Source organism: Harpia harpyja, chromosome 23, assembly GCF_026419915.1.
Source record: "Harpia harpyja isolate bHarHar1 chromosome 23, bHarHar1 primary haplotype, whole genome shotgun sequence".
Classification (NCBI taxonomy): Eukaryota; Metazoa; Chordata; class Aves; order Accipitriformes; family Accipitridae; genus Harpia; species Harpia harpyja.
The window spans coordinates 15,974-259,766 of record NC_068962.1 but is presented as its reverse complement, the minus strand read 5'-3'; the positions used below and the strand labels follow the sequence as shown (position 1 = coordinate 259,766).

Genomic DNA, 243,793 nt, shown 5'->3' with positions numbered 1-243,793 from the left:
CTGGTTGCGGAGTAACCTCTCGGGGACAGCTGCAAGCCGGGTGTATCATCATGGTGGGTGAAGCCATCCTGATCAGGAGAAGGCGAACGTGGAACCCACACTCTGAAGAAGCAGCATGAAGTTCTTTACTGCTGGACTAGGTTACAGAGGTAACCAACTACGTTACAGTGTGACAGGATATATTTATTCATACCAAAAAAAAAGCCTCTTTTTTTTCTGATGGAGTGCAAAGAATTTTTCTTCTCAGTGAAGGAAAAACAGCACAAATACAGATACCTCGTTAGTCCTGTCTGTGGATATGTATTTTTTGGCTAGTTGAATCATCAGCAGTAGTGGTCCTCTGCCCTGGAATTGCTAATGGTGCAATTCAGGCAATATAAAAATAAGTTTGGGGAATTCCACCGCACGGTGTTCCTCTGTAATGAGGAGAGATCTATTTTATTTGCAGCAAACTGCAATGTCAGAGATGCTACAGGAAACAGGCAGTGCTTGAAAATTATCCAGGGTTTGCCAGAGAGATCAGCTACTGTATGCAGTTCGGATGTACACAACCCACATACCTCACATTTTCTATTACGCTCTCCATCTTTTTAATTGTGGAAAAACAGATGGGAGTGGCTATGCTCACCAGAAAACTGTAAACCTCTGTGGGATTCCCTCCCCACAGGGCTGTCGCGGGAGAGCGATCAACCCATCCAGCTGAAGGGGAGAAGCTCCCTGCTCCGCGGAAGCTCCTCTCCGGATCACCTTGCAGACTGAGGGGTTGCTGACTCGTTACGGCGCGCCAGGGAAGCGCATTTTGGGATTGCACAAGACTTATTATGGGATATTTAGGCGCAGGACAAAAGCTGGGGAAAGGAAGAGAGAGATCGCGGGGGGGTGGGGAGGAACCAGTGCGGGGCACAGGACAGGGGGACAGAAGGGGCTGGTGACAAGCGGTTGCTTGTCAGTACGTTTCTCTGGCCGTGTCCCGCACCTGATCAGCGCGGCGCCTCTTGTCTTCACCTGAAACCCCATTTCTGACGATTTTCCCGGGTGAGGGGACTCCCTCTTCCGCACGCGGGCAGGGGAGGTGTGTGTGGAGGTTTAAGTGCCCGGGACTAGACCACCAGTCGTAGGGGCCCACGTGTCCGGGGTGCCAGCACCGAGGGGCCGGACCCCCTCCCGCCGTCGCCACGCAGACCGACGCCCACCGCCCCGGAACCCTGGGCGACGGCGGCGCGAGTCGCCAGCCGGCGCCTATTCGCCGCCGCGCTCGGGTGGGCCCGGCCGCCTTCCGCCGTCCTGCCGTTACCCTGGCAACGGCGCCGTCGGCGGAGCGAGGAGCCCGGGCCCGGCGGCAGGATGGTGAGGGGCGGCGGGGCGGGGCGGGGGGCGCGGGGCGGGCGCGGCGCTTCCCCCACCTGAGGCGGGGGGAGGCCCCGCCGAGGTCCCGCTCTGACCCGGCTCCGCTCTGCTCTCCGCCCAGATGCTCTCCCGGGCCAAGCCGGCCGTGGGGGGTGCCCCGCCGCCGGCGGACAGGCGGAGGAAGAAAGGGAAGAAGGTGCCGCAGCTGGAAGAGCTCCTGGCCCTGAGAGACTTCACCGGCGCCATCGCCTTGCTGGAGGTAACGGCCGCGGCGGGGGCGGAGACCCCGGCCCGAGGGGGCCGCCGGCCCCCTGGCTCTCCCGCTCCCCTCGGGAGAGCGGTGCCGCCGTCGCCGGGCCCGTGCCCGGCGGGGCTGCGGGACGAGGGGAACCCTTCCCCTGCCTTGCGTCCCCCTCGCCTCCTTCTGCGGCCGTTCGGCCCTGCTGCGGCAGCGTTTCCCCTCGCTTCGCAGAACTAGGTTTGGCAGGTGAGGGTTGCCTGCTGCTTCCCTCAGAAACGCGAGAGCAGCTCCACCCCAGCAGCATCCGCAGCTGCCAAACCATCCGAGAAAAAAGATGGCCTAGTATTTACTTTGATTGCCTGTGGGGCCTTATAAACTGTGTGGCAGCTGTCCAAATTCTTTATTCTTTCTTCTCTACAAAGTTTAAACGGCACGTGGGTGAACAGGAGGAGGATGCTGACCTTTGGATCGGATACTCTGCCTTTCATTTGGGTGACTACAAGAGAGCGCTGGAGGTAAGGTGGGGAAATCCTGCTCCCCGAGGTTGGAAAATGGGATGTTGTGATAAAGCGATGACAACAGGAGGAAAACGTTCTGTAATGGGGAACAGTTCTGCCAGCCACTTAAGGTAACAAATGTAGGGTAGTAAGGCAGATGCTGTGGAAAGCAGTTTGGATTGAAAAAAAGAGTATTTGCCTATGAAAATAGACCTTTTTAAATGTTATCTACTGTCTGATTTAATGCTAGGCTCCGTAGCCTAGTTTGTCCTTTTAAATGTTATAGTTCATGCCCTAAATTTTCCATTCCCTTTTTACAGCTAGTTTTTCACAGTTTCGTTTTTCAGGTTTAATTATGCCTTTGTCTTCATTGTGTAGCTTATCTGTAATGTGCATGCTTTTTTAATTCTTTCTTTAGAGGTTGATGCCCCTGGCCATTTAATGTACTTTATTGTTCTTCTCTATGTTTTCTTGTATTAGGTAATTCAATGAAATGAGACATTCATATTTTCCAAAAGCTTTAAGTCACTAAAAGACATGTTGATTATTCAAATATGCCTACATTGTTAATATTTTCACCATACAGTGCTGTTGTGTCTCTTTCAGTGTATGAGTCCATATGCAATTCTTCTCTTGCGTCCATTTATGTCTCCAGTGAAACTCAATTTGTTGCCAATCAATTTGTTGCCGCTGTCCCTGGGATCCCTTTATCTTCTTAGTTGTGCTAGCATATTTCTCTGTAGAAGTCTTAAGAAATTTTTGTTGTCTGCCTTGCTCTGTACGTCCGAGGGCTGGAGTCAGTATGCACACCAGAACAGGGAGTGTTGTGGAGTGGTGTGGTGATACCCACAAGGCTGCGTATAAGCCAGCGAAGATTTGAAAACAACTCGGTCTGCCTAAGCATGGTTTGTCTCATTGCTGTATTCCTACAGATGTGAATTGCTGGGTCCATACAATGCAGTGTTGCACCGTTTAAGGTGTATTGGTTTCAGTCAGTGTCAGCTGGGGGACATCTCCATCACGATTCACTGTGAAGAATAATTGTGAAGTATAGCTGGTTTTGCAGTCTTTTAACTTGCTTTCCCTGGAAGAAATATCAAAAACAGATGATAATTTGAAGTATTAACAAAAGAAAATAACCACAGAGAAATAGATTATAGAACAATGATGATATTTTCTCTTTTAGATAAAATTAGGTGTTTAACTATAGTAATACATGGTCAAGTGTGCAAGATTCATATGCGAGGCGGAAATAGAATTTCTAAGGCTCCTGAGTAAGTTCACAAGGCACTTTCCCTGTTGAAAAACTGAAGAGGAAACATCCGTTGGAGATGTTAGAAATGCTCAGTGAATCAAATTGACAGTATGCACAGTATAGAATGTAGAATAGTAGTATAGGACATAGTGGTAACTTAATATTCATGTTTACAGTTGTGCAATTTAAAGATTAAGAATGTAAAAATTAGTTGCTGTAGTTAATTTCTATCTAGATGTTAGGTGTTAATAGGGAGTGAAAGTTTAGAAAAAGAAAAATGTTTGTATACAAATGAAAAATAACTTGCAATTCCTTTGAAATAAATTCTGCTATTTGGAATACCCAATAGGTGCTTTTATAGCTAGAGTAGATTTTAAATGTTTCCTTCAACGAAAGAGTAACAGCTTTTTTTTTTTTTTTTTTTTTTTTTTTTTTTTTGGAGATTAGCTTTTGTATGTGGTGTTTGATTCACCACTAGGTGATGCTGTTGATACAGGCTTTTAAAAACTGTACCATCCGTCGTCTTTTTCCTGTTTTTCTGCCCAAGTAGGGACAATAAAAGGTTTGTGTGCATAGTCTGTGGTTGGTTTACTTGTGTCTGTTTTTTAAGTGAGACATCACAGGGCCTACCTTTTCAGATTTAAGACTGATTCTTGGCACAGGCATGAGTCCTGATAACTTTGTCATTTTGTGGTGGCATGTGGGAAATGAGCCTGTGCATCTCAGCCTAGCTTCTTTTGGGACAGAACACTGTAGCTGTAATTCCCAAGCATGTAGTAATCAAAGGAAACAGTGCTGACTGTGGAGGCTGAATTGCATTTTGCTTATCAGCTTCAAGGTTGAAGTGTAATACTGTATCTTCTCTGCTGTGTTACAGAAGCATTGTTGCTGTACTCTCAAGGACAAATTCCTTGATTATCTATACCCTCTAGATCTTGGAGCACTCTTTGGGGAGTGCCAAGAGCAGTGTAAATAAAATGCTATGGATAGAAGTTTCTGCAGAATTCTCCAGAGTGACATTACACACTATCTAAATGATTCACTCTCCTAAGTGCCTGCAAGTGACAATGTGTGATCTGTGTCACGATATTCCCAGTTCATGGTTTGTACTCCATATACCTGAGGAGGGTCTTAAGAAATTATGCTGCTCTAATCCTTTTATTTATAATACTTTCATAGTGAGCCAGGCATGCTGGTTGCATGGCAACTTTTGGAGAGGCTTGGGAATTGGGGTGAGGTGGCTGTCATCCATTACTGGGAGAAGCAGGGAAAAAAATGAAAAACGCACAGACCTCCAGCTCCAAGAATATCTTCAGAGAGAATGACAGCAAAATATCTGGCATGTTCACATGAGAGAATTCACATTCTCTTATCACAGGCACACCAACAGTCAGGTATTCTCTAGGTAGAGCGCTAACCTCAGCTTCACTAGGGTCACACTTTCCCCTTCTTAGCAGGTAGATGCCTTTCTCAATGGATATGCCACCGACACTGGTTTGTCTGGTGGGATCATCCCTACTGCTGTACACCAGTTTACAAATGGTACTGCACTGGACTTGACTCTTCCAGCAGTCATGGTGGCAGTCCCTCCCTGGGGACTGTTTAGCTTCCTTCACTGACAAATTGATTTTTGCTAACACTGAGTGGCTAGTGTCTTGCTGGCATCATATGGCAACCAGAACTCCCCTAGTGCACGACAGCGTCTAATTAGTTTTCTGGAGTCTTCCACAGCTGCTGTCCCTAATGGGGAGAAACCCACCTGTCTTTCTGCCATGACTTGTTCATAGCACTAATCTTAAACCTTTCCTGAAAAATTTCCCAGTGTCACCCAAGGACCAGAATCAGAGAGCATCAGTCTGATGATTCTGTTTCTGAGCTGCCTGATCTTATGAATTGAAGCAGACAGGGCCTAAAAATGGGAGAGTTGTTAGACATATTTGAGGTACTGGCAACTTAAGAGAGGAATTGGCAAGGGCAGGTGCACAGCTGGATTGGGTTCAAGAAAAGGTTTCACAGTTGCACGCTGCACCCTCTGATTGGGCTTAGGCACGCTGGCATGGTACAGCTGCCAGACATGGTAATGCCACTTTGGCCCATCAGCTGCACACATGAGAGCAAAGCATGATCCCCGGGCCAGAGCCTTCGATGCATTGGTTTTGTCAAAATCTCACAAACTACAGCCAGGGATTGCAACAGTCTCTCCTATCTGCTGCCTCCCTCCTAGCAGAGAATCAGGAGCCAGTCCATCTCTTCACTGGATGGGACCTCCTGCCTACCCTGACTTTGCTCAGGATCATTTCAGTCAAATAGTAAATCATGAAAGGAACAGGGCTATAATAGGGTAATGGCTCATCCATGAGCAGTATCTGGTCTTCCTTGAGTACTTCTGCTGGAAGTGTGAGAATACAGGTACACTCAAGTTCCTGACAGCTGAAGCTAAAAAGTAAAAGATGGATTTTTGGCTCAGGGAAGTTCTCTGGGGTTCTCTGTCTTGACTGTAGCAGGGTTACAATGAGTGTCTCCACACCTCCTTTGAGCACTTGTGGGGCAGCCCTGTAGGTTGGCCTGTTTATTGGCTCTTCAGGATCTGTGTTTATGGGCGTGGAGAATCCAGACAAGTAATAAGGGCACTGAGCAGAATCCTGCTCGCCTCAGCATTGTCAGTAGCTGTCCATAGTTGTAGGCAATCAACCTGGCAGCCTTCTTTTGAGGAGAAGTGCGTGTGTCTTGTGATAAGTGTGAGAGGTGGAGGAGGGTGAAATAGCATGAAGTTGTTGTGCTCCTGGTTGGCAAAAACATGCCACAGGTTGACTCTTGGGAAAGCTTTGGGGATATTTAGTTTGGTTGGTTTTGTTAGTTTTTTGGAGAGAACAGGGGAAAGCTCTTGTGAAGTAATCTTTTGAGAGACTGATATTGAATGCCTTTTAGTGAGGAAAGGGGCAACAAGACATAGTCTGGGCTCATGGCCCAGAACTACAGAGTAAGGAGCACTAATAGTCCTCATTTTTATTTACTGTGTTTCCATAGATTCACATTGGTACTGCTAGAGCACTCTTTATTTATTGCTTGCTTTGAATGGCCAAGCCAGAACATGACTTGTGTTTATGCACTTTGTCTTTTCTAATTAATCTGCCTGAAGCCATAGCTGAAAGAGACCTTTGGGTGCACTTAATCTGAATGGATTTTGAAAGATTCCAGATGGTCCCAATAAACAGCAGTGGCCTGTCTCTCAGAGCTCCTTGACAGGCCTACATCAGGACTGAACTGGCCTCAGTAGGAAAGGTTGGCCTCTATGTAAATTTTTTTTCTTTTCCTATTTATTTATTTATTTTAAATCTTCTTGAAGGACAGCTAGTCCCTGAAGTACTAGCAAGACCAAGCTGGCTTTTAAGGGGCATACCTTACCAGTATTTTCTCTGTTTGAGAGTGCAGTTTATTTTCACTTGGCAACAGAAAAAAATTTTCTTTATGCTTGCAAACTATAATCTTTATTGTTGTCAGCATATTTCTGTTCTTGGGATTCGCTGTCCTTTGGGCATGGCTTATTTTATCTTGCGCTATACATACATCTGTGCCTTTCTCCCAGAGGTAAGAAGTCTTCCACGCATAGTGGTGCAATCTGGTAAACTCTCCCTAGGCAGAGGGATGTTCCGATTCATATGTTTGGAGGAAGAGTACAGAGGCGGCAAGGGGTTGTGTTGCTGGGAGGGATGAGAGGCTTATGGTGACTGGGAGTATGTGGATGGCATTCTTTCAGCAGGTCTTGTGAAAACCTCATGTGACCCTGCCTGCTTTGCCTTATGCTGCCTGTTGGACATGGCTGGGTGGGGAGCCGGAGCACCAGCAGGATGCATCTTCACTGGGATGGTCCTTCCTAGTAATTTAACACAAACCTGACAGAGGAAAAAAAATGGCTGAGAGAGGTCTCCCTGCCTCTGGTTTTAGTACCTATTGTTATGCAGAGCAAAGGTGTTTATCTTCAAGACTATCACTGTTCAGCAGCTGCAAAGTTGGGGTTTTTTTAATTAAAAAATAGTAGATTGAAAGATTGATCTCTTAAGTTTTTACTGTTTCGCAAATAAGAGATGAAGCAGTTTACGTGGCAGTATTAAGGATAGGTAATGAATGTGGATGAGTAAGAAATACCAGAATATGGTATCTAGTGGCTTTCTGTAGCTGTTGGCTGTATATCTTAAAATGGGAAATGCTGAAGTTAGACACAATTTAGTAATATTTACTATAATTATATCTTTATCTATTAGGAAATCTTGAATTTGCCCGATGCTGACTTGTAGGCTTGTATTTTAGTGGTCTCCAAACAATTTTGATCATGCACCCCCATCAGTAAAAAATTTATGAGCATGCACCTCCAATGTACATACATACATACATACATACATATTTTTTAATAAATTATATACATGTACTACTGTACTAATATGTAATTATAAAACATACACAAAAATAGAAATTAAAAAAGGGTGAGATAAAGATGAAATAAACACTATTTTAAAAATATTTATTTTGGTTATTAAGCGTACCAAAAAAGCTTTCTTTCTGCACCCAATGGTATTGTCTTGCACAACCACTGGGGCGCACACACCCCACTTTGGAGACCACTGTTTTAATGTATATTAAGACACTACTTACAGGTTTATAAAAGCATGTTTAACACTTGCTGCAGTAAGTATGCACAAAGAGATTTCCCTGGTGTTTATGGCTCCCAGGCTGTAACAATTCGATACAAAAGTAAACTGTCATCATTGGCGGATGCGGCGGCAGAAAAAATAAGAAATACTGCCATCTTAAAAGTCAAATTCAGGAATTGACGAATGCTAAAAATATTAAATTTAAGGGATTCCCTGTGGGAGCACGAGGTAAATGGTATTCTGGCAATTACGAAGTGTTAAAAGCATTAGGAATCTCAAATTCCCGACAAGACAAAATTGCGCGATGTATGTCAAGAAAAGCTTTATTTACTTCTGTTGATATTGTGCATATGTTTGCAAGTCATTTGAGATCTATTGTAAGAACTTAATCATCTGTTACTGTTCTGTTTTTATATCGGGTTTGCTATACTACTACGTGTTGTTCTTATTGTATTTACTGTTCCGTCTTATGTTGTCTTGGCTGTATTACCACTTATTGCTTTGCTGTATTACTACTTAATTCTTTAATAAAACTACCCCTGGTACTGGAGGAGAAGTTAGGAGAGCATCAGAAAAGACTGAGGAAAAGTTGGTTATGTTGATGCCTTTATAACTTTAATATATTAATCTTTTGTAAATATAAATAATAGTATATTAATAATATAGAAAAACTATTTATATTATTATATATTTATAATTTCAATATTGACAGAATTCGTGCTCCTACAGTGAAGATTTATAGCGCTGCTTGTCCCTGTTGTCTGTTCTATTGCTGTAAACAAAAAAGAGCTAGGGACATTGGTTAAAATGTAATAATTTAGTTGTAAGAACTCCAATGGACTTGAGAATAAGTCATGTGATCTCAGTAATTTAATGATACATTGCAAAATGGTGGAAGAGAGAATGATATTTAATGTAAGTCTGTGCTATTACGCATTTTTAAAAAATCAGCCCTCTCTTCTGTTACAGGAATATGAGGCCTTAACCAAACAACCAGCTTGCAATCCAGATGTGTGGGTGAACCTTGCCTGTACATACTTCTTTCTGGGAATGTATACGCAAGCTGAACAAGCAGCCTTGAAAGGTGAGATATATGTCTCTGATGGAAAGAACTACTTCTTGACTTGAACACTTAAAGTGATTTCTAGAGAAAGTATTAAATGTTGGGGTTTTTTTCCATAGGAATAAAGGATACTTTTGAGCAAAGTTTTTTGGTTAGGGTTTTTTTGTTTTGGTTTGGGGTTGGGTTTTTTTTTTTCATTTAACAGAAGAGTTATGACGCAGTTTGCTTTCTAAAAATACTTTGGGCAGGTGGAGCAGCTGGAACTGAAAGAAGCATCTGGAAAATAATTTCTCTTGTTAATTTCTAAATACAAAACTCGGTATATGCTGACCAGCAACAGAAAGTTACTTTTCTTTTGACTGGCTCCCTGTCTTTGAGCCAGTGCAGATGTAGCTAATTAGGCTAGTGAAAATATCAAAAAATAAGCATCCGAGAGAGTTCAGCATTCTCCCTGATGTGGACAAGGACTTCGTTTGCATAGTTTGAGTGACTTAGTATGTGGTCTTGTTGCCTTAGCAGTCAGATATTAGGTATCTGATTCTTCAAGTTGTGGAGTTCGCTGCAGTCATGTTGTTACAGTTCCACTTTAATCTGAACCTGCATGGGATCATTTAAAGAAGAGGAATGGAAATTAGATTCCAAGGCAGTTTTTACTGCCTAAAAACGTTTCTGCAGTTTAATTTTGTTACCCATCAGTTTCTATTTATCTTAGTGATTTATATTGTTTCCCATAACCATAGTATCTCAGTGCTTTCTAAGCAGAATTAGTAGTAGTGATGGTTTTGGTCAACTTCTGACTCTTGCCTTTTTAGGATAAAACTCTTATGGAAATATGAGTTTTCGCTTTTCTTTCTTTCTTTAGTCTTCTATTCTTGGGCTGAAAATAGGGTAGGGAGAAAATAATTGTGTACTTTCTGCTACTGTGGAGGAGTGCCTTCAAAAAGGACAGTATTGCAGTATTTTTTAGAAATAATTACACTCTCGTATCCCTTTAAAATCCTCTGAAAGATCATGTTGAGCTTGAATCCCACAACTGGCAATGTTTTGTTTCCAACTGTAAAAAATTTCACGGAGAGCTTTGTGTTATCTGTATTGTTCAAGACGTGTGTACATTTTTAATATTCACAGATAATAATTTAATCTTTAATGTACCACAAATTTGAGCTTTGGAGATTACAATCTAGGACTTGAACTGGACTCCCAAAATAATTGGGCAATAGAGCTTGAGGTGTCATTGTGACCTAAACCACGGGGGAAGCAAGCGGCTGCATCCTATACCAGTTGGAGTCATTGTCATCAGCTTCACATTACGTGAATTACAGAAATCCATTCTAGAGATGACAGATACACAGCTGGGCATGCACCTTTATTAACTGTGAGCTGGAATTGAGAGAAGGTTAATTTTTTCTTGCCCCTTCAGATTAGTTCATAGTAGCATGGTGGGAGGCAGGGTAGGGGGTGCGGTTAGTGGTACTCGGGTGCTGGAGGCAAGGGCAGGAATATTAAAAAAGGAGTGCAAGACGTAGGGAGTGTAGATGAGGGAGGGAACAGAGAATAACTGAGTGCTTACGCCAGTAGTGTCAGTTCCTGATTTTATGTAATTGTTTAAAAAGGACAGCATGCCAGTTTTTATAGTGAGGTGCTAAGCCTTTCTTGTGAGTACTGTAATACCGATGATTGCTGGCTGCTTAAGCTTGGTGGGGAGGCACTCAGAGCTGAAGATTTGTTATACTTGTTCTTTCTCCATTGAAGGCTTCCAAGTGGTGTATATTCCCCTTTCCACTCCCATCACTTCAGTCGTTCTTACACTGAGGTTGAACCATTTTATTTTTGCTCAAGACAGATCCTCTTTTAGGGTTTTTTTTTAACATTTTAGGATTGCGTCAGTGATGGGTGTTCACAATATATTATTGACAGCTGAGGCCATCACATCTTGTGATCTCTTCCATGGTTTTGCAAAGATCCTGAAGAAGCAAAATATTTCATTGGATATAGACACGACAGGTGAAGTCTCTAGAACACCATTTATCCAGTACTGCTTTGAATACTGCTGAAAAAATGGTAGATAGTGTTAGTGTTGGACTGCTTACCATTGCTATTTTGGGATTATTTTGCCTGAATTCTTGCACACTGCTTGCTGTTTATTGCTGCAGTTATGCTAAGACCCTGAAAGTAGCATAGTGCTAAAACAAATGTGGGAGAAATAATTTATTTTCAGCTATAATTCTAAATTTCTACGGTGATGGAATCTCTGTGTGAAAGGGAACATAAATGTCAGCTAGCTTTCTGGAATAGATTTTCCACACAAACATGTAAATATCTAGAAATCAAATAGAAGTTCCTTCTTGCCATGTACTGTTGCTTAAGAAAATTATTGTTAATTGTCTGAGACAAAATATGCAGGATACTTAAAAATTAGGAAATTGGCATTAAAAGCCATGAGGTAATTATTACATTTCATACAAGATATATAGTCCACAATCTCTTGTGGAGCAAGGTTTTATATTTATTTTATAATAGATGTGAAGTGTTCTCTTAGCTTGTCATTACTTAATTAAAACTTCATGGTACATTCTCTCAGGAAAGAATAAATCTGTATATCAAAAGTCATATAAACCAGAATTACTGCAAATATAACCTAAGAAGTAGAGCGAAAAGGCAATAAAGAAAAATCCTCCTTTGAAGGTTTTTCGTTACAGTTGTACTTTATCTCCTCTAGGCTTTCTTCCAAATTCCTCTCAGATATTTCTGGATTCTCCTTTTTCCCTGCTGTCCCCTTACATTACAGTTACTAATGTTCCTGGATCTGAGGTGAAGTTAGAGTTACTTCAAGTCAGCTACTGTTTTTTCATAGTCATCCCATAGTGAAGCTGCCAAGTGATGCTTTGTTTACTCCTTTTGTGTCTGTGCTCTCATATATTGGCTGAACATATGTTTTCCATGCCATGTGCTAGCCCATCTAGTCTTGGGAGAATGAGGCTGAAAGTCTTGATCTTGGTTTAATAAATAATAATAATAAATTACTATTTTTTAATTATGAATCCAAATAGCCTTATGTTGCATTCCCAGTTCCCGTGCCTTGCAAGGATGAGAAACTCGGCCTGGCACACTTACATGGTGGTCCTGGCAACTGATCCTAGTGTTTAGAAGCCTGCGTAGTGCTCTCAGAAGCCACTGGCTAGCGCTGCATTAAGAAAAACACAAGAATGAGCAGTGTTCTTTTAAACCACAAAATGTGCACATAAGTGGGGCTGCAGTTAAATCTGTTATGAAAAAGTCTTTTTAGGATAAACGAAATTTTACAATTAAAGATTCATGTACAGACAGGGTTGTGTTGCTGAACCAGTCATTAATTTTTTTTTTTTTTCTCCCTTGTAATTTTTGATAGACAAAGCTTTGTAATTACTGTACTTCTTCACAACTCTGCATGTGTCAGATCTGAATGTGGTTTAACTGAACAGAGTTACTTCTTATTTCACAGTCTATACTGGAAGGAGCAATATTGTACAAAAGCAGGACAGAGATGGGTTAGTAAGAACAATGACAATTTTCCAAACCAGTTTTGCTTATGCATGTATTAGTGTTTGCCAAGTGTCAGATAGCTGTCACCAGTGAAAATGTGCAATTACAAGTGGGCATGGAAAAGTTGGTGGGTTTTCTTTTTCTTTAGACTGCATGTTCACCTACATGCAAAATTACCTGCTTTCTGCTTGTACTGTATTTCTTGAGAACAGTAGTTCATTTTCATTGCATTTTAGCTGTGGTTTTGAACCAGCAGAGTTTGATATGTGGAACTTTCAAAGTGCGCAAGTGGAAAAAAAAAAATCGATTTATACATATTTAAACTTTAAAAACTACTAACCTTATTTTCTTGTTTTGCTTTTTAAAGTATAGTGGAAGCTACAGAACAGGAATAATTGATAGTTTTTTGCTTTGATGATCCTTAATTTACTGTGCTTAGGCATGACTGAAATGAAATATGTCTATATTGCAAGGAACTGAACATAGCTGAACTGTTTTTTAAGTATTTTGGGAATGTGAAAATTTCAATGAATGTCCTCAGAATTTTCTTGAATGAAATCTACAGAACAGTGGAGCTATTCAAGTGTGTATAAGTGTGAACCTCACTGTTGGACCACAGTTTTTCCAAACATTTTTCCCATACCCTTTCATTTTCCGTCCACCAGTGAGACTGTGGTTCTGAGGCACAGAGGGCTTCATTCAGCTACTGTATTCAGGTGAGCCGGGTGTTGTTTCTTGGGGACAGGAGAATAAGGTTTCCTCTGGTCATATTTTCTGTGCTGTCAGGCTGGAGCCTTCTCAGCCCTGTTCCATTCCTACCAGCTCCTGCTACGTATGTTTAAGATGTGTACTACATCTGTTAATGTGTGAAGTGCTGCGATAGTGTATGCATTATGTCTGCTAGATGGGATTTGTTAATGCTGGGTGCATGACCAGCATTGCCTGGCACTCTTACGAGAGGGCACAAATGCCAGTTTGTCCATGACTGTATTTCATCATCTTCTTACTGCCTGTGGCAGCAAAATGGAACTCACCAAGAGTCTGAGCTGCCATTTCTAGTGAGCTTAACTTTTTGTTTAATGATTAGTGAAGATAACTGTCTTCACTCTTATTGTAGCTGTTTATTATATTTTAACAATAGTTCGCTAGGTGCCTGGTCAGTGTCAGCACATAAAAATATACGGAACACTTTTAAGATCAATGTCAGCTATGACTTTAGTGCCTGGAACATCAGCACTGATCATGACAGAAATAAAAAATTCTAGCGTAGGAATATCAATGTGTTTCCTAGCTGGAAAGAAATATATGCTATCCAGCTACCTCAGTGATGTCTAGTATTGGCCTTGTGCTGAAGACCTGGAGCAGGGTGAGTTTGTTGCCATGTAGCATTGTCATCATGTTTGTTATGATCCCTAGATTGCTTAGTACTGATTAAAAAAAAAAAAAGTACAGTTGTCGTCTTGAAAAAGTAGGACAGGAAAAGAAGATTCTGCTTCCTTGTAGCACTAATAGATCAGTGACAAGGAAATTCGGTAGCAGCAGAGAGTAATAAAAGAACAAGCCTAATGTCCCTTAAAAATCATTATCTCTGATGAGGCAGTTGTATCACTTCCTGCTCCAGTGATTGACAACAGCTTTATCCAATATTCATAACCAAATTCTTTCTGGAAGCTAATCTGACCTTGTTCGTATGTTTCCTTGTCTTCCCCCAAAAAATGCATTTGGCACTGGGAGAAAAGAAACTGCTGATACTGAATGTTTCCATGGTTCTGCTTACTATATCGACAGCACTGTATTTTTTGGTTTTTGCCCCTCTCCTTCTCTGGCTGACATTAAGTAGAAATGTCTTATTTTAAAGAATATCAAATGGATAGTATCGTAAATATCTTAGGAAGCAGGACATTTTTTCTCCCTCCATATATCTATGCACACCATGAGAACTCAGGTTTCATCCTTTGCCTGTTTTTAGGTGTAAAATAACATGGACTAACCCTCCAGCTTTGCCAAGAAGTAAATAATAATTCTGATGTCAGATCAGATGCCAGGTTTGCGAGGGCAGCACTGCAGTCATTGGTTGACCAGTGAAACAAGAATTCCTCGGGTTAGATTCTTGAGGGAGTATTGCTTGCAAGTCACATTTTTCACAGTGAAATTAATGCTAAAACCCACTCAAAAAAAAAAAAAAGTAACAAAACCTACTCAGAGAAGGAACATTGGTGTCTTTACCCATAGTACAGTGATTATACAATATGTTATTTGCAGTGTAAATCCCACAATCAGTCCTGCTTGTATTTTTGGAGCCTTTGATGACCAAATGTTTTGAATTGTGAAGGGTAGTTGTGGTTGGCTTAAGTTTCTCACAAAAGCACATGTGGGGTCCATGTGCAACCCTTCTAAACTTTGATATTAAAACCTATCAATTAATGCTGGGGCACATGTGGAGTTGCCACAGTATCATTGCTGACAACATTTTGAAGAACATGCATTTAGATTAAGGTACTCTAACTTTCTAATTCAATGGATGAAATAATTTCTAGAATGTACTGTCGTGTCAGTTATACTACTACTACTGCTGCTTATACAATATTGATTGTAGATCAGAAAAACTTTCTGTTCTTTAATAATTAGACTAATGAGAATTCCCACATATATCCTAGATTGAAGACCATTTAGCTTCTTAACAACTCCATGCTCTGCTAGTAATACCCTGCAAGATGTGGTTTTGTAAGAACACTCTCATACTGCCTTTGCCTTTTGGGACTTCTCTGTTATAGCAGTTCTTTAAAGATACAATTTACTGTCCTCTTTTGCTAGGAACATGGTTAAATAACATAGCTTGGTAAGGAGGAAAGGGGAGAAATAATTGCTATACCTATCAGAAGTAGGTGGGCAGACTTACACAGCCAACCTGATGAGAATGGCCTGGATTTTGGCATTGTCCACTGTGTTACAAAGTTTTCTTACTACGTGGAGAAAGAGTAAGAAGTCTGGAAATCTCTCCCTAAACTCCTTTAAAAAAAAAAAAAAATCTAACTTATTACTAGAAAATTCCATCTTGGAGGCAGGGAGGGAAGACGTTTTGGTGGTTTGAGCCCTCTTTCATGGTTTAGGATGTCAGAAGAATTATAGTCTTGTGTTACAGGCCATTGCTTTGCTAACTCTGCACTTTTGTGGCCTCATAAACACAGTAAGTAATTCTGCATTTTGTAAATATTCCATGTGCATCCTTTCTGTGGAACATAGGTTGCCAGCTGGTTGGTCTGAGCAAAACTGAGCGTGTTCATTAACTGAGTAGGCTAAAGAAAATACAGGAAACAGGGGAATGCTTTTTGGAAGTTTGCTTGCAAAATAAATTAATAGCTCTGTTGGACGAGGACCTTTATCACTCTCAGTGAAGCACAAGGCGTGCTCTAGTGACTTAAAGCGCTGCAGTTAACAATTTGTGTCATATGGAGTGAGTTAAATGGTATTCCTAATCCTGCTAGAGCAAGAAATTTCATGAACTTTAGTGGCTCTGAAAAGGAGATGTCTCCCCATATCTTAGGCTGAGTCTTATCTGCTCTGACTGCAGGATTCTTTCACGTGCCTTTTGTTCCTGAGGACAGAATAAATATTAGAACTAAGTATAATGTAATGTGCATACATAACAAAATGGTAGCAACAATGGGTTTTGCAATACACTGGAAGCTGACAAGATTCCTAGAATTATGAATCACAACTCACTTCAAATGTGACACATTGTAGAAGGAGCCTTGATTATGAGTTTATCTGTTGCTGTGTTTTATTTTGTAAAAGATGCTGTGCTGCATGTCACAAAAAACCAGAGAATTATCCAGAAGGCCCTGCAGGGAAATGATAGTGCAATTGGTAAACTTTTTAAGGCTCGTGGAAGACAGAGGCCAATGAAAAGTTATTTTCAACAGGGATTTAAAAAGAAATGTCAGGGAATGAAGATAGGAAGCAGGAAGGCCTTTAAACTGCTCTAAAATTGGTAGAATCTGCCCTAGGGCATGACGTGCAAAGGCTGTGTCAGTGAAGAACTGTACTTGGGCTAGTTAATGAAAGAATATGGGTGCATGCACGTCTATTGAGAAAGAGAGTTAAAAATAAAAAAGAGACACCCTAAGTTGTTCTTTGCAGTGATACTTACTGAATTTTCCTTTCAGCACCTAAGAGTCGTCTCCAGAACCGTTTACTCTTTCACCTGGCACATAAGGTATGATGTCTTTTCTTCACTCATTCATTGTTTGTTTTCTTTTCAATTTGGTAATGTGTAATTTATGCTGGCAACCTGGCAGAATAATTAAAATGTCTGTGGTGGCAGAAGAACAAATGTTTTCCATAACCACCCTACTGTATTAAAATGTGGAGGAGAAAGTAAGTGTGAAAACATGATCTCAGAATAGATGCCCTCAGCACGTATCTAAGCAAAGTCTTACCAACACACTTCACATAAGTCATACAACAGGAACCTGATGGTATTTTTGATCATGAAGAACCTGGAACTTGAATAGAATCAGAAATGTATAAGCCATCATTTTTCTTTTTCTTTGAAGTGTGCCAGGTTTTCCTAACTTGCAGCTGTCTTATACTTAGCAATTTGACCAAAATGGTCTGTATGCTATTACTGATCCTCCTAAGTCATTCAGTATCCAAGAAGCCGTATTGTTTATAACATGAAATTTACTTTAATTTCAACAAGAATTAAATGCTTATTTCACTTACCACACATAGCTATCTTCCCTTAAATTTGGTTTTCTATCATCCTGTGTTATACTTAACAAATATTGTGCTACTGAAGTGACTGAGTTGAAAGAAAGTATAAAACCTGAATGTTAGCTTTGATGTCAGATTATCTTTACTTAAATCTCTGTTAAGTTTAAGAGAGAAATCTTAACACATTTTTGTAGTGACACTGACACTTACAGATGTCTGTGATAAAGAAGTTGAATAATTCTTAGTTCATCTAGTTAGTCTTTGGACATAAAGGGTTTTACGAAACTCTGAAGCCCATTGCCTTTAGTTCTGTTAAGCAACTTCTCTTGCCTTTGTACTGGAGTATCATTTTGTGACTGGCTGAAAGAGGGAGGAAAAGGATTTGAAGAAAACTGAGCAGATAGTTGAAAAACAAATACATAAGATAGAATTTGTGTGTAAGAGAAATTCATAATTACTGTTGAATCAGCAGAACCTGCAAAGGGAAGCACTAGAATTGTTGTCCCAAAACTTGTGGGATCGTTCACCCAGTGTGCAAGCCAATAACACACATTGTTGAGGTATTAGCTATTTATTGCCAGTTCTGCGCAGCAAGGGGTGCTAGGGGGTATCCCCGCAAAGCTAGCGCACCCGGCACTACAACAGTCATTCATTTATACATAGTAAATTAGCATAATTACCATACTCACTGTTTATCAACCTTTCACTGGTGCCCATAATTCTGTATCTTAAAGCAGACTGGTGTATAGTGCCTTGTCTTCATTTAAAGGTGCAGCGTCTTTTAATTTTACTGCGCAAGCTCAGTGGGTGACGGTCTTCAGGTGGAGGCAGTCATCCTAACTTCTAGAGGTGTGGTCTTTATTTTATAATTAGTTAAGTTCACCTAAAGGGCACATTTTTAGCTGATTCATGTGGTATAGCCAAGCTTCTTGGGCAACCAGCCCACTAAAGTTTCTGGTTCCTAGTTTTAGGTCGATTTGTTCTTTCTATTCCATTGTCTTGTCAAGACTTGCTTAGCCAAGTGATTTACATCGATTGCTTATCTTTTGTTCCCTAAGTTTGTAAAAAATACAACCATAAACATTTCGATATCAGAATAAGTGATCTGAGTAGACAGATTAGGTGAATAGCATCAACTTTACTATTATAACACAAATGTAATGGGTAAGTTTAACTCTGTTCTTTGTTTTTATCCTTGTGTGCGTGTTATGTGCTATACAGCAATGCTTTTAAAAATAAACCATTTAGTTGAAGATACTGGAATTTTAAGGAGCTGATGAAAGAGAATTTGTTACTGCTGTAAAGAATTCTTGTGAAAATTTGTGCTTGTGTGTTGGCAAGTCTTGTGTTTTTCTGTTATCCAAGCGAAATAAGATTTGGATCTACAAACAGCAAAACTTCTGCTGGCTCGAATAATAACAGTCCAATCTTGTGTTGCAAAATTCTGTTTGTGAAATAATTAATTCAGCTCTTCCCCTCTTATCCATCAAGGCATGTGAAATGTAATTATGTCTAAATCACACATTAAAGGAAAACGTGTACTTAGTTTTAGCCTCACATTTACCTAGTTTCAACTGGTCTGCCTCCTTAATGTTTGGCTTTGTCCACCGGTTAAATTAACTTTAAAGTAACAGAGGTTTTCCAGATGTTTAATATGAATCACCTGCTGTTTGCCAGCAAGGACAAAACTAATCCAGCTAATTAAAACGGGTTTTCTCGCTGAACTCTTCTGAGAATGTGTCACACTCTTTTTAGTTCAGCGATGAGAAGAAACTGATGAGCTCTCACCAGAATCTGCAAGACGTTACAGAAGATCAGCTTAGCTTGGCATCTATCCACTACATGCGGTCCCACTACCAAGAAGCTATTGATATCTACAAACGCATTCTTCTTGATAATCGGTGGGCATCTCTACTCTAAACCTTATTGCAGTGTCTCTGATACTGTTGGTATTTGAATTCCGTTTAGTTGCTTGGTTTCTGAAAGTAGGAATTTTCCCTAACTACTATGTCCCTTTTCCACCACAAAATGTGCACAAGTTGCAGCCCCCTCAATTTTGTTCATTGTAAAGCATGATTGAAAAATGCATGTTTAAAAAGAAGTCTGTTCTCTGTTGCTTGCTTTTAGTGATGTTTTTGTGTAATTCCTTCTGAGATCTTTTTTTATTTTGTTATTTACTACTTCTGAAATTATATATGGTTATGTACCTGCTTTGTCTTTTTCCTTTTTCCCCTCTGATGGCCAGTCTGGTGACCCTTGCTTGTGATTATTGACTTCTCCTTCACCTCTTAGCCTTTTTAAGAAGGGTTCAGTTCTCAGCTTTTATGTAGAGGGTTCCTTGCATTCCTTTAAGTCTGAAATTCTTTCCATTTCTATTTACCCTGCTATGACATTTGTTGATGGCTTTCCTATCATATTCTGCAAGTTCTTAGTTCAGAATTTAACAAGGAACAAATTGAATTCTTAAGTGGCTGGAAGTATTGTTTAATAAAATAGAAACAGCTGTCGCAGAATACATAGCTATCTTTTAGCAGCATGTCCTCTTGAATGCTTCAGAGAAGTCCATCATAATGTGTATGTCATGTAATGCTTGGGGAGGAGATTTTAACTTCCAAGTCCTGTAGAATCAATCACTCAAAGCTAAACGAGTAACCTTTGTAACAATTATCTTTTTACTTACTGTTTCCACAAATGCCTGTCTTATTTCTGTGTCTAGTTCTTCTGGCTTGATAGCTTGTAAAGGCAAGGATTTTTGGGAATAATTGTACTTGGTATAACATAAAAAGATCCATTAAAATATTTTCCAAGTTTTATGTGCATATTAAATGTCTTTGCATGTATTGCATAGAAAATCCTATTCTGCCAGGCCAAATACAGCGCTCATGTTCTGTGCATTTCCTTAGTGTGAAGTTGCCACCATTCCCCAGATTTGCAAACCAAAAGTTTTGTAGGTAATTCTTTAACGCTGCAGTAGCTGCCATTGAAAAAACTAATGCGAATCTGGATCTAGATCTGTGCAATCTTAGCTAACAAACTAGAGCTCTAAAAGCTCTAAGCTTTTCTCAGAAACCCCGATTTTGATGTGCTTGTAAAAGATGTATAGACATGTGAGAGCTTTATCACTGATTTTAATGTTCTGTAGTTAAACTATCTGGTGGGATTTAAATGTTCTCCTTAATCCTCTTTCCTGCAGGGAATACCTGGCTCTGAATGTATATGTGGCCCTATGCTATTACAAACTGGATTACTATGATGTATCGCAGGAAGTGCTAGCTGTTTATCTTCAGCAAGTTCCTGACAGCACCATTGCTCTTAACCTTAAGGCTTGTAACCATTTCCGACTTTACAATGGGAAGGCTGCTGAGGTATCTATTGGACGGCCTTTCAGTTCACCTTTATTTTAGTTCAAGATTCTGTACACGTTTCTTTTCCTTGTTATCTATCTTAATCAGTAATGTTGATAATGGCCTTTATCTTGTCGTTGTGTCCTTCTCTTAGGAATGTCACCTATTTCAGTTTCCCTGGTATTAAGCCATCTGTCCACATGTGTGCACAGTGGTCTTAACAGTTTTCCCAGTCCACTTTTGACCTTGTGTCTATATGTATTATCCAATTGCTAAAAATCATCACAAAGAAGTGGGAAGGCAAAAATCTTCCAGTGACCCAGCACCACTGGAGATGTCTTTCTGTCAGCTTTTGGGCTCATATGAAGCTCCATTTATGCTTGTGTGCTTTTTTGTTTTCGTGTTAAAATTTTAGAATGTATGTAATTCCAGGCAGAGCTCAAGAACTTAACAGACAGCGCCTCACCGTCTTTTGAGTTTGGCAAGGAGCTCATTAAGCACAACCTGGTGAGTAATGTATTTCTCGGATTTAACATGAACTGCACTCATTTGTAGAGCTTTTCTTCATGATTCATAAAATGGAATATTTTGGGAATTGCAGACCCAATTGAATCTCTGCTGCCATATAAGTCCCATTCCAGAAATCCTACCTGTATAATTAATGTGCCATCAAGTGTATTTTTTTTTCCCCTGGAATTTTTCCCTGTCAGTTTGAGACTGTGTCAAGAAAATAATAATGCTGTTGCTTTTACCCCCGAAGGCATATTAAAATAATTTATGTCCTGTAAGTATACCTTTGCAAGACATTTTGTGGAGCCTGGTCAGTAAGGACACTGTAGAAACAAGTCAGAATGCGTGACCCTGGACTCTTATTTAGTATGACAGCAATGTGAATGGAATTAAGATAGCTCGGGAAAATGGTCTTCATCCAAAAATTACTTAACAAGGAGTTCAGTTCATAGGGAAGAAGATGCTGATAAAAGCCAAAATACTTGGGTGTTCCACAGTAAAAGAGTCACTAATCACCTGTTAATTTTCCTGCAGTGGTATTATTTCTTTGCTGAACAACTGGTAACAGTAGATTGCTCTTATTTAATGATGGGCAGTTGCTTGCTTTGTCTTTTCCAAGAGCAGTCACAACAAGCTAACACTTTTTTTCCCCAAGAGTTAAAACTGCTTTCATACTGGACTTTTGTAAGTTAACATTCTTTATTTTGAATGTTGGTCTTTTTGCCAGTGATTTATTGAATAAATTTGTTAGGTTTTGTTGGAGGAACTGTCATGTGAAACTGAAGTATAAAGAATCGACTGCTCCTGATCATTTAGGATCTTGTGGCATTCTAAATAAATGCAGAGTTGTTAGCCTAATTTTTTCATATGCATACATCATAAGCAAATTATAATTCCATATGTGTTCCCCTCAGTCTTGTCTCAGACCATATTATTCTTTAAAATCTTTGATATATAACGTATCACTGCTTTGAGCTGCTAAAAGCTCAAATAAGTTTATCTTTACTGATGGATTAAATACTTTATATTCCTCAGAATAAAGATTTTCACATGTTGTAATTCTAGAGTTATGTAAAAGTAGGGATTATGCTAATGCCAGGACCACTGACCTTTTCCTACTGTTAATACAGGAATTTAAGGATTAATTTCCTTGAATTAAGAGATCATAGGCAAGATTTTGACACACAGTTATCAGTATGCTGCTTTTCTCTGCAGGTGGTGTTCCGAGGAGGAGAAGGGGCTTTGCAGATCCTGCCTCCCCTGGTTGATGTTATTCCTGAGGCAAGACTGAATCTTGTGATTTACTATCTCCGGCAAGGTAAATACACCTTACTCTGGCTCTTTCATAGCTTCAGGGATAACTTTCATTCATCTGATCTCAACTGACTATTCAATGAAATGCTTTTTTTTTCCTTTGCAGTAAAATGTAATTTATTTCATTTTCTCTTCCTCTGGAAAATAATGATGTAAGAGCTCCCATGGCTTGGAGGAGGGCTTTAATTGTGTGCAGTCAAATAAATCTACTTCAGCAGAGTATTGGAGGTTCTTGGGTTGCGGGAGATGGCTTTGGGGATGGTGGTGTTTATACGTTTACAGTGAGGGGACCTCTGCCTGAATATGTGCGAATGGTAGGCGTATGTCCTATGAAGTCAAGGACCACTATTTCTGTAAATACAAACAGAATATGAGCCAAAGTGACTGTGAACATGGCTACAGTTTGTGAACAAGACGTTTCATTCCAAATCTACTTTACAGCTCTTAAAGAATGCAGGTGGGTAGCCAGAATCAGTTGAAAAGGATTTTTCACTTGTTTCTCTCCTTAGTTGGCTGACTCCTTTGTGTTTTATCTGAGTTTAGTTTCAGAGCCATTCCTATTCTCCCGTTGTGTTCCTTTATTCAACAGTGGGTTGACTGGCCGAGTGATGACTAGGTGTTAACTGCAGTCATCTAATATAAGGTGATGTGATGATTGCTTTTCCATTCACTGCTTTCTTAGAAGCCTTGTGTTTTGTCACCTTTACGTTTAGATGACCAGAGCATCTGAAAGCAGAAAAATGTCTTTTCTTACTTTTTAAATAAATGAAGTCCATGCCTGCGATTTTTTTCCAAAATGTTGAAAAATTACCAGGAAAAAAGGAGATATATTCTGCTGGCAGAAATAAGTCACACCAACTTTATATTCTTTGCATCGCAATTAGTTCATCAGGGAATCAGACCATATGTGAACACAGTACTTTGAAAAAGCTCTGTGAGCTTTTTATAGTGTAATTGACTTGGAGTTTCAGATACTGATTCTGAGTAACATCTTTATGGTTTGTAATCAACAAGGTTGGTGAGATTTAATCTTTGTAGTTGGAATAACTTCTCTTTGGTGCTCAGTTGTATCCAGGACTGCTTCTTTTGTCTGCATGTGCAATTGAAACACTGCCTCATTTCAGTTCAACTCAAACTGTGACAAATTTTAGAATACCCCACTACTCATGACTATTAGCAGTTATAGGAATTCTTGTTGTGGCTAATACCGTGCAATAAAAATCTCATTAATCTGATTTTTTGTAATCTGCAAACATCACAGTCTTCACAAAATATGGCAATTCTATCCCTATTTTGTTTTATTTGACACTAGACAATGACAATAAGGTTATTTAAATTTCATATGAGGTTATTTAAATTTCGTCATGCTTGTAAATTAGATATACATTCTCAAATAAATTCAAATGGTCACAATTGTATATTATTAAAAGTATGTTATCACCTGCCTTATATTGTATAAATTTAGAGAGTTCTAGGTAAATAACAGAATCACATTATTAGTGAAGGGACCTTTGGAGATCTCTAGCACATTTTATTCAAGGCAGGTCCAATTAGATGAGGTTGCTTAGAGCCTTGTCCAGATGAGCATCTAGTCAGAACTTCATCTGTTGTTCCACCTTGTGTCCACTGCCTTTCATCTCACCCTATGGAATCTGTTTCCATCTTCTCTGTACCCTCCCATTAGTTAGTTGTAGACAGTGATAAGATCTCCTTTGGGCCCTCTCCTCTGAAAGCTAAGCAAATGCAGTTCTCTCAGTCTCTCCTCAGCCCCCTACCTGCCTTGGGAGTGCTCAGGTGGGCTTGTGCCAGTATTTCAATGTCTGTCTTGATCAAGGGATCCCAAAAACAGGCAACTGTGTCCACTACTATCCCCTTATCCGTACAACCAGTCATACAATGGATTAGTCAGTACAATTTGGCATTGGTAAATCTATGCCTGCTGTTCCCAGCCACCTTTCTGTCCAGTATTATTGTTGCCGATATCACTATAGGTAATATTGGTATTGTTACCAATTATTTTGCCCAATAATATTGTTAACAATAATATGTTTCAAATTCAGTTCTACTAACACAGAAGCAAAGTACATCTTCTGCATCTCTTAAAAATCAGTCTCGTTTACTTGTTTGCTGTCAACCTTGCAGTAATTTTCATTAGTTAGGTTCTGTCCTTCACTGTGGTATGCAAATGAGTTGCATATTGATAAAGGAGGCCAAGAGAAATTAGGATTGAAACTATTTTCCTGGTTAGGCTAAGTTTCCATTTTAAAGTCTTGGTAGTGTAGCAGCATCAGTTAAGAATGTGAGAAGTCATTACTTCTAATGACTACAGCTGTCCCTCCAAAACTTACAAGGTCTCCAGTAAAGGTAGGCTTGTGTTAAGACATGCTTTGAACTGGAGTGACTGAAGCACAAACATGCATCCCATTTTTTTCAGCTCTTTAAGGTAAGGTAGTGACTTTAGCAGGGTTTGGGGCCAGGTATCCAGTTGTAATCTGCTCCAGTGAGAGTGGCTAGGGGCTTCTGTTGGAGCCTGAAGAGCATAGTTCTGTGTTAATGGTCTACACCGGTGAAAGTAAGGGCTGCTGTCATTTTTTTGGTGGTGGTGGTGAGCTGAGCTAGCCAAAACTAACAAAAAAACTATTTCTATTTTGAAAAAAAAAAAACAGAAAAGAAAAAAAGAAAAAAAAGTGATTCCTTTTGGCTAGTCTAGGACCTTGTGCTGGCTTACTATGCGACTGCTCAAGGGAATGGGTAGGAAAGCACAAGGGTTGGAAGGGAGCTTGGCAGCTCCAATGCATAATGCCTTAAGTCACCCTGGAGTACTGTCCCTACAGCGTATGGATGGTATATACTAGCAAAAAAAAAGTTTTGTTTGATAAGGTTTGTTCTTATGGGCAGCTGGTATAATGCTGTATTAACAAAATTTTGCTAGTAAAAAGGGCATCTTCACTAGGTTGGTTTATGAAGCCGACCATAGTGCCAACACCTTTTTTTGATTTAGGTAAAGTTTAGGATCTTTTCAGTTTACTTATTTTTTGGGTGGGAAGGAAGTTGTTTATTGAGTTCAAAATTTACATGTCAACTTCTATACTAGTAGTGCTTTTTGCTTGTTAGAATTAGGATCAGGTAAGAGCTGCTGGACAGATTTTGAAATATTGTAAGGAAAAGATGAAGTTTCCCTTCAGAATCATGTTACTCTGTCCTCCTTGAGGGATAAATAAATATGAGAAGAGAGAAGACAGGAAGACAATGGATTTATTCTCTTGACCTTGTACCGTTGAGAAGGCAGCCACTGGATTATGAATAAGGGGGCCAAGTCATCTCTACTAGGAAAATTGTAGTAATAAAGAAGCTATTACTCACTCCATGTTTGTTATTTGAGTTCTAGAAAACCATCACCATTGTGATATAAATTCACAATGATTTATAGTTACCTTTCTCCTCCTGTCTAAATGCTTTATTTCTTAGTCTGTGACTATTGGGGAGTGTTGTAGAGGATGAGTGACTTGTTCTAACACAGTGTGCTATGGGTTGTCATGCATTCTAACGTCTGGTATTTCAGATGATGTGCAGGAGGCTTATAACCTGATTAAGGACCTGGAACCTACAGCTCCACAGGTAATTGGAAACTGATGTCATGGTACATAAAGACAGAGATTGTAAACTGATATGAAGTCTGCCACATACAAAACTGGTATCCTGAGGACAGCTTGCCCCATTCCCACTCTTAAAACTCTTGTGGTTTCCATCCTTTTAGCAACAATAGGCTTAATGTGCATGCATAAAGCATTGTATATGTGCATATATGAGTACTTAGCATGTTTATTATTGTACCACCTGGGGTCAACTAAGAATATAGCTCTGTTGTGTGCAGACTTGATTCTGGGGAGCTGACCATTAGTGCATAGATAAAAGCCCTCTTCCAACTACAAATACTTCTCATTTCTGCCCTGGTGATGGTTACCATCCCTCAGATCTGCTAGCTCAGATGCTCATGTAGTTTGTCCTGAAGCCATTTCAATAAAAATGAGCTAGATTAGATTAAGCAATTTAAATAATAGGTCTTTTCTAATCCCGTCTCACTTCAGCTGCAGTGAGTGAAAGCTATAGTGTCCCTTAGCTGCTACTGTAATTTTCTTTTGTGGCTGTTCCAATATCTTTAGCGTCTGATTTATTCCTCTTTGCAGTTTATTTTCCAAAGGTCACATAGCTGGGCATGAAAGGGACCTTTCGTGAGTCTGTGTGAGGATTAGATGGAGGGAGGGAAAAGGAAAACCTCAAGAACACAGATCTGGTGATTCTGTGCTGAGGAGTGTCTTCTGCTGTTGCTTTTCACTTCTTGCATTTTTCAGTATAGCAAGACTTAATTGAACAGTTTTTGGCAGCTATTGGTCCTTTAGCCTCTGTTTTCCCCATATACGTGCCTAATATAAATAACATATCATTCTTGATCACATTTTGAAATGAGAATCTTTGTGCTTTTTTTCCATTTTTCTCACTGACACTTGGAAAGAACTCCCTGCTAAGACTTGCAAACCTACTCGTATATCATCCTTCAGTTCTTCACAAATTTATTCTTTGTCATGACGTCTATAGGATAATAATTTGGCATCTGTAAGAGAGTTGGTGTGCTAAAATGATTACTTCGCGTGCTGGCTAGTACTCTCAGATTGTTTCCTTGCACTCCATTGTTGGTGTGTAGATGTCTCTTTCTCTTTTTCCATGTTTGCATCTGTGACAGGGCTATCCAGGTTTATCAGAACTACCTACTAAAACAGGTTTATAGCTGTAACTCCTAATTATAAGATTAGAAAAAGAGAAATGAGTCTGTTACATGCTGAGAAAATCTTGCTTAGAGAAGAATTAAACTATCGTTGTATCTCATAGTAGAGATTACAGAGTACTCTACTCCTATTCTGAATTTCAGTAGAGTAACATGACCACAGAGCACAAACCTCTTGACTTTTTTTGCCCTGATGAGAAATGCTATGCATTTTGGAGCAAGGATGTTAGTGGTTATGGTTAACCAATGTGCATACTTGAAGTGGGATCTGTGCATTAATATAACAACATCGCACTTGGTTATTGGTCATATGATGGTGAAGAGGGCATGACAGTATGTTATAGTGTTCCTTCTGGTGCACCATCTTTGAGCGTAGGACATCAGAAAACACACTACCCCTTTGCATCCCACATATTTAGCAGAAGTGATTAGCTAGCAAGTAGAATGGATTTCTGGGGGGTAACTTTGTACTACTGTACTACTGAAGCACTGTCATAGTATTATAGCAACCAGCTACCTATTAAACTGAGTTGGGATAGAGTTGAATTTAGGAAGAAAATAATGTACGCGTAGGATGTTACGTGTCTCCTGAAATCTTCACCTTGTCTTCTCTGATCCTTTTTACTTTTTTTTTTTTCAGGAGTACATCCTCAAAGGAGTGGTAAATGCAGCACTTGGACAAGAAATGGGCTCGGTGAGTGAAGCCTGTGAGGTTCTCCAGCTTCTCCAACACTAGAATGTGAACAGATCTGTAGGGACTGGAATGGAGTGAAACAAGCAGTCATTTCTCATTTAGATTGCAGGATCTCTGAGTCTCTTAATATTCTTCCATACAGTACTCAGTACAGAATGAGTGAAATGCAAATCTCTGTTGCTAGTCCTAACAATAAATCAAGCTGAATTTGGCTTCCCTGTCCTGCTTCCAAAAAACCCTGTTTGCTTTCTACAATGTTCTTGTGTATCTAGGCACATACAGTGGCACATTTACCTTTTCTGTTTTTACTTCAGCCCTGGTTTGTCTGTTAGTTGCTCCTCATCTGTTCCTGAGTATATTTTCCCTGCGTATTGTAGCATCAACTCTGGAACTCATGTTGGATTTGGTTTTTTTTTTCCTCTCCCAGAGAGATCATCTGAAAATTGCTCAGCAGTTCTTCCAGTTGGTGGGTGAATCAGCCAGCGAATGTGGTATGTTTGAAATGTTCTCTCTCCATTATGTAATCCTTCTTACAATATCCAAATATATACCATCGTATCTTTGTCTAACTGCTGTTAGCATGACTATTGCTAGGATTTTGTTGCTATAGTAGGAGTAACAGAAAGCCTAATTTATAGTCCAAAACAAATTTGCCTCTTTAAATTAGAAGGCTGAATTGATTCCAAACCTTACTATACAAATTTGGCTGGAAAAGAGGCTATACTGCAAACTGCTAGTCTTCACTGATAGATGCTGTGGCAGCTTGCCTTTGACTAATAATCCCCATTATAGAAACAGAAGACACAGTCTAATTAGATGAAGTGTGTGGCTGAAACCTCACAGGTTCAGACACTCGCAGGTACAAATATAGGACTGCTAATGAAAGCCTATCAAGTACATAGAGTCCTAGCATGGAGTGTGCCCTGAAACTGAGGGTGATAAAAACATAAAGAGGAATTTGGCTACAGAGAGAAATGGAGGCTCTGGGACTAACTTCTTGGTTGAATCAAAAAACCCATGATAAAACCCAACAAAAAAATCAATATATTTTCAATATTTACTTATTCAATAATAGACCAAAACGAGACCTTGTCTTCCCTTCCCCTTGCCAAAGTAAAACCAAAAATCTCAAATCAAAAAAGCCAGTAGTTGGAACACAGAAATTCAGCCGAAATGGGGCTTCCCAGTTTCCTTTGTAGGCATTGTTACCAGGACTATTTCTTTAGGTGGGTAACTTATGCATGTTTATGGTGCAGACAGCCCATGGTCCTTGGAGACAGAATGCTGTCTCCTGTGTCCATGGTGACTAAAGAGAAGGAGCTCAAGAGACAGAGTGGCAGCACTGATGAAACTTTCAGAAACACTGTTGAGCCATTCTGTTCCCCTTGCAGCCCTTGTACTGTTGAGATTGTGCAGCAGAGAGCTTCACGTTGGAAGGCTGGAAGTGGTTCCATAGATGAGGTTTCGCTAACATATTCCTTTTGCATTGAGGTTATCCCTTTGGAGTTGGGATCCCAGCCTATAGAAAGAAGCAGCATGAACTGTAGTAGTGGAAGACTCAGTTAGTGGCCATATAGCTGACTGGGTTTGTGATGCCAGTAAAGTCACAGGATGACTGATACAATGGCGGTAGACCTCTTAATGCCCATAACAGTCATGCAGGTGTGATGAGTGACCATAGCACACGTGGATAAAAATAATACAGAGATAGTCTGAGAAAAGATATCCTGAAAAGATGTATAGTGAAGATATAGCCCAAAACAAAAATTGAAATTGTTAGGAAGCTAAAAGTCTTAATTGTACTGTGAAATATTTTTAAACCCATATGCAAAACAAGATACAGAGGCTGAGAGGTATGGTTGAGGAAAAAAAAAAAAGGGAACAGAAATGTAGTCTGATTAGGAAGGTGGGTTAACTGAAAAAAATGAGCCTATGGGAACGATAGGTTTCAACTAAAGGTAAATGGAAACATTAGTACTGCAAACATCTTATGCTCTTGGTACTTCCATGTAAAAACTGCTTTGTCATCTTTTTAAAAACTTGTGGGAGAAAGCTGAGATACAGAAGAGCACACCGTTCAAGGTAACTCCTCCTTTAAAGGCAAAATAGTGTGAGGGGTTTTTTGCATCCTCAAATGAAGGACAGGTAGAGGTCAACAAACTGTAAATAGGAAATAGAAGAGACAAAGAGTTCAATTTAGATAGGACATAGCAAAAACCAAACACGTGAAGACCAAATATGTAAGTGTTTTTATACAAAAATTAGAAGTTTTACAAGAAGATTAATAAAGCGGAACACCTGGTTTTAGAATAGGAAACTATAAACCTAAAATAATTTTTAAAATGTGATAGGAGGAAGGTAACATGTAGGATTTTGTTCCTATTTAATTTACAATGGGGTATTACTAAATAGATGATGCCAGTGGAGAAATTGTTCTAACATTATAGAAACCTTCTCTCAAAATAAAGTAAATATCTTTTCTTTATCAGTGAGTAACATAAAATTGTTTTAAATTACATGCTCAGATATGAAACTCATCATATTGAGGCTAAATTATTCACCAGCCAGCCTGGATGGGAACAGTGACTGGCATATTAAAGAGGTTAGAGATTTTATATAGAAAGATAATTAAATAATAGTTGGATACTTATATTCTGCCCATATTGACCTAGTAAATGCAATGACATGGTGTGATAGAGAGAATGAATTTTTAAATGCTAAGTTTTCATCTTTCTTAGAGAACACACAAGTGAACAGGTGACTCTAGACCAATAGAGAGATTACATAGAACCTGATTTGAAATTTTATGATGAAAATCTAATTTTGTTACAGTGATCCGAGTATAATCAAATTCAAAATCCATGTGTTAGCAAATACCTCAAAAAATTTCAACAGCACTAATTTCAAGAAGGGAAGCTACATAATAACCTTTCTTATTTCTAACAGAAAATTTTCAGTGAAGTAACAGTGAAAAGGATAAAATGCACCTGATTTGAACACTTGACAGAACCTTTTGTTTCTTTAAAGAAAGAGCTCGTATTCATAATTAATGAGATATAGGAGACGAATAATGACGTGACTAGGTTTGCCAATGGTACAAAATTACCCATAGTAGGAAAAGTGAAAACAAGCTGTGGAAGAATGTATGAGGCTGGGTAATAATATGCAAATTAAATTTAACTTTGTTGAATGCGAGGTAATACATGGGGGGGCGGGGCTTAAACGATATTTGCAAAATTATCAGAAGAGTTGAAGATAATCTTAGGGATTGATGAGGAAGAAGAGAACAAAACAAAAATAATTACTGTGTCATTGTATACAGATGTGGTTTCCTTTCTTGAATACTGTCTGCAGTTCTAGTTCTTACAGTTTAAAAAAAATATGGGAGAGCAAGAAAGGGTACAATAAAGATAGCAAGGACGATCAGAGAAAGGCAATAGCTTCTTGAACAAGGAGAGATTAAATAAAGGAGGATACATGGCCTGGAAAATGATGACTGAGTTTGGTTATGTTCGTGATACAGACCATCATAAATGACAAGGAGAAGAGGAATAGAGAAGGATCAGTTACTGTACCATACAAAAAAAAAAGGAGCATTGACAGAAATCATCACGCAAGACAATTAAAACAAACAGCACAAATTACTTTTTCACATAACACAACTTACTTGATATAGAATCTTGCAAGAACCAGAAGGTATTAAGAAATCTGTAGAAAAAAATCCATTGGCTGTATAACACAAATTTTTCACTAATGATTAGGATGTCCTCAGTGCAGATTGTTGGAAGCTGGGAGAAACATCAAAGGAAGTGGCATTACATACCACAGCATGTATTATATGTGAATTCAGAATATATTCTTTCTATAGCTGTATATTCTTACTTGGCAAGCTTCTGAACCAGATAGACTTTGGATCCAATATGATCATTTTTATGTTCTTATGTAACTTAGCATATTAGCCACTATGTTGTACATTTGTGGTCATTTTTGATCTGCTGCCTTTGTTTTGCTGGATTTAGAATGGAGAACAGAATTCTTGCTGTTTGTATACTTGGGCTTTAGCTAAGTAGCCAGCTGTGCTATTCAAGCACGTAAGTCATGCTTTAGCACTTCCCACTGGGCCAATCCTTGCAAGGAGCTAGTACCACTAGGTTGTCTAAGATCTTTATCAAGTTACTTGGCTGCTTCACAGATTTATAATACGAAAGTAGGTTGTGCTTGCTAGAGTGAGCAAATCCTATGCTGTGTCTTTGCTCACAACTGGGCCTACAAGGCTCCTGATTTTAATGTGGGTTACCAGAAATTAATGGATTAAAATGAAGATGTGGAATATTTTTTCAAAACAAGGTCCTGTCTTTCTGACTTGCTTTTGTTAACTGTAGAAGTCCCATGGCTGCCTTAAGACAAAAGCAGCAATGGACAGTTGCAGAATAATAGTGTCATTTGTAAAGTCATTTGGAGTCATCAGTTAAGCCCTTTGCTGTTTTTAATTAGATCACTGGTGTGGAGGTTCAGGGAACATAACATAGAGCAAACAGAGTTAATGTGAAAGTCCTTTCCAATGCATGTACACATTTCATCTCATGTTGGAAGTTATGTACTTTAAGAGGAGTAGGGACACTGAAAACAAACATCCAAAAAAAGAAGGAAGCACTTACAGAGTAAGGGTCAATATTCAACTTCTAACAGCAATACATAACACCCAGAACAGCAGCTTGGTTTGCTGGGTTTTTTTTAAGTTTCATAAAAATTCTTAATCCCGATGACATGAAATGGCACTGGCATTACAAAGAAGGATATAACTAGATTTTTATAGTTAATTCTTATGCTCTTCTTCCAGGGTTTGAACTGGATGGAAAATTAAACAGATCAGATTTCTGAGATAAGTTAAGGAGGAAATGGGGCAAAACGAACATCAGTGAAAGTAAATGAACATTAACATTTCCATTAAATGCAGTGTTTCTGGTGCTTAGCATAAGTCTTAAGAACTACCCTAAAAACACTGCAAGCATAATGGAGAAAAGCACCCCTTTCATTTTCAGTGGACCTCTTTTAGGACCAAGTCAGGCATATCTGGTGTTGGGTGGGAGGAATGAAACATTTCTTCTGGACTTTGTGCAGTCTTTTCTTGAGGTATTCTTAGGTCACCCTAAGTAATTTTTCAAAATGAGAACTTTTTCCTCTTCCTGCATGAGTCACATGGGATAAATTAGAACTATAAAACTCTAGTTTTCCTGTCACTAGTAGTATTCATTGCTGAGTTGTATGAGATTTACAGATGTTTTACTTGTTTGGTTTTTTAATGAAATCTTTCACTAAAAGCATATGGAGGATGGTGTGCTGGGATAACAAAATTTTCTGCCAAAATGTGGACATAAGAATAAATACTGAAACTTAGAAACTCTTCAATCATATATGGGAAAAGTATGATTCGAATATTTTGTTACTGTGATTCATTTTTACTGAAAATGTATTCTCGGTTTTAAGTTTTTGCATGTTTATTTGCATTTTTTAAGATTTTGTTTAAAATAAATTGCCATGAGTTTATGAACTTAAAAAATTGAATGTGAGAGAAAAGGAGCACTTTTGAGGTACCTGCATTCTCATTACAACAACAACAAAAAAGCTGAGGAACACTGAGGAAAACTGTTTCTGTTACTGTCCTGTCAAGGCATATATGTGCCATGGTAAGTATGCCTGCATGTAAAAAAGGACAGGTAAATATACAGGCCAGTTTCTGCTCCCAAGTGAACACTTCACAAATAACCAAATAATTTTCTTAATTTGGAGAGCTGAATGATGTGGTTCAGACATAGATAAGGATGGATTGTCTCTATATAGAAATGACAGGACATCCAAGCTCAGTATCTCCTAGTGCTAAAAGATAAAAAATGAGAATATTCTGCTTTCCTTTGAAATACAATTTGAGATCTTATATAGTGCTTTCCAGGAATAATTACTATCCTACCTTATTTAAAGGAGAATGTACAAGTTTACAGTGGAATGCTACATTTTGTGCTGTGATATGGAGTCAAAATATCATTTTTCAGATACATGAAATTTCTATATACAGGAAAGATATTTTAATTTTCTAGTGTGGATAGATTGATGCTAACTAACCTACAGGAGCAGATTACTTCAGGGCTGTTGGTAGGTAGCCTTAGGATCTTATCTCCTGTCACCTTACCAAACTGCACAGAGCAGCATGCTATCTAATGATCATTTGATGTAGTGAAATAGTAGTGATTTGACATCACTTGTGTTTATGCTTTCCCAGCTGCTACTTGGGTTCATCCGTCTCTCACCAATCTCTGCTGGTTGGGTCTAACAGAAATTAGTGCTAGTAAGCTTACTTCAGAATCTCTCAAAAAGCTTTGAAATAGTTTTTCAGTAACCCAGCTTGCAATTTCAGAGTAGATGACAGCATAGTATGATGGCAGCAAAATTTATGATGACATAGACAGCAGCAAAGTTTACTGATGCTCATTTAAACTGATATGCCTAACTTATTTATGGCTTTACCACTTGTGAGCAATGTGGTAATCCCAAATGCATGGAAATTAATTTTCATATTGTATTTTCTCACTAACTATTTTTCCTGTGCATGTATTAATTTTTTTATAACAATATTTTCATGTATCAAGTTTACTCTCTTACTGGAACTAAAATTAAAATATGTAGAGCTTCTTTGTCCAGAATAATTGAAAAGCGTAATTTTAAAGAAAAAAGGCTAATGAGGTTAGAATAACAAACTCAGGCTTTGTATCAAGTGTCAATTCCTAAGAGTAAGAATAATTCATGGTAAAATTATGTAACATAAATTGTGTCATGGAAAAGGCATGTTACTTAATTTGTCTCTGTAGAATTTGCTGTTGAAGACAGTCTTGCAATAGTTACTGTATGCTGCAGAGAAAGTTGACAAGATGATCTAATAGTTTTTCTAACCTCTAGTGTGGTCCTTTGCCTGAAAAGGCAAGTTACACTATTTTTAGAAGTTAGCTGCTTTCACAGTTGCCAGCAATCTAGGCAGTGATTTCCATTACCATGTGATTGTTAAATTCTACAAATCTGCATTTCTCTTTTGAATTTTAGATACCATTCCAGGGAGACAGTGCATGTCCTCCTGCTTTTTTCTTCTTAGACAGTTTGCTAATGTCCTGATTTACCTCAACTCAGTCAAGGTTAGTATTATTATTTAGTATTGGTAGTAGTACTCTAATGCATGTAATCACTACTTACGGAATTAGACTGTATTGTGTGAGACACTATGTAAACATAAAAAGATACAGAAACAAAACAGTAACAACAAAACACAGGAATGACAGTGGGACATAAGTAGTCAGTACAGCAAATGGATCAAAAAGTAAAGAAGCGGTTTATAAGATAGCATTGTGCAGCATGGTGGGCATGATGGTCTCATCACACTTGCAATTTAACCATTATCAGGCTTTCTGGTGGCATCACAGAAGATGAGGAAGATAATTAAAGGAAGACAATGACAAAATTTGTGGATATTTATGGAGTGGGCAGCATGGAGGAAAAAACCCAAATGTTTTCTTAAGATTTATCAAATGAGTGATGGAGATTAGTGTCACTGGTTAATAACTGGGGGCAACATTTTAATGAACAAGAGTGTGTAAGGAAGGTAGGACATGAAGGACTCTGAAAGTAATAACGCTTATATTTTACAGGGAAAGCAGTCACTGTGAAGAGCTAAGATAGGGCAGTATTACCAAAGCAATAAGCTAAGAATATTATTTTTGCAGAAGTAATCTGAGTGGTACCCTGCAGGCAATGTTGCATTTTTCAAAGTAAGAGAAGGAGTTTGCAGTTACCCTAATGCAGCATTATCAGATCACCAGTATTCAATGGATAAAATGGGTACAACTTACAGATATCCAGTTACAAGTCAGATGTGAGGAAAAAGAGAGAGGCTGGAGTGTGATTATAGGGTGAAGTGATTGTAATCTTGTTCCAGCAATTTGAAACTAGAGTTGTAAGAACTCTATATTTGGTAGGAAGAGGAATGAGAATCTAAAAAGAAATTATTAGGGAGATACACGAGATGAGCACAATTACAGTGTTCTAAGGAGGGTGAGATCTAAAGAAAAACGTGTGGTTGTAATGGCGCCAAAAGCAGCTGATGGGTGAAAAATGATGAAGGTGTAGTGTTTTTAAACTTCTTCTGGAAAGAGGCTATTGAAGAAATCCCAAGTGGCTGCAGGCACTGGAATGGCTCCACTGTAGTGGAATGAAGAGACACCCCACCACCACCACCACTCCAAATTGGAGTGTGTGTGTAATTGAAGAAAAGGAGAGCTGGAAACTAACAGTGAGATTTGTTTTGCCTAACTTGAGCCATCTAAAAGTCAGATTTCTAGTTATAACTGATCATCTGGTCTCAGTCTATAGCCAACAGAGGCAGATGGTAATTTCCAGAGGAGAATTCATCCTATGAATTTCTTACATTTATCTTAGAATGGAATGAGTCATCCCATAGAAATGCCCAGCTCTTTCCATTTCCTTTAAAAAGTTCTTAAACAACTAGTTCTAACCTGAAAAGGTTAAAGTTAAATGCGATTACTCACCACCTCCAAGGTATATGGGAAGGCTTACAAATGAGAGAGGGAGAACAGTAGCATCTGGGGAGGCAAATGGAGTTGTCATTGATATTGGAAAGTAAGGCTAGTGTTTGTAAAGGAAAGAGCCAGAAACGAACAAGGCACTAAACAGAAATTAAGAGGGTGAAAGTGAGCAATAGAGTGATCAGAGGATAGGTCAGAGTCATGAGGCAAGAGAAGCCCTACAGGGAAGGGGATTAGGTGAGACAATTCTGCATCTGTGAGGGTATAACGGAAAGCGTTGTAGGAAGGATTGGAAAAAAAATATGAAGGGAAAAGGAAGAGCACAGAATAGTTGGTGTTATTTTGTAAGATGTTAGTAAGAGCCCATGCAGGGGGAAATATAGGTGAGGGATAGATCTAATGTTTAAAAACTGCCAGGAGGGAGGCAGAAATAGTGACAGGTACAGGTATGCAAGCCTTCAATCCTGCTATATTTATCAGCTAGAAGAAGGAGCATTCTTACCTTGTTGGATTAGGGAGAAACAATTTTATTTTGTGTGCATAGAAGAGGGGAAGGGTTATCTGACTGTTTGGATGTTTTGTCTTAAAATCGTAGCTGTTTTGCTCGAAGTATGCAGAACTACTGTTGCACATTATAACATATGTAAGTGGATCTCAGCTTGCAAACTGGACTTGTCCACATATACATGCCTTTGGCATCAGTAGCCATATATCTGTTTTGATGTGACCCATATTTATGCAAAGATAAGACTTTTTTTTTTAAATATTCCCTCAGTTTTCACGGTTGTAATGTGAATGCATTTATAAGGGTGAAACAAAATATTAAGCCAAGTAAAGAAAATTCAGTATGAAAAAAGATTCATGCCTTTCATTGCACAGTGGTCTACTCTTACTTGAAATACTGGCCACTACCCCCCTCAAATGCAGAAAGAAACGTGAATCAGACCATAATTAGAAATTGAAATATTGTCTTAGGAGATTTAGAAGATATCATTTGCTATAGAGGGAAGTTAAGAAAATAAAATGATACAAAATGAGGATTAGAATAAACAAGTTAGATGTGAAAACTCCATTTGTATTAGGAGAGGCTGAAAACACGATACAGCTTGCTGGAATTGCAGCAAATTCACAATGTCTTTTCCAAGAAAATGCATTTTGTCCCTCTCAAAACACAGTTGGTTTATGGAATTCATTGTCATAGTTCAAAGTAGGGTTGAGGTTGCAAGTTTGGAAGGTTTTATAGATTGTATCTAGCAAGTTGCAAAATGATCAAGCTTAAGTAAAATATGTATTTGTTAAATTCTTGAGGGGAATCACAAATACTGGTAATTGGAGACATAATACAGTTGATAATTAGCAAGGACTAAGGACAAAAGTTTTCAGTATACTACCACTTTCCTTGCATGGTCCTTTTGAAGTAGTTGATCATTCTCATCATTTTTTAGCTGCTACTAGCCACTGCTCAGATTTACTTAGGTCATTCCCCTTCTCTTCAGGTCACAGGAATGCAAATAATTCTTCCTGTACCATGTTACAGGCAAGGTTTAGGTGGCTTTACAGTCACCTTTGTGTTTTATTCACAGGAATAAACTTCAGTAGAATCTCTGCAGCTCTTTAAGTGGAGCTGTGCGCTCTGTGAAGATCGTTTGCAGGATATTCTCTCAGGAAACACCACCTTCGTCCATGATTGATTAAAACTGCTTTAGGCATGAGAATGTCTCAAAGGACACCTTATTATAAATGTATTGCCAGCTGCCCTGGGGGTGACATTATAACACTGAGGATCAACTGACAAGACAAGCTAATTCAGGCTCAGCAGAGTTCTGGCCACAAGGAATGCTTCATTGTTCAACTGGGTATCTAGGCGTCTCGTTAAAATGGACATCACTCAGAGCACAGTCAGTTTTATGAAAAGATTGAAGACTGCTAAAAAGACCACAAAGGAGTGAAGTCCAGTACATATAATGTGGTTTAAAAAAAAAAAAGAGGGGGAGGAAACAAAACATGTAGCTGCTGTGAAAGTGTTGCACTATCAGCAGCGCTAGTTCATTTCTACTCGTTTTGTTTTTGCAGCAGGTCTGGTCTCTAGTACTAATACAACCAGGACAGAATGACACAGGTTATTAGTTTGGTTGCTGACAGAGTTTCTCTTCTGTTTTAATTAAAAAATACAGTGGAGCCTATTGGAACAGAAGAAACTATTCATGCAGTAAAACTAGCATCTTGCTCACCAGCTTTGCTTTACCTGGGACTTGTGCTGATTCACACGAAACTATCACTGAGGAAGAATACAGTGAAGTGTTGTAATTCTCATACGGTGAAACCAGTTAGTTCACCCTAAGGGTACTGAAATGTTTTCACAAACTGAGCTTAAGATTGACCCAATTGGTTCATCCTCATGCTTTCACATAGCTGAATATATTTGCCAGCTTTTGGACCCTAACAGACTATTTGGGTGAAACCTAGACATCCGGCAAATGGTGGCAACCCCCCACCTCTCCTCTCAAGGCACTAGCTTGATGTATGTGGGTGGGCTGGATCAGTACCCTTTGTTGACTGGCTGTGACAGGGAAGAGAAGAGGTTCCTCAAGTGTCCCTACATCATGAAAGAAGATAGCACTGCAAAAGGGTTTTGCCCCTTGCTTCCCATATCTTTTGTACAGTCCCAATAATGCTTTTTACCTCCTCCTTACTCTAATGAAGGAACAAAACAAAAGTTTGATCTCCCTACACAAGTTCTGTTTCTTTTATAGGTGTTATATAAGGAGAAACATTTCTTCCTCTACACACCTTGATATTTTGCACCCAGGAAGGCTTTTCTTGCAGTAACTATAGTGGATAAACCACCCTGCTTTCTTGCCACGCTCTTTCGTAAGCACTGCACCTCCCCTGGGCAGGGATCCTCAATCCCATCCGCGCTTGTAGCTGTGATGTTGTGTTCCACCTTACCTCTACCAGGTCTACTGGTGCAGCAGTGTGGGACAGTGCTGAATGCAGAACACACCCAGCTGACTTTTGGTCATCTGAGTTATACTTCAGTCTGGGCATCTGACCATGATCAAATCTAAGCTATTTGGGTCAAACCTAAACGTCAGGCTAACCTGTACCTAGAGTTATATTTCCTGCTTTGGCCCATGCAGCTTTTCAGAAAAGATACAGCTAGATCAACCTCATCTGTCATTAACCAGGTGTATCCAGTCTAATATGATGGGAGAGAAAAACTTAGTGTTGCACTTCAGATAGAGAACGGTGCCTGTAAGCAAGGCTTGAGCTACAGCCCAGTACTGTGGCTCCACCTCCATCATGTGATCCAGTGTGTCAGACTAGCATCTGTCATATAACCAGATCCACAGGATCTCTTGTTGAACCTTGAGAAGTCTTGAAAAAACAAACTGTTCATCTCCTTAAGCCATTAGGGAGTCAACTGCCTATTTACCACCGTAGTGGTGAAATAAGTGCTTGAGAGGTGAAAGAGACCATGGCAGCACAGCGTGTCTTCACATGCCCAAAGTGAAAATTATACCCACAAAAGCTGCCACAGCAATTTTGAGCTTGGAGCATTCTCCAGATCTCTCATGGTTAGCACTGTGGAATGTTCCAGATGTGTTTGTAGTCACGAATGTAGGATGGAAAGCCAGACCATAATTTTCTACCCACTGTTTATAAATGCTGTAAGTTCATAATGTGGGTTTTTCTTTTTCCTTCCCATTGTCTTGATATAGTCTGACTCAGATTTAAGGGGGGGGGTTATTTTTAATGTTGTTATACCATGGGAGGAGGGGGTTTTGTTTCATTTATTTGGGTTTTGTCTGTGTGGCTTATTTTCCAGAGTTACTTCTACAATGATGACACTTTTAACTTCAACTACGCCCAAGCCAAAGCTGCCATGGGCAATTTTAGTGAGGCTGAAGAGGTATGTATTTACTTTCTTTCAAAAACAACAATGGAAACATTTCCCACATACTCCCCTCTTTCCTTCTTTTTCTCCCTCCAGATCTTCACATTGGTTGAAAATAAGCAGGTTGTGTGGAACATCCTCTTCCCCTTAGAGGAGCTGAAACTCTCAGTGAACACTATTCAGAAAAGATTATCTTGCTAATCTTGTAATGTGAGGTATATGGGGAGTCATGCTGCTTGTGGTGCATCACAAGAGTGCTTGCAGCTATCTCTAATTGATCAAAGAATGCCCTCTTAATCAGATTTCCTACGCTTTGTCTGGGATCCCAGGCAGTCTTATTGTTCAGACTGACTAGGGCATGCTAAGTAAAAGACACTGAATAGTTAAGAGCTTCTAGGTGTCCCTAGAAATTTGTGTTTAAAAAAAAAAAAATTCTTCCTCTGGGAGATGTGGGAGGAAAAGAGGAAGTGCTTGCTATCTTATTCAGCAGCATCCAGATGCAGCTGGAAGAGATTAACTTCTACACACAGCATTTTTTGTGTCTATGTGCTGTAGAAACTTAATTACAACTAAAATATGCAAAAGCAAATAGCTATTATGAAGATGGAAGCAACATTTTCCACAAGACCAGAAAGAAGACAAGCCAGAAAAAAACCCCAACCACGTAGTCTAAAGTGAATCATATAGGTTTGCTTGGTTTGGGTGGGGTTTTTTTGTTTTTCCTGTCTTTCTAACTATTTAACTCTTCAGGTTCCTCCACAACAGAGCCCTCCTAGGGTTTTGCGGGGGGGCGTTGTTTTGTTTGGTCTCCCCCCCCCCCCCCCCCCCCAGCCACCTCCTTAATTTCTGTGACCTGAAATTGCATCTCTCTAAGAAAAATATCCAAGACCGTCAGGCAAAATGGATATATATTTCAGTTCACCTACCTTAATTTAGTTAGCTTGATGAAAATTCAGGTATCTTTTAAAACTATGCTAGCGAGCTATGCTGATTCCTGAGACTTTATAAAAATGATAATGCTATAAGTAAGCTTTAGCTGCAGCCAGGCAACAGAGAAACACAAAGGTGTAAACTGCTGTTAATCCACATTTTTTCCTCTTATGTTCTTACAAATGATTCTATATAAACTTGTGTTATGTAGGTGATGTATTTAAACAACAGAATTATGTAATTAAATTGATTAGTCTGGCCTAATGTCTGATCTTTGATTGTGATGACACTTTCATATAAAGATCACCCTTCCCCAGTGTCTCATAAACTTGTAAAATATCTCCACATATAGCACTTAAGTTATTTAAAAGCTTACCTACCTGGACATAATGAAATAAAACCTTTGATAAAGTGCTACTTACAGTGATAATGCTTTCTTTTTACTTCTTCCCTCTTACCCCTTCTCCCCACCCCCCACCCCCCACCCCAAATCAGGGAATCAGCAATGTCTAAACAATAAAAATGTCAGTAATCTGTGGAACTTGCTGTTCCAGTACGTACATCTGCTCCTATAAAGGTATTTTGAGTTTTGCCAGTAGCATCCTAGTATAGTTACAAATAGACTTGCAGAGAGGCATAAACAGCTTTTTTCTGTGAGCAAAGCCATTTTAAAATGTATAACTTCCCCCCACGCATCCCTTTAGATGTAGAATGTAATAAACCTGTATTTGTACAGTAAGTTACAAAAGACAAATGTTTTGCTTCAGAACCTTACTGAAACTAAAATGGTTAGAAATGACTTATTGCTGACCTGGAATGATCTCTGACATGTATGGGGAGGAAAGGCTCATATATATGTGAAACTTCTGGTATTTCAAGAAGATGCTAATGTAATTGCTTGCATTGCTTTCTAAACAAACACATTCCAAAAGCTTTTCCCACAGGCCCAGTGTTCCTTTGTGCTGTTTGTGTTGCATGGCCGCCCACTGGCACTTGTTCAGAGCAGGCCGCACCTTCCACACAGCTTGGTGTTTTGAAGCTGCAGAAGTCCCTTGATAAGCATGGCACTGTTTGAATCCCCCACCTACCCGACACAGATACCCCTACACTGCACTTACATACCTTAACTTTTCTCATGAAGCAGTTGTTCGTGTGGCTTAAGCCTTAGCTGCATGTTGAAACGAGGCAGGTCTGCCTTCTGTTTGTTTAAAAGTACATGCATGTATAATCTTATCTTCCTTCTTCCTGCAGGTGTTCCTTTTGATCCAGAGTGAGAAGATAAAGAATGATTTTGTTTACCTTAGCTGGCTAGCTCGCTGCTGTGAGTCACTTTACTCTCAACGTTGCAGAATACAGATCCTCCTCTATTGCATCAGTCTTGGCAATCCACTTTCCTAATTGAATTTAATGTTGTAGGTTGATTCAGGGCTATGAAAGTGAAAAGCTGATTGCACTAGTTATAGCGTGGGTGGTTATTGCACCTTTCATACATCTGGCTTTAGTAAGCAATTACTGCTTCAGTGCAATGCTGTTATAGTTCTGTCAATGCAGCTTTGTCCTAACCTGTGAACGTTTTTCTTCTCAATTGTCTACTCAGTTGCTTGAGTGAATATTTTCTGTCTTAAAAGACTGAGTTGCAACTCTGAAACATTCAGAATAAAACACAAAATAGAAGCATCCATACTGGGTCAGGCCCAAGGGTCTGTCTACCTCCAAGAGTAGCCAATGTCAGATGCCTAGGGAGGAGAAGAATCAGGCAAGCATATGCGGTATTTTTCTTCCTACCACATTACTCTTCATGTTGTTCAAACTCCTGTGCCTGGGGGATGTCCTTTATAATCTCCAGCACGTTTTTTCTTCCAAAAACTTTTCCATTCTTCCTTTGAACCCATAAAACTTTTGCTATGTTTCATATCCTATAGCAAATTTTATTTAGTTTTTCTGAACCAGTTTTTAAAACATTGCAGAGTACACCTCAGAACAGATATAGCTACAGTGCCACATGCAAAATAGTACAGAGGTGGGCTTTTCTAATGACTCAGGTCTGAGACTCCCTAGGCTAATTTGTTTTCCTTACAGTGGCTCAATACAGCAATGTTCTCTTCTCAAACAATTTTCATTAGTTGCACTTGGAATGTAAGTGTGTATGTTTTGGGACATTATGCCCTATCACAGATGTATCGCAGACGTGGTCAAGATCTCTAACATTTTTCCAGACAGGCACATCACACCTATGGATGCCTATCTATGACTCTATTTTAGGACGTGCCAGTTTATTTCCTTTTTCATTAAGCTGCAGTATCTTCTTGTGCTTGTGTTTGAGTGTTTTATATGTGAATGTTTTATGTGATTTTTTTTTTTTTTTTGATGGGAGAACTCCCATTGCAAAGGAAATTCATGGTTTGTCTGTGGACAGTTTCATCCCTTTGATTCCATGCTATAATAGTTCTTTGACATACATCTGGGGATGCAGAACTCTTTGAAGGTACTACTTATTATACAAGAAGTAGAATTAACACCATGTTATCAATTACAAATTTTCTATCTCTTTCATAGGAGTTGCTAGTTATTCTTGAGTGTGCCTCTTGCCATTCTGAATTCCTGCTGAAGTTTCAGTAGAGCTGCTGTATTCTTCTGTGTCTGTCTTAAAATTTTGATTTTTCATTCCCAAACAGCTGCTAGAATTCTTTGCAGAAACAACTGTTCAGTGATGAATATAGTTATCTTTTTGTGTCAAGTATGTAAATTGCTGTTAGAGCCTTCTGGATAAAAGCTGCTGTAGAAATTACAAAGCATTATAATACATTCATGTCAGAGTATGATTATGTATTGAATCGTAAACAATTCAATGCTGAAATATTTCCAAAGGGCAGAAAGTACCAGACATGCATCTTTTTTGGATGCTAGACAGTATTTTTTTGTTTAATATAATTGTACTATTTATACCAAATTCTTCTTGAAGAGAAGGTAAAAAAACATTGAATTAGCACAGTACTCCATTTGTCTAAATAGATGGGTTGGTATTTGGAAATTAAGACCTTGCTGTTGGCCACTGTGTATGGTATCTGGAGCTGACGAAAGAAAAATCTGATTTGGTGTCTTGCTGCCTCCTAAATGAGAAGTGACCATAAATCGTGTGATTTGGTGTTACGTGTTTATTGTTGATGATTGCCACCCATTCTACCTGCAACATATGTATTGGCAAAGTGGGCACAGATACAATAAGCTAAACAGTCCCTCTTTGGAAAGAGCACAAGAGTGGTCCATGTGTGAACAGCCAGCTACTCTGTGAGTAGCTGGTAAGACTTGAAAAATAAAGGAATACTTAATTTCATTTTCTTTTCTCACAGTACTTGAATGAGTCTGTAATTACCAATATCAACCTCAGATTCAACAGAATGGGTTCCTATTTCCAGAAAATCAAATTTTAGAACTCATAGTGTTCAAACACCCTAGCAGAATTTCCACTAGCTGACATGGAAGATTCAGATTCTTTTATTTCTAATTGTGTGTAGCAGTGATGTTTAAAGTTAAAGGCCAATGAAAAATTCTAGTCATACAGGCAAATTTAAAACCAGCACAAAATCTCAGGAATTTGGAAACATTTTTCCTAGTAGATGCGTAATGACAAGTTTTGTTATTTTCAGAGGAGCTTTGCTTCCCACCCCCACCCCACCCCCTCGCCTTTTAGTTTGTTATGAATCATGGGAAGTGAGTGTTTAGACTGAGGTGGGCACCAAGTATTAAAGACCTCAGTTTTGTGCCAATTAAATTTTTTCTGTGTGTAAGAACACATAATCCTAAATCTCACGATCTAAAGGGATTGCCACAGTTCATTGTCCTGCAAAAAGTAACTTCTCTAATGCTTTCCATTCTTTCCGTAATCACATCTGAAATCATGAGAGTTGTGCTTATTGCTGTATCTGTGAAATATAAATTGAGATGTAAATGCCATAATTATTCCTATTGACATTGGTAATTCTCTGATGAATTGGTTGTTATTGCTAGTAAGGCAGAAGATAAGGACAAGTTTCCCTTCTCAACCTCATGCTCCCAGGGTGACGCATGCATTTACATTAAGCAAAGAAATTTAGGAACATTATTCCACCTGCCATTGAGTTTTGTGCATAGCATATTCTTTTCACAATCCCAGCTTTTTGTTGTTATTGCAGATATTATGAATAAGAAACCACAGTTGGCCTGGAAGCTCTATCTGAAGATGGAGACCTCAGGGGAGTCCTTCAACCTATTGCAGCTCATTGCAAATGATTGCTACAAAGTGAGTCTTCTCTTTAGAGCTTGGTGTATGGCATGTTAATTCAGTGATTGTACCAACAGCCATTTCTTTGATACTTTCCATCATTGTCATCTTTAGTGAACTTTCTTTTATAACAGCAGGGTGTCTAATAATGTAGATGACTTGGCAAGGATTAGTCAGTATTTTAACCTACAGGCCTTCTTGGTAGACAACCCACTGATTAAAACGCTGGTAAATTACCAGATGCTTGAGCTATCAATAACAATAACGGTTTCTTCTCCTAGCAGGGATTCATTGTTGGTAGAAATGACAAGAAACTTAGGAAAAAAAAATCTAGCATAGATTCAGCAAGGAGCCTCATGCTGCATTTTCTTCTGTGACAGTGTTATTTTTTCCTTAAAGATGGTAATGGCAATGGGAGATACTCCTTTGCTGATCATAAGGAAATGGAAAGAGAATTCCCTCATCCACTATTCTATCTGCCCAAGTGGAGCAAAGAGATACAGGGTGTGTGTAGTCATTAAGAATAAAACTACTCAGAAAAAATGGTGAGCTTAACTGCCTGCAGCGGGATCCCTACTAACACATAATAATTCTTCTTTTGAACCTTTTCTGAGGGGACTTTTAAAGAGATGAGGTTAGACTAAACTGTCTAACATTTTTAAAAGTCAGGCTAGAAAAGACAATGTCCACTTTAGTAGGGATGCTCTAGGCATTTTAGAACAAGTTAAAATATATACTACCTTGCTTGTACTAAGCTTCTAGATTGTGTTTACTAGTTTTGATGCTCCGTGCTAGTACACTGCTGGCACACCTCCAAATTCTAGTTTATACAAAGCTATGTTAGTAGTGAAGAGATCTTGGGAAGCTCATTACAATTCGGCCTAAATTCCTAACATCTAATTCTTCAGATGGTGTCTATAGACAGTGAGACTTAGCTCTGAGTCAAGTTTTTTTGCTGTTCTACAAAGCATGGAAAGAAAACATGAGAGCTTCCTCCACAGGATGACTGTAGAGGCATATATAAAGAAAACTTGTTGAGAGGATTGTAAGTGACACTATAGGAGAAAGAAATATTTGTTGTCCTATGCAGAGTACTGCTGTGCACGATTTCAGTCGACAGTAATAGGATGCTGTATCCGGCATCCTCTGTGGATGATTGCACTGTGTTGGGATCTAGAGGAGTGGCAGCTCAGTGACAGGAGAAAAGGATGTTCTTTGGAAAAGTGTCATGGTGAGGCACAGGCCACCCACTTTTCAGAATGTATTGGCCAGAGCCAGCAGGTGGACTGAAGTTATTTGGGGAGCAACTGGTTTAGATTTAATTTAAATTAAATATAGAATGTAAAGACAGATTGTGATTTTGTGATTGTGCAAATATAGTAGTTCGCTGTTTTAAGAAGGTGGATGGGAGAAGAAGAGCAGAACACAGATAATAGGTATAAAGCTCATGGAGCTGGTTCAGTGGAGCCTAATAAGAACTAGCAGCTGTTAGCGTAGGCTTATTGAAGATACAGTGACCAAACTTGCCAGCATAGAGGAAAGATAGTAAACTGAGCCCTGTTGCAAAACCTCCCAATGATTCTCAGTTCAGCCAAGCTCCCCAAAGAGCAGCAATATCTGCCTACTATCTGTAATATTATTTTTTGCTGTTTTTCTTCATCTGACAAAGTAACATGTTCTCAAAATCCTAACACGTAACTGAAAGTCAGAAAATCTACCTTGTGATCTCAAAAACATTCTTCTAAAACTGAGCAAATTCTCTCTTATACATGTTTCAAGCATTCAATCCACCATCTCACCGTAGAAGTCTTGTTGCTCAAGCAAATGGCTATGCCTCTGGTGTTCCCTGTAGCTGCAATTTCTGAAAGCAAGTTGACCATCAGACCTTATGTAAAATCTCTCACTAGACCATTTTAAGTCTCACTTAAATCAGTTGATTGCTTTGCCTAAATTCTTCTCAAAACCTTATTGTACTCTAGAGGAGAAGCAGCTCCACGCTTCGGATTTGTCTAGAGCTCTTAAAAACTGCACTTACAGGACTAAATTTTTCAGCCTAATTATGTATGGCCATAAATGACTGCTCCAAAGACCAAGGAATTTCATTTCAAAAATGATAATTATAGTGTTTCAACTTGTCTTTCTATTATATTGGAGGTCCACAGACAGCACTATAACTGTAACTTAAGAGGGCAGTCACACTAGGCTTCACTCAACAGAATGCTGAATGAACATAGATGGAGCAGGGTCAACAGTGTCCTGAGACTAGGTGTAACTAGATGCCCCGTTGCTATGCTGATTGATAGAATTCGTTCCGTGAGGAAGCTGGGATGTAGAAGTTCTGGCTAATTTCTTGCTGCTTTTCATGCAATAGCCTAACTTATCCATATAGGGAATGGCACATGACTTGGGGTGAAGCGTTTCCCGCTTCTATGTCAGGTAGAAGGAGAACATTAAACCGATATCTGCTTAATGGAACTAGATCAGATGCCAGTTTGGAGAAATCTGTACTCATTTTTTCGTTTTAGCTGACACACCTGTTACTGTTTATACTGACTATCTTTATTCCCATCCATTTGAGTGCTTGCCAGTCACCTGTGGTTAAAATCACCATGTATGTGAAGAAAAGGGAATTATTACTCCCTCTGTAGTACCCGTGTTTCTCTGACTAAAATTTCCAAACGTAACTCCCACAGCCTGTCCTTTTTTCTCAGCAGATGCAGGCTTCCAGCCACCAAAGGATGGGAGGTTGTGCTCAGTCTACCTTCTGAGCTCTCTCATGGGAAGATGCTGGCCACAAACAACATTGCTATTCAGGCTTGCCCAAGTGAAGAACACTCACAGTCATAGACAAGGTCCACATGAGTTATACTGACTTCAAAAGCCACAGTCACTGTGGTCACTGTACTGTAACAGTGAAGAAAAAAATTTAGCTCTAAGTTAAACCCAAAAGACTACCAAATATGTATCTGTGACCATCTCTACATGAGGAAAATTGGTTCAATTTTCAAATGTTTGGACTAGTTTGAAGTTGATATTCTATCAAGGACTTTGGTATAGTCAGTACGACACTAGATAGGGCACCTCATAAAAAAGAAGTTCTGTAAGCTAGTGTTATCTGTATATGATCAAAACAACAGTGCTGATCGTTGCCAACTAATAAAGTTCACAGCGCAGTTTGTGTATAGTATGTTCAAAGACATAGACTAGTAATGTTATAATACCACCTGTTTCCCTACATAGAACTGAAATGTGCCTGTTCTGTGTCACTTGCTGCCTGCAGAAAAACAGGAAAATGCACATTGCTTCTATGACTTACTGCTGATTTCAGAAAACTGAGCTCAAAATGTTTAATCCGCTTCTGAAAGATGGCCCTATAGTCAGGAATAATGTTTCATTTTCTGTGCAGGTGCGACAGTTTTACTATTCAGCCAAAGCGTTTGATGTTCTGGAGAGACTGGACAGTAATCCTGAATACTGGGAAGGCAAGAGAGGTGCCTGTGTGGGTGTCTTTCAAATGATCTTAGCTGGCCGAGAAGCAAAGTGAGTATTCTGTGTTGTATCTGAATTTATTTTGCTCTTTTCCTATTTCCAGTTAGCTGTAAGCCAGAATCATAATCTTAGCTTTAGGACTATGTATCCTCTTCCAATTCTTTATTGACCTTTCAGAGAATAGAAGCTCTGGCCCGTGGTTCCATATGCAGTGTTCAATCTGAAGTGTATCTTCCACACCAACAATTACAGAATATACAGTGGAGAATAACTTATCAACGAATGCTATGAACTGTAGGAAACCAAAATACGTTAGTCATTATACTAGGAAGAGCTAAGTTATAAATGTAGTATGTTCATGAACTGAGGGAAAAGAACCTCATTTCATGTTGATGGCTTAAGAATGGAAAACTGTCCCATGACATTTTAAAGTTCATAGAACAGAACTAAGGAAACATTTACTCAGTGCTGTAGGAAGGGCACGATTTCTCTAAACAATGAGTAGATGAGACTGTGTTTTCACTAAAATTTGCTTTCTGAAGACACTGTCTATGTCAGACAAATATACTTACTTGATGAAAGCTTAAAGGACATTATCTGTGTTACTGATAATTTTGCTGTCGGCCCACTTCACTGGATGGGAGAATGAGACGGAGTAGTGAGCCTGTATTTAAGAAATGTTCCCTCATGAACATTCTGCAGTGATACCAGATGGCCATTCTCCCCTGGCCAAAGTTGCTGTTTCGTACATGACTGGTAGGAGTGTATCTTGGCTTCTACACCTTCCTTGTATTCCCTTCTCTGCTGGAATAATCTGATTAACTACTGCACCCTTCAAGAGCCCTTTTAGCAATTACAGCAATAGATGCAGTAAAATACACATAGCTTGCCTGTTTTTCAATATGCATACAAGTTCTTGCAGTAAAGTAGCTGGCAAACTGCAGCTTCATACTGGTTTATCCTATTGGTAATGTTCATTTCCATGTTATTTGTATTTATATGTAAGGTGCTTTGACAGCATTAAGCTGGACGTTGCCATAGTGAAGACTAGCAAGTAGCGTTAAAGACAAAAAAAAAAAAAGAGTTTGCTTTGTTCCGGGGAACTATTTTGCAAGAGTAAGGATTTATATATAAATACATACACGCGCGCACACTAAACTCGAAACTAATTGCATTTTGCTGATTTTTTTACTTTTAGTTTCTCTCCTTGTTGCAATTATATACAAGACTCTTTTGGTTTGGTTTGGTTTTTTTGTCCCCTGGGATCTCATCTACTGTGCATTTTTACCTATTCCTGCTCTGCAGATGAATGGACCTCTCTGTCTAGGAACCATGTTTTGCAAAATAGTTTGGATGTGGGTAGTTGTTTATTGTATCAGTTGGGTCTTACCCTCATTTAAAACTTTGTTTTTCACCTTTGTAGAGACACTCTACGGGAAGTACTGCATCTTCTGAAGAGCACTGGTAATTCTCAAGTAGAATACATTGTCCGCATCATGAAAAAGTGGGCCAAGGAGAACAGAGTCCCTGTTTAAGTCAGTGCCACAAAATGAACTGGGTGAGTTACTATTGTGTGTGGGTCTGTACAATGTGGGTCCTGGTTTCTCCTGTGCATTCTGGGTATCTCCTTCCTTGCAGGACTTGAGGCGATCAAGCAGGTTGAACCAGCTGAGCAACAGCGTAGTGCAGTGAGATTGCAAAACATTCAGCAAGTTGGAGTTTTTTTATTAAAGCTTTATTGGTACTTTTCCAGTTGCACCACTCTTTATTCCTCATTCAAAGGTTCAGGTTTTTAGTAGTAATTCTAACCATCTACAAGTCAAAGTGCTCCTCAGATGTTGCCCAGATTTCTCTACATGAGTTACTGGGCTGCTTTGTGGAAGTTTTTTCAGCAAGCTTTCCGGCCTCTGGAGAAGAATCATTTGTGAAATGACTGAGACAAATCTACTTTAGTAAGTGATGGAATGTGGCAAGTAGAGAGGATGAGCATGACAACCAAAAGCCAGTACTAGGGTACCAGATAATACATAAAGACTTCTATATATTACCTGTCTGGGGTAAAATACAAACTGTATTCTGAGCACTGTCCTTTTCTGGATAAATCTCAATAACTAATACCTTCATTTCTTATTTTTGTCTAGAAGGATTGCTTTCTCTCTTACCATCTTTTTCAGAGCATGGAGATTTGACTGACTGTATTGTTCAATCTTGCTTTGAGGGTTGACACTCAACACATTTATTCATGTTAATATAATTCATTCGACTAACCCGTTTAGTTAGCAGTCTGATGGATAAAATAACTGGGTGTTTTGAATCATTTTCTTCATCATTTACCACCCTTATTAGCAATATATTTATTATACTTTTGGATTCATTATACTCTCCTGTTTTTTTTAAGAAGAACAGTTTAGGGAGTAAGTAATTCTAAAAGAAGGCAACAGTTGTAACATAGAAATGTATTTCACGTTTTGTAGTGAAAAACATTTGCATATTATTTGTAAAAGGAAAATTTACATTTTGTAAATTTGTAAAATACTTATGAAGCGTTTTTTTATCTTTTGGGGGAAACTCAGAATACTGTATTCTCTACTGTCTGTGCTTTGATTAAAGCTCTTAATTGCATCTACAGTTGAATGTTTTGTTGGTCTGTGTTGCTTCATACTGCAGAAGTTGAAATAGTGTATTCATTTTGCTGTGGAAGAGGGCAGATTTGTGACTGGTCGTTAAATGCATGTTCAGTAATCAGTCGAAGGCAAGCCAATGGCCTTGGTCCTGATTTTGTGGTAGTTTGCTGAAAATAAGGAGGCTGGGTACATATGGATCATATACACTTTTCTGTCATATAACATATCAGTGTTTTTACTGCTTTGAGCAAAAACTGTGGGTATCATCATTCAGGTATCTAGAAATACATTGATAGTTGTGGTTACTTGCATTTACATGCATTTATGTCTAGAAAACTGATCCATCATACTAGCAACAATATTAGACCCTTTCAGCAGGGACAAGGGCAACTTTACACTCTCAAAAGAGATGTGAAGGTAGCAGTATTTTCACTGAAAGCAGTTACAAAACACATTTTACTTCTAAAAGGCATTTTTCTTTTCCCTCCCAGTTTAATTAACTTGGAAACAGATCGGGAACACAATTATGAGTCTTGGTACAAAGCTTGAAAAAGTCATGTTGGTGGCTTTGTAGCAGATGTTAAATGCATCTAATTACTCCCTTTATTGCAGCTTAATCTGCAGGAGAGCTGAAGAGCATCCAAATCCATTGCAGACCATTTTACATGTTGGTTGAATCTTCTGAAATAAGTGTGATGGCATTGCAGCATAAGGGCTTGGGGACTAATTTTAAATTCTCTGTCCGTGACCAGTGAAGAAGTTTTTGAAAACCTCACCTTTATTCACTATAGTCATAAAGTCATATTTGATATGCTAAATAATGTGGGTTTTAGCACAGTGCATTTTATTGACTGGTAATAAAGTGCTTGTCATTTAAGACATAAAGAACAGGGGACTGCAGGGCTTCGCCTTGAGCAGTGATCAAATAAAAGATATATTACATGTTGTCCTAGCATTTAAGGTCTTGGTAATGGAACAGATATGTAGGTACTATTAAAATGCAGAACCAGAAAAGTGCTGAAATATTGGTGTTCATTTTACCTTAGAAATACGTTCTAAGAACATTCTCCACTGTTTAATCTGAGATGATATTCAAAGAACAGAGGTGTGGATAGGAGTTGCCTTAGCTGATACAGAAAGGGAAGTTTAAATAAAGAATTCTGAAAGCTGTTTCTCAGGTAGAGTTAACAAAATTTTATTCCTGCCCATTTCTGTATTTCCCTGAACTGTGGAAATTTAAGGTGTCAAGGTACTCTAAATAGGACAGCTAGGAGTGAAGGTAGATGTGGAGAAAAACAACAACAAAAGTGACCTATACAGAACAAGCAGGCAGTGAAGAATGCATGTGCAGAGTCAGGGAAACAGGTAAATTTATTGGGTCAGGAGTAAGTGAATATAAAATTGAAACAGTGGCATTTCAGATAATGTAGTAGAAGAGAGACTAAGGCAGAAAGAAATTGCTGCATCATTAGAATTTCAAGGAAGAGTATGGAAAATACAGTTATTTCTTATACTCTGGTTGTGGAAAATAAGCTATAGAGAACGCGCAAAAGGTACTGTGCTAGGAATCATACCATTAATAGTGACCAGCAGAGAAAGCCAAACCTGAAACAGCATGTACCTGCTTTTAGTTGGGCGCTGACCCATTCCTGGCAGATAAGGAGGATGACCTTTAATTAAACTGAGTAATACCTGAACAACATTTATGCCAATAACATCTAAGTGAATTACACTGCAGAGGAGGACATCTATCCTGTCTGTTGCTGCAAGTGAGTTCCAGGATAACGCCTGCTTTGGCCAGCATCAGAACCGATCCAATATAGCAGCAACCCTCTTGGATTAATTCTGGAGTCCAGCATATAACTTCTAAGCGTAGTAAAAGCTGGAGCCAAGTAACGTACTAAACTGGAGGTGGCAAGTTCATTGTGAAGGAAAAGTCACGTCATGTTCCAACTCTGTGGACTGTAGCAGGCGTTTAGGTAGATGTGGTTCCCTCAGCTTGAAGATTCCTCATTGATCTTCATCAGAAAGTTGTCTAAAGTTGAATAAGGAATTTGGCCATTAGCTAGTAAGACACAAAATAAACAATTACATATATAGCTGTTGCTACGTGTAGCTTCACTATATGGGAGCTGTACATACACTGAGGAACGCACCTGGGCTTTGCCCATTGGTTTACTCCTTAACCAAATTTTCCCTGTATGATCTCTAGAAGTAATTTCCAGTCACTTTTTTGAGTTTCGTTTCCAGCCTTCCCTCTCCTCATTTCATCTAATCATATGATGACTAAGTAGATAATTGCATGAAAGTGCCACCAGTAACCATTGAAATCAAGTGATTAATCAACTACTAGATAATATGGCCTGATCCTACGTAGTGCAAAATGGTAGATCTCATTGGCTCATCTGTGTGATGAGTCCTATAACTAACTTGAATTTCCATAAAAATATCTGCCAGAAGAACTTGAGGGTCTTAATTTGAAGATGGATAATGAAAAATCCATAGTTTCACTTTGCAGTTTGTTCAAATGGTTAAATCGCCTTTGCTCTTTTAGGAATTGTACCTTAATTCTAAATCCAGCTTGTTTGGCCTTGTTTTCTAATATTTGATTCTTCCAATGTTCATCTTTGCTGTTAGTCACTAAAGCCTAGCATTCTTTGTTTTGGTTTGGTTTTTTTGGTGGTTTTTTTTTCATCTTTAGGTATGCATAAACTGCAAGCAAGTCACCTCTATCTGTATGAAAGACAGCATCCGTTGTAAGGGTATTTTCCAGGCTGGAAAGCTGGCCATCAGTCTGTCAACGGAGTTTTTTAAAAAACATGGCCATGTAGCACTGGGCATAATTTATCACTGTATTTGGCATTAGAATATGGTCCTCCATACTGTGGCTTACTATTCTCCTACATGTATACTCAAAGACTACATTCACCCTTTTTGCCGTATTATTACAGGGGGAACTTGCATTAAATTGCTTCTCGACCACGACATGACATCTAGAGTTTTTCCAGAACTGGTATTTTCCAGGATACAGTCTACCCTTCGGAGGAGACAGCCTGCCTTTAGCTCTACAACAAATACATATTTTGTTCAAATGGGCTCAGTTTTCTGGCCTATGCAGATCACTCTGTGCGACTACCTTATCCTCGCTAATTACTAGTCTGTTTCTCTGCAGCCTTTTCTTAGTGCTGTTTTTGCATCTATGTCTGGATCATTAAAGGATACATTGGATCCTCCGTCCTTCTAGGACCCTACTAAAGGAAACCCCCAAAACATTCTATTAATGATGACTGATGGCTACTTTTCATCATTTGTCAATCTCAGCTTATTTAACATGTACCTTATGGATACTGTATTACGCTATTCTTTTAAATCAGGTATATGACATTCGAAACGTATGTATTGTGTTTGTATAACTGCAATATTGTTGTATTCAGCTACACTTCTAAAAGATTGGTGTCATGGGAGCTAATACTTCCCATTCATTCTTTATTAGATGAAGCTTACAGCATCCCAGAAAGATTGATGGAGCCCAGTTGTTCAAGGCTGCTTGCAGAATTTGAAACTTTTTCCTTTGCCCTGTAATCACGTTTAGAAGTCACACACCAAAAGCTTACTTTTGACTTTGTAGAGTTTAAACTTTCATTTGGAACAAATAAAACAGGCATTTCACATCTCTGGGCAAGGGACAGTTCCTAAATTCCTTTTAGGTCTTGCTTAATTGACGAATTACACTAGCAGCTATTGATAGATTTAAAAATAAAAATCTATGTTTAGTAAGAGCTGTGACTTTTGAGAAGACTCACTGTATTCCTCAAATAAAAAGAGAACTTCTGTTTCGGTTCATGCTTACACATGGTATTGTGCTTAATTGCTCCACATTATATTACTTTTAGTAATTCTTTAAGAGAATTTAATATAATGAATGCAGTAAAATAAGTAATGGTCTTTAAAATCTTTTTACAACTACATCTTCAAGAACCTGGGAGTTATTTTGACAGGAACTATGCTATGGGATAGTTTGTAGCAGTTCTCAGATACAGCTAAATCTAACTGAAAAGTGGGATACTACCTATGCTGTTGTCTCTGACCTGCACTGTCATGGACCTAGGACCTGCATTGCTTTTTTGGAGTCCTCACACCACACTTTAAGCTGGCCTGTAACTAGGGAAGAGTGATGAGCTGCAGACTCCACCATCTGTTCCTTGATCACCGTAAGCAACTTCCATGTGGTCAGTTCTGTGAAAAAACCACACGCAACAATGCAGAATTATATAATATACAATAACATATTTTAAGAATACATATAATAATGTTGAGATGGTTTATGCCACGTAGAAAAGAACCATGCTTCAATTCTAACAGTTACATTGCGCATTCTAACAGCTACAATTTTCTTTGATGATTTTGTCCTTCTTAAGCATGATGGGATCGTTATGCCCATCTACTCTAAAGCTCCTAGTAACCTTTTTCTTGCCTCACATCAGTGGGTGAGGCCATTATATGGGTAGCCCTTATGCAACAAAACACAATGTCTTACTCTGCAGAGCTGGTGAATTAATTCGTATCACATGAAGTAAATGTATCTCTTGAATATCAACCATGTATGATAGCTGTGTCTAAGAAAACTTTAGAAAAATTAAATTACAAAAACTGATAAACCAGGTCTTAAACTGCCTGGTATATTCCCAATGCCAATGATTATCATAATATTGCTATTCTACAAGTTCAATCTTACTTTTGTCCGACTTATTCATGATGCCACATTTGCTGAACTTAGTAATCACTGAACAGTGAACAAACTGGGAAGCTATTTACTTATATAAAACAATGGTGGTTTTGCCCATCATTTAAAGGCAGAAGAGCTATTTTCAGGTCACACCAAAGTAATTTCTGAGGCAAGCTTTACAAGACTTCCCCCTCAGTCTAGCTAGTTATTACCAAGCAGGTTCTATTGCTGTGTCCGCTTTTCATTTCTTCCCTACCGAGTGTTTTCCTTCCCATCGATCCACTAACACTGTTATCAATTAATATGTATAACATGATTGAAATAACCAGGAAGCTGCTAAAGTCCTGTGTACAGCCCCCATCAGTTAATATTTAAAATAGGGAAACAGTAAGTAGACATGATTTAGGGTTTAGGAATGAACTGCTAGACAATGGGGCTTTATGTTTATGTCAGAAAAGGTAATAGATTGTGGTCTGATCAACAAACCTTGAAGAACCGCTTGGAACTGCCAAGATGAGGGAAGAAGTAGGTAAAAGGTAATTCCTACAGCGGGAAATTGTGACCACCGACTCACTGACCACCTACTCAAATGATACCACCTACTCAAAAGAAGACAATGAAGGAAGAAGACAGAAGACAATGAAGGAAGAAGACAGAGTCTGCGCTCTAATTTACATGAGGGGCGAAGAAGAAAGAACCAATCATTAAGGAAAATAACAATGAATATGTATTAGTTAAGTGTATAATTATGAGGATTTTTGAGACAAAGGGGGTGCTGTCTTGAGACAGGCACCCATTCATGAGCATCAATGAAATTATTTTGAAAATACCTCGACTCTGTGTGTTATTGATTGCACACCGGGTAAATGAACACAGACAACAACATGACTGCCCTTTCAGGACCACCACGAAGTACTGCCAAAGTAGTGCTGTTCTCCACATCTCTCTTCTTCCCCTTGCTCCACCTCTGCTCATTACTTGCTTCCCTCTGCTTCACAGGCATTCAAGGCAAGATTTGTTCAGATTTGTAAAATATGCTAAGTCCTATGGAGGACTAGAAATCAGCAGGACACTAAGAAGTAACTCAGTCTCTTAAAATGGTGAGGAAGTATTCAGATAAGTACACAATAGAAGTTAAATCTGACTGTACAACTACTTATCAATGTAAGGGGGAATTCTTGTAAGGCCAGGAAAATTACACTTGAAATAGAGCCGTCATACAGAAAATGTAGCTTGTTTTCACAAGCTTTTCTGCTGTGTAGCATCCACCCTATTCTTAAAATCATCACTGCTATTGCTGCTATTCTACACTTCAAAAATCTTTTAATTTCTTATGTCTTCTCAAAATACAACTTGAGGTGGTAAGAAAACAGAGTTTAATAAAATTCCATCTGTCTATTTAAATTATTAATATATGGAAAATCGTTTTTCATAAGTAATTTTTCAGATGCTATTTTTAATGCTGTGGCAACTCAAAAGCAGCTTTGTGTTGAATCTGCAAGCTCGGTATGTAGTTAATTCTTGGTGATGAATATGTGCTTTGCTTTTTGAAGGCAATTTGGCTTGGAAATCATGGAAGTATGAAAATGCTGAACTGCACATGCAAAGTACGCTTCTGACTATTCTGATCGTAAGCTTGTATGAATGTTAAAAATGTAGTAATTTGTTTATGCAATCACCCTCAGCTGTCTGTGATAATGTGCACTTATTTAGATGTAGAACTTTTATATAAGTAAAAGCAGTTTCCAAACTGCTGAGAGGCATTGAAAAAAAATGGTTAGGAAATTGGAGTTTTTGTAAGATCAGTCTGAAAGTCAAAGGAGGAACTAGAGAAAAAAATAAAAGAAAATTTCTCCAAGGTCACAGCCAAATATTATGTTATATGTCTTTATGATTCCTAGAAGGTTGCTTTGCAATTTACATCTGTATTATAGGTAATTCTCCTTTTTGGGAAGGTTAACATTGCTTGACAGTTGTTTCCCAAAGAGTAACTATACTCATTTTTAATATATAACAGTATTTAATAAATATATTTATGATAATTATGAAAATATTTGCATTTCACTAAACCCCAGAAAACATCAGAGTGGCAAGTGACCCAGGCTAGTCTGGCCTGCAGTCTGACTGGCTCCGTTTTCATGGGCACTAAGAGTGTTTGTCTTGTCCTAGGTCAGCACTCAAAAGAGAAACCAATGCTCAGCAAGAGCAAATCTATGGCACATTAGCTTTTGTATTGCTGAGAATTACTTCCAGACCCTTCTACCTCATTAAACAGCATTACTACTGCTTTTAGTGTAGAAATTGCCATTCAAGCTGAGAATCCCGTACACGGCCAATCCTCCTTATGCCTGTTACAGGTGGGTGGGGTAGCTATTTGAAATTGTGACTCATATATTCTTGTGTGGTTTTAATTACTATTGGAAGAATAAAACCAGCAGACAACAATACAGAGATAAGACAATAACCTGACTCCAGAGTTTCAGACAGGCTGGTAATCTTCGGCTGCCTCCGGGGGTGCTGGCCTGATGGAACAGGCTTTTCATCGGAGATAAGCAACCTATGCTGCAAGTAGCTTTAAAGAAATGGTGCAAAGAGGAAAAAAGTAAGGGACAACTCTCCAGAGCACATAATCCTTCTCAATCTCTGTAAATATCTAGGTGTTTTTACACTGTCAAATGAGCAGGTGTGAATCATAAAGAGCTACCATTAAGGCAATCTATTCTTTCCAAAGGCAGCTCCTCTTCAATTTTAAACTCAGATTAAGTACGGTTTAAGTGACATTGCTAATCACAATCAACACAGGACAGGCAGATGCTCCTCAGTTTAAGTTTCTTCACCAGTTTGTTGAATTCTGCTCCCTTTTTATATATTTGTACTTTTAACGAAAAAAGCTTTTTTGTGTGTGTGTTACCAGGTTACTCCTCTACAAAATCTCTTCTGTGTTTATTTCTGATGTACCCCTTCTTGCTATTCTTTATATCTAGAAGAAAATTCCAGGATTTAAACTAAAAGATTATTTTATCTTTGGTAATTTGGTGGGTTTAATTTTCTTGTGACCACTTAAAAGGTATATAATTCTTTTTGCCTCTATTTCTTCCTCCTTCTTAGAAAAGTAAAGGTTAAACCTGCAAGGAGGAATTTCCCAGTGATTTTTAGACCTCAAAAAAATCTTCACTGCTTGGCAGAGAAAGCCTCTCAGATGCTGACATTCGCAAATTAATTTCAGTTAAGACACGGAGTCCACACACCACTTCATCTAGAATCATCACTACTGGAGAAGTTTACAGCTTATTTGTCAGCCTCAACTGAGTTCACCCTTAACATTAGGAAAGCTTAAAGACGAAAGTTGCATGCTTGCTCCAGCAAGAAATCTTGACACCGGAAGGAGAAGCAATTATTAACAGTTAAGTAAAAAATAAGATGTAAGTAGAAAAGTGTTGTTAGCTTGTTAGTTACAATTGACTTTGCTACCATTATCTGAGGGAATAAATTACCCATGTTCTGCATGGTAAATGCACCAGTGTAAGAGCTGATGTTTAATGTCTTAATATCTTACCTTCTCTCCAGGATTGAAAGCTGTTCCCAACAGCAGCTGCTTCATGCAGCTTGCTCTTCCTTGGCCAAGATGCAGATCTTTCCATTTTCTCTCATCCCTTTTTCTTCCAAACCTTCCATTCCATGTAAACTCAGCACTTGAGGCTTTGAATTTTCTCTGAGGTTCCTTTAAGTTAACAATCTTATTCCATTTATTAGCTTAAAGAATGTTACAATGTTCTGTAGAGCATAAAAATCACCAGTCATACAGAAGTTGTGTCAGTTTTGAAGTTCTCATTGAGAAATTGCAGGTGAACAGCACAGATGATACATAACACCCCCACCTTTGGTTGAGGAACTCACACTGCCATGACATACTGTAAATCCCTTTACTTTTCTAGCATGAAGACTTGCCCTGGTTTCTAGCTTATTTTTAATGTGAGATAAAAGCCAACATTCTGTTTTCATCAGCTACCTTCCAGATACCTAGTAGTGCCATTTATGCCGTCCTGGCACACAACACAGTATTGGAAGACCATTCCTCATTTCAAGAAGTGAACAAAAGATACATCTAAATCTACTTCTAAGGTAAAAAGTGTTCCCAGTTACAGGAGTAGCAACTACCTTTTGCATAAAAAATGCTGCTAGTCTTAAAACTTCCTATTGTCATTGAAACCTTGAACTTTTGATCAGGTTTGTTCAAAGCCTTTCTTGAAAGGAGTCCAGTGTCTCATAGGCTCAAACTTTCATTCTCCAAGAAGTAAGGTTTGGCCAGTTCATGGAGAGCAATATACCAACGTATGGGATAAAGTTCACACTCATGGTTCCTCTGCCTTGAAATTGTGATAAATGAGTATTACTGCCCTGGTAAAGTATATCCTAATTACCTGAAGCTAATGCACTCTTTCTAGTCCCAACATCTGGCATTTTTCTGCCTGCTTACAGTCCTTCTGAACCACTGTTCACTTCACTGAATAGAGTACTTTGGATATGGCAGAGCAGCTGGTAATAACTCCAAGTACATGTGCCTGAGGAGAGAAAGCTAGAGGTATATACTGCAGGAAACAGTATTTTTAATTAAAAGGGAAAAAAAAAAAAAAAAACGATGAGGGTGAAGGATCCCGTAGATAAAAGAAATTAGTTTTCCAAATGGTTTGCAGGGCATTGGTGCTTGGTTTTGGAAAGAGAGGGGTTTTTTAATTCCTTGATTCTGGATCTGGCAGGAAGCAACCTAGTAAAACTGTACAAAGGGAGAGAAGTTCAAAAAAAAGCACACTTGAACTCAGAGGGCCTCATTAAATAGAACACCAGCAATGCCAGCCACGTTGTTGGTGCAGTGGATTCTTGTGATGCTGCAGCAGTGCCAGTGAAAGCTATACAAACACCATCCTACCTGCAGCTGTATCATCTCCTGACATAGCAATGAATGTTGCAGCTGCTGCGGCAGCAGTTTCAGCAAAAGGACCAGGAGGATCAACAAGATGCCTGGTTGGACCATAAGAAGCCAAGACACCAGGAGGATATAGTGAGGAAGCAACCCATGGAAAATGAGGATAATCTCACAAAAAACCAAAGCCCAAATCTGGCAGAAGTATCTCGGAGACATTTGCATGGCTGAGATCTGACTGGCACAGGCATGAGCTGGCTACCAATGTAGCTCCTGCCTCAGTGTAGGTCCCAGTGCTCACCTGAAGCAAAGCAGAAGACAAACTGCCATCCCGTGCCACCTAAGCTTGCGTGGGGAAACGTATTATTGATACAAGCAGACCACGTTTTCCCCCACATTCCCATCCTAGGGCAGCAGCCTCACAGTTCATGGAAGTAAAGTATTCAGCCTTTGAAACTGACAGCGAGCTCCCAGGAGATAGGCACAACTGATCGTAAGGACAGTTCTGCCTTCTGGTGGGACCCTGGGCCTGCGGCCCAGTGGAAGCTGTACAGGCAGAACAGCAGCTTCCATTAGGTCCAGAAGAGCCGCTAGCACCCAGTTTCGGGTGCTCTGACTCTAGCGCAACGAACACCAACAGCCCAAAAGGAAGAGAGAGTGCTGGAGGTTTGTCTCCCAGACAGAGGAGCCATCCCAAGGTAGAGCAGGAGGATCCCACCCGCACCAGGGTAGAGGCCTCTGGTGGCTTACTGGGCTGTCTCCGTCATTTTCTGTGTTTGAAACAAAGTCGGGTCAAGAAACTTCTACTCACCGATGTGGCTGTAGCACCTGTAGTTCTGAGCATCCACTTTGTACGATCTGCTCATACTGGCTTTCACCAATGAAATAAAAAGCAGCTTCAAATTCTCCTCAAAATTACTCTCTCTCTGCAGTTGTTACTTTTTTTTTTTAAGCTCTTAATGTACCTCTTTCAAGAGACACTTTCGTTATTAAGTGTCCTTCAGATAACATACAAAAAGAAGGAATCTGTACTCTATGTTGGACTATTTTACCATGAGAGAAAGCAAAATCATTGGCAAAACATGTCCAATTACTTATTAAAAATTTTTTTGGTATTTATTTTGTGCTCCACTGACAAGTGCAGCACATTATATTATATACAAACAATACCTGAGACAGAGCTTAATGCCAAAGAACAAAACAGGTAGCAGAACAGAAAAACAATGATGAAAAAAATACAAATCTAACTCCTCTTGAAACTATTTGATATGGCACAAGCCTGTAACTCTTCTGGTGTATTCAAAACTAAATTCCTGGAGAACTTAAGATCTAGTGGATTTGGTTTGTTTCTTGGGAGTCTTTCCTGAGTGCTTTCGGTATCTTAGACCAAATGTAATGATAACATATTCCAGGAACTGCTATGCTTGGATCTGCTGCCAAGTTTCTTTCTGATTTAGTTCAGATACTCAGATCCAGAGCAAACTGTCTTTGGTAACTTCACTTTAAATTCAGAGATCCAGAACTACTGTTTGTCTAGTTGCATAAACAAATGTTGAGCCTCATAAAAAAAGATGTGTGCTCCAAGACGCGCAGAGGTTAGATAACATATAAATATGAGGCTTTATTTGTCTAATTAAACTCCCAGAAGAGAGAGAGGAAGAGGGGGTATATAAACAAACCAGTAAGTATCTACAAAAAACTTAGATGTGAAAGGTTGCTTCTACTATCAAAGTCTGCAATCTCATAACTTAGAGCAAATGGCTGCCTGAAACTATTTCCAAGAACTACTTCTCTTTTTCTCTGTAACCCTATCATGGGGCAGATGAGTTATTCCTATCCAGCTTATTTTTTTCCTACTTAAAAAGCATGTTAAAAATCTGACCAGGATGTGCTTCCAGGTGTATCTACACTACAACCAAGATAACTTAAAGTACTGAATTCAGATAGTGCAAAACTCATTTTCTTGTGGAGTACCTGTCCTACCTTCATTACTTCTGAATACATATCTTAGGGGCGAAAGACAGAACTGAGTTTTAGGTTGGATACTTCAAATGCACAGCTTACCTTCACCCCTTTCCACGGCTATGGCCAAGTACTACCTGCGAACAAAAATTGTTGTATTCCTGTTGTACTTATTTCAATGTCTAGTCTTCCATCTGGTAATTGAAAACAAGTATTCAGCAGAGCTGTGGAAGAGCCCATGATTTCCATGTAAGAAAGACTTTTGTTTGCTGAGCAATAAATTGCTCTTTTGCTGAGAAAAGGTCCTTTCCTACCATCACAAGGTTTAATGACAGACTGGATAGAAACTCTGATGAGAACTAGAATCCTCCTGGCAGGACCTGCAGGTCTGGAGTTTAGCAGTACTCACTCAGTTTGAATCCAGAAATACATTGCCTACTATGTGTATCATCAGACAGCTATATGAAATTCTCAACAGAAGAACAAGTGAGATTTCAAAATAATTTTATTATGATGCTGCAAGTAAAAACGTATTTGAGGAATACCTCTACTGAGCTTGCTAGTCATACTAGAACATGCAAGGTTTTAAGATAAAACAAGTCTCTTTCTTTGACTATAAAGCTCAACAAAGCCTTTCGAGCTTCAAAAGGAGACAGCCTACGCTGCTGAGATCAGGTCAGTCATTCCTCTGACTTCCTGCTGCAAGCAGTATTCTGGAATGTCCTCCATTCCCTGTTAGTGAAATCATAACTTTCAATAACACCGTTCTAGTGTCATGGATCTTCTCTGGAATCTAGATGAAGGTAAGCAGTCAAGTCAAAAGACTGCATATGCAATGAGAGGAAAACATCAAGCCCTGTGATGAATGCAGTTTGGAAAGTGGAGTAATGTGCTGCACAGAATGGTCTGCTGTACTTATCCAAAATAATACACATACGTAAATTGCTTGCTTTGCATAACACGAGTACATGTTTAAAAAGAGAACAAACCCCCTCCTGCTTAGTATTTCTGAGGCTAAAAAAAAGCAAAAAGTGATAACGTCTTCCTGTCTGCTCCAATGAAGCTGGCAAATACAATGCACACGAAGATGTTCAGTTTCCTGAAAGTTAGCAGCGCCTTCGTGGCACGCCTCCGTCGGAAGTACCGGCCATCAGTCTGTCAGAGCAGGTGGTGACGGACCGAGATGCTTGCCCTGTTTCGCTGCTCAGGCCCTGCCTTCCTCGCGTTGTTGTCCCCTGTCGAGAGGACATCTCTTCCTCCCCCCCCCCCAAGTGCTTCCCGCAACCACAACTGGTAAGCTACAGACCAGGCATGGCGGCAGAACAAGCTGCCTCTGCCCAGAGGACAGCCTGGCAGCCAGAGCAGCGTCTGCTCTTCTGCAGAAGCAGGCTGGCCTCAACCCTGTACGGAGCGATTTTGTCAAACCCCGATCTTCTCAGCTGATCCAGCTGCGCCTCAGCACAGCGCGTGCTGCCGCCGCCCTTGCAGCCCGCAAACAGTCGGGCTCCCCCGCAGCTGGACCCTCGACCACGTCTGGGACCGAGGGGCGTTTTGTTCTGGTGACTGACCTACAGCTGCCGGACTCCAGAGGCCTCACGGCACCTTCCTCTCCGGGGGCCCGCGGCCCCGGCAGCCATCCCGCGCCGCCCCGAGAGGACGAGCCTTGCGCGGCCCCGTCAACGCCCGCTGCCGCCGGCGGGGGGGGGGGGGGCAGCCCTGGTCCCGCCGAGGGCTCCCGCCCGGGCCGGGCCGGGGGGCCCCTTCCTCCCCTCCCGCCTCAGCGGGGCCGCGCCGCGCTCAAGGGGAGGGGGGGGGATCCCCGCCGAGGCCGCTCCCCTGGCGCCAACGGCCGCCCCCGGGCAGCCGCGAGGCGGAGGCGCAGCCGCCATTGCCCCGCGACGGCGTGCCGGCGGGCGGGGGCGCCCCGCGCGGCTCGGGGCGGCCGGGAGGGCGGCGGGCGGCCCAGCGGGCCGCGGGCCCTTTAAGGCGCCGACGGCAGGCGGCGTGCACATCGCCAAGGCAACTGGGGGCGGGCGCCGGCGGCCGCGCTGACGTCGGCGGGAAGCTGAGCAATAACAACGGCGACGCGGGGCGGCGCACCGGCGTCGCCGTTCGCGGTGCGCCTGCGCGGCCTGCGGGCCTGCTTCTATTTATGTGGGGGGGCGCCAAGATGGCGGGGGCGGAGGCGACGAGGAGAACGTAGGGGGCAGCTCCGACCGGGCGGCGGAGGGGGGGGAGGGGAGAGGAGAGGGAGGAGGAGCCGCCGCCGCCGCCGCCGCCGGCGGGAGGGAGTGCGGAGAGCGGTGTCACCGTAGCGCGCGAGGCGGGGGGCGGGGGGGGGGGGCGGCGGAGGAGGAGGAGGAGGAGGATGGCGGAGCCGCGCCGGGTGCCGTTCATTAGCCTGTCACCCGTGAGGCGCCGCGAGGGCGAGAGCCCGGCGCTGGAGCGGGAGCCGGCGAGCCGCGAGCCCGAGCAGCCGCCGGCGGGCCGCGAGGCGCCGCTGTTGGCGCCGCCGGAGCCGCCGCACGAGCTCTGCCGGCCGGAGCCGCCGCCGCCGCCGCCCCGCGAGAGCGCCGCCCGCCTGGAGCCGCCCCGCGAGACCGGCCGGCCCGAGCAGCAGCAGCAGCGGGAGCCCCCCCGGCCCGAGCCGCCGCCGCCGCCGCAGCTACCGCCGCCGCCGCGCCAGAGCAGCCGGCAGGAGCCGCCGCCGCCGCAGGAGGCGCTCCCGCTCCGCCAGACGGTCCGCCTGGAGGTGGTGCTGAAGGACCCCACCGAGGAGGGCTGCGTGGAGTTCAGCTACCCGGAGCTGCTGCTGTGCGGGGACTCGCGGGTACGGGACCTCCTCTTCCCCCCCCCCCCCCTTCCCCCTTCCCCCTTTCCCCTTCCCGTCCCCTCGCCGGGCCGGGCCCCGCCGCGCTTCGTCCTCCTCCTCTTCCTCTCTCCCGGCGGGCAGCTGCCCGCGTCCCTGGCCTCGCCGATAACGTTATCGACCGCCCCGTGCTGCGCGGGGCGGTCCCGGCCCGGCGGGGCGGCGCCCCGGAGGGAAGTCCGCCGGCCTGGCCGTCGCTCCGGGCTCCTCCTGGTGCTGAGGCTGCGCCTCTGCCCGTGGGGGGGAAGGGGAGGCTCCGCGCTTGTCGTCCCTGCGCCGGCCGAGGGCTCCCGGCGTTTGCTGCGAGGAGGGCCGGGGGAGCGCCAGTGGCTTGTGCCCAGCTTACCCTAGCTCACCGTGCCTGCCTGGGGAGCTGTCGTGTTGCATCCCTTCCCCCTTCCCGGGACCTTTTTCCGGCAGCTGAACGAAACTGTTACTGCGCCGGTCTGTTTTCCGAATAGTCTGTAGGCTGTGTGCAGGTAAATGAAGAGTTATTAGCCCGGCTCTGCTGCGAGCCTTGAGAAGCAGCGAAGTGAGCATTAGCAGACTTGGAGATGAGTTTCTGCAGTCTTGGGGGGGGGGGGGGGGCAGGGATGAATGAGAGTTAATGTTGTTGAAACTATAACCTCGCCTGTTAAGAACTTCATTCAAGGGGGGGGGGGGGGAAGGACTTTCCCTTTTCCTATTCCTCCCAACCGGAAGATATCTGGTACTCGAACTATTTTTCGTTTGTAAGGAGGAAAGCATGTGCAGACAACTTTAAGAAGTGAGCATCATTAGCCAATGAACAGGACCCAGTGTTCAAGTAGGAAGGAGAGACGCATGTCTTTAGGCTGGTCACACTTAAGCCACTCAGTGAGTTGAGGATACCACTGAAGTTGCACTTGATTTAAATAGTCGTTGCTCCTCGTAATTCCGGCACACAGACAATTTTAGAGAAAGTTTACATCTTTTTGGGAAGGGCAGGGAGGCAGAAAGTAACTACTACTGAGAAGGTTGCGAAAGTTCTGGTGAGAAAAGCAAACCTCAAATACCAGTCCTGATATCGCCATTGGATTTTTACATCCAGCACAAACTCAAGAGTGGTTAAAACTTATGTTTTATGAACCAAAGTGGTTCTAGGTGATGATGATGATGCCGTAACTATACTTAGCAGCCTGCTCACTTTTTGTTCTGTAGTAGGAGGGATGTGTACACACTAGAGTGTGTTAAAATGCAGAAGATGGAAAAATCGATGACTGTGATTTTAATCCCTCTGAGATGACCTGATGCAAGTTAAAAGGTTCCTTCTGTTCATCCGGTCCTACAGCTGTTGTGGGCAAACACTGCCAGTTAGGACTCCTCTGAATTGGTGTAGCATAAGCATGCTGCTCTGTGAAGTGCCATCTTTCTCAGCAGTTCCTGCGTGAAGGTGAAAATTGTGTTAGTGTTTAGAAGTGGTTCAGTATGTGGAGGTTGACTTTGCCCTTTGGCAGTTCCCAGTTCCATAACTGCCTTTTTTCTGTAGGCTGGTAATATGTTAATCATGTAATCAGGGGAAAATGGCTTTTTTTATGTAGTTCTGATGGAAATTCCATGTCTTCTGTTGGGGAGCATTGATTTAGGGGATTTTTGGTACAATTAGGATCAGAGACTGCTTTTAAGGTAGAAATAGTGATAGAAATACTTTATAAGAAATTGTGTATGTTTTTCAGCTCTCTGTAAGAGTCCCAATTGAAACTAAAGGATCATAATGGCCTGTCTGTTGCTGGATGGTGTGGAACAATCGGCTGATTATGTAAAACAGTGTCATAAATTGCAATTCTTTTAAAGGGATTTTGGACTTTCATTCTTGTTTAAAAACTGATGTGTACTTGGCCTGTCAGTTTAACTTCTTGCTTGCTATATGGTAGAAGCTGGAAAAGCTATTCTGATGTGGGAGGGAGGACTTAATCTTGTATTAATCAGCATGAAAAGAGAGGGGGGGAAACATTTTATCCCGCAAAAAAATTAGTACATGCTGGTTCCTTCATAGTTAAAGCAAATACAAGAGGGGAATTTGCTCTGCACAGTGCAGGAGTCTAAGGATGACAGAAGTCTTTTACCCTGATATGTAACCTGTTCAAAGTCCTAAAATAGAAAAAAGATGTGAAAGGAAAACTGATCCTGCTTGTGGAGTAGAATAGCTACGGTGATTTATACCAGTTAACGCAGCAGAGAAAACTACCTTGTTAAAATGAAGCTTGACCAAGAAACGTCTGCCCTTTATCACTTTTCTGCAGAATCTGAGATTTGCTCTTTCCAAGTAGGTAGTAGCTAGTCAGCAGTTAATGCTGTGGTTTCAAGTGGAGTTTTAGATTTCCAGATTTGTTTTTGTTTTAGTAATGATTCAGTTTAAAATGAACAGTTCATATAAACTTAGCTATGCAAACCGTTTTTGTAGGGTGAAGACTGATTGGGTTTTCTGAAAGCTATTTTTCACTCCTTATCCCTTATAAGAAGTTGCTCGACTTCCTTAAACTATTCCCATTAAAGTTCAACATCGCAAAATGAGGAGCTTGTCTTTCTAACTTGTAGTGTTGCTCGGAACTGGAGCAACCAAGAAAGGTTCTCCAGAGGCAGGCTGTTCTGGGAACTTCAAACATTGCTTTAATAGGTCTCTTAATGAAATAGTAGAGAATCCCAAAACTTGATAGGATGAGTGCAACTTCTGTGTTTTGTTTTTTTTTTTTTTTATTCCAAATTTGTGTTTCTAGCCTGAATCAGAAGCTAGTGGAAATGTTTATGTTGGAAACTCGTGCTGTCCTTGTTCTGCTTTTTCGCCTTGATAAAGAGAACATCCTTTGACAGGGTTGTTGATAGAGTTCATTTTTTGGTAGGAATTATTTATGTAAAGTTTTTGGATGTGAGTGATCAGTTAGTGTGGTTGAAGAGTTTATTTGCCTCTTAAAAACTGGCAGAAGTAAAAGTGCGCTCCCTTTTCTGTTGGTGTAATTGAAGCTTGGTGCATAAAACTTAACTCAAAGTGGGTGAGCCAGAAGCCCAAGTTGGCTTCTGTCAAGCAGGCTGTAGAGGTGCTGAAGTAGTAATGTCTTAAAGTTACTGCAGAGTCTGAAAGCTGTCCGTCAGAGCCCTCAGAAACCATCAAAACTAAAACTTGCTTGAATTTGAGACTCCAATAGTGTTCAAAGTGATAGTCAGCTACAGCTTCGAGAGTTTGGTGGAGAGAGGCAAGTTAAGTACTACATTTTGCATGACCTCTGCCCTCAACCACATCTCATTTCACAGTTAAAAAAACGACATTTGCCTCGCAGAAGATGCAGAATAGGTTTTTCTACCTAAAAGCAGAGAAGATGGTGTTGCATGAATTGAGCAGTATTTTATATTTAATTATGCCTGCAGGAAATATGTATGTATGTATGTAACTTATGTTTCAGGTTTAACTATAACCCCTGCTATTTTTTTTTCTAAGTACTCCGTTTAGAAAATGTTAAATAATTACGTGGTGTTTGCAGTTTTGCTCAGCTTACCTTCCTTGTTACATTGGTCTTGAAACTACTGAGCTAGTTTGTTGTTATTTGGTCACCATTTAGTCAATATATTGGCTTTTCGTACTGTGGAGGAAGGATCTTGCTTTTCTGAACTTAGTGTTGCTTTTTGTTCTGTCTTAGTCTACCATAAATCTTCATTTATTCATTGACGAGTGGTCCATGTGCAGTAAAGTTAGTTGCCATCCATAAAGTTGTGTAAAATGGAAGTCCATTCCACCATATTTTAGCATCCTAGTACCTTCCCCTCCTTCCAACAATTACTGTATTTTATGTGAACTCTAATTTAAAGGCGGCAGCCCTATTTTTCTGCTATACCTGATTTCCAAAAAAAAGTGCTATGTATACCCTTGATTACTGTTCATTGACTTTGTGTCAGTGAAAACATCTTTCTCAAAAAAAGTTGGAGCGGGGAGTAATTCCTGCTTATTTGTACAGCTGGTATAGTAAATCTCTGTTGTCCTTGTGGCTGCTGTAGTGACAATCTTGTAGAATTCATGCTATGATTACTGAAGAAAAAAAATAATGGTACAAGAGTTAAAGGAGTTACATTAGTTATGGTTGTAACTTACAGAGCTTTTTAGTCTTCTGGCTGTTTCCCTGCTGATTAGCGTACCAGGTGCATCTTGTGTATTATGTCTAGAAGGATCACAGCACCAATAAGAGGCACCAGTGGAAGTAGAACTAAAACGGAGTTCTATTTAGAGAGGGTTCTTTCTGTTTGAACCTCAAATGGCCGTAGTTCTCTCTTATGCTTACACTTTCAGTTGAGGTTGTAGTGGAATGCTTGGGAAAAAATAAATCTGAGTCTTTCTCTTAACTTTTTTGTTTGTGTTCTCATTAGAAGAAAAGTAACTGAATGATAATTGAATGGGTCAAACTAATTTTTAGTGATTAAAGTAAGTGTTTGGACTCGGTATAAATTCTAAGTCATCAGAGCATTGTTCATTAACATTTAATAGGTTTTTATTAGATGCACTATGTGTGTTTCTTATGGAATGAATATTTAACTTCTGCATTTTTCAGAAAAAATTGGTTCACTCGGAAGACCCATTTAATGATGAACAGCGTGAGCGACATGAAGTAGAAATGCTAGCCAAGAAGTTTGAGGCAAAATATGTAAGTTACTGTACCTGTATTAAAATATACAAATATTTAATAGCGATAACTTATGATGCTGTAGAGATATTAACATCAGGGTTTTTTCCAGAATAGGGTTGCTAATGTAGTGTCAAATGACTTCTGTACATTTTGGAGCTGACTGTCTCATTATATTTCATTTAAGCAGCTTGAAGCTGCTACAAGCTTATTAGGCAAGTCTGCTAAATAGATTTGTCTATAGGATGTTATAGCTTGTGAAGCTATTCTTGGAAAAGCTTCCTATATAAATAAAACTGAGTAATAGATGCAGGTCGATACTCATGATAAATACTGTGCTGGAGGAAAGAATTTTTATGTAATACTGTTGTGCGCTATTGAACAGCACTTCTGTTTGGGCTAAATACTGATGAATCTTGATGACTTTGACTAGTTTGGAATGCTTCCATAGGAAGTTATTGTTGAATAATAAGTCATTGCTTGATGAGTTTATCTTGTAGCTGCCAGCTGCCTAAAGATACTCTGCTGACTCCTGAAAGTGTAGCATGAATGACTTGAACAACACTAGGTAGCAGCATAAAGAGGCTTTCACTAACAAATGAAGGTAGAAGTCAGAAAATGTTGGCTAAAACCGCACCCAAACAGGTCTTTAAAGATTCATATGGGTAGGGTTGGGTGATTAATTCTGAGTTAGCAATCAAAACTCATCATCATGCTTAGGCATGTTGATAATCTGGATTACTAATACAGCACCTCAATAATAAAGAAGGGAAACGAGCAGTCATTTGTATCTTTTGCTATTAATATACATATTAAAATCTTTCTTGTCTGATTTATTTGGCTTTTTTTTTTTCTGGTAAAGGCAGATTTCTGTGAGTGCCCAGTCCATGCATTCTGTAGAAGTAATTACTATTTCAGGGCACGTTAGCTGTGATACTTAACAAAAGAAACCCTTAAACTGAAAAGAATAATTTTCACCTTTTGGAGGGATTGACGGAACCCACTATACCCAGTGAATTGAGAAGGCAGTTCCAGAATACTGTTTGCTTTTCGTTTGAATGATAAATTATTTTTTGAATGTGAGAGAAAAATGTTTCAACTGTACTTTTCTAGAAGACTCATTTCCATAATACAAGTTAAGGATTTTATAATGTCCTGAAAGAAGTTGCTTAACTACAACAGATGAAAGTTGGTATGGAGCATGTAAAACAATATATGTAGGAGGGAGCGGTAGTGAAAGCAATCTAATTTTACATATACATTTATGCATACATCAAAGCTAAACATGTACATTTATGGACAAAACGTGTTATTAGACTTAGGAAAACTAGAGTTCAATGCTCAGTAGTCATAAAAAGGGGCAAATAGATACTTTTAACTATTAGAAAGCAGTAAGTAGCAAAAACTATCATTTTGCAACAGTTCAAATTCGTGGTGCACTTGTATCTCGATTACTATTTGCACTTCTGATTTATTGCCTTTCTTTCATTCTCTGCCATATGTTATGCCCCTCAGCCCCACAAAATTCCTGGAAGGGCAATGCCTTCTATATAAGGAACAATTTACTAGGTTAGGGCCACTAAGCATGGAGGGTGGCAAGGGATTAATATTTCTTGTGTTAGATACTCCCTGTCCTTTCTCCCTTCCAATACAAGAACCATCAGTCTCTACTTAGCATCCATGCTCAGAGGAATTGCATCTCTGTGTGCTGACCCGGTACAATTGCTCATCTTCTGACAACATCCAGCCATCTTCTGATTCTTGTGGTGAGATGTTCGCTCCTTAGCTTAAACTAGAACAGGGGTCCCATGAAGTAGATACCCATTCTCTTCTCTTCAACAGTGCTTCAGTGTAAAAGTAATCACTCGTATGAGAAAGTAGTAGAGGGTTTTTTCAGACTTGCAGGAAGTACTATATCCTCCTTAAACTAATTAGGTATTACTTATCTATATCCATTTAAAATAAAGTCAAGTAATCTTTTTAATCATAGCACGTGTGGTAGTACTTCTGAAAAATGTGATGTGTGAAGAACAGTCTTCCTTGAAGGCTTTTTACTTTGTTTCAGATAAATTCCTGTACTCATAATCAAATCCGTACAGTATTGGATATATCTTGCAGATACTAAGAAAAAGCTTATGAATTAGTATATTTTTGTAAAACAAGATGCATAAAGTTAGTGTACCATTTGTTTACTTGATTATTCAGAATTTTTTTGCAATTGCTGCACGTTTTAAACACCAGCATGAAAATCCGTTCTGAATGGTTCCCATTTTCATTCTTTTGATTACTGTTATTCTCTAGACAAAATCAAACGCTCTGTGTTGTAAAAACATGATATTGAATCTCAGATGATATTGTGCATAATGCAAGAATTTTTGTTGGATCAAAACGAAGGTCCATCTAATGGATGGTAGCATAGTCCCCTGACACTAGTGGAATCTCATACTTGAAAGTACAACAAAGTGTGCATTGATATAACTTCACTGTGCCTGTCTAGCAATCTGTGGCTTAATTTCTCCCAAAGCCAAAGGCTGCGTGTTTAACTACCCTTTGTGCAGCTTTCTGCCATAAATTTGCCGGATCATTTTGAGTTCACTGAATTTTTGTGTTCCATGGCACTGAGTACCACGATGACTATGTTGTATGAAAATACACTTTGTGTTTAAACCTGATGAGTTCACTTGGAGCTCCATAGCTTCTGTATTGTAAGAAACAGTGAAATATTTCCTGTTCTTCCACATGCTGCATGCAATTCTGATGCTATCATGTAAATTCAGCCCTTTCATTCCGCAGGTGAAGTGTCTTAACATTCTGTTATTGTACGGAAGCAGTGTTTTTTACCTTTAAACATCCTTTGTTGGCTTACTGTTCCCTTTTTTGTTCTAATTTCTTTTTTTAAATGAAAGGATATTAATGGTAGGATGCCCTGATTTATCAGTGATATAACGATGACTTCTGTTTTTGTTCTCTCTTCCTTTTTTCCATAAGTCCCAATTCTTTTCTTTTTTGACCATTCTTGATTGTTAAACAAACATCATAGAACTGTGTGTAACAACTCCAGTGCTTCCTGAGTAGCGTAACAAATTGGGAGCACACTGTATTTTCTTCTTGTTTGGGTTGTACTTCCTTTGTGTGGATTACCTTGCTTTTATTGATACTGAATTCAATTGATGATTTATCATACTAAGTTCAGAGCAACTGTGAGGTTTTTCAGTGATTCTTCAGTTGTCTTTTTTTTTTATTATTTACTATCTCCAGTAATTTCTGTCATCTCGCTGCTTTCCCCGCCCCCCGCGCCCCCCCCCCCCCCCCCCCCCCCCCCGCAACTGTTAGCCCTCTCTGTTGCTTCTGATGATGAATTAGAATCACAGAATAATTTAGGTTGGAAAAGCCCTTCAAGATCATCAAGTCCAACCATCATCCATGCCCACTAAACCATGTTCTGGAGTGCCTTGTCTATGCGCTTTTTCAATACCTCCAGGGATGGTGACTCAACCACTTCCCTGGGCAGCCTATTGCAATGTGTGACAACCCTCTCGGTAAAGAAATTTTTCCTAATATCCAACCTAAACCTCCCTTGCCGTAACTTGAGGCCATTTCCTCTCGTCCTATCACCAGCCACCTGACAGAAGAGACCAGCACCCACCTCACTACAACGCCCCTTCAGGTAGTTGTAGAGAGCGATAAGGTCTCCCCTCAGCCTCCTTTTCTCCAGACTGAACAGACCCAGTTCCCTCAGCCACTCCTCATAAGACTTATGCTCACTTATACACATTCCTTAGTGATTTCACTGATTACTTTCTTTGCCAAAATGAAATATTTATTTCTACCCTTTCTTTCCTAGCCTTAAACCAGACATTAATTTGAATGGACCTTCCCTCTTATCCCATGATAGTTTCTTGTCTTCGAAGATCTTTGGACCTTTTTTTAAAGCATTTGAAGTACTGCTTCCTTCTATGAAAATTCTTTCCTGCCTGGAATGTGTATTCTTGTGCCTGCTGATTCTGTTCTTTAAAACTTCTATTAACTTGCCCAATATAGAGATCAGGTTTACTGGTTTATAGACTCCGCTGTGCCCTTGGAAGATTCTTTAAAAGTTGGCATTGTATTTGCCACCTGTTTTGCCACCTTTGCCTGTTGGGCAAAGGTTGTTTAAACCTTAGGTTACATGCCACAGTTAATTTGTTGAACTCATATTTGAGTTTTCTGAATACTTGCATGAGTAGTATTTGCGGCCTCAGGAGCTAGACATCTTAATTGGCTGAAGTATGACTGCTTATGTTCTGGGACAGAAAGGTTGGAGGAACTCTTTTGGGAAAGGTGAAAAGCTTCAGTGGTGAAACTTCCCTGAACTGCTGCATAGTAAACACTGATGCAGATAATCCCCTCAGTTCTTCTGCTGCGGTCTTGTATCCTTAACATCTTGATCATATGGACGGACTTTCAACACACTTTCTTAAACAAAACTGGGTAGAACCAGGCCTGAAGGAAATTCTCTAACTATACATACAGTGGTTCAGATTTTTTCATATGTCTGAATACAGGTTACTATTTTAATCCTGCTTTTATTCATTCGGCTATTATGAGACTTCTTTTTTGTTATTAACTTTGTTCCATATCTGCACTATGTTTTTATGAATAACAGGCATTCAGAATGTATTGAGAATTTTTAAAATTTTTTTTTAATGCCCATACACTGAAATCATAGAATCATAGAATAGCCATTGCTGCAAAAGGATTTTGGACTCACAAAGAAGGATGTTGATGGTTACTTGGGCTTAGCAGGAGATGTGGTACAGAGGTGGATTGCATTACACATTAGTGAGATCAGTAGAGGTAAAGTATAGTTCATGTAGCATTCTTCAGACAGCCTGCTGGCACCTCAGTCAGAATCATGGGAATTACACAAGCTTTTGCACTGGAGTTTAAACAGAATTCTTAAGTGCCATGTTTATTCTCTAAGATTTTTTTTTTCTTCTCTTATCCAATCGTTGTTTTTTGGGTTTTTTTGTTTTTTTTTAAAGGGAAAAAAAAAGTACTGCATGTTTTGGGAACATGCAGTTATTCAGACACTTACCAAATGAGTGGCTGTAGGGGATGATAGGACTGATAGGAAAAGTTAGGAATACTTAGCTTGGAAATCTGAGGCCTGGAATATAGCTTGGAAACATGAATTACAAACAGAACTCACTTTTGAGGTTTTTCTCTTAGAACTATTGAATTTATTTATTTGATTATGCTTGAGAGAGTTCTGTTTGTTTGCAAGAGCGCATGCTTTACTTAGTTGCAAACTTGAATTCTTGCAAAATATTGTTAAAATGGAGGTGTTCGGATATTTAAGCTTCTCGTAAAGAGCAAGGATGAAACCTCCTTTGAACAGTGCCTGCATACTCATAGTAACGAGTGGGTTGTGATATTTGGATGTCACAAGTGAAAAGACTCATTCTAAACATGCTTAGAACAGTAGAGCAGCAAAGCAAAGAAGCTTCAGGAGCAAGTCTTCTCAAATTCGGCGAAGAACACTGGTTATAATTTTAGTGAAGTGAAGGTGGTGCCTTTTGGAGAATTTTATCTTTTAAGACTTTTATATTGACAATTTTGACAACATATGGGAGTCGGAAAACTAGGCCTTATCCTAAGCAGATTCCCATTTGTACAACTAAGTTTAGATTCCCTGGATGTTTGAGCAGGGTGTCAGTTTTTACTTGACTTGATTTAAAAATAAAACTTTGACATGAGAAAAGTACTTGCAGGTTAAAATGAAGTTTACTGTCTCCTGGAGGTAAGTGAGCCCACAGTCTGTGATGCAGCTTCTGGCTTTAAGTTACTCAAGTAACCATTTCGTGCCCAGTCCTATCAACTGAGGTGACGGCTCTTGCATTTCAAAGGATTTTATTTTAATATGTTTTCCTTCAGTTATGTCATATGAATGCTGTAACTTCTTGAAAACTCAGAGACACCATATCTGCAAGTACCAGATCAATATTTTGCTCTTTTGATTTAGGCTTCACTTTTCTGTAGAGAAGCAATCCTTCTTCCGTGGGGAAACACTTTACTGAATGCTAGACTATCGGTATTTTCCTTTGTAATGACTCTGTAACATACTGGAAAACTTAACACTTTCTAAATTATCCCAGTCCTTCTATCACTAACAGTCCTATCACTGTGTTTTAAAAACATAGGACAGTGAAACATCTCTAAATAGGAAATGTTAGGAAGATCTTGGTCATGCAGAAAGCAGCTGGCTAGTGAATACCTTTCAGGGATGATTCTGGTGAGGCCATAGTAAAGCATGTTTGCCAGAGCTCATTCCTGTGAAAGTTTTTATTAGTCATCTAGACCATCTTCAAGGAAGCATCCAAGAAAGCAAAACTGCTAATTCCCTGAGTGACCATCCTTCCAGTGCCTTATGTTTTACAGACTTTAATATCTTGCTTCCCTGTTTCCCAAATGATATAACGCTTGCTTTGTTTTCAGGGTGGAAAGCCCCACAAACATCGGAAGGATCGCCTGCAGGATCTAATTGATATAGGTTATGGTTATGATGAAACGGACCCTTTCATTGATAATTCTGAAGCGGTAAGTAAGCCTCATCAAAGCAGCAAGGAGAAATAAGACAATGTTTTATTTTTTTGATAAAGAAGAAAGGTAAGGGAAAACACTTTCTGCCCATGTATAACTGGTAGGGATCCAAAGGGCATACTACTTTGGGAATCCAACAAATGACTGTATTTGTAGTCTTATTCAGGTATCATTATGCGTGGCAAGAATTAAGAAAGCTATTGTTATATCCCATAATTTTCCAGCTTTAGAAACTAAATTATTTTTATTTGTGCCCTTCATTTACTGTGGACTGAAATTACACTGGCTCTGTTTAGTTTCTTGTACTAGCTGTCTGGATTATTAGTAGATTACTGGTGTTATATTTCCTGTATTAGATCACGAAGCTATTCTGCTCTTAAAAACCACTAAGAATAGGATGGTTATTCTAAATATTCACCAAATAGGTCTGAAAAATTTGAGATAAAACAGCTTGGTTAAACAGCAGGATATTACATCTTACTTGGTCTGAATGTATTTCAGAAATGAAAGCACATCTCAAGGTAAAAGAAAAAGGCATTAGTTAGGTGCAGGTAGTATCAGGGTTATCAAGAGGTTTATAAGTGGGCATTTGAAGACATCTTAGAGGTGATATATGAAATTAGGAAAATGAGGAAGAAGCTTGGAAGAGAGAGTGGATAATACAAAAGCTTGGAGACCTCCTATAATTCTCCTTTATTAGATGTCAGGAAGAAGTAGGTGTGCTGTTTGTAGTCAAGTAAAAATGAACAAAAAAAACCCAACAAAAAACACCTGACACTTTAGCCAGCCTTCAGTTTCCTCCTGCTGAGTAACACTAGACAAAGCAGCAATGATCTGCTGCTCTGAAGAGGAGGGAGCTAAAAGTTTGAGTGGGAGAGGAAAGATGATGAAAAGGAGTTGTGAGAAAAGCGTAAGAAAACCACAGAAGTGATGTGGTAGTAGATCTGGGAAATTATAAAACTTTGTAAATAGCTTCTGTGAACACTGAGCTGTGAGGTTCTAGCATATAGGTGTTGCAATGAATATTGCTCTTAAGAACTGTGTGAGGTGCACAGAAGGCATGCTGCAGAACTGATACCTTGAGCAAAAGAAGTTCAGCTGTTAACCACAGTGGATAGCAGGCTGAGCTCATCTGTGTGGTGTTAGTTTTTGAACTAGGTCTGAAGGCATGTGAACAAGTTGGGTGAAAAGCGAGTTTGCTGTTGATGCTTATTGTAGTGTGTATTAATTTGTCCTCTTTCTTAGCCTAGATTAAAATTTTTGTTGAACTTGCCAATATTAAGCTGTTCTGTCATTATCCCTCAACTTCTGGTTGTGCTGCTGGAACAATATTGGGGCCTGTGCCTTGGTATGTCCTTTCCAAATGTCAGATTCTGATCTTCAGCTTAGTAAGAACAGATGTGCTTCACTCCTGCTGAGAAACCACTTGAGCCTATAGGCTTATCTGGTTTCTCACTGTTGCTTAAGTTAATCATCCTCTGTTTTGAAACTTTATGATACAGGACCCAGGTTGTATCTTGGTTTTTCTGGATTTATTGTGACCTATCACGGATCTGATATGTGATTCGGATAACTTTCAGTACTCGTAGTACAGGTCTCTATCAAAGATGTACGTGAGTCTGTCAGGGTTGAACACTCACTGGTGTATGAGTACTTCTCACACTGTGCCTCTTTCCAGTGCTGTTCTTATTACCAGCAGCAGATCCCTTAGATTTGCAGGAGCATTTACTTCTGATATCTCTTGCCAGACTCCTTGCAAGAACATACAAAAGGCAGTTGTTAGAGGACCAGATGGTTGCATCATGTGGTAGCTGTGGAAGCTATAGGGGAGAATGGTGTATTCTCTAAAGATTGCTCTTCTGAACAAATCGTTATGCCTTGTGTCTGCATTACAAATACAGACTAGTGAGAGGCCATCTCTGTTTTGCTTTTATCCCCATTTCTATGCAGAAAAGAAGAAAAAAAAAATACGCACTGTGTGCCAGCTGCAGTCTAAGTTGCTGTTGCAGAGCTTAAGGGTCCTGTAATGTAGGAGTTAAGTTCAACAAAACCTCTCATTCCATCTCACATGCAAATGGGGAGTGTTGAGAGAAAATCTACATGTCTGGCTTGCTCATCTTCTGTGTGGCCAGCTATTAAATCACCATGTACTCTGAGAAATGTCAGAGCCAGGCCCAGCCTGGACTTACTTCCTTTTGGAAGATATACTTTCTTACACATAAAAAGCTGTAATATCCTGGGCACAAACACTTGAAAAATGTGTGCTTCTTGAATTGTTCCAGAATTGACATCCTGTTGTCTCCCTCTGTATCCCAGAAGAAAAAAAAATAATGAAAGCTTTCTTAGAATTTCAGTCCTTTTTCTTGTCACAGGTGTGAAAGAAATATTGAGCTCTTTGGCACTGAAACAGATTTATTCCATAGCTTTAGAGAGATTTTCCTTCTAAAAACAGATTTTGAGGTAATGCCGTCAAATATTAATCAAGAAATCAAACCAATAAAACTCTAAGCCTGTTTTTAGCAGGCATTGTAATCGAGTTAAGAAATTCTGCTTCCTTTGGATCCATTTCCAGTTAAGCGATTTTGTACATGTAACATAGATGCATATATAACAAATAGCGTATGTAACAGAGCATTTGTGTCCTCCAAAGGTCCAGGAAGGCAATTGTTCTGCTTGTTTTCTTGAGGGCCTGGATCAGGGTCGAGTGCAGGGAATGTGCTAATGGTATGATTCTCAGGTAGTGGATTTTAATGGGGCTGGGGTACAGACAGGTACAGGCCATGCTCTTCTGGAGGAAGGTTCTTGGAAAGTGCTGATAGAAGGGAGCTTCTCCTAAGCAAAGAGATTTTTCCTGTCAGACTCCTCAGAGGGCACTGGTACCTGCCCTCATGAAGTAGGGGAAAATTTGGGCTGTTTAGTAGGCTAGATGGCCATTGTTTACCTTCTGTGAAAATGAAAACCATGCATGAGATTATTACAGATTTGCTTTCATTGTTTACTCTGGAAAGTATCAGTACTTTCCTACAGTGTAGTAAAGACTTTAGCAGCATGGCTGCATTAAGATCATCAAAGTCCTTGTGACTACCGAACGCAGAAAAGTAAGGGCTCCTGAAGAGCAATTCAGTGGACTCGGGCATGAAGCCAACTAAAGGAAAATAGTGGAGAAAGGTTCTTGGGTACGTATTACCCGAAGAGACACAGTCAATTCCTACCTCCCGTCTTCCTCCAGACTTGTCTCCTCTTACAGGAATAAGTTACAGGTTGCTGTTTGCTTTGGATATATCTGGTACCTATGCTGTTCAGTTTTTTTACTATCCTCCTTGGAAAATTTTTAGCTGGTCCTGTTTGGAAGAAGTGGCTTTTCCTTTCTAAATGCAATTGCAGGCAAGTGGGAAATCCATGCTTCAGTCTATACAGTGGATGTTTCTGGGTTGAGTATTTTGACTGTAGTCAGTGGGTTGTGAACTTTTCATTCCAGAAAAAAAATGTAAATCAAGACCATCTTACTATTGTTTCTAACCACTATGTAGCAGTTAGTCTGATGGCAAGTCTTTGCTTACCTTAATGGACCTCTATGGTAGTAATACACAAAATGTTCATAACCTGCAAAGAAAGCTGTCCCTCCTCAGTGTTTCCACTGCTTTGATGATGACAATAGGTTTTGCTATAGTGTAAACTGCCCAGAACTACATTCTTTGTGGAATGGTATTCCTGTAGATTTCTGCTTCCCCTCTATTTTTCCTGCATGCACACATATGCATACATGTGCGTATCAGCCTGGTTTGCCTGGACTACTTGCTCTTGTGATGACCCCTGAATATTTGGTTGGTTGAATACCTTCCTGACAATGTAAGCTTTATATAGATAGAGATTCCAGGGGAATACAGTGCTGTCTGAGCTTTCTGCTATGTAATATAGAACAGGGATCTGAAGTAATACATGGTGCTTAGTGAAAAAGTATGCAATTTTCTCATACTCAGAGGTAGTAAGACTTGCACATCTAGAACAAAGACCAGCTAGCACCTTCCCCATGTTTGGTCGATGAATGCAGAGGAAGAACCATTCCACCTAGAAATCTGTAAGCAGTGCAAGCTGTCTTTCAAAGCAGCTATACCAGGTAGTCACGCTGACAGAAACTGAAGAAAACAGGAATGCCAAGAGCAATGGGAAGCATGCAGTTCAGTACTTCAGACACCCGGAGCCCTATGTCAGTATTTAACCCAGCCTACTATATTCATGGTTCCACAGCAGCCTTCCAAACACCGGTGTAAGAGTCCTGTGCTGCTGGGTAGAGAAAACTAGCCTACCAATGGTTTCTCATACAGGGAAAGTTTCTCCAAAACAGATAATTCAAGTTAAACGAAAAACTTTTTTCCTTTAGCTACATCTTGCCTCAAGAGCTCAGATCCTCTTAAAACACAGCCTTTCAGGGATTGTATGTTGATTTTAGTAATTCCAAGCACATTGATAAAAGAGTAGGCCTTTCTATGTGGGTTCCCTAGGATACTTCCCATAATTTAAGGGCTTAATATTTGCAAAAATGCTGTGTCATGATATACAGTTTTCACGTATTCTCAGGATAAATTTGGTTTACTTCATCTTGTAATCTCCAGGTTTATTAAAGGTGTGATAGATTTAATATCCTCTTCTCGCACCCTGCCTTCCCCTCAAGAGTTCCTGCTGTTATGATCTAAAACTTGAAGCTGATGGATTGCCAGCAAGAGCAGCTTGCTCAAGACTCTTGAATATCTGAGATGCTTTTTCCCAGTGAGAATGGTATCTGCTTGGGGAATGGCAGAGCTTGGTGGGCTGATGGTAATGTTTAACTTTTTTGTGGGGTTCTGGGCCAGATATTGTTTTAGACCAACTTGTTCTCGTCCTTCCTACTCAAAGGAACTTGTTTTATGCATAGCTATGGAGGGCAGTGTTGTTGCTTGAGAAAGATAAACATCTTTTTAAAAAAAAAAAAAACAAACACAAAAAAACCCTATCAACCTGACAATGTTAGATGCATATACAGAAAAATGCTACATAGGATCCGTTATTAAACACACTTTCACAATGGATTGAGAGATAAATTTAACATTGCATTTTTCATGTGAAAAAAGCTGCCTTTGTAGACCTCTATCACAAACCTCATCCACACTGAATACATGAGGGCGCATTAAAGCGCGCGCTCTTTTTTTTAAGAGATTCATTTATTAGCTGCTTCATTGGCTATGGATTTGTGTGTTTGTATTACTGGTCCACCTTCCTTGTTCATCGTCACTTTGCCCAGTCTTGGAAGTTCCGTAGTTGGGGAATAGTGCTCACTTAGCTGAGTGCACCAGGTCACCTTTAATAAAAGATGTCTTGCATGCTTCCCGGGTGTCTTCAGGGTAGATCTGCCAATTGGCACCTGACGTGTCATATGCATTTGAGTGAATACAAGGCCAAATTTCGATTAGGAGATTCTTTGCTTTGTATTCCTCCTCACCCCAAGATAAATAAAGGTGTAAAGTGGTGGATTACCAAACAAATAAAGCAGATACTGTTCTACTTAGTTTAAACATGTCTGTTTGGCATTATATACCCAGCAGTCCTCTAGTACAAGAACCATTATGGCTAGAGGGACAAAGGTAGTTGAATTTGCAGAACAAGTCTGATGTTTGCAACAGTAATGTTCTCTTGCTCCTTCCGCAAGATATCATATCCTTTTTTAGGAAGGAATAAGTAATTTCTTAAATAATTTTTTTTTTTATTTTGTGTACTGGCCTAGGTTTCAACCAGCTAGTTTAGGACTGCTCGTGTATTTAATCACCTCAGTGGGACAACTGGGAAACTGAAAATTCAGCATCTGCATAGGTACTTGAAAAAAAGTGAGACTTCTATCTGGCCTTTGTAGTACTATTGTTTAAATTTGTGTACATCAAGAATGTACGAGTAAGAAATAAAATAATTAAGTATTAATAATGGTAATAGGTGTAGCAACTTTTCTTTGCTAAATTTAATTTTTTGAAGAGCACAAAATCACTTTTCAGAGTAATCTGAGCTGCTAGAGGGGTAGGTCCTGCCCTAGGATCAACAATTCTTCACGAGTAGGTGAATTTATTTAAGCAGCACAAGGAACTTAAGTGTTTTCAAAAAAATACACAAACAATATGATTATTAATGTAATATAAAGGGGGGTTTCTAACATGCCAAAATAACAGATCTTTGACAAGACCATTTGTCTTAAGTGCCATATATGGTAAGTCTGCTCTTGGAAAAGGAAAGCCTAACTTTTTTCTACAGATCTTCTAGTAATTCTGTAACATGAAACGTGGAGAGGTTAAGTAATACATTGCATATTTGTTTGTAATAAAACCACTGAACTATATTTTCATCGTGGGTCAGAGCTCAATCTCTGAAACAATAGAGTTGAACAAGTAAAGGTGGTCATATGAGTGGCCATACATCTTATAACTTGGGCTGAAATATTTTCAAGGCAGTAAGAATGTCATCGCACTGAAGGTCACTTAAGCTAATAGCTTGACTCTGCTGACTGGTGGAAGGGTTTAAAAGGTGGTGGTTGTGGTGAGAACAAAACAGGGCAATACATAGATACTGGTACTTCTCTCAAGGTGCTCTGGTAGGCTGATGGATTGTAATATCCCGAGTACTACACTAGGATTCTCCTAGGAGAGTATCCTATCCTAGTGTAGACTACCCTGAGCCAGGTATTATATCTTTATTTAATAGTCTGTTACGCTTTTTTCTCTTGTGCTTTGCCAGCTGTCCTTTGCCCCAGGGTTAAAAAAAAAACAAAACACCAAAACCAACTTGCCTATGCATTTTGGAAGAGGAACCTTCTTTACCATGGGAGAGCTCTTTCTGCCTGCTCTTTAATGTAGTCTTGGATTAGAAAAGCAATGTATTGTTACCCCTTAACGTTGTTCAGGATTTCACTGTATATTCTATTATGCTATTTTTTTGAAAGATAGTTCTGTTTTTTTTGTTTGAAGACTTATCCTTAAAGGGTAGCAAAGCCAAAGAGTGCATTTCAGTTCTTTGTGTCTTTAAGAAGCACAGAGATTAACTATGTTTGAAGTATCTTGAAGTATGTAGTGAACTGTATGGATATTCAGTCCATTTGGCTGAAGCAACCATATTAGACATAACTTCAGTAGCTTGACTTGATTCAGTGGGCTAATGATGATCAAAAATAAACAGCTCCCCTCCCCAGGCTGGTTAGAGCCATCTCAAAAATAAACTGCACAAGGAACAAAAATGATCCCTTCTTATCTTTTATTTAAATAATAGCAGTTTCACAACAAGTAAAGTACAGGCTACATTTCTTAAAACACTTGGACATGTTTGCAGGAAATCTCATTTCCAGGACTTAATACAGGAGTGTTAAAAAGCCTTTTCATATGTGTACTTTTATAGTATAGGTTGTTGTCTGGAATGGAGCTGAATGAGGAGGATCATGGTCAAAATAAATACCTGAACACAAGAGTAGACAGTATTACTATAAGATATTGCTATGTACTGTGGGTCTGGATTTCGGAACTAAATTGGTATAATACATAAAATTTCACTGTTTTTCTTGGTATAATAATGAAGTTGAAACTGGTTAACTTATTTTAAAAAAAAAAAACACCTAAATTATCTTTCACACCTAAACATTTAATTAGATTAATGGCACTAGAAGCATAGTAATGTAGCTCAAGGACAGTAGTTTAAAATAACTTACATACTGATCTGCTTTTAGATGATCAGACAATATATCAGTCTTATTTTGTTATCTGCAGAATGATTCCATAATCTTTCATGGGACAAATCTGTGTTCACAGGAGTCAATCATATATGAAGTCCTGTCTGTTCGTAGGCCTCAGAATTGTAATTCTCAGTCTTGGAATGTATAAGGAAGAGCAGAACAAAGGGCTTAAACTATTTGCCTTAATAGGATCATTTCTGTGATTTCATATGCAGAACAAGCTAGTGCAAAGCAAAAGTCTTGAAAAAAATTAATCAGAAGATTTAGAAGTTGCAAGAACCACGTTCCCTTTCACTGTGCATCCTGGAGAAACTTTAAAATTAAGTTTAATCTAGCTGTTGCCAATATCTTATACAATCATATTCAAATTTTCTGTTCAATTAGGGCGCTAGAAAACAGTAAGCTTACCTCAAAGGAGGGGGTACCTGTTTGCCTTGTTCCTATGGAGTTGTGCCACATAGCATGTTGATCATTCTAATAATCTGCTGTGATTCATGGCTTCCTCGCTTGTGGACTGTCTTTAATCCTTACTTTTTCTTGTGTGTGTTCTCCAGGACTTCCTTTACTGCTCTGCAGCCAAGTCTTTACCGTGTTTCCTTTTACTCGTTCTTCACTTCTTATGATAATGGTCACAGCTTTGACTGTGTGCTTTCTCCTTCAAACTTGGCAACTACTGTGTTCTTCTGTTTTGATCCTGTTCTGCCCCAGCCTCACCAATTCAGTTCACACCCTGTCAGCTCAAAAGGGAAATACCTGCTCTGTCTGTTAAGCACTGTGGATAATAATTTATTTTCTTTCCCTTTCATTTTCCTTGTATGTAATGAAGCTGGTTCTGAGAGCTGTGGAAAAACATCAATTTCTCTGAAATTCTTACCCAGTCTCCACTCTCAAGTTTACTTTGCACCTCCTACTTTGTGCGATCGTCCTGGTCTCTTAAGATGAATGGCAAGTCCACAACTAAGGCACTCTGCTTTCATTTTGTCCAATTACTAGATTCTCCTGCTTTCTTGTGCTATCTCTTGTATGATCTTAGGGTATTTCATAGATCCTATCACCATTTCTCCTTTCCCTTCCTGTCTTACTGTACTGCTTGTTAAGCCTTCCATTCCAGGAACATAAAAGGTGATGACTCATAGAAATTTCTAACTACTTATTTAGATCAAATCCACATAGGTCTCCAGTTCAGGCTCTTTCACCAGCTTCCTTGTTGAAGTATACATTCACTGTTTTCCTCTTCTGGATAACTCTTCTTCCTGTCTTAATGCTTTTGGTAGCCCGGCCTTTTTAGTTCTTAAACCATTTTATCTTCAGTATATTTTGCATGGCATGCAGGGGGAAATGAAATAAGCTGGTAGCTGACACTCCACTTTGCACTGTTGTGTGTTCCCTTCATGTAGGTGATCTCAAGTCTTCAGTTAATGTTGTGGCTCTTAAAACTGCCTACTGATTTATTCAGCCTGTTGAATTCTGTCTTAACGGACATGCAGCAGAAGGCCTGCTGGTTCAAACTTCAAAATAACAAACACATTGTTTCCTTGTCAAGTATCTTACTTAATTGTTTGGCTATGCTACCAAACATTTATTGCTTGCAGCTGTAACTCAAAATTGACTTTTTCCTCTGCCAGAGTGCATACTTCTGAGGTGTGTCAAAATCCTACCCTTTCTTTCAGAAGAAAGGCAAAAATTGATTGTGCTGTTATTGTGTCTTTCTGGTACTTTTCTAATGCTTTCTAGGTCCTGTAAATGCTTCTTCCTTATCTTTGTTGGCAGGTCTGTGTCTCAGGCATTCTGTTTTTATGCTTCCAGACAGACTATAGCTTCCGTAATGGTATTTGTTGCTTATTAAGTGCACCACCTTAGAATTTTCAGTATTTGAAAACTAAGAGTGGTAGTTCGAATTCAGAGTAGTTCAGTACAACATTGTGCTTCTGTGTAGTGATAACGGCATTGTCAAGGCAACACTCCCTCAGTTCTCTTGCAAACACCTCCATGGCTTGCTTTGCTGATACTTATGTATAGAGGCAGAATGAATCTATTCATCCTCCCAGCCTTTTTGAGAGTTTATTAACAAGATATTTCCTAGCAATTAACAGTTTTCTGGTAATACTTCAGGAGTAATCGTTCTGAGGAGGCTGCTGGTCATGAAACAATAGAATTAGTATTGTCTTCCACTATACTTAATATTGACCACTTTTCCTATGTCTTTGGATTTCAATATTTTTGAGATACAGCTTTGTAATTCTAACTTGGAAATTCCTTCATAAATATTAAGTGCTTTTCAAAATAAAGTGTGTATAAGAGTTTGAAACCCTTTGTGGTTTTAAAATTGTCTAAACAGAGTGAGAATGTATCTGACTTTCAACAAAACAAGTCCTGGCATTGTGGTATTTGTGTAAAAGGCAATGTCATATTCAACACCTAAAGTGGGAAATAAGCTAACAGATACTGTGGCTAAGTTTGTCGTGTCTGGGATAGCATTTTTAACAAAAGAAAATTTCAGAGAACTTTGTAAGAGAAGTAGGTTTTTGAGCAGGGCACTGTGGTTAGAGTTGGTACTAAATGTAGCATGTGTTGGAACACCTGAACACGTCAAGTGCACTGTGGAGATGGGTATTAATGAAAACTGTGGCAGTCAATGAAGCAAAGCATATAATCTGAAAAGGTTTTTTTACACTTAATTTACAAAGAAGTCTCTACTATCTTCAGTCCTATTTCCTGGATATAACATCCAATTCCGTGAAATTCTGATATAGACTTCTTCCACTGCAATATAGTGATTGTTCAGACTGTCATCTTTTTCGAAAATATGGAAGAAATAGGTTCTGGAACTAACTGTAGCTATTACTTACAGGTAAGTTAATGGGCCTGTGGTAAAAGTGTATGACTAACAGAAGGTAATTTGAACCACACATTGTCTCATAACATTGAAGGGTATTGAACAGAAGTATGAAGCTTAAAACTTATAATCAATAGAGGCAGGGTTGGGGTTATTTTTGTACAAAATTTGTTTTCAATCAGTGATGTTGCTGGTATGTATGCCTGTAAGGCTGTTGCAGATGAAAACAAGTAATTCACTATGCTCCTGCCTACTTCCTGGACAAAAACAACCATTGAACAGTCAAGTGAAGTTGCTCATAGGCAGGTGGTATATCATTGTTCATACACTTTATGGATCTTGAGATTTAACATCTACCATAATGTAACATGCTCTCAGAGAAAAATTATTGGGGAAAAAAATGTTTAAAACTGTTTGGCCTTCCCCCCCCCCTTTCTCTCTTCAGGAGGGGTGGGGGGGGGGAATGCCTCTGCCCCCATCCTCAGAAAGCTTCAGTACTTTTAATGCTGTAATCCTGTCTTTTCTTCCCCCAAAAGGGCACTGTTTTGAAAGCAGAAAGGTTATTCTGTGATATTAATGTTCTGTGCCTTGGCCAGTAAGTTTTCAATAGCATTACTATCCTGTTTCTATTCTAGTAAGATGTGCTGTGAACTTGTATATAGTTTTTCATGTATAGGGACTGGTAAATGAAAAACATACTCATTATATTAAGAAATGCTGATAAACTCATCTTTTTTCCTGCCTAGTATGATGAATTGGTTCCTGCATCCCTGACAACCAAATATGGAGGCTTTTATATCAACACTGGTACGCTGCAGTTCCGCCAGGCATCTGACTCAGAGGATGAAGACTTTGCAGAAGACAAAAAGCATAGGCCACCTAAAGTGAGTGATCTTAATTATGCTTTTTATACAGAACTTACAGCTAGGCGGACACTGGTAAATACTTGATACGCTTAGAATGGCACAGATGAAGAGGCTGAAAGCAGAATGATGCACAGTGCTGTTTTACTGCATTTTCTAGTTTGGGGCTTAGGTACTAGCATTCTGGAAATAACTCGGGATGTCCACAGGCTGTCCAGTCTTGTAAGACTATCTGTTTAGGCAAGCTAACAAGTTGTGTCCATCCATCTTGAAGTGACGGTTGATTCTGTAATTTTAGAGGAATTTTATTTTATGAGATAAGAAAAATTTTCCAACACTGCTTTTATGATTTTGCACAAAGCTTGCATAATTTAAAATTTTTCCTAATATTTAGAATAATACTTAAACAAAACATCTGTTAAAATAAACTCAGTGCTAAGAATAGCTATAATAAAAAGTATATGTACAGTCTTTCCCAAACAGCTTGCTGTTCTCTGTACTTTGGCAGGTTATGATCAATTTGACCACATTTGCATATGATATTCGTGAGTTCCATGCCATTCCAAGAACTTCCTGCTTTCTGATGTCTTTTCCTGCTCTATAATTCTTTAAAATTAACATAATTTTAAGGTTCTAGTATTGGATCTGACTGGGATGGAGTTAACTTTCTTCATAGCAGCCCTTGTGGTGCTATGATTTGGATTTGTGACTAAAATAATGTTGATAACACACCAAAGTTTTCTCTTGCTGAGTAATTTTTGCACAGTGTGAAGGCTTTCTTTTTCCCTACCCTGCGCCAGCAGGTAAGCTAGGGATTAGCAAGAGCTTGGGAGGGGAGACAGCTGATCTGAATTGGCCAAAAAGATACTCCATATGATGTAACTTCATACTCAGCAATGAAACTGTGGTAGCAGAAGAAGAAGGTGGGGGGATTCAGTCTTCTAAGGTGGCCATTGCTCATACTGGCTGGGCATCAGTCTGCAGGTGCCTTAAAGTATTTTTCTTATTGAAAACTCTGAATTCAGTAACTGTTTTAAAAATGATTAAAGATTAAGACTTGTCAGTAACTGCAATTGCTGCTAGGAATCCAGTGGTACTGTTTGCCTTTATGCACATTGAGGTATTTTCCTGGCTCTGAATTGGAAAGTGTAAGGAAAACTAAATGTTTCTTGCTGTAAAAGTCCTTTAGGAGGGAAGAATCATTGTCCTTTGTTTGATCTCTTTTCTAGATAGCAAAGTTAAAAGAAAGTGAAGATCGTGGAATGAAGAAGCGCAAGCGGAAAGATGAAGGGACAGAAAAGGAGAAGAAGCCTCGGAAAATGAAAGTTCCTAAGCAGTTGGGGTAGGTTTGTTTCTTTGGATGAACTCCTGAGTTGTATATGAAGTTTGCTTTCAAGGTCGCGTGCCGTAGCAGGATTATCACAGCTGTTTAGAATATTGTATTTTTAAACTATAATTAATAGGGAATAGATTTTGGTTTTGGAGTTTCTGTGGGGGTTTTGCATAAGTAAGTCCTACAAGCTAACTTTCTTGTGTCCCCCCCCCAATTTTGAACAAGGAATAATAAACCAAAGACAAATTACAGAAAAGAAATTTTGAGTCTATGAAAAGCATTATCCATTGTTCTACCCAAAGTCTTATATAGCACCAAGAATTACATCCTCTAATGAAAAATGATTTTCTTCCTATCCCTTAGTTTCTAATCTGGAAAACTATAAACATAGCTTAATTATTCTACATGTTTCTTACTAACGTTGTGTGTGCTTTCCTGAGTTCTGAGGCTAGCATGGAAGGATTAAGGTGGTGGGTTTTTTAACTGGCTTCTAGAAGACTGTCATTGAGTGAAAGTTGTCTTATTATGAATATTCAAGTTGGTATTGAAAATTTATTGATAGTATTTTTCATCAAGGTGATGAATTGGCAGAAAATGTGGAGTTTAAGTAACATAGATGTTGAGCCTGCATGTCAAAATTCTTAGCAATGAAGAGAATTTTTTTGACGTACACGGTGTGCCTAAACTTAAAGCAACCTGCTACCGTTCAGGAGTCTGAGAGGCAATTTTACGTATTTTAGTAGCATAGATCAGCTGTGAGTTGAACAACTGTGCCAGCTTCTCCATAGTTAAATTGAGAAATTGGAAGTAAATAACCTTTACATTAATGTGTACAAAACTTAGCAAAACGAATCAGTTGGAGAGCATGAAATCACATGACCAGCAAAAGTTTATGGTAGTCGATACAATAGTCTGAAGATGGAAGCACAAAGTACTTGCTTCTTCCACCTGATAATTTTTTAGTTGTACTAAACTCCCAGATTTTTGTTAAAGGTTACTAGGGCCTTAAAAATCACATACATTCTAATGAAAGATTTCTTTCCTCTACAGAGTAATGGCCTTAAATTCACACAAGTCTGAAAAGAAGAAAAAGAAATTGTATAAAGACTCACTCTCTCTGGCTGCCATGATCCGTAAATTTCAAAAGGAGAAGGAAGCCATGAGGAAGAAGGAATCTAGTCCAAAACCTCCAGTGACTGTTGCAACCTCTACCCCTAGTAAAATTCCTTCCTCCTCTCTCAGTGCAGGAAACGATATCTCTGACTTGAATCTTAGGATCAATGATCCTGTCCTCTCCATTTTTGGTAGCACAAATGAACCTGAGCTCCTGCAAGAAGCTGAAAGTGCCCTGGAGATGCTGGGAGACATTGACTTTGACAAGTTGCTTGATGGCACTTCTGATGGCAGCCCGGTATCTGAGCTGTCAGGAGAAAATGGAAATGTCACTCAAGCAACCTACACCTCTCAGGTCATGACACCCAAGCAGGTGCCTGCCCTCCCAGAAGGTCTGCCTATGCTACTTGAAAAGCGCATTGGAGACCTTCGAACAGTAAGTATGAATTGACTGGTAAGCAATTGCATTCAAGAATCTGAGAGAATGAGGAAGAATAATTAGGGCCTAAGTTGTCATCCTTGAATTGCTGGCTCAAACTCTAAAAAATGTAGAATTGATCTTAATGTCAATCTTAATGGCTGTATTTATATTCAGATGAAAATGGGCACAGAGATGATGCAGGTCAGTTGTTAAAGCAGTGTTTGTTTCACAGTGGAGACAAGGTTTTCTAAATCTTCTGTGTACAATTACTTGTAATGTTTGTTTGGGTTTTTTCCATAAGGGAAATATTAGTGTTACTTTAACTTGAATTATTAGTTGTTGAAATGGATGGGTGTTTTTCTTACTTTGGAGGAGGAAACCTGAAATATGACTGCAGCTTACAAATCAGTGTCTTGAATTTTTGGCTATGTAATGTAAATGCTAACTTGCCAGTTTTAAAAAAAACCAGCAACAACAACAACAAAAAAACCAACCACAAAACATGCCACCCAACTACAGAAAAACAACAAACCCCCCCAGAACTGAATATTTTGTTTTGGAAGGTTAGAATGGAGTCCAAACTCATCAAAAATATTAATGAAAAGTGTTAAATCCACAGATTACAAACATCCCAGTAGCTCATTGAAAGGGATCAGAGCTATTAAGGTATTACATGGTCCTTGTTTCAGTTGTAGGTGTTATCTGAAGTTGAGAATAAATTTGTTACTTGATTGTCCAGATTCTGATATTAAAGCTTTTCCTTACTCAGAATAAAGTGCAGCTTTTCCTTACTCAGAATAAAGTGCAGCTTTTCCTTATTCAAAGTAAGTTTTGAAAAAGCAGTTTGAGTTACTACCTTTTTGGAAAAAAATAATTTAGTAGCAGAGCTTGCTTTGCTACAGGTTAGAGTTATGATGAAACATAATGTTCATCTTACCAGTATGTAAATGTTTTCTAGTGTTTTTAGTTATTTTTAAATGTACCAAGCTAAATACAGCTAAGGGGTTAATACCTACTAAAGTGAGAGAGATTATTTTGTCTATCTTTGAATATTCAGGTTAATTTTGCTGTGAGTCAACAATAAGCTTCTAGCAAAACTGCAGAAGAACTGAATTAGGCCAAAAGTCAGGAAGTGTTAGTGGCCTGCCCCAGATTCATGCTGCTTCACTGTATAACAAGCCCCACCCAGCTGGAAGAAAGCTTTAATTTAGTGGCTCTTGGAAAACCTAACTCTTCTGCTTTTGATAATGTCGTCTGGAAGTTTGGTGCTGGCTGAGCAGAGCAAGTCTACCCATAGACTTGGTGAAAAACTAGACTCTGCGTTGACTTAAAGATTGCAACTTCCTGACCTTCTGCAAATGGCAATCAACAGGCATGTTATCAGTGGAGTAAAACATCTTCTAAAAAGCAGGAAAAAACCCAAATGGGTCTTGCCAAATACTTAGCAGACTCACACTTCAGTGCTCTTAGTGCAAAGAAAGCTAAGAATTTTATAAAGCTGTAGGAAAAAGCCTATGTTCCGTGTATGGAGTATGATATATCTAGATAAAAAAAAAAAAAAAAAAAAAATTTAGAAAGCCACTGACTAAATACAATAACAGCTTCCTGACTTCCTTTTGTAGATTAACGTCTTCTAGTTCCCTAAGTGGGCAATTCTGAACTACCATGACAGAAGACAATATTGTACACAAGCAGGAAAGTAATAAAATGGCTTTTTTCTATTGTGAAGGTAACCGTCAAGATACTGTCTGTGGGGAGAAAAAAAACCCCACCACAATTCAGTGATAGCAATACAGGTTTTGAATCTGCCAGTGTTGCTCTCTTAAAAGCCAGCAACGCTGTCCAGTATGATAGTATAATGCTGGAATTGCCTTTTAAGGTCTACCTGGGACCAAAATGTCACAGCATATCTTTCCTTCCATTTTATATAAACGAGAAGATGGTGATAATCCTTGTGTTAATAATGCTTAAAGATACTAGATTTAAGACTTTCGAACATGACTTTTTGGTATCCTGTCACTGGGAAACATCTATAACCTTTCTGATTTTTTTAGCAGGACAAATGCTTCGGTATTCTTAAACAGCTAGTACCATCCTCTCAGCAGCTGAATTTATGGTAGAAAGTAGCGAGCAGAATGCAGTCCTTACAGGAACTGAAACTCTGGTATCAATGTTCATGACTGAAGCGGTAAAGCATTCAGACAATGGGCTACCTTATGGTTTCTCATAGAGTATCAGACTCCTGTTTTCCTGTGCAGCGTAGAGGTCACAATTCCAGAAAATACTTCTCTTTCAAACTTAAATAGGTCAGTTACAAAGAGCAAGAACACTAAGTATTTCATAGTAATAAAGGAATTTTATCAAGTTAACAGTTGCATTTGAGCAACCTGGTCTAGTGGAAGGTGTACCCACCCATGGCAGGGGGGTTGGAACTAGATGAACTTTAAGGTCCCTTCCAGCCCAAACCAGTCGATGATTCTATGTTGTCATAGGTCACTAAAATTTTTTTAAAAGGCAGAATTAGAGATTTTTAATTTATTTGAATATTCAGCCTCGTAGCATGTTGGCTGCTTCTAATGTTTGTCAGTCACTATAATGATACCACACTTGCGTACTTTTCTGCATGTATATCCTTTTCCAGCCCCTTTAGAGAGTCGCTGTCTGGTCCCAGTGCCAGAATATAAGATGACAGTAAGCCTCTGGAAGAGTTTTGGTGGTTTTTTTTTTCTCTCTTGACTTCTATAAATCTGCAGTGGATGAACAATGGAGAGAAGATCTTACTGATTTTTGTAGAATGGTGCAGGGAATTGGCTTTCTCCTGCAAGCTGTCATTGTTTGTGAAAATAAGAATCTAGGTGATAAGAACAAAGATAAAGGGATTCTGCATGGGAATTCCTGTGAGATCAGCAAAAACTTCTAATAAAAGGAAGTATGTATAGGAATAAGGCTGGGTTTTTTTGGTTTTGTTTTGTTTTGTTTTCTTTTTTTCTACCCACCCACACCCACCCCAAACAGATTCAGGAAGATAGACCAGACAAAGATATTAAAGAGATATAGTCTAAAGATGGTGAGAATGCTGGACAGCACCAGAAAAGAGGGATGAGGTATTCCTCTAGCATACATAATCCCTTTGTAGAAATCGCAATGAAGGATTGAGATGGATCTAAGAAGGCTGGGAAGTTGTAACTGGGTGAAGCACATAGCAGAGGTAGAAAAGGAGCCTTTCATAGATTGAGAGTAGAAATGTGTTGATGCTCTTGCCTGCTTGACTTGTCAAGCAATATTCCTATTTAAAGCAAACAGTGGTAGTGGAATGTTGTTGGTGGTGAGATAATAAAACACCTCTACCATTTTCTTCATGGTTATTGAAAAGATGAATGTGTTAACATAGTGATCCAGGCAGATTCTAAACAGAATGGTTGTTTGCCCTAGAGCAAGGTGTTTTTATTTGAGCATAATAATAACAATCTCACCTTTTTTCTAAACAGCTGAGTGTAGTTTAGTTTTGTTTATTTTTTTCCAAGTAATGCTGTTCTCTGGAAGATAAGAATGTGATACAGGTGTAAAAGTAAAGATACAAAAGTTGTTGGGACAAAATGCTCTATGAACTTGGATACTCTTTATTGCTGTATTTTCAGGCTGCCAAGATGTTTGATGAAGAAGGCAGGAAGAAGTTTTTCACGCAAGACATGAATAATATTCTGCTGGAGTAAGTGCTTATCTGTACAACCTTCCCTTTTTGGAAAGGGGGTGAAAGGAAAAGTACAGAAGAGGAAATATTATTGAGGTTGTTCCAACAAAGCCCTTAAAAGTCAATGAAGGTAGATCAGTCTAAGCTAGTTATTAGCTAAAGAGATTTATACATGAATACAATTCCTGTCATGACTCTCTGTCTTTATCCAGTGTAAAGTGTTTTGTAGTGCCCTATGTCCTTGACTTCATGTGTAAAATTAAACAAAACTGCCATTATTTCTTCCTGTCCCCCACTTTTGTAACTCAAACCACCTTCAGCTTTCATGAAGGAAAATGCCAGCTCTTTTTACTCTGTAATCCTTCAAGCGTTTAATATAGAAGGTTCTATGTTTGTATTCTAAGAAACAAAAAGTAATCTCTAGAAGACTGTAGCAGTCAAAATTGTATCGAGATTGATGTGCAATGGTAGGAGTAAACGAAATTTGAACAACAGTGTTCAACATTGGTGAAGTGTGTGTATGAATGGTTTCTTGCCATTGATTAAGACTTTCTCCTTTTTTAGAAAAGTTTATCTGAAAATGTCCCAAGCTGCTATTTTTAGTATGCATAGCTACAATATGTTATGCATACAAAGCTTCCCTAGGTTTTTGTTCAGTTGTCATCTTCATCTTGGGGGTGCCTCACTGGTTGACTGTCTCTTGTTTGTTTGTCAGTATTGAGCTACAGTTACAGGAGATAAATCCTGCCATCCGCAATGGAGTGTACTCTCACCTTGAGGCTTTTGTCCCATGCAATAAGGACACACTGATAAAGCGTCTGAAGAAGTTACACCTCAATGTCCAGGTAATGATAGGGAGATTAGCTCCAGCTTGAGTCAATTGTGTAGTAGTGATGAGGACAGAATGCAGGAGACTAGAGCAACAGCGACATGTCTCCAGTAAAGCAAAGGTTTTGGATCAGTTGCTAGATCAGCTTAAAAGCTTTTTTTTTTCCTGTGTACCTGCTATTGTCACTACTTTAGGAAGAAGTATTTTAAGTATTTCAGACCGTTTATTTGAGAATGAAGCGCTTTCATCTTGAATGCTGGGTACAGGGTACATATCAAAGTAGCAGAAATAGAAAACCACAATAATAACGGTTATGACAGGCTAAAAAAAAATTACTATTGCATTCACTTTTGTGTCAAGAAAAAAGAAAGGCTAGACGGGTAATAGATGACCCAGCCTGTACTGTTTTTGTGAATTTGCCTTTGTGGCTAGGTCTTATGAATACTTTATATGTCATTTGCAGTTGCATTTCTCTTAAAGAATATGTTTTCCTATTGAAGAAAAAAGTTATCTGTGATCTGAAGTATCCTGACCCAATTCTTTAGATGAAATGCAGGACTAAATCTTGCAGAGGATCTGAGGATCATGAATGCAGAGATCTCAGAACTTGCTAAGGTGGCAAACAGAATCATGTGTTATTTCTAAGCATAGGACATGATAGCACATAGTATTCTAGTTCTTCTCAAAAAGCAGTTATGATTAAGAATGTAAAGTCAGAAGATGTAGGAAGAGTATTTAAAACATGTAGGGAAGTATATAGTATATTACTTGAATGTTTGAAGTTCTTAATGTTTGGAGACAATTCCAAATACATAGTCCTTACCTTTGAGGTACATAAATTATATATGATAATCTAATACTCACATAATCTAATACATATATTTTGTTCGTTACCTAGAATGTTCTTATACCACAGAGTTTTAGGGGACTTGGTTAATTGGATATTTATTTGCCAGTGTTGAGATACTCATCGGTCAAGTCATCTTGCTTTTTCCCTCAGGTTTTCTTCCCTTCCCTATTTTGATTAAAAAGCATTATTTAATGAGATCATGCCATAATGTTTTGGGATATTCATGATATGTTTCCTTGTGACTATCTTTCATCGTTTCTGGTCTCAACACTTGCATGAGTTGTATGAAGAATTTCAAGTATGTGCATTTCTATAATGCTGTTGCACCTAACAGGATTCAAGTGCCGTGTAGGAAATGGCTGTAGCAGTCAATAGTTAGTACTGCAAATATTGCCTCAGGAGTGAGCGGGAAATAATTTTTGTGAAGCTATCTGAAACACTCTTTACATTGAAACTAATGGGACTGCTTTGGTGTTTATCTTTTCACAGGATGACCGCTTGAGAGAACCACTGCAAAAGCTGAAACTGGCTGTCAGTAACGTCATGCCTGAACAGTTATGCAAGTATCAAGAGGACTGTCAGGCCCGCAATCAAGCCAAGAATGCCAAGTAGGTATTTCTGGAGTCTGTGCATGCCGGTTCTAGAGTCCAGCTGGAAGGCTGTCTCCATGTTCATTCCCTGAGCTCAGCAAAGTACTCGGCTCCAGCTTACAGGTGTCTTAAGTTTTGAACTGTACAAAGTAGTTTTGTGTAAGTGATGCTATCACCTGACTCTAGAAAGAAGTTCTGTTAACTGAATGAAATAGGTCTTGAGAGAAAGAAATTATAAACTGTGAGAAGGATAGTGGAGATTCTTAAAATGCTGGATTAATGGAGGAGGATGGTGTGTTCAGGATCTTGATATATTTTGTCCTTGTTCCCTCATAGTTAATAGATTGATAAGCATCCTGTCATTTCCTAGTAGAAGCACTATATGAAGCTTATAGCCAGCATCCTTGATAGCCTCCGTACAGTGGGTCCTTTTCACTTGTCTCTGAGGTCCATGAAGTAGCGGGGAGAGGAAGATGAACTGTTTACCCTTTCAGGAAGGGTATAACGAGAATCTGAAGATAGGTCCTTTTTTTTTTTTTTCTCTAACACCTAAAATAACACTTCTTTATCAAGGAAACATTTCGTCTGTATTGTATACCTATAAAGAAAACTATTGTTCCAACTGTAGGTTGCAAGCGGAAGATGAACGAGAGAAAAATGGATCAGAGGAAGATGATGATGAGAAACCTGGAAAGAGGGTTGTGGGACCCAGAAAGAAGTTTCATTGGGACGACACAGTGAGGTGAGACAAAACTACCTCTTCCACCAAGAATTTTGACTGACTTCATAAAGGTATCCCCAAGGGGATGTTATTACATGATACTGTTTAATAAATAATAATTCTCAGAAGTTTTAGAGAGTGTTGGGGCTAAATAGGCAAGCTAGAACACTGCAGTGGTAAAACACCCTTTTCTATAACTTGAAAGGCAAGATCATCCTATGTACAACCCTTTTTTCACTGCTTGTTTATCTGCTTTTTCCAAATACATGAGAATTTTCCTGGTCCTAGGACTTCAGGCTTCTTTAAGCAAAGAACAGAGGTGTAAGCAGAGTTACACCTGCCTCCCACCATTCTAGGAATAGGTCACAAAACACTGTCACCCAATGAGCGGTAAAGATTTCTGCCACTGTAGGGCAGACCATCAGAATTGGCATTTCTGGTTTGGCAAGCCTCCTAGTTCTTCCTCAAGCCAGCATCCAGAATGCATGAATCTTAACCCCTCCCATCCCCTCTGAACACAAGTTCTATGTTACCTCTCAAGAGCAACACAGATTCTTGTCTGAAATGATGAATTCTCACTGTTCTGTTTCCTAGAATAGATTTTACTGAAAACTAAGATTACTATTATTTAAATAATCTAGATAGGCTTTTAAGCAAGCAGATACTTCTAAATCAGTAATTTCCCATGCATTATCTAAGCTAATTTTAGTACAGGGATGCATACTATTAAAAGGGGCTGGTGTACTTCTCATGATGAGTCTTTGTAGTATGCTAAGGCAACAGGGAAGCAAGCTTCATGGAATATATCCAACTAGTATAGCTTGGACTAACCTGGAGGGGAGCCATACTTAAAGATGACATTTAAATTTGTTGGGTTTTTTCATTCAAGAGGCTCTGAAAGGCCAATGTTACTTAACTGTGTGCATTTTTATATTTTTAAGGGCAGTAAAGGACAGCATCTCTGTCAGAAAGAATCTTCTGTTGAGATACTCAGTGTAGAATGGATTTCACTTGCTTTCAGACATTCTCCATCTCAAATGAGATAGAGGTCACTCTGAGCAAAGTGAGAGAAGATGTTTCAGCTATGAGGAAACCACAAAGAAAATGTAAAACCAGTTACAAAATGATAGTAAGGATGAAAAAAAAGAGCCATATGATCTGTTGGAAATGGAGAAGTGACAGTGGCACACCATACCGGTTGTAGTAGCAAACCTGTGCAGTGGCGAACTTCCAAAAAAGCAGTTGGAACTGAGCTCTTCCTACAACTGGCAGTGGAAAGAAGCTGTGTAGCATCAGTGTGTCTATTTCTCAGCCTTTTTTTGCTGAGATTTTGAAAGGATTGTTTCTTTCAATATTTGTTTCTCCTTCTGCAGGTCTCTGTTGTGTAATCTTGTCAAGATCAAGCTGGGATGCTATGAGCTAGAGCCAAATAGAAGTCAGTCTGCTGAAGATTACCTCAAAACGTTTATGGAAACAGAAGTGAAACCACTTTGGCCTAAAGGCTGGATGCAGGCAAGGTAAGATAGCTGCTTTATACATCTATTCATTTTGGTGTTAACTACTTCTTGGATCTTAGTTATAGTCATACATTTGTCTCAACCCTGTACTATTAATATTGGTTAAAACTTCAAAACATGTCGGTGGAACTGGAATATTTTAGAAAAATGTTTTTTCAGAAATTAATTTTCTATCTTGTTGGCAAGCCTGAGAGCTTAAACCTCTGTTTTCCTCAAAGAACTATTTGCTTTTGTCATCTGCTGGAGTCTGAATTTACTAAAGTTCATAACACAGTGGGTGATGCTTCATTTGAGGGGGAAGTATGAGGTGGGGGTAACTGCTTGGGAAGTTCTTTCTGCGATATAGAAAGTGACAGTGATATAGAAAGTAGTTTTGCCTATATGTTGTAAGCAGTCTGATAATGCAGTGTGACAGACTTTAAAATATAAGCTGGAATTTCAACACCAGGGTTCACAAAACACTAAGGTTTGTGGTCTTTATTTCCTGTGTGCAATTGGGATGCTCTGTGATGCTGCAGTTAAAATGCTGGCCAGTTTCTTAATGAAAACTTAACGCTTGCTTCCTCCTGACTTACTGAGAGGAAACAACCACACAAAGGGGAAAAAATAAAACGAGAGCAATAGTAATCATTGTTAAATACAAATTTGGCAAAGTTTTCAAACACACTGAAGTGGAAGAAAAGAAGCACATGTAGATGACATGAGTTCTTCTGTAGCACCCATTGCAAAAGACAATTTCCCATCAAATCTTGACCTAACTAAAAGCTAAATAATACAACAATACCAATCAATTTGCTTAGGAATACCTTGATTGTAGATTAGTCAAATCTGTATCAAGCTGTAAAAATAACTCTACTGAGATATTTCCTAGAATAGTCAGCGTACGAAATGAGGTTGTAATAAGCCGCTTGTGACATAGTGTGCTGGTTTTGGCTGGGATAGTGTTAATTTTCTTCATAGTAGCTAGTATGGGGCTGTGTTTTGGATTTGTGCTGAAAACAGTGTAGATAACACAGGGATGTTTTAGTTACTGCTGAGCAGTGCTTACACACAGTCAAGGCCTTTTCTGCTTCTCACCCCACCCCAGCAGCGAGCAGGCTGGGGCGGGGGGGCACAAGGAGTCGGGAGGGGACACAGCCGGGACAGCTGACCCCAACTGACCCAAGGGCTGTTCCAGACCACATGATGTCATGCTCAGCATATAAAGCTGGGGGAAGGAGGAGGAAGGGGGGACGTTCAGAGCAATGGCGTTTGTCTTCCCAAGTCACCGTTAGGCGTGATGGAGCCCTGCTTTCCTGGGGATGGCTGAACGCCTGCCTGCCCATGGGAAGTGAATGAATTCCTTGTTTCGCTTTGCTTGTGTGCACAGCTTTTGCTTTACCTATTAAACTGTCTTTACCTCAAACTATGAGTTTTCTCACTTTTACCCTTCTGATTGCCTCCCCCATCCCACAGTGAGGGAGGTGAGTGAGTGGCTGCGTGGGGCTTAGTTTCTGGCTTGGGTTAAACCAGGACAAATAGTAATGAAAGGAACAAATGAAGTTTTACATTGGCATACAGCTGATTTATTTCTGTTCAAGGATCTAATTTTGTATAGTAAGTGTGCTGATGAGTGAGGTGTTATCTCTTATGAGGGTTTTGAAGTAGGTGAGACAGGGAGTCCCAGTTTAGCTTAAGAACAGATACGGAGATCACTGATGATAGTGGCAACATAGCTAAGTGATAGTGTGAGGTCATCCAAGAATGCATAGAAGTAAAACAAAATTTTGTATTTGAAAGCCATATAACACATATGGTTCTCTCATTTCTGTATGATAAGTGTGCTGAAAATTTCCATAAGCTTTTAAACTATCTATAAAAGTGGTTTCAACAAAAGAAGACAAAAAGCAAACAAGCCCAAAACAAAAACAAACTCTCCCCCCCCCCCCCCCCCCCCAAAACCCAACAGAAAACAAACAAACAAAACCCACCAACAAAAACCAAACAAACCCAAAGAGCTGCCTGATCAGAACTTTCTGTTGACCAGCAGGACTTGATTTACCTGTTGGGTAGTTTTGGTACCATAATGATACACAAATTGTCCTGTATTTACAGGGAGGCGCTTCCCTGCTGTCGGTTTAGGAAGTGATGGATTGTAATTTGTAGGCAAACAGTTATGCATGGAAAAGAGGAAAAGCAAGTATTTCCTGGAGTCTGACAGTGGTAGCTCGTAATACAGCACATGTTATTTGTATGCCAGATGCTCATTTTGTAGGGATATGAGGGTAGGGATTATCATGCTAGGGCTTATAATTTTTTACCTTTATACATGGCCTCAAGTGAGAAGGAACTGTGTAAATCAGAAAAAAATTTGCCCATTTAATGTTAAAAAATGACCTACTGACTATGTATTTCATAAGGAATTCTTACTCATCAGAGTAGGTCTATGGTACCAGAGCTTTGTGGGCTCAGCCCAGAGGAAAAATTTCTTGCTCTTTCAAAGTTAACTATATTTAATGTTCCTCATAGCTTAGTATAGAAGCATGAGGTAAGGTGTTGATTGTAGCTTTAAATTGCACCTCATTCATTTGTCCATGTGTACCACAACTACCTTTGTCACACGAATTTTCAGTATGTAACTTCTATACTCTGCCCCAGGAGATTGTTTTACTGATACTCATGGATTTAGAGAAATACTTTTTGTCCTAAAGGATCCCAAAGCCTTTTCAAATAACGTAACCCACTTTTTTGCAGCGGGGTTGCATATTAATTCCATGTATGTCTGTAAAAAGCCTGCAACCTAAATATGTGTATGTTCAAAAAAAAAAAGTGTCAGGAACAACAGGAAGTCTGTTTCCTTTTGATGCCAAGAGTTTCATCATCTTCGGAAGTGGTCACGCAAGTAGGCTTGCAGCACATTTATTTTGTGCAGGTCAAACAGCACAGTTGAAGTCATGATAGAAAGAAACAATCTCATAATGATCTCTCTCATCACCTTTTACATCTAAGTACACGTATGCAATGGAGGGATTATTTTCCAAGCATGTTCTTTCTTTGGAACATAAACTGCACTGTCCTTGCTTTGAACCTTATCTTTGACTTCTGTTCCTGTAGTAGTTACACTTCTGTCTTGAACCTTTAAGGATGATACTACAAATTAATGGGGCCTCAGATTCATTTTGGATTTTCATTCCCAAATGAAAAAGATAAGGAATAGACAAAGCACCATGAAGGAGCTGGGGAGGGAAAAACTCTGGAGAAGCTGGGTAGGTCAAAGTGGCACATTGAACCTGTAATGAGGAATGTTCCTTTTGCTCCATGATGTTCTTCATAGGCATTCAGTAGTCACTAATGGGGAGCACTGTAATACAGATTTGGAGGTTAGTATGGTGAAAAAAAAGTGAAAATGGAGCTGAAAGTGGAATCTGAGAAGTAAGGCATTGGAACTTGAGAGGATGTCAATGTCTTCTTACCAGATTATATGAGATTTGTGGATACTTGGATTTTTTTATAAGTATTGCAGCTCTACAGGATGTGTTATCGGTGGTGAAAAATTCTTGTTTAGACAGCTATTCATTATGTGGTCAGTGTTAGTGTGATGGCAGTGGTGTACAAAAACCTTGTCTGTTCTAGTTTGCCTACCTGGAAACAGGGAAAGGGACCAAGTTTTCATTAGCTGTCTATTTGCATTTGGGTAGCAAGCTGTAGGATAGGTACAGGTCAGGAATCATTTTCACTTCCCACTTGTCAGCTCAGGAGTTGATAACAAGGAAATAAAAGCATGTGTAGTGTTGAGATTTGTCATACCAACTCTTGCCATTCATTGGCTCTGTAGTAAAATGTACGTGTGAGTCCAGTGTAACTGAAGTCACAGAAATGATACGCAATGGCCTATGCAAAATACTGAAGAAAATTAGAAACAAGCTTGGCTACTGTATTCTGACTTCTTTCCTCTGTGCTTTAAAAAAACCAACCACACAACAGACTAACCACAAAACCCAAACCTATGATCAATGTGTGGACACTTAGTGTGAAGAGTTTACAATAAACCTTAATTTGATACTTAAAATATTTCAGTAGCCTTTGAGGAGAGAGAATAAAAAATGTATTTCTTCTGTCCAGCTGAAGGAGGTAATATTCCATTCTGTTGACTTCTGCTTGGCCATTTACCGAGGTATTTCAAATATAAACTTGAAATTAATTTTTTTTTTTTTTTAGCATTTTTCTGTTTATGGCTGCCTTGGAACATCATGATAGCAGTACAGACCAACTACCTACTAGCTGCTTTGGGGACAGATAATCAAAGGGTGGTTCTGAAAATTCAAGAACACTTGTGTATTTGGTGGTCATATGCTGATTGTCCCTGTAGAATCACCTTATGTTTCTTTTCTCACCACTCTTTTAGGATGCTTTTTAAAGAAAGCCGAAGTGTTCACAATCACCTCACTTCTGCTCCGTGAGTATAGTATCGACAACTTACTAGTATCTTTAGGTTGTTCATAGCATTTTTTTCTATCTTCATGCTATCTTTTTTTGGATGAAGGGGAGGAAAGGGAGATATTTTGGGTTTTGTTTGAAGAGACTTCCAATGTTAATTTTTTTTTATGCTTTAATTTAGACATAGAACTGTAATGTTCTTGTGGCCTTATATTTTAACTCAGTTATGAAGTGGCTAGGTAACTGAAGTGGATATTCATCCTTGGATTAATGCCTTTTACTCAAAGTATTTCAAAGCACTATACCTCTAATTTTGCGGTGCAGCATATTAAATTGAACTAGGAGACTGCAGTACTTCCTGCATTTTTTCTCATAAATATCTCTAACCACAGAAGGCTGTGTATCTTAGCTGAATTTTACCTTCTTGATTTTCAGACAACGCTGTGTCCCTCTTGGGAGCTGCCCACGTTCATCCAGAAATGACTTTGAATAATGCCCAAATTGCAACCTTTGTGATAAATATGATTAACATAGGATATTCTTGTACATAATAGCAAAACTGAGTGATGGTCTACCTACATTAAGGTCTTTTTCTAACCAGGCATATTCCTAGTTGCTTAGGAAAGGAGAATAAATGACCTATAAGATGTAAATCTGTTGATCCTCTTGAAGAAATAGAAATGGGAAAAGGCGGCGTGAAATGCTTAACTTCTAAGTTGAAGCTGATGACTCATAATCCTTAATGCTGTCCTTGCTCGCATAACTGTAGTTGGTGCTATGGTGTTCACTCACAGTGCAAAAGAACCTGGAAGTTTGTTAAATGCCTTATTGCAGCAAACATAGGTTAGATACAACTGTTTCACAGTTGATAAGCCAAAGAAACCACTTTTTTTAGGGGGGGGAGGGGGGAGCAGCTGTTTTTATGTGGTTTGAAATATAAGTGAGAACACGAAGTATACTCCTCTGTGACAAAAACATTCAATGTAAAGTGAAATTATATAACAATTATAGGTGACTTCAGTTTAGACAAAGCTCTGCTAAGTAGACAAACTCTTAAGATTATAAGAGGCTGAAATGACTTGATATTTTAGAGTTTCTCTAAATCGGAAAAGTAAAAAATAGCTCTCCTGATATTTATCAAGTTATACCAGCAATTCAGGGAATTTTGCATCTAATTTACTTAGAGATACGTGACCAAAAAAAAGGATTAAAAGTGTGCTTGTTCTTTCCTCCCTACATTTTAACACATTTTCTATTTCAAGGATCTTTTATTATTAAAGCTGGACTCCAGTAGTCATCCTTCTAGTTTATTGGGATATAATCAGGGTAACAGTTCAAACTAAAATGACTTGCCTTTCTTTTGTCTTCTGATGTGCGTGTATCTCTTCTGTTTTAGGGCAAAGAAGAAGGTGATTCTGGCCCCTAAACCCAAAGTGAAGGTAAATGCCTATTTAGATACCTCAATTTTATATGACCATTTGATACAACCTGTTTCCTGCCTCTGATCCAGAAAAATTCTGGCAGAAGGGTTCCATCAGGAAATGCTATGAGAGCTTATTGACTTGGTGGTGTATTACTTCAAAGAAAGTGGCACAAAAGACTTCTGTATAGCTTTGTTACTTAAAGCTATATTAGTTTTTTAAAAATTGACTACGAAGAGGTACTAGTTCCAGTAAAGTTTCACATTTTTTTAACGTGTGCTTTGTGTTTGCTTTCAGTGTGTATTAAGTTTGGCAGCAATGGAAAAAATGTGTGGTTAGGAGGATAACATAGTAAGTTGATAGAGGTTCTCATTAGACACGACTAGGTGTTGTCTTAGTTCAGTAGCAATTTTACCTAGCGATCAGATTAGCTACCCTGTTCTTCACGGCACTGATTATTCTTAACTGTGTGGGGCGCTTTTATGTGGAGCAACAGCACTAGGTTTTTAAATACAAATACTGAATTAGCACACAGGACTCCAACACCTAGATATCATAGCTATCTTAATATGAAAATTTCAATAGTAGATCTTGGGTTCATCTGAGTTTACAGAATAATAGTATTAACACTAAAGAAGACTTTAGATCTACTCCAGAAAGGCTATTAAACCTGTCTTTTCTTATCTCTTCATTCTCAGGACTCCAGTCCAAAGAAAGAACAGAAAACCTGTATGTCTTCAGTCAATTCCAGTTGTGCTACTCTACTGAGTTCCAGCACACCTGTCTGCACCCCAGCCAGCTCTATCTGCACACCAGCTCCAGAGACTATCTGCTTGGATGACTCACTGGATGAAGACCTCTCTTTCCACCCACCCTCACTGGACTCTATTTCTGATGCTCTGGCAGTTATCAATAATGGTGCCAAGGGATCACCTCTTGGGTCTACCATAGACACACCAACATCCAGACCTCGCCCTGGGCTGAGGGAAGAGAAACTAGCAAGCATTATGAGTAAGTTGCCCCTGGCAACTTCAAAGAAAGTAGAGCCCACTCAAACACCCCATTCATCAAGTCTTATTGCTGGTCACACAGGGCCAGTACCAAAGAAACCCCAGGACCTAGTTCACACTGGTATCTCTTCAGGCCTTATTGCTGGATCTTCAATTCAAAATCCTAAGGTTTCCTTAGAGCCTTTGCCAGCCAAACTACTTCAGCAAGGACTACAGAGGTCAAGCCAGATCCAAGCTGCTTCCTCCTCTTCGCAGACTCATGTTTCTTCCTCTAAGACCCAAGCAGCTATTTCCACCTCCTCTCAAAGAACCAAGGATGCTAATATCTTGGTATCATCTTCTGAGGCTCAAGGTGGTTCTTCTTCAACATCACAAGTGACAAAGGTGCACCAGCATTCAGCTGTACAGCAGAAATATGTATCTCCTTTACAAGCAACTATTAGTAAATCACAGACCAATCCAGTGGTGAAATTGAGTAGTAATCCCAAACTGTCTTGCTCATCACCAGTCATCAAGGCTCAAGATAAGTCTGTAGTATATCGCCTGCCTTTGTCTAATCCCTCATCTGGAAGCAGCTCTCAAGTGTCTCACCCACTGGTTTCTCGGACAACATCCAGCACCTCTACCTCCAGTAACTATTTAGCCAAGGCTATGGTGTCACAAGTTTCTTCCCAGGGTTTCAAGCCTCCCTTTTCCATGGCTGCCTCTCCCAAACCTGCTGCCTCTCCCAAGCCCACTGCATCTAAGCCCTCTGTGACACCCAAGCCCAATGCATCACCTAAATTTTCATCCAAGTCCACCTCATCCCCCAGGCCTGCAACAACACCCAGTTCTTCCAGTTCAAGTGCACTAGTTTCCCAGAGTAGTCACTCCAGCAACAACCCCCTTCATAAACAGACCAGTGGTGTAAATATCAGCAGGCAGTCTCCCACAATGAATTTGCTGCCCTCTAATCGCACCTCAGGCCTTCAGCCTGCAAAGAACCCTCAGGCTTCTTCAAAATTGCCCAACTCTTCTCCTTCTGGAACTGTTGGTAAAAATAATTTGGGTGGAGTTGGAATGAATGTACCTGCCAGCAGAGGTAGTAACCTTAACTCAAGTGGAGCTAGTAGGACTAGTCTGTCTGGGGGAGCAGGAAGTGGAACACAGGGTGCTACTAAACAATTGTCAACTCCACACAGACCATCTTCTGCCTCAGGGTCTCCAGTTGTAACAGCCAGCGTGCAGGTATGCATCTAACGAGTTTACGTTTAAACGTTACATTAATATTTCACTCTTTCTTGCAATATCTTGATTTGAAAATGTGTCATAAATTGAATGTTTATACTTTACTAAGCATAAATGCTAATACCGATGAAACTATTTTGCACTAGTGAATAGGTATTTCCAGCTGATGTGAAATGCAAGGATCAGTGTGGAACGAATCCTCACTGTACGATGTTGGTTAGTCTATACTGTGGAACAGAATTCACTTTTGTTTTCTTTTTTTAAGAGCACTAGAAAAGGTAAGCTTTGTGTGGCCATATTTTCAGGGGATGTGGTATTTTCTTCCATTATTGGATTTATGTATTCTTGCATATTTACCTATTTGTAATGATGGTGGTCATACGAAAAGGTGTCTTGGTACATTTATTGCCAAGTTTCATGATTAACTTGCAAAACCAGAGTTCAGTTGCTTGTGGTTTGAGTATAATGCAAGACTTGTATTTAAAATTAACACTTGCGAGGGCTTTTCTGTAGTATTTGTGATTTAAATATGTGTTTTATTTTGTAGAATCTAGGCAAACTGAATGAGACACCTCATTAATATACAAATATTCTAGAAATTGAGAGAGCACGCTTATGCAGAACTTAATCACTGGAGATAAGTCGTACAAAACAAATATTTTGAAAATACTGGTGTTCTAAAAGCTGTGCAAACCTATGACTTACCCAGAAGACAACCTGCTTTCCCAAGTTGTGCATTCTTACTGGGAATGATTTAATTACCGAAGTTTTAATTTGAGGCTTTCCCCTGTCTTTATTGCTCTCTCTATCCTGAAGTCTTCACTACTTAAGTAAAGTTAAGAAAAGCTGTATCGCTGTAAATTAGAGTCTTGGTGTATAGTAAATGGAAAAGCTTTGTATTTTTCTGAACAATGTACATAGCTATTGCATGGTAGTGATGTATACTCAGCTTTTAGCAATGGTTTATAATCATTTAGCTTGCTAGCAAATTTTTCTTAATGCAGCTGAATAACAGGAGGAAGATGATTTTTACAAGACACTTCTGTGGTCTTTCATCCTACTGTACCTTGTCTGTTGTGATAAACAAGAAATATCTGGCAGGCTCTGAGACAGCCTTCTCATTATTTGGGGTACTTTGAATTAAAGAAACCACAACCCATATGCTGTGTAAGGGCTACTGAGGTGCCACTGAGGGCCTAGAGAAAAGCTGAGCCAGATACAGTGCAGTTTGGGTATTCTGGAAGGTGCCCGGAGGAGATAAAAAAGGCTACAGTGAATGGACTGGGAGCAGAGTTGATTCTTCCTGGTGCAATCAACAGAATCCAGTGGATACAATTGCTGTGATATAGAAGAAAATGTGAAATGGGTGTGGTAGTGCTTAAAGGTGACAGATGAGGGAAGTAAGTAGTATTGTGTTGGATGATGAGGTGAATTCTGGCAAACTTTCCTGTAGTTAAAGGCAAGTAGTTTTTTTTAGAAACACTGATCACCTGGGGAACAAAATGCATTTTGGCAGACAGTGATGTTGAAGAGGACTGGAGGGGGTGGGGTGGATAATCAAATAACATGAGTGCATACTGTAATACAGCAAAATAAGGTGTGTTGGTATATAGGAGGACTGAAATCAGCTAGAGGTACTGAGCAGCATATGGTATCACGAAAATAATTATTGTGACTTTACTTGTGGGTTTTTCTGACACTTCTGAAGTTACTTGGATAACCTAGAAATGGTTCAGAAGAATGGTGCAAGGAAAATAAACCATGGAATAATAAGCCTGTTGCTACTGTGCAGACTGAGGCTTTGTCAGTGGAGTACGTTCAAGAGAAGATTAGAATCAAATTACCTCCCAGTCAAAGTACACTGAAGGGGAAGAGATTTGTGATAACAAAGGGCTTTATTTAGCCTTAAAGATATAATGGCTGTCAATTCCAGACTATTTGTTAGGTACAATGTATTAAGGAGTTAGCTACCCCTCTTAAAACTTTGCATAGGACTGAAAGTGAATCTCCTTTCCATTAAAGGTTTAGGGATTTAATTCCTATCTGAGATGCTATTAATCAGTCAGAAGATGAGAATGGTACCTGAGTTACTCCTTAGAATATCCTGGTCTGCTTACACTGAAGATCAGACTAGATGATTTCATGTGATGATAAAGGTGTTCCTAACTAGGAAGAGTTTCCAAGAAATGTTTCCCTCCTTTCCCCTTTTGATTGACACGGTTATTTACCAGAATATAGGCTTACACCTGCTGTAGCTCCACAGAAATTTTATTCTGGAATACTCTATTAAGTTACATCTTAAGAACACAAAGCCAAAGTAATCTAGAATTCGGCAATTCTCATTTGTGATTTCCTTAAAAAGCTCTACCTACCATCAGTACTCTTGAGCAGAATCTGGCTTAGACTTCTAAGCATCTTAGTGACTCAGATTTAGAAGAGCAGGATAAACCCTTTTTATGAAGTGCTATCATAGGTGAGATAAATAGAAACATCTGAACTGCAACTCTTTTTAGGGCATTCTCGGTAGCTCTTTCCATCACTGAACTTTTCTCCTTTTTGAGAAAGTAAGCAAGGTCTTGGCAGAGCACATTACAAACTTCCTTCTGTTTTCAGGCATTTTACAAATCCACAGTTGAAAGAGATTACTGTATGGCTTTTATTTTGTTGCACAGTAAAGGTTACATAGACAATGAATGGTTGTAATTTTTTGTACATAGGCTTATTGTGAAATTAGTACTTTTAAAGGCAAAAGAGAATAATCCACATATGTTGAAGTTTTTAATTCCTTTTTTTTTTTTTCCCACTTGTGGGATGGAGTATGTCTTTAGAAGCTGTTGCTCCTAAGACGACTGATACAAACACTTGCTAAGAATATCATATCTGTAGTTGTTTACACTTACAGGGTTACTGTTTTAAAATTTTGTGGTTTATTGTAAGCAGCAACTAACCTGTCTTTAGCTGCTTTCATCTGAACACCTTAAGACCAAAACTGGTAATAGAAACTTTATCCCTGCTAGGAGTTTTCATCACTTTGCTGTTACTGTAAGTTGATGTTGGAGAACTCAAGGAGACTTCATTTTAAGCTCACGTGATTATTAAAATGTTTCGAAGTTTTGGTTTTAGTTAAGGCTTACTTGTGTAAATGCATAGGTTTGAAGTCCTCTTCAGTCTGAGTCTTTTTAACTCAAATATCTAAAATATCTAAGCTTGAGTCTGATTCAAAATGCTTTCTGTACTAACTGTTTTGTAGTAGATCATTAGAGAATTGAACATTAGCATGTAAAATTACTATATGCATAGTGAAGGAAAGATTGTTAAACAAGAATGAGCTGCTCTGTTAGAGGAAGTAGTGCGATTTGGAGAGGGGAGAGTAATACTGTGCTTCTAAAGAACTTCAGATCTACATCTGATAATTCCATATTACTAATCTAATAGAAGATATTGCATTAGATTCTGACTGTAGACCCAGTGCATAATTAGAAAGGAGATAGAGGAAATTACCTGCAAGGCTGATGAGAAAAACATGAGAGATGAGCCATAGTGTCATGTCTGATTCGGAGATAATTGTACTTGCTTAGCAGACGAACAGTGGGAAGACCTCCTAGGTGGATAAGTGGATATTTGTTAATAGTTTAATGCACTTCTTAATAGGGCCACACTTAACATAAAATAGTCTATTCTTATCTCCTTAAAGAATACAACTCAAAGCTTTAAAATCTTGAAGTAGTCCTTTTCTTTGTACAGTCAACAGCAGGAGCGTCATTACTGGCTAACGCCTCACCTCTGACTCTCATGGCATCACCCCTGTCTGTAACCAGTCAGAATGTGACGTCTGCACCATTAACTCCTTTTGGGATGCTGGGTGGCCTTGTTCCTGTGACCGTGCCCTTCCAGTTTCCCTTGGAGCTGCTTGGCTTTGGGACGGACACAGCTGGAGTGACAACCACCTCGGGATCTACCTCAGCGGCTTTCCACCACAGCCTAACTCAGAGTGAGTGGAGCTGGTTATCACACTGTGCTGTAAGGAAAGATGCATCCTGAAAATGGAAACTAAGAAGGGAAGCAATGAAGTTCTGACAGACTCAAATTTGGTTCATGAAAATCCCTACAGGAGAGTAAATGTGATTTCTTTGCTAGTAAAACTTTGTTTATGTAATTATACAAATGTTACAAATCACCTTTGATAAGCTTAACTTCATTGTTACATTTACAGTATGTACTTAGTTTTGAACATACTTTTTTTTGAGTTAACTTTTAATCCCTTATCTTTAGAAAGGCATATAGCTTAAAAGTCTCCAAATGTCACAAGACAAATAAGAGACTTAATATGCTGATTCCTTAAAATACCCTTAGCTCAGTAATCTGATATCAGACAGCTCTCTTATAAGGAAGTATCAACCAAGATGGCATTTATTTTTTTCTGATTGCTTAAAAAGAAATTCTTTAGGTTTTTAACCTGTATCAATTTTGGTCTTTCTGCTGAAGAAAATTATATAAAGATTGCATCCCAATAGCGAGGCATGGTCCTTGCTCTGACTTTTGAATAACTGTGTCTGAATAGGTCCGTTTCTGTTGACTTATTCCAGCCATCAGAATGCTATCAGGTATTTTATCTTTTATTGTGGAGATACATCTTCAGAAATCTGTGCAAACTAGCTTGCTACTATAGCTACACTATAAAAATAAAAACTTCCTATTTCACAAAGGCTGCCTCTGTCCTTAAGATTTATTTGTCATCTTTGTTGCTCTCATTTTTTTTTCTCAGACTTACTGAAGGGTTTACAGCCAGGTGCTCAGCATGCAGCAACGCTGTCTCACTCACCTCTGCCTGCTCACTTGCAGCAAGCTTACACAGGTAAAGACACGGTATTTTTCTTATTACTTTTTTTTAACTTAAAAGTCAGATTTCTGCCCTAGACTGAAATAAAATGTACATCAGAACTGAAACTGGTTTAGAGAAGACAATACAGGGACAAGCTTTGGTAGCAGTGGACAGTACACATTGTATTGTAGCCGTATTTTTGGAACTTGAACAATTTTTTTCTACTTGTCCTCCATGTCAGGAACAAAAAAAGTTCAAAAATTTCAGTAATACTTTATTGTGGCAGTTTTAGAAACCAAAGTGTACAAATCCAACTACTAGGAAAAAAGGAATACTACTTACTGGCTGCTAACATGATTGTTTACAGGCTGCATAAAGTCTGTATTGGTGAGATTTGTTTTTTCTACTCAATTTTAATTTCTCCCTTGGAGGAGAAACTGACCTTCCAGCTAGAAGCTTCTTCATGTTTCTCATAAGAGTGTGTACATGTGTGAAAACTGTGATGGTTTCCTAATGGAAGATCTGCCTTCCCTTGGAATTTTATCCTTGATAAGAGTTGCATATTTTGATTGAGAAGAGATGCTTGAAATAGAACATCTCTTTTTTCTGTTTGTAAGGCTTAGAGCTAAAAAACTATTATAAAGCTTTAGAAACTGCAGTTAGAGTGTACTCCTTTCTTTGCCACCTCTAGGGTTGTTTGGTTTTGTTGTTTTTTTTTTTGCCAGGAGAAGGAACAGGAAGGGTGGCAGTGGCTTGGTGGGGGGTCTTCATCCTGTTCTCAGAGTCCTCAGCACCAAAAAGCTGGGCAGTGTTGCTCTAAGAGGCTGTGGAAATAAACCAATTGGCTAGTTTTGGTACAACCTTAATTTTTTGTCACAGTGAGTGCCATGGGTTGAATACTAAAAATGCTTTATTAAAATATAAAGGCTTCTAAAGAAAGACTTGATTTTTAGGGGTTTTTTTTCAGTAGCCCAAGTTGCTACTTACTCTTTAGAAAGATGGTATCTTCTGGTATGAAGCCTGATATCTCGGGTTTCAACAGTGCTATTTCTAATAAATGACCTACAGAGAAGATGCAAAGCCTTCCACCCTATAAACACAACCTACTTTTTGGTGATGCTAAAGCTGAACGTGCCAAATTCCTGTCTCTTGCTGTAAGATATAAAAATAAAAGTTCACTCATGCTTTTATTCTTCCCTTTCTTTTCCTGTTTCTAAACTACAGATGGAGGCCAAAGTAAAGGGGACGCTAAGTTACAGCGGAAAAACCAGTGACTTCCAGACAAGCAAGGGAGCTGAAGCAGTTCTGGTTGGCTGACAGAATCTGCCCAGTTGGGAAAGTGCTTATTGTCACAGGGCTGCTGTTTCTGTCGATGTTTACATATTCTGATCCCAAGCACTGTGGTGAGAGGAAGAAGAAAAAGAAAACAATACTTGATCAAAGAGAGAAGGAAAAGGAGGACTGGTCCTCCTGGTCATGCAGACTGGTCATAGTTTGATCTTGCCTAAAGAAACAAGCTTTTTTTTATCTGCTCTGATTGGCTTTTAAAAGAAATTGATCGTCAAACCCACAGCAGCACAAACTTTTTTTTTCTGGGTGATGTCCAATGAAGAGTTGAAAGTGTGAGAAGCTAGAATAGGTTTCTCCATCCGTTGTGTAAGGTGGAATCATCCACTTCATTAGTGCTTGAAGTGCCCAGTATAAGATTATGTGTAGGTCCTGAGTGTACTATATGGTTGTGGACCAAAGGTTATGTAGAGTAGAGGTGGTGCTGGGATACTTTGCATTGTAATTAAACCCTTACACAAGTGCAGTTTCTGATACGGGCATTTTTCCAGCTTTACAAGGCTGTTTGGCTTTAGGGAGCCTACAGATGTATGCAGTCTCATTAGAGAGTTGTCTTCAAAAACAGATCTCCTGGTACATTGAGATGTGAGACACAGACTACTGGGAAATCCCTTGCTCCTTGTTTGATTTATATTTTTTTTAATATAAAGATTCTTATTTAAGGGAGGAAGGAGATGGAAATTTTTCCATTTACATGAAAAGGAAACCCACATTTTATTGGTCAGACTAGCATTTCGTTCCCACTTTTTTTTTTAAAGGCACACTGATTTTTTTCAGTCCTTCCATTTGTTGAACTTTCTTTTTCTTTGCCTTGTGCTTATCTGCTACTGAAATTAAGTAATGTTCTATTCATGTCTTTCATAAAACACAACCAGTTCTTTACTCATTCTACATCTTCCTCATCTTTCATCTAACTCTTCCCAAAAGCCATGCGTTATACTGATATGCTAGTTAAAGCTGATTGTGACCTATTCCGGATACAGGTTAATACTACTTCAGGCATTAGCCAAAGAGGAGTCGTTCAAAAGTGACCAGAGGTGCCTTCTCTTCTGGGGGCTGAATGGGTTGTCTCCAGCATTTCCAGCCCCTGCTGGCCTGGGGAGTTCCTGACCTGAACTCTTCCTTGCATGGTAGCACAAGACTGCAAAGCTGGCTTTTTTGGTTTTTTTGGATAGCAGTACATTGACTGGTTCATTTGTAAGGTTAGAAGTATCCAGCACATGTTGCACTTTCAACACTAGGACAGAACTTTGCTGTTGAGTCCCTTGCGCTGTCAGATAAAAGGTGAGAATGGCAGAAACTGAAATAAGTCATAGGAGAAAGGAGCAAATAAAATAGTATGATGCTCTTCTCCTTCAACCCCCAAACATTCCTTTGATCAGAGATGCTGAAACTCCTAGTAGCTAGTCTTTCCAGTAGTTTGATTTGAGATTGAACCAGGGACTACTGGTTATCTCACACCTTCCAGAGAGACTTTTACCCATGGATAATGAATCTTCAATGTTTTTTGCTAGATTAACTTATAGCTTTCAGGTTTCTTTTACATGTGATTTATTTTTCTTAGACCAGCCAACAATTTCTTTTCTATTTAGAGCTCATTTTAATTTTATATAAATATATATACGTGAATTTAAAATAATATATATTGTGTATTTAGTATAAAAATGTTGGGTTGAGCTCAGCAATAAATGTTTTTGCACAACACTTCTGTGAAAGACAGATTGAATTAAAATAAGATGCATTAGTTCGTTAATTTCACTCCACAGCATCTGCCAATTAAAAGCTTTTTAGCTAGTGCTACTGTTTTGTATGTGGTGTGTTGATTAGATAAGCTTGCATCTCCATCATCAAGGTTATTTATAGTTGAAACATAAAGCTGCGTAGACTCTGGCATTCTTAATACTGTGTAAATTCTGTCAAAATACCATAAACTATTTAGAATGCAAGCTTTACCTGAATTTTTTTTTTCCTCTTTTCTCCAGGAAGGGTTGAAGAAAGACGACTCTTGTTTTTTGAGGCCTAACAGTTCTGGCAGGATGCTAAATCTCTGAACTGTGTCAAACCTGGTACTTCTTAACAATGCACGTAGCTAAGGGAGTTGCAGCAGTGAGCCATCAGGCAGCAATATATTTAAAAGACCCTGTCCTAAGAGAGTTCTACCTCTTCTATGTTTTTCCTCATCAAGGCATCTCATTCAAATTGCCATCTTTTTGTCTTCATACTAAATGAAATTTTAGATTGGGAGGCTTGGAGCCCTTTATAACTACAGCACAAATTTCCTTTCAACATTCCTCTCTTCCTGGAAGTATGCCTCATCTTCAGTTGAGGAATATCCTCTAAATCTTAAGGAGGGTAGGAGTAGTCCTGTCTGTGTGGCCTACTGAGCTTCTCAGTCTTGGGAAACAAGTAAACTAATAGTTACTGTGGAAATAGGTAGTAGAATGATGAGAATAAAGATGACCATACATTGTTTGTGAAGCCAGTTCAAACAGCCCCCCAAAGGGTAACTGGTTTTGGTCATTATGCTCCTGAGCTTCTTTGGAATCAGCAAATAGCGATGCAAGGGTTTGCATTCCCTGTTCCCTATTCTCCTGGTAAAACCTAGCAAGGCCAAATCAAAGGAAATAATAGCGTGGCTCCCAGAGACCTTTGCAGGTAGCGTAAACAGGATGGGGAAGTGAAAGATTTCTGCAACGTCCAAATGCAAAATTAGGTAAATGTTTTACTATTTTCTGCACAGCAGCTCTTCTAAAGACATTTTCCCCCCAAGTTTTTACTACTTTTTAAGGGCCTTTGTTAATAAATAAACTGTAGTTGTACATACTAAATAACCCTCAGTATTCACAAGCAATAAGAAAGCCAAGTAGAGCTGTCTTTTCCAGGCAGCAGGGCTGAACTTGGTTTGGGGACTGTAGGTGAGCTAACATGTCAAGCTCACTGAAAGCCCCAAACAAATGCAAGCAATAATTTCAAACACAGGTTTTAGATGTTAAAACCGTCTGGGTAATATTTTCTGCTACATGATCCAAAGTCCCAAAAGTCGTGTTAGCTATTTTAAATCCTTTGGAGACACTTGCAAAGAAAGGCGGCAGGCTAGATGAAAAACAGGCTGCAAGGTTTCCTGATACCTTGAACTGTAACTGCAGTGTTCTCCCACTCCAAGATGCAAATGGCCTAAATCACTTTGTCCAGCCTTCTCTGTTGATTTGAGATACATGACTAATACTGATCAACTAAGTCACAAGTGTGGATGCTGTGGGTTTCACATCTGTTTTCTGCTAATCAGAAGTAACTTTTAATTACCTGGGTTCTGCTTCTTGTTTGAATCCGATCAAAGTTGTCTGATGCACATATTTGTGGGTGGGACAGGTGCCAAGAGCCTGCTTCCTTCCCACAGTCCCATCACCTGACCCTTCCTCCACACTCCTTCTCCACTTGGTGCAAGACCCTTGAGGACATGAAAACAGAGAAAACCTGCAACTCTCCCAAGCTGCCATCAGTTGTGTGAACCATTAACCCTCTGGGAGTCATCTTGGACTCCAACTAACTTTTATCACATTTGCTGCTACATTCATAAAATGAACTTTTGGCTGTATTTATTAGCAAATCTTAATCTAGTTTACAGGTTTTTTTGTTTTCTTTTGAGTAGTTTTTGCCCACAGATGGATTAGAAGTGTTGGGGTGTTTGGGTTGGTTTGGGTTTTTTTTTCATTGGTTTTTGTTTTGTGTTTTTTTGAGTGAATTGGTGAAGGCACAGTGGTCCCTCTTCTGCTTTTGTTTTGGATTTTTTTGAAGATGGCATTGCAGGGAAAACCTGCAGCCAAGCCAAGCTGTGGAAGGCTTCCTTCCACACCTAACTTTCATCTTTTGTTCAATTGGGGTGGGTGGGGAGGGAGAAATCATTAAAGGGACACTTGCTTTTTGTTTGGGTTTGGTTGTTTTGTTTTGTTTTTTCCATAAAATGAACCAGAAGGTGAAAGCAGTACGTAAATGATTGATTAATTAACACTTTATGCAATTTTAATTTTATAGAAATTAAAAAAGGTTGGTAGATTTTGAATTGGTCCTAGCTCTGGTGAAACGGCTGTTACCCTCCATGACTGACTTGATTCAGGCCTTTGTCCTTTGTTTAAGTGCCTTTTTTTTTTTTATTTTATTTCCCTACCCTCTTTAAACTGTTCTCAGAGATCCTGAAGTGCTGGAAGGCATTTTGGAGGAAAACCTTAAGCTTGCCAATATGGCTTTATGCTGTTATACTATTTTTTCCCTTTTGTAAAGAAAAAAAAAGTGTGTAATGTGTAACTTCATAGCTGCTGTACCATGGTGTTGGTTCTGTGTGCGTCTTCTTTCTCTCTCACACTCACACATGTGCACACACACACATATACAGCAATATTCCTGAGAAACCTGTTCATCCTCCTACATTCTGCTGGCTCTGTTAAACACTTAAAAGGTGAACACCTGTGCAAAGATGGCAGTACAATAAAAGAGTGTGTGTGTGAGTGTGCATAAATGTGCATGAGAGAAAGGAAGTGGCTAACGGGAATGAAACTTCTTGCATTTTTCTCTAAAGGTTATAAATTTGGATCTTAATTAGGTCACGAGTAAAACGTTATGGGCCCTGTCTGGCAACCTTATCGAATACTGGACCACTTCACACAATTACTGAGTCTGAGGCAAAGACGTGTGGCTGACAACCCCAAGGAGGTGGGGGGAAAGAAGGTTAAAATAACAGCTTGCAACAAGTTTGAGCTGAGATGAATTGCAAGGAATTGTGTGTGTGGTTAGTCACATCTGCTTGACACCAGTTATTGCAAGGATTCTCACATTCACCAAAGCTGTCACTTCTACCATGCATCATTTGTAAGAAGGAATTTGGTAAAACCTGTAGGAGTGCAGCTGCTAATTGATGTTAAACCTAGCTACACTTCACATGCTGCCTAAAGCATTCACCATGAAGTACTTTTCTAGTTGTACTTTTTCTCAGTTTATTGAGATTTCATTAATGGTTTGTTCTCTTAACCCATGAACTTGCTGTTCATTATATTGTTAGCTGCAAGTGAACCCTCATAATAGTGTCTGTGCTTGTTTCCTCGTTCTCTGACAAAATTAGCAATCTGCAGTAGATCATCTAGTGATTTTTAACAATTCTGTGCTGAGGATCTAACTAACTTATGATTATTACAAACATGCATACCTGAAATTAGCAATAAATTTGTTGATCGAGTGCTAAACTTAAGGTAACATACATATGCATTGCTAGACTGTGCTAGTTCTGTGATGTGCTTCCCCTGGGGAAGAGCTAATTTTGAGTTGCAGTATGAAAAGGAAACATTTTACTTTCCAGAATGGGAATGGAATGAAGAGTCCTTCATAGGTGAACTGATCTAGAGAGCAGAAAATAAGATACCAAATACAGTATATTCCTGCAGCAGAGAATAGCCTAACTGCTATCTCAGTTCTTGGCTTCTCTTCGCACGTTTGAGTGAACCTGTTTATGTAAACTAGGCCATAGGCGGATTTCCTCTACTGATCTAATGGTGCCAGTCAAAGAGAGGACTATTGCTGGCAGCTCAGCCAGTTGGAGCGATAGTGAGGGTGCTTCTTAATCTGCCTTAGGTGCATCAGTGAAGTTACTTCAGTGGAGTTTGCCACATCTGCCTGTGGCAGTAAACTGAGCTATCCTGGATCTTATGTTGCTGTTTAATTCATTTTGGGCACACATGATCTTTATACTAGGCTGATCTGTGAGATGGGGAATCTACAGCTGGTGATGATGGTTGACTGTTGCAGTCTTTTTTAACAAATGTAGCTGTTTTGAAAATCTATGTCTGTCTACTGCTTAAGAAATCACTGCCAAAATAAGCAGCTAGAAGTATGCTCACTGGGCCACTGGAAAGATAACCGTTATGTAGGGGAATGCTTGCTTTGTGGAAACTTCTGGTGTGGCTTCATCATCCTTTTTCTATGACCTGGTGATCTCTTGCTGCTGTAATAGCCTTTTGGGGCCATAGAAAGCCCTGCTGCTGCTATGAGTTACGCTGAGAAATCGGCATGGCCTGGAACTGGCCCGAAACTGGGGAAGTACAAAGATTCCCTACAGCTGTTTTTGCACACTTCTCGTAAATAAAACTGTGCTAATCTCATCAGTAGTCATAGATATAGGTCTGTATTTTGTAGCCATTTTTGACAGCTATAATTCTACAGAGCACCTCTGGAAAAAAGAAGAATACATGTTTTGTATCTAGAAGTGAATTTCAGTCTCTTCCCTTGCCATCATCTCCTGCTTAAATAATAACCATTAACTACTAAGTTTTTCTTCATGGTGAAGTAATTCAAAGCAAGCAGTATACACTATGTTTGACTCCTGTCATGCTCAATACTAAGGGTTTGTTGGTTCTCGGTTTTGTTTTTGCCCAGCAGTGTGTGCAGATGTATTTTATCAACAGATAGTTATGTTTGTTATTGTCTAGTACCAAGAGAAAAAGGGAGGGAGAGAATCAACCAAAACGAGTCAGGAAATACCATCGTACGCCAAACTTGAGTAGCTGCTGAGGCAGCCAGAGCTTCTTTGAGACTTAGCAGATTTCACCTGGGGAGTGGGGGAAGAAACTTTCTTGTGTTCTCAGCTTTTTCCAGATAAGGCCTTAGTTTGATTAATAGTCACTAATGTCAACTATGCAGATAAGTATTTACGTGTTTCAGTGTTACATGCATTCCTTCCCCCAGCTACCCCTCTTAACACATGTTGAAGTTTTACCCAAAGAAAATGGAATATTTTTTGAATGTCTGTACTCCAGAAGTCTTTTTTGCTAATGTGAAGAAAGTAATTTGTATTTTACAAAAGAAACCCTTTCACTGGTGCAACACCTAGTGTCAAGTGTCATGAAGTTGCTTCGAGAGGGAAGCTAAAATCACCTCTTGTGACAGGTTTTAGTCTGAGAGTTTTTTAGAATATTCAGCTCTCAAAATTGGTTTAAGAAGCCACAGCAATGTTTTTTAATGTACAGATTGGATTTGGGGAGAAACTAATGAGACATCCCAGGTTTCCTTCCAGTATCAGAAGTGAATTAAATCAATTTTTCACTTAAATGAAGTTGCTTCTAAACAAGGGGAGTTATCAGCTACACAGTAGCTGGATCTTCAAATAAAAGGTAAATAGTGATCCCCAGGTATTGCTCAGTGATCTTTTAGTCTTGTTGTATGTAACTACAAATAACAATTTAGCTCTGAGGTGAGAACTGTAGTGTGTGTTTTATTGCCGGTGATCCCATCATGTAGCAGTTAGTACCATGTTCTTGCATAGTTCTCAAGATCCATACTGGAAGTCAATGGAGAAATTTTATTTTTGGACTACTGTTTAAAAAACTTACAAAATTAACTACTGCTTTTTACCCCCAAAAGTCTACTGAGCAGTGTTATATTTTAGCAGTTAAACTAGTACCCTTGTTATGTGATTTGTCTCTTGTAGTCTTCTTTTACTGAGGGTTAGAAGCATTTCATGAGTAATCCTTAAAATGTTGGCATTCTCTAGCTTAAAGTCAGGTGCTTATAATAAAGGGGCATCTGTGATGATAACCTCTGATGATACAAAAGCACTATGTTCAGAATATTTCATTGGAAAAAAAAAAAAAACAAAACACAAAATAGGTGTGGGCGCAATTCCCTTTAGTTCTGCCAGATAAAGAGGCTCAGTCAGGAACAGAACATCCAACTACCTGCCTGCATGGCTAATGGTAGTGGGGATCATTCCCTCAACAGAGGTTTGGCCTCAGTATCCTTTGTTTAGTGTCACTTTTAGTGTGTGTGTGTGTGTGTGTATATATATATGTATGTATATATATATATATATATAAGAGCAAGTTTGGATATAGCCAGCTTAACTCTACCTGACTTGCTGTGATCCCCAAGACAAAGGCTGAGAAACAGATGTATGGAGTGTTTTCCTGCCTTTCACTAGGTAGCTCAGAACAAACAGCTGGCCATGTGTTTTGTTATAAATGAATGTTAAATCTCAGCTAGAATTCTTTGCATTCCTCAGCTTCAAACAAAGGAATGCACAGTTACTACGAGATGGCAAACCTGTTTGAGTTGGTGATTCCTGTGATGCTTTACTCAGTCCAGCATGAATTTGTAGAAGGTCATCTTCCACCTTTTAATACTCGTGTATTTCGGATCATAGGGCTTAGTGATGGAGAGAGGATCCTAACAGCTGTGTGCTTACCTGATGAGCTCTCCAGAGAAACTCCCCTGTGAAATGCTCCCCTCTTGTGACAGCAAGCCTGAACAACCAAATGCAGCTACATTCGGGTAGTTAGCACCACTTTCATTTGGATTTCTAGGGAGGTGTGTTCCAATAACTTCAAGGGATACTGTGTTTTAAATGTGTGATTTCATTCCTCTCTCCTTATAAAACTGAACCTGAACGCAAGTTTTGAGTTGTTGGGGTTTTTTGTAATAATCTCAGGACCTGAAAGATTGTAGCATTTAGTGTGTCTTAAAAATGATGTACTGTACCAGCCATGGATTTTTGTAAATACACCTGTCTCCCTTTTTTCTATTTTAATTTTTTAAAAGTGTGTAAGGCTCTTTGCTGGAGGAACTGGTGCCTGCTTAATTTCCATCCTGAACGGAAGCAGGAAAAGGAAGAAGCTGCTGCCACAAAAGCCCGCATCAGTTCCAAATGTGTGTATTGTTCTGGTCAGCTTAATGGCTGTTAAGTCTTTTGTTAGTTGGGAAGCGGGTTTGTTCCCCCGCGCCTTCCCAGTTGGGGCTAGCAGAGCCCTAGCAAGGAGACTAATTTTAACTCTCTTCTGTGTGACTGCTTTATGTGTTCACTCCTTCCAGATACTCAGGTTTGCTATCCCTGAGAAGTCGGATGTTTTCAGAGGTCAGGACTATTGGCCCTCTGCAAGAACAGCTGGAGAGCATTTCTCATTTTACCAGTGCTTTGCTCCAAACACAGTTACAGGGTTTGTATCCTGCAAACCTTGCAGATGATGCCACCTCCGCCTGTTCCGAGAGGGACTTGCCCTTTTTTTTTCTGCTTTCCTGAATGGAGTGCAAAGATGTTTTTTGGCAGCAGACTTTGCTCTGGGATCCAACCTTGCCAGCAGACCCCTGTTCTGCCGTAAGAGCCTTACTCAACTTGGCGTAACTGTTCCCTGTCCCTAACTGCGACAGGCTTTTTTTCATGAGTGTACTTTTTTTTTGTCATGTGTCTGTGCTGTATTAAATAAAGAGGAATGTACATACTAGCTGTCTCTGTGATTTCTCACAAAAATAACGGTGTAAAAAGGTTTCACTTGAATTGTTGTCACTTAGGCCTTTTTGTTGGGTTTTTCATTGTTGTGGTGGGGTGGGGGGGTGGTAGCTTTCTTCAGTCGGGGCAACCACAAAGGCAAGGGAGATACTACGCGCAAGGAGCAGTATTTTAAAACTCTCGGAGGATTAGTACAGGAGGGAACTCCTCCATTCTCCGTTTGTCATTCCAAGGCAAAGTCTGGCGTCCCGGCCTTGCTGTACGAGCTGAGGGAAACCCGCCACCTCCCTCCCCGGCTCCCAGGCCGGACTGCCGCCATCTCCAGCGACAGTCCCACCCCGCGCTCCCAGCGGGCTAAGCGGCAGCCGTCTTCCGGTCCGCGAGCCGCGCGCGCGGAGGCTCTGCCCACTCAGCGGCCTTCAACGCCCGCCATAGAAGAGGGGCGGGGACAGGAGAGAAGTAATGACAGAGAGACACCGCTTTCGCGGTAGCCCCAGTGGCCTAATGGATAAGGCATTGGCCTCCTAAGCCAGGGATTGTGGGTTCGAGTCCCATCTGGGGTGGGCTTTTTTTTTTTTTTTTTTTTTTCTTTTCTTCTCCCCCTCTTTTCTTTTTTCTCTCTCTTCTCTCCTTTCTTTCTTCCGCCCGAGCCGGGCCGACTCACCGCGCACCACCTCTACAACGGTCAAACCGCGCTGGCTTTCCAGAGCGCGAGCTGCGGCCTGCCTCGGATGTCTGAGCGTCCCCCGTTGGTTCTAACGACCTGTAGAGCGTTTTAAGACCGGAGACCCCAGAAGCACGCGTGGGCTGCTCGGGGCGGTGGGGGGGGATACGGGCCCCTCGGGTGCCTCCCGCCATCCCACCCCGCTACCTTCGGCCCCTGCCCAGACCCCACGCGCGCGCGGGCCGCTCCTCCCCCAACCCAACGGCCCAGGGAGGGAGGGGGGCGCGGGGCGCGCACGCGCCTCGGGACGGCCTCGCCTCGGCGCTCGACCTTCGGCACGTGGCCTCCACTGACTGCACGAGGCGGGGGGATGGGCGGTGATGGTTAGGAGAAGGCGATCGTTCGCCTCGGCGCTCGATAGCTCGCGTCTCCTCCGCGCCCCCCCCGGCCGAGGTTGAAGCCGGCGCGCGCCGGCCGCTTCCTTATTGGCCGTCGGGGCGATGCGGCGGCGCTCGATTGGTCGGCGGGGCCGGGAGGAGTGTAAGATGGCGGCTCTGGGCTCACCGCTGCGGACCTTGCGCGGGCTCTTGCGCGAGCTTCGCCACGCCGGCGGCCGGGCGAGCCGCCCCTACCGCGACACGCCGGCCTACCAGCACGTCGTCGCAGCCTTCCGCGCCCACCGGGTACGGGCGGGCTCCCCGCAGCCCCTACCGCCCGCCTCCTCCTGCCGCCCCCGGGGAGGCGAGACGGGGGCGCCCCTGCCCGCGGCCGCGCAGCCCGGCGCGGGAGGTGAAGCGTCCCGGGCTTGTTCCCTCCGCTCCGCAGGTCACCAGCGAGAAGCTGTGCCGGGCCCAGCAGGAGCTGCACTTCCAGGCTGCCACCTACCTCTGCCTGCTCCGCAGCGTCCGGGAGCACGGGGCCCTTCACCAGGAGTACCACGGCAAAGGGGAGCGCTCGCCCGAGGAGGTCGCCGGCCTGGTGGGCTTCAGGTTGCCTCAGCAGCCGGGAGGGAAGGGCTGAGGTGCCCCTGCTGTGGTACCCATCTATGCCTGAATAAATATCCTAGAAGTACCGAAACGGCCTGGGTTTTCTAGCTTGTGTTCTCTGTCGGTCGCAGGTCGCAAGAGCCATAACTGAGAATCCCCCTCTCGGTTTATCAAGCGTACCAGACCTACCCTTTCAATCTGAACCTGCGGTGTGACAGGCAGCCTCCACACAATGAGAGAAAGGCTGTTTGTAGTGGAAAAACGTGACAGCCTTCACTGCTAAACTGTTTTGTCTAAGGAGTTGCATGGGTTGTTGGTTCCCCCTCCCCCCCAATCTGTAGGAAAGAGAATTTGCCCTTACTGTAGGTTTTGCCAGCCACCTTCTGCCTGGGGGGGATTTTCTGCTCTCCCAAGAGTGAAGGTGCTTTCTTTGGAACATTAGTGGATTCTGGCAAGCACTGCAGTAGCACAAACCTCCTTCATCTTGAAGATTCCGGGTTTTCCATGGCGGTGAGCTCGTGGTAACGATTCAGAGACAAATACTACTTTGAATTACTAATGAATTAAGTAGTATTTCTCAGTGTCTCTGAGCGGTCGTCTGCGACCGTAGGCTTCCTGTGCTGCTCTTATACACTGCGAATCTCAGAAAAACTTCACTAGGCGGTGAACTGATGACTGCCAGTTACACTAGATACACATACCAAGCTGCTGTTTTCTTGCTTGTCTTGCAATCTGGAACAGCAAGTTTCTTTTTATAAGAAAAGAAATACTGGCTTGAATCGTTGCTGCCCTTTTCTCAGAAGAGGGCTGAATTATATGCAAGATACATAAGAAATCCATAATAAGGATGACTTTATAACATCTAAATAATGTGAGGCTTGTTTATGTGGGGGAAGACCTATAAGCAAGGCTAGCAAAAGTGCTTGGGTTTTTTTTACTACGAGGGAAAACAAAGTATTCTGTCAGAAAAGCACTCCAAATAGATTTTCTTCATCTAAATGTATATATTTTCCTTCCTCTGCAATTAAAGCTTGGGGATAGTTTAATCGCCAAAGCATAGTGGCTAGGCAAAATAGATCCTTAAAGCTGGGGAGATTTGGGCTATTTAGGTAAGGTAAGGAAACGTGAACTACAATTTTTAAGGTTCTGTACACCAAAAATCTAGTTTGCAATTCCTGCAGTGTCTCACTAGTTAAACAGTGGTGGTTTTTTTGAAAAGTGTTGATATCACAGGTGCGAAAGTACCCACCTATTTGCAGCTCAGTAGATAAAAGTTACGGGAAGTCACCATACCCCAAGAATGGCCGTGACGCATTTGTTGTTCTGAGTTATTTAACGCAGCCGCTGCACAATGCAGTGTACTTTCCAGATGGACTAAAGTTTTGCTCCATCTGAAGTCTGTGGTGTATTACCCCAGAAGAAAAATAAATGGCTCACTGAAGCCAGTTCTGGAAGAAAAGCTGAAATTTGGCCAGAAATAGATGGAAAAAGCAATCTCTGCTCTTTAAAAAGACTACCAACAGTTAAAGGTTGTACTGCGTGGGTACGAATAACAGCTAAAATGACTCCATAGGGAAAATTTCAGCCTGTATCTCTATCGCTTCCAGTTATGTCCCCTTCAATCCAAAGTAACGTAATGACTTACAAATGGAAATGTCTACGTTAAAGAAAACACAGCCAGGACGTGTTCTGAATGGCTGAGGAGCACTGGGTAGGGGAATCTTTTCCTACACCTGTTCCAGAGGACTCCTGTTTGAGCCTAGCGTCTTCCCTTGTGAAATCCAGATAATTGCGGAAAGTTGTAGAGTTTTTTTAACGGCTTTTCACGTTGCCTTTTCTCTCCCGTATTACGTTAACCTTAAAAGTTGAACGTGACCCCCCGGCTGTGGACAGCTAAAACCGATCCTTGCGACAGTCATCGACGGCTCCTCGGCACTAGATGGCAACACGGCGGCGAAGAAGGGGATAGTCACAAAACGCAGGCGTTAGGAGATCGAAACGGTGAATGTATTTTTTTCCCAGACTGGATCTTGGTGCTCCGTGAGCTGAGTTAGCTGCAACACGTAACTTCGGCTTTAAGGGCGGTTCTCTGCAAAGCGGGTGTTACGGCAGCTCTTCTCACCGATGCAACTCTAACAGCGCTGGACAGCTGGAGCCATCAAAACGGCGCCGGGCGGCCGCCAAACGACGGAAACTGTGTTGAAGCCTATTCCCTCAGCGGGGGCTCGGCCGCGCGGGCCCGTTCCCCCCTCCCCCGATGCCGAGGCCCGCCCGCGCCTTTAGGAACTCGCTCCCGCCGCACAGCCCGGGCTGCCCTCTCGCTCCCCGTGGGCTCCCGCTCAGCCACGTGCTCTGGCACGTTAGAACCAACCGTCGCGGGGCCGCTCCGCTGGGATCTGTCCTCAGAGAGGGACGGACCCGCCGCACCGGGCGCTGCCCGCCTTCCCCCGCCGGCTGCCGACCCGGAGAGCGAGATGTCACAGCGGCTACGCGGGGCCGTCCGGCCAATCAGCGCGCCCCAGGGGGCCAGCCCGGCGACCCAATCAGGAACCTCGCTGCGCGGTGCGTCACCGGCCGAAAAACGCGCGCTGCGGCCAATCAGCGGGTGTCACGGCCCGTCCGCGCTGGCGTCACGGAGCGGACGAGGGGGCCCCAGGGCGCGTGCGCGCGGGTTTCCGTTACTGCTGGCGCGCGCGCGTGGCAGGCGTGAGAGGAAGCGGGAGGAGCGGAGGGGGGAGGGGAGAGGAGAGGCGAGGAGAGGCGGCGGCGGCACCACCACCACCACCACGGCCGGCTTCCCGCTCCGCCTTCCCGCTCCGCCTTCCACCGGCGGCACCAGAGGCAGCGCCCGCTTCTCCACCCCCCTCCCCCCCGCGGCGTCGGGAGAGCGGGTCGGCGCGGGCCCGCCAGTGACGCGAGGGGGAGGGCCGAGCGCCGCGCCGGGCCTTGGGCCTTGTAGGCCGCTGTCGGCGTGACTCGGCCGGGCCGGCCCCTCGCGCGCTCAAGATGTCGGCGCAGGCCCAGATGCGCGCCATGCTGGACCAGCTCATGGGCACGTCCCGGGACGGTAAGTGCCCCCCGGCCGAGGGGGGGGAGGTGGGGAGGCGGAGCCGCCGAAGACCTCGAGGTCGCGGCGGTACCGGGCAGGCCGCCGGGCCCTTCGCCGTTGATTGGCAGGCCTGGGGACCGCTCCCTGCCCCACCCCCCCCACCCCCCCTCCGCGGGGCTGGGCCGGGCCTGCCGAGGCCGGAGGTCGGCGGCGGGGCGGGGGCCTTCGGCGCTGCCGCCCCCGGGACTCGGGGGAGCCGTGCGCCGTCCCCCCATCCCCCCCACCCGCGGCGCTGCCGGCGCCAGCTGTTCCGCGGGCAGCGGGAGGCCGTGCGGCCGTTTCGGCTGCTGTCCGAGGCCCGCTCCCCGCCGTGCTCGCTGCTCGCTGCCGAACCGCGCCGGTCAAGATGCGCCCGCGCAGCTTTCCGCGCGGCTCCACTGTGCGGGAGACAGCGGTTTGCTAGGTTCGGGTTGTGGGGGGGGAGCAAAGCCCAAAGTGCCCCCAAACCAGCAGCCGCCTCCGTAGAGCAGGGGCTTTTTTTGCATTATTGTAGTTTTGTCTAAAGCCTGACCCAAACCATCATTTCAGTCAGCAGGTGGGTATGGCTGCTGCTTTCTGAAAGACGGAGTGCAGTTAACCCAGGCGGGCGAATTGTTTTAAAAACGAGCAAGCCCCAAACGTCTAACTGAAAGCTTAACGTCTAGAGGTAGTAATCCCGAGAGGGAGATACTAGGTGTACGGGCAGGTTTCATATCACTCTGAGGTCACATAGTGAACTGAAGATTATCGCCGTGTAAAGCTTCTCAGAATTTTTGTCAGGGTGCATCGCAGTCAGTGTGAAAGTTTGAACTGGCAGTCACCCATACATCCAGATAGTTTGGGGGCTGCTAGAAAAGAGCAGTTCCTGTTAACGCTGTGTAGTATTTTATTTATAAAAAAGAGAATACTACACCTGAATGTAGACAGCAGTTAAGAGACTATTTCAGTGTTCTGCATGTTGTACTCGCTCTTGCAGATGTGTTACATGTTTGTTGAAGCCTCATGCTGGGTTAATGGTTACCTGTTTTCCCATGGACCGAGTAGGATGTATGAACTGGGGTGTACCTTGTATGTGCCAGCCATCTGTTGATACTGGAGTAATGTGATTACATTTAGCAATATAGGTTTTTTTAGTATAATCTAGAATTTTAAATAGATGTAACTAGTTTTCACGTACACAGTATATCATGAATGCTTTCTGCTAAGTGCTTGTAGCTGTTTTAAACAGGGGCGTGATAATCTCATTGGAATATTACTGTTCTGCAGAGATTGCCTTCCAGAGCAAGGCTGGTTAGTGAGTAGTCATCATGCAGGATCTGATTTAGGGTGTTTTCATCTTGCCCCAGAAGATTTTCGAATACTTCCTGTTGTGGCTGCGTGTGTCTTAACTGCTTGGCAAAGTAACTTTGTGCTCATGAAACTCAAGTCTTCCTAGTGTTGGCAGTTAGATCGCTGTCTCAGAGCTACCTAAGACTACAGAGAAAGTTTAAAGAAGCGGGGGGGGGGCGGGGGCTTTTCCAACTTATGAATGTATTTTCTATTGGGTGCTGGGAGAAGAGGGTGGTTTACCTGTGACAGCTGCTTAAAAATGCTGTGACTAAGACCTAAACCAGGAAAAGCAATTTCAGACTAGATTTCCTTTAGCTTTGTGAGAAAGCAGTTATTTTATTGATAATTGTATTCCTCCCTTCCACCAGCCCTGTAATTCCGAAACCGCATGGGCTGAACTCCTTAGAAACTAACTGTCTGGAGAGGAAGTATTTAAATGAAATTGGCAGGATGGGGAAGGATAAGGAGAAAAAATTGTTTGCAAGATTGGCTTCCATTATTGGATGAAGTGGGGAATTGAGGATCTTGGTGTAACACCATTCTGGTTTAAAAAAAAAAAAAAAAAAAAAGAAATCCAGTGGAGCGTTATTTAAACCAAAGTGTGCACAAGGATTGAAAATCATGCCTTTTTTGAAGAGCTGGTACTTATTAAATTCAAGGCCAGGCTCAAGGTCATCAAAATATTCCTGACCTTGAGAGTAGTGGGGTTTGGGGTAATTTGGTTTTTGATGTTCCTATCACCTTTGACAAATACTTTATTTCTAGTAACATGCAAATCACAGCTTTTCATTAGAATGTGGCCATTTTTTCATTTCCTGGTAGATTGTAGCTCTCATTTTACCACTTGTCCCCATTGCCTTTGATTTTGCTCTGCCTGGCAACACAATAGTTTAAAATGTTTCTAAAAGAATAATCTTTCTTGGGTGAATTATCAGAATCATTAAAGTGCTTTTTAATTCCCTGATTAACAGAATTTTATACTTTACACAGTTTGGGGGGTTTTGTTTTGTTTTGGGTGGGTTGTAGGGGGTTTGGGCGGGGTGTTGTGTTTTTTTTGTTTTGGGGTTTTTTTGGGTTTTTTTTAGGTTGGTTGGGTTTTTTTGGAGGAGCCTAGAATGTGCAAGTTTAAAATTTTTACCTATATTAGAAAAGGCAGATCAAACATTTGATCTCTTCAGTGGGAATAGAACAAACTCGGAGGTAAATTCGAAGCCAATGGTGGTGCCTGAATATGTAGCCTATGCTACTTTTTTGGAGCTTATAGTATCATTTGTAGCGAACAAGGACACGCTCTGAAAATCGTTTTGAAAATCCCACAATGAGATGGCCAAACGTGTTTTTAGGAGACGAGCTGTAGGCTGTAATTTGTGGAACTTTGTGCACACTCATTTATAACTGGTGTTCCTGGGGCCAGAATGGAGAAGCTCAGAGGATGCAGTTATTAAATGTTTTTATGGATTTACTGTTAAGGTCGGAGAACACCTAGACAGCACAGTTCTGTATTGGTCAAACTGATTCAGAAAATACCCACTGAGCTGTAAGAATATTTGTGAAAAATACACTGTGTTAGTAAGGACCCTTCTCATTTCAAACAGAGTTGCCCGACGTGTGACTGTGTAGAACTAGGTATGCAGCTCCGGGCCTACCCCTTGCTGTATCCTTTCCTGGAGGGCCCTGTGCTTGCGGGCAGGGAGAACCAAGAGCTTTGTGACTTGCTTTGGCAACCTGCTTCCTCCCTCGTCTGAATTTTGGCAGTGGGATAGAGGCACTTGCAGTCACACAGCATCGCTCAATGTGTGATAAACTGCTGCCTGGTACCTGCCAGGATGCAATGTTCAGGCAGCCTCTTGCCAGCTGCCCAGCCCAGTGCCCTGCTGCTCCGTGCTTGCCTTTGCTCGTGTGACAGACACCTGACAGAGAAGTGAAACAGAAGGGACTTGGCAGATGCTCTTCGGGAGTTTCCAGTGAGTTGCAGTTCTTAGAATTCATCTGGGATATCTAAAAAGCAGTTGTATTGTTAATGGCAGTACAATGAAATCATTCTGTAAGTGGCAGGTGTGGTTCTGTTACACACCTGGAAAAGCACATTATTTTTAAAAAAAAGTGGTTGTTTTTTTTTTTTAAAATACCTTAAGTATACCCAACTTAAACTTCTCTTGTGTGCTTCTCTGACAAGAAGTGGAAAACTGGGTTGGATGTGGACCATGCCAAAAAAAAAGTGGCTTATATTTTGATGTAGTAAAAAGCTGGACTAAATTAATATAGCCATGACTGCAGCTTGAAAAAAAAATCTTCTTTGAAGTATGTCATTCCGAGTACTGCTAACCTGACATACTTAAATAGAGAGGCTTAAATAGAAACTACTGAATACATATTGTGGGTTTCCCAAATACTGAGGAATGAGGAGTGCTGAGGACCAGGTGCTAATCTTATGTACTTACATACAAATGTCTTCTTCATACTGTTTTTTTTACTGTTAGCGGTTAAACTAAAGGACTTTTTATTACATGTGTCAGTAGTTAAAAGGTTAGTTCAAGTTGAATTTACTGCTGATGACCAGAGCTGTGGGAACTTGTCACTCGGAAGTATTAGGAATAAGCTGATGGAAAAGTGTGATTTTTTTTTTTTTTTAATATTATTTTTCAACTGTAAAATTGATTAAATATTTTTTTAATAGTATGCTTAGGTAAAGTCAGGTTTTGCCATCCCTATTCTCTAGAAAACCGGAGTGATCCTTACAAATAGGATCATACCTGTTTTAAATGAATCGAGTCATTTACAAATGGAGTGAAATGTTAACAATTGACATTAGTGTCCCAGGATTTTTTTTTTTTTCCCCAGTATATAGCTGAAATGAGCAAAGATTGCCAAGTTTTCTTTAAAAGGCCTGATTGTAAAGATCCTATTTTATCTTAAATCAGCTTACCTTGCTCCACTGGTTCATTTTTCTGCCAGGTCAGTTACCCCCTCTGCCTTGCACTGGTGCTAGAGTCAGTGTGAGGAATCGGTTAGAAGCAGAGGGTGGAGCAGGATCATTATTTCTGATAGTCGTGCAGGCACCGAGCAGATCTGAATGGCCCTGGAACAACACAACGTCTTGAAACTGCTAAGACTTAACTGTTGCAGAGAAATGGGGGGGGTGGGGGTTTAATAATTGTCACTACATAAAAATTAGGTTATAGTCTAGAAATATGAAAAACTAGCAAAGTTAATTAGATTCTTCTTAAGAGACAAGTAAATTTGTGCATGCTTCTGAGCCTTACAGGTGGTCATAAAAGTGTTCTCCCAAGCATCCTAACAAATATTATGCTATGTGACTAGCAGAAAAATCTTTGGAGCCTTTAGATATACAGAACCCATATGTAAGAAGTGTCAATCAGCACCTCTTTGGCTCCACCTGCTAGCTTTTTGAGCTGAGCTACTGTGTTTGGAGTCCTTAACTCAGTTCTTTAGCTGTTACTAGCAAAGCACTTTTCTTGTTCTAGATCATCTTTATCTTTTTTGCATCTATTCACGCCTTAAGCAGTTCTTCTGTTTTACACTAGCCAATTCAGTTATCCTGGGTAGTGGTTACTAACGTGTGACTTTTCTGTCCTCCTTGTCTGGGAGGGGTTGAAGTGACACCCCTGTGCTTATCTTAGTCATCCTGTGTTTGGTGACACACTTTATATGGTAACAGAGGCATAATCTAGAACTTGAAACCCATTTTTTCATTTCTTCATTTCCATATGGGATTATTGAAGAGTTCTCTGTGTACTTAAGGATTGGTGGTGGGTTGAGGTTGGTATTTTCAGGGTACATAGATTTTGTTTTCCACTTTGCTTTACACTTGGAGGTGGAAGGTATGCTAGCCTAGGAATGACTGCTAGCCATTTGGGTAGCCTCAGGCTGAGAGCCAGGTTAGGGCGTCAAGAGCCTCCTCTGAGAGCTCTTCTTTCAAATATGGGTCAGCAGCAAAGTAAAGGCAGAAAAAAGTATCTTGTATATGCGAATCTCTGTGAAGCCTACCCAAAATTTTGAATTGATACCAGCTCAGAAATCTGAAAGTAGTAGCAACACATAAACTCCATGAAAAGATTCTTTATTTGTCAATCAGGAGTGATCAGAAGGCTTTAAGAACAACGATCATGGTGTTTAGTGAATTGTGTGTGTTTGCTGGCTTCGTTATAAAGTTCTGGTACTTCAGCCCTTAAAAACGAGGGGAATGGTGAAGGACTCGAGGAATTCTTCTACTCTGGATTTGGGACACCATATGAAATGGCATTTATGAAGAAGCAAATGGGCATATTCATACCTCATAGAAAATCATTCCTATATTTTTCTACTCGTAATGCATTAGCTAAAAATGGTTTCATTATATTCTCCATTCACAAGTATTAATTCAGTCATAGTGTAAACCAGAAGCAATCCTGCTTAGAAGTGTATTGTTCTAAAGGTGTTGTGGTAAAGATGCGTCCAGTGTTAGTGACAAGAATATCAGAGTAAGCTGCCTGTTCGGTGTGTAGCAGGAACAGGATCTTCTGTGACTGCATAAGCCTCAATTAAATAATGATGTTGAATACTTGTTATACAGGGCTTGCTTTGCTGATGAAATTTGATATGCATTCTTTAACCTGATATTCCACCCAGTTAGTAGCTCTTCATGAGTAAAGCTTTCAGAGTCCCTTGCCAACACGTTGGGACTCGTGCTTCAAAAATTTGAGGGGAAAGCTAACCGCTTTTGGTTGATGTAGCTTAATGCAGGAAGTCAAAAGCATGATAATGAAAATGCACATCATTGTCTTTGCGTGGATTGCACCATTAGTTTGGATTAGAGGTTACAGTTGGATTATAAAGGGTAATTCTCATCAGTGCACTGGGATTGTTGTTTGTAGTGTATTAGGATACATCAGAATAGTAAGAGATGCTGGATCAAATAAATCATTGTTATAAGCATGTTATAATGCTGAGTATTGTTGAGACGTAAGTGTTCATTCTCCTGGTTTGCGATTAAAATATACTGAACAGGAATGACATTGTGGAGGCTTTTGGTGGTTTAGACTTGGGATTTCAAAGTGAATTGTATAGTACAAATGCACATTGTGAACTTAACCTTTGGATGTTCCTTGGTCAGTAGTATGCACTGGTCTTGAGCATTGATGTTACTTCTGTAGTCGGTATGTTTAATACAAACTAGAAAACTTTCTTTAGAAAGTTTACATTACTGCTGTCATCTCTTTAATTTTGTGCCTCTAGTATGCTGTTTCCTTATGCTTATGAAGGATATGAGATGTGCAGGTGTAGAAATTTCCTTGATGTTTGGCTTTTTTTCTTGAATGTTTTCAACTCTTGTTTCAAAGTTCTCCATTCATCTGGAAAGTCAACTCTTACAGAAATGTGGTTTGGGCCAGGTACTTTTAAGTAAAACTAAAGCTGCTGCATCTTGAGGAGAATCTAAGCCATTTTTTCTGCATCTCCATATAAATTTTATCAATCATATGGTGGTTTTTTTTTTTAATGGAGAAAATCTAATTGGAAACACAGGGATGGCTTATAGTAATAGATGTTGACTCCTGCAGTGCCCTGCTAAATTACTTTGATTTCTTTCATGAGCATGAGTCCTAAAGATCAAGTAGTTGAATACTCTGCTGTTCTTCAGAGGGAGGGTTAAATAAGTTGCTATTCTGAGCTAATTTAATTATTTACCTATTAAAATAGAACTTGTAATAAGGTCTGAAACGTCAGTGGTAGTGTCCCCTTTATAAATGTTTAAGGATACTTCTAAAACTTAGATGACTGCAGCTACTTGGTACCTAGATATATTGTTTTCTTCTTACAGAATATATAAAGCCTTTTTTTTTTTTTAATACTCTTAAACATTGTTTAGCATTCACCTGATTGATTGCCAATACAAAGAGTGTATCAACGTAAGTACGGTTTGACAAAGAGAAGTAGCATCTTGGTTATCTGACATAATGGTGAAGTCCTTGGCTTAAGAACGCATCTATTCATGTTATTTTAATTCTTAGAAGGCATCTGCAAAAGTCTCTTTTGCTGTAGGCTGAATGTCAGGTGTATAGTGGATCCGTAGGTTTCATTCCGTCCTCCCCCCGCAGCAGCCTGTGTAGACCCCAGGTCATCACCTACTCAAGATGATTGATCTGTAGGTCAGCAGCAGAATGTGTTTTCTGTTTTTACCAAGAGGTCTGCACTATTTAGGGGTATTGGAGCTCACAAAATTCATGAAGAAATAAAAGCATTTTCTTCTGAGGCTATCAGACTTGTGAATGAGCTGCCAGAGGGACACAAAATTCAGTCATTGTTGGGACATAGTTATAGGACACCTTACCATTTTGATCGACCTTTCCTTCTGAAACAGCAGAGATTAAAAAGAAATGCAAATGTATGAAACTGCCTTTCATAGGAAGGAAAAGGTAAATACCTGAATGTTCTGTGTATGGGAGCCTTCTGAAAGTCTCTTAAATACTAGACTGAAGGCACAGTGCAGAAACAATAAACTTTTAAAATGTAAATGTGGAACATGTTCTTGAGGCTGTCATTGATCAGTTTCTGCTACTTTTTTTTTTTTTTTTTTAATTTTTCCTATGTGGTCTTATCTCAGTTTGATAATTGTGATTATCATGCTAGCCACTTAAATGAAAAAAGACTGTACTGCAGCTGTAGCATCAGTTCCTAGTTGTGGTAGAGGTATGAAAAAAGCTACATCTAGATGTTGAGGTAACGTCTGTGAAAATACTACTTGCCAACTTTACCTATGGAATCATGAGTCTTTCAGCAATTTTCTGGTCTTGATAAATCCTTGACTCCTGATAGGTTAGTGCTGTTAGGCCATCAGCTGTATTTTTTAAAATACTTTTCTTGATTTTGTTCATGTGTCTTTATATAGAAGAATCTTTACAGTCAACATGTATTTCTAGATGCTGTGTTAAAATTGCTGGCAGAGTCTATTATTCTATACAAACTGAACAATCTGGCCCCTTGTTTTATTTATAAAGGTTCAATGTATCTTTGCCTGCCTACATCAATCTGCAAGGGAGTGTCAGAAAGGCCCCGCATTCGCCGAGCCGTGAGTTATCAATAACTTTTCAGATGTGTTAATGAATGTGGAACAAACGCAATTACGTGTTTAAAAAAAATACGGATCCACCTCCTAAAAAGCAAAAAAAGAAAAGCCAAACTCAAAACTTTTTACTGCGGTAGGAGGCATGATTATAAAGGGATTGGTCTAAATTTTTTAGTAGTGTAAGTATAACTGAGCACTAAGGTCACCCTCTAGAAAACCTATTGTTGAACTGCTTTGAAGCTGTCTTTAGCCTGTGGGTTACAGGTTTTAACTGTTGTATCCCGCAGGCAAATTAAGCATGTGGTGATTCTGGAAACTTTTTTGCTTAATAATCTGAAACTTGGCCCATCTGAAAATGTTATATATTAGCATCCTATGCATAGAACTGATATATAAAAATCTGATTACATAATAGTAAGAAAGGCTTGACTGATAAGACACGGGCTTTTTATTTATTCCCCTCTGTTGTAGTTACCTCAGTAATGAATTTGGCATCCTGAATTGTTTAATAGATTCAAAATTCTCAGCCTTTCAGGTCATGAAGCCATAAAAAAAACTTTAATAACTACAAAATATATCTACACTCTTTAAAATATTTGATGAAATGGAAAAGGCTGCTATCTGAAATCATTTTATGTCTTTTTTTTTTTTTTTCCCCCAGCAGCCCTCTTTGCTTCAGTAATTCACCAGTAGGTTTTCAGTGATCAGAGATCTTAACAAGTTGTTATGTTTTAAAAAATTAATAGATACATCCCGAGAGAGATTAAGGTGTTTTATCACGCCTGTGTCTTAACAACAAGAGAGCCATAGCAGTGATCTCTCTTCTGAATCTCAACTACTGACAATTATGTTATGACTCAAAGGAAAACATATTCCCGCCCTCATCCCCAAAATACCAGCTGGTTACTTTGTTCTGAAGACTTTAGGTCTTGCTCCAAGATGGGGTTATTTAAACTTGCAATTGGACCTCAGTTGATGCTTCTGCTGATGCAGGAACCACAGCCTGCGATGCCGAAGATATAATTAAGATGTTCCCAGCCCAACAAGCAGCATGTAGAAAAGAAAAAAAATATGGCTTATGATAGAGAGATATGCAAACATCTGTAAAATAATTTTGCATGTAGGCTATGTCCATATGTTTGACTCTTTTCAGGTTTGTAAGCATTTAAAATCGTTCTTCTGCCAACTCTTTATGCTACTCTCATCAGAAGTAAGAGGGTGCATTGCATCCAAGAGCAAAATCATAAAATGAGTATCAGGTGGGATTCGGTGAAGACTCAGTGTGTATAATTTTGTGTTTATGAGGCTGCTTTTATATGCTAATTGTTGCATACAAATACATCAGTATTTCATGCAAAATCTGAATAGAATATTATATAGCTCATTTAACAAATGCTGTTATAGCAAAGTGTTTTTAAGCTAATGCTCTCTTTCTTGTTTCAAGCACTTTTCACGCTGCATATTTGAAGGGGAAGTGTGAGAGGATTGTTAAATGGCATTATAGAGCATTAAAACACGTATTTGTGGTTTTGGTGTTATTTGGCAAAGCAGCATACAGTGGTTTAAGTTCTAGTTTCCATAGACCTTCACTATGTGACAGGGCAATGTTAATGCTTTGCATGTAATCTGCAGAACATGTTTGGCTTCCCCAGATTTCTAACCTGGATGTGCTGATTTCTATATTGCAGGTGACACAACCCGTCAGCGAATCAAATTCAGTGATGACAGAGTGTGCAAGAGCCACCTTCTCAACTGCTGCCCTCATGATGTGCTCTCTGGAACTGTATGTAGCTAAATCTTGTGTTTTATTTAGATAAGAATGGAGAAGTTGTATTATATTTGTTCTTTGTAATACCTCTTTTAATTTAATGTTTTTCAGCAAGCATCTATCCAGTGCGCTCTGGTAGTTCAGAGGAGCTTTTATAAACAACTAATTTATAGGTTATGAAGTTAATTTTTAGAAGTTTCCTGTTCTGTATGCTAATTATTACTTGAAAATTCAACATTGTTTGCTATAACATAAAAAAAAAAAAAAGATGATGTTACCTACCTGAATTGCACTATAGCAAAGTGGTTTTAAGCTGGTACAGTTGCAACTAGTAGAAAAAAAGGAAATACAATTTATGCATACATTATCAAGTTACTTTCTTAAGACTTTATGTTGTAGTGAGACAGTATCCCACACAAATATTTGTATAGGGAAGAGAGGTGATTTTTCTTTCTTCAGAAATGTTTTAGTGAAAACAGTTGAAAATTCAAATAATTACATTTCTACAAGCTGAGATACATTTAACATGATAGCGGCACTTACTGTACAATATCCAGTTACTGTGCCATTTTCACAAATTCTAAGGCAATTTGAAAATCTCCATTGATGGCATACTAGTAACTTGTTGGATTTTTGTGTACTCTATAGTAGATGTTCCTCTGCCTGGGCATAGCAAACAAGGGGCTTTGACTGTTGCCAGTAGCTTTGTCATTGTGCCTGTGCTTTACCTTGTGGTGCCTGATTAAGATAGCTTATTCTTTGCGGAAGGTAGGTGAGTTACGTTGCATTGATTATTTAACCTAATGTTCCATGATGTTAGAATAATTAACAGTAGAGAGATGTATGATTTGCAGAGTCTCGTGTGCCTACCATTCTTAGGGCTGCACTTTGGTAGCTTTTCTTACTCAGGTTGTCACATTTTCTTACCCTGTGGCAAAGGGGAAAATAAGTACTGGAAAACCTGTCTTAAGGATTATTTGAAGCATTATTGGTTCTCTGTGCTGTATCATTCCAAATGGCTAACCTGACTGGAGCCTTTAATGAAATACAGAATGAAGTTCATTTGCAAAACTGTAAACTTGGTAACTGATTTACCTGTCACCTGGCCTCTAATATGCTTTCCAAGTAGCTGCGATTTTAAACTACCATAACATTTTTGGTTGATCAAAGGGCTTCAAACATGCATGCACACGCTAATTTTGTTTTACTAATTTTGGTGCTTGTACTGACAGACCGATAGTTACAGTCTGTCCTTCCCTCTTTGAAAGAGTCCCTGCAAAAGTAGGCACAACTGTAATTGCTAAGAAGCACAGGAAGAAGATGCAAAATAAATAGTAGGACTGAACTAGAGAACTTAGCATTTGTCTTAATAAAAAAGGCAGTGGAATAGAAAAGGCCCACTTGTTGAGCTTCTTCATAACTCTTGTGGCTTCCTAAATTTTTTTCCTATCCTTAAAGACACACTTTTGTACTGCAAAGTTCTGTCATATCACAAAAATCAGATGTCTTGAAGTTAATGTGGTGTGTTCAGCGTATACTGAAGGTAATGCATCTTGCATATATTTACTTACCTTCGAGTCATTCTTTTTTTGTAAGTGATAACAAATTGATAACAAAGCTTTGTGTATCAATGCATATGTAGTTTTATTTTGAACTGTTCTGGGCATTACTGTCCAAACAAAATGGGGGAAAAAGGGAGAAGGTGTTCCTCTTCACACATCTATTATGTTGTCCACTCTTTTGGTTATGTGATGGGCGAAATAGCTCATGGTTGAGGGAAGATATGGAACATAACAGTATGCTGTAAAAACATACAAAGTCATTGGTCAGAATCCACAAGAAGATACTGTTGAAAGAATAATTTGACAGCTTTTCATTGTGGTCTAATTTCTATAAGCAAAGATTTGTAGAATGGCTGTTTTTAGCAAGTAAGAAATGTTTATCTTTAGAACTACAAAAGTTGTAGGTATCATGCAATAATGCCTCCTATGGTGCAGACCAAGCATGTAGGTTGGGCCTGCTTACCTGATTTCTTAAGTCCTCACTGAAAGTTCTCATCTGTCTCATACTGGATTCTGCTGCGGCTCTTGGAGTACTAATATAAACTGCTTATTCAGTGAATGTCAATATATCGTCATTTTTTTTTTTCCTTCCCTTTTCTTCCTCATAATGCAATTAGTCATCATACCACAAAACGTGTCTAGTTTAATCCTTTTAGTGGGAGTCGTGGAAAGGGACTCATAAGAGACAGGCTTTATCTGACCCATGTGATGTCCTGCTGTTTACCTAGTCATGGGTCTGAAGAAATGGACCTTCTCTCTTAATAGCACAGTTTCTAAAAGGGCAAGAGGCAAGTAGTGTGACCAGACAGTTTACCGTTGATTTGGAAAATGATTGTGGAATTTGCTCCAGAGTTTTGATAGGAAAATTTTGATGCATTTTTGCATTCAAGATCTGTAGGTAACAAAGATTGAGTGAATTTTTTTTTTCTTAATTCAAGTCTAGAATCTTATGCTTCTGAAAGAATAAGTTCTCTGGGGGCATTTTATGAGGTTAAATTTCTTCATTGACTAGATTATCGGTAAAATACAGGAACTGAATTGCCATTTTTTTGTGTCACAAGATAATCTGTGCAGTCCTCATGAACTGCATATTACTGTTCCTGTCTGCAAAATGCAGACTTCTCTGCTATTCCTGCTCTTTCAAAAGCACTCGAGGAGGACATTCAGAGATAACACAAGACAAACAAAATGACTCACATGAGTAGGCTATGTTAATTTAGTGTGTTCTTTTCCTTAATGGCCAAATACTCAAAACTCTGCCAAGGAATTGATTTCCCTTGACAAAAAAATCATGTTCCCCAGGCTGCAGTATGCATTGGTAAAAGTAGTGTGTGTATACTTTTCTTGGAAGATTGGAGACTTTCTCTTTGTTGTCCAGATTTCTGCATATATTATCTCTTCTTTTATTGGATGAAGTGTGTGGTTATTTCTTAGAATACCGTATGAAGTCTTTTGTTATTTCTAGGCTTTTTTGGAACACTTGCAGTAGGTGTTATCCTCAAGTTTCTTTGATCAGATTTATCTTTTGGTTAACAATAGAAACATTTCAGGAAAAAAGCATCCATACAAATTAGTAAAGTTTTGAGTTTTACTAGGAAAGTTCCATTGTCTGGATTGGCAACGATGCATAGCTTCCTAGTTTTTTGAGCTTTCTTTTGCACTTCTCTGTGTCTTACTTCCTCAGAGTCGTTTGTATTTAAAGGAACAATAAAGTTGTCTTTAAAGGAACCCTAAATATTTTACTTAGGAGCGTAAAGCTGTAAGAATTAGCTGTATTTTGAAATTTAATTCTTTTGGCTGCTGTTGCCAACAGAACAGTTCATTCTGTATCAATTACCCTCTTCCACTTTTCTGGATAGACTTGTCTAGTTGTCTGTTAATGAGCTTCAATTGTTATCTACTTAAATCAGGAGATTTTGGTTACATTCCTATTTTATTTCATTTCAGTTTATTTAGGGACATGCTTGTTGGTACTAGGTTTCTGGTTTTGTAGACTTGAAAATTCTTAGTCAAGCAGTCAGAGGTGTCTCGCTGCCTGCGGGAGATGATTTTCTGTCACTTTTTGGGGAGAGACGGGGAGAGTATGGGTTTGGATTTTTTGTGTTCTGCTTCTAAGGGCAATGGGAATAATGGACTATGTGGAAGACATAGGTAGAATAGTGAGTCCCAAGAGCAAAAATTTAAACAAAAGTAAAATTGTAGCATCCTTTTTCAGGTTATTAAATTCTAATTCCAAATCTATTGTGCTCTGTGATTATCTTTTTATTTGAAATATGTTTTCAAGTTTGTGGAGGCAATAGTAAGCTAATTGGTAAGATGACAGAAGTGATGTATTCAAGGTTGTAGAAGAGTGTTCAGAACCTGCTCTTGACAATGCTTCTCACAAAAGCTCTTTTAGTTTTAACTGACACTTTTTCATGTTTTGGTGCTCTGCTTTTTCATAATGATCACTTGGGCACTGGTTCACGTGCATAAGTCAGTGCTTTAAGAGTTTGCTCATTCACTTCAAGTTGGGAATTTTATAATGAGAGATTAATAAGACTTTGTAAACCCTGGCTACTGGGACACTGAATAATTTACCACTTAAAGTTAGCAATTTTTATTTACAATTTTTGTGTCTTAAAGGGTTAACACTTAATTTTTTTTATCCTTAATAGTTGCTGATGATCAGGCTTGTGGGGTTTTTGTGGTTTGGGTTGTGGGTGGTTTTTTGGTTTTGGTTTTTTTTTCCCAAAACCATGTTCTTGAGTTATTTTTCATCAGCATTACAAAACTGTTTATGTTTACCTGTATCATGAGATTAGGACTGAAGCTACATATGTAGGAGTCAGATGACTCCCCTGTAATGGTACAAACCTATTAAGGAACATTCTCTGGATGTAAGCTCTGTGCTGTCTTTGGCAGGTTTTACAAGATGTATAAGAAGGTGTTTTTTCTCTATCCCTGTATGTTTCTGAATGAGTAGCTGAGTACTAATGAAAATGACAAGGTGGGAAGATTTAAAGCAAGTACTTTTAATGAGGTTAAAAGTAGGAATGTCCTGAATATTTATGGTAGCCTGCTAGCTATCTTTGAAGACCCCAAGCAGTTCAACACTTCTGCAGCAATCTGGCTTTTAGTGGCTTGATTGTGCTTCCCTGTTGAAAAAATTCCACAAATGCTGTAGGTGGTCTTGCAAACCATGGTTGAGAAATTCCTTTCTGCTCAGTGGATTAACTTGGCATTTGTATTTATGTGTATTTGTTGAGGAACATTGCTTCTTGCATTTCATTTATGCAGACCTCAAAGTATGCTCCGTCAGCTCAGTCCTGCAGTATCTTGAGGTGCTCATGAATTTATTGCACTCAGCTCTTCAGGACTCTTGCTGACTAAAACCATATTGATTGAGACCTTGGTTTAGCAATATACTTTAATATGTGATTAACTTTAAGCTTATTAGAGGTGGAATTCAGCTCCAGTTTAAGACCTCTAAATTTAGGTATCAGCTAAGAAGCTAGGTGTAGAAGCTTGTGCTGGAGTCAGAAGGGATCTAGGCAGCGGAGCCTAGAGAAAGATTCAGTTTGCCAGGCACTGGGTATCTCTCTCAAGGTGGACTGAATCCGTTTAGGCTCACTGACTGTACTGTCTAGATCTCCTTTTACTGTGGAAGAGAAGTTTGGATAGTTCACACATCTGCAGATAGATGTTAGTAAGGTGTTTTAATCTGGAGTTGATTTCTTTGCCAGTATTCCCATTGGCTCAGTGGAACTACTCCCGTGCTTAAATTTTAGGTGTGCCAGTATGATTATTTGCTGTAGTGTTACAAAAAGCACACATTCTGCTGGATGTTATCAGCTTTTCAGTTCAGGACTGATTTGATCATGAGAACTGCTTCAGCTTTGCAACTCAAATTAATTAGGCTTGCCATAAGCTACCTCAGTTTGTAACCTTCAGCCCAGAGGTGATGAATTGTAAAGTGCTCTGTTGTCCTGGCAAGTGATCATGTCAGCCTTTTGAAACGTATTCCTGATTTCTTTGACCAGTGCCAGGAAAGTGAACTGATTGTACCGTACTCCATTTTAATGGGTTTAATTTATCTAGGTGAAGGGGTTTTTTTATTACTCTCTGTACAGTTATCTAACTTCAATGTTAATATATAGTCAGGCTATAAGACTGAATACTATGTAAACACTGAAATGCCTCATTTAAAAAGAAGAAAGACTGCTGCCAGCTTTGTCTTTCAGTGAAGATCTATTCTAAGGACTTGAAGTCTTCAGAAGTAAGAGTATGGTTAAAGGGAGAAATATCTTTAAAGTATTATACTTCTGAAGATACCTGGAATTTTCAGTGTTTGCTAAGAACTTTAATAACTTCTGCCTCTCTTTAGCTCAGCACTTCTTTCCTGCTAGTGAAATCCTACAAAAGTTAACCCTGTTAGTGGAGTCAGAGGACTTAAATCAAGCATTATTATATCATCCTAAAGGCCCACCTGCTGAAAGGACAGGCTTTATCACAAGTCTGGAAGTCTGTCAGAAACAAAATTGTTAGTGCAGATGAAAAGTGAGTTCCATAATAAGGAAGATCTCAGCAAATGCTGAGTCTATCTGCAGGTTCTTTTTATCAGTAGCAAGGGTATTCTCATCCAGACTCCAGTAGTTGCCTTGACAATTTGATAAAGGGAGAGATCTGGTTCCTCCAGTACAATTTTTCAGTAGTGTCAGATATTCCTAAGCAAGCAAACAAACAAACAAAAAAATCATTCTCTTGCTGAATGTGAACTGCTTTGGTATGGGTATCTTTATAGCTAGAAAGAATTCTCTACATAAACACTACCCAGAGTATCTTCTTTCAAAACCTGTCAAAGATGCATGCTGTTTTTTGAAAGCGTTGATAATGCGTGCTGCTACGGCACACTTGGCTCAACATCAGCCCTCTGTGTTTTAAGTAGCTTTGGCTTTCCTGTGCTCTTTTTGCACTCCATATAGAGTACATTCAATAATCTAATCTGTGATGTCAAAGGAATGTGTAGTAGTTGTAAAAGAGCCAAAATGGGAATTTCGCTGTATGTAGCTCAAGAACTGAAAAGAAAGCCTTCTTAATTTCATGTTCCAAAAACAGCTTCACATCAGAATTTAGTCTCCGATTCAGTTACTAGTGTCAGCTGCTCTCAGTGCGTATTTATTTTGCAAATAAACTCTTCAGATTCTGTATTGCCCAAGTCCTTGGCCAGCTATTCCTTGTCTATTCATACTTAACTCATGTGATTCTCTTTTTTCTTTTTTTTTTTTTTTTTTTGGTACCTGATTTGATTGAAGCAGAGCTATGCGTCATTATTAAACTAATTGTATGTCATCCATATTTCTGTATTAATACCAAAGGCATTCTATCCATTTTGTGGATGGGATGACAAAAATGATTACTAAATCATTTCAGTATGAGGTTGTCTGGGATGAAAGACCAGTTGTCTAAACCTCAGCTCTGGGAAATCAGGTAGCTTTAATTGCCCATCTAACACTGAGAAATAAAGAAAGTATTACAGAAAAATGGTTAGCAAGTTGTTAGTAGAAGGCACTAGTTTCTTAAGCAAAGCTCAGCAGTAGCGAAAGGAATCCTGATACTCTGCTTCTCATGTGGTTGCCTAGACTATTTTCTAGACTAATCTTCAGGAATAGCTTCCCTTGTAAGAAAGGTTCTCCAAATCTATAGGTTTTCTTCCGGTTTTAATCTTCAGTAAAAGTGCAGTAACTGCAAAAAGCCCCAAAGCATGGCTTCGCATATTCAATAGACTTTAGTTATGTCTAACCTGGGGACTTGGGTGTTCTCACCTTCCTTCATTTGCTTTACTCATCAGGACTCCTCTGTAAATCACTTCAGGTAGCGTATGTCTGTCTGAAGGTCAGTGTGTCGACAGTGAAAAACCGTTTATGTGCATTCTTTTTAAGCCTTTAGTAGCTCAATGTCTGAACATTAGTCTCCCTCATAGTCATCTTCTGTTTCAAATGAGATTCATCTTTAAATGGCTGACTACCAATGCTTGTTCTTTGCCTCTGGGGGACGGCGTGTCTTTGCACCAAATTGCAAGGTGAATATGTGGAAAATGAAAATAATGTATCTTACTGTATCTTCTGTCTGTTTCCATCTGCTGTCCATCTACTTTACAGCTAGCCATATGAGCCAAATTATAATGCGAGCTGCTCTCTATTTATTAAGGTCCTCGGGAATCCTGATCTGGCATAGACTTTTGACAGTAGTGAATCATCCCCAAGATGGATCGTCTTTGCCTGATGCTGCATAACTTACACTGGCAGAAGTGCTTTTTAGCCTGATTTTGCATATAATATGCAAACTGGTTTAAGAGTTTTAAAAATTTTTTTTTATGTCTCTTTACATTGGGGTTTGCTAATAAAACTTTTAAGACGGACATTTAGTAGCAATATTTCTGCGAAGGTGCTTTCAAAGGATTATCCAAGACTAATACAGGATGTGTTAAGGAGCAGTTCCAACGACGATATAATTTCTTTAGCAGCAAAGCTAATGAAAAAGAATCCTTTTCTCTTGTACCTGCTTGTTCTTGCTCCCTGCCTGTTACGCCACGTATTTATAAGGCTGCACTCTGTTGGATCAGAGAGGAGAAGGGGAGCCAAAATTTCCTGTCTTCTGACTGAGACATCTAACAAAAAGCAATTCTGCATAACAGCCCCCTCATCTCTCAAAATTGCCGCTAATATTACTGAAGTTGTTCAAGAGTTTCTGAAGTGGCCTCTTGATACTGTAAGAGGCCCTAGCTGCTTAAGTCTACTATTACGTTGCTCCCTACGTATTGTAAGCACATCTGTTTGTGTGGTTGCCTGACAAGTTGGACAAAGGTGCACTGCTGAAAAATTGCCTCTGTTTTTGGTTTGCTAAGATATGTTTTACCCAGACTGTGTTCAACTGCACAGGAAGAAGTGCCAGCATGGGGTGGCACAATGCAGTGATAAAGGGAGGACAGAAAATTTTTCAGTAGTAATGCTGGCTGAGAGTAATTGCCATCCTTTCAGGCTACGGATTTACAATTGCCACTAAGAAGAAAAGAAATCAGAAAATGTACTGTCTTGAGGAGGGCAAATCCAACCCAAATAGAGGGAAAAGAAGCATAAAACACATGTAAAGTGAACAGTGTGTCATGGCATTGTCATGTGAATTCTGGTTGGGGGTTTTTTTTGGAGTGTGTGCTATGCAAATTCCAATTTAAAACCAGTATTCGCTACCTAATAAGATTCTGGGCACTCTTCTCAGTGGTGTTGTATGCAAGACTAGTGATGCAGCCTACTTTTTTAAGTTCATGCTTGCTTCCTGCCCTTTCTAGAATGGTTTTAGATTACAAGTAAAATATCTACGCTTTTTCTTCCCTGATTGAGCACAAGTCTTATGAGGAGCGGCTGAGGGATCTGGGGTTGTTCAGTCTAGAAAAGAGGAGGCTGAGGGGAGACCTTATCGCTCTCTACAACTACCTGAAAGGGGGTTGTAGTGAGGTGGGTGTTGGTCTCTTCTGTCAGGTGTCTGGAGATAGGACAAGAGGAAATGGCCTCAAGTTGAGGCAAGGAAGATTTAGGTTAGATATTAGGAAAAAGTTTTTTACTGAGAGGGTTGTCAAACATTGGAATGGGCTGCCCAGGGAAGTGGTTGATTCACCATCCCTGGAGGTATTCAAAAAGCGAGTGGACAGGGTACTCCAGGGCATGGTTTAGGGGGCATGGTTAATGGTTGGACTCGATGATCTTGAAGGTCTTTTCCAACCGAAATGATTCTATGATTCTTGAACATAGTCCAACACTCAGGTCCTCTTCACTCACCTGCAAAATGTTTTGCTGGGATTTGATTTTTGGCTATCTTAATTGAAATGCTTGAAGAACGGTTTTTAAGCAGCACTTACAGCGGTGCTGTGGTTGTAGCTATTTCAGGTGATGAATATAACTGGAACACACATAGACTGTGCAGACAGTTCAGATCAAGCATTTGAACAATTAATTGCCAGTTATTTGCAGAAAACTTGGTTCTCCTAAGCTGTTTTAATTCAATACAGGATGTCCCACTTCAGTCACTTGTTTGAACTTTCAATAAAATGACATTTTTGCAGGACATTAATGATACTTTGTAATGCAAATAGCCATCATGATAAGCTAAGCTGTTAATTCTGTCTGCTTTTACTATTTCCTGGTTTGTGCATGTTTATTAAAGATCTGGTATTGTCTTACAGCTTTATTAAACTGTCTCTTCATTCCTACAGGGGAGATGATTTGCCTCAGAATATTTGACTGTTAAAGAAAGTCATGCTAATTTCATTCCTTGTAACACTTCTGAAAAATAACACCACTTTGCCTCTGTCTCTTTTCAGAGAATGGACCTTGGTGAATGTCTGAAGGTGCATGACCTGGCATTAAGGGCAGACTATGAAATAGCATCCAAAGATCAAGATTTCTTCTTTGAGCTTGATGTATGTATTTTATCTTAATGGTGGAGAGAAAGCATAATTCGTGTACTTAGGTGGATAAACTGAGCGACAAAAGTTAAGTCTTTGTACATGCTGAAGGAAAACTTTTGGAAAGTAATTTTATAGAAAGAGGCAGAGAAACCCTTGTCACAGTTACATAAACGATACATGCCTCTTCATGATTATATGTGAGTATTTAATTTGCATTCGTAGTCATCTCTAGGTAGAACTATTAACAGCCTTCCACAGAACAAATTGTCATAAACCTGGATGCTGTCTTAGTATTATCGAATAGCAAGCGAATGTTAAGACTGTGTATGCTTTGAAGAGAGTCTTAAATTCTATGTTTATTGAAGAAAGTAATTTTGTATTGGGGATAACAAATCATATGCTATGTCTCAGTACACGGTAGTTTGAGCAATACACTTTTGAACTCCCAACTAGGAAGTTAGTCTTCACTAGGACAGAAAGGTTTGGGGTTTTTTTGTTGTTGTTTGGAGGGGTGGTGTTAATATGCTTAATAGCTTAAAACCCGAGTGAAAAAAGTTACGGTATTGCATGTATTGGCTGGGTGAGGTGAACCTGAGTATCCTTGGAAGAATTTTAATGCATGTTAGAAATGCTCACTTCTTCTTAGGGAAGACTTAAGACAGATTCACTTCCAAATTTCTGCAAATACTTATAACTACGACAATGTGTAGACTATGATTTTTAAAATGTTGTGTATTAATATAGGTGATTAGTCACCATAAACTGCTAGATTATTGTTTTACAAAGGTTTCACTAAATAAACTTATAAAAGTTAAGTCTTAAACCTGGAAAATGTTAAGGCTAATGAAATATTCGTGTTCTCGACAGCATTGATCAGTGTTTTTATTGATATTGTAGGCAATGGACCACCTGCAGTCATTTATTGCAGACTGTGACAGGAGAACAGAAGTGGCTAAGAAAAGACTAGCTGAAACCCAAGAAGAGATCAGTGCTGAAGTTGCAGCTAAAGTAAGCGTGTAAAACTAGTTACTGATGTCTCTTTGAAGGTCTGTTTTTCTAAGGAGTCAACTTAAGGCTTTGGCAAGCTATTGAATCTGAGAATTCATGCTGAGGAGGGGAAAAACTAAGACATTTTTTTCTGTCCTTCCCAAAACTACCTTTAAAGCACAGAGAGGAGAACACAGGAAAGAGACCTCTGATATTTTTATGCTCAGGAACCTTGACTCTGTGATACCATGCCATACAAATGTTAGTAATTCTTAAGGGTTTTGATCAAAACTTCATCCATAAAGTAAACAAAATTTGATGTGCTTTTCTCTAGATCTTCTAACTGAAAAAAACTTTCATCATTTTTCTGCATATATATGCACATGCTAGAAGGAATGGTTGTACAAATAGTAATTTTGCAAGACTGTGGTATAGACAACAGTGTGAATTACTTGAAGTTTCTGAAGAAAATCGTGCTCTGGAGTTGGTACATAGGCTTAACTCAGCCTTTCTCTGTGTGTTTTTACATGAGGCAACTTCTGTTTCACTTTTACCTGGAGAAGTTATCTCTGCATGTTTCTTTTAATTCTGTCCTACCACTTTTGCATATAATAACTTGGTAGTAGTTCAGATTGTTTTCCATAATTAAAAGCATTTCCTGTGTTAAGTCTTTCCTTGTCTTTCAAGGCTGAAAGAGTTCATGAATTGAATGAAGAAATTGGGAAACTGCTGGCCAAAGTAGAACAGCTTGGAGCTGATGGGAATGTGGAAGAATCTCAAAAAGTAATGGATGAAGTGGAGAAGGCTCGGGTAAAGAAGAGAGAAGCAGAAGTAAGTTGATTGTGTAAGGCTTGGGGGATGGAGAGGGCAGGGTCCAAGATGAAATTGGTTGGCATCTGTGTAATGCAAGATGTCTTACCTGATGTCGTTTCCTTAACTAATTGCTTCATATAAAACGAAAGAATTTGCTTTGCTGCGTCCGGTACAGTCAAAGTTTCTACCTTTAAATACACTCCTATTTATATTAAAATTATACTCACTTCCACAGATGATGCATTTATCTTAGTTTAGCTGTATTGGCCAGTTCTATCTGTGGACACTACAGTTGTGTCTGTGTTTGTTGGACTGACTTGCCTCATTCGGTCTCATGGCTCTTGCTGTGGCAACTCCGTTGTGCCTCGTGGTGTGCTGATGTGGCTCGTACTGGAAAGCTTCAGTGAAGTGAACCATTGTCTTCGTTGAAAGATGGTCAATGGCTTGTGTATCAACAGTCCCTGTTGTAATGTTCAGGTGGCAGAACTCACCGAGAGCTTTTCCATGTCGTATTTTACCAAGATACTTAAATTTATAGAAACAAACATCTGCAGTTGTTTTAATGGTGCCAGAGGGGTTGCTGGCAGTCTTTCTTGTCTGTCATCTGAGTGTCTGTAAATACATTTTGCTCAGATAACTTGTTAGTGGCTAAAATGCAGGTAGATTTCTCAGGAAACTACTACTGTTTTAAACTGGGTTCAGAATTAAAACTGGCGTAATATTTTCATAATATGTTACCATAGTAATTGTAGTGTTAATGTGTATTCACTGTTGCATATGAAAAAGTTGTTTATCCTTAGAAGTAGTATGATATTAAGTAAAGTTAATAAACACCCCACTTTGTTTAATTTGCAAAACCACTTGCTGGTGTCTTGCCTTTAAATATGTCTGATCTTCAAAATAAGGAACCTGCCTTGTATCTTAATGAGACACTTGATTTATGAGTAGTGTGAATTAACTAAAGGGTGTGCTGGTGTACATTGATTTTGGTTATCAATTTTTAATATATCTTCGGTAAAGTATTATCTTTGTATTTCTGTGCATTGAGAAGTAACAGTTAGCACATTGGTTTTTTTCTAGGAAGTGTACAGGAATTCTATGCCTGCCTCCAGCTTTCAGCAGCAGAAGCTACGGGTTTGTGAAGTGTGCTCGGCTTATCTTGGTCTTCATGACAATGACCGACGACTTGCTGACCACTTCGGAGGAAAACTGCATTTAGGATTTATTGAAATAAGAGAGAAGCTTGAGGAACTCAGGGTAAATCATTCTTATATTTTTGTGTGTGTGTGTGTGTGCTCCTACTTACTTGCCAGACAACCTTAATGGAATATTTCTTTCTGGGTGTGTGAATTTTTTTCATATTACTTAAAAATTTGGGATTTCATTAGTCTACAAAACACTAAACATTCCAATTTAGTCTCGGTTATCTGGATAATTTGATAAGATAACCTCTTTTGCACCGAGGTATATTAAAACGCATGTTCACAGTAATGCATCTTGGGAACAAAGAGCGCGATTCCACTTGTAAAACGGAGAACTGTATTTTGAACAGGGATGTTGAAACACATTTAGCAGTCATAGGAGATAACCAGATGAACTTTAGTTTTAGCGAGTTGATTGGCTGAAAGTAATAATGAGACTCTTGAAAATAGAAGAACATGTAGTGGGCCTGAGTGATATTTTATTTATTTAATTAGGATAAAGTGTTAATAGGGCTGGTGTTGAAATCCTCATTTTTGGTACCAATATGAAAGGAGCATGATAACACATGGCAAAGCTTTCAAAAAAGATCTACAGAAATGCTTAGAGCTCAAACAGCCTGCTGTATGGTGAAAGACTAAAACTCAATTTGTTTATTTTATCCGGACAAAGATTAGGAGGTGACTTTCATTCTATAGGTACCAACAACTGAAGAAGATTTCTTTTTTTTTTTTTTAAGTAATTTTTGAAGGCTTTTAAGCTTAACTGACAATAGATGAAATAAATAAATTCCAACAACTCAAGGCTGTAGCTATCCCAAGTCAGAATACAAAAAGATGTATATATTGAAGTCAGGCTAGCTATTAAAATAATTGTTATGGAGAGGTTGCATATTCTCTGTAGCTTGAACATTTGAAATCCAGTTGGAATATTATCCTAAACAACATTATCCTGACCAGAAATTGTGTGCTGGAAGAAAGACTTACTGGAATTATATTCTAGACTTTTGGTATTCAAGAGGATGGATTTGGACACCGATGCCATTTATGATCTTAATGTGCAAATTATGGAGTTCCAGGCTCTGTTAAGCATTTAACTGTAGACATCACTAAAGATAATAGCTAAATGAGTTGAAGCCCTAAAAGCAGAAAATGCTGCTACTGAGTTTGAGTAAATTGGCTTGGTTTATATTTCATAATATTTCAGCTGTCTTGCATGGATACTGTGACTTACCCATTGGAAAGTCCAACTCTTTCCGTTGAATATATTGGCAATTTAGGCTCCTAAATATAGCTGCTGTAACTTAAACCTTAGATGCCTAGAATAGATCATGTGCGCTTCCTCTCATCGCTCCGTGAAATTATGCAAAGAGTCACTTGAACAAGAATCCTTGCTTGCTGTTAAAGTACTGATATTGTACAAGGAAGTATAGATATGATTTGACATAAAGGGTTGAAATAACTGATTATTTACACAATTCAAAAAAAAATATGCATGGATAATTATTTCACATTCCCAAAGCATCAATAAAATAATCTTTTGAAGTACTTCGCTAACAAAAAAAGAAAACAATAACTATCCCCTCCTTCCTCAGAGCTCTCCTCAGAGATCTAATCAAGATGCTGCTGGGGCAATTCCACATCTCAGAAGAAGGTCTTTACAAAGAGTTGAATTTCTTGCATCATGTCCAGAAGGTGGCGAGACTTGGGTTTGGCCAGATCTCCAGTTGTGAGTTCCACATCTGAGGGCCCTCTACTGAGCGTGCCTTGTCCCCAGTAGTAGTGAGTTCAACGTGGGGGCTAGCAGCTGAAGCATCCTCTCTAATTACATCTCACGTTCACAATACAGAAACAAGTAGCCTCAAAGCTAGGTATCAGCCCAGCCAAGTCCTTTAAGACTAAGGATTTCTTTTTGTCACAGCGTAGCTGAAGGAATTACTAAAACAATTAACTCTCCCAGCTCTGATTCCTTCCTACCTTTCCCCAGTGGCCAAAATATGATCGGATTGGCATGGAAACTCAAATTAAAAGCATGACTTTTACTGCTCTGAATTCCCCTTCGTGAAAAACTTAATATAACTGTGTATTTCAGGTCTTCGTGTAACACCCATCTATTTGCTGCAGCTCTTCTGCAATAACTTCTGTTTCTTGGAGGAAAAAAAAAAATATACACACACACACACTGAGGAAGAGAGAGGGAATAATATACACAAGGGAAAGGGAGTATACATGAGGGAAAGAACTGAATATTAACTGTCTAGATTATTTTTATAGCACCTTCATCTGAGAAATTTTGAAGTGTAACTTAATGAATATATTCCTTTGCTTTTAGAGGATTGTGGCTGATAAACAGGAGAAACGAAATCAGGAACGTCTGAAACGTAGAGAGGAGAGGGAAAGAGAAGAAAGGGAGAAACTGAGGAGGTAGGGATCTATTGTAATTGCAAATACATAATGACCTATTTAAGTTTAATGGAAAAACTGATGTAGTTCATGCACATTCCTAAATCTGCAGAATCATGATAGTCTGCATTCCTTGGAAACATACAAGGATTGAGAGTGAATTTCATGTCTAAGTCTTACAATGTGAATTGTGTTCATAGAAAACCTTTTTAAAAACTACAGATAGAAGTGTCTCTTCATATTTGAACAAAAGGCCTTTAAATGAGAATTTTCAGGTGTGTACCTTGTTTTGAGACCTGACAGATGTAGGTTTACACACATGTAAGTTTCTAACATCTGTTAGATATGAGGTATTTTCTTTATAGATGTTGGAAATTTTCCTTATTGGAAGTAGTTGAATGTACGACTAAGGAAAGTAATTCCCTGTTCTTCTACGAAATAGTTGCTTCCAGGCCTTGTGGGGCTAGAGTGGAATGGAATCTGAACTGCAGTTCTTTTGACGTGTTAGCTTCAGAGGTTAACAGTGTCAACTTTGGAAATCTATTGCAGTCTGATAATAGATACCTGACAAGAAATAAGGGAGTACTGGCTTGAACTGTAAGCTTTTTCTGTGGGAGGGGTGGGAATAAAAAAGCAGATTAGATATTCTTTTGGGTTTGTAGTATGGTGGGCTCAAAAATAAATAAAAAAACAACAAACACAAAACAACTGTCAGAGGGATCTATTTGCTGGTAAATATGTTACAAAGATGTTAACATCAATTAAAAGGCCTTTAAATAACTGCTAGTAAAACAATGTCGTGGTTTAAGCTCAGCCAGCAGCTAGGCACCACGCAGCCACTTGCTCACTCTGCACCCCTCCACCCAGTGGGATGGGGAGGAGAATTGGGAAAAAAAGTAAAATTCATGGGTTGAGATAAGGACAGTTTAATAACTAAAGTAAAATAAAATGTAATACTAACAATAATAATAATATAATATAATAACAATAGCAGTAATAATAGTAATGAAAAGGAATATAATTAAAAAAAAAAAGAAAAAAAAAAAAACCCCAAGTGGTGTACAATGCAGTTGCTCACCACCCTGCAGACTGATCTGCCCCTCCCGGCCAACACCCCCCCAGTTTATATACTGAGCATGACGTTCTATGGTATGGAATATCCCTTTGGCTAGTTTGTGTCAGCTGTCGTGGCCATGTTCCCTCCCAGCTTCTTGTGCACCTGCTTGCTGGCAGAGCATGGGAAACTGAAAAATCCTTGACTTAGGATAAGCGCTGCTTAGCAACAACTAAACATCAGTGTGTTATCAACATTATTCTCACACTAAATCGAAAACACACTGTACCAGCTACTAAGAAGAAAATTAACTCTATCCCAGCCAAAACCAGGACAAATAAGAAATACAGTAACAGGTCAACTAGTCTGGTTTACTATTGCTAAATTGTACTTTATTTGATAATAAGATTGTTTAAGAAAAATTGATTTACTATTTTCCATTTATTTCAGGTCCAGATCCCACAGCAAGCATACCAAAAGGTATGTACATCTGCAGATGAGGAATACCATCAGTGAAGCCAGCCTTTCACAAGCTGGAACATTATAAGTTTGTCTAGCGCTATTGATTTAAGATGTCCATCTTTACAGTATTCTGTTACATAGTCACATCTCTGTTTATACAGTTTGTATCACCATGCTACTGACTTTATACGTGTACGTCTACTTTGTGGCTACTACAATGCAACTTTTTGTCCCAAATAACACTTAAAACAGAGAATTGCTCTTTCTTCAAAACAGAAGCTTGTGGTTAATACCTTTTGGTGAAAACCCATGATTTTAAAGTACTAAGCACCTGGTTAACTCCCAACAGATGACCTATCAATAGTACAAGTTTTCTTCCTAACCTACACAGTTGAAGGTCACCAGTGAGGTATTATTGCAAAGTTATTTTAAAAAAAAAAAAAAAATCATAAATTTGTATGGTGTTTAGAACCTTCCAGACTAGTTTTATTGTAGTAGCTATGGGGAAGGATATAGTCCTGTTTTCTCAGAACATCATAATACATAGGTTCTGACATATGATCCCAGTCACTGCATCATGAAGTTCTACAACTTTGCCTGATAAAGACAAGATTTTAAACTTTTAAAAAGTCTATTTTTTCCATATTTTTAATTCCTTTCAGAAGATGGAATTGGCTATGCTGTAAACATACATACAGTCATGAATTAACTGTAAAATTGTCTGCATTAGTCACAAAGGAGTTTGTAGGATTTCTAATGTTTCTTTCCCCTGTTTGCCTGTGATAGGACAATGCAATAGCTCTGAACACTGCAGACCATTCTCTATACAGCTTTGCTTATGCATAGAGTGTATGATATTCACAGTACTCTGGTAGAGTAGCTAGGTGAATGCAGTGCCTGGTTTAAGTCCTTTCTGTTCCTAGATCTAGGTCCCGAGATCGCCGCAGACATCGGTCTCGCTCAGCCTCCCGGGAACGAAAGAGAAGAACTCGCTCCAAATCCCGTGAGAAGCGCCATCGTCACAGGTCTCGCTCTAACAGCCGCAGCCGGAGTCGCAGCCATCATAGAAGCAGGCATAGTTCCAGGGAGAGAAGCCGAGAACGCAGCTCCAAAAAGAGGTACATGTTGGCCTTGAAATAAGTGGCTTTTCCTAGATGCATGATGAGAGTTTTCGTACTAAATTAAGTTTACATTTACCACTTCATAATTCAAACACATTTTGAGACTGTCTCAGATTTCAGTTATACCTTTAGCATATTTATGATTGGTCATAGTATAGTGGTTGGTTTGTTTTGGTTTTGGTTTTTTGTTTTGTTTTGTTTTTAAATAAAAATCATGGGGTTATGTATTATTTCCATTTTGGATGAGTGATATAAGGTATTGGTGTCAAGTTGATAATACTACCAGCTTCCTGCAGTGTAGACAGTGAAACAGTTGATCTCCATTTGAACCCAGGGATATCAGCAGTAGTCTTACTGTCATACATTTGGTTTTTACCTTGGGCTCTTGTTCCCAGCACTGGAGCCCATCTGTTGTGTACTGCGCCAGATAAAAACAAGTTTAGATACACCTGAAAGTAAACTTGTTACATTGCATCTGAAGACATTGCTTTGCAAGGGAAGTGGCTCAACCCCCTCATTGAAGGATTACTGCAGAGAGCAGTCTGGGGTTGTTGCCTTTGAATGACTCAACTGTCTGCTCCTGAGGATTTGCTGGCTTATTTTAGACGAGCGAGGTAAGCATAATTTAGAAGAGCGGTAGAATTGCACAATGAGGCATCTGGTAAGGAGGTCTGCTCATAACCAGAATTCCTTTCCTGTATAGGTCAGCCACCGTGGCGTAGACTTGAGTGCAGTACACTGGACAGGGTGCCCAGTCTTAAAACCCCAACAGACTGTTGACTTGCAAGGAGAGAAAAGATCTGACTTTGAAGTGGACGCACATGCAGGGTTTATAATTCGGATTATTTTAGGAGTTAAATCACCAAGGATGGAGATACATATTTGTATTGAAGTCTTCAAGTATCTCATGGGCTCTTTGCCCTAAAAATGAGCTTTTTTTTTCTCCTTGGAGTAGGTGGGTGACTCTGGGCCCATCGTGCTCTGTAAGAGAGCGTAGAAGACAGGGTTGGTCCAAGTCTTTTGTTTCCTTCTTTTTGTTGCAGATGGATGAAACTTAGATGTCCAGCTCTCTAGTTGATATAGTCAGTAGTGTCTGGTATTTAAAATTCTTCAGGGTGTTCTTTAGTGTCCTAAAGTCAACGTTTCAGACTCAGCAATTTCCATCTTGATTGTAGCCTGTCATCACAGTTATCCTAAAGAGTCTGCTTCTTAAAGGCATTCACAATGGCAGATGAGCAAATCTTCAGAACTGTAGTTTTTCGGTCTTAAAATAGACATTTTCCTTTGAATTGACACATTTTTTAACTTGGATGACCCAACGTATAGAGCGTATGCTCAAATTGCCTTTAATTCTTCAACTTTGAAGTCCAGACTTGCAAGACTCAATTTCAGTCCTGCAGAGAAAACTATACTGATTGATTGTTCTGGGATTCTCATCATAGTTGTTCAAACTCTCCAATGTGATAAGCACAATGCAAATAATGCATTGTCTTCTGTATGTTGGCAGAGAAATATGTAAGAACAAGGAAATGGTGTGGACCATTGGTGCTATCCATATAACAGTAAACCTGTCAGTCTCAGCTGCCAAAGGTGAATTGAAAAAGCACAAGGTGATTTGAAGATGAAGTCAGTGTCCTTTTGAAGGATGCTATCAAAAGATAAGCCCTTCAAGCGTCATTTTCTGTGAATGAGTTAAAAAATATGACGTACTTCAGGGCACAAGATTTCAACCTCAGGTTATTCAGTACTAGATATATTTCTCCTGATGTCAGTTCTTGCCCTGAAGGAATGAGACACACCTGTGTTGGAAGAATCCTTGGTACAAGTAAGAATTTTGCATTACTGTTAACTTGAGGGACAAAATTGCTGTGCCATCACTAGCAGCTCATACCTCTTATTTCTCCAAGGTCAAGTAAAATTTTTGCTCTTGAAGCATGTCTGTTGTGTTTTCAAGAGACTGAAGAATCCTTACAGCTATGGTCTTGCTGCACTTGGGGCCAGGATAGCTATTTAACTTGCAGCCAGGCTGGATACCTCCTTTTTAGAGGTGCCCTTCTAGCCATTAGAGCTGCTTTTCACATGAATGTGGGAGAAGTCTTTCTGTTGAATGCCATAAAACAGTTGATGCCAGAATCCAAAATAAGCCTAAACTTGCAGGCTCAAATGTATTATACTTCCATGTCTCCTAAGAACTCTTTTTCTAGGCCAAGGAAGTGCTCATTGCCAAGTCTCTTTTTTTTTTTTTTAATTATTAAAATCCTGATATGAAATACTTTTATTCAAGACTGTCTTCTTTAAGCTTAAAACATTCAGTTGTCCAAGGAATTCTGGCCAAGAGTATTTTGGAAAATAAAAGACACACTCCAGCAAGTTAACTTCTTCAGGAAGGAGTCTTAGCCTTTTGGTTTTGAATAACCAAATAAATTCAGGTCTGAGGAACATAATGCTTTTGCCAAAGTCTTGCAGAAAAGCAGAGTGTGACACCAGAAGCAATAGAAAGACGGCTGAAAGCTGCAGCAGTGACAGCTTAGGTGCACTCTGTGAGGGAATGTAGAGGAGGATGTCTAAGCCAGTTTTTTTTTTCAGTACAGGTAGCTCATTTAATTTAAAACTGTGAATTTTTTAACAGAACAGCTCTTTTCTGGCTCCATTGTAAAGGTTTTGGAAATGCCTATTATCAGAGTAAAATATCTAGAAACACCACCACCCCAACATTGCAAAATCAGACAAGGGATAATTCTTCTAACAAAACCTAATTGTAGCACAGATTCCAGATTTGTTTTATATTTGTCATGTAGTAGCCTCATTCCAGAATTATGCAAGTTAATTTCCCCCTGCTTTTAATCAAACTCCCATTTTTAAAAATGTTTAAGTTTGTAATTTATATGTCTGAGATTAGGCTAGACATTCTTCTCAAGCTAGAAACTACAGACGAGAAATTTCACTTAAACTTCTGTTAATGCAAGCTTGAGAGCAGAGGTTGAAAATTAGAGATTTCGTGAAGCACATTGACCTTAATTTGGGCTCTGTAATAAATGTAAATTAAATTCTGCCTCTAACGATATTTGCCCTTTGAAATTGAAAGTAGAGAAGGGAGAAGAGTAGAATGATTTCTGATGTGTTCTCATACACTTCTACTTATATAAATCTGAAGTTGGCTTGGAAAAAGAAGAAAAATATAAAATCAAAATGCTGTTTGATAGCTACAGATTGATGACGAACTTGAATTCTCAAATCTACTGCACTTTTCAGATCCTCAAAAGAAAGATCTTCCAGAGACAAAGAACGTTCAAGAGATCGTGATAGAACATCTCGTGATAAAGATAGAAGCTCAAGAGAGAGGTCACCGCGAGATTTCAAAGACAAGAAGCGTTCTTACGAAAGTGCTAATGGCCGATCAGAAGACCCGAGGAGCTCAGAAGAGCGTGAAGCAGGGGAGATATAACTGGCTGTATATTCACCCAATCTCTAGCTTCCTATGGAGTTGCATACTATGGTTTAGTTTACAGTTGTTCAAAGGGACACCAGTGAGCAGTTCCAGACACTGATCCAACTAGGGTAGATGTACAGTATGTAAAAGTGGTTATAACCAAGTCAGAATTAAACCCCATCGGTTAATGATGCCTAAAGCTGGGTCCTGGGCTTCCACCAAGTTGTAAAACTTTTCTGAAAGATTTCTCTTTATTCAGGACAACAGTTTTATGTACCAAGATGCAGATCTCAATGTTTTTAATCTCCTTTCCAATACAAGTTAGTGAACAAATTATATTGTACTACTTGCCTTGGGTGCTTCTGAACCTTTATAAATTCTCCAATTCTGCTCCAGTCAGAACAGCAGCATTGAAAGGTTGTATTTTGGGGGATTTTTTTTGTTTGCTTTTTTTGTAAGAGGGTGGGTGGATGGATATTAACTTTTACTCTAAGGTTATGTTCCCAGTGATATTTTTTTGTTGTCGTTGTTTTGTTTTGTTTGGGAACCTAGGAGTTGATTACAGTGGGAGCATTTAGACAGGAATGTGTGCTGGAGAAAGTGGAAATGTCTTTTTACAGTGCCTATTTAGACTTGGAAATTGAACAGCTGTTGCATTACATCTTTTTTATTTCTACTTAAATTTTGAAATCAAAGCCAGTCCCATATCTGTACCATTTGATTGGTATATGTTCAATATATTTGTTTTTTTTCCATAACGACTCTTATCTGCTTTTTCTTGTGGGCTACATCCTTAATTGTATTAAAAACAAACAAAAAAACGGCAACAACAAACAAAAACTAAGAACAAAAAAATAAAATAAAATAAAAAAGGAACCCCCATTGTCCAATAACTTAACAAGGGTATACTAGTCTCTTAAGGTGGTTACTTAGCAGTTCAGTCATTTAAAACCTAACATTTTATTACTAGCGTTTTTGATGTACAGATGTGCTCTAGGAGATGCAGTCTTTCTGATTACAATCCTGACCATCCTAAGATCTTCAAAGGCAAAACCATGTGGAATCATAATGATCGTGGCACAGCCACTAACTCCTTAATGACTTTGGTTTCAAAAAGCAGTATTCCACTTAGGTGCAAGCTGCCTTTGCATAGAATCATAGAATGGTTTGGGTTGGAAGAGCTCTTTAAAGGTCATGTAGTTCCAACCCCCCTGCCATGGGCAGAGACACCTTCCACTAGACCAAGTTTCTGAAAGCCCCATCCAACCTGGCCTTGAACACTGCCAAGGATGGGGCATCCACAGCCTCTCTGGGCAACCTGTTCCAGTGTCTCACCACCCGCACAGTGAAGAATTTCTTCCTTGCATCTAATCTAAATCTGCCCTCTTTCAGTTTAAAGCCATTACCCCTTGTCCTATCACTACATGCCCTTGTAAAAAGTCCCTCTCCAGCTTTCTTGTAGGCCCCCTTTAGGTACTGGAAGGCCACTATAAGGTCTGCCCAGAGCCTTTTCTCGAGGCTGAACAGCCTCAACTCTCTCAGCCTGTCTTCACAGCAGAGGTGCTTCAGCCCTCTGATCATCTTTGTGGCCCTCTTCGGGACTTGCTCCAACAGGTCCATGTCTGTCTTATGCTGAGGACCCCAGAGCTGAACGCAGTACTGCAGGTGGGCTCCCACCAGAGCGGAGTAGAGGGACAGAATCACCTCCCTCGACCTGCTGGTCACACTTCTTTTGATGCAGTCCGGGATACAGTTGGCTTTCTGGACTGCAGACGCACATTGCTGGGTTATGTTGAGCTTCTTGTCAACCGACATGCCCAAGTCCTCCTCCTCAGGGCTGCTCTCAATCCGCTCATCCCCCAGCCTGTATCTGTGCTGGGGATTGTTGTCCTGACCCAGGTGCAGGACCTTGCACTTGGCCTTGTTGAACTTCATGAGGTTTGCATGGGCCCACCTGTCAAGCCTGTCAAGGTCCCTCTGGATGGCATTCCTTCCCTTGTTGTCATTAGCAAACTTGCTGAAGGTGCGCTCAGTCCCACTGTCCATGTTGCCGACAAAGCATAAAGGGGTTGCTGTCGATTCTGCGGATTGCAAGTGCTTTGGGGCATATAAATTACTCAGATATGCCCTACTTGCACACAGAAGAATTTAGAGATTGGTAAGTTCTCCTTGAGGTAGCACCACTGAGTTACTTAACAGTGATGCTTAAGAGCAGTGTTTGTAATGATTTATTGGCATTTTCAGCAGGTTCTGCAGACTTTCCCCTGTATCTCCCTAGTCCAAGTGCTGCTGTAGGCCCACTAATCATGGGTGTATAATATCACTATAAATTCACTGTGTGTTTCCTCGGTGTCTTCTCTCTAGCGTCTTCAGTATGGTCAGAACACATGGGTGATAATTCTAATGCAGTAGGTAATTCAGCAGTATTTTGGCTGGCAGTGAAAGCTAAAACAGGAGCTTTACAACTCAGCAAGCGCTTGTGCCTGGCATGGCACATACACTCCACTTTGAATTCATGTCATTTTAAGCTCCTAAAGAAATACTGTAATAATGATGGCTAACTACTTCACACTTTTTATATTTACCCATTTGAAATATGAACATGAGTTTCTTCCCTGGGAATGTTTTATGATTTCCTGCATGGCCCAGCTGTGTGATGAATGTGAGCTACCAGTGTTTGTCCCTCTGGTATGAGCATGCTGTGTAAGTGCTTGTAACATCTGTTGTCACACCTGTGTTAATGGAATTCTAGTGGTGTGACAAAAGGTGAACAGTCATTTTTAGATACATCTTGCAGAGCAGAATTGCCAGTGAGTGGATAGCTAACTCCTTTGGAATTCCTCTCTGGAATTAAAAATATTCCAGAAATACTGAGGACCTGTCTCCCCCTGCGCCAGCAACTACAACTAGTGTATTGTAGAAAGTGGGGGGGTGGAGTTTGCATACTGTGATGAAAAGACTGCTTAGACTCCTTACTAGCAAATTCTGGATAATATGCCATTGATTTTACAAATGGCTTCAATTTAATTATGAAAGGGTGATTGGATTTGGGCCTTTGCTTGTTTGTAGGTTTTTGTGGGGCGGTGAGCTTCGTAGTATCCAAGTGTCAGACCAATGTTAAACAGCGAGAAGGTAAGTGTTACCTCTGGTTTCCTGATAAAATAATCTGAATTACATGCGGATGTATGTGCCTCATGTCCAAAATGAGGACGGGAGTGCAGTTAGGGAGAGAACTGAATTGAGGTGACTGGTGAAACATGCTTCTGAAGCAAGAGATCTGGAACGTCTATCAGCAAGGGAGACTGCTCTATTAGCTGTGCCCTTCCATCAGAACCAAGCTACCTCAGTTTCCAGCAGGCTGAAACTGTGGTATTCATCACCTGTATATTTCCTCCTGGACAGCTGAAGAGTGGTATTGACTGACATTGGTTTGCATGGTCAAAATGATTATGAAAGGGATCTGGGGGAAATAGCTCTCTATCCAGCTCTGCTGCATCATATAAGGGAAAGAGCTTTGACACGAATCAAATAGTACGGGCTTCGTTACTTGTGGTCTTTAATTTCCCTGTCTTCAGTAAACGGTTCAGCAATTGTTAAATCTCACTTCTGGTCTAGAACCAGATCAGAAATACAATGGTGAGATCATTCAGAAAGTCAAGCCCCTCAACCCACTAACGCAGATCAAATACGTCCTACAGGCATGGATGTAATAGCTTCATGTCACACTAAGTATCATCTGTCACTCTATAGTTAAGACTTCCCACACTGAGCCTGTTTGCCCAGCTCTTCTGCCTTCAGTTGCTTGTTTAGCCATAGATTCTTACGAGGTTGACAGAGCTGGAGGCGGCCTGCTAGACCCACAGGAAATCCCTGGGGGATGCTGCAGTGCAGTAATCTGTGTAGTGATCTGTCCTGCTGCTGCTACTTCACTAAGAGATCTCGCAGGTCTGCAGGTCCTTGAGAGGGCCTGAGATCTGCAAGTACTTGAGGCCATTACTATTTGAGGAAAATACCTTGCCTTTGCTGTAAGGAGGCTTACTGCAGCCTGGGAAGGGAATGGGCTTCTTGAGGGAACCGAAGGATGCTGTAGCTGAGCATCTCTCCTTTGAAATTTTGCTAATGCAGTTGTAGCTCCATAGCAATTTTTATCCGACTGCAGGTGTACAAATTGAGGAAAAGGAGTAGATAATTTCATTTATTTGAAGTGTTTGAAATGCAGTGAACCTGTAAGCGTTATTCCTGTATCTCGGAAGGCTCTCCCTCTGGATTAGTCAGGGGAGCATACAACAGAAGAACCTTAAGACGGTAAGCAGCTGGAGGATGGCACGTTGAGGTCCTCTCCTGAACATATGTGAGTTGCTTTTCCTGTTGGAGCAGGAGGAACCATACAGTAGAACAGTGACATTTCCGAGCAAAGAGGTGCTTGGCCTCATGCAGCCGTATCGCATTACCCATCAAGCTTGCCACTGAAGCTGGTGGAGGAGGCTGTTCCTATCAGTCCATCTTGCCTTTCGTCAGGTAGGGAATCTGGGATTTATCCTCCTGTTGCTATAACGCAAACCCTGGCCCTGGAGCCCATCTATCTGTCCAACCTATCTTGCACCAGTTAGTGCCTTTGACGCACCCTCCACCCTGCCCCCAGGGCAGCAGGAGAAAATAGGCGAACCAGCTCCCTAAGCCAATGCAAATGGATGATTGTGCAAACTCAAAATAGCCTTGGACACAGGGATTATGTATTTAGCTGAAGGGAGAATGGTAGCAACTTGTCTTAAAGACACCTGGGGCCGATGCAAGATCCTAAGGGCATGGGTGGGTACATCTGAACGAATTATTTTAGCTATAGGAACACAGTATCACAAGAACCTCCTGTGGTGCTGAAGATGACTCAGTGAGATGCGTGTGCTGCCTCCTCCAGGGCTGTTACTGATTCAAGCAGATTGCAGACGCAGTCAGCATTAAACAGTATAAATGCAGAATGAGCTACGCGCCAGAGGTGATGGCAGTGTGCAGGGTGTTGTGTAAGGGTCTGCAGCACCTGATAACCCCCCGGGTTTACTATTGTCCATCCCATATTTCTCATGCCACCTTCCTCAGTATAGTTGTCCTTCGTTCAGCAAACAATAGAGGTTAGTTTGTCCTGATGCAGTGGCTTATAAAAAGTGTTAATTCAATCTTCATTCAGTCCTGTGTGGTTCTTGCTTTTGGGGTTTTTTTTGCTTTGATCGCTTTTTTTCTATTTGCTGCTTCATAAATTCTTGCACCGTTACTGCTGATGCAATTCTTTAATTCTTCTCAGTAAGACCTAAGATCCATCTTTCACTGCAGCCTGCAAAACTGGGAAGCAGTGGACTGCTGGGCAGGAATTGTATCAGCAGCTGGAAATACAAGGGAAGAGAGGAAGAAATGTTTGTTTCTAGCCCAGGCTCTCCTCTTTATCCCTGCTTTCCTTTCTGTAGGCACATAATCAACAGTCAGCAGGCGATTAGAAAACTCTCTCATGACTTGCCTCTCCTGGCTCTGGCTTTTCACCTCCTGTTGCTGGGGAAACTGCAGTCCCAAATCGCTTCCCCAGGTTCTCGGTGGTGCTGTGCAGAGCACTGCAAGCAAGCAGTGACCTAGGAAATGCACCAGCAGGGAATCAGGATTAGCTAGCAACAAAGGAAGGCTGGACACGGGCAGGGTCAAAAAGGGCCTGAAGGATAGCAGGAACTGCTGTGTCTGTACAGCCCTTTCTCAGGCTGAAATGAGCTGACAAAAGCTGACTGTATTGATGCTGATGCTCAGTTAGGAGCACACAGGTTAGAAATCGTTCCTGGTGCTGGCTCAGAGAGGCTGCAAAGAAGGCAACTTTCGCAGCACTGGCCGTCAGGCATCGCCAGCATCAAAGGCCTGCTCAAGCCTCTGTGTATCCATCACTAGAAGGTGGTAAGTGGGTTGGGGACTTTGCATTGACCTACTGTAACTTCAAATTGCTGCCATCTTCCTGAGCTCAAACTGGTTTGCAACAGAGCAATGGGAGTAAAGAACTGCTGATTTCCAACAGGCTACGGCAACTGCTGCCTTGATGGTCGGTAGGACCATAATGCAGATGTCAGCTCCAATGTTCTTCCTTGTCCTAAAACTCTGACTCTGCTTGTAACCCTGTACAAAGCTCTGCTGGTTGCTCGTGCTAATGGGAAGTCTCAGCGCCATGTCGGGATCAGCCTGCTCTGCCTGATGGCAGCGGTCAGTGGCTGCCGAGTGTCCTTGGTGGACAGCCTGGGGAGGCTGGATCGAGATCAGCAGCACCCCTGCCACCAGCAGCATGCGCCTGATTTGTCTGCTCCCATGGAGTTGTGCGGGGGCAGGGGGGGGATGAAGCACCACGTTGCTGCCTGTGAGAGAGACACCACAGTGGTGCTTCCTCCTGGCGAAGTGCTTCCAGGGATGCCAGAAGCAGAAGCCTGGGCTCTCCAAAGCAACCATACAAAATATTCTTGCAGTACAACAGGACCGCCATTTCTACTGTCCACTGAGTAAGCAAATGATTCAGTCTAAGATGCAGCTGGCTCGCACCAGAAAAAGATCACTCCTGTGTGTCTCAGGCTTGTTTGATACTGACCATGTGCAACCTGACCACTATAACAGTGCCCTGAACTGGCTCAAACCCACCTCACTGCATAAGCCAAAAATGCTCTGGTATGGCATATAAGGTTAACTGAGCCTCAGTGATATTCTAATTACAAATATTCATTATCTCAGTATTAGCTTTAGCAAAGGTAAAGAAGAAAGGCATCTTCTCTAACATCCCCTTTTCCTAAACCAAGATATTGTAATGAAAGAAAAAAAAAGATTTTGCAATGTTGAAAACTGAGAAGTTTAGAATAGGTCTGGGGGCTTTTTTTGGTTTGGTTTGCAGCATGAGTCACACCTGTGCTTTTATGAGATGCCTGAGTGCCACGCCTGACAGATGGGTATTTGAATTCAGTGGCTGTTCTGTTCTTCCAGGGACCGCTGGCTCCTAGTGCCGATTCAGATGTTACAATTCACTTGTCGTATCTCAGTATGATCTTCCATAGGCAGCAGTCCTTTCTCATCATGCATTGTGCCATTGCAAGCCTTGTGGTACCTTCTGTTTAACAGGAAGGTGAATTGAAGTCTAATGGGGCTCCCCGGCTCCCCTCCAGCTCTAACAGAAGTGATTGCGCTGGCACTGAGCACGGGGTAGAAACATTGCTGTTCCCACCACGTTCCTGTCTGGGCTGTACCCTCACCACCTTCTACCCATCACCAGGTGTTTTAAACAGCATCTAGAAGAAGCCGCTACTCTTTCAGCGTAAAGCAACACCTCTGAGGGATATATCCATACCTATGCCCACAGCTCTACAGCAAAGGAGCTCAAGCAGCCCTTCACTTCAACAACCAATAACGCAAACGGCCTTCCAGCAGGAAGAGTGGATGCAAGGGAGGGTTTTCCTCTGGGCCCTGCTAGAAGGACTTCCTAGAAGCTTCCCCAAATCCTCTGCAAGGTCTCTAGTCCCATCTCTGGGCAGCCCCCAGGGTATCTGAGACAACCTCCCCCTCCTTGCTCACCTCGCTGAGCCTCTCTACTGCCCATGCTCCAGGCAGGGGCAGGAAGGCTGCTTGGCTCAGACTCTCTAGCAAGAAAATTATTAGGCCTAAATGACTCAACAGCTAGGTTAACTACTTCTGTAAAACACTCCATGTCATTTCAAATTGCCTCGGTATGTTCGTAGCCCTTGTCTCAGAGTGATTTGGTGATGCTGTCGCGCACCACCGGACTCTTGGATTTTACCCCAACATTGATTTGTATTTGCACAGGGATGCCTTGCAAATGCACCTTCCTCTGGGTAAGTTTCTCCTTTGTCACCACAGTGACTGAAGTTTTTCAAGGTAAATTTCTCTCATCTCTTTGCCTGTGATCCTTTATTTATTGTCTATTCCTTGTTCTTTTCCAAATCTGCCCCCATTGGAAGGTCTGAGTTCACTCAATGAAGTTGATGAACTGAATTTAAGTACATATGTGTTTTTGCAGTACTTAGGTAATATTTTGAATCAGGAAAGCATTTGGTTGTTTCTACAAGGTCAAGTTTTGCTTGTGGGGATGCTTTTTTTCTCCAGCAACATGACTGGCAAAGCACTTTGATTTTACTAGCCGAAGGGATAAACTTCCTCCATGAGCTCCCTCTCACTCCTTTTCCCCTTTCTCAATATTTTCCATGTGTTTGCACTGTTCTGGTTTAGGTCAGACACAAAGACAACTCCACGGCACTTAGCTGATTTAACCTGTCACGGGCACTTGTAATACTACCCGTGCTACGTCACAGGTTTGTTCTCTCACCAAGACCTTCCTGATGTCCCACAGCTGTAAGAAAACCATGAAGCTTGGTGTGAGGGCTTTGGTCCCACTCACTGGTGGTGCTCCACGGGAAATCTCTTCCTGCTACCTTTAGGTATGATGTTTCCTTTAGGTTTCTCTTCACAGGATCAAAGTTATCCCTAAGAATGCATACAGTATGTATAGTACCACGTATTTACCAGTTCGGTAAGTAAAGAGTATGTTCGGTTTGCCTCCCAGTTACGTGAATGTTGCTGTTTTGCCGAGGCATAGTGAGGCACAAGGAAAGTCAGGCAGGATTGTGGAGTGAGGCTACTGGAAAACTGGGAACTCAGCTCAGGTATCCTCAGTCTCAAGATGTCGTCTAATCTATGCTCTCTTGGGAAAGCTTCCTGCTGTCCTTTGAAATCTCAGATAAACAAACAAACAAAGGGCCATGTACTCCTAAACCACTCACATCACACAAATTCTTAAATTTTTATGTGTCCCCAGTTTGTAAATGGGTTTAAAAAATAACTCCCTCTTTACTTAAGCCTGAGTTCGGTTTGTTTCACATGCTTTGCTTTTGCTATGCCTCTCTCCATCACAGGAGCAGGAAACACAAGAGCTTTAAACCATTGGCCAGTGTTGTCAGGCCCCTGTCAGCCCAGGGTGTCTATGGCAATGACAAGCATGTCATTACAGCTAACCGTCGTCATGGCAAATAGTGCTCTTAATGTGCATTAAAGCAAGTAAATAAAAAGGGGAAATTACTTTAAGCTTTTCAGAGTGTTAACTACTTGTATGCCCTCAAAGGGATTTGAGACTATAAATATTTTTTTACAAGTCTTGTTCTTTTCTTACAATACTTGACGATGCTATGCAATATGCTTCCCCTTCTCCCTGAGCTGACTAAAACACCGAATCAAATAAAGCAGCCTGCCCCATCCTCCCTCTCCAGCAAGTTCATCTTCTGGACTTTGGGATTTCAGCATCCTTTGCCAAACAAATGGGAAGGGTGAGGAAAGCTACGCATCAAGTTGTGGACACAAGTGAAGGAGGACACGACGCAAGTGAAGGAGAATTCTGCATTTTTAGCTCTTTACAGAACTGTTGTTTCATGGTCAAGTGAAAAGCTTCCCTTCCCACTACCCAAGGAGCCTGATTACTGCAAGTGTGATGGGTGCCTGGGTGGGAGCTTGAGCTGGTGTTGGTAAACCCCCCCAGTACCACCAGCAACTGTGCACTGTAACCAGCTACCACTGCTGCACATCGCAAGTGCCTTTTCCATGCTACAAACGAGAGGACACATCTGCTTTCTCTGTGTTTATTGCGCTACACTGAAGCAAAACGGCATGTGGTTATTTGCAGTTATTAGCTGATTATTTCACCACGTCTAAGGAATTCAAGGAAAAGCAATTAAGTATTTCGGGACTCGATTACCACTGAAGGGAGGCGCAGGCTGTGTAACAGGACAGGATGAGGGCAATGCTGTAGAAATCCCACGCTGAGCTAAGCCCGCCACACTGCCCACTCAGTGAGGCAGCAACCTCCCTCAGCTGGATGCATTGCGAGTAGCACAGGAGCTAGTGAGCTCGATACCATTGCCCTCTCCTGGGTAAGTGGCTAGAGCAATTTGCTGGCAGTAGCACCGTGAAATCCACGCGCTGGAGATGTTAATCCCTGCCCAGAGGGACCCACTGGTGACCACGTTCAGTGTTGCCATCCCTTGCACTGAAAGCTACTCTGAGAAACCTCTCCCAAGGTTGGGGAACTCCGCTGGCTCATGCAGGATGGGACTTTCCCCGAGTCTTTCTCAGACATTAGTCTTTCCCATACACCACTCTCCTCACTGATTTAGTTCAAACACGAAACAACACCCGTGCCTCTTAAATAATGACCTCTACAAAGTCCCTGGAGATGCTTCAAAATGGTCTCCTGCTCATCATTCATGAGGATGGAGAGGTGGTAGCCGAGATAAAGAGCTGCTGGTGCCTCTCTGGGCTGGTGCTGCTGGAAGGAGCAAGTCTTTCTCTTAGGAATAGCAAGCTTAAAGTCATTGTCTTAAAATGTAGTCTTCAAGGACAGTGGCCAGAGGAACCCACCTGGAGCACTGAAGCTGCAAAGCACATCAGGATTTGTTGGTTGGCTTTGATGTATCTGCAGGTTTTATTTAGCTGTAGAAACTCAGTTTGCTAAGGAAATTATTGACGTTGATATCTACATTATATAAGCCTTTTTCTTGGTTTTTTTGGTTTTTTTTTTTACTTTTTCATTCTTCCAACTATGTCTGGAGGCCCAAAAGCAGCAAATCAGTGCTGGTGAGATGTTTGAAGAGCCTGGAGGTTGCACATTCTCACCAACCCACCTCTTTGTAGACGTTGTTCAGGTGAGTGCAGATTTCATTGGTCACCTTCTCAAAGGAAGCTTTGCAGTCTCCGCCAAATTTCTCCTCCATCAGTTGCAAGATAATGTCACAGATAATCTAAACAAGGAGAAGGGAAGAAACAACCAGTGTGAACTTTCCTCCACATTAGAAGCATAAGAACAAAATATATATTTTTAGTTGGGATTCTTGGAGGGCGGAAAGGGGTACAAGAAAAATTCAGCACCATATAGCATGCAGAGCTTGTAATAGGTCATGGAAAATTAGGTACATTATAGAATTCAACAAAAAATGTAGTCACTGCTGCTGGTTTCTTCAGCTATCCTGTATCTAGTTAATGTTGACTGCACCCATCACTCACCTAGACAGCTGTATAGGACCAGTTCACTTGGTCCATCTACAGCAATCCTCCTGACAGTGGACAGTCCCAAATGTTTAAGGCCACGAGGAGCCCCATGTTGGACACCTATGGAATACATGGCTTGGGGGATAAGTTTCTTCCTAATCTTTCCTGCTTGTTAGCTATCTAGCACTCTGTAGCAATGATGGTTTGTTTGTCTTTACAGTCACTAGGTAGCTGGTATACTTTGAAATGTCAACTCCTTTTCTGTGCAGCATTATTTTGTGTGCGTCTTTACCCTGAAAAAGTCTTTTCAGGATCTCTCCAGGCAGAAATCCTCACTTATTCTGCTACTTATTGAAAATTGGGCCCGCTGCTTGGGAAATCACCTTCCTGGTGCCCGAGTGACATTTGCCAAAAGGTGCCTCTTTTTTTTTGCATTTTGTGCTGCGTAAGGCAGACAAAATAGTTATAAATGGACTCTGCTAGTGACCTTAGGTGGACTTGGGCAAGTCATTTGATCCTGTATTTATTATCTGTGTTTGTTTAGTGATGGCAATGCTGTTATGATTGTTGCTCAATAACAGCTGGTTTAGTTGTCCCAGAAAAGCTCAGTTCCTGTTACTAGAGAAAAATGGACATCAAGGACTGAAGTCCAGTGTTAAGCTGCTTTTCTGTGTCTTGTTATTAAATGACAAGCATGGGAATCATGTTGCACTGAGAAAACCCACTACAACTCATGGGCAGCTCTGCAGCTCCCACCTGAGCAGACCTGCCTGCATCACATCAGCTGCATAGCCGCCTTCCCAACAGATGCCAGATCTCTCATTCCTGCTATCTTCTGCCATCAACCATCTCACCTTCCACCATCTCTGCTCTCTGAAGCATATATATATTTATATATACAAAGCCTGTTTTCCTCAGTTCTACCCCTCAAAGGGGAAGACATCCTCTCATCACAATTACACCCCCTGGGAAGAGGGCTGCTGGCTCACCCTAAAGTTTTTGGGGTCAATCTTCAGCTGCGTGGCATGTTTCTTGCCGAGTGGGTTCAATATCCCAAGAAAAGCCTCGGAGTTGTCCAAGTGTTGCACCATGTCATTGATGGCAGTGAAAACCCTCTTGCCATGGCCCCTGACCTGATCCGACTGTTTCATCTCTTCGGCGGAGTCCATGCCTTTGAAGTGTGTGAAGTAGGACTTGGTGTCTGGGTGCTCGGTAAACATCCTGTTGAGAAACGAGAGACGTCCTAATTTGTGGACCAAGGCATCAATGCAGATATGGCTTCATGTTCCAGGCCCTGTCTTATGCATTTATCACCCTTTTTTGTTCTCTTTATTAGAACAGACACCTCTTTCCCCTGCATTTCTTGGTTCTCCTTTGCCCTTCCCATCTGTGCACAGCCCCTGTGCCTTCAGCAGCCTGTCCCCTCCCTCGCCTCTCCCCAGAGCACTTCCCTTTGCTCACTCTGCCTTAAAACCTACCTAGCCTGAATTTATTCCACTGCTTCTAAAGTAAATGCTTCCTCAGTGTTGACTCAGTGTTAGGTAGAGATAAAATCCACAGAGAAGTGGGAGTGTGTTCACACAGGGTGAGCGTGACAGCACAGTATTCCCAAAGATGTCCTGGACAGCAGATATGTTCACCGTGCCCTTGGTAGGTGTTTTCATGGAGAAACCCTACTATTGGTTTTGTTAATTAACCCCTTCCTAGAGTCCATCCCAAAGCTTTCTTACTGCCTGTGATGGATTGTTGTTTGAGTACTGGGTACTGCTCATTTCATTTATTCAAAAGTAACACAATTCAATGCTACGCATAAAGGAATTGCCTGTTATAATACATCAATTGCAGTCATCTTCATTAAGCTCTTAAAAAAGTGGTTTCCTCCATTGTGTAAGCCAGTTATCCACCTGAAATAGCAATAGCAAATTCCAGATTGCATTTCACAGAGTCACAGAACGGTTGGGCTTCAAGGGATCTCTGGAGGTCATCTGGTCCAAACTCCCTGGTTAAGCCGGTTGCCCAGGACCATGTCCAGACAGCTTTTGGATACAGACTCTACAACCTATCAGGGGAACCTGTGCCAGTGCTCAGTCACCCTCCCAGTGAAGAAGTGTCTGCTGATGTTCAGAGGGAAACTTCTGTCTGTCGGTTTGTGCCCGTTGCCTCTGGTCCTGTCACTGGGCACCACTGAGAAGAGCCTGGCTCTGTCTTCTTTGCACCCTCCCTTCAGGTTTTTATATGCGTAGATAAGATCCCCCCACCCCGAGCCTTCTCTTCTCCACACCGAACAGCCCCAGCTCTCTCAGCCTCTCCTCACAGGAGAGATGCTCCAGTCCCTTCATCATCTTTGTGGCCCTTCGTTTTACTCTTTCCAGTATGTCCATGTCTCTCTTGTACTGGGGACCCCAGAATTTCTCTAAAGGGAGGGCTGGGGGTGTAGGACACTAAGGCAAAACCCTGGAGTAAACTACCCCAGCGAGCCAAGCCACTGGATGCTACTAGCATTTTATTGCTGCGTTTCTGACCCTAACTGCCCTCAGGTTGCGCAGACTGCAGAAGGAAAGAGCAGTGCATATCGCTTTTTGAGGCTGATCCATGCACAAGATGTGATATACAAGAAAGCCAGAGGGATTGGTAAAGGTATGATAACCAGAAATAGTATTTGGACTGATCAGTGCGTATGGAGGTGATGTAAGTCCCAGCTGAGAGAGGGATATGTGAAAGGTGAATAGAAGAAGATTCTGTCTCATAGAAGAAGCTTCTGTCTTATAGAAGAAGAGGAAAACAGACTGAAAACTAAGAGAGGAAAGCCAACAGGAAGGGTACAATACAATGAAACAGATGGGCTCTGGACTGGAAAGGCTGAAAGAGAATCAGAAGAAAAATATTGAGGACATGCAAGTTAAAAAAAACCCAAAACATTAAAGATGTTTAGAGGTAAAGGGGAAGAGGGAAATAGGGCCCATGTTTTGTTCCCATTCTCTTTCATACCACACTTCCTTTTCTTTACCTTAAATGGGTGAAGAAATTGTTCTCGTCTCTTCTTCCTTTCCCACCCCCTTCCCTTTTACTTTTCTTCGTGTGGATCTCTCCTCTTCCCCGTTTCCTCCCTGTGGTGGGATGAACCACAGCAAATCAAAATGTTCCCAGCAAGGGCTGCGTGAAAAACATCAAGACGTGCTCCTAGGTGGTAACTCCATCCTTCTTGCTGTTCCTCCTTCAACCCTCTGGGGTAGCAGCGGGATGGGCTCTATCCTTACCTGACCAGCACGGTTGTCCCATTGTCCTCAGCATCCACATACATCTTCTCCCAGGCGCCGCGGGCACTTTGCACCTCTGCTTCAGAGAACGACATGGTGGAGGAGACGTTGGCAACGAAGGGTGCAGCAGGAGGGAGAAGGACAGGGAGGTCCTGGTGGGATGGTTCTGCTCCAGTTCTCTCCTTGGGGCTCTCTAAATACTGCCCTGGGGATTTAAGAGATCTTGAATGGAGTCTTTGTCTCTGTTCCCCTTGGACACATTTCTGCAGGCTTTAGCGCTGCCTAATCACTTTTAATCAGGAAAGAAACTAACCACATGAGGAGGGAGGACTAGCATTCTCGTCATGGCATCAGGTGCCAGAGCAAAGATCTCGCTGTCTGAGGAGAGAAGGGAAAAAAGGGAGTTTTCAGTGGGGAAGAAAAATATCAGGTCTCCTCCCCTCTCACCCCTGCCAAGGCCAGTGCTTGGCTTCTCTTTTCTGAAGGCGATCCTTGCCCAAGCACTGATTTTCCTGGTTTGCTCCCAAGACCACTGCTGTGCTGTGGGCGCCATGGTGCCCTGCTGTCCCCTCTTCCCAGCACTTCTTGGTCCTTCAGTCCAACAATCCCGTTTCCAGCTCCAGCAACTCTCTCCAGTCCTGCTTTTGTGCCACGGTCACTGCTTTCCCCCTAGCTCTACGGTTTAGCAGAGGCCTACCCCGCAGCTGCTCCTGGCCTTGGTACTTGGCGAGTGGGAGGCATTGCCAGCCCAAAATGACAGCGTTGTGGGGATGGTGACGGCAGCATGGGCACAGCATCCATGGCTGCAGTGCCCTGGAAAGCCACCTCATTTTAATGCAAGAGATAAATGGTGCAGGACAGCCAGGTCAGGAGCACAGGCATTTCGCTACCCTAATCCTTCTGGCTTGCAGCTGGGATCTCTGTCCTATCCCTAAGCCCTACCTGCCTGGGAGGGAGAGAGATAAGGGGCAGGAGAAGGGCCAGGGTGAGATGCAGACAGCACCTACGGGCCCATTATCGTCATGGTCGGTCACTTGGAACCGGAGGCAAAAAAAATCTTGGATTATCCACGCGGCACCTGGGCTTAACCTCTGGCAAGAATGTTCTGGTTAAGTCCAGGGCATGCACATGAAATAAAGGCTAAGGGGCTTGGGGAATTGCTGCTGCTGCTGGATGCCGAGCGCAGACAAAACCTTGTATTGTTTAGGATGGTTTAGAGGAGGGAAGGAACAGGCACGAGGGGGAAATGTGCGGCATGCCGAGCAAAAACAGACTGAGACCCCGGGGCAGAAGGAAAGTGGTGGTTGCAATCTCACAGCTAGCCACCTTTAAATTAGCTTCAGCATACCATTGGGGGGGGGAGAAACAAGGTAGAGGGAGGTATAAAACATGGTGATCCCGAGGTTGCCCACCTCCTTTGAATTACAGGAAGCTTCACTTGTTCCCTGTTGAGGACTGAGGGCAGCTTTTCATTAAGAACAAGTATTTGGCTTCACCGAGGTGTGCAGTCAGGTTTTATTGTCTTTAGATAATGAACAGCATCATAAAGGAAGGGCCCGTGAAACCTTTGGCTAATTAAAGAAAATAAATCATTTCTTCAGTTCATCAAAATGCTCTTTGATTTCCATTCACTCATCCTCATCAACCAGATTTACTCAGCCCTTTTTCACCAATTCCTCTAACCCCCACTCCTCAAATAAATGAATAGTTCTGACTCTCATTAGCAGTAACCATTCAACCTACAGCTTCATCTTGAATTTCCGGAAGAAGTACCGGTTGTCACCTTCTCTGCAGGGCAGGCTCTTCTACTTCATCACAGCATCACAGCCAAACTTCCTGAACTTCTGGTTGAACAAGATGCACATGGGCATCTTTGGGGTCTTGAGCCCTTCCTCTGTTCCCCAGTACACCTGGCAGATTTGGTCTGTACCTGGAGCAAGGGAAAAACAGCACCCACTGTAGAACATGCCAAAATCTATAGCAACAATGAAGACTGACTTGCTGGCCGTGGCTGATGATAGTGCGGCTTGGGGAGCTACAGAGGAGTAAACAGATGGGACTGGGGTGAAACTGAAACTGCTCTGGCTGATATTGCAGGGTGAAGCCCTCCCCACCTCCCCCGGCTGGAGGGAGGTGTGGTACTAGATACAGTGCAAAGAAAATAGTGCCTTTTCCTGTAAAAAGGAAGGGCTTGTTTCTGTTATTTATAGCAGAAAAGCTCCTTTGTGAAAGCAAGAAAGTGCCTGACACTTGCAGTAGCTTGCTGTGCTCCTGGCAGCACAGTCCCCTGCGCTGCCACTCATTTCAGCAAATATTTTCTGCTGCTGTAAAAGCATGGATACACCCGAGTTTTCTTCCTTCAGCAGAATGGGGGTGTTTGAAGGACTGTGTAAGGGTGCCGATCCTAGAGAGATGACTGCAGAAGGCAGCAGGTAGGTTGCACAGGGGGTATCTCTGGCTAAACTTACCAAGTTTAACCTTAGTAGGTCTGGATACTTCTACGAAGTCCCTTGGGGTGTTGCGATGAAGGACTGGAAACATTTTCTGACTGTGAAATATTTCAGTAAAAGCTCTGTTTTCTACTTCCTATCCTTCCTATCCATCACAGGGATGGTTAATGTCCTCAAATTCAGCTCAAGTTCAGCTCCAAAGGGTCAGGCAGATCTTAAATCGATGTAAGAGGTAGCAAAATTGGAAAGAACGGTATAAATAGTGTAACAGATCCTGGACTTCAGGGACTTGGTCTCTAAGCTCATCAGTTTTGCAGGGAAAGGGTGACTTAAATGCAGATTTTATACTGGATTGTTGAGTTTAAAGGAAAAAAAAAAAGCGTCCGCAGTGACAGACTGGAAATGAAGTGATTTAACTGGAAAGGAATCCATCCGAGTAAACAAAACCAAAATCGTTTCAGCGGGAAAGAAGAGAGGAGGTGCTGAGAGAGGGAGGCAGGACAGGCCCTTGCAGCAGCTGTGAAGACTTGCATTAGCATAAACATGGTGAAGCCTCATGCTTAGGATTTCTCTGACGTTGCCTGGTTGCAGGAAGGAGCTTGCTGTCTGTTCCACCTGTATCCAAGCTTCAGGAGCACCTCAACCTGGGATTGTGTCTGCAATAATAGTTGGTATTTGGGATCTTCATTAGGAAACATGACACAGAGCAGTTGTAGAAATAAAAAATTACCTTGAGAACATAGAGCTTTGTTCTTCTCTATTAAGAAAACCCCACACCTGTACGTTGCAAAGTTGGGTTCAGCAAAACAGCCACCCGCATTTGCTGTTCCCCACACTCTACAGGTCTGGGTTGAGCTTGTTTTTCAGGAGTTGTCCCTGTATCTTGCCCACTTCATCCACCCTAATGACTGCTCAAACCCTCCTGGTTTTGGTGTGCTGGTTTTGGCTGGGATAGTGTTAATTTTCCTCACAGTAGCTAGTATGTATAGTATGAGGCTATGTTTTGGATTTGTGCTGAAAACAGTGTAGATAACACAGGGATGTTTTAGTTACTGCTGAGCAGTGCTCACACAGAGCCAAGGCCTTTTCTGCTTCTCACCCCACCCCAGCAGCGAGCAGGCTGGGGGGGCGCAAGGAGTCGGGAGGGGACACAGCCGGGACAGCTGACCCCAACTGACCCAAGGGCTATTCCAGACCATAGGACGTCATGCTCAGCATGTAAAGCTGGGGGAAGAAGGAAGGGGGGACGTTCGGAGTTACAGCATTTGTCTTCCCAAAGTCACCGTCTGACGTGATGGAGCCCTGCTTTCCTGGGGATGGCTGAACACCTGCCTGCCCATAGGAAGCGGGGAATGAATTCCTTGTTTTGCTTTGTTTGTGCATGTGACTTTTGCTTTACCTATTAAACTGTCTTTATCTCAACCCACAATTTTTCTCACTTTTATTCTTCTGATTCTTTTCCCCATCCCACCGGAGAGGGAGGAGCGAGGTGCCGTGTGGTGCTTAGTTGCCGGCTGGGGTTAAACCATGGCGTTTGGCAAACCCGGGCCTGTGAAGTCCTCTGAACAGGCATCACCTGCGGGACTGATAGCTCACTTGTGCCAAAACTGTGTCCATGTGTATGCGGGGCCATCGCGTGCCCTGGAGCCTCTAACCTAGCTCTGACCAATTTGCTAGCATGGATATAGCCATGGGGCCTCTGCTCACAGGACTTTTATAAGGTATCTGTTTAGAGTATTTGATCTTTTTTCCCTTCATTTTAAGAATTCCCTTTTCTTTTTTCCTGAGACAAACATTTGACACCTCGTGGCAACCATCAGCCTGTGGAGACAAGACTGCAAGGCTGGAGGCCTTATATCAGGATCTGACGGAAAGGCTGGCACAGGTGAAAACAGAATTAAGGTGAGTCTGGTGATCAGAAATTACAGTGTTTAGCGTGGCCCCTGACAATCAGCTGTAGCTGGTGTATGCTAGGACAGGTTGGACAGAAGATTACAAATAAGCCAGACACAAGGAGGGCTCCGAGTTAGCACCAAATTTTGTCCAGGCTACATTGGGAACCCAGAGCCAATTTACAGAAGCTGTTTGATCTGCACCATATAACACGCAGAGCTTACACTTTCAGAGTATTTTATTTACACTGTTGGTACTGACTCATAGAATCACAAACCACCCACCTGGCAAAGCACAGCCTTGAGAAAGTTTTGGTCTCTACATTTTTTTTCCCTATGGGCTGATCAGGAATTGGAGGAAGGAAGTTTAGTTTGTGCATTTCTTAGGACTTTAATGGATACTTGCATGCTGACTGTGATGCGGTTTATTATTTCTTTCTTCCCCTGATGGATGGACGGGCAGCAAGAAAAGAGTTTGGTCTGATTCTGGTGATACTCGACTACGATTTCTGGAGAGCTGCCACAGGTAATGTGATTCTTAAGAATATATAAATGTTTCTGCAACTGTCACTGAAGCATATTCAAGCCTTGGTTATCACAGCTCTGTCCCGCAGGACAGACCAAATTTTCATTCTCCCGTTTGACTGCATTGTCATGGCCAGGCATGAGCCGCCTCTGAAACAGGTTTGTCTTGGAGTGCAGATCAGGGTACATGACCAGGGCACGTGTGATGAGGCCATTATTAGCATTGGTTGTGATGATAAGGCCCCAGAGATGTCAAAGAACAGACTTCAGCATGCAAACAGCTCAATTAAACAGTTTCTTCCCCAGGTATGGAAGATGTATTTCAGTCAATTAGTGGCCCTACAATTTACTCTAATGCAGATGAGGTTTCAGCACATGCTTTCCACGATACACCTGTCATTTCACTGTCATTGCTGCTGTAATCAGCTGTTGTCTTTGTGCTGCAGAAGCTGTTTGATGCCTGTGAGAAAGATATACAGCAGAGAACAATTAACATATTTGAAGTTCTTGACATTCCACCTTTGAATGACACCACGACCAACAACAAACAGGTATTTTATGTTTCTGTTTAATTGGACCTAGGCGGTGGGATAAAAGGGCCATCTGCATCTGCCATTCATTTAGAACTTAGCTTCTGCTACGGACACTGCTCAAAATATATCAGTAATGACAGCGGGGATAACTTATGAGCTGAGAGGATGGGGGTGTGGAAAGCTGAGCTCCAGCAATCCTTCTGCATCCCACGATACACAGACATACACTGCAGGTCTGAATTGTCCATCTGGCTGAGGCACATATAAGAGTGTGGAAAGCATTTTCCAGCCCTGTGTTGCTTTTATGGGGCCTTCCTCCAAAGCTTGAAACGAGCGATTACGCCATTGCTGATCGACAGGTAGCGCGCCGTCCTGCGCGTAGGGCAGCCCGGCGTTCGCGCGCCGGCTCTGGACCCTCCGGCGCGCCGTCGGCGGCTGGCGCATGCGCGGTCCCCGGGAGCAGCGTGGCGGCGCGCAGGGCGCGGGTCTCGGCGGCAGCGGGCGAGCGCCGGGACCGCGGGTGAGGCGACCGATCCCCTCCGGCGGGGGCAGGGGGTGCCTCCTGCCCGCCCGGGGCTGGCGGGACGGGAAGGTGCGAAGCGGCCGCCGCGGCAGGCTCCCGGTCCGCCGGAGGCGAGCCGAGCCAGGGCAGCGCCGGGGAGTTCCCGGAGAGCCGATAGAAGGGAAGAGGGGACGGAGGCGGGCACCCCCCAGGCGCGGCCACCGGGCGCCTCCCCGAGTCGCCAGAGCTCCCCCGGAGCCTCCCCCGGCCCCGCTCGCCCCGTGCGGCTGCCCCCAGCTCCAGCCCCTCCCCTGAAGCCCGTGCTGTAGCCGCAGGCAGCCCCCGAGCGCTGTCACGAGGGCAGCAAGCTGGCCCTCAGTGCATCTCCAGAAGCCTCTGCAGAAGGAGAGGCTCTGGCCAGGGGCAATCTGTGGTAACGAGTCAATGCTTCTCTTTCGCAGAGGCTGCGCTGAGGGCATGGTTGTCTGTTCCTTCCTTGGGGATGCCGTTGACTGCACCCGCCTCAGGCTTGCATGGGCTGTCTCTGCCTGACCTCCCTCTCCTCACAGCATGTGGGCAAAAAGGGGCAGGCGGAGCACTTACCGGCTGTGGACAGGAGCTGCTGCGGCTGAAGCTGGAGAGGCTAAAGAAAGTTAAAGAAGAAACGGAAGGCCATCCAGCCGGCAGCTGCCTCCCGCTGCAGGCAAGAGAGCGCCTGCCTCTCCGGGTGTGGAAGGATCCCTCTTTGTAGTCCACAGCAGGTCAGACCACCAGGGTCTGTATGCATGACCGACAGCACGGTACAGCCACGTAGTGAGGGAGCGAGGCAGCGTGTCCAGGAGGCCTCATCTCATAAGAGCTGTGAGACACTCATGCGTTCCACTGTGTGGAGGACAGCCAAGCGACTGGAGTTACAGAAGAGGAAGGGAGGAGAGATGGAGAAAGAAGTGTCTGAGCTAGCAAGGTCTCCTGGCAGCTCCAAGAGCGAGAGCTGTGGTGAGTCCCGGGCCCTCCTTGGGGCCCTGTCGCTCTTTTGCGTCCCGGTCCCTCCCTCCCCCTCTCATGGCCCCCTTTCTTTCCCATGCTGCTGTGATGTTTGGGGTTTGGGGGTTTTTTTTGCTTCCCTGTACCTCTCCTTTTCTGCCTATTCTCTTGTCCTGCTCCTTCTTCCTCTCTCCCTTTCTCTCTCTTGTTTGACTGCCCCCTTTTCTTTTTCTCTCTGCGTTCTTGTCCTGTCCCTCTCCCTCTTTTTTTCTCACCCCCTGTCTTTGTCCTGCAGCCAGTCACTGTTTTTTCCTTTTCCATCTCCTTGTCCTGATCTGCATCCATCTCTTTTTCCCCCTCACAATTTCTCTGGCCTGTTCTCTGGCGTTCTTTTCCTCTCTGTGCCTGTACGTGCTGCTCTGTGTCCCTGCCTTCCTATCTGTGTTCTTCCTGCTTTCTCTTTCTCTCTCTATCCCTTTATCTTGCTCGCTGTTGCTGGTTATTTTTAAAATTCTGTATCTCACTGTCCCTGTCCTCCTTCCTGTTCATTTCTTGCTCTCTCTGACCCTTTGTGCTGCTTCCTGCCCCTTTTTTATTCATCCTCCCTCTCTCTGCAGGGCTCCTAATACCTCTCTTTGTAAAGTCTCCAACGCCCTGTGCTCCTCACGGTCTCTGTCTTTCTCTCTCTCTCGTTGTCATTGTTCTTGTCTGTTGCTCTGTCTTGCTTCCTGTCTCGTTGTTTCTCGCTGTATCCCTTTGTCCTGCTCCCTGCTCGTATTCATATTCCTATCTGTCCTGTTGACCGTCCCAGTTTTTTATCTCCGTCCTGCTGCTGTCCTGATTTTTCTTTCTCTGCCATGTTCCCCGTCCCTCTTTCTGTCTCTTTTCCTCTGTCCCTGCTGCTTATTTCTCCATCTCTGTCCAGATCCCTGTCCCTTCCCCCCCCGCCTTGCTGTCCCTCCGCCTTGCTTTCTTTTGCTACCTTTTCTGTCTTTCTCTGTCCCATTCCCTCTCCCGTCCTTTCTAACTGTGTCCCCCTGTCCAGCTAGCTGTCTCTTCTTTCTTTTTTCTGTTCCTCAGTATTTTTTTCTTTTTCTGTATCTCTCTCCCACTGCCCAGCACAGTTGTTTTTTTCCGCTTCAATGCTGGCCTGCTCTTTGTCCCTTTTTTCTCTCTCTGTCCTTCTGTCATGCTCCCTGTGTCTGTTTAATTCCTTCATCTCTGTCCTGCAGCCCGTCGCTGGTTTTTTTTTTCTCTTCCATCCCTTTGTCCTGTCTCTCTTTGCCTTGGTTCTGCCCCATCCTTGTCTCTCTTTGCCTTGGTTCTGCCTCCTGTCCTTTTTTCCGTTCTTGCTCCATCTCTCTGTCCTGCTCCCAGTCCCTCTCTCTCTCTGTTTCTCTGTCCTTCTCCTTGCCTTTCCCCATGTTCTCTGTCTTGTTTCCTCTTTGGTTTTATTGTTTTCTGGGTGGGTGGGCGGGCCTGGCTACCTGCGGGGGTGCTTCGGCTGAGGGGTTTGGGGTGTGGGCCTCACCGTGCTGGTGTTGCTGGGGAAATAAAGCCTGAAACGGCAATAATGAAGCGATGCCCTGCCTGTGCTGGGGCTGCCCCGCAGAGGCATGGGGCCAGGCCCTCCGCAGTTCCAGAGCACTCCCCAAAACTGCTTGTGGGGCCCTGGGGGTGCAGGGCTGTGGGGTGGCTACACTCAGCATCTCCCACGGGCACTGCAGGGTCAAAAATGGAGAACAAGTTTTCTGTTCTGGGGCTTGAAAACAGGCTCACGCGGCTGATTTTGGAGCTCGGAAACAGACCGAGCTGCGCAGCTTTGGGCCCAGAAACAGAGGTCCGGCCCTGCGTTTTTGGGCCTTGAGAACAGGCTCAGCAGCCGGGTTTTTTGGCTCCTAAATGGGCACTGAGTCAGCTGGTTTGGGGGCCAAAAGCAGAAGCCGGCTTGGCTGGTTTTGCAGGCGGGCGGGAGGGTGTTGGGGGCTGCGGGGGAAAGCAGGGGGTGGGCAGGGTGCGTGGACCCTCCCCGGCGATGGGGGTCTGGTTGTGTCACACCCTGAAGTTCGGGAGGCCGGCACGCAGCAGGCCGAACTCAACATCTGCGATGGTCTGTGGGGGGAAAGGCGCTTTTCAGACCCCACGTGCCCTCTTTGAGGCCAGCGCTTCTTTCTACGCTGCTCAGAATAGTTGTTAATAATTAATCGCACAAACTAATGAATATTTATACAGCGTATAACTCTGATGTTTAATCCTAATGCTCAAGTTTTGACAGCAATTGATTTACAACCTTATCGAAAGCCCAGACTGCTGCACATAGCCGGAGCTTGTAAGGAGAAGCAGCTGAAATCAACCAGAGCTTCAGTGCGGAGCTGGGGCTTCAACGAGCCAGAACTGTAGCAAGCGGGAGCTGGAACGAGGCGGGGTGTTCGCTGCCTGGAGCGTGCCTTAGCCAGAGGCAAAATTACCTGCAGCTGTAATGAGCAGGAGCCGCAATTAGCTGGAGCGTCTTTTCGCTGGAGCGTCCGTCGGCCGGACCGCGCTCCCAGCACGGCCGAAGAGCAGCCGGATGCGGGCAGGGCTGTCTGCAGCGAGCAGCTCCGAGCAGCAGGGAGGTGAGTTGTCCTTCTGCCAGCGGGGAGCCCGGCCTCTTCCCTCGGGAATGCAAGCCGCGGCACGCTCCTCTCTCTGCGTGGAGGTTCTCTCCCGGTCCGTTCCCGTGGGCAGAAGCGAGGTGGGGGTCCCCCGGCTCTCGCGAGGGGGCGCGGGCGAGGTGTCGTCATACCCTCGGTATCGGGCAAAGGGGAGAGAAACCGGCTGGTGGGGGCTCCTGGGGTGCAGACCCCTTCTGGCAGAATCCTCCCCTGTCTTTTCACCGTTGGCTGGGTGTGACAAACAGGTTCAGTTTTTTTGTCTCCTCTTTTCCCAGTGTCACCTTCCGCGTCACATGAAGAAAATCCTGCATGGTTAATTCTGCTTATTGGGCTGGGGGAGCGGGGAGAAACATTTGTGAGTTCAAGGGCACTACAGATACTCCACATCAAACGCACAGAAAAGGCAAATTTGCTGCTAGTGCAGAAAAGCTGATGAAAAAATGCCGTTAACAGATCGTGCCCTGTTCCTGAACTGGTCCCTTGATGTGTTTTTGTTTCAGGTGAAAGAACGAACTTTCATCTACGATAAATTCAGAGCTGCCTGTTAGCTTCTTTAGGGTCAAGTGTTTCCCTTCTCTCTGTTCATACTGATTTTATGGGCAAGTTGGAAATAGCCTTTTATTTTTTTATGTGTAACTAAATTTTTAGAAATATGTGGTGTCCCTATAGTTCATTTTTGAGCACCTAGATGCCAGTAGAAATATAACGAGTGAAACATGATGGAAACTGGTACTTAAAGTTGATTTTTATTTGATTATTTTTTTTTTTACATTAGAGTGTTGATGGCATGTTGTCCCGTGGCACAATCCCCATTCTGTTCAGTGAAGTCTTCAGCCTAGGACTTCTAAGTAAAAAAGTTTGTCCTTTCAAAAAAGGACTAGTCATTCATTGGACTGAGGCATAGACTTGGAGACTCACTCAAGTACATGATTGGAATTAAAGCCAACTTTCAGTTAATGTTGCTGCTGTTGGTCTTCGCTTTCATTGATTTCTCCACCACTCCCTCATGGATGGGAGGTCTGAATTTTTTCGGTCTCTAACACATTTTTTTTTTCCCCAAAAAGGAGAGGCAATGTCTAAAAGTTAAGTAGTTTCCTCACAAATGCGTGAGTAAATAGAATCTGAGTTATGATGATTAAAACCATAAAAACGACACCAGTCCTGCAGATCTGGACTATTTCTGAACAGGCATTCATCACGCGCAAAAGTTGTCAGGGTATAGATCCCCTGCACTTCATGCTCTGACAAGGCAAAATGCTGAGGCAGGGATGAGCTCTGAAAGGAAAAAAAAAAAAGGATACAGGGTCACGGTTTTGTTTTGTTGTTGTTTGTTTTTAAAGAGTGCATTATTGACTGGTGCCAGCCTGCAGAGCTCTTCTGCTGCCTGACCTCTCCTTCTCTTTCATGGCTGTAATTGTCATTTGCATAATTGTAGAAGAGCAATTAAGTTACTTGCCTCTGTGAATGTGCTGGTAATACCAGGAAGGCAAATGCTTGAACCAGTAGTGAATAACTTGGCTACAAGTAGAATTTCTGAAGGAAGAACAGCAGCAGCAACAGGAAGCAAATAGCAAGTGACCAAAAATTTGCGTGTGTCAAACGCATCAAAGCTTTATTGCCAAATGTTGTTTGGCAATATGTTCCAAATGGCTTTTTTTGGGAAACGTAATTTTCAGGAAGTTCAGGGTTGTGTGGGGCAAAACATGTCCCTCTGTGTATGTGTCCTGCTACGTAAATAGCATGGGTCAATGGCAAGTCCAGTGGCAGGGCTGTTGTTCCCTACTCTCGACGTTGCCGTGGTAGTGTTGTGGTATTTAGACCTTAGCGGGCGGGCTGAGGAATGGAAGGAGAATGCCCGTTTTCTGTAAGGGCTCAGAATGCCGACCCTTTTCTCTGCCTGCCGCTCCCCTGTGCATGAGATGAAGCTGTTTTATTTTTCTCCCTTGTTCCTGTCTAAATACTTCTGAAGCTGTTGCTGCTGTGGGTTTGCAATTTGTGTTACTGCATTTTTGTAGCGTTCTAGTTATGGGTCGTTTCTCCTGTGGCGAAGCGTCAAGATACAGTTTTCAGTTTAAAGTGTCAGAAACTACATTCACTGAAAACGGTAACTCGCCACATAGGTGAAACTGATCTGGCACATGCAGCTGTGCTCGCAGGGATGCTCGGTGGCTCCTCATCAAAACGGCAAGGGGCGTGTGTGTGGACATCCGTAGGGTTGCGCTCTGGGTCCGAGAGCGTTAACGTATTTTTGCTGCTGGAAGATGGAATGGAGCGTGTGCCTGTTAAATCTCAGGGCAGTCAAAAGCTAGGAGGGACCCTGAGCGGGTTTGGTGGCACAACTGCGGTTTTAAAAGATCTTGACCTTTTGGAGCAACAGCCTGCAAAAAATCATTCCTTTTTTGCAACGAGGCAGTTCACAAGGACAGATGTGTTGCTGTGCTGTTAACAAAAATACTCAACTTGTGACATAGAGGTTGAGGAAGTCTTGGCTATACTTAGGCTGGAGAAAATGTATGTAGATACCTATGTCTGTCTTCTGCATGTATCTAAGAAAGTGAGTTCTAGTGAAACTAAACCTGCTAATGAGTCAATAAGAAAAAAAAAGGCATGGTTGTTTAAAAAATGCAAAAGCTCTAGTGGTCTGTGTCAACAACTGTACTGAACATGATGCAAAATACTTTTTCCTTCACTCAGTTGTACTGTCTTCACAAACCTTCACAAAAAAAAAGGCAGCTTTGGATTCCTACCCAGCTTTATGCTAAAGGGTTTTTTCTTCTCTCAGCTGGATGTCAGCTGGCACCGTTTTGCTGTGGTTGCCCTTTCTTCTGCCATGACGGTATGAGACAGATGGAAAGAATCCATAGTGGTCTGCAAGTACAAGGTACATCTATGATGTGTGTCTGCATTTTTCCAAAGGTACTTGCAGTATGGACTTTAACATTAAGAGTGTGCCAACTCTCCTTCTACATTTTTTTTATATGAAATATTTTAACACAAATACTAAAAAGTTCTGTTCCGGAAGGATGTTACACCTATGCAAAGTTTACTTCCCTCCGTTTATTTTCTCTTCCTGAAAGCATAATCTTCTGTTTCTGTGCGTTTGCTAGTAAATGATACTGTGAAAATAATCTTGTAGTAAAAGAAGGAAGAAACTGTTTGTAAGAGTTCAGCTGTTCAGAAGAAACAGACTTTGTTTTCATGATAAAAGCTTTATGCTTTTGCAGTCAATGAGTTTTTAAAAATATCTTATAGTACTCAAAAAGCTTAGTGAGATAATTAGCATCTGTACTAAAAGCAATCGAAGTCAAAGAAGAGATGTGGACAAAACAGGACAAATTGGTGTCGCATCCGTGTGTTTTCCAGGCTTTCCCAGGAAGCATTAGCAGCCTTGTAACTAGTGACAGTGAGTCCTCAGGTGTTTTTGATGAGTTACTGCTTCAATAATGTATTTTTTCCTTTAACCTACAGTGTGTAATTTTGACTTCAGTTGGAAAGAGATTTTTCCAAAACGGAAGTCTTTCTCACTCAAAGAAGTTTTGTTTTATGAACTTCCCATCAGAGTGGATCTTCAGAGGTGATCGCCTTGACAGTAGAAGTTATCAGTAACAAGACTTTTCACTCTCTTTAAAAAAAGAAAAAAAAAAAAGTCAATTTCCTTCCAAAGACCCAAGCACAGCCCATCTTCCTAAAGTCGGTGGCATCGCTGGTCTTTGGTTTCTCAGCTGTAACAGTTGAGATAACGTGAAAATGTGTTGCTCTGCGTGCTTCAGTACGGCCAAAAGCATTAGGAAATCCGCCGGTCCTTTCTGGTAGTCTGAGGTATTGCAGCACCGGGGATTTTACAAATTGACTTGCGTTGTTTAAACTGTAACTGCCAAATAGCTGTAGTATATAATTTATTAGGTGTGTGTAAGCAGTTAGGTATTTTTCTAAACGTTTAGAAAGAAAGGCAACTGAATGTTATGGGGTTTTTTTCCTGATGTTTTGACAGAGTGCTCTGAAGTACTTTCTTTCTGTCTCACTTTCAATGGTGCGTTTCCCTGACAGTTCAGTAGCATCTCTCTTGGGCAGCGCAGCTGGCCAGGTGTCCCTCCTCATTATGTAACACACACAAAAACCCTAGTCAAATTATAACTGTGTACTTTGGAGATAGATAATTTAATGGTATGAATTCAGAGCTGTGCAAGTTAAGGTAATGCAAAAGGAAAATCAAATACTTTTATAGTATAAGTATTTTTATTGGATATATATAAACGTGGGCACACCTTTTTAGTATAAAGTGAATTATTGAGATTTATTCTTTATTTTTCATTTTGCTTTTTGAAGTTTTCCACTTCACTTTCAGCTTTATTCACCAAACAAGCAAGATAAGCAGCAGCAGCACAAGGGCTGTAGCTGTTGTGGTGGATCCGTAAGCGTAGATTCTGATTGTGTACAACCTCGTCCCACAGCCTCCCAGGGTTATGTCCCTGCAGCAGTGCTGTAAGGAAGGGAGGAGACGTTTTCCAACACCGGCAAGAGTGTTTACTTGTATGCTAAGAAGGTGTTCAAAATCGTATCAATTAGCCTAAATGCTGATTTTAAGTGTTCAAATCAGTCTTAACTTTTAAAGGAGGTGGTGTATTTCGAGCTGACCTGTTTACCTGGAATCCTCCTATAGCTCAGCGACTCTTCTTGTGCACCCCCAGCCTCCGCTGGCAGGGCGGTATGAGAAGCTGGAAGGTCCTTGACTTAGTATAAACACTGCTTAGCAACAACTAAAGCGTCGGTGTGTTGTCAACATTGTTCTCATCCTAAATCCAAAATGGCCCTGTACTAGCTACTCAGAAGAAAATTAACTTTATTCCAGCCGAAACCAGGACAACCCCAAGCCCCCTGATTCTGGGTCTGCAACGGAAAACACCGAACGAATTTGGGACTCCTGGGAAAGCCAAATCCGCCTGGATTTGTGCAGCTGGAAAGCAAAAAAACCCACCCCATTTTCACGCACAAAACCACAACCAAAAGATCTCCCCTTTTTATGTTGTGGAAAAGCACTGAAACACCCCCCAAACTGAGTATTTTGAAAAAGCAGAAAACTCCCCAGTTTGGGGAAGATTGGGGGTGAAGCACAGGCAGTTTGAGGGGCATTGCTGGGGGTCCTCCCGGTGTGGATTCTCTGTTGCGGGTTATCCCAGGTGAGTTACCTGCTGTGGATCATCCCGGGTGGACTCCCTGGGGCAGGTCATCCCCACCCGTGTCCCCCCGTGCACCTTTGTACCCTCCCCTACCCTCCCCCCGTGTGTGTTTCTCCCCCATATGGCCCCCTGTTGCTCCGGCCCGCCCCCTTCACCCACGCGAGTTTTTAACCCACGCGAGTTGTTTCCCCCCGCGTCCCCTGCTCTCCTATCTCCTGCCCCCCCGCTCCCCCCCCTTCCCTCCTCTGTATTCCACACACCCGCCCCCCCCCCATCATCCGTCAGGCTTCAGACCCCTGGCATGCTGCCTGCACCCCATTCTCTGTCATTTTTTTTCTTCTTTTCCTTACAAGTTGTTGTTGTTGTTGTTTCTTTTTAATGATTCAACTGTTTTTGTTTCAAGCCACGAGTTTTCCCACTTCCGCCCTTCCGATTGTCTCCCCGTCCCACTGGGGGCGGGGGAGCGAGCGAGCGGTCGCGTGGGGCTTCGTTGCCGGCTGGCGTTAAACCACGACACGAGGTGAGTTGGAAGCCCTGCCTGGCTAATGCTGGAGGCTCTCTGTGTTCCTCCTGCCGTCTTGACGGGCCGTCCTTGTTCTTCATTGCCGCTTTATAGCGAGCGCCTCTTGCTCCGTAAGCAGCAGTACTCGGGCCGCGCAGGTACTGCGCGTTGCGGGCAGCAAAGGGCAATTGTGACGCTTGCTGGCGGGAGCGGCAAGGAGTGCGGAGCCACGCTCCTGTAGGGAGCAAAGATGGAACCTCCAGGGCTCTACGGTCATCTGCTGAGGACATCTAATATCCCGACGCGCCTCTTTTGCTTTCCCTGCTTCCCGTCTAATTACTTTGCACGCCGGAGGGCAGGGCGGTAAGTAGCACCGTGCAGCGTCTCTTCGATAAGAGACGAGCCCCGCCCAAGAAGCCTTGCGTGCGTGCAGGATTAGGAGAGCAGAGTTGTGATAGCACAGAGGTGAGGAAAGGTGCGCCCACCCCAACAGAGCCCCAGGATCGCCAGGGTATCGCTCGCTTGCAGGTCGGCCGCTCGCATCTGGTCCGCTGGTCCGCGCCGTTTCCTGCTGAACAGAGCTGCCCCTCTGGCACGAAGCAGCTTTGGGTCTCTCGTGGCCTGCCTTCAGGCTGTCACCTGAACCAGGCGGTTTTTTTGTTTGTTTTTTTTTTTTTTAAATCTCTCGCCAGCATCTGTTGACTGGCTGCTGTCCCTCCCACAACCCTGATGCCACGTGCAGACGGATACAGCAGTCCCTGGGGCTTGGTCCAGGGCAACCCCCCCTGCCCCCTGGCGTTTGCAGGTTCCCTGTGCTGCTTCTCCTCTCTAGAGAATGGGGTGGGGGGGCAGGGACAGAAGCGACCGTCCGAATTGTCTGTTGTTTGCGCTTGACTGCTGTAAAGGCTCCAGCCCCTCGGGTGCTTTTTGGAACGGAGGCAGTGAAGAGGACTGCCCGGGCTGCGAGTGGGGAAAGGGCAGGGAAACGTAAGCCCTGTGCCCCCAGTAAGTACTTGCTGCCTGTGGCTGGTCTCTACTGGGCTGAGCTGTCAGTGGTGTCTCATCCAGCTGATGCTCAGAAGAGGATCGTTGCGGGGGTGCTGCTGCCCGGCGAGCGAAGGTGGGAACTGGCGTTCGGGAGGCGCGCATGCGCGGTGGCGCGTGTGGCTGTGCCCCCGCTGTTGCCTGGTACGGGAGAGGCTGTACGGCAGCTGGGGAGGCGCGCATGCGCGGTGCGCCTTTTACGGCGCTCGCCGCTGTTGCCTAGCAACCGTAGCGCGACGCGACGCCTCGGCAACCGCGCATGCGCGGTGGCGCGGTTTACGGCGCTCGTGCTGTTGCCTAGCAACCGAGATGCTGTGCGGCAGCCCGGGGGCGCGCATGCGCGGTGCGCCTTTTACGGCGCTCGCCGCTGTTGCCTAGCAACCGTAGCGCGACTCCGCGTGTCGGCAACCGCGCATGCGCCATGACGCGGTTTACGGCGCTCGTGCTGTTGCCTAGCAACCAGAAGGCGGTCCTGGCGTTCGGGAGCCGCGCATGCGCGTGGCGCGTGTTGCCGCCCTCCCGCTGTTGCCTGGCAACCAGAACGCGGCACAGGAGCTCGGGATCCGCGCATGCGCGCTGGCGGCGCGTTTCGCCGCCGCTCTCTTCCGCCACCTCGTGACCAATATTTGGTACTGCCGCTGGGGAGCCGCGCTGGTGCCTCGTGCCAAGCGCTCGCCTCTGCCACCCTGCGACCAATGTTCGGTACTGCAGCTCGGAGGCTGCGAGTGCGCGGGGCTGCCCCCGTCCCGCACGTGCCGTCCGACGGTACCGGCAATGCGGCGCCGGCGGGAGGTGCCGCCGCGCTCCTCGCTTCCTCCCGGTAAGGAAACGCCGCCGGAAAGGAAAGCTTGCATGGGCTGTCTCTGCCTGGCCTCCCTCTCCGCGCGGCGTGGCGCGGCGCGGCATGGCGTGGGAGCACAAAGGGACAGGCAGGGCACTTACTGGCTGTGGGCAGGAGCTGCTGCGGCTGAAGCTGGAGAGGCCAGAGAAAGGTAGAGAAGAAGAAATGGAAGGCCGGCCGGCCGCCCGGCCGGCAGCTGCCTCCCGCTGCAGGCAAGAGAGCGCCTGCCTCTCTGCGTGTGGAAGGATCCCTCTTCGTAGTCCACAGCAGGTCAGACCGCCAGGGTGCACCGCAGGGTCCGTATGCAGCACCGACGGTGCGGTACGGCCGCGTGGCGTGCGGGCGAGCGAGGCTCCGTGCCTAGGAAGCCTCGTCTTGCAAGACCTGTGAGACGCGTGTTCTCCTAGGAGGAGGACGGCCGTGCAGCCGGAGTTACGGAAGAGGAGGGGAGCGGGAGAGGAGCCGAAAGAAGCGTCTGAACTGGCAAAGTCTCCTGGCAGCGCCAAGAAACAGAGCTGTGGTGAGCCCCGGGCCCTCGGGGCCCTGTCTCTCTCTCCCCTCTTCTGCGTTCTGGTCCCTCCCTGCCCCTCCCCTGGCCCCCTCTCTTTCCCACACCGCTGCTTTTTTTTTTTTTTCCTTTCCTCCCTTGTACCTCTGATACTGAAAAGCCGGTCCAAGAAACTCTCTAAGGCTCGTTTTGGCGTTTTAGAAAGCAGGCATTCTTCATTGCAGCGCTGGATGCACGGGGGATATTTCCACCTAGCGTGCATACCACAGCTTTAGCACAAACGGGTCATATAGACTAACTAATTGCATATGAATCAGATTAGTATACGTATACATAAAAACGATGGCAACTGATTAACACAGCACTGCCTACATCCGATCACGCGCAATGAAGGATCCATTTGAGACGAAGGGCTGCTTTTGCGGCCACCGACCCTTTTGAAGTTCTTGCCGGCTGTCCTTGAAGTCTTTATTCTTGTCCTTGGTTCTTTGATCTTGAAGCTTAACGCAGTTTCAATCGCATGCGGTCAGTTTCAGCATTGTTCTCATCTAGTCATAAGAGCAAAGAACTGCAAAACTTAGGAGTACCTACCTCTGCTAGTTAATTGCTTGGCTATACTTTTGTCTATTGTTTCAATCATCGCGTTAGTGTAAGATTTCTAATAATTATTTACTAAATGTCACTTTTACAGTCACCTAGCAGCAAACCAGTTTCCACGGCTGGTACAAAATATTAAAACCATCCAAAACTATTTAGACGTGCCATACAGCATGTATGGAAATATGCTATCAGAGGCGTCCCAGGGGCAGGGGGAGCGTCGGGGGGGGCCCCGAGCCCCGGAGCGGACTCGCTGGCAGGACTCGTTAGGCGCGCGACTGACCGAACGGACGCCGGCCGGCCGGCCGGCCCCGTTGCCCTCCGGGCTGCGTTTGCGCTCCCTTTGCACGGGGCGAGGGGCCGTGAGGGAGCCTGGGGAGGAGGAGGTGAGGCGCTGGGGGGGGTCGGGCCGTGCCCCCCCTGTTCCTGCTGGGCTCCAGCTGTTGCAAATATTCTGGTAAAGAAATCAAAATTTAATCACATAGAAGAGTTAGGTTTGATTAAGAAGTAAAATTGTGAAGCGTAACGTATAGGATTGTTACGTTTGAAACGTAGCCATAGAAACTTTAGGAACTGCGTTACGTGTGACTATCGGAACCTTAATATTGTTAAGGTTGGAAATAGCTAACCCTAGAAACCTCACCAGGAAGTTACAGGTTTTTCTATGTTCCGTTTCAAGAAACGAAGGAAACCGTCGTGGACGCCAGTTTGCTGCTTGGAAACCCCCTTACCCTTCCCATCTTGATTTGAGTATCGAAGATTCCAGTCAGTAGAGCTAAGTGTAACTGACCAATGATTGTTTTTAAATAAGAATATTGATAAGGTTATATAATCAAAGGACCAATCCTTAGAAAGGTTACATTTAAGAACGAGCATAGTATGCCTTTTTATGGAAAGACCTTACGTAACAACGACCTGACAGAAAAAGTCTGTAAAAACTGACGGATTTTGATACTAAGTGGGACACGCCTTTGGAGGAGCGATCCCCCGTGTCCCCAGCGCTGCGATAAACGAAGTGCCCGCTTCTTAACTTCACGTTGGTGTTAAGGAGTTCTATTCCGGATTTCGGTAACGGTTTTGGCGACCCAGACGGGACCTTGCGAGTGAGACCGGACGAGATCGAGTGTCGATCAAACTCCGGCCGGCGCCTAGGTATTCTCGGGGAGAACCATCGCCCTCGACTCACAAAGCTCCTCGCGGCGTTCCCTGGAAAAAAGGTAAGGCGCTGCTTCTTTGGAATTTGTTTGGAAAGCCTGCCCGTGAGGCGCGGTGAAAGCTTCGCAGGGTTGGGGCTTGGAGGGTACCCGTTTGCAGTGGAAGCCTAGGCGTCTGCCCCTAAGTTGTAAGCGAAAGCTATTGCTGGGTTGGACTTTGTGTATTACTTGGGACAACTGTCATTTGCGTTTGTTTGGGATTTGGGATTTGAATGTATATAAGTATAATGGCATTAGCAAAATTGTTTAAGAATAAGAGTGCAGGAAATAGAACTGCTGATGAAAAGATACCAAAAACATCACCGTTGGGATGTTTATTGGCACACCGGGGTGAATTGCAGGAAAAATGGGAAACAAACAGAACTTTGAGTTATAATACTATATTGCAATTACTGTTGTTTTGTAGGAGAGAGAGTAAATGGAATGAAGTGCCATAGGTAGATTTGTTCTTTTTAAGTGAACGTAGCTGACGGGGACCGGAGGGGAGTCTCCCAGCAGAAGCTCTGGTTACAGCTAAACTGGGAGAACAGAAAATTGAATTTGAATTGACGCTAGAGTCACCTTTTCAGTTTTAAATACCTTAGAGGGAGAGTTAAGTTTTGAAGAAATTGGTGGTGGTGGTGCAACAAGTGAACGAGAAACTAGACCCTTCTTTAAATCTTTAACAATGAAATTAGGAAAGCAACGGGTCACTCGGCAGTTTTTGTATGTGCCAAATTCTCCTAAACTCCTGTTAAGGGGAGATCTCCTGGAGAACTTAGAGGCAGAAATTAAATTAAAAAATGGAGAGATTAAAATTTTAATTCCAGAAACTAAACGTATCGAAGCGGTGGCTTTGTTGTTACAGGATGGTTACCGAAAGCAGAAGATCATACCAGTCAAAGTATAATGCTGTAATTCCAATCGTCTGGACTGGGAAGTTCCCGGTAAATCCAAAAAGCAGAACCTGTGAGACTTGATTTAAAGCCAGGATCGAATCCGCTAAGAATTAAGCCATACCCCCTAAAACTGGAAAGCCGGAAAGGGTTAGTATTGATAATACAAAAATTTTTAAGATATAAATTGTTAACAGAATGTGAATCCAAATATAACACCCCGACCTTGCCTGTTAAAAGGCTAATGAAAAAGATTATAGATTAGTTCAACACCTCAGAGCAATAAATCAAATAGTACAAGATATTCATCCGGTAGTAGCAAATCCTTATACTGTGTTAACAACCCTAACAGAGAAACGAGAACGGTTCACAGTGTTAGACTGAAAAGATGCCTTGTTCTGTATTCCCTTGGATCCCAACAGTCAAGAGCTTTTTGCTTTTGAATGGGAAAATCCTGAGACTGGGAGAAAAAGACAATATACACGGACAGTCTTGTCTCAAGGCTTTAAGAACAGCCCTACCATTTTTGGAAATCCATTGGCACGAGAATTAGAGCTTTGGAAGAAAGAAAATAATGAAGGAATCTTGTTGCAATATGTGGATGATTTATTAATTGCAGCTGAGACAGAAGAACAATGCACCAAGTTAACTCTTAGCCTTTTGAAGTTTTTGGGAATCGGTGGCTATCGAGTGTCAAAAGAAAAAACCCAAATAACCCAGAAAGAAGAAACTTATTTGAGTTTTAAAATCCTAAAAGGACAATTAGGAACTGAGAGCAAAGAGGCAATTTGTCGTCTCCCCGAACCTAAGACTAACAAATTAATGAAGAGCATTTCCGGGAACGGTTGCGTGGTGTCACCTGTCGATTATCAGTTGTGGCTTGCAGGTCCGACCTTTATAGGAGCAGCTCAAAACCTCAAGCAATGGATTGGACTGATGCCGAGAAAGCTACTTTCAAAGAATTGAAACAGGCTGTAATAGGGGTGCCAGCCCTAGGCCTGCCAGATCTCACAAAGACATTTGAACTTTTTACTCGCGAAAGAAGAGGTATAGCTCTGGGCATCCTGGCCCAATATTTAGGGCCAAGTGGGCGAGCTGTGGCCTGCTTCTCGAAGCGATTAGATCACGTGAGTCTGGGATGCTCTGGTCATCTGAGAGCCGTCGCTGCAACTGCGCTACTGATCCAGGAAGCTTGTAAGTTCACCTGAGGACAAAGGATCGCTGTACGTTTCCCATACGATAACTGTTGCGCTAAAACAGAAAGGGGGGCATTGGTTATCCCCTAGCAGAATGCTGAAATACCGAGTGGTGTTGCTGGAACAAGATGATGTTTACTTAAGAACTACTACCACCGTTAACCCTGTTGCGTTTTCAACAACTGGTCAAGTTAAAGGAGAACTGGAACGTGACTGCTTGCAGACAATCGAAAGAGTTTACCCCAGCTGACTGGATCTCGGAGATGTGCCGCTAGAAGAAACAGACTGGGAACTCTATACCGACGGAAGCGGTTTCATCTGTGAAGGAAAACGTTTATCGAGATAGACAATAACAACCGAGGAGGTAATTGCGTTGCGAACTTTGCCTTCGATGATATCTGCCCAAAAGGCTGAATTGATAGCTCTTATTCGAGCTCTGGAACTAAGTCAGGGAAAGCGAGTCAACATTTGGACAGACTCAAAGTATGCTTTTGGAGTAGTACGTGCGCATGGAGCGATATGGAGAGAAAGAGGACTGTTATCTGCACAAGGAACCACCATTCAGCATGCAGAACAAATACCGAAATTGTTAGAAACCGTTCAAAAACCAACAGCAGTCACGATAACGCGCTGTAAAGCGCATCAGTTAGGTAAGACTGTTCCTAACGCAGGTAACCGACTGGCTGATAAAGCTGCTAAAGAGGCTGCAGAAAAAGGCATCCTAGCGCTAGTTCCAGAGAAAAGTATAAAATTGCCCAAAGAAACTCCAAATTATAATGAAAAAGATGGAAGAATTAATTGTTAGATTACAGGCTAACAAAATGAAACAGGACAGGCTGTAACACCGACAGGTCAAATAATAGTCCCGCCCACAATAATAAGAGAAACTGCCCGAGCTGAACATAACAAAGGCTATCGGGGAACAGAAAGTAAAATATGACAAAGATTGTTTAAACATTTATAAGCGGATGTGAAATTTATATATAAAATGATCCCTGAATCAGTAATAAGATTATCTTTGGAACTATTAAATAAGGAAATTTTTTAGGGGAATACTAGCAAATAGATTTTACAGAATTGCCTTGAAAAGAAGGATCTATCCTAGTTTTAGTTGATATCTTTACTGGGTGGCCCGAGGCTTTCCCTTGTCGCACCGACAAAGCAAGAGAAGTAGTTAGAGTCTTGCTCAAAGAGATAATGCCAAAATATGGGGTGCCTGTAAGAATGTCATCTGACAATGGCCCTCATTTTATAGCAAAGATGATGAGACAAGCTGAGCAAAGTATTATCTATAGATTGAGACTATCACACCCCATATAGACCACAAGCAAGTGGGGGGGGGGGGTAAGAAAGAATGAACTATACCCTTAAGCAACGGTTGAGTAAAATTTGTCAGGAAACCTCACTCACATGGGTTTTAAAGCCTTACCCATGGCTCTATTAAGAATCAGAGTACAGCCAGAAGAGAAAGAAAATTTAAGTCATTATGCAATGTTATATGAAAGACCGTATCAAGAGACCTATGTTCTGAGTATCTTGAGTGGCTTTGGAGATATGTTTTTAAAAGGTGTTATGATTTCTTTAAGAAATTCTTTTCAAGAACTTCGTCAGTATGTCTCCGCAGCTGGACCCTTAGAATTGGACGTTGCAGCGCATCCCTTCCGACCGGGAGACTGAATATATATAAAATCACTGAGAAGTGGAAAGGACCGTATCGAGTCATTTTAACAACACTTACAGCAGTAAAGGTCTGGGAGAAGAACCTTGGCTTCATTATTCAAGACTAAAGAAAGCACCAACAGGGAATTGGAAGTCTAAAGAAACTGGCCCTTTGAAACTGAAAACCTGTAAGTAAGTTTCACGTTATCTATTTGGGAAAACAATTGTGTAAAGTTTATAATATTGGGGTTGCTATTAGGAATATTGTCAAGGGCAGTAATCTTTTTGTGTGTTATAGGGTTTAAGTATTTTTTTTGAGGGGTTCTAAACATAAGATAAACAAAATGAAACAATTATTGTTTGAGCTATTAATCTTGATATTAACTGTTTCTGTAATTTTGATTAAAAAAAAAAAATTCTAGTTTTGGAATTGATTCGAAGTTTTGTAAAGACACAAAATTTAACCTCGATAACAGCCTGCCTTCCGATTCCAAAGTCAGATGAAAATCTAGTTCCGTGGAGAATACTGACACTGAATTTAACCAAAACTTGAGAAAAGACGTAGAACAATGAGAATCATTTTAGCAAATTAAATTGGATGGATTTAAAAGGCAATTATTTTTTTAAATTTGAAAGAAGGAATTATAGCATTTTGAATTATAACATTACCAAAGCATCCACCTCACGGACAAAAGAATAAATTTATCGCCCTTCGGGAGAAACTTGTACAAAGACCCCTTGGGGCTGTCAGTTGCCAAAACCGTAGAGACAAGTGCAGAAAGGAACTTGGGACCATATTTAAAATATAAAACGATGTTTAGAATTTACTGGAGTTCCAGGATCCTTGTTAGATCCACCCAGAGTCAGGACCATCTAGGGAAATTTAGATTGGTTTAGACATACAGAGAAAAATCGCACATCCTAAAGAGAAGGGTATGAAAGTTTAGACTTGCAACTCCTCTGACCCCAAAATCCAAAGACTTTCTCTAGTAGCTAAAACTCTAAGATGGGGCATGTATTTGTAGAAAGTAGAATAATATTTTAAATGATCCTGGGTCCCCTCTTAATAATGGAAAAAAATTAGCTTGGAAGTGACTGTATTAAAGGACAGGTGAAAAGTTTAGGGTTAACTGTGTGGGTGAATAGTGATGATAGATGCTCCACTCACCTCTTCCTGAAGGACAAAAGCAAATAATGGACTTTAGACTTAATAACTCTATCCTCTCTCTGGAAGAAATCTCCCTTGTGGCCTCGGCGGTGGACCTGGGTAAATCGAAAAGATGATACCTGGCAATTGCCAAGTCTTAGAACTAAAATAAGACGGGTATTAAAATCTGTATTTTTACCCCAGTGAACAGCTCGTCAAGAGTCATCTTACTTTGACATCTTTCATTCCATAAACGAAGCGCCTGCTTCTGAACTTCCCATGGGTGTTGTGGAGTTTTATTCGGGATTTCGGTACCGCAGCTGCGGGCCGGGGCTGGAGGAGCCCCAGGTGCGGGCAGTGAGGCTGATGGCGACGGCCCCTCCCTGGGAAGGGGGGGCTGCCGGGGGAGGGGCCGCGGCGGGGCCGGTGGGAGCCCAGGCAGGAGCGGAGCAGAGCAGAGCGGTGGCCGGGCTGCGGCTGCCCCTCGGGAGAAGGTGAGCGGGGCCGGGCGCCCCTCGGACCGCGACCGTCCCAGGCGGGGGTGGCCCGGGGGAGGTGGGGGCCGCCTGTGCCGAGGCCGGGGGGGGGGCCGGGGCCCTGGGGGCTCGCGGGGGGCCGGGAGCACGTGGGCCGGGGGGGGCCCGGGCCCCGTGGCGGGGCTTGCGCGATCGCCCGGCGGGTCCCGGGGAAAGCCCCGAGGAGGACGGCGGGGTCCGTGCCGGACGCGCGGAGCGGCAGCGGGGCGGGGCCGCGCCGTGCCGGAGCGGCGGCGGCGGGCGCTGCCCGGAGCCGGGCGGGGGGTGCCGCGCCGTGCCGGAGCGGCGGCGACGGGGACTGACCGGAGCCGGAGCCGGGCGGGGGGGTGCCGCGCCGTGCCGGAGCCGGCGGCGGGGACTGTCCGGAGCCGGCGGCGGGAGCGCGCCGGAGCGGCGCTGGGGGCTCGGCGGGGACTGCGGCTGCGCCGGCGTGGGGGTGGGCGGAAACGGAAGCGGCGTCCCCTCGGAGCATGCCGGGAGCTGTAGTTTCCGCGGACTCGGCGGCCGGGCAGCCGCGTGGCTCTCGGGCGCGGCGTAGTCCTCGCTGCTGCCGCCGCCGCGGCCCCCGGAGTGCGACCAGGTCAGACTCAGGAGCGTTGCCGGTTTCGCGTGGTTTTCCGCGGGCTTCCCGCTGCGCCCGCTCCCCGACCAGCCCTCCCGGGCGCATGCGCCGTCCTGCGCGTGGGGCAGCCCGGCGTTGGCGCGCCGGCTCCGGCCCCTCCGGCGCATGCGCGGTCCCCGGGAGCAGCGTGGCGGCGCGCGGGTCTCGGCGGCAGCGGGCGAGCGCCGGGACCGCGGGTGAGGCGAGCGATCCCCTCCGGCGGGGGCGGGGGCGAGGGCGAGGGGTGCCTCCTGCCCGCTGGCCGCCCGGGGCTGGCGGGACGGGAAGCTGCGAAGCGGCCGCCGCGGCAGGCTGCCGGTCCGCCGGAGGCGAGCCGGGCCAGGGCAGCGCCGGGGAGTTCCCCGAGAGAGAGCCGGTAGAAGGGAAGAGGGGACGGAGGCGGGCACCCCCCAGGCGCGGCCAGCGGGCACCCGCCCGAGTCGCCAGAGCTCCCCCGGCCCCGCTCGGCCCGTGCGGCTGCCCCCAGCTCCAGCCCCTCCCCTGAAGCCTGCGCTGTAGCCGCAGGCAGCCCCCGAGCCCTGTCGCGAGGGCAGCAAGCTGGCCCTGCGGTGGTCTGGAGTCTCCCTTAACGGGGGTGCCGTTAGCAGCGGCGCGGGGAATGAGCGGCGTCTGCGGAAGGAGGGGCTCCGGCCAGGGTCGAGCTGCGGTAATAATGGTCACTGCTGCCTCTTTCCTTCTCCCAGAGGCCACGCTGTGGGTGCGGTTGTCTGTTCGTCCCCTGGGGATGCCGTTGACTGCAGCAGCCTCAGGCTTGCGTGGGCTGTCTCTGCCTGGCCTCCCTCTCCTCGCGGCGCGGGAGCGCAGAGGGACAGGTGGAGCGCTTACTGGCTGTGGACAGGAGCTGCTGAAGCTGACGCTGAAGCTGGAGAGGCCACAGAATGGTAAAGCTGCTGAAGAATAAAATAAAGAGGATCCAGCCACCAGCTGCAGACAGGAGATAGCCTGCCTCTCCAGGTGAGGATGGATCCTTCCTAGTGTAGTCCTCAGCAGGTCCGATCACCAGTGTGCACGGCAGGGTCTGTATGCATAACCAAAACCACAGTACAGCCATGTAGTGTGTGTGCATGTGAGGCTGTGTTTCTAGGAAGCCTCATATTGTAAGAGCTGGAAGACACCAATCTATTCTCTTAGGTGGATGACAGTCAAGTGAGTGCAGCTACAGAGGAGGAAGGGAGAGGGAGAGAGAGACAGACATGTCTGAACTGTCAAATTCTCCCAGCAGCTCCAACAGCAGGAGGTACAGCGAGTCCTGGACCCCTGGGGCTGTGTCACCCCTCTTCTGCATCTCAGTCCCTCCCTGCCCCCACCTTCTCTTTCTCTCACTGCTTTAATTTTTTTGTGTTTTTTTTTTTTCTGTACCTCTCCCTTTCTTGTTCTCTAAGTCCCCCTCTTTCTCTGTTGTTCTGCCTCTCTGTTTTCTTTTTCTCTCTGCACTTCTGACCTGTCCCATCCCTCTTTTTTTTATTCTCTGTCTCTGCCTTGCAGCCCATCACTCCTTTGTCTTTCTCCATCTATCCGTCTGTCTTCTTATCCCAATCTTGTTAATTCCTCCCTGTCTGCCCTTTAGCCCTTCACAATTCCCACCGCTCTCACCTGTCTGATGCTGTGTCTCTATTTTTAAATTCCTTTCTCTGCCCTGTATTCTGGATACACTTTTACTTTCTTAGATTCTCTTGTTCCAGGTCCCTGTCCCTATGTTTTAACTTCTTCCCTCACTGTCCCATAGCCCATTTTTGTCTTTATTATTCTCTCTCTGTCTGGTTCCCTGTCCCTATTCTTTATTTCCCCTCTCTCTCCCCTTTAGATCATCAGTGTTTTTGATATTTCTCAGTCTCTCTCATCTACCTCACTGTCCCGTTTTTTAATTCTTCCGTTTGCCCTGTGGCTCATCACTAATATTTGTTTTTATCCATCTCTCTGTCTGGTACCCTCTCCTTTTTTATTAGTTCCTCCTCTCTGTCCTGTAGCCCATTGCTATTTCCCCACCCTGTCTCTCTCTGTCTCCCTTTCCTTACTTTTCAATCCCGCCTCTCTGCCCTGTAGCCGATCACTGTTGTAGTGAGTTTGTGTGGCAAGCTGGGGCAGGGGAGTGGATAGGGGCTGCAGGGGTGGGTTCTGTGAGAAGACACCAGGACTTGCCCCCATGTTGGGCACAGCCAGTTCCAGCTCCAAGATGGAGCTGCTACTGGTCAAAGCTGAGCCAACCAGCAACGCTGGTAGCACCTCTGTGATATTTAAGAAGGGCTAAAAAAAAGCTGTGCAGAAGCTGTCAGTCCTGCAGACACCAAGGTCAGTGAAGAAGAAAAAGGAGGTGGTGATCCAGGTCCTAAAGCAGAGATTCCCCTGCAGCCTGCAGTGAAGACCATGGTGACACAGGCTGTCCCCCTGCAGCCCACGGAGGTCCATGGCGGAGCAGATATGCACCCTGCAGCCGATGGAGGACCCCTCGCCAGAGCAGGCGGATTCACCCGAAGGAGGCTGTGACGCTGTGGAGAGGAGCCCACACTGGAGCAGGTTTTCTGGCAGGACCTGCGGCCCCATGGGAGTGACACCACACTGGAACAGAAGAAGAGCACAAAGAAGGAAGGAGCAGCAGAGACAACTTGTGATGAACTGACTGCAACCCCCCCCTCCTTCTCCCCCTGTGCTGCTCGGTAGGAGGAGGTAGAGAAGTCAGGAGTGAAGATGAGCCCAGGAAAAAAAGAGAGGGGTGGGGGGAAGGTGTTTTTCAGATTTGTTCGTATTGTACTCTGATTTTGACTGACAATAAATTAATTTCCCCAAGTCGAGTCTGTTTTGCCTGTGACAGTAATTGGTGAGCGATTGCTCTGTCCGTATCTTGACCCACAAGCTTTTTTGTTGTATTTTCTACCCTCCGGTCTTGTTGAGGAGGGGGAATGGTAGAGTGGCTTGGTGGACGCTCGTCAGCCAGCCAAGGTCAACCCACCACAGTTTCCTTCTCTCAGGCTCCCTGTCCCTATTTTTAAAATCTGGCCTATGTTTCTTGTATGTCGTCACTTTTGAAACTTTCTACTTCTCCATCCTTATTTAAATTCTTGCATGTTTCTTAAACCCAGTTGCTTTTTAAATTTTCTTGCTACTTTTCCTTCTTTTTGTCTCCCTGACCTTATTTTAATTTCTCACCCTGTTGCTTTTCAAATTTCGTTCTTATGTCTCCCTCTATGCAGCTCCATGTACCTACTTTTTGATTCTTGTACCCTGTTGCTTTCAAAATTTTCTGTTTCCTTCTATCCATCTCCCTGTCTCTAGTTCTTAACTCTTCCCTCTCTGTCCTGTACCCTGTCACTTCTTAGATTTTCTTTCTACCTCTCCCTCTTTCTGTCTCCCTGTGCCTATTTGTTAGTTCTTGCCTATGTTTCTCATATGCTGTTGCTTTTTGAAAATTTTCTCTCTACCTGGCTCCCTGTTTCTGTTTTCTAGTTCTTGCTGTTTCTTCTCCCATATCACTTGAGAATGTTTCCCTGTCCCTTGTCCTGTCTTTATCTTGTTGTCCTGCCAGTCCCTTCACCTTCTCTCCCCCACTTCCTATTATTTATTCCTCCATCTCCATCCCTGTTGTTTTGCTCAGTCTCTCTGCGCTTCTCTCTCTACACTGTTTTCCTGCTTCTCGTCCCTCTCTTGTTCCCAGCATCCCATTTTCTGGCTCCCTGTCTTGCACCTCTGTGTCCCTCTGTCCTTCCTCCTGCTTTACTCTTCCCTTTTATCACCCCATCCTGCTGCCTTTGGGCACTGAGCCTTGTAGCCAACTCATTGCCAGGATTTCTTATATGCATTAATGAATAAATTTTTCCTGCCTCCTCTGTGTCCCTGGATGTGGGTAGGTGCAGGGGCAGGGATAATATGCTGTGGGGCTTTGGCAATGGCCCCTGTTCCTGATGGGCTCCAGCTGGGGCTGGGATGGCCCCAGGTGTGGCCAGTGAGGTTGAGGATGGGGCTGGCCCTGCTGTGTGAAGGGGCTCCAGCTGTAAAGGGGGCTGCCTGGGCAGGGGAACTGGCCGAGGAGGGAGTGCAAGGGGGTCTGGCTGGTAGGTGCCTGCAGCAAGGAATGGCCAGTCCCCGTGGCAAGGAAGGATCCCTCTGAGCTGTTCCTGGCCTCTGTTGGCTACATGCGTGAGCCGCCACGTATCAAGGAAGCCTTGTGGATGAGGAGCATTGAGGCGTCCGCTGCGTGCTGCCGAGTGGGTGAGGGTCAGGCAGCCGGCACTGGGGAGGAGGAAGGGGCAGAGGCAGAGAGAGAAACGTCGGGGCGGTGAAGGTCTCCTGCCGGCACCAGGAGCTGTGGTGAGTCGCACATCCTCTCCTCTACATCCTGGCCCACCTCCGCCTCCCTTCCTCCGTCTCCCTCTCTGCCTGCCCACCTATGTGTATGGCTCCTCAAAACTTGTTATTCTTCTGTCAACTCTGCCCAGTACCCTGTTGCCTTTTAAATGTTTAATATGCCTCTCTCTAACCAGCTGCTTCTCCCTGTTTTTTATTTTTTCTGCACCGCCTTGTACCCCATTACTTTTAAAATTTAATTTCTATGTTTTCCCTTCTCTGTCTCCCTGACCCTATATTTTAATTCTTCCCTCTTTGTCCTGTACCCAGTTGCTTGAGACTGGCTGGGCATCGGTCAGTTGGTGGTAAGCAAATGTTTTCATTTGCTGGGTTTTTTTTTTCTGTTACAACTTTTAAAAAAAAGTCTTTTTAATTATTAAACTTTTTATATCAACCCATGAGTTTCTCACATTTACCCTCCTGATTCTCCCCCTATCCCACTGTAGGAGGGAGTAAGTGAGCAGCTGTATGGTACTTAGTTGCCAGCCAGGGTTAAACCACGATGCTACATCTACATTTATGAAGCTGCCTGTTGCTATTTTTTCATTATTTCCTGTCTGTTGTGTACCCTGTTGCTTTGAAAATTTGCTTTCTATGTCTACTTTTATCCAGTTTACTGTCTTTATTTTTTATCTCTCTGTCCTGTGCCCCTGTGATACTTTTAAATTTCCTTTATATTTCTCAGTTTTAGTTCACTGTGGCTATTTTTAAAATTTTTTCTGTCCTGTACCCAATCACTTCTTAAATTTTCCTTCTATGTCTACTTCTATCGAGCTGTGTATCACTGTTTTTTAATTCTTTCCTCACTATTGTGTACCCCGTTGCTTTTTACTTTTTCTTTCTATGTCTACTTTAACCTATTCACTGTCTTTAAGTTATTCCTGTCTGTCATGTAGCCCATCACCTTTTAAATTTTCTTCCTATGTCTGTTTGTTTAGTTAGCTGTCCCTATTTTTTAATTCTTTTGTCTCTGTCATGTACCCTGTTGTGCTGGTTTGGGCTGGGATAGAGTTGATTTTCCTCCCAGTAGCTAGTATGGGGCTACGTTTTGGAGTTGTGCTGAAAACAGCGTTGATAACACAGGGATGTTTTTGTTATTGCTGAGCAGTGCTTGCTCAGAGTCAAGGGCTGTTCTGCTTCCCACCCTGCCCCACCGGTGAGCAGGCTGGGGCTGAACAAGGAGCTGGGAGGGGACACAGCTGGGACAGCTGACCCCAACTGACCCGAGGGCTGTTCCAGACCATACGATGTCATGCTCAGCATATAAAGCTGGGGGAAGGAGAAGGAAGGGGGGACATTCAGAGCGATGGCATTTGTCTTCCCACATAACCGTTACGCATGATGGAGCCCTGCTTTCCTGGAGATGGCTGAACACCCGCCTGCTGGCGGGACGCTTCAAGGAATGAATTCCTTGTCTTGCTTTGCTTGTGCGTGTGGCTTCTGCTTTACCTATTAAACTGGCTTTATCTCAACCTGTGAGTTTTACTTTTTTTCTGGTTTTTCTCCCCCATCCCACTGCAGGGGGGCAGCGAGCAAGCGGCTGGGTGGTGCTTAGTTGCCAGCTGGGGTTAAACCATGACACCTGTCACTTTTTTCCAATTTGCTTTCTATGCCTACTTTAACCTATTCACTGTCTTTGTTTTTTAATTTTATCATCTCACTTTTAACATTTTCTTTCTGTGTCTGTTTGTTTGCTGTCCCTATTTTTTAATTCTTTCCTGTATGTCCTGTAAGCAGTTGCTTTTTAAATTTTCTTTCTATGGCTAGTTTTATACAGTTCACTGTCTATATATTTTTAGTTTTTTCATCTCTGTCTTGCACCTCATTGTTTTAAAAATTTTCTTTCCATATCTCTATTTATCTATTTTTCTCTCCCTATTTTTAAATATCTTTCCTGTCCTGTATGCCATAATTTTTTAAATTTTCCTTCTATGTCTACTTTTATCAAGCAGTGTATCACAGCTTTTTGATTCTTTCCTGGCTGTCGTGTACCCTGTCACTTCTTACATTTTCTTTCTCTGTGTCTCTCTATTATTCACCCTATCCTTATTTTTTATTTTTTTCCCTAGCCTTTCTTTAATGCTGTCACTGTTAAAATTTTCTTTCTGTCACCTTTTATCCAGTTCACTTTGTTTTTTAATTTTTCCGCTGTCTTGCACTCCATCACTTTTACATTTCCTTTCTATTTCTCTATTTAGTGTGCTGTCACTATTGTTTAATACTTTCTTGTCTGTCCTGTAGCCTGTTGCTTTTTAGATTTTGGTTCTACATCTTTATTTCTTTAGTTCGCTGTCCCTATTTTTCATTCTTTTCCATTTTTCCTTATTCCCATCACTTTTTAAAATTTTCTATCTCTGTTAACCAGTTCTGTCCCTGTTTTTTAATTCTTTCCTGTCCTGTACCCCATCACTTTTTAAATTTTCCTTCTATGTCTACTTTTATGATGCTGCATATTACTGGTTTTTAATTCTTTCCTGCCTGTCCTATACCGCATCACTTTTAAAATTTACTTTCTATGTATCTCTCTCTTTTTCAGCCTATCAATATTTTAAAATTTTTTCCTTTGTCTTAGACTCCATTGCTTTTAAAATTTCCTGTCTCTGTTTTAGTTTGCTGTCCCTATTTTTTTCCCTTTAATTCCTTAATGCTGTGCTTTTAAAATGGTCTTTCTATGTCTTCTTTTATCCAGTAACTGTTTCTATTTTTTAATTCTTTCCTGTCTGTCATGAACTGCATTGCTTTTAAAATTTTCTATGTCTACTTTTATGTAGTTCACTGTCCCTATTTTTCAATTTTTTCTCTCATAATTCTTTTACTTTTCAAATCTTTTTTTCTAGGTGTACTTTTATCTTGTTTTCTGTCCCTATTTTTAATTTTTTCCTGTTTACTGTATCTTGTCGCTTTTAAAATTTCCATTCTATGTCTACTTTTATCAAGATGTCACTCCCTTTTTTTAAATTTTCCTGTCTGTCCTGTACCCCATCTCTTTTAAATTTTCTTTCCTCGTCTATTTTTAGCCAGTTTGCTGTCTTTATTTTTTAATCCATTCTAGTATGTCCCATACCCCGTTGCTTTTAAAATGTTCTTTCTATGCCTTCGTCTGTCACATCTCACTTTCTCAGGGTGACAACTCAGGTTTGCTGATTCCCAGGTCAGGATTAAAGTGAAACGACACTAGGGATCCTTTAACTCACAAAACTCAACTTTATTCGCTCACCACAAAAATTGGCATGAAACTACATCAGTAAACTGTGTAACCTGTGCTAACCCTACATCACCAGACATATACTACAGGCCTTGCTTATTTTGGGATCACTTCAGGGAAGACAAGAAGGAGAGCCCTCCGGTCGAGTCACGAGGTTCAGAGCAGACCCCTTTGCTTTCTAGACTCCTTCTCACAGAGGAGCCTAGGGGCAGCTGGATTCACTCCTAGTCCCAGACTTGGTCAACGGTTTATGTTTACAGGATAAAATGTAGGGATTATAGAAAAGGAAAAAGAAAGAGAGATACAAGACAGAGAGAGAGACAGAGAAGAGAAAGATTTCACCAGTCCTGGGTGCAGCATTGGTTCAGTCAACTGAGGGGTCCAGTCCTGCTGGGCTTGCACACCTGGGGCTTCAGTTTGTGTCCTTTTATTGTCCTTGCCCCTCCTTCGGGCAGGCACTCAAACTTGTTAGGTTAATTAGGTGTCATGAGTGAGTGGTGTGTGAGCCTTTGGGACTTGGGGGTCGTTTGGGGGGTAACTTCCCCTTCCCTGCAGATGTGATCTTTTGTCACGCATGGTGAGCTGTCCTGCTCAGCATATCAGAACAGCATTATCAGAACAGGGAGCTGTGCACCCTCTGGCATGCCCTTCCCCTCCTGTTGCTGATGGGTGCTGATCTGCTTCTTTTCACCTGTGGTTCCTTGCTATGCAGGGTTCCTTATTATGCAGAGTTTGTTGTTAAGCAGAACTTGCCCCACCATGATGTTTGAGACATTAACTCTTTCAGCCTCTCACACCGTCTATTTAGGGGTTTTTTTGCTATTTTAAATTTTTTTCCTCTGTTAATGCCTTCACTTTTGAATTTTGTTTCTTTGTTCACTTTTATGTATTTTTCTGTCTCTATTGTTTCCTTTTTTCCTATCTGTTCTCTATGTTATGACTTTTAAAATTTTCTGTGTCTACTTTTATCAAGATGTCTAACCCTATTTTTTTATTTCCTGTGTCCTGTTGCTTTTATTTTTTTATCTACTTTTATCCAGTTCACTGTCTTTATATTTTATTCTAGTCTGTGCTGTGTAATTTAAAAATGCTGTCACTTTTAAAATTTTGTTTTAGTTTGATGTTCCCTTTTTTTTTCCTTTATTTTCTTAATCTTGTTGCTTGTTAATTTTTTTTTTCTCTACATCTGCTTTTATCTACCTCCTGTCCCTACTTTTTAATTCTTTCTTGTCTGTTGGTGTCCTGATTTTGGCTGGGATAGAGTTAATTTTCTTTCTAGTAGCTGGTATAGTGTTATGGTTTGGATTTATTTTGAGAAGAATGTTGATAACTGTCCTGGGTTCAGCTGGGATAGAGTTAATTTTTACAGGAACCTCGGAGGTGGGGGGGCATAGCCGGGGCAGCTGACCTGAACTAGCCAAGGAGCTATTCCATACCATGTGACATCATGCTTGGTATATAAATGGGGAGCGGGCTGGGGGGAGCGCTCTGGACTTTCGGTGGGGTAAGTGGTGGAGCGTCGCGTTCCGGGCGGTGAGCAGTTGCACTGTGCATCGCACTTTTTGTATATTCTTTCATTAGTACCGTTGTTGTTTGTCCCAGTAAACTGCCCTTATCTCAACCGTCGAGGTTCCAGGTTTTTTTTCTTTTCTCTCCTCTGTCTCCTCCCTATCCCACCGGAGGGGTCGGGAGGAGTGAGCGAGCGGCTGCGTGGTCCTTTGTTACCGGCTGGGCTGAAACCACGACAATAACACACTGGTGTTTTCAGTTGTTGCTAAGTAGTATTTAAAACAAGTCAAGTATTTTTCAGCTTCTCATGCCCAGCCAGCAAGAAGGCTGGAGGGGCACAAGAAGTTGGGAGGGGACACAGCCAGGACAGCTGACCTAAACTGGCCAAAGGGATATTCCGTACCTTATGATGTCATGCACAGTATATAAACTGGGGGGAGTTGGCTGGGGGTGGGGAGCAGGGGCCCCGGATCACTGCTTGGGAACTAACTGGGCATCGGTAGGCGAGCGGTGAGCAATTGCATTGCACATCGCTTGTTTTGTATATTATCTCCAAGTATTATGTTTTGTATATTATTATCTCCAATTATTTTATTATTATCTTCATTTCTGTCCTATTAAACTGTCTTTATATCAACCCACAAGTTTTACTTTTTTTTTTTTTTCCCCTCGATTCTCTCCCCTAACCCACTGGGTGGTGGTGGGAGTGAGTGAGCGGCTGCTTAGTTGCTGGCTGGGGTTAAACCACAACAGTTGGGTAGGTTGTCAATTTTAGAATTTTCTTTATGTCTCCATTTACTTAGTTTGTTGTCCCTATTTTTAAATTTTTTTCCTCCTTTAATGCCTGCCTTCTTGAATTTCTTTTCTGTGTCTACTTTTATGTAGTTTTCTGTCCCTATTTTTAAATTTTTCTCCTGTGCCTTGTACCCTTTTATTTTTTTTTAATTTTCTTTCTATGTCTACTTTTATTTTTTGGAGGGCTCTTTTCTTGGTTCATCCTCAGGCTTTAGAGGGTCTCCTCGGCATGCTTTTATCTCTGGGTGTAATTTGCACCCCCCTTGGTTTGTCAGAACGTTGCCTCTTCCTCAGAGCAGTCTTTTTGTCCTCTCTTCCATCTCGCTTGCCTCCAGTGGGTCAGTCTCCCTCATGATACCTGTACCGTGTTCAAATCTCCTCCCCAAATCTCCTCCCGAGTATCTTTGTGCCCTCGAGCCTTCTTCTGTGTCTCTGTCTACCTCAGCACCCCTCTATTTCTGTCACAATGCTTCCTGCGAGCATCCTTCTGTTCCATCGCTATCCTTGAGTTCTGTAGCAGGCTTTGTTTCTTTCGTATTCAGAGACAATTCCTCCTGAGGCTTTCATTGTGCCCCAGAGCACTCTTACCTTATTCACTGCCATCTTGGATGTCTCCATTCTGTCGCTCATCCCCTGAGGACATCTGTACATTGCTGGGACACCTTCTTGAGTTTTGCATTGTGTCCCAGAGCTGCCTTCTGTCTTTCACTCTCAGCACCCTTCTTCTCCCATCATCATGTCTCCCGAGGCCATCCTTGTGCCCCACAGCCCTCTTTTGGCTCTGTTGTGCACTTTGCACCCTTCTCCCTCCCTGAGAACCTTTCCTGATGCCATCTTTCATCTCCAGAATGCTCATGTTGTCCTCTATGCTAGCTAGCATACCTCTGTTCAGTCCCTAGTCCCCTGAGGACATCTGTAGTCTGTTCAAATCCCTTCTGGACTTCTTCATCATGGCCTGGAGCCTTCTTTTGCCTGTCCCTCTCAGAAGCCCTCTGCTACTGTCACAATGTCTCCCGAGGTCTTAGATTTTCCCTGCAGCACACTTTTAGCTCTGTAAGCCCCCTTTGGACTCATTTTGTTGCAATTGCACCTCTCTGATACTGAAAAGCCGGTCAAAGAAACTCTCTAAGACTTGTTTTGGAGTTTTAGAAAGCAGGCATTCTTTATTGCAGCGCTGGATGCACGGGGGATATTTCCACCTAGCGTGCATACCACAGCTTTAGCACAAACAGGTTATATAGAATAACTAATTGCATATTAATCAGATTAGTATACATATACATAAAAATGATTGCAACTGATTATCTTAGTACTGCCTACATCCTATCATACGCAATGAAGGATCCATTTGAGGCAAAGGGCTGCTTTTACGACCACCGACCCATTTGAAGTTCCTGTTGGCTGTCCTTGAAGTCTTTATTCTTGTCCTTGTTCTTTGATCTTGAAGCTTAATGCAGTTTCAATCACATGTGGTCAGTTTCAGCATTGTTCTCATCTAGTGTACAGGACTATCTAGTCATAAGAGCAAAGAACTGCAAAACTTATGAATAATTACTAGTTAATCACTTGACTACACTTTTGTAATTATGTCCCCAGCTACCCGTTGTCTACTGTTTCAACCATAATGGTAATATATGATCATTTATCAAATCTCACTTATACAGTTATCTAGCAGCAAACCAGTTTTCATCAGTCTACCTTCTAAAGGATGTGTCGTATTGTGAGCTGACCTGTTTAGCTTGAGTCCTAATTAGGGCACCTGCTAGCCTCTCCCTTTGCTGGAATTCTTCTACTCATTTGGTGTTACTTTTTTAATATGCTGAAATACAATTTGTGATTTTAATTTTTCAGATGTGTTGTCGTAAGGGTGTGGTGATGCTCAGCAGATGCCCCATCCTGTGGGAAGCACCCCCTTCCATGGGGCAGGCAGTGTGGATTATCTGGCGTTGGGTCAAGAACCCAGAGTGGAATTGCTGTTGCAGATTATCCCAGACGAGTTTACCTACTGTGCATTACGTGGGTGGAGCCCCTGGTGAAGGTAAACCTCATGCATGCCCCCCCCAGCCTGTGCATGTTCTTGCGCACATATCTTTCCACCCCAAACTATCCATCTAACCCACCTTCCATGCGAGTTTTTTCCCATGTCGATTGGTGGGGGCGTCACCCCCTTCCCCCCACCCACCGGGTATCCCTGAAGTTCCATGTTTTCTCGGTGTCATTTGTGGCTGCTGTCCCCACGTAAACTGCGGGGGGCGTGGCTGCTGCCGACCCTTTGCTGCATGACTGCAGGGGGCGTTGTTGCCCCACCCCCCCAGCCTGTCCCTGTGGGGCATGGCTGCTGCCTGGTCCCCCCCGTGTATTTCCATGTTTTTTTGGTGTCTTTTGCGCTTTGGGACTCTTGTACCTCTGTTAAGGGAGTCAGTTGGAGACACGCTCAGGGGGACTCTGAATCATTGGCTATTCACAGTAAATAATTTATTTTGCAACCAGAGATATTTTGGAGATGGAATTCTTAAGGGATCTAATTCTGCTTTTTGATTCATTCCTATCCAGAAGGTAGTTCTGGTAGAAGTTAGGTGGTATGCACAGTCTTGCTAAAAATGAAGCATAACCCCAGAGTGTTTTGGCTTTTTTATAGGAAACTAAAGCACATCAATTTTGATAACAACATTGTCATTGCATTTAATGAGCTAGTTTCTTACATAGTTTAGAAGGACATCTATTGTTTTCTATCTACACCCCAGAAAAATTAAGTTTAATTCTCTACCCGGTCACATTGCTGATGCAATAGGTGTAGCTGTAGTACAGGAGCAAGTAGTGTCATTTCCTGCAGGGGTTACTTTCTCTGTTCAGGGCTTTGCTTGCTGTAAATTTAAGGCAGGTGAGAACAGTGCTGCTGCTCCTCCAGCTGACTTCATAACTTCTGGTGGTTTGCCCTTCCCCTTTCCCAGGTGATTGTGCTAAGGGTGGTGGGCGGAGGGTCAGGGTATTTGAGCCACAGCCTCTGCTGAGGGAGTTCATTGTGCTCCTGGGTTTCTCTGGTGTTGGTGCTCAGCTCTTCCTTGAGTCCTTTGCAGCTTTTGAGCTGGCTCAGCTCTTTGGGAAGAGGTGTCTGCCTGAGGTAAGAGCTTCAGGACCAGTCAAGGTTCAGCAGCATGTGTGGTAGAAAGTAACACTTGTATGCAGCTTTTTTTTTTTCCTCTCTTTTTTTCAGGTCAGTAATTTTGTTTTGAGTGTTCAGGGGTAGAGAGAGGGTTTAATAGTATGCTTTTTTTTTTTTTTTTAATTCTTCATGCATTGTGTTTTCCTGGAATTCCCAACTTTATTGAAAACAGAACCTTGTTTTTTTCACCAGTTCTGCTGTATGCTGTGTAAGTTGCTGGTATCTCTCTTAACAGGACTGATGGTGACATTGTTTAGCAGGGGTTAGGGTGAGCGTCTTATATGCATCTGTGTATGGAGTTTTAGTATTTCTGAAGAAAGCAGAAGGGCCAGGAGGCACAGCGCCTTTCAGGCCCTGGGATGCCTCGTCGCCTTTCCTCATTGCCCACAGAATGCCATGTTGTCCCTAGAACCTTTGCAGCTTGTGGCAGGCACCTCGTGGATTATAAGCCTTAGGACTTAACTTTATTTTGTGGACATGTGGCAGAGCTCAGAGTCTCTGGGAAGTTGTAGGTTAGGAGGTGCCCCCAGAATTTGGGATGTGGCTCAGAAGAGCGGCTCCTGAGGAGTAGCCACTGAAGGGGGTTCCGGGGTGCAAATGGAGGGCAGGAGGTGTCAGGAAGCAGTGGGGTTGCTTTCCTGACAGTTGAGGAGAAGAAAAGGGGTTTCTAAAGTTTTGGGACTGATGGGGAAAGGGAGGAGGGTTCACCAGCCTTTCTCAGATGAGTTTTGCAGTTGAATTTGGATGTCATAGAATGGTTTGGGTTGGAAGGGACCATAAAGATCCTCTGGTTCCAACCCCCCCGGCAATGGGTAGGGACACCTTCTGCAAGACCAGGTTGCTCAAAGCCCCGTCTGACCTGGTCTCGAATGCTTCCAGGGAGGGAGCATCCGCAGGTTCTCTGGGCAACCCGTTCCAGTGCCTCGCCACCCATAGTGAGAAACTTCTTCCTAACACCTAAACTAAATGTACCCTCTTTAGGACTAAAGTTGTTACCACCTTGTCCTATTGCTGTACACCCTTGTAAAAAGAGCCTCTCCAGGTTTCTTATAGGCACCCTTTACATACCATGAAGTCTGCTATAAGGTCTCCTGCAAAGCTGCATGCCAATGAGCGGTCCGAGAAGGTGAGGCGGTTGTCGGTCGGGTCAGTGTTGAACAGCAAAGTATTATGTGGCTGCTCGGTTAAGCATTTACCTTCTGTTTTGGAGGCGCTGTGGGGGCTATCTTTGAATTGGATGAGCGTTTGAGGAGAGCTGTGGATTAGCGAGGAGGAGCGTGGGGCCGATGACTTCTCATGAGCGCCATGCTAATTTGGTGTGTCTTGGTACCTTAGGTACCATGAGTGACGATGGCTGCAGGGTCTGATTCTGGAATGAGCGGGGAAGTGAACACGGTGGCGCTTGTGAGGAGGGGGGAGTTGGGGAAGTAGTTGGCGTTGGCTGGCGGGATGCTTACTCCCTTTTCTGGTTTATTTTTTTTCTGTGCTTTTTCTATTGCAGATGTTGAAGACCAATGTGTCCCCTTGAGGAACATCCCAGTTAGCCTGTGTGGTTTTTGTGGAGGATGGACTCAGCCCCTCGGCCCTCTGAAAGCTACGTTGAGGGACCAGGGCTGGGGAGAGGCTGGGAGGGAGGGACGAAGCTGGGAATTGCAGGGAGGGGTTTTAAAGTTAGTGCAGGAGAGAGGGCTGTCCCAAAGCAGTCCCCTTTAGGCAGGCAAAGGGAGCGGGTTGCTTTTCAGCGCGAGACCTGCGTGTGCCGGGCAGGGCAGGTCCAGCCTGTGTCTGCAGTGGTGTGTAGTTTGCGTAGTCTGTCTTCTGTGCCTTTGACCTTCCTCAGGTCTCGATGTCCTCGTCGCGCTTTGCGCCGGAGGAGCGTGGCATGCGCTTCGGGTGCCGTCCCTAGGGTCTCGAATGCCCGTACTCATCGGCCCGGTGTTAATCGGGCGCTGCTTTTCTTGCGTTCGGAGCTCTAAAGCGTGGATCGGTCTCGGCGGGTTCCGGTCGGTCCTCTTTTGCGGCGTTCTTCCGGGCTGCGTCAGCAGCCCCGCTCTCTAGCCATCCGTTTTCTCGGACTGGGACTTCTTCCCCGCATCCTGACATCCTTAGGTCTTGACACCAGGCTTCTGGCACATCCGTCATCTGGGTTTTGACGGTGCCGTCTTGTAATGGGGTGTTACGTTCGACTCCTCTCCTCGGGGTCTGCCGTAGAGCCTCCTGGCCTCACGGTGACGGCCCCGTAGGTCGTCTTGCCCGACGGCGCCTCCCGTCCGGGGGTCATTCTTTTTGCTGAGAGTTTTCTCTCTCTTTGAATCGCCTCGTTGGTAGCGTTCCACGTGGCGAGGTTCTGCGCATGGGTGTGTTTGGCTTGGAGCTGCTCTGCCCGGGGATGTAGAGTCAGGGGTAGGTGGAACAGCGATAAGAGTCTATGGGTGAAACGATGTGCCTAGACTGTTTAGGCGAGGGTCGTACAGTCATCTCAGCTCGACTAGCCGTCAGCGGGCTGTGTGGGCAGCCGTGCCGATAGCGTTTTACGGAGACGATTGGAGCCGTGTGGCAGGGGCTGTTGAGGGGTAGTGAAGCGGATTTGATTCTCTAAGGTGTTAAGTCTTGCACGTGATGGGCTTAAAGTTTTGCCCTGGTTTTTTTTTGGTTGGCGTGTTTTGGTTTTTTTTTTGTTTGTTTTGTTTTCTTTTTAAATGGGAGGCTGTAGTTGGACTCCAGATGGTCTTTGTAGATGGAATCAAGACCTCTGGAGTTGTTAGGCTCTTGCTCTGCATCCAGGTGACTTGTTCAATATGGTTTTTTTTTTTTTTAGGTGCGGAGGGACAAGATGCGTGCCCCAGAGCGACGGGGAAAGGCAGTGGAGCGCCGTAAGGAGGTGGGTCTGTGAGTGGAGTCAGAGGGAAGATGCGGCCGGTGGCTCTATGATTAGGTGATAGGGTTTTTACTTTTTTTATATTTTGAAGGTGCGAAGGAATGAGCAAAGCGGGCTATCGGCACCGGAGGTGACTTGGCAAGTTGAGCCGTGACTACTGGGTTGAAGCAACGGTTCCTTTGGAGGTGGTGTATTGTTGGTGAAGTTGGCAGCATCCCTTGTCATTTGTTTTTTGCAGGTGGTATGGAGGCTTCAACGTGGCAAGCTGTCGATGGCAGAGGTGGGGTGGTTGAGCGGCCAAGGTAAAGGAGAGGGAGTTGGGAATCGGTGCGGGCGGGCTGAGGTTTCGGGCGGTGTCTCGGCATGCGTCTTCTGCTTTGGTTTTTGCAGGTGGCGCACGCAGCCTTGGAGGGGCGAAGCCGCAGGCCGATGAGCAGTCTGAGAAGGTGAGGTGGTTGTGGGCTGGGTTGGTGTTGTATATCGAAGTATGATGTGGCAGTTTGGTTTAAGCTTTTCCCTTTTGTTTTGGAGGCGCTGTGCGGGCCACCTTTGGAATTGGATGAGCGTTTGAGGTGAGCTGTGGATTAGGGAGGAGGAGTATGGGGCTGGTGACTTCTCACGAGTGCTATGCTAATTTTGTGTGTCTTGCTGTCTCAGGTACCGTGAGTGATGATGGTCGTAGGTTCTGACTCTGGAATGAGCGGGTAAGCATAACACTGTGGTATGTGTGATTAAGTGGGGGGTTGGGAAAGTAGTTCGTGTTGTAGAGGAACGTGTTTGTTGTAGAGGAACGTGTTGCGAAGCTTTAGGGTAGCTACTGTAAAACTGTATTGTAAAGCTATTGTAAAACCTTGAGGTTGCTGTTGTAAAACTGTGTTGCAAAAAGACGTGATGTAAAAAACTATATTGTAAAAAAACTGTGTTGCAAAAAAATGTATTGCAAAAAAACACGTGAAACTTTAGAGTTGCTACTGTAAAATTGTATTGTAAAACCGTGTTTTAAAACTATTGTAAAACTTTGAAGTTGCTGGTGTAAAGCCGCGTCGTGGAAAAGCCGCGTCGTGAAACCATGTTGTAAAAAAACGTGTTGAAAAAACTGTGTTTTGAAAACTCGTGGTGTAAAAACACATGATGAAGCTTTAGGGTTGCTACTGTAAAACTGTATTGTAAAAGTATTGTAAAACTTTAAAGTTGCTGTTTGAAAACTGTGTTGTGTAAAACTGTGTTGTAAAAAAACGTGTTGTGGAGCTTTAGGGTTGCTACCTTAAAACCGTATTGAAACACGGTATTGTAAAACTTTAGTTTGCTACTCTAAAACTGTATTGTAAAACCGTGTTGTAAAACTGTATTGTAAAACTCTGTAGTTGCTGTTGTAAAACTGTGTTGTAAAAAAATGTGTTGTAGAAAAACGTGTTGTAAAAAACTGATGTAAAACAACTGTGTTGTAAAAAACTGATGTAAAACAACTGTGTTGTAAAAAAACGCGTTGTCAAAAAACCCTGTGGCAAAAAAACGCGTTGTCAAAAAACCCTGTGGCAAAAAAACGCGTTGTCAAAAAACCCTGTGGCAAAAAAACGCGTTGTCAAAAAACCCTGTGGCAAAAAAACGCGTTGTCAAAAAACCCTGTGGCAAAAAAACGCGTTGTCAAAAAACCCTGTGGCAAAAAAACGCGTTGTCAAAAAACCCTGTGGCAAAAAAACGCGTTGTCAAAAAACCCTGTGGCAAAAAAACGCGTTGTCAAAAAACCCTGTGGCAAAAAAACGCGTTGTCAAAAAACCCTGTGGCAAAAAAACGCGTTGTCAAAAAACCCTGTGGCAAAAAAACGCGTTGTCAAAAAACCATGTGAAACTTTAGGGCTGCTACTCTCAAACTGTATTGTAGAACGGTATTGTGAAACTATTGTAAAACTTTGAAGTTGCTGTTGTAAAAAAACGTGTTGTGAAGGTTTAGGGTTGCTACTCTAAAACTGTATTGTAAGACTACTGTAAAACTTTGAAGTTGCTGTTGTAAAACTGTGGTGTAAAAAACTGTGTTGGAAAAACTGTGTGTAAAAAAACTGTGTTGGAAATACTGTGTGGTAAAAAACTGTGTTGGAAATACTGTGTGGTGTAAATACACGTGTTGTGAAGCTTATAGGGTTGCTACTGTAAAACTCTATTGTAAAACCGAGTTGTAAAACTGTATTGTAAAAGTATTGTAAAACTTTAAAGTTGCTGTTTCAAAACTGTGTCGTGTAAAAGTTTGTTGTGTAAAAGTTTGTTGTGTAAAACTGTGTTGTAAAAAGACATGTTGTGAAGCTTTAGGGTTGCTACTGTAAAACCGTGTTGTAAAACTGTGTTGTAAAACATTGAAGTTGCTGTTGTAAAACTGTGTTGTGTAACACTGAGTTGTAAATAATTACGTTGTAAAAAACTGTGTTGTAAATAATAGGTTGTGAAGAAACGCGTTGGGAGAAACCGGTGTGGGAGAAACCGGTGTTGGGGGAAACCGGTGTTGGGGGAAACCGGTGTTGGGGAAACCGGTGTTGGGGAAAACCGGTGTTGGGAAAACCGGTGTTGGGAAAACCGGTGTTGGGAAAACCGGTGTTGGGAAAACCGGTGTTGGGAAAACCGGTGTTGGGAAAAGCGTGTTGGGAAAAACGTGTTGTGAAGCTTTAGGGTTGCTACTGTAAAACTGTATTGTAAAACTATTGTAAAACTTTGAAGTTGCTGTTGTAAAACTGTGTTGTGAAAAAACATGTTCTGAAAAACTGTTGTAAAAAAACGTGAAAAACTGTTGTAAAACAGTGTTGTAAAAAAACCATGTTGTAAAAAACCGTGTTGTAAAAAACCCTTGCTGAGTCCATATCCGGTACCCCGGTGGGTCTTTCTGTCCCGTCATCTGTTTGGTGCACCTCCATTTGGTCCCCGATCCCCTGAGGACACCTGTTCTTTGTTCAATTCCCTTTTGAGCTCCTTGCACCCCCAAGGCTTCTTTGGTCTCTCTGGCCCCTTCCGGATCTCTCTAATCCCTGCGACGATGCCTCTTGCTCTACTGGAGCCTTTTCCAAAGCCATCTTTGTGGTCCAAAGCAGTCTTTTTTTTTTTCCCACCTTACAGTATGTTTCTGTTTGGTGTCTGGTACCCCAAAGATGTCTATCGTCAGCTTAGATCTGCTCTTGAGTTTTTCAGAGGAGGCAATAGCCTTCATCTATTTTTATCGACACATCTCCCGTGGTGGTGTTTATTGTGTTTTGCAATTTAGTTTTGCTTTAGCTAGTTAGGTATTAATTAGGCTGCTTCATACAGTTCCTGGTACGTATCTTGTATTTCCCTGGTTTTTTGGTGGTTTCTGTCCTTTGGGAATCATCTAGTTCTCTTAAGGGAGTCAGTCAGAGAGACGATCATAGCGACTCTGAAATGTCAGCGATTTACTGTAAATAACTTTGCAACCAGAGATATTTTTGAGAAGGGATTCTTAAGGAATCTAAATCTGCTTTGTGATTCAGTCCTATCCAGAAGGTAGTTCTGGTAGAAGTTAGGTGGTACGTGCAGCCTTGCTAGAAATGAAGCGTAACCCTACAGCATTTTGGCTTTTTTTATAGGAAACTCAAGCACTTCAATTTTGATAACAGCATTGTTATTGCATTTAATGAGCTAGTTTCTTACATCGTTTAGAAGGACATCTATCTTTTTCTATCTACGCCCCAGAAAAATTAAGTTTAATTCCCTACCCGGTCACGTTGCCGATGCCATAGTTGTAGCTGTAGTACAAAAGCAGGTATTGTTTTTGCTAGTAAGGATCGCTTTCTCTGTTCAGGGCTTTGCTTGCTCTAAATTTAAGGCAGGTGAGAACACTCCTGCTGCTCCTCCAGCTGACATTGTAAGTTCTGGTGGTTTGCTCTTCCCCTTTCCCAGGTGAATGTGGGAAGGGTGGTGGGCAGGGCCATGGGGTATACGAGCCACAGCCTCTGCTGAGGGAGTTCATTGTGCTCCTGGGTTTTCCTGGTGTTGGTGCTCAGCTCTTGAGTCCTTTGCAGCTTTTGAGCTGGCTCAGCTCTTTGGGAAGAGGTGTCTGCCTAAGAGCTTCAGGACCAGTCAAGGTTCAGCAGCATGTGCGGTAGAAAGTAACACTTGTATGTAGCTTTTTTTTCTTTTTTTTTTCAGGTCAGTAATTTTGTTTTGAGTGTTCAGGGGTGGTGAGATGGTTTAATAGTATGCATTGTTTTGGTTCTTTTTTTAGTTCTCGATGCATTGTGTTTTCCTGGAATTTCTGACTTTATTGAAAATGGAACCTTGTTTTTTTCACCAGCTTTGCTGTATTCTGTGTAAGTTGCTGATACTATCTCTCTTAATAGGACCGACGGTGACATTATTTAGTAGGGGTTAGGGCGAGCGTCTTGTATGCATGTGTCTATGGAGCTTTAGTAGTTCTCAAGAAGGCAGCAGGGCCATAAGGCATAGTGTCTTTTAGGGTCTGGGATGCCTCATTGCCTTTCCTCATTGCCCACAGAATGCCATGTTGTCCCTAGAAACTTTGCAGCTTGTGGCAGGCCCCTCGTAGGTTATAAGCCTCGGGACTCGACTTGACTTGGTGGGCACGTAGCAGAGCTCAGAGTCTCTGGGAAGTTGTGAGTTAGGAGGTGTCCCCAGAATTTGGCATGTGGCTCAGAAGAGCGGCTCCTGAGGGGCAGCCACTGAAGGGGGTTCAGGGGTGCAAATGGAGGGCAGGAGGTGTCAGGAAGCACCCCAGTATATGTGGACAGTCTTGCCTCAAGGCTTTAAGAACAGCCCTACCATTTTTGGAAGTCAATTGGCATGAGAATTAGAGATTTGGAAGAAAGACAATAATCAAGGAATCTTGTTGCAATATGTGGGTGATCTAATAATTGCAGCTGAGACAGAAGAACCATGCCCCCAGTTAACTCTTAGCCTTTTGAAGTTTTTGGGAATCGGTGGCTATCGAGTGTCAAAAGAAAAAGCCCAAATAACCCAGAGAGAAGTAACTTATTTGGGTTTGGAAATCCTGAAAGGACAGAGACAATTAGGAACCGAGAGAAAGAAGACAATTTGTCATCTCCCCGAGGCCAAGACTCTGAAAGAGTTGCGAGCGTTTCTGGGAACGGTCGGGTGGTGTCGCCTGTGGATTGCAAATTACAGCTTGCTGGTCCGACCTTTATAGGAGCAGCTCAAAACCTCAAACAACGGATTTATAGATTGGACTGGTGCCAGGAAAGCTGCTTTCAAACAACTAAAACGGGCTTTAATGGAGGCGCCAGCCCAAGGCCTGCCAGATCTCACAAAGACATTTGAACTTTTTACTCGTGAAAGAAAAGGTATAGCTCTGGGTGTCCCGGCCCAACACCTGGGACCAAGTCGGCGAGCTGTGGCCTACTTCTCAAAGCAATTAGACAACGTGAGTCTGGGATGGCCCGGTCGTCCGAGAGCCGTCGTTGCAACTGCGCTATTGATCCAAGAAGCTCGTAAGTTCACCCTAGGACAGAGAATTGCAGCGTATGTTCCCCACATGCTGATCGCTGTGCTCGATCAGAAAGGGGGGCATTGGTTATCCCCTAGTAGAATGCCGAAATACCAAGTGGTGTTGCTGGAGCAAGATGATGTTTCCTTAAAAAGTACTCCTATCGTTAACCCTGCTGTGTTTTTAACAACCGATCAGGTTGAAGGAGAACTGGAACATGACTGCCTGCAGACAATTGAAGAAGTCTACTCCGGCTGACCGGATCTCTGAGATGCGCCACCGGAAGAAACGGATTGGGAAGTATATACCGACGGAAGCGGTTTCATCCGTGAAGGAAAACGTTTATCAGGATACGCGGTAACCGCTACCGAGAAGGTAATTGAATCGCGAGCTTTGCCTTCAAATGTATCTGCCCAAAAGGCTGAATTGATAGCTCTTACTCGAGCACTGGAACTCAGTCAAGGAAAGCAAATCAACATTGGGACAGACTCAAAGTATGCTTTTGGAGTAGTACATGCGCGTGGAGCAGCGTGGAAAGAAAGAGGACTGCTATCCGCACAAGGAACCACCATTCAGCATGCAGAACAAATGCCGAAATTGTTCGAAGCCATTCCAAAGCAAACAGCAGTCGTGATAATGCACCGTAAAGCACATCGGTCGGGTAGGACCGTCCCTGAAACAGGTAACCAGTTGACTGCTAGCGCTGCTAAAGAGGCTGCAGAAAAAGGCATCCTAGCACTAGTTCCAGAGCAAGTGTAAATTTACCTAAAGGTGCTCCAAGTTATAATGAAAAAGGTGAAGAACTAATTATTAAATTGCAGGCTAACAAAAATGAAACAGGATGGGCCGTTAACACCAACAGGTTAAATAAGCGTCCCACCCGCAACAATGAGAGAAATTGCCCCGGCCGAACATAGCAAGGTACATTGGGGAACAGAAAACCTTGTTAAACATTTACAAACGTGTATTTTGAATAGAGATATGATAAAAAGTATCCGAATAATTACAAGTAGGTTTGTATATGTAATAATCCCCAAACCAATAATAAAATCCTTTTTGGAATGACTAAGCAAGGAAATTCTCCAGGAAAATATTGGCAAATTGATTTTACAGAATTGCTTCAAAAAGAGGGATACTGATATATCCCAGTTCTAGTCGATACCTTTACCGGGTAGCCTGAAGCTTTCCCTTGTCGCCCCGACGAAGCAAGAGAAGTAGTTATCATCATTGTTATAATCTGTGTCGCTTTTAGCTGTCTTAAACGAGCTGCGGCACGATCTCTGTTCAAGCGAGACTACTAAAAGAATTAGTAGCCTCAAGCGGGAAGGGGGGGGGGGAATTGGTAGCATATTTCCGTACGTTCTGTATGGTATGTCTAAATATTTTGATGGTTTTAATATTTTGTACCACCCATGGAGACTGGTTTGCTGCTAGGTGACTGTAAAAGTGAGCTTTGGTAAATAATGATTGGAAATCTTCTACTAACACTATGATTGAAACAATAGACAAAAGTATAGCTGAGCAATTAACTAGTAGAAGTAGTTACTCCTAAGTTTTGCCGTTCTTTGCACTTAGGAGTAGATGTTCCTGTGCGCTAGATGAGAACAATGTTGAAACAGACCGCATGCGATTGAAACTGCGTTAAGCTTCAAAATGAAAGAACAAGGACAAGAATAAAGACTTGGAGGACAGCCAACGAGAACTTCAAATGGGTCGGTGGTTGTAAAAGCAGCCCTTCGACTCAAATGGATCCTTCGTTACGTGTGATTGGATGTAGGCAGTGCTATGATAATCAGTTATAATCATTTCTATGAATATGTATATTAATCTGGTTAATATGCAATTAGTTATTCTATATAACCTGTTTGTGCTAAAGCTGTGGTATGCACGCTAGGTGGAATTATCCCCCGTGTATCCAGCGCTGCAATAAAGAATGCCTGCTTTCTAGCAGTCCAAAACGAGTCTTGGAGAGTTTCGTTGACCGGCTTTTCGGTATCACTTGTCCGTGGGTTGGTGTCTTTCCTCCCCCATGCGTCTGTGCGTGAGTGTCTTTCCTCTCCCCCGGTGTTTCTGTCAGTGGTTTTCTCTCGATCTCCGCTCCGTGTGTCCGTCAGTCGGTGTCTCACCCCACCTCGCGTGTCCATCGGTGAGCGTTTTGCCCTGCCTTGCTTGTCCATCAGTCAGTGTCTCGCCCCGTCCCGCCTGTCTGTCGGTCTGTGTCTCCCCATTCCTTGTGTTTCCATCAGTCAGTGTCTCTCCTCTCTCTTTTTGTGTCCGTCAGTTGTTAACTCCCCCCCCTTGCTTGTCCGTCAGTCGGTGTCTCCCCCTGCCTCGCCTGTCCCTTGGTCCATATGTCCCCCCACAGTGCTCCGGCGTGTCCGTCGGTCGGTGTCTGATCCCCGCTCCGGCGTGTCCGTCGGTCGATGTCTCCTCTCTTCTGCTCCTCCTGCCTGTCTGCAGTGGTTTATATTCACCCATACCCCCCCAAGTCGGTGGGTGTGGGCATTTCCTCCCTGAACCCCTGCTTGGCGAGCGCTGGCCATTCTTCCCTGCCCCCTGCGTGTGAGTAGGCATGTGTGTTTGGCTTGGAGTTGCTCTGCCTGGGGATGTAGAGTCATGTAGGTGGAATAGAAATAAGTGTCTACGGGTGAAATGTTGATGTGCCTAGACCGTCCAGGTGAGGGTTGTACAGTCATTTCGGCTTGAGTAGCCGTCGGCGGGCTGTGTGGGCAGCCGTGCCGATAGTGTTTTACGGAGACGATTGGAACCGTGTGGCAGGGGCTGTTGAGGGGCAGTGAAGCGGATTTGAATCTCTAAGGTGTTAAGTCTTGCACGTGATGAGCTTAAAGTTTGGCGCTGGTCTTTTTTTGGTTGCGTTTCTTTTTTTTTTTTTTTTTTTTTTTAAATGGCAGGCTGTAGTTGGACTCCAGATGGTCTTCGTAGATGGAATCAAGACCTCTGGAGTGGTGAAGCTCTTGCTCTGCATCCAGGTGACTTGTTCAATATGGGGTTTTTTTTCAGATGCGGAGGGACAAGATGTGTGCCACAGAGCAACGGGGGAAGGCAGCGGAGCACCGTAAGGAGGTGGGTCCGGGAGTGGAGTCAGAGGGAAGATGCGGCCGGTGGCTTTATGAGATTGCTTTGCTTTGCTGTGCTTTGCGGGTTTTTTTGCTTTGTATTGATCTGTATTTGCCTTTGTCTTGCGTTGTTTTGCTCTGTATTTGTATTGACTGTCACGTGAGACTTGTCTCGCATTGTATGACCTTTATTGTGGTTTTTTCTGATATTGTAGTGCTCTGTGCTTGTATTGACTGTCATCTGAGACTATCTTGCATTGTATTGCTCGATATTGGTTTGCGTTGTAGTGTTCTGTACTTGCATTGTTTCCCATCTGAGACTGTCTCGCTTTGCATGGCCCTGCATTGTGTTTTGTATTGCAGTGCTCTGTACTTGTATTGAGTGCCATCTGAGACTGCCTTGCATTCTGTGGGTCTGTATTGGTTTTGTATTGTTTTGGTCTGTACTCGTATTGACTGTTATCTGAGAGTCTCTTGCATTGGCCCTGTCCTGTTTTGTCTGGTATGGCAGTGCTCTGAGTTTTTTTGTCTTGACTGAGATAAGAGTACTGCCTTGTATGGCATTATATTTGCACGCGAATTGCATGGCTCTATGTTTGTGTGTGGATCGTATGTCATTGTAGAGACAGCATAGAAAGCTTAATGACTTTGGGTTCTTTGCAAGCAAGGAGTTGAGTGGATTGCAATTGGACTGTGAACTAGCATAGAGTGAGGCAGTACCTGGGCAATGGTTCATATTGTTTATGCGGATGCTTTGTGGCAAGCCTCTAGAAACGGTCAAGGCCTCGAGGTCCGAGTAGCAGCGTGACGGGCCTCGGAGCGATCGGTAACTTTGGGACAGCTCTGTGTTTGTGATGCTCTGTTTTTTCAAGTGCCATGGAGGACACTGACTGTGAGAATGTGTTATTTTTGGAATAGGTGGGAAGCAGGGGAGGGGAGCGGTGGAGGACTTCTCTCTCAAGGATGAAGTGTCTTAATAAAAAGCTTTGTGTGTTGTTTTTGCAGGCGATGGCAGGGCACAAGGTGCTTGAAGGAACCTTGTGTTTAGGTGACATGGCTGCTACGGAGGTTGGACTGTGACATGTGGCACTGTGAAAGCTAACTATCGGGTTGAAAATGCACGGATGGTGGAGATGATGGTGTGTGTTGAAACATTGGTGTAACGGAAGGGTAGTTTGGAAGGGGAGTGGGCTCGTGCCAGGGTTTTTGCAGGTAGGGCGATTTTTGAGTCCCCCGGTGCCGCAGGCACGGGGTGATGGCCCTTTGATGGTGGTGGGCAGTTGCATGGATGATTTGAGAGTGAGGGCTGGCATGTATGCGATCTGAATGAGTGGTGTGTTGTCAACATGTGTAACCTTGTAGGGTTATGTGGTTTAGCCTTTTTATGTTTTTTCCTTTCAGGTTGGATGTAGAGTTGAGATGTTTTTCAGGGAATTAGAGAAAAAAAAAATTAGAATTAAAAAAACCCAGCTGCGATATAGGTTGGTTTTTGGTGTCGTCCCATCCCGTTCCGGCCCCCCCTCCCATTTTTTTTTCCCCCTGGTCCTAGCCGCTCCATGAGGCGATGCTGATCCCCAATGTTCGGACCGGGGTCCGGCTCGGGCCAGGGTTTTCACAGGCAGGGCGATTTTTTTCAAGGTTCCCGGGAATGGTGTTCCCATGGAGCGCTGCCCTGGAATGTGGTAATTGCCACTTAGCACAGGGAATTATTTTGTTCAGCGGATGGTCTTTGGCACACAGTTGAGGATTTTGCGGGGGGGGTGGGGTGGGGGGTGTGGAGTTGGAGTAGATAGCCAGCATTGAGTATGCCAGGGTTGTGAAGTGGGTGAGTGTAACTGTATTTTTCCGTGGTGGGTTTCTCAAATCTTTGGGTGGTCTCTGTAGTTTGTGATGTAATGATATTTTTCAATTTTTATTTTTGTGCCTAGGTGTGGAAGTGGACAGTCTGTCAAGAGGAGCAGAGCTCACTCGTTTTCAGCTTGGGAACAGGGATCGTGGAAGTAACGTCACCTCGGGGAGGAAAACCTCTGGACGTGAAGCGACAGACGTAACGGGAGCGAGGAATGCGGAAAAGACCACTCCGTAGAGAATTGCAGGCACTATATAGTGGCAATTCTTGTTAAGGTAATGCTAAATTTTTGGAGTTTAAATGTATTTGTAGAAATAATGATTAAAAGAGGAATGAAACTAATAGTGGCAAATATTTGACCAATGCGGCCATAACTCTTTTCTATACATTGTAGTAAAAGTACATTGTAGAATTGGACTGTAAATACTGACACAGCTGAATGTACGTGGAGTCAGTAATGGACCAAATGAAACAAAAATAAAATGAAAAAAAGGCAGGTAATTAGGTCTCCTTGTGAGAGTCACAGTACTAATGGCAATCACAAAAGCAAGTGCAGAGCGAAGCATGTGTGTTTAGTGCCCATAGGTCAACTTAGCTGTTTAAGTAAGTGAAAGTGTTCATTATAATTAGGCATCCAAGGGAGAGTTGTGGATACCTCGAGGTAAATGTAGCTGCAGATGGGTTAATAGAAAGGGTGCACGTTACTGGCTCTAGTAATTGCACAACTTTGAAGGTGGTGCTGTAGCTATGTAACTGTGACATGGGCTCGGGTACTGTGTAACTTTGAAATTTGCTCGGGCACAGTGCCCTGCCGAAATGGGCTCGGCTACAGTGTAACTTTGAAATGGGCTCGGGTAGTGTGTGGCGCCGAAATGGGCTCGGGTGCGGTGCGTCGCCGAAATGGGCTCGGGTGCGGTGCGGCGCCGAAATGGGCTCGGGCGCGGTGCGCTGCCGAAATGGGCTCGGCTACAGTGTAACTTTGAAATGGGCTCGGGTAGTGTGCGTTGCCGAAATGGGCTCGGGTGCGGTGCGGCGCCGAAATGGGCTCGGGCGCGGTGCGCTGCCGAAATGGGCTCGGCTACAGTGTAACTTTGAAATGGGCTCGGGTAGTGTGCGTCGCCGAAATGGGCTCGGGCGCGGTGCGGTGCGTTGCTGAAATGGGCTCGGGCTCAGGCGCGGTGCGGCGCCGAAATGGGCTCGGGCGCGGTGCGCTGCCGAAATGGGTTCGGCTACAGTGTAACTTTGAAATGGGCTCGGGTAGTGTGTGGCGCCGAAATGGGCTCGGGTGCGGTGCGTCGCCGAAATGGGCTCGGGCGCTGTGCGGCGCCGAAATGGGCTCGGGCGCGGTGCGCTGCCGAAATGGGCTCGGCTACAGTGTAACTTTGAAATGGGCTCGGGCACGGTGCGCTGCCGAAATGGGCTCGGGTGCGGTGCGCTGCCGAAATGGGCTCGGCTACAGTGTAACTTTGAAATGGGCTCGGGTAGTGTGCGGCGCCGAAATGGGCTCGGGCGCGGTGCGGTGCGTTGCTGAAATGGGCTCGGGCTCGGGCGCGGTACGCTGCCGAAATGGGTTCGGCTACAGTGTAACTTTGAAATGGGCTCGGGTAGTGTGCGTCGCCGAAATGGGCTCGGGTGCGGTGCGGCGCCGAAATGGGCTCGGCTACAGTGTAACTTTGAAATGGGCTCGGGCGCGGTGCGCTGCCGAAATGGGCTCGGCTACAGTGTAAGTTTGAAATGGGCTCGGGTAGTGTGCGGCGCCGAAATGGGCTCGGGCGCGGTGCGGCGCCGAAATGGGCTCGGGCGCGGTGCGGTGCGGCGCCGAAATGGGCTCGGCTACAGTGTAACTTTGAAATGGGCTCGGGTAGTGTGTGTTGCCGAAGTGGGCTCGGGCGCGGTGCGGCGCCGAAATGGGCTCGGGCAGTGTGTAACTTTGAAATGGGCTCGGGCGCGGCACTGAAATGGGCTCAGATAGTGTGTACCTCTGAAATGGGCTTGGTTACTGGATAATATGTGTATAATATCTGGGGTTTTTTTCATTCTGTATCTCCCTGTCCCCGTTCTTCTTCCTGCTCTTCTCTTTCTCTGACCCTTTGTGGTGCTCCCTACTCTTTCTATTTATGTCTTCTATTTCTCTGCAGGGGTCCTAATACCTCTCTTTCTCCGACCTCCTGTGTTTCTCACAGTCTCTCTCTATCTCTTGTCATTATTCTCATCTGTCACTCTGTCTTACTTCCTGTCCCATCATATCATGTTGTATCTGTTCCTCCTGCTTTTTTCTCTCCATCTGTCCAGATCCCTGTTCCTTTTTTCTTCTACTGCTGTCCCTCTGCCCTGCTTCCTCTTGCTATCTTTTCTGTATTTCTCTGTTCTATTCCCTCTTACATCCTTGCTAGCTGTCCCTTCTCTTTTCTCTCTTCCTCTATATCTCTCTCTCACTGCCTATCAAACACAGTTGTTTTTTCCTCCAGTGCTGTCCTGCTCTCTGTCCCTTTTTTCTCACTCTAGTTCTGTCATGTTCCCTGTGTCTTTTTTTTAACTTCTCCATCTCTGTCCTGCAGCCTATCACTATTTTTTTCCTCTTCCATCCCTTTGTCCTTCTTCCAGTCCTTGTCTCTCTCTCCCTTTGTTCTCCTTCCCTTCCTTTTTTCCTTTCTTGCTACATCTCTGTTCTGCTCCCTAGAATAGAATCAAATCGAATCAAATCACGAAATTTGGAAAAGACCTCTAAGATCATTAAGTCCAACCATCAACCCAACATGACCACGCCCACTAAATCATGTCCCAAAATGCCACGTCTACCTGTTTTTTGAACACCTCCAGGGATAGTGACTCCATCACTACCCTAGGCAGCCTGTTCTAATGCCTGACAACCATCTCAGTAAAGAAATTTTTTCTGATATCCAATCTAAACCTCCCCAGCGCAACTTCAGCCCATTTTCTCTCGTCCTATCTCTAGTTACTTGATAGAAAAGACCAGCACCGCCTCACTTCAACCCCCCTTTAGGTAGTTGTAGAGAGCAATAAGGTTTCCCTTCAGCCTCTTTTTCTCCAGACTAAACCATCCCAGTTCCCTCAGCCGCTCCTCATAAGACTTATGCTCCAGGCCCCTCACCAACTCGGTTGCCCTTCTCTGGACACGTTCCAGCACCTCAATGTCTTTCCCATAGCGAGGGCCCCAAAACCGAACGCAGTACTCGAGGTGCGGCCTCACCAGTGCCGAACACAGGGGAACAATCGCTTTTCTGCTCCTGCTGGCCACACTGTTTCTGGCTCATATTCTGCCAGCTATTAACCAGCACCCCCAGGTCTTTTTCCGCCGGGCAGCTTTCCAGCCGCTCTTCCCCAAGCCCGTAGCGCTGCACGGGGTCGTTGCGACTGAAGCATGGGAACGGGTACTTGGCCTCGCTGAACGTCATGCGATTAGCCTTGGTCCATCGATCCAGCCTGTCCAGATCCCTCTGTAGAGCCTTCCTACCCTCAAGTAGAGCAGCCCTCCCTCCCAACTTGGTGTCATCTGCAAACTTACTGAGGGTACACTCAAGCCCCTTATCTAGATCATTGATGATAAAGATACTAAAGAGAACTGGCCCCAAAACTGAGCCCTGGGGAACACCACTTGTGACCGTTAGTCAACCAGATTTAACCCTGTTCACCACAACTGTCTAGGCTCAGTCATCCAGCTAGTTTTTTTTACCCAGTGAAGAGTACACCTGTCTAAGCCACGAGCTGCCAGCCTCTCAAGGAGTATGCCATGAGAGACAGCGTCAAAGGCCTTGCCGAAGTCAAGGTAGGTAACATCCACAACCTTTCCCTCATCCACTAGGCATGTCGCCTGGTCATAGAAGGAGATCAGGTTGGTCAAGCAGGACCCGCTTTTCATGAACCCACGCCGGCTGGGCCCGATCCCCTGGTTGTCCCGCACGTGCCATGTGAGTGCACTCAAGACGAACCGCTCCATAATCTTCCCCGGTACTGAGGTCAGGCTGACAGGCCTGTAGTTCCCTGGATCCTACCCACCCTGGCCCTTTTCTGTGTCCTTCTCCTTGTCTCCCCTCTCCATTTCTCTGTCTTATTCCCTCTGCAGTTTTTCTTATTCTTTGATGCTCTGTCCTGTTCCTTGCCGCTATCTTTTCTCACTCTGTCTCTGTCCTGCTCCATGTCTTTTAATTTTGCCTGTCTTTCACTTTGTCCTGTTTCCCTGGCCCTTTTTTTCCTCTCTGTATCACCTTGTCTCGCTCACTGTTCCTGTCTGATACTGTGTCCTGCTCCTTGTCCTTCTTTCCCCCTCACCCCATCCCGCATTCTGCTTTCTGTCTTTCTTTTTTCTCTTTCTAGCCTTCTGCCCCAATGCTGCTTTCTCCACCGCTGTCCTGCTGCCTGCCCCTTGTTTCCTCTCACTGTTCCTCTGTCCCGCTTCCTGTCCCCATCTTTTTCCATCTTTATTTCTCTATCCTGCTGCCTGCCCAGTTGTTTCTTGCTATATCTCCCTGTCCACCTGGTTCTCCCTTTTCTCCTTTCTCTCCTCCTCTGTCCCGCTCCCTGGCCTTTTTTTCTCCTCCTCACCTCTCTCTGCTCTAGCCCATTGCTTTCCCCCCCCCCCACTTCTTAATCTCTTTGTACAGATCTGAACCTTTCTTTCTTTCTCATTCCCTGTCCTTTTTCTGTCTCTGTCTGTATGCCCTGTGCTCTGTCATAGTTGTCACTCCTCCTTTGTTTGTTCTCTCTTTCTACCCCCATCTCTGTCCTGTTTACCGACCCTACATCTTCTTGTTCCATCTCTCTCTTTCTTGATTTCCCTACCTCTCTGACCTTTTCTTTTGACCTTTCCTCTCTCTTTGCTCCTCGGTCTTCTCCCTTGTCTTATTTTTCTCTTTCTACTCCTCTGTCTCGCTCGCCATCACTGTATTTTCTTTCTCCATTTCTCTGCCCCACTCCCCCTGCCTCTCTTTCTCCATCCCACCGTGCTGCTGCCCGTCCCTCCTTCCCTCTCTCCCTCCCTCTTTCTCTGTTGTTATCCTCGAGTCCTTTGTTGTCTCTCCACCCCTCTGTCCCGCTCCCCAACCCTAATTTTCCTCATTTTATGTTTCCATTTCTCTGTCCTGATTTTGGTCCCTGTTTTTCCTCTGGCTCCATCTCCCTATCATTCTTCCTGTCGTTCTCTCTCTATCCCAGTGTCCTTTTCCCCATCCCTCTCTTTTTCTCTGTATCCATTTTCTTGCACCCTGTCCCTCGCTTGTCTGTCCCTCGCTTGTTTTTGGTATCCCTATCTCCTTCCTCTTGTCCTTCCTTCCCTGTGCCACCTCTGCCTCTGGCCTGCTGCTCGTCACTGGTATTTCTTTCTCCCACTCTTTGTCCAAGTTCTGTCGTTCTCTTTTGCTCTCTGTCCTTCCTCCAACCTGCCTTTTCCTCCCTCTGCCCCTAATGCTTCCTTCTCCATTTCTCAGTGCTGCTCCCTGCCCCTTTTTTTGTTTCACTGTCCATCCTGCTTCCTCTCACAGTTTTTTCTGCCTTTATCCCTCTGTCCCGCTGCCTGTCTCCTTGTTTCTAGTTATAGCTGCCTGTCCAGCTAGGTGTCCCTTTTTTCTTTTCTCTTTTCCCTACTCTGCCCCTACTTTTTCTTCCTCCATCTCTGTCTGTTTTTTCCCCCCCTCCATCTCTTTCTTAATCTGCATCTGGTTCCCTCCACTGCCGCCAGTCCCGTTGCTTGTCCTGCTTTTTGTCTCTCTGTGTATCGCGCTTTCTATCCCCATTACTTTCTCCCTTCCCCCTTCCTTTTTTCCTCCTTTTTCTCTATATCCTTTGTCCTGTTGCTCATTAGTATTTTTTCTTTCCATTCCTCTATCCTGTTCCCTGTCCCTCATTTCTCTGTCCTGGTGCGTATCATTATTTTTGCTGTCTGCATCCCACTGCCCTGTTTCCCATTCATCTCTTTTGGCTCCATTCTCCCATCCTGCTCCCCATCAGTATTTTGTCTTTCTCCAGCTCTCTGACCTGGTCCCCATCCCCCTTGTTTCTTCTCTGTCATTCTTTCTGCTTCCTTGTACCTCTCGCTCTGCTATCTTGCGTACCACATGCCGTTCCTCTCTGTTTACACCCCGCTGTCTCCGTCCCCTCCCTCTCTTTGCCTCTCTATCCCTCTGTCCTTGTCTCTGTTTTTTCTTTCTCCATGTCTCTGTCCTGCTGCCCAAGTCTGTCCAGTTCCCTTTTTCCCCCCTTCTCTGTTGATTACTCAGCTTTTCTTCCTCTCCCTATTTTTTTCTTTCTTCATCCCTGTGTCCTGCTGCGTGTTCCCTTGCTCTCACTCCCCCAGTATCTTGCTGTGTGTTATTCATCCTTCTCCCCGTTGATTTTTCCTCTTGCTTTGTCCTTTTGTCCTGCTCCCTATAAGCATTTTTTAATTTTTTGTATTTCTGTTCTTCTGCACGTTGCCATTTTTTCGTTCTCCATCTCTCCTGCTCCCTATCCCCCGCTTTCTCTCGTGTCATTCTTTCTTCTTCCCCGTGCCTGTGTTGTGCCGTATCCTCGCATCCCTCTCCCTCCCTATCACGCTGTCTTGCTCCCCATCCCTCTTTTTTTCTTTCTACCCTTCTGACGTGCCCTGGTCTTTCTCTCTACATCTTTCTGTCATAGTCCTTATTTTGCTCTTCTTGCTCTTTTCCTCTCTTCCTCTATCCTGCTGCCCATCGCTATTTCTTCATTTTCCATCCCTTTATCCCGCTCCCTGTCCTTGTCAATCTTTCCCTTTGTTCTGCCTCCAGTCTTTGTTTTCTCTGTCTCCGTCCTTTTTCTCTCTGCTGCTCAGTCCTTCTCCCTCATCTTATTTTTTCCTTTTTGCTCTCCCTCTCTTTTTCTCTGTGACCCTCTGTGCTGTTCCTTTCATTTTCTTTCTCTAATGATCTGTTGTCTTACCTGTCCCCCCCTCACTGTCTCTCGCCCTCCGTCCTGCTCCCCGGCCCTATTATTTGTTGCTTCGCTTTCCGTCCCACTCTCCATCCCCATTTTCTCTGTTGCTCTCGTTGCCTCCCTATGCCAGCGTCCCAATCCCCATCCCGCTCTCTTTTGCAGTATCCCACTTTCTGGCTCTCTGTCTCTTACCTATTTTCTATATCCAGCTGTCCTTCCTCCTGTCTTTCCTTGTCCCTCTGGCCTGCTGCCCATCACCAATTTTTTTCTTTCTCCATCTCTCTGCCTCGGTCCTGTCCCTCTCCGCCTCTCTCTGTCTCTAATATTCCTCTCTCCATCTATGCCCTGTGCCTTTTCTCTTATTCTCTCTGTCTTCCATCCTCCCCCTAACTTTTTGTCTGTACATGCCCATACTGCCTGTTCCATCGTTTCTCGCTATATGCCCCTGCCCAGCTCGCTGTTGCATTATACCCCTCTGTCCCGCTCCCTGGCTTTTTTTCTCATCCCGGAACTGGTTTTTATCTCTCCATCCCTTTGTCATGATTGCCGTCTCGTTTTTCCTCAGTCTTTCTGGCTTGTTTCCTGCCTTCTTTCTCTCTCTCCCTCCGTCCTACTCCTGCGCGTACCGCACGAGGGAGCGAGACTACGCGTCTAGGAAGCTTTGTCTCGTAACAGCTGTGAGACACCCGCGTATTCTCTTAGGTGGAGGATAGCCAAGCGACCGGAGTTAACAGAAGAGGAAGGGAGGAGAGGAGGAGAAAGAAGCAGCTGAACTGGCAAATTCTCCCGGCAGCGTCAAGAGCAAAAGCTGCGGTGAGCCCTGGGCCCTCAGGGCCCTGTCACCCCTCTTGGGCGTCCCGGGCCCTCCCTTACCCCATTTTTTCCTCCCCTGTACCTCCTTTTTCCATTTTTCTCTGAGCAGTTCCCTGTCCCTATCTTTTAGGTCTTCGCTGTCTCTGACCTGTAGCCCATAGCTAACTCTTTCCTTCTCTGTCTTGCTCCTAGCCACTATTTTTGCATTCTTCCCTCTCTGTCCTGCAGCTCATCGGTATTTTTGCTGTTTCTGGCTCACTCTGTCTGGCTCCCTGTCGTTCAAGGTCTCCCTTCTTGGCTCTGCAGCACATCACGCATCTTGTTCTTTCTCCATCTGTCTTTATCCTGCTCCCAGCCCCTCATTTTGAATTCCCTCCTCTTTGTCTTGTTGCCCATCAGTATTTTTTCCTTTCTCCATGTCACTCTCTCTTGCTTCCTGTTCCTGGTTTTCTAAGTCTTCTCTTTCTGCCTCCTAGACCGTCACTATATTTTTCTATCCCCATCTCTGTTTGTCTGGCTCCCCATTCCTCTTTCTTCATTCCGCCCTATCTGCCACATCGCCCGTTGCTTCTTTCCTTTCTGTCCATCTTACTGTCCCCATTTCTAAACTCTCCTCCTCTGCCTGATACACGCCTGATAGCTCGTTGTAGCCTTTTTTCTTTCTCTGTCTCTCTCTGTCCAACTCTCCTCTTTCTCATTTTTATTTCACCCCCCCCTCTCTCTCTAGAAGCCTGTCAGGACTTTTGCCCCTTTCAGTCTCTCCATCTGCCTCCCTGCCCCTGTTTTTTGTTTCCTCCACCTCTGCCCTGGTACCCATCAACATTTTAATTTTCTCTGTCTCTCTCGGTCCAGCTCAAGATCCTGATTTCTTTTTTAAAATTCCTCCCCCTCTGCCCTGCAGAGCACCGCTTTCCAAGTTGTCTTTCTTTGTCTCTCTCTCTCTCTCTCTGGCTCCCTGCCCCTGTTTTTTCATTCCTCCCTCTCTGCCCTAGAGCAGCTCCCCCCCCGCCCCCGGCTCTCTCTTTCCAGTTCCCAGGCCCTGTTTTTCAATTTTCTCTTTCTTTGCCCTGTGCCACATTGCAATTTCATTTCTTTTGCACGCTCTCTCTCTCTCTGGCTCACTACCAGGATTTTTTAATTCCTCCCTGTCTGTCTTGTAGCCCATTGCTGTTTTTTCTTTCTCTGTGTCTCTCTGTCCAGCTCCCTGTCCTTACTTAAAAAAAAAAATTTCCTCCTTCTTTGCCCTGTACACATCGCTCTTTAAAGTTCTCCTTCTCTGCCCTGTGGCCTACTGTGATTTGTTCTTTCTCTGCCTCTCCTTTTTCTGGCTCTCGGTCCCTATTTTTCAGTTTCTCCCTCTCGGCTTGTAGCACAATGTTGTTATTGATCTTTCCTCATTTCTCTCTTGTCCAGCTCCCCGCCCCTGTTTTGTAATTCCTCCCTCTCTGCCCTGCGGCCCGTTGCTATTTTTGCATTCTCTATCCTGCTCCCTGGCTTGAGTCTTTAATCGCTCCCTCTCTGCCCTGTAGCCTGTTGCAGGGTGGTTTGGGGTTTTTTTCTTTCTTTCTCCGTTGCTCTCTGTCCAGCTCCCTGTACCTACTTTTTAATTCTTCCCTCGCTGCCCTGCAGCCTGCCGCTATCTTCCCTTTCTCTGTCTCTCTTTGCATGGCTCCCGGTCCCTTCTGTTTTGAAATCCCTCCCTCTCTGTCTTGGTGCTCATCGCATTTTTGTCCTTTCTCTGTATCTCTAGCTGGCTCCCTCTTACTATTTTTCAATTTTTTTCTTTCTCTGTCTCTCTGTCCAGCTTTGGATACCAATTTTTTTAATTCCTCCTTCTCTTCCCCGCAGCCTGTCTTTCTTCCTCCTGCCCCTTATTTGTCTCACCACCACCACCTCTGCTTCCCTGTCGCCATTTTAATTCCTCCCTCTCCACTCTCTGGCTGTTGCTATACATCCCGTGTGTGTCGCCCTGCATCTGGCCCCCTGTCCCTATCTTTTCATTCCTCTCTCCTCCCTGTAGCCCGTCGCTATAACTTTCTTGTTCTGTCTCTCTCTGTGTTTGGCTCTGGATCCCTGTTTTTTCCTTCCTCCCTCCCCTCTCTCTGCCCTGTTGCCCCTGGCTACTTTCTCTTTCTCCATCTCTCTCTGTCCAACCCCCGATCTCTATTTTTTCATTCCTCCCTCTCTGTCCTGTAGCCCATCGCTATTCTTTCTTTCTCTGGCTCCCCGTCCCCGTTGTTCAGTTTCTTCCTTCTCGGTTCTGCAGCACATTGCGATTCTGTTTCTTTTGTTGATTCTCCTTTCGCAGTCCCTCACTTTTAATTCCTCCCTCTCTTGTCCTGTTGCCCCTCGGGTTCCCCCTCGCCTTTCTCCACCGTGCTCTCCACCTTGCTTTTTCTTGCTTCCCGGCCCTGTTTTTTAATTCTTCCCTCTCTTCTGCATAGCTCGTCGCTTTTTTCTTTTCTCCATCTCTCTACGTCAGTCTCACTGCCCCCATTTTTAAATTCTTCCTTTCTGTCCTGTACCATGCCGATATTTTTGCCTTTCTCCAACCCTCTCTGTCCAGCTCCCTGTCCCTATTTGTTAATTCCTCCTCCTTCCTGCGCCCAGAGCTATTCCCCGCGATTTCTATCTCCCTCTGTCTGGCTCCCTGTCCCCAGTTCTTAATTCCTCCCTCTGGCCCCCATAGCATGTCTGGACTTCCCCCTGTCTCGGTTGGGCTCCCCCTCTCTCTGTTGCCCCCCTCCCCGTTGCCCCCCCGCCTCCTGTTGGCCCCCCCTTCCCTGTTGCCCCCCCCCCCCGGGCTCCCCCTCTCTCTGTTGGGCTCCCTCTCTGCATTTTAACTCCACAGTCTCTGTCTCGTAGCCCCACAGTATTTGTCTTTTCCCATCTCTCTTGCCTGGCTCCCTGACACTAGTTTTTACTTCCTCCCTACATGTCTTTTAGCCCATTGCTTCCCCCTCTGCTTTCTCTATGTCTCTGTCCGGCTCCCACTCCCTGTTCTTTAATTCCTTCCTCCTCCCTGTAGCCCACTGCTGGTTTTTTCTGTTCTCTATCATGCTCTGTCTGGTCCCCTGTCCTTTATTTATCAATTCCTCTCTCTCTGCCCTGTGGCCTGTTGCTTTTTCCCGTTTTATTTCTTCCTCTCTTTCTGTCCAGCTCCCTGTCCCTGGTTTCTCAATTCCTCCCTGTCTGCCCTGTCACACGTACGATCTTTTGCCTTTCTTCACCTCTCTCTGGCAAGCTCTCTGTCCCTCTTCCTTAATTCCTCCCTGTTACCCCTTCTTAATTCTTCCCTGTAGTGTGTGTAGCTATATTGTTTGTTTTGTGTTGTTTCCCACCCCCCTGCCCCTTCCCTCCATCATTTGCTGTCCTGAGTCCCTGTTGTTTCATTCCTCTGTCTGTGCCCTGTTTCTTGTCAATTTTTCTTTCCTCATCTCTCTCAGTCCAGCTCCGCGCCCTTGTTCTTTTTAACTCCCTCTCTGTCATGCTGCCTACACCAGTTTTTTTCTGCATCTCCATCCTGCTCCCCATCCTTCCTTGTCAGTCACTGTCCCGTTATCTCTTCCTCCTCTCCCTGCTGCGCCTTTCTCCATCCCTGTCGGGCTCGCTGTCCCGTTCTCTGCCTCATGCTTTCTGATTACACCCCCACTCTCCAGCAGGCTGCCACTTTTATCCTCTCTTCTAGCGTGCAGCACCCTGGTCATTTTTGGCAGCCTCCACCTCTGCCCACCAGCTCATCAGCCCAGAAGCCAACCAACTGACTGCCAAGGAGTCCCAGGGGCAGGGGGAGCTTTGGCGGCCCTGAGCAGACTCGCTCCCAGAACTTATTACACGCATGACTGCATAAACACTCGCCGTCTCCTTTGTGCTCCCTTTGCACAGAGCGAGGGGCTGTGAGGGAGTCCAGGGGAGGAGGTGATGCATTGTGGGGGTCGGGTGATGGCCCCCTGGTGGTCCTGCTGGGCTCCAGCTGTGGGCCAGGGCTGGAGGAGCCTCAGGTGCAGGCAGTGAGGATGATGGTGACAGCCCCTCCCTCTAACGGGGTGGCTGCCCGCAGAGGGGCCAGCACTGCCCTGCCCTGGCTGGCTGCAGAGAGGCCGAGGGAGGAGCGGAGCAGTTGCCGAGCTCTGCCGGGCCGCGACTGCGCCGAGGGAGAAGGCGAGCGCGGCTGCGTGATGCTCCCCGACCCTGTGTTTCTTCTGCCACGTCCCTGCGGGGCTCCTCATCCCTTTTTTATTGATTTCTCCATCTCACTGTCCTTTTCCCTGTACTTTTCCTTCTCTGCTCCTCAGCCTTTCTCCCTCATTTTATTTTTCTCTTTCTGTTCCTCTCTCTTGCTCCCCAACGCTGTATTTTCATTCTCTGTATCTGCTGCCGCAGTAACGACTGCCGAGTTGTCCCAGGGGAAGGGCGAGCGTACGGGCACCGAGCCCCGGAGCAGACTCACTCCCAGGACTTACACGCATTAACAAATAAACATTTGCTCACCACCCACCGACTGGTGCCCAGCCAATCCCCTGGCTGCGGCATCCCCTGGCCAGCTTCCCCAGTTGATATACTGGGCAGGACATCATATGCTATGGAATACCCTTTTGGCTCGTTTGGGTCAGCTGTCCCAGCTGTGTGGACTCCCAGCCTCCACTGGCAGGGCAGTATGAGAAGCTGAAACGTCCTCAACTTAGTATAAACACTGCCTCGTGACAACTAAAACATCACTGTTTTATCAACATTATTGTCATGCTAAATGCAAACTACAGCACTATACCAGCTACTAGGAAGAAAATTATCTCTATTCTAGCCAAAACCAGGAAACTCCCTCTGCTCTTTACCTCATTTCTTGTCAAACTTTCTTTCTATGCCTCCCTCTATCTAGCTCCCTCTTCCTCCTCTTTATTTCTTCTCACTCTTTCCTTTACCCTGTCAGTTTTAAAATTTTCTTTATACGTATGTCTCTCCCCAGCTCCCCGGCCTTATTTTTTAATTTGCACCCATGTGAATCGTACCCCGTCGCTTTTTGAATTTTTTTTCTATTTCTCCCTCTCTCTTCCTCCCTGTCCCTGGTTTTTAAATTGTTTCTTGTTTCCTGTACCCTGCTGCTTTCTTGTTTGTTTCTATGTATCCCCCAGTCCGTCTCCCTGCCTTTATTTCTTAATGTTTTCCTATCTGCCTCATACCCTATTGCTTTTTAAGTTTTATTTCTATGTCCCCCTCGATCCAGCTCACTGTCCCTATTTTTGAATCCCTCCCTTTAGCTGGGGAAGGGTCTGCCCAGGCACACCCACCTGAGGGAGCTGATGAAGGTGAACCATCCGAGGAGGGAATCCAAGGGGGTCCCGCAGGCAGCCACGTCCAGCAAGGAACAGCCAGCCCCCGCGGCGAGGAAGTATCCCTCCGAGCCATCCCCGGCAGAGCGCGCCAGCAGCGCACGGCGCCTCCGTCAGCCGCGCGCACAAGCCACCGGGAAGCCTCACGGGAGAGGAGCGTCGAGGCACCTGCCGCCGAGGCGGAGAGAAAAGCATCGGGGCGGTGAATGTCTCCCACCGGCGTCGGGAGCTGCGGAGAGTCACGCATTCTGTCGCGTGCATCCCGCTCCGTCTCTGCCGCCCTTCCCCAGATCTCTGTCCGCCTCCCTGCCTGTCCCTCCTTCCGCCTCTCCCTCCACCAGCCCACCTGCCTGCCTGGCTCTCCAAAACTTGTTACTCTTCTGCCAACTCTGCCCTGTACCACTTCATCTATACATTTTTTTTCCTACGTTTCCCTCTCTGTGGCTCCTATTTTTTACTGCTTTCCCATGTTTCTTGTACCCAGTTGCATTTTAATTTCTCTTTCTATGTTTCCCTCCCTCTGATGCCCCAACCCTTTTTAAAATTCCTCTCTCTCTCCTGTACCCCATCACTTTTTGCTTTTTATGGTTCCTTCTATCCATCTCCCTGTCCCTATTTTTAAATTATTATCCATCTTTTGCTTCTTGTACCCAATCGCCGTTTAAGTTTCCTGTCTACATTGTCCTCTATCCATCTCCTCGTCCTTGTGTTTTTATTCTTGTCTGTGTTTCTTGTACTCAGCTGCTTTTTAAAATTCCTTCTATGTCTCCCTCTATCTGGCTCCCTTTCTTGATTTTTTATTTCTTCCCTATATTTCTTATACCCCTTTGCTATTTAATTTATCTTTCAACAATTCCCTTTATCTCGCTCCCTTTCCCTAGATTTTAATTCCTCCCTTGCTTCCATATACCCCGTCACTTTTAAAATTGTCTTTCAATGTTTCCTTCTACTCTGATCCCTGTTCCTGGTTTTCAGTTCTTTCCTGTCTGTCATGAATTACGTTGCTTTCTAAATTTTGTTTCTATGTCTACTTTTATCTAGTTAACTGTCCCTAATTTTCAATTTTGTACTCTCATAATTCTTTTTGTTGTGAAATTTTGTTTCTAGGTGTACTTTTATCACGTTTTCTCTCCCTATTTCCTAATTTTTTTCCCGTTTCCTGTATCCTCTCGCTTATACATTTTTCAGTCTATGTCTACTTTAATCATGATCTCTCTCCCTGTTTATTAATTATTTCCTGTCTGTCCTGTGCTCTGTCGCTTTTAAATTTTCCTTCCTCATCTACTTGTAGCCAGTTCGCCGTCTTTATTTTTGAATTCCTTCTAGTCTGTCCTGTATCCCATTGCTTTTAAAATTTTCTATCTCTGTCTCTGTCTATTTAGGGGGTTTTGCTATTTTTTCAGTTTTTCCTGTTTTCACTTTTGAATTTTTGTTTGTGTTCACTTCTACACGCTTTTGTCTCTATTATTTACTTTTTTCCTGTATTCTATCTGGTCGCTTTTAAAATTTTCTTTGCGTGTCTACTTTTATCAAGCTGTCTATCCCTTGTTTTTAATTCTTTCTTGTTTGTCACATACCTTGATGCTTTTTAAATTTTCTTTATGTCTTTTTTTTTTTTCCCCTTCTCTTAGTTCATCCCCTGGCTTTAGAGGGTCTCCTCGGCATGTAGAATCATAGAATCATTGAGGTTGGAAAAGACCTTCAAGATCATCGAGTCCCACCATCATCCATGCCCACTAAACCATGTTCTGGAGTACCTCGTCTACACACTTTTTTAATACCTCCAGGGACCTCCATTTCCTCTCGTCCTATCTCCAGCCACCTGCTAGAGGAGACCAGCACCCACCTCGCTACACCCCCCCTTTAGGTAGTTGTAGAGAGCGATAAGGTCTCCCCTCAGCCTCCTTTTCTCCAGACGAAACCGCCCCCAGCTCCCTTAGCCGCTCCTCATAAGACTTACGCTCCAGGCCCCTCACCAACTCGGTTGCCCTTTTCTGGACACGTTCCAGCACCTCAACGTCTTTCCCGTAGCAAGGGGCCCAAAACTGAACGCAGTACTCGAGGTGCGGCCTCACCAGTGCCGAACACAGGGGAACAATTACCTCCCTGCTCCCGCCGGCCACACTATTTCTGGTACAGGCCAGGATGCCGTTGGCCTTCCTGGCCACCTGGGCACACTGCTGGCTCATATTCAGCCGGCTGTCAACCAGCACACCCGGGTCTTTTGCTGCCAGGCAGCTTTCCAGCCGCTCTTCCCCAAGCCCGTAGCGCCGCACGGGGTCGCCGTGACCGAAGCGGAGGACCCGGCACTCGGCCTCGTTGAACCTCATACAATTGGCCTCGGCCCATCGATCCAGCCTGTCCAGATCTCTCTATAGAGCCTTCCTACCCTCAAGCAGATCGACCCTGCCTCCCAACTTGGTGTCGTCTGCAAACTTGCTGAGGGTGCACTCGATCTCCTCATCCAAATCATCGATAAAGATATTAAACAGAACCGGGCCCAACACCGAGCCCTGGGGAACACCACTAGCGACCCGCCACCAACCGGATTTAATCCCATTCACCACAACCCTCTGGGCTCGTCCATCCAGACACTTTTTCACCCAGCAAAGAGTACACTTGTCCAAGCCACGAGACGCCAGCTTCTCAAGGAGTATGCCATGAGAGACAGCGTCAAAGGCCTTGCTGAAGTCAAGGTAGGTAGCATCCACAGCCTTTCCCTCATCCGCTAGGCGGGTCGCCTGGTCATAGAAGGAGATCATGTTGGTCAAGCAGGACCTGCCTTTCGTAAACCCACGCTGACCGGGCCCGATCCCCTGCTCGTCCCGGACTTGCCACGCGAGCGCTCTCAGGACAAACCATTCCATAATCTTCCCCGGTACCGAGGTCGGGCTGACAGGCCCGTAGTTCCCCGGATCCTCCCTCCGACCCTTCTTGTTAATGGGCGTCACGCCGGCAAGCCTCCAGTCCTCTGGGACCTCCCCCGTTGACCAGGATCGCCCATAGATGATGGAGAGCGGCTTGGCAAGCACCTCCGCCAGTTCCCTCAGTACTCTTGGATGGATTCCATCTGGTCCCACAGATTTGTGAGCGTCCAGAGGGCGTAGTAGGTCACTAACTATTTCCTCTTGGATTAAGGGGGGTTATATTCTGCTCTTCATCCTCATCTTCCAGCTCAGGAGGCAGAGTACCCTGAGGATAACTGGTCTCCCTATTAAAGACTGAGGCCAAGAAGGCATTAAGTACCTCAGCCTTTTCCTCATCTCTGGTGGCAACGTTCCCTTCTGTATCCATTAAAGGATAGATATTCTCCTTGGGATTTTTTTTACTGTTACCGTATTTGTAAAAACATTTTTTGTCGTCTCTTACAACAGCAGCCAGATTTAGTCCTAGCTGAGCTTTTGCCTTTCTAATTTCCTCTGCGCATGACCTAACAAGATCCCTGTACTCCCAAGTTGCTCGCCCTTTCTTCCAGAGTTGATAAACTCTCCTTTTTTTCCTGACTCCTAGCAAAAGCTCCCCGTTCAGCCAGGCCGGTCGTTTTCCTCGGCGGTTTGACTTGCGGCACGGGGGAATAGCCTGGTCCTGAGCCGTTAAGATTGCCTTCTTAAAGAACGTCCATCCCTCCTGGACCCCTTTTGCCCTTCAGGACCGTCTCCCAAGGGACTCTCTCAACCGGTGCCTCAAAGAGGCCAAAGTTTGCCCTCCGGAAGTCCATAGCGGTGGTTTTGCTGACCCCCTTCCTTGCCTCACCAAGAATTGAGAATTCTATCATTTCACAGTCGCTAAGCCCAAGACGGCCTCCGACCATCGCACCTCCCACCAGTCCTTCCCTGTTCGTAAACAATAGATCTAGCAAGGCTCCTCCCCTGGTGGGCTCACCTACCGGCTGCGTCGGGAAGTTATCTTCCACGCACTCCAGGAACCTCCTAGACTGTTTACTCTCTGCTGTGGCGTATTTCCAGCGGACGTCTGGAAAGTTGAAGTCCCCCACGAGAACAAGGGCACACGATTCTAAGACTACTGCCAGCCGCTTGTAGAACGATTCATCCGTCTCTTCAACGTGGTCAGGCGGTCTATAACAGACTCCCAGCACGATATCTGCCTTATCGGCCTTCCCTCTCATCCTCACCCATAAGCACTCCACCTTGTCATCACAATCGTGTAGCTCCGTGCAGTCCAAACCCTCCCTAACAGAGAGAGCCACCCCACCACCGTTTCTACCTCGCCTATCCCTTCTGAAGAGCTTATAGCCATCCATCGCAGCGCTCCGGTCACGGGAGTCGTCCCACCGTGTTTCCGTGATGGCGACTAAGTCGTATCTATCCGGCCGCACGATGGCTTCCAGCTCCTCCTGTTTATCGCCCGTGCCGCGTGCATCGGCATAGATGCATTTGAGCTGGCCTATCGAATCCACCCCTAATATTGGCACGCTGCCCCCAGGCTCATCTCTGGTGCACCTAGCCTTATCCCTTACCCCCTTCAAACCTAGTTTAAAGCCCTCTCTATGAGCCCCGCCATCTCACGAGCGAGGATTCTTTTACCCCTTTGAGATAGCTGGATACCATCTGTCGCTAGCAAGCCCGGTGCCACGTAAAACTCCCCACGATCAAAAAACCCAAAACACCACCGACGGCACCAGCCTCTGAGCCACATATTAACCAGGTGTGTTTTCCTGTTCCTTTCAGTATATTTCCCTGCCACTAAGGGATTGAGGAAAACACTCCCTGTGCTCCTTCCACCAATCGCCCCAGTGCCCCGAAGTCCCTTTCGATTGCCTTTGGATTTCTCCCTGCAATCTCATCACTGCCAACCTGCACAACCAGCAATGGGTAATAATCAGAGGTCCGAACCAGACCCGGGAGTTCCCTGGTAATGTCTTTTACCCGGGCCCCAGGGAGGCAGCAGACTTCCCTGTGGGACGGGTCA

The 243,793-nt window shown here is 42.7% G+C and overlaps 5 protein-coding genes, 4 long non-coding RNA genes and 1 other non-coding gene across 26 annotated transcripts in view; 7 read left to right on the top strand and 3 right to left on the bottom strand.

Moving 5' to 3' along the window:
• Positions 1–1,229: 1,229 nt before the first annotated feature.
• Positions 1,230–55,571, top strand: IFT56 (intraflagellar transport 56). 7 transcript variants are annotated; one of them, XM_052774591.1, is made up of 19 exons: positions 1,230–1,347; positions 1,469–1,606; positions 2,011–2,103; positions 8,959–9,073; positions 16,741–16,790; positions 19,046–19,191; positions 20,484–20,655; positions 21,067–21,141; positions 22,360–22,462; positions 26,021–26,076; positions 27,882–27,935; positions 28,363–28,426; positions 35,028–35,116; positions 40,350–40,433; positions 42,600–42,669; positions 45,521–45,627; positions 49,016–49,149; positions 50,522–50,656; positions 54,674–55,571. In XM_052774591.1, exons 1-18 carry the CDS (start codon positions 1,345–1,347, stop codon positions 50,631–50,633), a joined length of 1,665 nt encoding a protein of 554 aa, XP_052630551.1. In that variant the 5' UTR covers positions 1,230–1,344; the 3' UTR covers positions 50,634–50,656; positions 54,674–55,571. The 7 variants fall into 7 exon arrangements, with proteins under 7 accessions (XP_052630551.1, XP_052630550.1, XP_052630549.1 ...); XM_052774590.1 differs by lacking the exon at positions 54,674–55,571 and adding an exon at positions 54,424–54,664; XM_052774589.1 differs by lacking the exon at positions 54,674–55,571 and adding an exon at positions 52,335–52,561.
• LOC128135564 (uncharacterized) lies at positions 53,365–64,523 on the bottom strand. 6 transcript variants are annotated; one of them, XR_008233134.1, is made up of 6 exons: positions 63,434–64,523; positions 60,870–61,010; positions 60,005–60,222; positions 58,914–59,020; positions 55,792–55,958; positions 53,365–53,787 (listed from the first exon to the last, which is right to left on the bottom strand). It is a non-coding gene; the product is annotated as an uncharacterized LOC128135564 (long non-coding RNA). The 6 variants fall into 6 exon arrangements; XR_008233133.1 differs by having other exon boundaries at positions 60,005–61,010; XR_008233130.1 differs by lacking the exon at positions 63,434–64,523 and having other exon boundaries at positions 60,870–61,758.
• A 1,156-nt stretch (positions 64,524–65,679) lies between these two features.
• UBN2 (ubinuclein 2) lies at positions 65,680–123,409 on the top strand. Of its 4 annotated transcripts, XR_008233128.1 has the most exons (18): positions 65,680–66,161; positions 70,754–70,846; positions 77,303–77,404; positions 88,728–88,865; positions 90,074–90,186; positions 91,228–91,726; positions 95,350–95,420; positions 96,118–96,247; positions 97,571–97,689; positions 98,300–98,413; positions 99,766–99,909; positions 104,258–104,344; positions 105,722–105,764; positions 106,445–107,983; positions 111,728–111,974; positions 112,749–112,838; positions 114,030–122,837; positions 123,000–123,409. XR_008233128.1 is itself a non-coding variant. In XM_052774584.1 (17 exons), the coding sequence occupies exons 1-17, from the start codon at positions 65,700–65,702 to the stop codon at positions 114,077–114,079; spliced, it is 4,005 nt and encodes a 1,334-aa protein (XP_052630544.1). In that variant the 5' UTR covers positions 65,680–65,699; the 3' UTR covers positions 114,080–123,409. The 4 variants fall into 4 exon arrangements, 3 of the variants coding, with proteins under 3 accessions (XP_052630544.1, XP_052630543.1, XP_052630545.1); XM_052774584.1 differs by having other exon boundaries at positions 104,294–104,344; positions 114,030–123,409; XM_052774583.1 differs by having other exon boundaries at positions 114,030–123,409.
• A 495-nt stretch (positions 123,410–123,904) lies between these two features.
• On the top strand, positions 123,905–123,977 carry TRNAR-CCU (transfer RNA arginine (anticodon CCU)). The gene has a single exon. It is a non-coding gene; the product is annotated as a tRNA-Arg (tRNA).
• Positions 123,978–124,552: 575 nt separating this feature from the next.
• FMC1 (formation of mitochondrial complex V assembly factor 1 homolog) lies at positions 124,553–125,155 on the top strand. Its single transcript, XM_052774364.1, has 2 exons — positions 124,553–124,761; positions 124,904–125,155. The coding sequence occupies exons 1-2, from the start codon at positions 124,579–124,581 to the stop codon at positions 125,096–125,098; spliced, it is 378 nt and encodes a 125-aa protein (XP_052630324.1). The 5' UTR covers positions 124,553–124,578; the 3' UTR covers positions 125,099–125,155.
• Positions 125,156–127,855: 2,700 nt separating this feature from the next.
• Positions 127,856–160,662, top strand: LUC7L2 (LUC7 like 2, pre-mRNA splicing factor). 3 transcript variants are annotated; one of them, XR_008233083.1, is made up of 11 exons: positions 127,856–128,131; positions 138,233–138,327; positions 148,231–148,329; positions 149,215–149,325; positions 149,992–150,135; positions 151,198–151,374; positions 153,649–153,740; positions 155,224–155,253; positions 156,159–156,353; positions 156,752–158,181; positions 159,609–159,748. XR_008233083.1 is itself a non-coding variant. In XM_052774362.1 (10 exons), the coding sequence occupies exons 1-10, from the start codon at positions 128,071–128,073 to the stop codon at positions 159,799–159,801; spliced, it is 1,197 nt and encodes a 398-aa protein (XP_052630322.1). In that variant the 5' UTR covers positions 127,864–128,070; the 3' UTR covers positions 159,802–160,662. The 3 variants fall into 3 exon arrangements, 2 of the variants coding, with proteins under 2 accessions (XP_052630322.1, XP_052630323.1); XM_052774362.1 differs by lacking the exon at positions 156,752–158,181 and having other exon boundaries at positions 127,864–128,131; positions 159,609–160,662; XM_052774363.1 differs by lacking the exons at positions 127,856–128,131; positions 156,752–158,181 and adding an exon at positions 136,477–136,547 and having other exon boundaries at positions 159,609–160,662.
• A 9,571-nt stretch (positions 160,663–170,233) lies between these two features.
• On the bottom strand, positions 170,234–174,279 carry LOC128135662 (cytoglobin-1-like). The gene is made up of 3 exons (XM_052774727.1): positions 174,093–174,279; positions 171,825–172,056; positions 170,234–170,588 (listed from the first exon to the last, which is right to left on the bottom strand). The coding sequence occupies exons 1-3, from the start codon at positions 174,185–174,187 to the stop codon at positions 170,460–170,462; spliced, it is 456 nt and encodes a 151-aa protein (XP_052630687.1). The 5' UTR covers positions 174,188–174,279; the 3' UTR covers positions 170,234–170,459.
• Positions 174,280–193,720: 19,441 nt separating this feature from the next.
• Positions 193,721–198,600, bottom strand: LOC128135585 (uncharacterized). Its single transcript, XR_008233146.1, has 3 exons — positions 198,414–198,600; positions 198,074–198,118; positions 193,721–194,517 (listed from the first exon to the last, which is right to left on the bottom strand). It is a non-coding gene; the product is annotated as an uncharacterized LOC128135585 (long non-coding RNA).
• Positions 198,601–202,730: 4,130 nt separating this feature from the next.
• Positions 202,731–213,659, top strand: LOC128135679 (uncharacterized). Its single transcript, XR_008233201.1, has 3 exons — positions 202,731–203,388; positions 204,159–204,193; positions 213,603–213,659. It is a non-coding gene; the product is annotated as an uncharacterized LOC128135679 (long non-coding RNA).
• A 1,626-nt stretch (positions 213,660–215,285) lies between these two features.
• LOC128135680 (uncharacterized) overlaps positions 215,286–243,793 on the top strand; it is a 38,544-nt gene continuing 10,036 nt past the window's right edge. The window contains exon 1 of the long non-coding RNA XR_008233202.1: positions 215,286–215,344. This is a non-coding gene — a long non-coding RNA (uncharacterized LOC128135680). The remainder of the gene's footprint in view (positions 215,345–243,793) is intronic.

Bases quoted from the DNA above. Each gene is read 5' to 3' on its own strand.
- IFT56 (XM_052774591.1), top strand. The intron at 16,791-19,045 runs GTATGATGTCTT...CACTCTTTTTAG, and splicing joins TCTTTCACCTGGCACATAAG to TTCAGCGATGAGAAGAAACT. The intron at 28,427-35,027 runs GTATGTTTGAAA...TTTGAATTTTAG, and splicing joins TGAATCAGCCAGCGAATGTG to ATACCATTCCAGGGAGACAG.
- UBN2 (XM_052774583.1), top strand. From the start codon at position 65,700: ATGGCGGAGCCGCGCCGGGTGCCGTTCATTAGCCTGTCACCCGTGAGG. The intron at 70,847-77,302 runs GTAAGTTACTGT...CTTTGTTTTCAG, and splicing joins AGAAGTTTGAGGCAAAATAT to GGTGGAAAGCCCCACAAACA. The intron at 95,421-96,117 runs GTAAGTGCTTAT...TTTGTTTGTCAG, and splicing joins ATGAATAATATTCTGCTGGA to TATTGAGCTACAGTTACAGG.
- FMC1 (XM_052774364.1), top strand. From the start codon at position 124,579: ATGCGGCGGCGCTCGATTGGTCGGCGGGGCCGGGAGGAGTGTAAGATG. The intron at 124,762-124,903 runs GTACGGGCGGGC...TCCGCTCCGCAG, and splicing joins CAGCCTTCCGCGCCCACCGG to GTCACCAGCGAGAAGCTGTG.
- LUC7L2 (XM_052774362.1), top strand. From the start codon at position 128,071: ATGTCGGCGCAGGCCCAGATGCGCGCCATGCTGGACCAGCTCATGGGC. The intron at 149,326-149,991 runs GTAAGCGTGTAA...TTGTCTTTCAAG, and splicing joins GTGCTGAAGTTGCAGCTAAA to GCTGAAAGAGTTCATGAATT. The intron at 156,354-159,608 runs GTACATGTTGGC...TGCACTTTTCAG, and splicing joins GAACGCAGCTCCAAAAAGAG to ATCCTCAAAAGAAAGATCTT.
- LOC128135662 (XM_052774727.1), bottom strand. From the start codon at position 174,187: ATGTCGTTCTCTGAAGCAGAGGTGCAAAGTGCCCGCGGCGCCTGGGAG. The intron at 172,057-174,092 runs GTAAGGATAGAG...GTTTCTCAACAG, and splicing joins GGGACAACCGTGCTGGTCAG to GATGTTTACCGAGCACCCAG. The intron at 170,589-171,824 runs GTGAGCCAGCAG...CTCCTTGTTTAG, and splicing joins TTGACCCCAAAAACTTTAGG to ATTATCTGTGACATTATCTT.